The sequence below is a fragment of the Lathamus discolor genome, chromosome Z (assembly GCF_037157495.1).
Source record: "Lathamus discolor isolate bLatDis1 chromosome Z, bLatDis1.hap1, whole genome shotgun sequence".
Taxonomy (NCBI): domain Eukaryota; kingdom Metazoa; phylum Chordata; class Aves; order Psittaciformes; family Psittacidae; genus Lathamus; species Lathamus discolor.
This window is the reverse complement of record NC_088909.1, coordinates 89918359-90183160: the sequence shown is the minus strand read 5'-3', so window position 1 is coordinate 90183160 and position 264802 is coordinate 89918359. Positions and strand designations below refer to the sequence as shown.

The following is a 264802-nucleotide window of genomic DNA, read 5'->3' as shown; positions in this document are numbered from 1 at the left end:
ACAACATCTTTTTCTTTTTCTGTAAGGCATATAGACTGAGGAATAATCACTTCTATTTTGGTGCTGTGCCAGGAAACAGCTGTGCCCTGAGACATCATCTCCATTCACACATTTACACTGTGCACAGTGTTAAGTATTTTGCTTGCATGGACTTCTCTCTGAAGCAGCTGGCACTGTAACCCTCCAGCTAAGAATGGGCCCCCTTCCAGAAACAGAGAACTGTTCTGTCCCTGACAATCTCACATCCCATCCCATCCCATCCCAAATCAGATCCCGATCCTTGATGGTGGATGGTTTTATACGCGCCTCTTACCTTTCTTCGTGCGCTGGGTATTTTCTTTCCTGCTTCTAACTCAGTTGTGTCTCTAACAAGCATTGGTGGAAGGATTATTCTTGCCTTACTGCTGCAGCTGAGCCCTGATACCTCATCACATCTGCTAGAAAGAAGTGCCAGTTTAAGGGTGAAATTTACCTGACCAGAGTTTGGGGTAAGATGAACTGTAACCCTGGAAATGCCTGGTTGTTTCTGCAGCAATCTTAAAGGGACTTTGTATGAGTAGGTCACACAGAAACATCTACTTACAGTTCAGTTAATCCCAAATGAATGTCCTGCTTCTCTCTACCTTCTCAGGTTGTACCATAACTATTCTATGATTCTATAACAGCCCTCCCACCCAAAATGACTTGACTCCCCCTCTTTACACCAGAAGCAAACGTGGTTCCTTCAGGCACACACACCCTTCAAACTGGACACCTTAAAAATGTGGCGTAGCAGCCCCTACAGCAAAGAGAATGGCATTCAGAAGACATTTTTGCTCCAGCGTAAAGTGAATGTGTTCTGTATAGTTTTCATTAGACTAGGCTTGCTTTTCACACTATGTAAACATTTAGTAACAAAGATTCTCTTTTTGCCTTCAGAAATAAACACAATTTTGTTCCTATGTTTCGTGTTTCAGTATAGATTTTTATATTTTCTTTGCCTGCCACTTTCCAGAACGACTCTGTGCTTATTGGATTGTATCATGAATTACGTCGTATTGCCTAAACAGCTTGGAAAGCAATTTATAAACTGGAAAGTAACATCCAGGAGGGCCTTTATAAATACACAAGAGGATCTTTTCATTATATCTGGAAATTAAAAGTGTTTGTATGGAGATCATATGGCAGAAACTAAGGAAGCAATTTTTAACACGCATACTTGGTTAACCTGTTTGTCTATACAAAAGAATACAAATAACAAAAGAAAAAATTATGATCCAATAATAAACATTTTAGTCATCTTCTAATAAAACCAGTTTTATTATTGGCAACACTGTGTGTAGAAATATCTATATGAATTTGAGTTATTGCACATCACATAAAGGAGAATAATCTGGTCTCTCAAGTCAGTGCTGTCCCACAAAACAATAAAATTAGGTAGAGAATATGCTGCAGAATCCTGGCAACAGCATCTCCTTGGAGTCATATGATGAGGAGGTGGGATTTTGTGCTTTCATGCATATCTATGAAGCAAAGAACATGGAAAGACCTTTAGCAGCTAAAGGAACATCAGGGTGCCTGCCAGATTGCTTTTCTTATTATTCTTTTTCTAGCAGTATAACTCCTTCCTCAGTCCCACTCCCATTATCTAAGCCTCTCACAGGCTTCCCTGCACAGTGTGGGGTATGTGTGCTGTTCTGACCTATGGAAGTGAATTGCAAAACTGGGATGTGCAGGGCAATCTTGCTTTGGCTTGCTCTCACTCTTCCCATATTTATTTCACAGAAAGTGTGTGTGTGTCACTTGTGGAATTCTCTGTTAGCTGTAAGCACTGAGGAAGTCAAAAGACACAAATTAATATATAACCTGTCAATGTTCTCGAGAATCTCTCTGAAAGTCTTTGCATCTTGTAATTTTTCACTCAGTCTCTTGTTCAAAACCAACAAAACATGCGGGTCCAGAGCCTGTGCATAGGAGCTGCTGTGGCCCACAGGAAGGAAGTACTTCTGTACACAATGCAATGCTTTTTAAGTATTTCTGAAGCTGTTTAAGTGTTCTCCTTTTCATAAGTCAGCACCTTGCTTCAGAATATCCTCGAAGGAGCCCAGGAAGATGTTGCTATAAGCAATTCTTATTCAGGTGTATATAGTTCTTATATAACAAAATCACTTATTTCCCTTAGGTTTTGAAAATAACTGTGTCCATTTTTACTTTGATACTTTCAGAGGTAAATATCTAAAATGCTGTGGACACCCTCTGAGGATGGATGAACTTGGATTGCATGAGATAGCTCTCAGCTTTGGCAGTAAATGGGGATCAGGTTTTGTTCTGTTGAGCTATGTATTTACCTATTCATAAGAAAAAAGAAGAAACTGACTTCTTTTGTGTTGTCCTGCACTGGACTAAAATTAGGTTTTTGTTTAGCTTTGTTGTATTAGAGTTCTCCTGACTAACATGGAAGTAAAAAGTTTAGAGATAGGCATATGAGAATGTGGGAAAACTCTTATATTTCTTTATGCATGCAAAATCCTTTCTATTTTATCTATTTTTGGATATGCAAGAAAATTAATTTAAAAGACTTAAGCCCTATTTTCTGTTGAACATGAGTGAAAATTTGTAAAGATAATTCCACTTTAGTGATTAAAATACATGGAAGCATGTATCTTTATAAATAGAAAGTACCTATCTATATGTAGTTTTAAAATCATGCAATGGCGACTAACTGCCTGATTCAATGCACTTAGAAGTCAGTGGAAGGACTTGTATTAATTTCAGTAGGCACTGGATGAATTGGTGCTGTGGACCTCCAGTTCGGGACCTGGTCTGGCTTAAGCTCAGGTGTATAATTAGATATAGACATCTTCTGTGTTCTCAAGTGTAATACTTCATCATTTTAAAGAAAATAGAATAGAACAATGCAAATGGGCATTCTCTTCTGCATCAAATGAAGTTCTATCAGTATTTACTTTGAATGGCTGCTTCTATAGTGCAGCTAATGCAGAGCATAATCTACCTTGCCCACAAAACGACGTTTCCAAATGTTGAGTAAATAGTTAAGGAATTATAAAATGAATAGTTTGAAATTTAGCCAGAGGGATGATGTCAGTGTCTACAGACTGTGTGTATGCTCCAGGTGTTAAGCAGTTTGTATTTCATTGCTGAAGAGTAACAAACCAGTTGCAAGCAGAAGTATCACAAGGCTTTTTCCACTATTTTTGAGTATTGCGGTATGCCTTTTTTCTACAGCTTTTTTTTTTTTTTTTATTTTAGTAAGTCGTATGGAACAGGAGGCACTAAAAAATACCTGAATACCTTGCTGAAATTGCTTGTACTGTTTATACATAACTTCCCATGCCCAAAAGTACAACTGTGAATCCAACACTGAGCACACAAAGAGAGCAACTTTTTAGTTTTTTTCTCTTTTTCCTCCATGTTTATTTTATAACATACTGCGCTTCTATTTATAGGCTAATGTTTCACAACAAAAGCTGCTGTTTCTGTGCAGCTTCCCTACCTATAGAAAGCTAATTCTCTCATGCCATCAGCCTTATTACTTTATTTGTTTAATTTCTCAGCTTTCTTTTGGATGAGGAATAGTTCTAGATATGCGCGACTGATGCAGGCCACTTTCAGGTGAGAGAGGTCATTCTTATTCAACGCACTATACTTAGTACATGAATAATTGCTGTGATTTCAGCTAGATGGTCCTAATGATACCCTAATGTGGTTGCACATCACATTATCAATCTTCAGAATAATAATTGGATATTAATCTTTAATAATAGCCATGTATCATCAGTTACGCATAAAACATGAATTTGTGGGTATCGGTGTATGTTTGGGAGGAGGCCATATTTTGTTCATAACCTCATATTAGCAGGTTATAGGAAGGTTATTGGAGTATAAGTACATAGCACGGGTTTTTAATTATTGGTCACAATTTGTGGTTCAGTCAATAAATCTTATAGAATAGTATTAAGAAGCAAACTTAATACAGCTGAATTGGTTATTGCAGTCATCACATAGTTGCATAATGAGACTGTCTGCTTGTGTGCAAGGTAAAAGTTAAGTTCATGTGGATTTTTTGTAATCTGTTCCTGACAAATGTAGTTTGGTGCTTTTTGTGCTCTTCTTTGGGTAATCTTTCAGTCTGAAATGTACAGCAAAAAAGAATCAACCATACCTTTCAGCATCTATTAGCTTTAAATATGATTTGATGTTTAACATCTACCCTCCTTTTCTCAGAGCCATGCTGACAGATCTATCTGTGCGGGGGCTGTCACGGTGAAATATTGGGTGGTCTGTAACTGCAACAACTCCTGAGTTAACTCAGCAGCAGGGAATAGCCTTTTATGGATGAGCATGAAAATCCTGAGCCCTGGTGTGCTGCAGCCCCATACAGACAGTGGGTGAAATCTTGGCTTCCGTTCATGCAAGTGGCAAAGATCCCACTGCCTTCTTCACTGTGGCCAAGATTTCACTAATTGGGTATTTGAAGTAGTAATCCCTCTCAAAGGCTGACTATTGTGGAGTGGCATTGGCAGACCTGTGGCTATCCTACTGCAAGCCTTTTCCTCCGAGCTACTGAATTGGAAGCAGCACCTCCTGTCAGGCTTGAGGGCCTGATTGAGAAGTGCTGTTTCAGGGTACAAGAAGCAGCATCACAGCTGGAGTCAAAATAAAAGCGGTAGGCCTGGTTTCAACATACAAGCCTGACTAAAAGTACTAAATGGTGGGTGTATTTCAATTACATTTGAATTGAAACAAATACATGCGTTCAACAGCATTACAAGGAGAGAGGTGAGAATGACTTGATGTCCTTAGAGGTCTTTTCCAACTTAAATGATTCTGTGACAAGCAAGGAACACAGTGGGCAGGGTTGTGGAAGAAATAAGAGGATAAGAACATTTTAGTTAAAACTGCTATTTGTGTGGAGTTGCTCTTAGTCTTTGTACTTCCTCATTCTTAGTGTAGTGTTACAATAACCTGTCCCCATCTCTATTTTACAGATGCTGGGACTGAAAAAAATGAATAGTGAAGATAAGACATATGAGTTCAGAATTAGCCTTGAAATATGATTGCCTCAGAGGGAATCTTTACTCCTACTTACTGCCTCTATGCTTCCCTGCACTCCATTGGTGCTTGAGGCCATAAAGGAAGATGACTCAAGGAGCTAATCCAGAAGATATGTAGGCCCCCAGAAGTCAGTATGTCTGCCAGTTTAGCCCCTGGCTCTGCAAGGTCAGACCTATCCCAAGAAAAGCTAAAGCAGCTCGTGGGAGAATCAGGTGGGAGCAGGGCAGCTCTTTACCAGCAGCTAGCTGGCCAATTAGGTTTGCCATAACATGAAACCTCACTCTTAGTTATTCAGAACTTGGCTTCAGATATTTATGGCTTCATCCAGAGAATATCCTGTCTGATTACAAAGAGAGCTGCAGGTGTCCAACACTTCTGAAAAGACAGACTCAGTGTCTAAAGCAAAGCTTCTGGAATTAGAAGCTGATTTTGAATATTTGAACCTATGTGATTCACTCAGTTAAGAAACAAGCCAGTGACACAGTCTGAAATAGATCTGTTGCCTCCTGCCTCTCAGCCACTGCTCCCTGAGCAGTAATGCTCATGCTAGACCCTGCTGTCTTCCACATACTTTGTGACTCATTCTGTCCCTAAAATTATTTGCACCTGGTGTTTTATTAACACCAGTGTAATAATTAAAAATATGGCCTTCAGAAGCACTTAATTAAACCAGAGTAATTTTGTTATCATAAATCTCCAGGCTTTTACCCTTTGCATGTTCCCAAGTACCTGTATTCTTCCACGACATTTTGCCCATAACTGTTTAGCAGCAGTTAGGCTCAGATGCAAGCATCTCCCTTGCCTCTCGTTCTTGCTTGGTATGCCCTGTATACTCTTCCTTATTGCCATTAATTTATCTTTAGAACTCCTTCTTTCCATGATGCTCTCACCTTCTGATCCTCAGCAAAGACACGTCTGTTTTTTTAAGTTCTGTACTGTTCTGTGTTGCTAAGTCAGAGCATAATATCTTTAGAGCTGGCGCTTTGTCTGTGTGCTTTACAAGAACAACAAAAACACCCGCAGCCCTCATTAATATTACTACTGCCATTGCTCCTCTGCAATTCTTGAACTGTTACTCCCTTTTACAGCATAATCAGCTCCCTGTGTATGGGTTTTGTGTATCTTCTGGTATGAAATGAGGCAGAGCTGAGTTTGTGAACGTGACATGCATATCCCAGAAGCTAATAGATGGAAGTAAGCTGACTAGCTAGGCAGGTAGAAATTTCTCTCATAGAGTAGCCATTTAGGATTGCTTTGGTGTTAAAGGTACTTATAAAGAAGCATGCCTGCATAGTGAAAATATTGTGAGTACTGTGGGCCTTAAAATTAACACTTCTCTTATGTTTGTTTCACACCTTCCCTTCCAAATGTGTTTGGGGATTGTAGCTGGAGGAGAAGGATGAGGATGATTCTGACTTTTTCCCCATTAGAAGGCCTGAAAGCCACTAAGCACTGCAGAATCGTGCCCTTTGCTTGCTATTCTGCTGTCTTGGCTTACATTGGCTTCATAGCCTGTACCTTGTGCATCTGGATTTTCTTGTGGACTTGAACTCACTGTGGCTGAAAAACCATCTGAACTTGTATTCCCCACTTCAGACTGGTAAGTGCTCTCGGCATTAGGCTGGTTGTATAAGTTACCTGTGCAACCAGGAATGGAGTCTGAAAAGGATGGAAAATACAATAGCAAGGATCTCATTCTGTCGGCTTCAGTTTGATGTGCTTGGAGAATATCTGCTGAGCAGGGCTTACATGTCTCTCTTTCAGTGTCTAGGTCCTGTGGTGATGGTGAGGTGCTTGCCTGGTCTAATGGGAGCTGCCACAAATGAGGCAGTGCTTATGGGAGTCTAAAGCCCAAAGACTGTGAGCCTAATTTATAAAGTGGCCACTGCATGGATGAAGGGTGCCATCATAGACAGGGATCTAAACACCTCCAGCATGCCTAAATCTGATTCTGATGACTCAAATCCATTGCTAGATATGGCTGTGTCTGTATGAGATACGAAGAATAAGATATGGGAGCAGAATCCAGGGTATTCTCTGGACCAAACTCTTCTGCCCAAAGCCCTGTTTCAGCAAAACTCATACATGTAGGTCTCAGTGCTGAAGTTCTCCCAGTGACTTCAACAGCCTATTTGGCTAATATAGGTGTTTTACGCATTGTATCAGTCTCAAATTAGATTCTCTTTTCTAATACATTTACTATTTCTGACTCTGGTTCCCAAGGGCATAACATTAAAATAAAAACATCAGTAGGTCAAGGCTGTCTGCTGAGCTGATCCAATGAGGGATAAAGTCTGGGTACCGCACAAATGAGACACAGTTTATTGCTAGCATTTCAAGCTCTAGTGCTTCAAAGAGAAGAAAGGGAAAAAAATTTTCCTGCAAATTCTTAGTTATAAAGTATGATATTATATGATTTCATTAAAAATAACTGATTCATTATCAGCTGGAGTATACGAATAACCAGCCTCAGGTGTGAAGTTTTTGGAGTGGCATTGCATATACTGGAGTGCCATACTTTCACTAATATGCTAATAAGCCTTTGTTAGGCAATGTAGAAATTACTTTGGGGATAAAGATTGGGTTTTAAATGAGGTTTCAGAGAAAAGTATGTATATCTGTGATTAAATCATTATACAGCAATTTTTTTTAACTGAAATGCAGTTCTCTTGTATCTTCTGAAGCTGAGGCCAGTGAATTCAGATTGTTTCTGTCAGTCATAAGTGATGGGGATTTCATTCTGTTCATGATTTTGTGGACTCAAACTAGTGTATTCATGGTCTCTGGTGGCCTTGACTCCTTCTGACTACCAAGAAATAGATCCTTTCTGTGAAAAAAACTGACCTAAACCCTGCAGAAGCAGCTGCAAATAGAGATGGAATCAGCTTGGCCAATGACAGCTGGTCTGGCAGGCTGTCTATTCTAAGAGTTGTAGTTCCCTCACAGTTTCATTGTGGTTTTGTGTTGTATTTGTTAATTTTGTGGAAAATACAAAACACACTGCACTGGTGAGCAAAGAATGGCAATTGTTGTTCCATATTCCTAGACAATTACACCAGCCCTGGTAATGTCAAACATTAGAACTACCAAGGAATGCCAAAACAGGAGAGCCGGCATATGTTCTTTCCCTGGTGTCTCTTGGGTTACTAGCTGTGTGTCCATTTGACTAGGACAAAGGCAGTCTTTGTTTTATAGGTTTAAACTAATGATTGTACCATGTACTGCGTGATTTTACTGGTCTTGGGGCAATGATTAACATGTGATAAGCTCCTCTGAGAGCAGAAACATTAAGTTGTTAACAAGTTGCAAAGTGTGTGCATGCAGAGTTTACAGGGAGATATTGGACATCTGCCATAAAGTGTTTAAGAGTGGCTGAGTAAAATCCAGCCAATTAAAGTCAAGTTCAGCTTTGCCACTACCTGCAGTAACTGGGTTTTCATGCACTGGGGAGGGGGCCTACTGGAAATAATGTTAAATTAAATATTAGCAACCTGGTTTTCTCTCATTCAGGCACTCAAAATGCCCTGATGGTAACAGTTTACAGATCTTGTGACAAAAACTTTGGGGGGGGGTGGGGGTGGGGGGGTGGAGCATTTAAACTTGATGAGGAATCTTGTTAAAAAATGTAGCAAAGTGAGGAAAGTTCATTGCTGGTCTCCTGGTGGGACAGGGCTGGCCACACGCATAGTCCAGTTAACCTGTTTGTTTCGGGGAATGTCATTCCTCTGGCTTCCTCCCCTACCCGGGAAGCCTGAGACAAAAACCAAACCAACAACAGCAGCAACAAAAAACCAAACAAAACAACTTCAGCAGGCAGTTCCTAAGGTACTACATGTTTCCAGTGACCAACCATGTGTGTCCAACCAGTACGCTGTGGAGACCATGAGTCTTTGGCTTCCTTATTTTTCAGCCTTCAGAATTATATTTTCTCATTGTAGTCTTAGTGATTTTATACTTTTAAATGCCTTTAGGCATTTAAGTCTACTTGGGTTAGAATTTTATTCATAATATCAGTTTTCTGTATCAATAGAAAAAGAATTCTCTACAGCAGGAGCTGACAAATGCTCTCCTTTACGTAACAGCCACAGCCTATGAAATGAAAGAGTGCTTGTCCGGTCTAGATCCTAACATCTGTATCTCTGTAGCAGAAGCTACTGTCACTTGTTGATCAGCTATACAGAATGGATCCTGAAAATGACTGGATGTTGAGACATGCCAATCTTCTCTAGTTACAGCCCCTTCAGTAGCTCGTGGTAGACCTGAGCTCTGAAAATGCTCAAGAAATAGCCAAACTGCAGTCTGAAAGCTGCAGCAGTAGGCTTTGCACTGAGGTTAGGTGGGCCCTCAAAAATTCCCAATGATCTTGTCATGCGGATGTGTTTTGCTGGAAGGATGGAAATTCTATCTGCGGAAGCATGTCTGACCTCATGGCAGGCACAACTCTAAGCTAAATTGTCAAGACTTTCCCCTCTGAATCAGAAAGCCTGGGAACTGGTGGTAGAACTGGGAAGCTCTAAGTTGTATTTCTGCCATTTCAATGAACTGTTGGAGAGAAATTCACTTTGGCAATCAGATAGTTCTGCAGGTGGCAGTTAGAGATCATGCAGTATTTTTCTATAGGGGCAGATCCTTGATGTTTTCTACAGCTTCCTCTGTCCCAGCGAACAGATGGGCTCAGGGAGAATCTTACCAGTGTGTCTAAACACCTGATGGGAGGGAATGATGAAGAGGGAGCTGGACTTTTCTCAGTGGTGCCCACTGAAAGGACAAGCGGCAATGGGCACAAATTGAAACACATAAAATTCCATGTGAACACTTTCCACTGTTGAACACTGGAACAGTTTGCCCAGAAAGGTTGTGGAGTTTCCATCTGTGAAAATACTCAAAACCCGGCTGGATATGGTCCTGGGCAACCTGCTGTAGCAGACCCTGCATAAGCAGGGGGCATGGATTAGTTGATCTCAGGAGGTCCCTTCCTGCTTTTATGATTCTAACAGTGGCAGAGACCCAGTGTAGACTCTTTTCAAGTGCATAATTAAAAAAAAAAAAAAAGAAAAAAGCAAATACATAGCATAATATATTTAACTTCCCCAGCACTGACAAATACTGGCTGCTGTAAAATTCAGGATGTTTTGTTTATCCAGTTAAGTTCCATCTTACTGAGAATTCTGTACGTTGCTATCAGTGTTACCCTGGATTCATTGTAACATGGCTTGAGAAATTTTTTGGTTTGCTGGGCTTTAGTAAGCAAGATCTGAAATTATTTCTCATGTTAACAAAACTAGGAAAACACAGTACTTTTTATCATATGAGTTGGGTGAATGACACCAAAACAGTGCCACTAAGAAGAGTTTATAAGAAATAGGACAAATTTCTAGAAAGGAATCACATCCTGAAATTAAAATGGAGGCATATTATGTCTTGAAGAAGGAAATTCCATGCAAATGCAAAACCAAACTGTAAAAGCTACGCTTTGAAAACACACTGTCAAGGTAAGTAACATGACTATTTGACATTTACTGGGAGTGCAGCAGGAAAGAGGGATCTGCTTTCACATTGCAAATGGCTGTTAGCAAATTAAAAATTGTCTAGTGTTTAATACTTAAGAGAAACAGATACATAATACTGACGTTTTCATGTAAGCAGAAGTGTGAAACATCCAGAATAAGCTGACGCCATGTAATTCAGAGAAAGAAAGACTTAAAGGCACCCCTTAAGCTTGTATTTTTTCCTGTACCCCTAGTGTTTTTAGATATTCACAGAGTCTAGATATAAATGTTACTATTGTTTAAAGTCTCATGCTAATGTTTCCTCCATGTATCATTTGTCTAATAAACAAGAATTATTCTAGAGGAGAATCCAGTGTATTATTTCAATAAAAAATCCCACATCTGAATAGCCAATTTGACAGTTCAGAAAATTACTTCTCTGATGAATGCACTGCAGTATTTTCACAAACATGTTTTATTTCTCTCTCACACACATTTTTTCAGTATATTAGATTGCAATGGTGCAAAGTCTAATAAGACTTTAATGGCAAGAATTCAGAGCAAGCAGGATTTGGCATAGATTTCTCATGCAGATAATCTAGAATTTTCAGTAGTTAAACCTTCATGGTACTGTTTTATATAACATGAATTATTTTATGTCTTAGATAATGTTTTATATAGCATAACTTACCTTTTATATAACATAACTTATTTTATATTTAACTTTTTCCTTCTCCTCTTTCTCTTGTGCTTTTCTCTTGCAGGTACTCTATTTTCCAGAGAAACAATGCTGTTATTGTCCTAGAGTTTGATCTACGGATTGTAAACCAGTTTTAATGACATTTAAAATGTTCACAGTGGTTTTTGGTAATGTATCAAAGATTCTGATAATTCTCTTGATGGCACGTGGTCAAAGTATGCTTATTGTTACTGATCACAGACTAATTCCTCCCAATTATATTGATATACATTTCTGGTATCTGTCTTGCATATCCATCAGCTTCAGACGAATTAGAAAATATAGTTGTGTCTGTGCAGCTTTAGTATTAAGGAAATGTTGGCAAACAGTATGGTGAATGTTTCTGAGACTGTTTTGCTACATAAATTGACCTTTTATTTGTAGTTTACTTTTAATCTGTTGGTGGTTTGTAGAAACAGTATTCCATGCTAATGTGGCTCTATTCAGCACACTTGATCCGCTGTTACAAAGCCAGCCAAGCAGTAGATGGAGCACAGACTAATAAATAATTATAAATCCCCAAAGTATGTTGGAATCATTCATGTCTAAGAAATCAAAGAGATTAAAGCAGGATCTCTTTATATTATCCCCCTTAAAAAGGGTTGCTGCAATACTTGCAATATTTTCTAAATAAAAGCTGGTAAAAAAAATGCAAGTTAATTTAAATTTTTCTGGTATTATAGTCAACAAGGAATGAAAACTAAATGCTCTAATAATAAGATGCATGCTGTAATAATGATAAAAAGAGGACCTGGGGCTAACAAATGCCAAATGCAACTTTAGCACTCATGTCAAAGATGATCCCCTTGCCATCTCTGACTTTTTTAATTCAAGTTTATGTAGCTAATTGGATAACATATGGCCCAAATTTTGGCTCCATTTCAGCCTTGGCCATTTACAACACTACAGCCAGTATAACAGGAATTCAGGAATACTGCCAGGACAGAGCTACTGTGGGCTGACTCTTGAACATTTTCTCCTTCAGGGAGTAGTAGAAGCTGATATGGAGGAGGCAGAGCATCCTCCAGACTCTAGGCCATGCACAGCCTGTGGGCAGCTGTGCAAGGTGATCATGAAGAAGTTGTTCCCTGATGTAAGCTACAGAGCTGTGCGGAGCATCCTACCAGGGTTGTCCATAGGTCTGTCACCACTCACATGATGTAACAGTGTGCATTTTGACCTTTTGCAGTATGAGCTGAACTTCTGTTGTACCTCCTTAGAGTAATACCTAATTGGTCAGGTATTATAACTCTCTCCTTGGATGCAATGGTAAGATTCTCACTGACTTTGGTGGGTTTGGGGACAGTCTATGATGAGATGATGAACATCTCCAAAAGATCACCAGGGACATATGTACCTAATTTCCTATTTTAGTCTTGTGACCTTTCAGCTATGCTGCCATTATGAAGACCGATCAACTAAAAAAAATATTAAACCATTTCTTTATACAGTAGACAGCAGTTGACACAAACTACCAAGGAGGGTTAACCATCACCATATAAATAGAAGTTCTTAGAACAGTTAATACATGCCAAACTTCATCAAAGTCATTGGGAATTTGGGACAGAAGGAATGCTGTCTTGTGACACACCCTGATGTGCTTCAGATGCGACACCCCCCAACAAACACCACCACCACCCCCGGACACTGTTGCAATCACATGTCTGTAAGGAAAAACAAAAGGACAGTCGCTCGTCTTTCTGGATTACTTCTGCAAATTGGCCCTGAAAGATGTTTCAGAAATTAGAGCTGGAAGACTCAACTGCATGACTAAAGCTTGCGTAGTTTGGACCCTTAAGGGCATCACATAAGAGTAGTCACAGTTATACTGTTAACGCATGCTCCAACCACATGCACGCATGCTGCATTGTTTAGCATTAGGGCCATGGTAACTTTTGATCTTTGCTCTACTAGTGAGTATGTTCAGGGTGATGGCACAGAACAATCTGAGCTATTAAGAATTCTGCTGCACATTTCCTTCTATGTGTGAGTGTGACTAACCATAAAATGGGACAGAAACCAGACACAGGCTCACAGCTTAGTGTTGTAAGACAGAAAAAAGAGTATTTTGATTACTTGGGTTCTGGGAGGATTTTTTAATTAAGTCTGAGTTTTGTGGGGTTTTTTTGTTTGGGTTTCCCTCCCACCCCCTCACCCCCAAAAATCCAAGTATTAGGCCTGATCCTGCTCCTTAAACATCTTTGGAGTTAAATTCTGTTCATCCTATGTTTGTGGGTATCACACATTCCACCAATTTCAGTAGCATTGAATTTACCTAAATCTGCAGTAAGGAAGATCAGAATTAAGGAAGATTGGAATGAGAATGTAGAGGATAGGATAGGATAGGGCAGGATAGGATAGGACAGGATAGGACACGATGGGATAGGATAGGATAGGATAGGATAGGATAGGATAGGATAGGATAGGATAGGATAGGATAGGATAGGATAGGATGGGATAGGGCAGGATAGGATAGGATAGGACAGGATAGCATAAGATAGGACAGGACAAGGCAGGATAGGATAGTATAGGATAGGATAGTATAGGGTAGGATAGGATAGCATAAGATAGGACAGGATAGCATAGCATAGCATAAGATGGAATAAGATATGACAAGGCAGGATAGGATAGAATAAGATAGGACAGGACATGATAGGATAGGACAGGACAGAATATTTCATTTGGAAAATTTTGAACTCAACCATTTCGTGATCAGTGTGGCCAAGACAGCCATCTACCATCACATTTCCCACAAGCCCTTCTCTATTCATGAATACCAGAATATAATACCAGAATAATTGAAATAGATCCATGTTAAAAAACATAGGAACAAAGTGTTGCCCTGGTAGACCAACAAAAGGTCCTGAGTCAGTTGCAAGAGTTCTAAGTAGCTGTTCTGATCTCTAAGTGATAATAAATTCTGGCGCTATTTGACTGTGTGGACATCTATGGCTAAGAACAGTGTCAGCAAATATTGATGGGAAAAGTGCATGTCCTGCAAGGAGCAGAAAGAAAAAATCTACTTCTAAAAATATCTTCCTTCTTTTTATGGAAGAAGAATTATGAAATGCATACAAAGTTTAAAAGAGTCATAACCACAGAGGAGATGGAGGTGAGCACAAAAGAACATGGTGGAAGTAGGAACAAGGGCTGTGAAACAGATCTTACTTTGCCTTTGCCACGCCTTCTCTTTGTTTTAGAGGCTTCTTATCAGCTGGATCTTCTTTGTAAGGTCACAGCTAACCTCCTGTGCTCTCTGCTTTCTGCAGTAACGTTCATATTGAGTGTTTCTACAGCAAGGCAGGGAGTGTTTTTTCCCCAATGGAACATTTTTACCTGAGAGGGCATAAGCAGGAACCCTAACGTGGGCTCAGTTTAGTGACTGGACCCTCTCAGGCACATAGCAAGTCATGGTGTAGAAATTTGCTCCACACTGTGATGATGGTTCTGCTTTCGGCTCTGTCACTGGGGTCTTGGGTAAGTTGGGACTAGTTATTTCATCTTTTTGTGCCTTCCTTTTCCAGTTCATTGGAGCAGGGTGAAGGGAAACAGAGTTGAGCTCCAGTGATAAAATATACCAAGTTAAGTGTGAAGTCCTGAAATTATTGTTATTTGAGGCTTTATTAGTAATGTTACTCTTATTCAGAAAGATCTTGGGATTCTGTCACTACTGACCACGGGTTGGTGTGTGCACACACACACTTCATACACCCATTTGTTCATAAACAGCTAAAAATTGCTCTGTGCAATCACATTTAATTGCAAATTTGAGACCTTTTTTCAATAATGCTTCTTATGAACACTCACAGAAAGAGCTTTCAGAATATCTAAATGTATCTACAGAGAATTTGTTTATAAAAACAGAGTGTACGTGTACATTTTAGTATACACACCCAAGCGTGACTGCTACTTCTAGTCTCTACGGTTTGAAAAGGTTATTTCCTGGTTCAGTGCAATGTGCTGTTTTCCTTTAAATGAAACTTTAATCCACATTTTCATTTCCTATTAGTAAAGAGTAGACAAAAACGAACCGCAGAGAGGCTTCTAATGTATATAAACAGAGATCTGATGTGTAGCATGTACGACATCAGAAACAACATCTAATCAGCCAACCTTTTCTTTTGCTTGTCGAACAAAACCCATGGCAATGCCTTTTCTTATTTTGCATCTTTACAAATTTGTCATGGTTTTTTTTTTTCCCTGTGTGCTTCCGTGGTCCTTTTATATGTATATATACATATATAAAAATGATAGGTTAAAACTGACTCCCTGACTCCCAAACATGACTCCCAACATGACTTCCCAGAAATTACTTTTGCCTTAAAATAGCATGGGTAGTGAGGAATTCCCCCAGAGTATTCCAAGAGAAAATCTGATTTTTCAGTTTAGGAGAAATGGCTGCTAATTCTAAACTACCGTTTTCATTTTTCTACAGCAGAAATGCACATTTTCCCCAACCATAAAATTTTCTCATAATAGAAATGAGCCAGTCCCCAAGGGTGTGGTTATCAAAAGACAATCTCACCCCAATCTGATTAGAGACATAAGGCTCATGACTCAAAATGCTCCAGGGTGTGATTATTTTATGATAACCATACCCTGTATCATGTCTTATTGATTAACTAATAAAGCTTTGGCATTATTATTCAGAGGAGGAACTAAGATATCATCAAGAGATCTGATTCTGGAATGGGAAAGGTCCTTTGAAGCTTTCCAAATAACCTCTCTGGTTCTGATTATAGCATTTGTGAAATTATGTGGTCACCAGATACCAGTTTTTGTTTCTTATTGGTGATTATATCAATGGTGTATTAAGGCTGAACCATACCCAGATATATACTTATGTGAAGACACATTTACACTGAACTATTTGCTTTGCATTTATATTGCAGATTTCAGTTACACAGCAGAATAGAATTGCCTTCTCTGGAGAGGATGTGTAGTCCAGAGACTAACAGTGCTCTTCATTCAGGGCAGCTCTAAATTTTGTATATGGTTATGGTGTGGAGGGATCTTTGTTCCGCCAGGGGATTGCTCCCTCTGTGCCCACACATTGTACACAGAAATGGGTGATAAAACCAGACCTTGTTCTCCTGAGTCTCCCAGTCTGAGTCATCCAGGGCTCCCGGCTTAGTACATCTGTTTATCCCCTAAATCTCCTAAACAGTAGCACAAAGTGGCCTTAAACCAGTGCTGGAGCTTTAACTGCAAAGCCACCTCCCCCCTTCTCTGTAGTGTAGCTTGTTCTGGGCAAAAAAAGTTACCTAATGATATGGGATTTGCTTGAACAGGCAATCTGAAAGCTAATGTCACTGCCAGCACATTCTGATCTCCCCTGTATCAATTATTTCACTGACTTCAGTGAAGCAAACCCAGGTTAACAGATACATCTAAGAAGAAAATATGCCTAGTGTATGCAAAAAGAGCCTCACTAGGAATGACCTTGCAGTGCAACTTCTATGTACTGGTGTCAAAGAAGGCAATATGCCCCCACTGTTCAGAGTTAGACGCTTCTTTTGAAACAAAAGGCAACATTTACATCTGTATTGCAATCCAGTCCTCAGACGAAAATGTAAAATGATGACATATTTGATAAAACCTCCATGTAGGGATGTGCAGCTTACACCTAACAAAGGGATCATTATATGGCAGAGCAACCCACACCACAGTAATCCACTATAATGAATTCTTTGGCAGATTTGCTGTGTGTGTTGTGTTGCCATCCACTGTGTTAATGGAGAATGGCAATTTCTATAACTAGCTGGAGCTAGCTGGAGAGTTGTCATCCTGCCCTTTTATGCTGCATGGCAGAAATAGCTTGCTGCTCCTACTGCCAGCGCAGCTCCCTTTTGGCTAGTCACAGACAGAATGTGAGTATAGATCGGGCCCTGGAAAGCACCGGTGTTTGCATTATCATGTTACCTGCAACATCCTGAAGCAGGTCCACATGACTAACAGCCAAAAGTGTTGTTTTCCTTCAGCTTCTCGCAGATGCTTCCACCACTGTGGCAGCGCTGCTATTTTGAATCAGGAATTGCTAAAACCTTTGGAAGATGGAAGGTGTTAAGAATGCAGTCTTCCTCTACCCAAAATTTATTTCAGAATGTGAGTGATGTTATCCCAGGGCATGCATCCATTAAAGGAAGGATAAATCACCCTCTGAAAAGTCTGTCTCTCACCACTGGCAACAAGGAAAGAGTGAAGATGACTAGTTTGGATGGGATGTCTAATTTTTATACATCCAGGTGATATAAGGGGATTTCTGCCCTTAATATAACCATGCCTTAGCTGGAGCTTGGGTTATTGATGTACAGTCTTTGCTGTTGCACCTCCTTTCCTGATTCACATAGTAAACGCTGCTTTGCCAGGCAGCATGTCGTGGAGCTCTGCACACTTCAGATTTAGTGCCAAATGCCAGGCTTGCTCTCAAGTCTTGTCTTTCTCTGCACAATGGTTCTTCTGAAGAGAAACAGCTCCTAACAAAGACACACCCTACCAAGGAACTCTCCCCCTTCAATGGCACCTCTGTGTTTCATTGTTAGTTACTATGATTAGGGTTCATCCTGAGTCATAATGCATATTCTTCTTGTCTTGAATAGTTTATGATTCAGGTGACAGAAAGGGGAAAGGCAGGGCAGATTTAGAGGCCTAGAAAACAAAATGCACCCAGAAAGTGATCTTTTTGTACATGTCAAGATGTTTTACCACTCTCTCTCAATTCCCTATGACAATTACAACTAGGTTTTTCTGCAGTGTTCGTAAAGGACTTTTGAAAGATTGTTTCTGGGTTTGTCCATACTTTTCTAGTGGAAAATGTCGCGTTCTTGAGGTGCAATCCTATGTACCATGAGCTTAATTTGTAGTAGTCCCAAAGCTCTTTTGAAATTTAAGAACTGGTCATCTGTTTCCAACAGAATTAGTTCACATGCAGAAAGCTTTTGGTCAAATATATAATCTGTACTACTTCAAAATCTGAGACATATCGTTATGAATGAACTAAAAAAAAAATGTCTTGGGGCACTCACTGTCAAATTCAGGCTTACATTCAATGGCTGGGCCTTTTTTTTCCATGCTGCCTGTGTATAAACACACAGGCCAACAGCAGATGCTGTGAGGATGTCCATTTGTCTTCCTTTCTCTGCATATGATTTCTTTCCCCCTCCTGCCACAGCGAGGCCCTCCATGTGTTGGCAGCGAGGAGTTCAAAGTTAAGATTCTTACGTAGCTACTAGAAGAGGGCTTATTCCCTCCCCCTTCATTGCCAGCATAGATCATCTGCAACAAAAACTGTCATTTCAATGAGACAAGGATATTACATCTGAACCACGATGATGCCCTAGAACAAGACATTCTACGTTATCCTGGTCATACAGAAAGGTGATCCTGCCCACGGCAGGGGGTTGGAGCTAGGTGACCTTTAAGGTTCTTTCCAACCCTAACTATTCAATGATTCTGGGGTTGCGAGCCTGACTGTGTGTGTGATGTGTATGTACAATCTTCAAAAACTGGTAATACCTCATTTTAAACTTTGAATTTCCATGACTTCTTGATCCACTTTCCTCAAATCTCAATAGTACGTTAAGCATCTTGGGAGAGCAGAGCATACAACCAGACTCCAATTTTCTGCATACTAATTTTTAAAAATCAAGTAATTAAATCTTTGTATAAAATGAAGATGTAAAAGGTGTTAGATCTGGAAAACACTACTCCAAGAATTCACAGAAGACAGCTTGAAACCCATTTAAAGGTAATAGCATGCAGTTAATCATGAGGGAGGACTAAATGTTTGTTTGCTAATATGTTTGGTGTTTTTGTTAGTGTTACCCTAGGTGATGCACTGGGTTTGGTATATGGCTACAGTGAAAGAGGTACTGCTGTAATGAAGGGTTAAATGTCAGTATCTTCACTATTCCCAAATGGTGCCTTCCTTATTCCACAGGTAGTTTTACCAATTCAGTAGGAAAACCTGCACAGCAAAATATTCTTCAATACCAGAAAAGGAATAAGAGCCTGGTCCTGTGCCATTTGGGTACAGTTTTGACCACCGGAAGTTGGAGAGTAATTTTAAAACATACATGTGTTATTTTCATCCCTGCACAGGAAATGCAGCTACAGAACTCAGAATATAAAAAGGCAACCCATGGAGTTAAGCGTGATGCCTGAAAGTAGTAATGAAAGAGAAATGATACTTTAAATGCTGTACAGTGCTATTTTAAGGAGATGTTTTGGCAGATATTAATTTTTTGTAAAGACTACCAAAGTGTTGTTATTGTTGGATAAAAATAGCAGCTGCAAGGGAGGCTGAAATTCTTTCTGAGATAACAAATAACAAAGGAAAGACTTTGCATCAGGATTTGTGTCAGCTTTAACAGCTAAATTGTGCTCTCAGCTCAGTGGGCAGGATTGCTACTGAAGGCATTGTGTGAACATGTTAGGCCGTGCCCAAGGGTAGAATTTGGCCAAAACGGATGACCAAATGCAGGGCTGAGGGCCAACAGCCAGTGAATGAATTGTCCTTTCATTGAAGCCCTCCAGAAAGTGGAGGGGTTCATGTCTAAGTCTGTGTGCTCTGGCAGAAAGGGGAGCAAGAGGGGTTTAAGCCCTATCAGTCCTCTACCCTGGCTGACAGCGGAGCCCAGCAAACTCCTGTGCTAGCACAAACGAGGAGGGAGTGCACTGCGGCACAAAACTAATACCTACACTTGTGAAGAAGTGGAATACACCTAAATGCCATTTTCAGAGTGCAGATTGGTTGTGCTACTGCTCAGAAAATGAGTAATATCCCTAACCGAAGTCTTTTGTTTTCAGGTCTAGCACGAAACAAAAGACAATACAGTCCCTAGTCCCATAAACCAGAAATGGGCCTTTGTGTAAGATGTGTATCAGTCTGGAAGGTTTATTCTGTGCAAATCAAAGAACGACAGGATAAAGCAGTTTGCTTATTCCTGAATAAGTTAGTCCCTGTGCCCTGAAGAGGTTCTCATCTTGCAGACTTTGGTTTATTGGCTCTTTGGTCTATGGCTTGGAAAGATGATATGCTTTTCTAAGTCTTTAACACCTTTTTTAACATGTAGGACTGGCTGTTCATGGTTTTGCAGTGCAACAGGGGATTAAAAGTGTAGATGTGAAGGCTCTAAGAATGTATTTTTTCTAATTACTGGAATACACTTTTCATTTCACTGCAAAAACAAAAGGCAGAAGGGACTTGGATGTACAATAGGTCATATTCTGCCCTTGAATGGTGGCTCTGGGTCACACCATCACAGAGGCAGTGGCCAATCAAGAACCAGCTTTATGGTGTGATAAGCTGAAGCAGAAGGCTACAACTCCCATCCGACACAGTCAGTGCCAGGCCGCTGCTAGAGAGGTCACCAAAGTCCTCAATATCAAACTTCTTTGGGACCCAGACTGATGCATGGGCCTGTGCAGTATGGTTCTCTTGAAAACACATTTTCTCATTTTGGAAACTGATATAATTTAAATTTGCTTCCAGTTACTGTGAATGTACCATAGCTTTACCTGATTTAAAAGCTTTTCTCCTTTTTGGGAGCGAAGGACAGAACAGGGTAACTTCATGTCGGATCTGTTCCAGCTCTGTGGGTGATTTACACGTTGTATTTTAAGAACAAACTCATGTTTTTGTGGCTTTTGCCCTGAGCTGGGCAGTATCTACCCCTGCAAGATATAAATCCAAGTATGTGAGTAAGTAAGTAAGTAAAAAAAATAAATCATAGATAAATGTTACTGCTGAGCAAGCATCAAAACACATCAAAGACAGGGAAAAGGAATGAGATGTACAGTTTTAATACGAAAGAGCCAGGCTAGCCCTAACACCTTGTCTCTTCACACCGAAACCACCCTGATTAGCAATGACTCCTGTAAGGGACTCCTGCCCTATGGATCTTGTTGTAAAACTGGAGTCTTTTTCCTCTTCTTTGGAAAGGTGTGGACTGAATACCCAGTGTGCTGCAGACTGGAAACTAGCAGGGCATAATCTGAGGCAGTCTAGAAAGAGATGTCCTGTTACTAGCTAAATGTATGTGAACAGCCTCTCTGTTTCTCTTTTTATGAGGCCCTTCAGTGCCTTTGGTCTATAGCCAAAAGGAGATTTGGCCACTATAATGCTGAAGGTCATAGTTCCCGAGTTGTAGGCACCCAATGGCATTTCTAACATCCAAATCTGATCCATGGGTATGCTGGAAATTTGGCACCTTGGAATGGGATTTGTGGAAGGCAGCTGAGTGGGGAGCTGCCAAAGCTGGGCAGTATGGCTGCCAGGGGAGGAAGGATATGTTTTAAACTGTATCCTTCACTGAGAATTGACAGGTTACTCTGGAGTGACACAAGATGCTGTTTCCAAATCACTCTGCTGAACCTTCTCCTTTCTCCGAAGGAGCAGAGAACTCCATGTTGGGTTGTGCGAAAGCCCATGTTGCCCTGGCGCTCTGAAGCCCTTTGTAAGTCTCTCAGAACGCCAGCTTGTCTCCATCAAGCTGTTTTGTTCCATGACGTTTGCAGAGGCCTGAACAAGCCAGGCTGCAGACGTGCAATGTGTGCTGCCTGACAAGTGGTCCATTGCTGCCTTTTTTCTTGTACTCCCTTCTGTGCCTGTTTATTATCTCTTCAACATAAGAAGGACGTGGAGCTGCTGGAGCAAGTCCAGAAGAGCAGAAACTAGAACTATTAGTGGTGAGCTTTTTGCACTCAGTTTGTTGTTAAGGGATTACTTGCTGACTATCACCACAGATAAGTAATTTGGAAATCTGGACTGATGGACAATTTCAAAGAGTTTATATGCTGCACACTGTCTATTTATAAGTGGCCAGCCACCTTTACATCTGAGCAATACCTGTTGTCTACTTCAACAGCAGGGAGTGGAAGAGAGAAACCTTTGAGGTTGTCCCCCTGGGTTGTCATGGGCTTTAGGATATCTGGGATAGACTTTGATTAAGAAGTTACCATGATACAGGATGGGAGTAGTGCATTAGTTATCTTCTATGGTAACAAAACTGCTGTTAATCAACAGGCAGATCTATAATAGCTGGTTTGACCTGTTTTACTACTAAATAAATATTTGGCTTCAGACGGTAGCTAACATTAAAAAAAGAAAAAAAATCAACATTAACTCTACAGAACAGCTGGGGGATGGTATCCAAAGGAAACACTCATGCCCATGTATACTCTTATCTATGTTGTATTGAACTCACCTCAATTTTGCCATCTGAAGGTTGGATACCCAGTTGTCTAGACTCCCTCTCTAGTCTGTGGAGAAAGTGCTGGATGGGATGAATCGCCTGCCAGAGGTGCTGTCTTTGGATACCTGTCTCAGACGGCATGAATGCACCTCTGGAAGTGCCTGTTTCTCTCCTTTGTCTACAGGTGGAGGCTTGTGACTACCCCAGCTAAAAGCCTAATTTTTAAATACACACAGCTGAATAAGCACAATCCCACCTTCCATCTGCTCTCTTTCACTGGAAATGGAAAAGCTTTTTAAGTCAGGAGTTGTCTTCTATGCTATGGGGTAGCACTATATTACTCCGCACTTGCCAGCTCATTGCAATCACAGAGCCTGGGCAGGGAAGGGAGGTCCAGGGCTGATGAGACACGTCTTGTCCCATGGGAATCAGTGGGAAGTCCCAGGGTTCCTACCTCTGGGGGTGAACCAGCACCTCCTGACCTCACAGGGCTTGGGGTAGGATCAGCAGGGGCTCTGCAGGTAACTTGTGGCTGTTGTGCAAAGTATATATCTGCATGTGCCACAAGAGTTGAATGAGCTAGAAGAACACTTGTCAGATTTGCCTAGGGAGTAGGACATACATTTCCATGTGCAAATAGTGAGACAGACATGGACACGTTTTTTTATAGGAAGGTGTAGTGGTTTAAACTGAGCCGGTAACTCAGAACCACGTAGCCTCTTGCTCACACAGCCTGCTGAGTTCATGCGGTCCTTGGTGTTGGGCTCCATCTCTTGTAACAGTCATTCAGAAGAGGAGAGGCGGTGTGCAGTGTTGGATTGTTGCCTGCTGATGACACCACAGAACTCGTCTGGCCACTGCCAAGCTCGTCTGATTTCATGAAAGTTCATTCTTTGTTGGCATAATGGTAGGAGGGAAGTCAGGGCCAGTCGCCAGTGCCCTGAAGACATCTGGTTGGTGGGCTATGAAAGTGCTACATAACAGGCAACAGCATACAATCAAGTTCATTGGCTGTTTTCCCCTAAAACCAAATCCCCTTGAGGTATGCATCGGACTTCCCCATCTTCCTGCATTACCCACCAAGTATATCCAGGTGCCGGAGCAAAAGCAATCTCACAAGTGGGTTTGCCTTTACCCGAAGCAGGAATAACCCAGACTGTCTTCCCCAGCAAATTCTTCATGTGCACCACAGGAATTTTGTCCCCTTCTGCAATATGTGAAAGTTCTGACTGGGCCGGGCCAGCTCTGTCGGCCGATCCTCTGGAGTTGACCAACCTTTGGTAAGTGTGTATCCCAAAGTTGGAAAGTCCCACCACCCATTGCTCTCAGTGTAGCTTTTACAGCCCATTGTACCGTTAGATTTTCCAAGAGGCTGATGCATGGTGGGGGATGTGATATACCCACTCAGTGCCATGCTCTTTGGCCCAAGTGTCTATAAGGCTGTTCCGGAAATGAGTCCCATTGTCTGACTCAGTTCTCTCTGGGGTGCCGTGGCGCCACAAAATCTGTTTCTCAAGGCCCAGGACAGCGTTCAGGGCAGTAGCATGGGGCACAGCGTGTTTCCAGCCATCCGGTGGTCGCTTCCACCATGGTAAGCACATGGTGCTTGCCTTGGCGGGTTGGTGGGAGTGTGATAGAGTCAATCTGCCAGGCCTCCCCATATTTGTACTTCAGCCATCGTCCTCCATACCAAAGAGGCTTTAACCATTTGGCTTGTTTAATTGCAGCACATGTTTCAGAGTCATGAATATCCTGGGCAACAGTGTCCATTGTTAAGTCCACCCCTTGGTCACGAGCCCACCTATATGCTGCATCTCTGCCCTGATGGCCTGAGGCATCATGGGCCCACTGGGCCAAAAATTATTCACCCTTATGTTGCCAATCTAAGTCCATCTGAGTGTTCACACACCGTGTAGATGAGGTCCCCAGTGTGGTGGCTTTGGCATTGCTGGGCAACAGTTGGACTTGATGATCTTAAAAGTGTTTTCCAACCTTGTTGATTCCATGATTCTATAATTCTATGAAACACTTCCATCCTAGCAGCTTTATCCACTTGTTGGTTGTTCTGGTGTTCTTCAGTGGCCCGACTCTTGGGTACATGTGCATCTACATGGCGTACCTTCACCACCAGGTTCTGCACCCAGGCAGCGATACCTTGCCACAGTGCAGCAGCCCAGATGGGTTTACCTCTGCGTTGCCAGTTGCTCTGCTCCCATTGCTGCAACCACCCCCACAGGGCATTTGCCACCATCCATGAGTCAGTACAGAGATAAAGTACTGGCCACTTCTCTCGTTCAGCAATGTCCAGGGCCATTGGATGGTTTTCACCTCGGCAAACTGGCTCGATTCGCCCTCTCCTTCAGCAGTTTCTGCAACTTGTCGTCGAGGACTCCATACGGCTGCCTTCCATCTCCGATGCTTTCCCACAATACGGCAGGACCCATCAGTAAACAAGGCATATTGCTTTTCACTTTGACAGTTTATTGTATGGTGGGGCCTCTTCAGCACGCATCACCTCCTCCTCTGGTGATATTCCAAATCTTTGCCCTCTGCCCAGTCCATGATAACTTCTAGAATGCCTGGATGACTGGGATTTCCTGTTCGAGCTCGTTGTGTAATTAGTGCAGCCCATTTACTCCATGTAGCATTGGTTGCATGGTGTGTAGAGGAGGCCCTGCCTTTGAACATCCAGCCCAGCACAGGCAACCGGGGTGCCAGGAGGAGCCATGCTTCAGTGGCAATCACTTCCAAAGCAGCTCGAACCCCTTCACAGGCTGCCAGTATCTCTTTCTCAGTTGGGGTATAGCTGGCCTCGGATCCCCAACTCCAAAAGCCGAGGGGTCGAGCTCGTGTCTCCCCTGGAGCTTTTTGCCAGAGGCTGCAGGTCAGACCATTCTCCCCGGCTGTGGCGTAGAGCACATATTTTACATCTGGCCTGGTCCAGACTGGTTCAAGGGCCACTGCATGAACTGTCTCTCGTTTAATTTGCTTGAAGGCTTTTTGCTGCTGAGGGCCCCATTTAAATCATTCTTCTTCCAGGTCACATAGAACCATAGAATCCTATAATAGGGCTGGAAAGGACCTTAAGATCATCTAGTTCCGACCCCCTTGTCATAAGCAGGGACACCTTACACTAAACCATGTCACCCAAGGCTCTGTCCAACCTGGCCTTGGACACTGCCAGGGATGGAGCATTTGCAGCTTCCTTGGGCAACCCATTCCAGTGCCTCACCACCCTTGCAGTAAAGAACTTCCTCCTTATATCCAATCTAAACTTCCCCTGTTTAAGTTTTAACCCGTTACCCCTCCTGTCACTACAGTCCCTGATGAAGAGTCCCTCCCCAGCATCCCTATAGGCCCCCTTCAGATACTGGAAGGCTTCTATGAGGTCTCCACGCAGCCTTCTCTTCTCCTGGCTGAACAGCCCCAACTTCCTCAGCTTATCTTCATACAGAAGGTGCTCCAGTCCCCTGATCATCCTCGTGGCCTCCTCTGGACTTGTTCCAGCAGTTCCATGTCCTTTTTATGTTGAGGACACCAGAACTGCACACAATACTCCAGGTGAGGTCTCACGAGAGCAGAGCAGAGGGGCAGGATCACCTCCTTCAACCTGCTGGTCACGCTGCTTTTGATGAAGCCCAGGATACGGTTGGCTTTCTGGACTACGAGAGCACACTGAAGCTGGCTCATGTTAAGTTTCTCATTGACCACATGATAGAGAGGGCTTACAATCAAACTGTAATTTGGGATGTGCATTCTCCAGAACCCCACAGCACCCAAGAAAGCTTGTGTTTCTTCCTGGTTAGTTGGTGGAGACATTGTTGTTATCTTGTTGATCACATCTGTGGGGGTCTGTTTACGTCCATCTTGCCATTTTATTCCCAAAAACTGAATCTCCTGTGCAGGTCCCTTGACCTTACTCCGTTTTACGGCAAAAGCGGCTTTCAGCAGGATTTGGATTATTTTCCTCCCTTTCTCAAAGACTTCTTCCGCTGTATCGCCCCACACAATAATGTCATCAATGTGTTGCAGGTGTTCTGGAGCTTGCCTCTGTTCCAGTGCAGCTCCCCCGCCAGACTACTTACATTATCATTTGAGAGTTCTGAAGGTTTTGAATGGCCTTTGGGTACCCTTGAGACCTACCTGCTGATTGTGATGGGGATCACCATGTTGGCAAGCATACAGAGTGTGTTTTACCCACGACCATTTCATCTGATCTCGAAAGTCAAGCAGAGTCAGGTTTGGGTCTTGTCTAGGGTTAGATGACAATATAGGAAGGCCAGGAGATTTTCCCAGAGGCTGGACAGTCATGAGTAGCAGGGTGTGTGGGATAGGATGGGCCAGTGGGCCTCTCTAGTGCTTTGGAACATTACCACTGAACAAGTGCAAAATCTGGAAAAATTAGTCTGTCGTGGTTTAAATCAATCCACACAGGTCGTCCACTCACCCCCCCCCCCCAACCCTCCCCACTCCCGGAGGGACGGGGAGGAGAATCAGGAGAATGTAACTCCCACGGGTTGAGATAAGAACAGCCCAGTAACTAAGGTATAACACAAACCACTGCTGCTACCGCCAATGATAATATTGATAAGAGAAAATAACAAGAGAATACGATACCACCGCCAAACGAGTTCGACACCCCCGAAGAGAGAGAGCGTGCCCTTCCGGGTAACTCCCAGTTACCTCCCTGGGCATGACGTGCTGTGGTATGGAATACCTCTTTGGCTAGTTTGGGTCAGGTGTCCTGTCTCTGCTTCCTCCTGGCCTCCCCTCGTCCCCAGCAGAGCATGAGACTCACAGAGTCCTTGTCCAGAATAAACATTACTTAGCAACAATTAAAAACAATCGGTGTCATCAGCTCTCTGCCCAGGCTGGAAGTCAAAACACAGAGCTTGTACCAGTTACTAAGAAGGAGCAAAATGGCTCCTGGTAAACCCAGGACACACTTAAATGAGGCGTGTTATCATCCTGGTCATACCAAAGAGGGACAAATCACAGCAACGTGCTGGGGCTTGGCCTATGCTTACAGAGCCCTGTTCAACACCATCCAGCACCTTCAAAGGGAAAAAAAGTCTCTGGGTCTGATGGCAAAGCAACAGACAAAGCAGCTAGTCCATCTCCAAGTAAGCAACTACACCAACCCCAGCGACAAGTACAGCAGCTACCCAAACCCTGACAGAAACAGACAGCAGAGATGCTGGTGTTGCTCAAACCCAAAGCACAGAGGCTGCACCAACCCTGCCTATAGGTACTGTAGTGACTCCAACTACAGTGATAACCACTGCAGCTAAACCAAAAGACCAGTTTGTGCCAATATCCATTGCCGCTGTACGCAAAGGGAAACAAGAGGCACAAAAAGTGACCTGTACAATGAAGAAAGATGAAGAGCCAATGCCCTCACTACACGGGACAGCATCTGAACAAGAGTTATTGTTATGTGCATCAGAGGAAGAGGAAAAAAAAGAGGTGCCTTCTCGACCCTGAACCTCAGCTGAGCTACGGAATATACAAAAAAGATTTCACCCATCATCCAGGGGAGCACATCATCACCTGGTTGTTCCAATGCTGGGACAATGGGGCCGATGGTCACGAACTAGAAGGCAGGAAAGCCAAGCAGCTGGTATCACTTGCTAGAGAAGGGGGAATTGACAAAGCAATTGCAAAAGAGAAACGGTCCCTCAGCCTTTGGAGGTGGCTCTTGGCAGCTGTGAAAGAAAGGTTTCCATACAAGGAGGATGTTATGAGTCATCTGGCCAACTGAACCACGACAGAGAAAGCCTTCAGCAACCTTCAGCAACCCCACAACAGAAAGATCCTCCAAGAGACCTGGCAAGGTAGACAGCTGACTGTAAACTGTCGTGGCTTAAGCCCAGCCGGTATCTCAGAACCATGCAGCCACCCGCTCACTCTCGCCTTTCTTCCTCCCTCCACTCCCACATGGATGGGGAGGAGAATCGAAAGAATGTAACTCCCACGGGCTGAGATAAGAACAGTCCAGTAACTAAGGTATAACACAAATCACTGCTGCTACCACCAATGATAATGATGACAAGGGAAATAACAAGGGAAGAGAATACAACCGCTCACTACCCACTGACCGATACCCTGCCCGACCCGAGCAGTGATCTAGCCCTTGCAGGTAACTGCCCTCAGTTTACATAGTGGGCATGATGTGCTGTGGTATGGAATACCCTTTTGGCTAGTTTGGGTCAGGTGTCCTGTCTCTGCTTCCTCCTGGCTTCCCCTCCTCCCTGGCAGAGCATGGGACTCGGAATGTCCTTGGACAGAGTAAACGTTACTGAGCAGGAGCTGAAGACATCGGTGTTATCAACATTGTTCCAGGCTGAAAGTCAAAACCACAGCACTGCACCAGCTACTAAGAAGGTGAAAAATGACTGCTACTGCTGAACCCAGGGCAGAAGGAAAGACTGGATGTAACTGCAGCTACATCCCCGCTTTGAGATCTCCTCCTTTACCCTGAGTAATTCCAGCTGCAGTGGACTTCTAACTTGGGTCCTCTGTAGGAGGTGTGGCTGCCTTTTGCTTCTGTCAATAAAGCAAAAGTCATTCAAGTTGCTCACGTCATGTGCTCCATGCAGTAACAATCAGTTGTAGGTAAGCTAAGATGATTGACTGCCAAATTTCAATTTTCTTAGTAATAAATTTAATAAACAGCATTGTGAAGCTCATGTAGAGCCAGCTTAACCACCTGCCAAACCCTGCTCGGGAAAGCAGATAAAAAACAAATACATTATCACGCCACCCTGGCTAGCCTGTACCACAAACTTCTTTCTCTCCACTTGTCTGCCACTCACACATTTAGACAGGCTGTCATTATCAGCCACCCACTGCCCCAGCTTTGCCCCAATTTTTTTAAGCCCTACAGCACTATCATTTGATGTGTCTGGTGAGAGAATTAAAGGAAATGAAGACTGAGGATACCACTCCCTTAGGTAATGATATATTCTGATTCCCTTCAGCTATCTTCTTGACAACTCAATCCTCCTCTTCCAGGCCTTACTCCCCTCTTCTACAGACCGAAGAATAATTAAAGCTCCTCTACAAAAGGCGTGGCTCCATTCAGTATTCATCTTAGACTCTGTTAAAAAGTGCTTGTGACACATGGGGTGTATTCTGTGACATAGCAATAAGTTGGTTGGCATTCAATAGCCAGCAGGAAAAGCAGACAAAAATACTTGGCATGCAAAGGCCAGGAAGAAAAGGAGACAAACACCGACGTTTTATGTACTTTTGAAACACAGCCTTACATAAGGCCTCATCAATTTAAACAATGAATGCCAGACTCTGAAATTATTATGCAGGTACCATCCTGAATGCATTCAGAAGGGCTAAAACCATAGAAAAATATCTCATGATCCATCGGGTATGAAAGAAGCCTTGGGATGAGATAGGACGTACAGTTATTTTGGAAATCCACCAGTACTGCAAGTCAGGAGAGCTGCACCTTGGAGGTCAGTGTGAGTAGGACAAATTTCCTTGATCCCAATTGTTTTGGAGGAGATCTTTAATTGAATGAAACACAGTCACTTCAAGTCACCTAATAATGAGACTTTGTGGAGAAAGCTTCTAGAATAAGCAGTTTAAATACCATCAGGATATAAAAATGCACATGGGGGGATGATCCTGGTAATGGCCAATCTCAGAACTTGTTCCTATCAGCAGCAGTGCTGCTTGTCTCTGGTGTAATTAGTCACATGTTTAGATGCCACATTCGGCAGTGTGAAACTTCCTTCCTATCTGAAAAATGCAGGCAAAAGATTAAAAGCTGTGTCCAAAAAACTCCTACAAAACTAATTTTTAACCCAAAGGCACCCACGCCCAGTCATTCTGACAAAATGATACTCTCTCAGAAAAGCAAAGCTCTCATGACTTGCGATATTATCACAGCCTTGGAATGTGTGCACAGCCCTGGTTGCAGAGCTACTGTTTTGTTTTTATTATTTTTTTTTTCTCAATTGTATTAAATAGTTCATGGATCACATGCTATTGTAACAAGAAAAACAGGTTTAATAAAAGGAAACAAATACACCATTGAATAGAATGTGTAGTCATAATTATTTTTTAAGAGATAAAATAGGCAAACATGGGAAGCAGGGCCAGAATAAGACTGAATATGCTACATTTTCCTTAATTATGTGGACACAGTTTCATGTTCCTCAAAGGTGGTACGAAGAATACACACTGGCCACCAGATGATTGTTCTCCAGATTTTCTTTGCTGCATATTTGGCAAGGCAAAGGAAAGACAACACACAAGGCTGTAATCCAGACTGTAAAGGCAGCCCTGGCTGCAGCAGCAATGGAACTCTGCAATGTGCATTTATTCTATTCTACAAACTCCCCATCACTTTCAGTGCACCCCGAACTGTCTATTTTATGTTAGGAAAGGAAGGCAGTCAGAGAAACTGAGATACTCCTTTAAGAGTAATAACCAGTTGAGCTGTCTTGCCTGGGCAACGCAGGATACCAGCTGCAGACTACTAACAACTCTTGGTAAGCAAGTTTAAAATAGAAGGGAGAATGGCAACACCCAGTAAAGAGGAAAAAGTTCTCACCATAACCAGACTGGAAGAGTGAGCACAAATATGGGGAGCTGAAAGAGCTTTACTGCCCAGATGTACTAAGGATCCCAAAAAATAAGTTTATTATTTTTTGCCCAGCTCTTAGTTCTCTTCTTTTTTCTCCTGCAAGTGAAATGGCTGACTGTATGGTAAAAAGGTTAGTTTGTGAAGGCTGTAAATGTGCTACCTATCACATAGTCCCCAGAGAGTTAAACTGGGACTGGAACAGTGATGTAATTAACTGCATAACCCCCCAAGAGAGCACCTGTGCCTGAGGAAGGTCCATGGGGGCTTAGACACTCTGTTGGTACAACTGTGGCTGAGCTGGCTTGAAAGCAAGTGAGATCCAAAAGGTGGACTCAGTACCGCAGTCCTGTGACTACTCACAGAGAGAAGCTCAAGCAGGGCTATAACAAGAGCTCCTGTGGGTAAGTGACTGTGGCCAAAGGCGTCAGACAGTCCCAAAGGTAAGCCAGTGCAAGTTTTGTGTTTTTCCTTTTTCGTTTCATGACCTCCATAGACGAAATTTTCGGGTGTAGTTAGGATATCAGAGGTCGCACATCAGCAATTATACTGATTAAAGTTTAATTAACCTGATTAAAGTTTATTTGTGTGTAAAATCCTATTGTTGTTTCACCACATAATTTAATGTGTTCTGTTCCTGTTTGGTTGGTGCTTAGCCATAACTTGGGGTTTACATGGTGAAGGGACTGGAGAAATACAGCAGGATGGTGGCTGGGTAGAAGTCTTGTTATGGCCACGAGTGAGGTATCCACTCTGTACATAGTTACATCTGCAACTAGACAGCTACAGAATAAAAAAGATAGTAGACTCTTCCTGGTCAAGAGGTCTTGCTTTAGTGACTAATCATAGAGACTTTCTGCAAAACTGATGAGGAGGAGAAGGTATTTGCCCTCCTACCTGTGAAGATATGCAGACGGTGGCTTCCAGGAATTGCATCTGCCCACGATTGCTAAGGAAGAAGGTCTGAGCTTGTGGATATGCTTCCTAAAGACAGTCATGCTGAGCTGGGTGGACCAGGAAACTGGATTTATTTCACATGTGGACTTAGCTCTGGTATTTCCCGGTCAACAGTTGACCTTGCCTGAGACTCAGAGGAGGTTTTATGGGAATAGCTCTGCTGAAGGTATAGGGTGTAATACAGAAGACTGGGTTTCCTTGCTTGGATCTGTAAGTGATTAAGGAAGAGAAGTCACTCTGCAACCTATGCACTTTACACTCTGTTGCCTATTATTCATGGAGAGACCTGAGATAATAAATGACGCACTAAGCGGAGCCAGCCTCACCATTCACAGCAGGAAAAGCAGGAGGAGTGTGGGAGAGCATGGGATGAGAGGGCAGTCTTGCTCCTCAAAACTGCTGCTGTATGAAACCCTGTTAGACATGGGGTGGCCCTGAGTCTTTCATTTTTCCTTAAGGGAAATGAGCGGCAGCAGAGCATACGGCCTACCAGTGATTGCTAACTATTCCAAGTGACGGGATAGAAGAAACACATTTAGGAGGCTATTATTAGAAAATAAAAATTAAAAAAGATATCACGTCTAGTATTTTCATGTGAGTGCATTGATCTGAGGTTTGTCCTTTATAACAGCAATACCATATCTAATTAAGTCTGAATGCATTTTTAACACATTTCAAGTTTTCTAAGCAAGTCAAAGATTTAACATGGCACTCTGATGACAACCTGAGAATATGACTTTTCAGTAAGTTGTAGTTTCACTTAACTTTCCTTGGATACGTTTGAATGTATGGTGCATGACGTAAAAGTGATGTTGGGATTGAGAGACAAAATACTAAAAGCTAGAAAATTCTCCAACTTCAGGGCTCAATATTAATTTGCCATTGCACCTTTTGTGTGTTTTACACAAGTGAGCTAATAATGAAGTGCCCTAAGCTTTCATTAGGGCTATGTGTACCATATGGTGAGGGTACCTTGGGCGTTCCTAGGCGTATAGTCAGCCATCTGAACCATTCTGCTTATCTTAGCAAGGGTGTCAGAACACATTTGAGACCAAATGGTTCCTACATCTGTCTGCTTGATGTTACCTCTCTTTCTCTACTTCATTGCTCCTCACCCATCTCCCTGGCTATGCTTCCCTTGCAGGAGTTTTTCTCATTGCTCCATCCTCAGCAGCTCCCACAGCACTCAAGCTTTCCTTCCTCACCTGTGTGCCTGCTCTAGTCTCTTTCCCAGTTTCTGTGACAACCTCAGAGCTCTTGTGGGCTCCCCCATTCCCACCTATAAGTTCTGTTGCCAAACCCAACCAAAAAAAAGTGAGAACTGAGAAATGAAGTAAACTGCGAAACTTGGGGCAGAGTTGTGAGTGCTTTGATGCTGATCGTGCAAAGGGTCTCAGTGTGAATCCAACAGTGTAAGCTGGCTTCTGTGGTGTGACTTGGAGTCTGTGCCTCTGCTGATCATGACCCTGCCTGCATCCCAGGCAGAGTTTATTTTCAGTACAGAGCTATTATTCATCCTCTTAGCCCCCTTTTTCCTATCCCTACATAGTGATGTAGCAGGCGTGCTTCAAGCCTCACAACAAAACAGTGTCAAAAAAGGAGCAGATTTATGTTGGCTGGAGTGAGAGTGAATCAGTGTCAAGAAAGAACATTAAAATTCACTCTTTATGAAATATGTCTTAGTTTTTTTTTCAATATCTGAGAGGCATTTGGAGAGGTAGAACCAAATGGTTAGGGTTTTATTGATGCAGCTCTAGGGAGATGTAGAACAGTGCACTCAAACTGGTAAAATACTGCTGAAAATAATTTTGAGAACATTGTGAGGTGAGGTGCTGAATCATCATTCAAGGCCTTTTTTCTGTGATGTGAACGCTGCTGCCGTTGCTGGTGACTCTAAATTAATATTGCCCAGCATGATTTGCAGTGGCATAAACCTTGGGATTAAAATTAGCTGGAAATCTTTTCAGAGGTGCCACATCAACCACAGTTATTTTCTGGTGGTGGTGCCCACCTTCAGCTGTATCCACAAACTTCTTGTTATGGTGACAAAACTCAGCAATGTCCAAGTTGCAGAGGAAGAACTGAAGCATTCTGTGTAGCTCCACTCTCTCTTCCCAACTCTTCTCCTTGCCCAATAGTAGAGGTGATTTGAAGACCATCTCATTTTTAAGTAGGGCATCTTCCCATCTGTGCTTAAGAAATTAGTAACCACAGTGTTTTCTTCATTTCTGCTCTCACAAGTCTTGGGAAGTGAAAGCTGTGAATTCAACCTGTGCAGGCTAAGATTAATGTGTAGGGTGGAAATAGAGGGAGCTGGTGCTTTCATTCACTGGTGCAGACAGCTGCTTCTTGAATTCCAGTGCTCCCACACAGACCTTGGCAAAGTGATAGCGCCAAACAATTCCGTGTCATGTTCTTTGGTCAGCAGCATCCATTCCAAGGCAAGCACAGGGATAAATGTGTGTAATGCAGGTAATGGAAAACTTTAATCGAAGTGAGGACTTCTCTCTCCATTCCTCTTCTTGCTTACTCATGCACTGCAATTTGCTAGGCAATTACTGTGCAAACATAAACCAGTGGTGCAACATGTACGGCACCTGATGTTTTTATTTCTGCAAAGAGACAGGGCACTAGGGAAGAAATACAACTGCTTATTATAAGTAAGTGTGTTATGCAGCTCACAAAAGCCTAAAAGGTGCAACAATAGGGTTTAAATTCCCTGTAGGAAACACGACAAGAACGCCCAGTGCTGTTCCCCTGATTACAGTGTGTGCTGGCACGTAGCCAGGCACCATGCACCCTCCTAGCCCTGGCAGAGCAGGAGGGTGAGTGAACTCAGGCTCTTGGTTTGCCACTGCAAGTAAGTGTTCCCTCTTTCTCCAGAATGAACCCTTTTGTGTATTTGGTCTTTAGAAGTCTGTGGTCCCATGGACATCTCACTGTGGCTCTCTCAAAGCAGGACTCCAGGAGGGTTACACCAAGTGATGGAGTGAGAAATGTAGTATATTTCAGTTTGGGGCAATAGAGTATGTACTTGTTTCTCATATGCAGCAAACAGATCAATCTCACTTGTTAATTTACTACTGTCATTGCACATCTGGGTGGATGCTGTGATCTTCAGAAGAAGTATGTAAGTGTTTCTGGAGCAACTTAATATCCCCATTGTGTCAACATCCAACTGTAAAGTGAGCCTAGAATCTAGCACAAACCAACGACCATCTGTTTATTAAATAAGAAGCCTTTTTAACGACACTAGCTGACAGGGAGGATGCCAGAAGTTCTCCCAAAGTGAGCTTGTGCGTCAGTTCAACACTAGGTTTATGCACAATCAGCTTGCACTTTTATATATTTACGCATTTTACTTTATTTATGAAATTCCAGTTCCCTTCCCAAAAATTCTGATGTTGAGTAGGAAAAAAAGGGGGGAATTATTCAGGCCTCCCTTATTTGCTGCTGTCAGAAAAAAAAAAGTCAAAAGCCAAATCTTAGTAGCGTAACTGTGTCTATTGTCCTATGGATCTTTTCTCGTGGCTCCCCATAACCCATCCCAAGTCAAGAACTTTTCTCTTTCTCAAAAAAAAGATGTTTTAAGAAGCTTTTCTGTGTATTAGATATCATGAAACTGATTGATGCTTCACAAATGGAAACTATTTGGTGATTTAGACCAGACCTTGATGGTGAAATGTTGGTAAGCTGTTACACTGAACTGAACCTCTGTATGTTAATATGATTCAGACTAGAACATTTGTACTTAAAGAATATATTTATTAAAGGAGTATTTAGGCCTTCTTATGCTTGTTGGGTAAAGCCCTCAACTAGAGCTTGGGTTTTTCCCACTTCTTTCACTGAAAACTGGGCTGATTCTTTAAATATGAGTGATGCGCTATGGGTTTTCTAAGTTCTAAAAGGGACACTAAAATGATGTTAAACTTGTCTTGTTCGTAAATGACCTGCTGTCTCCATCTCTGGCTTGAATAGCAAGAGCAGAGCAGTTTCACTTATAAGTTCTCACTGACGAGCACATCATCATTATTTTTTCCAGAACAGCAGAATTTATTTTCATCAATTGTTAGATTTTCCTCATTGTCCACAGACTATTCCCTCATTGTCTCATCAGAGAACTGGGACACTGTTTATTTAGTCCATGATATCAAAAGTAAGGAAATACAGGAATTGATTTGATGCTATTAATGACCTCCTGAATTTATTAAATGCTTTTCTTTGTTTTTCATGTCTAAGTCACAGGTATTTTAGCATTATTTCCCACACTTTTACATATTTACTAGGTCTTAGGACAATATTTTTATTAATATTACAGATGAAATACAAATGTGGAACTTGTGAATGGTATAGAACCAGAAGTAGTAGATAAAATTGGCACATAGTGTATATTTATTTAATGAATTTTTGTTTTGATTCTGATAACATCTTGTAAAACTCAGGGCTAATGCAGTTCTCACGAAATCTTCCACAAACTATCTTGAGGCAAGTATGGAGTAATTGGGTGTTGAAAAAACATACCGTAGAAACAGCTCTAGACAAGTACAGTCTGCATTACTCAGGAAGTTGTTACATGTAAATACTTAAAGTGCATCTTTGAAATACAATGATGCATAAATTCTTAGCCTAAGCATCATCAGCACAAGGACATTTATTGGCGTGGGTGAAATATTTTGGAGATAGGAAGCTTGTTTCTTTTACCCTGTTTTGTTCAAGTGAAACATGGCACTAAAAATGCAATGGGGATCCAGTCTCTGCTTGGAGAGTTCCAGATAGTCCTCAGCCTTTGTTGACAGCCTGTCCATGTTTTTGTCCTGTTGAGTGTGGCTGGAAAACAGCAGTTTTGTCCATGAAAAAAATAAAAATGTCTTTTATTTCTGTGTTGGCACCAGATGATTCCTTTTGCATTTCAAAGTGTAAAATTGCACTTTCCAGTGAAAGGGGAACAGCAAAGTGGGACGGTGCCTCAGTGACCAGCTCTGCAGAGCACTGGTGTTCCCAAGGCACAGGGTGCAGGGAAAAGCGGATCATCCTCAGTGCCCTGCAGTAGCTTTAGCCCTGGCACTGCCTGTGAGGCAGCCCAGACCAGGTGCCTTCTGATGACTTCTCCAAAGTGGAATATCTTTATCAGGAAAGCAACAAGGACGGAGCGTGGCTCTGTGGCTGGGAGGTGGGAAAACACTTTTGTTCCTGATGCATCCAGCCTGCATAGGGGAATCCCCTTCCTCCTCATCCCACAGAATCTGCCCTCGCCTGGGGATGCTGTTCTCATTTCTGTGTTGTTGCTGTTGTCAAAACCGAGACATTCCTGGGAAACATTCAGTTTAAACAACTGCTATTTTTAGGTGGAAGAAAAGCTTCCCTTAGAAATGTTTCCTCCTTCTGTGCTGAATGAACACACACTCACTCTAGTGCACAACCTGGTCAGTCTGCAAGGACCATTCATGTCAGTTGCTATTTGTGAGACCTTCACCCTGGCCTGGTGTCCTGTTATTTTAACTGGAGAAAACAATAACATGAAAACAAAGGGGCTCTTCCAAATTATTTGGAGCCCTTCAAGTGGCCACTTACTTAAAAATCAGACCATACAAACCAATGCTGCTGCAGACATCAAGGTTGCCAGCTGATCAAGAAAGCAGTTGTTAGGAAAATCTGGCATTTTTTCTTCAAACCTCTCACAACTAGTAATTTTGGCGACATGTCAGCCAGCTTTGCAGGAAGAGGGAGCTTTCAACACTTGCCTATAGAAATTTTTATAGAGATAAAAAAATGTTTATTAGGTTTCTTTTTTCTTTTTAGATTAAATAGAAGCATACAACAAATGACAAATCACAATTTAAAACATCACTGTCTTAGTAGCAATGCAGAGCAAAGCCTACTGATGCCTTGATTGGTCTGATAGAAGCATATCCAGCAAGGACAGGACTTCAAATGAAAAGAAGATAGGGAATGTGTTCATTCCCATTAGACACCAGCTTGTCAGGAATCCCTCCTCCCACCCAGGTAACACTAGGGCTGAGTGGAGCACCACTGCTTGCAAATAGCCCAAAGCTGGGGCTGTGCACAAGCAGGATGACCTCCTGCCTCCCCTACCTACCTCTGCCCCAGGAAGGTGCCCCTTGGGGGCAAGGAGGGCTGACAGGGTAAGAGCAGCAGTTTAGCTACTGTAAGAGCCTTTTTACAGACTTGTTTGGCAATTACAGCAAACACATTCTGTTTCAGTATTTACATTTTAATTGGATTTGTCCAGGAAAATCATTTTGGATTTGGTTTGACAAGGTTTGAATTGCAAAACAAGCTTTGCAACTGTATTAGTCAAGTCAGCCTGCTATAAGAATGACAAGGTATTTTGCCACAGTGGGACTCTTTTGTTGGTAAACTCAAGTGCCAAAATAAGCAGGAATGATGCGCTTATTCTCTAGGGGCAAGTATAGGCCAGTGTGTTTTCAATACATGCTTTGAAGGCCTGCCCACAAAATGATACAGGTGTAAGCCCTGTCAGAAGCTCCTTGCAGCTGAGAGGACAGCCTGGGAACTCTCCCTGTACGGGTCCATGGAGCAGACAGCCAGCTGTAGCTCACCTGCATGGGAAATCTCAGCTTAGAGCATCTGTAGGTTGGCAGTGAGGCACCTTCATTAACTGCCTTTTCAGAGGCTGACTAACCAGTCTGAATCCCCACAACCTTATGGCGTACAGTCTGTGACCAAACTGAAATCATGAGGTGGTCGAGTTTGAGATCCTCAGGACAGTGAGAAGAGCGTGCAGCAAGCTCACTGCCCTGGACTTCAAAAGAGCAGACTTTGGCCTCTTCAGGAGCCTGCTTAGTAAGTTAGGAAGGGCCCAAGACTGTTGGTTGATGTTCAAGGATCACCTACTGCCAGCTCAGGAGTGCTGCATCCCAACTAGAAGGAAGTGCAGCAGGAGGGCCAGGAGACCTCCTTGGATGGACAAAGAGCTGCTGAGGAAAATTCGAAGGAAAAATGAGGCTTATAAAAGGTGGAAGCAAGGACAGGCGGCCTGGGAAGAATACAGGGATGTTGTCCGTAAGCTAGGGACCAGGTTAAGAAAGCTAAGGCCCCATTAGAATGAAACTTGGCTAGGGATGTGAAAGATAACAGGAAGGGATTCTATAGGTACATTGTGAATAAAAGACAGACTAGGGGCAACATGGGCCCTCTCCGGAAGCTATCAGGAGAACTGGCTACCCTGGATTTGGAGAAGGCTGAGGTTCTGAATGACTTCTTTGCTTCAGTCTTCACTGGCAAAGGCTCCAGGAGGTTGAAGGAGGTGATCCTGCCCCTCTATTCTGCTCTTGTGAGACCTCACCTGGAGTATTGTGTGCAGTTCTGGTGTCCTCAACATAAAAAGGACATGGAACTGTTGGAACAAGTCCAGAGGAGGGCCACGAGGATGGTCAGGGGACTGGAGCACCTCCCGTATGAAGACAGGGTGAGAAAGTTGGGGCTGTTGAGCCTGGAGAAGAGAAGGCTGTGTGGAGACCTCATAGCAGCCTTCCAGTATCTGAAGGGGGCCTATAGGGATGCTGGGGAGGGACTCTTCATCAGGGACTGTAGTGACAGGACAAGGGGTAACGGGTTAAAACTTAAACAGGGGAAGTTTAGATTGGATATAAGGAAGAAATTCTTTCCTGTGAGGGTGATGAGGCACTGGAATGGGTTGCCCAAGGAAGGTGCGAATGCTCCATCCCTGGCGGTGTTCAAGGCCAGGTTGGACAGAGCCTTGTGTGGGATGGTTTAGTGTGAGGTGTCCCTGCCCATGGTAGGGGGGTTGGAACTGGATGATCTTAAGGTCCTTTCCAATCCTAACTATTCTATGATTCTATGAAATACATCTAGTGTGGTGATGCTTGCTCAGGACCCACTGGTGCTGCCAAACCCCACAGGAAGGCCCTGCACAATGCACTGCATGCCAGGGCCAAGGAATCACCCCAGTAGCCATTTCTCCCCTGTCCTAAGGGCTCAGTGCATCTTACTCCATGATGTGCTTGGGAATACACCCATCTGCGGTTATACAACACATCTGTTCCTGTGGTAGGAGGGTATGTAGTACTTTCTCTTCTGGCCACACTATAATGGAAAGTTGTGAAGCTGGAGCCTGTGAGTGCCCAAATAGGATATAACAGGGCCCATCACCACTGAGAAAACCCTATCAGATAAAGCTGCTTTAACATAATAATAAGCCCTTATGTAAGCACTTTTGATGAGAATGTTCACAGACAAGAAAAGGTCTTTGCCAAGGTCCTGTCCTGAACCCCTTAATTAAAGGAGTAGTCCTGTTAATTTCGTAAGATTACTTGTCTAAATACGTACCACTCCTGTGAAGAAAGTGGTGTATTACTTAGCCCTAAACACGTTAGGCTATGCTAAGCAGATTGACAAGTGAAGAGACCATTAAAAGATGAAAAGGGATCACAGTTTGTTTTGGTTTTGAATGTTTGGTTATTGTTTACAAGGCTGCGAAGTGGAAAGCATTCACATTTCATTTTTATCAAAAGTGATCCAGCCCTGCCATTATCTTCATTTTACGATGCTAAATAAGCCAATTTATGGAAACATCTTTGATTTGCCACTTCCCCTGAGACAGTTGCTGTATGTCCCCAGGACACTCTGCCTACAGGAGGCTTGTGCTCCCCAGCACCCCAGCCTACTCACTTTCCTGAGTTCCTCCTGTGGTGCACATACATCTGAGATCATCTGGAAAGCTTCTCCCGCTGAACCCACTGGCCTTCTGGGAGACATCTGCGCTGCTTCAGGCTAAGCCGGATGTGCATCAGCTAGGAAACAAAACCTCCTCCAGAAGCACGAGGTGCTTTGGAGGTAATGTAAAATAAAACTTTGAGAGGGAGCATGATCATTCCTATTTAAATCATTGCTTCAGTTCCTTGTAACTTTTAGCCCACAGGCTACACAACCAGCTACAAGTCCTCAATGCTAGGGTAGCAGTAGAGAAGCTAGCACTCAGCCCTATAGCAGTGCCTTCACATGTTCCTGTGAACTTAGCTGAATGCTAAGTCTTTGAAAATTAGATTTATGTATGGTCATTGATGCATTGATGTTCATATGAGCATTTGCTAACAACTGCTGAAAAACCTGCACTCTGCTTTTTACCTTGTTTACCTGCACTCTGTTGTTCAGAGGTCTCAAGCCAGACAGGTCCTACATTCAGATATCTTTAAAAAAATATCATGCTTTAGAGAAAAAATACTTCAAGTTTTTTTTGCCCTCCTGATGTTTTGTCTTTCAGTTCACTGAAGAACAGGGATTCTACTAGCTGGTGGTAGTCAATACCTTTCCTTTGCCATCACTGACTGTTCACAGCCAGTCACCTTTTACACCAGTGTCAGGGCATCATATTTTGAGAGCTGAAGTGCTTTTTGATTAAAGTGGCTTTCTAAATATATTTACTAGTTTATTTATTCTAATACAGTGAGAAAGAGTGTATCAGATCACTTGTTTCACTAACGTGCATGCCTCAGAACCACCTTAATCAATGGTATAGGATAAGAATATTAGCTTTAGTTTCTAATGAAACTGATAAATCAAGTCTAAATTAATGGCTACAAAAGAAATATTTATCTGATTTTCCTTCTGCACAATTACTTTCTGTAATTGCTGAGGCTTTGTTTCGCGCGCTTCCTCTGGTAGTGAATACTGTCAAAGATGTGATGATAGAGTGTGAGAACTCTTCCATAGCACGTACCAGTGGTGCTTTCTACATACACCAAGCATATCATTTATTGAATGTAGGTTTTCAGACTAAAATATAAATTCAGGTATTTAAGGCAATATAAGTAAAAAGCCTTTCGTAGTAACAAAAAGACTCCATTTTAATTACAGCTTTATTATCACAGGTTTATTAAAATAATTCTCAGCATAATTCATTTCCTTCCGAGGAACAGAGCAGTGAATTAAAAAAAAAGTAATTCTGAATCATGTGCTAGGATATGTTCTAGTGGTTAAATTTAATCAGTAGACATTGCATCTAAAGAGTCCAGTTGCAGATCTACCCAATTAATATGTCGTTGTTATGGTGGAGTTAGTCTGAATTAAACGCATACTACTAAGAAGGAACTATCTATTTAATCAGCTCCATTAATACACTAGGTTTTTTAACCTATAGCTACTTAATGCTACTAGGTAAAGATGAAATATATCTGTCAATAAGGACAAGAACTTTATATCAAAGACTGAGATATCTATTTTCCTACAAGTATCCAAACAGCAGGTAATTTCTCTCAAATAATAGCAAGTTTTCTTTGGTATTGATTTATCCTAACTATTTAAAAAACGACAAACCCAAAACCAAAATGATAGAGCAAATGCCTGAATGAGTGACTCTGAAAAACTAACACTGAAAAAATCTTTCTAACTTAACACTGTTGAATGGGTTGAGTGGCAAAGCAGGCTGGAAACTAGAGTGAGAGAAACAAAACTTAAAAATGCTGTGAGCTTTAAATAAAACATAAAAACATTTTGTGTTTATGTGTGTGTGGGGAGGACCATTATATGTACGTCGGTGTTTGATATGTGGCACATAATTACCGGAAGTTTGTAGAAGGTGCCATGATACCTGTCAATTATCAGCAGGCAGAAAGTGCAGATAACATGCATAATTCATCAGCATACTGCCCTTTGTTGTTAAGCTGACTGATTTAGCTCCATAACATAACTGCTTATTCAAAACAAGACATTTAAATTCAAATGAAATACTGTTACCTCTTCAAAATGTATTCAGTTATTATACTGATTCAGATGTATATATATGCATTGCTAAATGTTAGCAAGGAAGACTACAACTACGCAAATTTATCTTTGCACATCAATCTGTTGTACTATGAGAAAGAAAGGAGGTGTTATTAATATCACTCAGCCCTTATATTCTGGCATAAGCAAAACTGTTTGACAATTCCCACTTCCAATAGAAAACACTTGACAATTAAAATTATTTTAATGTTCTTAATATATTTGTTATTTATTTTGCCTGCCTCACACAAATTATTTTCATTGCAAATGTACTTTAAAATCGATTACAGAAGTGTAGAGATCAATTCAGCTTGATTTCTCCTGCTACAGCCATTAACTGTGCCTGCTTGAAGTCAGATGGATCTTAATTAAGAAGTCATCTATCTAGATAAGGGATAGCAGTAAGTAAGCAGATATTATGTGGAGGGTTTTCATGCCTTTTTCTGAGTAGGAGTACCATCACTTAAGATTTAAAAAAGTAAAAAACCAACATCTATGAAGATTAAAAAAGCCTAATAGGAATATGGAAGTTCTGGAAATTATTACTATCCATTGCTTGGGTATGAAGTGACAGAGACTAGTTCAGTGTTTGGAGGGAGACAAAGCTGAGATATAACAGGCATTCGTGTAGAGTACAAAAACCATAAAGAGTGAAGAAATTAACTGCTTTTATTTACTATTTCATAATATGAGAAGAGGACACATTGTGAAATCAAAATAATATCAAGTAGAAAACTCACCAAGGGAAATGCCTTCTACATAAAAGAAAGGCTTTTGCAGTTGGAGTTGACTCCCACAGGCTGAATGAGAGCAAAACCATCTTTTATGTAGGTAGTGTTTCTGCAAAGTTTGGAGGTTTATGAGTGATGAGTGCATTCACACCCGTATATGAAGGAAGCTGAGAATGTTTTCATTGCACAAAAGTCCGTGCTACTGTACCAAAGCTGCCACTATCTGCTGGATGCATTTCCCTTATGAGGAGGTTGTCTGCATTTGCCTGTACTGGGTCTTAGTCTGGATAGGTGCATGTACTGTCTACCTAAAGTACACTACATCCTGTGTTATGACTAACCATAGAATTATAGTACAGTTTGGTTAGAATGGACCTTAAAGATCATCAAAGATCATCTAGTTCCACTCCCCTGCCACAGGTAGGGACACCTTCTGATAGATGAGAATAAAAGCCTTCCAAGAGGAAAAATAATTTTTCTTGGAAAATTATTTTCCTATGAAGCATATCAAAATCTAGTAAATTAGATGACATGCAGACACACATGGCATGGAGGAGATCTGAAAAGGAGAAGAAAGGTGGAAAAATGAGCAAGGGATCTGTTCTCCCGGGCTGCAGCTAATCAAAGACCCTCACTGGCAGCTTGGATTTGGTCTGTAATCCTTTCCAAGCTTCTGTATTTCCAGAATGTACTGAATGAGGCTTTCAACATGAACAAAACCTCTCTCACAGCTGAAGGGGAAATCCTACCACCTCAGCTTAGTAAAACCTTGTGGGTTAAGTTTTCAGAAGACTGTTGGTGGGAATAGCCAAACAAGAAGCAATTGACTACATCCCAGCCTACACAGTTTAAAAACAGGTGGGACAGGCTGCAAAACTAGCTCTGTGGAGTAGTTCAGGCTGGCTCCCTTTCTGCCTCTGAAGATCCTCCTGGAGCCTAAGTACTTTTATCCCCCACTGCCAAGGCATTTATCCTTGCTGTGTGGGTTCTGGAGCCAACTGATAACTTGGGACATCCTTTGGCTAGACCTGAGGAGAAGTTGCAAGTACTTCATCTCATTTATATGTTATCATCCAAACTCATCTCTGACATAAGAAGCTACCTATTGTTCTAGCAAATGCAAAATTGAATATCCATAATTAAGATGAGGTTTTGGATATAGTACTTTAGTTAGCTGCAAATAAATTAAAATAAATTTGTCAGCATGTAAAACAGTACAATGTGTTGTCATGTTTGTGCCCAACACATAACATACACTATTTATATATCCATAATAGCTATGCAAAAAGTAAGCAGCATATTTTGAAGCACTTGAAGAATAAAGGGGCATTTCACATAAGCAGGTAAAGCTGTACTCAAACATATGTGCTGCGTAAACAAAATATTTATTATACTCAGACATTATCTGTATACCCTAAATGTAAAAATGACTGTAATACTGATTATTTCCCATGAGTACACATAAAATAATGCCAAAGGGCAGAATATTACCAGACCAGTTCAACCGCACTTCAGGCTTCCTGCAGGCTCATGGAGACAATGATCTCCATACATTTATTTGTCTTTGTTGCCCTTTCTTTCACCCTTGGTGATTACTTCACAACACAGCCACTACGTGGGCACAAGATGGCAGAAAGATGAAGAATGTAAGAGCTGAAAAGCAGCTGCTGTTTGCAATGGACAGAAGATGTTGTGCCTCTGTAGTAAGATGAAGTCACCCAAATATGTAGTCAGACAGCAGTGAGAGTAAAGACACTGGGAGGCTGAGAAAAGGAAGGAAAATGGAAGCCTGGGGAGGTCCTTGCTTTGCAACCAACTTACAGACAAGGACACTTTGGCTGTGCTTGATGGTATTTTATTTACCTCGGGGCAGCTTGATAATTCTTGTTGTGCTCCTGTTTGCACCTCCCAAAGCATTCTGAAGGGTGAGTGTGTTCCTTTTGCACGTACTAGGACCTGCTGGGTGATGCAGCTACAGTATTGTCCACGGCAACTAACCCAGGATTCCCTTAAGAAGTCCCACGACTGTAGTAGTACTTGACAAATAATACCAAAATATCTCTCCCACTTTGGGATTGTAAGCACCTAGTTTCTTTAGATTTGTGGATCATAACTCATTCTTGTTTACACATTTTAAGAAAATTTGACAATGGAGAGAAAAGCAAAAATATTTACCTTGCCTGCCCCCAACACCACCACCATAATTGGGGGGTTTATGTCTTACACTAGCTGAAGTATGCAGTAGGGTATTAAACAAAGTGAGTGATGCAGAGGAAACATGAAATAACCAGCCCTAGATATGTAAAAGATGACCTTCAAATAGCAGGAAAAAAGGTTTATCTCCAAAACCCAGCATTCTGTCATGTATCAATACTTTTACTCATGCATACCAGGAAAAGTCACTCTTAGGTCTAGATGAATGTAAAGTCTTTACAAGATGTAAAGATAGTCAGGCTGATAACTTCTGAAGAACATGCTGGAATGAAAGATTATTCTGTTTCTTGCTGACCTATCAAGGATGGCTTTTGAGCACGGATGGAAACTTCTGTCAGTCATTAAAAGTGTCCCCACTGGGTAGCAGTCATGGAGTACACCTTAGCCAAAACTGAATGTGATTTATAGAAAAGGTAATATTTGTAATTATGCCTTGTTGTTACCAAAAGAAAGAACACAATTGCATATTAATTTTAAAGTAGTAGGGGAAATTTGGTGCTTTATAGCACAAATGGATTTTTACAGGCAAAACTGCATAGCATACTCTAGTCATATAAAAATGATGATTCCTTCTGTGAGGAGAGTTAAATCAAGAATTGTAACTAAAGACAACACATTTTCTTCAAACCTGTAGTGGTAGGCACTTACTCTTACCACATTCGTGATACAAATATTTGATATCCGTGTAATCTCATATTCTTTACAAGGTCAAATTGATACCAAACATCAAGTAATGTTCATATGGCTTGAAGATGAATATAGAAATCAAAACTAAAACACATTAAAGTGACCAATCTATGTTAACTGCTCTAAAATATTACATGTGTATAACATATGCAATGTTCATGGTTCGTATAAGGATATGACTATCTTCCAGCAGAGCCAAGCTCACAGGTTTTGCTGAAGGAGTGCTGGCTTTCAGATCTCCCAGCAAAGTGGCTGTCAAGGACTATGGCAACCTCTGTTCAGCTTTCCTTTAAAAAAAACAAAACCAGGACACAACCCCAGTTACTCAGATGCAGGACAAAGGACTTTAATTCTCCAGCATGCAGTGGTGTGCTGGAAGCTGTGTAACAGGCATTAAGATAGCTAAACTCAGATGCATACTAGGCCCTTATCATTTTCAGATTAGCAGCTGCTTTTTATTACAGAGTTTTCAGATGCTTAACCTCAGATGGCATAAATTATCAAATCCATTGAAGTCAACTGGAACTATGATAATTTACACCAGATGAGAATCTAAGCTATCATTGGAAATACAGCCTCACCACAGGAGTCTTAAATGAGATATGGTGCCTAGTTGATATAGCAAAAAGTCTGGAAAATGATTGGGTCTGATTGTGTCAGTCAGCCCGTATGTTAAAAGCAAGGTGTGATAGTCTGGGGAATGCCTGCCAGTTTGTGGATATGATTTCATTGTAATTTAAAGTGCAGATTAGACTCACCATTTTGTAGCAGAAACAAGATTATATTTCTGGTGCTGAAAAAGCCTTCAAGAGTGCCTCAACCAGGAATGCTTTCAGCCTGGAAGAGCAATTAGATTGCTGCTACAAACAGCTGACCATTATCACAGCACTTTGACGTAAGCCTGGTGCGAATCCCAGGAAAATTTCATCAGAAGTCTGAAAGATTTGGGCTTTTCCAGAAGAGAATCTTCCATCCACCCAAAGGTAGTGAGAAAACTGGGGAAAAGAGGATGAAGAATGTTTTACCTTCCTCCACCACAGCCACAGATCCAATGTTTCTTCAGATGCCCATGAGAAAGGGGTAAATGATGGTCAAGTATAGCTGTGCATAGACCAGAAAATGCTGCGCTGCTTTGCAAGGTCTCTCCTGTGACTTTGATACAACATAAACCACAGCATCTGAGACGCAAGACTCTGTGAGAGAAAGCAAAAAACAATCCTGGAGGTGTGAAGGTACTAAGCCATTGTCTTATGACAGTTGTAGTTTGAAGCCTCCTGTCTCAGTGAGAATTGCCAGGCAGTCTTTACTACAAAGTCTTTACACAAAGCTCCAAAGTTGAACATGATTTTTAAAAGGACTCAGTCCAAAACCGGAGCTCCCAAGGCATGGAGACACAGGACCACCCACCCAAGAAGTTCAGGCCTATGACATACTTCGATGTGTACCTGTAGATCTCCAGAATAGTTTAAATATAATCGAGCAGCTATCTGATGCAAAGATGGATGAGGAAGGAGTGACAGACACATTGTATGTACTCCTCAGTGAATGGTGACCAATGAAATTACAAAGAACATGCAAGGCAGTCTGATGAAAACATAAAAGAGAGTGAAGAATAACCTCAGTAGTAAACACTGTTTGGGAGCTCAGTGAGAAAATGGCTTCATGTGGATAACAGCTGAGCATTGGAGCTACTGATACCAAGGTCAGCAATTCGCACAGCTCTGTCCTAGTCAGTGCTACAATGATGAGGTAACCAGTGCTACCTACTACTTCCATGACCCTACTGTGGCTCTTCCTTTTCTTGATTTCTTGAGATAATGCAATTTATTAACTTCTTCAGCAACGGACAGGAGAGCAAAAGGTCCTTTGTGGTGCCATATTTTTTCATTTTTAAACACATCCCTTCCTTATCAGTATCAAAGTAATTAAAGAAGTTGAGAAACTACGATAGGATACCAAGACCAGTTCTGCATCAAAACCCTGTTAAGAAGGATTGGTATCAGGTATAAGGTTTCAGCTTGGAGGAAGCTTAACAGAAAAATTCAGATGATCAGTCATAAAGAGAAATAAGTGGCAACAGAGATACGAATATGCAGTTCTTATTAGGGACTACTTGGAATACTGATCTCATTGAAACATGCTCCCCAACTTATTTTAAATTTCTCACATAATTATACACTGTTTTCAAGTTCTTGTCACTGCACAGAGGTCCTTTTTGTGTAAGTTCATATTCAGGTCAAGTTCACGGGGGCTTCACAGCCATCAGAGACAAGAAATTATCCTTCTGCCAATGTGGTTTTGCCCCAAGCTGCAAGAAGACTGAAGTAGCCATTGTAACGGATATTTGCATTTTTTATCAATCACTTGCAGAAAGGAAGTTTTCAGCCAAGCGAGGATGTAATTTTAGTTTTCTATGCAGAAAGAGGGAACTGGTTTGCTGTAAATAATGATAAGCTAATGTTACTAATTACTTCTGCACTTTTTATTTAAAGGACTAAATATCTCTTCACAAAGAAAAGCCCAAAACTCAAGCTGTGAGTTTTGGACAAGCTGAAAAGCCAATTATCAATATGGTGTATTTAAAATCATAACACGCAAACAAGAGTTAATACATGAGATAAGACTGCTAATCAAAATAATATTCCACCTTCTGTATATAACCATAAGCTCATATAGTGGCACAGAATCACCAAATATACTGTTAACTCACAAGACTGTTGCTCAGAAACTGGAATAAATGTGACAAAGGAGTGATAAAGTTCCATGTGTGGCTGTACATCTTTAGAACGGGCTTTTATGCAGTCTAGATGCCCTGCCACACTATACCATTTACAGATGATTCTGCCCTTCCTTAAACTGCTGCAGCTACAGTTAAGTTACAGCACAAATGTTAGCACCCATAGGCGAATAAATGGATCATGAGGTAAACCCATAGCAGAGCTGAAGTAAGAATGAAAACCACATTACTCCTCACTAAATATAAGGCTAGAGCATCCAGTGTGACCATCTGGGCTGATCCATTTTGTCATAGAAGACCCTGAGATTTCCTGAACTACTGATGAGTTCAGCTAGAATACATCGTTTAAGAAAGACATCTCTTGAGGTTAAAACTACTAGAGATGGAAAACCCATCGTAATTTTCATTAAACTGTTCCAGTGGTTAACTGCTCATTGTTTAGGGGAAATTGTATTACTCAGTTCTAGTCTGATTTTGTTCAGCTTCAACATCCAGTAATCTGATCCTGTTATGTCTTTGTCAGTTAGATGGAAAAGCCAGGTATTAAGTTTCTATTTTGTTGCAGACATTTTTTGACTGCAATCGATACATTTTTCTGTTTGATAAACCAAACTGAAAAACTTTCTTTTGTGATGGCACATGAATCAATGATTTTTCTGGGTCTTCTCTCAACCTTTTCTGTCTACCATCAGTCTTCCTGCCTCTTAAGCTGGACAAAGCAAATTCCAACAAAAAATTGTTTCGGTGCCAAACATATAACAAGTACTGTCTTTATAGTCCCCAGAGATTTCTCTTTGTATAGCCAAGAATTACAAGAAGCGTTTTTACCAAAGCACCATGCTTAAGAGTTCATTCATTATTATCGTCCTTAACAAATCTCTGCACCTCCTCATTTGTCCTCCAGATCCCCAAATACAAACTCACTAGCAGAAGGAAAATCCCAACCAGCATCTTCTGTTCTTCTTAGCTCCAGCAAAACACAAATTTCGGAAGATGAAAAAGACAATATCAGCATTAGCTTCTCCATAACACAGCAAACGACCGGACTATGGGAATTACCTGCAAGCATGGGTTTATTCCTTTATTCATTACAGCTGTACTAATACACGTGAAAAGACAATACAAGGTGGACAAAGAGTAACAGAAGTAGTGACACATTTGTGGTGTAAGACATATTTAGAAAGAATGGCTCAAGGTTCAAAAGTAAAGTCAGTCTATTGCATGGGGATGTTTTGGCATTACTCTGAGGTGCCAAAGTAAAACTGTATAAGCTTCTAACATAACTGAACACTTCAGTGATGGTCAGAGCTATGACATACAAGGAAACAAAGGAAAACAAATTGGGAGCCTAAATGCTCCTGAAACAAAAGGCTGTGTGTACTAGGGAATTTTATCTTGAGAACACCTTGCTCAACTGCTACCCTCAGAGGCTCCAAATTTGAGTGTCCTCTCTGTTCTTGAGCTCCAGTATTTGGTGGGCAGATGAATGTACAGGTAGAAAGGAGAGTCTGCTTCCGCTCTTCACAGGTGATTTATTGTTATCCACAAAATACTTGTCTGCTTGCCCCAAATTACAAAGTCATCTGCGCTGCAGAAATGATTTATTTTTGTTGCTTAATATATACCGAATTTTTTGGGTCATCTATGAGCATCACTGATTATTTTGTACAATGTTTGATGTAATTTAAACCAAAGATCAAATAACACATGTCTAAAAGCAAGTCCTATAATAACTCTGATATGAATATACTTGCTCAGAATTCTCCATTTACTATTTTGTTTTTGTCTGCCAGTTAACTAATATTCTATTAATTAACAGGTCATCTTGATCACAGTAGCATGACATAAAAAATGCCCCACAGTGCTAAGTCAAAACGCTTGGAAGAAGTCCAAGCGATGTGAAAGATCACAGGAAGGGATTCTATAGGCACATTGCGAATAAAACACGGACTAGGAACAACATGGGCCCTCTCCGGAAGCTATCAGGAGAACTGGCTACTCTGGATTTGGAGAAGGCTGAGGTTCTTAATGACTTCTTTGAGTCAGTCTGCATTGGCAAATGCTCCGACCATACCACACAAGTCTTGGAAAGCAGACACCGGGACTGTGAGAATGACAACCCCATGCCCACTGTAGGAGAGGATCTGGTTTGGGATCATCTTAAGAACCTGAATCTGCACAAGTCCATGGGACCTGATGAAATCCATCCGCGGGTCCTGAAGGAGCTGGCGAATGAAGTTGCTAAGCCACTGTCCATCATATTTGAAAAATCATGGCAGTCAGGTGAAGTTCCCGACGACTGGAAAACAGAAAATATATCGCCCATTTTCAAGAAGGGGAAAACGGAAGACACAGGGAACTACAGACCAGTCAGTCTCACCTCTGTGCTTGGCAAAATCTTGGAGCACATTCTCCTGGAAGGCATGCTAAGGCACATGAAAAACAAGGCGCTTGGTGACAGCCAGCATGGCTTCACTAAGGGGAAATCCTGCCTGACCAATTTGGTGGCCTTCTATGATGGGGCTACAGAACTGACGGACAGGGGTAAAGCAGTTGATGTCATCTACCTTGACTTGTGCAAAGCGTTCGACACTGTCCCACACAACATCCTTCTCTCTAAATTGGAGAGACATCAATTTGATGGATGGGCCACTCAGTGGATAAAGAACTGGCTGGATGGCTGCACACAAAGAGTTGTGGTCAATGGCTCAATGTCCGGCTGGAGACCAGTAACGAGTGGTGTCCCTCAGGGATGAGTGTTGGGACCGGTCTTGTTCAACATCTTCATCGCTGACATGGACAGTGGGATTGAGTGCGCCCTCAGCAAGTTTGCCGATGACACCAAGCTGTGTGGTTCGGTTGATAGGCTGGAGAGAAGGGATGCCATCCAGAGAGACCTTGACACACTTGTAAGGTGGGCTGATGCCAGCCTTTTGAAGTTCAACCATGAGAAGTGCAAGGTCCTATACCTGGGTCGGAGCAATCCCAGGCACAGCTACAGGTTGGGCAAAGAAGAGATTCAGAGCAGCCCTGCGGAGAGGGACTTGGGGGTGTTGGTCAATTAGAAACTTAACATGAGCCAGCTTCAGTGTGCGCTCACAGCCCAGAAAGCCAACCGTATCCTGGGCTGCATCACAAGCAGCGTGACCAGCAGGTCGAAGGAGATGATCCTGCTCCTCTACTCTGCCCTTGTGAGGCCTCACCTGGAGCATTGTGTGCAGTTCTGGTGTCCTCAACATAAAAAGGACATGGAACTGTTGGAACAAGTCCAGAGAAGGGCCACGAGGATGATCAGGGGACTGGAGCACCTCCCATATGAAGACAGGCTGAGGAAGTTGGGGCTGTTCAGCCTGGAGAAGAGAAGGCTGCGTGGGGACCTCATAGCAGCCTTCCAGTATCTGAAGGGGGCCTATAGGGTTGTTGGGGAGGGACTCTTCATTAGGGACTGTAGTGATAGGACAAGGGATAACGGGTAAAATCTTAAACAGGGGAAGTTCATGTTAGTCGTAAGGAAGAAGTTCTTTCCTGTGAGGGTGGTGAGGCATTGGAATGGGTTGCCCAAGGAAGCTGTGAATGCTCCATCCCTGGCAGTGTTCAAGGCCAGGCTGGACAGAGCCTTGGGTGGCATGGTTTAGTGTGAGGTGTCCCTGCCCATGAGAACCCCCCTGCAGGGGGTTTGGAACTGGATGATCTTAGGGTCCTTTCCAATCCTATCTATTCTATGATTCCACAATTCTAAGTATAAAATAAACACTACTGTTACATAAAAACAATACTTCTTTATCATGTGTTTTTTATTGAAACTGTGGTCAGCTCTGTCATATACCCATATTGATCAACGTTATGTCTACTGATTTCCTTTGATATCAGTTACACATTTTTTGCCTACATGGATGCTAGACAGCAATCATCTGGATTGTCCTCTGTACCCTTTTTACTGCCAGTACTTTTAACTTTATCAAATCCTCTGGATTGTCTTTCTTAGTTTCAAATTTATTGAAAAACAACAGTAGCAATACAGATAGCTCTTTGGACAGTTTGAATATAAATACTGAATTACCTGAATGTGTTATTTTATGCTTAGCTTTGGTGGGTAACACGCTCCCGAGTTACTGATGGAACAGGATGTCTTTTCTTACCATGTGAAGTGACAGAAGTTTGGGGATTACCCGTATGCTTCAAACATAGAAAAATATTTAATCATTCAGTCTTTTGTGTTTTACTAGCAACATTTCTGTCATTTCTGTAGATCCAGATGATTACTGGGACTAACATAATCCTCCCTATATGTATCACCCCTAGCCATGAGGGCAGCAAGGGACATGAATGATGCTGTGTTCTTTGCAGACGTAATTGCCATTTACAGCACTGACTTACAGGAAGCAGTAACTCTACACAAAATATTTCATCAGACTGGGTGATGTGTTATCCCAAAATGGTGTGTTGTGGCAATAAAGAGCAGTCACTGTTCTGAGCATCTGTTGAAAGGGCAGAGTCAGCTTAAAATCTAGCCGACTTTGAAAAGTTAAAAGCAGTTCTGTATTTTCCTACACATCTTCTAAACAACTTGTGAAGCTTATTTACAGAAACATGTCTTTCCTGCTACGTGACAGATGCACATGAAAGAATAGAATGACTTAAACAAAACCAGCAAAGTTAACCACTGATAAAAGTACAGGCAGACTAACCAGGGAATTACTTTTGTTCAGCATTACTTGTCACAGCTGGTATGACTCAATGAGAAAGGTGTAGTTATGTTGACTATGCTTCTTTCAGGAAGAAGTGACTTGTAGAGAGACGAAGAAGCAAGCTATAATTCAATCTGCCTTCACTTTGCCAAACCAAAAATTCTCATATAAAAGATTTCTGCAATAACATCACAATATGCAACAACAAAAAGTATTTATTAGACTAAGTTTAGCAACAGTCTATACCTGGGACAGCAGAGCACTAACTTGGATCTAGAGCTTCCTTTTATATTCCCCTCCTTATTCCCATTCACCCCACATCTTTTTTTTTTTCCTATATATGCAGACCTTCATATTGTCTGGGACCCAAGTAAACTTGGAAAAAAGATTTTAACCATATTTGCACTACAGCTGAGCATAAAAGGTTAGAAGTGCCTGTGTTTTTACAGTATACTTCACACAAAATTATGGTTGTTATGGGGCTAGTCAGAATTATGACTGGCTATTTGTAATTACACCATTGCGCTTTCACTCGTCAAGGTAAGATCTATATAAATGATTCCACAAACACTCTAGCCGAGATCAGCATAATCCAAAGTAGTAAATTCTGTGTAATTTTCATTCTGCAGATGCTGAAGCGTATTCTCATCTGGACTGTAGCCTGAAACATTATTTTTCAGTTCTCAAGCTACTTTCAAACAGTTGTCTTCTGAATGCTAATTTCAGTGTTGTGTTGGCAGATCCATACAGAGCATGTCACAAATGTTGCCATGGTTATACTCTCAATTTGGAAAACAGCATGAAATAAACTCATATTCAATGGCAATAATGTAATTTAGACCAATCCCCAGGTACTTTTAAAGTGATTCCTCTTCGTTTACACTTCTTAAAATTTGAGTAAGCAGAGATTGTAGTGTCATTTCCAAGTTGCCAGAATAGGGAACACCATCACTTTTAAGAAGTGCTCAAACTTAGCAAGCAATTTTTCCCTCTTAGGACCATCACGGCGACAAGGCAAGAGATTCTGAGCAAAGGGAAAAAGTTGCCTTCTTCCCCTTAGCAGATGTGGTGACTGCGACTCATGAGTACCAGATGGAGGTTGTCACCACAGCATCAATTACTGGGAAAGGAAACTGCAACTTTTGCAAGGCCCAGAGCTATTTTAGGAGGAGTTTCCTGACGCTAGAATCAGTCCAGGGTGGGTCCAATTTCCCTGGCAGTAAATGCCATTTCGAGGGTGGAGTTGGCAAGGGTCTGGGTTTATACATTCATCCTTCAAATCTTGCATTAGTTCTGCCCTTCTCTTCCTCAGTTCTTCCACTTTTAACTCATACCCTAATGATTTGTTTTATTTTCTTTTTAAAGAGAAGATCTCTGGCTTTCCCAGTGAACTTCAAAAGCTGTCATTCAACTGCAGCCAGTTTGAAAAAACAAAAATCAAAGCCTTTATGTTTGCAGAGATAAATTGAAAGGTCAGAGTAGGGTACAAACCAACTTAGTACTGGTTATCCAAGTGTGCATATACAAGCAGCTTTGGTGCTTGTGCTGCTGCCCTGAGCACAGTGAAAACCATGCCCAGACTTTGCTGCTGCTGCTCAGAACCACTGAAAGCCCAGAAGGAGGTGACTTTTGTGCTCTGTAACAAAGCTCTAATAAGCACATGTTAAAATTACTGAGTGGGAGCACTTCTGCATTAGGGAACTGGGGAGATTCTTCCATCTTCTTAAGATTGGGGGAGTGGTAATATCGCACTGGATCATCACTACAACCAGATGAATTCAGAGGCTCCACAGAGACCTGTCCTTTGCCCAGAGGCTCCAGTTTTTGGAAGCCCTAAAAAGTGTATTTTACATGAGCACACCAGGATAGATTTCTGCCCCTACTGCACACGGATCACAGCATCTGCAGGATGACTGGTGGTGATGTCTACCTAAACTCACAATCACAGGATCTCACACTATCTTCTGGAGCATTTAAACCACATCACACACAGTGCCTGTATCTATTCCCTTTGAAGAACCCCAGTACAGCCCAGCAGAGGACAGTGTCTAGCAATAAGACAGCTTTCCTGTGAGTCCTGCCTACTTTATTGAAACAAAGAAGCATGGGTATGTGCTAAATATCAAGAGGTCCCTTCCTCTTCAGTAGTAAAACTGCCAAACTCTTGCAACTCTTAATACCTCCCTGGAAGAAGCTCAAAGCACTAACTTTCCGGAAATATAAGAGTGTATTGTGCCACTACTACTTCAAGTGGCGAAGTGCAGCAGAGGCGTATCTCCCAGCTCATCTTAATCCCTGGAGCACAAAAGAGGAAAAAGAAGAATGCTCTCCCTTTCTATTCACAGCAACATCAAAAGTTAGATGTTGTTATTCAGAGAAACTTCAAAAGTTGGATGTTATTTAGTGACAGACCACTAGAAAAAAATAGATCCCTGCTCCAAGAAAGGGATTCTAGTGAAACCTTTGAAGCTACAGAAGTAAAAGGAAGTACTGGTTTCTCAGACAAAATTTTACTTCAGAGGTCTGTCTCTACCTTCTGAATTTGATATTAGCTCTGGTACAATTTCAAGGACTGCAGGACAGGAAGAATAGGAAGAAGAGAGTTAAGAAGATGGATGGTTTACAGGGCATTAGGTGGGACAGAACAAGTACAGTGTACAATGAACTGGCAGCATCAAAGTATGGTCAAAAGAAGATGGGAAAGAGAAAGAAGAGATAGAAACAGGGAGATAGGCAATGAAAATGGTTACATGTGGGGTATAAAATAAAGGTGAAAGTGTATCAACATCACCGAAAATATGCATTGTTAAGCTGTGTTTAACTTTGAAATTTGACTGCTCAAAAAAGATGCAATTTTCCACAGCTCAGTCACTCGGTGTTGGGGGGGTAACTTGGTAAAACAAGTACACATTGGTCTAATTAGCACTTGGACTGCAAAATTTCAAATCCTTTCTAAAAGCACTGGGGCAAATGCCCAAGTTTTACTTTGTTAAACTCATCCTGTAAAAGTACATAAGTGGCACTTTGCTTAGAGTGACACAAAATACTGCTATACAGATGCAAACAGAAGACTCCTCAGTGCATAATCCTCTTCAACCAAATGAACCTTGACCAGATGGCACAGCACAATTTTTCTATCACAAAGAGAAAAATCTCAGTCTCTCATTTTGTAGGATGCCTGAATTATACAGAAGCCCTCGTATTTAGAGCACTACCTTGCAAGTTTGCCTCTGAGACACCTGTAAATCCTGACTAGGTGATTCAGCCCCAGCAAACCTAGAGGCAGGTTTGCAATATTGGCCAACTACTTGTAAACTAGGAATTTAAGTATCAGTAAGAAACAAATTTTTAATTGACTTAAGAAAAAATAAATACCTTAAACGTCCAGCTCAGTTTCTGCAACTTGCTAAACGCACACTGGTGACCGAGTTAGGGGAAGCTGACATTGTGCAAAAGCTTTTTAAAAGAATGCCAGTTGTGTAAACAGGAACCATTTAAGCATTTGTTTGGCTATCTCAGCCTTTTCTCTGCCTCCATACTTTCTGTGGGTCCTTACTTATAACGGCACGGAAGTTTGTGAAGACTGGCAAATATCCAAAGCAGTTGCTGGCCAGTCAGCTATACTTCCCTCTTCCTTGCACTGCTGTCTTGGCTGTGCTGGTGGAGACAAGGAGGCACCAGCACAGCAAGGGTCCTACAGATATGCACCACATCTCTATAGTGCATGGGCATGAGCTGCAGTTCTGGGCATTAAACTGCTTCCTTGTAAGAACAGCTCTCTTGCTGTCACAGAAGAATCTGGGCTCAGACTTCCTGAAATGGGAGAAAAAGGGGGTTTGGTTTTTATCCTTAATTTAATTTTTAAAGCCATTCGACCAGCACTTAACATGCTGGAAAATACACTTTAGAGAATTTTAGTGTATGTTTCTCTTTCTTTGCCAAAGGTGAAAATCTAGGTAAGCAATGCCTTTTGCTCCTGACATTAGAGGACTGAGGTTTGCATGCCCTTCTTCATGATGAGTTTCTGCCCAAGAATTATTATGTTGCCTGCCATAGCAAGGTAGGTATTTGGTGTAATGCAAGGAAACCTGAAGTAAAGTTCAGTTTAAAGGGAGGAAGTGTTAGTCTAGGACACGTATCCACAAGAAGGCAGTCCAATGATGTTTCCTTTAAGCCACCAGTCTACTTTCTGTACACTGTATGTGCTGAGGTGTACCTACACGCGCTGGTAGACTGATCGGAAGCACTTTGCACCTGGTTAACTTCTGAACTGGCCTACTGCATTTTTGGTGGAGGATGTCTGACCAGAACAGGATAAAGCTTTGAGGCATTTTTTTAAACCACTTTAGTACACTTAGTTGTATGTATTTGCAGTAAAGACAGAGAATAAGACAGTCATTCTAAAACCTGATGTTTTCATCAAATTTGTTCTTATTTTTTTAATAACACTTTTTGTTTATTTTTTTTCTTTTATTTTTAAATAATATTTTTTTTTAATCAGGAAAATATATTCCATTAAAAAGAAAGTTTACAAAAGTCTGTGAGAGGAATAGCACCGTTTTTACTTTGAGCATTCGTGAAGTTTGCAACTCAAATACAGAGAAAGTCACAACCAACCCAGAGTGATGGTACATCTAGAGTCCTCCTAGAGACAGGCTTTTCTGCTTTTGACTATTGTAAACAGGAAGTTAAAACTCTGAAGAAAGGTGAGACACTCTTATTTCTCTATTCTGAGACTCTGAAACTCTGAACCCTCTAAATGAGTTCAACATGTTTAATTTTAAGAAGTCACTTGCACATTATCATTTTACTTGTAATAGTGATGCTTTTATCCCTCGTAACTTAGTAGTGAGCTAAACTGTCCCTGCAGATATACCAACACAAGGCTCCTTATAAGGAAGAAATAATTCATTCCCAGGGTCTATTCTCAATAAATGTAAACTGAATGTGCTCATTCCTTGAGGAAATACAGAGCAGCATTAATTCACACAGCTCTGGGACTGTGGCACACACAATACCCTCCCCTTCAGTCCATCTCAGAATGACTTCATACGCCAAGAATCAAGCCACAAAAAGGCAGAGGACACAGAAATAAGTGTCAAGAGGGTTTAGCTCAAATTAAGATGTTTGTCTCTTTTCATTATTCTAGAATACTGGTAAAGCACGCTTAGTATTTTAAGTACGTTTTCCTAAATGCTTTTAGATTCTACCCTCTGACACCAGTTTTGGAATCATCATGGAATTTTATTAGAATAAAAAGCTGCACTTTGAAAGGGCTCATTCAGTGATGCTGGGTTTTTTTCACTTTAACAGAGAGACTCTGAAGAGCTGGCAATCTTTATCCTAGAGTGTTTAATTTAAAAGGTACTAAAACAAAAACATTTTATAACTCCTTAAATTAAAAGTAGTTTCTGAACATAATGAAGCGAACTATTTTAAGAAAACACTATAAAACTGAAGGTATTGACCAACTACACTATTTTTTTCACTGACCAATCTTGAGATGGTAACTTCACCTACGGTCTGTTTTTCCTGTATTTGCATTTCCACAGTCACTACACTGCAAAGCACACTGATATTCACTACCTTTACCTACAGAAGTATTTTTCAAGATTTCAAATTATATATGTTAGAGTACATTTGATATTGTAAACCTATAACTTTTTTGTAGGAACTGAAGTGCCTATTTATCTAAAAATGCTTTAAAAAGCAGGATGAAAAAGACTTGATTTCGCATTGTAAACGCAGCTGTTTCAGGAGACCTGTCAGTCTTTCTTGTATCTGATTATTGCGGTGTTGTCACCACAAGTAATTTTCTTACTCTTTCTTTTCCTTAACGCTCTAGCTCTGAGAGCCTTCTCATCTCCCTTGCTAAGTTTCCATCTCTGACCCCTTACCTCCCAGCATTTAGAAATATTTTATGCAACACAATAATCCAGATTCTTGTCCAGCTTTAGTGCAGGAACGCTGAGTTTCATCTCCACAGGTAAGTTTCAGCCACAAGGGTAACTTGTGTTGGCCGGCATTAGGTGGTCTGCTACCCGTTTTTCTACATTTAGACCATCATTTACTTCACAGAAAGACAGCTGTGCAGCTGTATGTGATCTTTCATTTAAACTAGCACGACTGCTGGAATGTTCAAGCCCTGCATGTTTTACTGGAATGAGCAAAAATGACTGCAAGTGGCCTAATGCTTTGAAAGATTATTAAGAAGGAATTTCACTGAGTGGTGGCCAAGGGTACTTTTCCAAGCAGTTCACAGAATAGCCTTTGATTACACGCAGGAAGTTCACCAAGTTAAGGTTTCTGTTTTGTAGCCATTCCCTCCTCTCTGCATAGCTGTGGAATACAGACCTCTCAAAACTGCGAGGCAGAAAAAGAGGAAACGAGTGCTCAGCTCAGCAAGCCTTTTCCATGAGAAGAACACCCACTGAAAGAAAAAGAAAGTAGAAACTAAAATACAGACCAGGTATGGCTTTAACACATTTTAACTTCTACCCTGAAGTTAACACACATTCCCACTTGCATTCAAAAAGTTGAAGGAACTCAAGAGGCAAAACTGGCAGGACAAAGGAACTTCAGCCTCAGATAATTCGCAAGCTGCTGTGGTACTGTACCAGCGCAGAGGGAGCGGAGGGAGAAGCATACTTGGTGCTTATGGCGGAATGTCAAAAGCAAAGATGCCATTACCTCTCCATCTGCTCCCTAGCCCAGAAACAAAAAAGCTTCACCAGCATCCTGTGTAGCTATTAATATTCATGGACTTACAGGGAAGTAGCTATTCCTGCTGGGTGGTAGACAGATGAAAGAGGTGCATCTATGGGCTTTTCCACCTGCTTTTCTCAGGGGTTTCTTAAGTGAATTCATTAATTTCTGCTCAGAGCTGAAAAGACAGAAGAACAACCAAGTTGAGATAACTGATGCATGGGCAACTTCTGCTTATTATGGACGCTTGGTTGTTCACTCTTTGTATTTCTCAATTTTTACTGTAAAGCTTCTTTACTATAACGGGAAGAATGGCATTAGCATGTTATTTTTGTTGCAGCAGGTGGCTAAGACCTGGTATAGAATAGCCAATACCCAATTTAGAAGAGTATTTTTACTGACTTGATAGACACTTGTTTTTTAAACCAAAATAGTGCTAGAACAACAGAGAAGAAAAACTGCTTTGAGATGTGAACAATTATTAGCAATTAATGGGGAATACAAGAAGTAATGAGGCAAAACATAAATTTCTTCTGCCCTCGTACACATGCAATCATGAAGTTGTACTTTTTGTACCTTCTACATACTCCATTTCTCTGCTTTCAGAAATACTGAAATCAATACCATAGTTATAGTAAAAGAAAGTTCTACATCCTCATCTCTGGCCTGCAGCATCCAGGCTCCCTAATCCCTTCAAAATTTAGTTGTAGTTAAGTTTATAAATCCAATAGGTCACTTGTAAAGTACATACCCAAAACGAGGAAGAAGCCAGTTAATATCCTAGCAAGGTATCTGTGGACTCATGAAACTGGCACCTCAAGAGTAACTGTTTTGTGTCATCTACACTTAGAAACACAAGCATCACTTTAAACTCATTTCTTACCCAGAAGGTAGCTCTCATGATCCCAAAGAAAGAACACCTTCTAGTGTATATATATTAAAGAGCCCCATAGTTCAGGCCTTGTAGTCTGCAGTTCAAACTGTGGTTAAAAAAACATCAGTCATTTTCTTACCATAAGCAACTGAAAATAAATTTGACAAAAAAAAAAAAAAAAAAATCTATACCTAGAAAAATAAATCCCTGTCTGTGAAATTCCAAATCAGTGCTACAGTCTGAGAGTTTACAAGCATATAAAAAGGCCAATATTTGCGTATTCTAGACCATCTTCAGGCTTCTACTGAAAACAGAAAATGCAGTTTCTGCAAGGCTCATTATTCCCCTGTTCAGAGAATAAGCGATTGTTCTAGTCTGGGGTTTTGCTGGAAACAAAAAGTAGATGTCAAGTTTCGAGTCAACTCGATGTTATTTGTACTTCCTAGATCTTACGGCTGGCACACTTGACATTCTTTGGCTGCATTCCCTGGTGGAGCTAGCTCCCCACCACGAACCTCCCAGTTTGAGACTAGCATTGCATCATGGAAAATGTAGTGTAGCTGGGTGAACTAGACTATGTGAATGAAGCCACCGGGCACTCAGATTACAGCTCCTGCACCATGTACTAGCGAGGGCTGTTCGCTGTTAAATCCCAGCCAGAGGAGTAAGTATTGTTTTCAACTGTGAGTTGGCAAAAATACTGTTTCCAAGCTAAGGTACTATTTATTAAATATTTATTTAATCAAGAATGCTGACTGCTCTAAAATGATACATCAATGTCTCTCTCCATAGGAAAGGCATTACCAGATTTATTTGCCTGCCCTGATCCTTATTGGGTAGTATTTTCACAAAATGCTACATTAGCAGCATGGCTGCAATTAGGACTGGAACTCCCTGCCACAAGCAAGGGCTGCATGTGGCATCTACCCAGTGCTGTGCAGGACATATGTATGTTCGAGATATCTATGTATCTATTAATATAGATAGATATGCATCTATATATCAGTCCATAAAGATAGGCATATAGGTACGTATCTATATCTATTGATATCGATAGACATATGGCTACGTATATGTATATTGATATATACGGGTATACATATGTATACATATATCCCAATATAGATACACAGATGTGTATGCACGTCCGGCATCCGCAGCCTGTCACTGTGTCCAGTTTTCTCACTCTTCCTTTCAGGAAGGCCACTCCGTTTGAGTCATTCTGTGCGATCCCGAATGAACGGCACGTCTTCTGGCGACCGCAGGCACCCACTACAGACCCCTTTCGACGGCACGCCCAGCTGCCGCCGCACCGCTCGCCGACAGTCGCCCCTCGCCGGCCGCCTCCCGGGGCTCGCCGCGGGCCGGCGGCGGCGGGCCCGTGCCCCCGGGCTCCAGCACGGACCGTGCGGGAGGCGAACGGGCCGCCGGGGACTGGCACGCGCCGGGCGCCCAGCGGCCGGTGCCGTGTTCCCTCTAATAGCGGGGAAACCCGGAAACAAAAAGGTGGGGGCGCAGCCCGCCGCGGCACCGCACGGGCTCGTTGAGGGCAGGCGCGGGGCTCACACCGCGGCTACAGCCCCGAGGCGGGCTGGTGCGGGAGGAGCGGGGGCATTTCCAGCGCATGTGCTCCCTCCTGCCTGCCCCTCCGCCTCTCTTCCGCGTCAGCTCCTAGCACCCCGCGGAGCCGCGGCGGAAGGCTGGCGCCGCTCTGCCCCACTGCCCGGTCCGGCCGCTGGAGCGGTGCCGGCCCCCGCCTGTCCGCGCCCGAGAGCGTCCCCGCTCCGCCGGTACCGTATTTCCCCGCGGCACGGCGCAGCTCCGCCCGCCCGCCCGCCGGCTTTCCCCGCAGAGGTGACCGGGTTGAGGCCGCGGCGGCCCCGCCCCCGCATTCCATTCCCTATATGGCGGTAGAGAGGGGCGCCGCCGGCCACGCCCCCTTTTCCCACCACGCGAGCGAGGCGCGCCCTGGCTTGCGCGCGTGACATCAGCTCGGGGCGGGCGGGGGCAGCCGCGGCGCGCCGCCCGCCGGCGCGCGGGGCCAGCCTCGCTCGGGCCGCTCTATTTACGTTCGTGCCGCTGCTTTGCATAAGCCCCGCCCCCCCGCCGTCGGGAGCCGTCCGGCACCGCCCCCCGGCACCATATAAGGGCAGAAGGGGGCGTGTCCCGGAGGGGCTCGCGGCTGTCCGCTGCCTTCCTGGAGCCGTTTATAGGGTACAGCCACTTCCGCTGTCTGCTTAGAAGCGGCGCGATCATGGCGGAGCGCGGCCAGCTCCCTGCCCCCGCCAAGCGCCTCTGCTGCAGACCCGGCTATGGCTCGGCGTGCAGGCCGGGACAGCGCGCGGGCGGCGCCGGACCCGGCAGCGGGGCGCTCTGTGCCGGACCTTCCTCTGCAGCTGCCGCCGCCGCCCTGGGGCTGCTGCCGCTCGGCAAGACCCAGAGCCCCGAGTCCCTGTTGGACATCGCTGCTCGGAAGGTGGCGGAGAAGTGGCCGTTCCAGCGGGTGGAGGAGCGCTTCGAACGGATTCCGGAGCCCGTGCAGCGCAGGATCGTCTACTGGTCCTTCCCCCGCAGTGAGAGGGAGATCTGCATGTACTCCTCCTTCAACACCGGCGCAGATGATCCCGCAGCCGCCGCCGGGGGGGTCGCCACCGCGCCCGGCGGGGCCGCGGACCCCGCCGCTGCCGCCGACGAGAACCGCCTGCCCTTCCGCAGGGGCATCGCTCTGCTCGACGGCGGCTGCGTCGATAACGTCCTGCAAGTCGGTGAGTCACCGGCCGGGGCCGCGCTCCGGAGCCGGGCCGCCGCCGCCCGGGCAGGGCTCCCCCGGCCGAGGGTCTCCCGCTGCACGTCCCCCGCCTGCCGGCCGGGGAGCCGCCTCTCGCTTGCTTGCCTTACACGGTCGCGGCGGCCGGAGCCTTTCCCCTGCCCCGGCAGACTCTGGCGGGGGGTCCGGCAGCGCGGGCGGGGAGCTGCCCCCCGCGGCCGGCCCGTACTAGCCATTGGCTCCCCGGCTGTAATGCGGGCCGGCCAGCCACCTTCCTCCGCGCCGTGCGCCGGGGTGGGGGGGGTTAGTTCTCCTCCGCCTCGCATCCAGGACACCGAGTAACTCCCTCACTCGGTGACACGGCCACGGCCCCCGGGCGGGCCGCCCCCCGCCTGTCCCTTTAACTCGCCCCCCCACCCCTTCAGCGCGCCGTGTCCGCTCCCCTTAATCCAGCCCGTGTAATCCCGTTTGGCTCTGCCCTCTTCCAGCGCCCACCCCCGGTAATCCGGGTCATCTCTTTACCCCGAGCCACAATAGCGAGGAGATGCCACCCCCCCCATCCCGGGGGGGACCGCTGGTGGAAATGAATCAGCAGAAGGGCGGCCAGCGGGGGAAGGGGGGGGCGGGATGTGCCGCCGTCCAAAATAAAGACATAAAAGCGGAGTGAGACCCCGGCAGCGGGTGTGCGGGGGGGGATCCGCGAACAAAGGCATTTCTAGGGCAGCCGCGGCGGCGGCGGCGAGCCGGAGGGAGGGGGCGCGATCCACCCCGCCTGGGGGTCTGTGACGGGGGGGAGTTGCTTTGGGATGTGTGCTTCGTGACCGGGGGGGGAAACGCCGCTCTTCCTCCTCCTGGAACAATATCCTCCCCTTCTTTTCCTCCCCCCCCAGCCCCACCGCCTGCCGCTGCTCTTCACCCGCTGCGGGCGTCCCGGGTTAACTCCTCCCTGCCTGTGTTTAAAAGGCTGCAGAGGTGGATGCCCCCCACTTTTGGGGGCCTGTCTGCCGGGCGAGCCCCCCCATTCCCATCCGGGAGCCACCCCCGGCAGACAGCTCCCCCCCGCCGATGGGTGATGCTCTTTGTGCGACCCGGCCACTTTGTTCTCATTTTCATGTTTATTTGTGTCTCTTTTCCCCCCCAGTTTTCTGTCGCTTCCCCTCCTCCTCCCCCGAAAAGGGGAAGCCAGACAAAAGAGGCTTGCTGCTCGCCTTTTGTTGGCGGCGGCGGCACGGGGTGTGTGTGTGTGTGTGTGTTTGTGGGGGACGTCGGGGTTCCCCCTTCTGTTTTCCCCAAGCCCTCTGTCCTGCCCGCTGCGGGTTGTACTTGTCGGGCAGCTCGCGAACGTGCCATCAGTTTTTCCCGAAGGGCAGCCGTGTCCCTGCTCCCGGGCTCCGTGCCCTTCCCTTCTGCCTACGGGGACTTTTTTTCTTTTTTTTTTTTTTAATCTAATTAACTTTCTTAAGTTTCATCTTTTGGCTTTCTCTTTCCAGAGGTCTGAGGCGCATCTCTGGTTCCTCAGGACTGGCAAAACCAGAAGTAGGGCTTTTTCAGTTGGGTTGGCAGTGCTGAGATTTCTTTTTTTCCTTTGCCTTTAGCTTGCACTTGATTCTGTTTGCAAGCGATGAGGAATGACAGGAGTGCACATAGGGAGGGTTTCTTGGCTGATTGCATTTAAGCCAGGAATTCACTGTGAAAATAAAGCCAAGGGGCGATAAATAAAAGATGCAATCTTCTCTAGGAGACAGACACCCAGCGTGGGCTTTGCCTTGCTTGCTTTCAGTGGTGGAATAGGCCTCAGTGAGTAGTTGTGAAAGGAAAAAAGTAACTTTTTGTATGGCTTCAAAAGGGGGGGTGGGCACTATGAAATGTTGGCAAGGGTCAATGAGAAGGAAGAAAATATGCATAAATACAGCTAAAGTGTTGACTGCTGCTTCTGGAGCCCTTAAGCACATTCCGAACAAATGCTATACCTACTGCTGAAAATACATCTGCTTTGATGTCTCCACATCCCCATCCCCCCCCCTTATGTGAGTCTCCTTTGGAAGGCTGCACAAAAATAGTAGTAGGAACTGGCGATATGAAACATGTCAGTTATTCTGACCGAAGGCTTTGGCTTGCCTGGTGAGGGAGGCATGGAGCACTTGAGAGGCTGGGTCCTGCTGTGGGAAAGTTCTTGTGTAATTTGGGCAGGTAGCTGTATCATTAGGACCCCTTCTTGCTGGCATTGTACTCCTTGTGCAGCCGAAAGGTGCAACTGTTAAAGCCAGTTCAACTGCAGTGAATTATATTGGACAGAGAATGGAATTGGTTCCATATAATATGGCTGAATATGTAGCATGGAGTAAAATGTAATGTTGAGTTTATGTAAGTGCATGTTTAGAGACCATATAAATGTGAACTCATGTTCTTTGCAGTATGAGTAATGGAAAATCTGTAAATGTTTACTGTTGTACTATGGAAAAGCGCAGTTATTGGACAAAGTACGTTTTATTACATATCAGTTCTAACAGCTTTACTTGTAACTCTTAAGTATTACTATGAACAGGGAATACAGGATTTGATTTCTGAAGGAAAAGCATGAATTTCAGTTCAGTGGTTGTTAAATGGAACCATTCTGAATTTTACTTTTTTTTTCTTCTTTTTTGCAGCCTACCCCTAAATATACATTCAAGCAATTTTATCATATCCACTTATTGCAAGCAGGAAAACTTCAAAACCTTGTGTCCACAGCCTGATAAAAATCTTCATGTGATACTGCCCCCCTCCAACTTCATCTCATCTGTGTGACGAAAAGAAAATCTTACATAAAAGGAAGATGACACATGAGTGATAGTCATAAACAACATTCTTAGTAATCAAGTAGTAAACTTGTCTACTGGCCTATTTTGAAAGTTGAATGATATTGTCCTAGCATAATAATTAGCATCACTTAATTTTGAAATATTATTTTCTCCAAAGAATTTGGTTTCAGATTTTCATTTGCATCTAATTTATTGATGTTTTTATAGTTTTTCATGTATTGTAATAAGATATGAAAGACTTTATTTTTTAGTTAATTAAAAAAAAAAAAAACACCAAAACCAAACATAATGCAGTCTCCTAAAGTAGCCCTTTTCAACTGCATAAACCAGAGCTTTTACACCATACATGTTTTTCATGTATTTCAAACCAAGTATTTTTAGTAAAAATTACAGTCCAAACATGAAAGCATTTTGTGAGTAAATACAACAATCTGGGAAGAAAATTAGAAATTGGCTGTGTTTCATTTGGCCAAATTTGTGAAGATGCCAGGAAATAGCAGACGCTTTTAGATGGTGAAGTGTATATTTGGTTTCTGAGGTTAGTCCTGAATTAGTATACAGTACTGTATTGTCGTCACAGCTGTGGCTGTCAAGGTTAGGGAGAGGTGTGATCCCTCAGTAGCACATTTGACCTGGCGGGAGCCCTTAATGCACCTATTCTAGGAGAAGAAAAAAGCCCTGTGCCTCTGCTGGTGTGACCCTTCTTACTTGGGGAAAGACAGAGGCTACCTTGGCTGTATGTAGTGCTGTGAAGCTCAGCTTTACTGATGTAGCTGCATACACATTAGAAGTACTTGAAGTGTTTTTTAATATGTCACAGAAGTACTCCTAGAGTATCCTTGTCTGTCCGTAATTTGAGGTTGGGTATTCTTTGTTGCCTAGACCCTGCTTGCTCACACGGGTCTTCCTTTAAGGCATTACAGTCCTTTCCATGGCAGCATGAGGCTTTCTAATCATGGTAGTCATGCTTCTTAGGTATGAATGGCAAGGCAGTGAGACGGAGGGGAGAGACTCCTAGGGAAGGAAAATAATGTAAAGGATTGGCTGGCACTTAGCACAGCCCTAGAATGTGATGTTGATACTGTGAGCTAGAAACCTGTCTTGTCTGTGGAAGATAGTTCAGTCGAACAGCATCATGGGCATGCAGCTGCAGACCTGTTTTTCTAAACCGCCTCAGTGATAGGTGGTCTGTGGATGTAACCAGAATACTTTTAAGAGAAAAAGTGTAGTTTCTCAGGTGTAGCATAATGGTTGGAGCTCCCTGGACATTACTTGATTTGTAAATGAAGTTAAAGACTTGTGATTTCATTTTTTCTTTTTTTTTTTTTTTTTCCTGATTTTCTTTTATAGAGAAGTATGTATCTTCTGACTCAGAGGTTCTTTTATCATCTATTGTTACAGCTGATTATCCCCCCACTTTTCCTTCCTTCATTTTAAATAAGAGCTGAAAGTGGGTGATTACTTTCAAAACCAGGAGAAGCCATATTTTCATGACGAAGAAGAGAAGGCTTTACAAGACCATGTTGGTAATTGCTGCATGTAATTCTGGTGGAATGTGATTGTAGTCAGCAAATTTCAGATACTTTTAATTAATGATGATTCCAGTTAATAGTTTTTGTTCTGTTTAGTCCTCTTTACTCAAAAGAATATGAAATAGGTGAGCAAGCAAAAGAAATGTAATTTATCTTTGTTCAGGGTTAAGTTGTTTGAGTGCCAACAGTATGTGAAACACCTTTCTGTTGATAAAACCACACCAAGTATTTTATTAGCAAAGTTGGCACAAATGCTTTTATACCATGAGTTGAAATGAACCTTTTAGCAGACATGATGCTCTTTGCTGATCCATGCAATATGTATTTATTGTTGACAACACCTGTAGGACACATGGATATAGTTACAAAAAAAATAATAATGCAAGTAAAGTGGTGTGGCGAAATGAAGTCTCCCTAGTTGTAGGCACTGTGTTTTCCATTAACTTCTTGGTGTCCTGTGATACCAAATTGTTCTGGTATATGTAGTGAACTTTTTCCAAGGGTGAAAGGTTGTATTAAGCTCTGCCTAAGGAGAAGTTGATCTGGGGACATACTGAAAGAACAAGCATGGTTTCTTCCACAGTCAGCCTGATGGTGAGGTTTGGTTAGGAATGTATGACTAAAGCAAGAAATCCAGAATTTGTTAATACAATATTGTGCTAGGGGGGTAAACAAATGATGTCTGACTTTTTGCTGGACTTATTTTGACTTAGTTCCAAGACTAGTAGAGTCTTGCAAAAATATCTTCATTGATTCCAGTTTCAGCTCGCTTTAAGAAATAACTACCAATGAATGTTTCCAAGTTCTGGAACAGAAAAGAGTAAACTAATTTTGAAATATTTCTTCCTGACAGGGAGACATCTGAATGCATTCTGGTTTCCTTGTTAGATTTGGAATGCAATGCATTAATTAGGGGAATGCTCAAGCTATTTTCAGTTTGTGTGCTCTGATGTACTATCTTTGACCTTGAATAATTTCTCTGGAACCCCTGAAAAAAGGGGGAGGGAAAAAAGCTTTCTTTCAAGACTAGATTACTAAATGTGGAAGACTTTGTAAACTGGTTCCTGCCTTTTTCAGTCTTTCTAAAAATACCTAATCTGGATCTCCAGAGAAAGTAAACATTTTAGAGTGATTTCAAGGTACAAAAATAAAACCTCATACTGTCTTTAAATGTAACTGTGAAGAGTAGGATAATTGTAATAGGACAGTGTCAATACTGCTCTAGAATTTTAGGTTTTAAGGAGAAAATGAGTTGTGAATCACTTCCCATCACAGTTTTTAAAACAAGGAATCCTCTATAGAATAGTTTTATATTGTGTTTACAAAACAAAATTTTTCATTGTTTAAGGTCAGTGTTCATGTTTCATTTCTCCACCCCAAGTTCAAGGCTTTACTCACTTCCAAGAAAACAATTTTCACTTTCAAAACTTGCTTTCTGTGTTAGAAAGCGATTCCATCTCTGTAGATGATCAGATGTTTTGGTATGTAGCAGTTCTTGAATTTGAGCCAGTTGTCATGCCAGCAACTGACGCCTGTGTGTGTGTGCACTCTATCCCTGTACTCTAACTTTCAGAGATGAACAATTTAACTAAAAGCAAAATCTGTGCGTGGAAGTAGGGTGGAACTATTTAAAAGTCATCATTAGACAAACTAGTTTCCTTAAAATGCAGGAGCCAGTTGATGCGTTTTGCCATGTCATTTTTTTGTGCATGGTTTTGTTTTTTTTCTGTTTTGTTTTGTTTTTTTAACAAACTTGTTAAAATTGAACCCTTAGTTAAGACTCTGAAGTTTTAATCTAAAAAATATAACCCGCGTTAAGTGAATAGGGTATTATTAGGTACAGCAGTTCTTACTGGTTAAGGGTAAAGTATATCTTACAGCAGACTGGGATATGTCTGCACAGGTTCAATTTTAATGTCACCTCCTGTCTGGGTAATCTAGTTATGTCAAGATTAAATTGTGAAGCTTTATAGTAGTGTACCAAAATGAGAGCAAATTTATGGTAGTATAGGAATGCAGCTGACGTCCCTTTACTTTCCTTCTCTTTAGCTGTTGTTTTTCTTTGGGGATTAGTTTAATATTTACTGCATTTTTCCTTTTTTTTTTTTTTTTTTTTTTTGTAAGGCAAAGCCACAAACAAAAACAAAAGGGAAAAAGGGATCACACTATTTTAACTGACAAAAGCTATCCTAATTTATGAATATGCTGTGTGTGACAGCAGCTAATTTGAAATTTTAAAAAGCTTTCATGTGCAACAAGGGTATAGATTTAATGTGAATTCTGATTGCTTGGAATGCCATCAGCCTGACAGCACGTGAGTACTTGAGTACTGTCCAACAACTGCACTTGTTGTTCTGGGAGATCTGTCCCCTTGAACTTCCAGTTTTTCCTCTCGGTTTGCTGTCTAAGACTACCTATGTAAAATGCTTCTCTCAGCTGGATATATTTGCAGCCCTTGACTTGGCTTTGTAACCTTCTGTGACCTGGATCACTAGGGTTGTTGGCTGGTACTGTATGCTGGTTTGCATTCTCCTTCGAGCAACATGCCAATTACCATGATTTATGAGATGCCCTTGTGGTGCCTTACCCTGCTGTCCTCCAGTGAAGCAGCAATACACATCCAATCTTTGTTGCCTTGGCCCTGCTGCTGAAGACGGGGAACTCTAGAAAACTTGTGATGTAAGACCCTATCTTAAAATAGGATTTTTTTTTTTCCTGATGTAATTCTGCAAGTCTGCAAACAGACCAGAGGAGTGTAGCCTTCTAATAGTAACTACAGTGTAGGGAATTCCTTTGTGGTTAAGTTAGAACTGATAAAAGGCCTGCTGTGGGAGCTGAGCGGCTGTACAAAAGACTTTCTGGTTTGACAGAATTCAGTATAGACCGAAGCATCTCCTAGTGTGGGCTTTTACCAATGCTTTATTAAACCCTTCTGAAAAATGGAAAACTCTGAAAGAGGGGAATCTTTTACAGTGTTTAAAGTATATTTTAATGTAATTGAGATGAACACCATCATACACTTTGAAAAGGAACACTTAGTTGTTCTAAAATTTTTAGTTATTCTTTCACTCTAACCCCTTTTCCTTGTTGCAAGTGAGTACATTTGGCAGTCTTGAAATATCTAGAAATTGTTGCTTTGGAAATACATGGGCAATGATTGGGAAGATCTGATGTTAATTGGAAGGATAAAATAAAACCTGTCAGTAAGTTTAAATGAGCAGTAGTAGAGCTGGCTGATTGGGTAAATTGGAAGCTCATTTACTGAATTAATGTGATAAAAATTCAGGTGACTTACCTTTTGTCCTGCTTTATTTAACAGTCTGCTTGTTTACATAAGTCATCTTTCATTATTAATTGGTGTCAGACCTTTAATACGTTATGGAATTGGAAAATTAAGTGGGGAAAAATGGCATAGTAGGAGTAAATTTCACAGAAGTAGGCATTAATATATACCTTTATAATTTTTTTTTTTTGACAAAAGTTAATTGCATTCAAAGGATTGTTTTAAAAGCTGGCAAAAACATGTTGCGTAGCTGTATGACTTCTAAGAAATGAGACACTTTGTTGTACACATGCCAAGTTTAACTGCTAACTGGTTACTGACAACCGGTAGTATTGGAAATATAGTGCAGAAACTGCAGGAATTGCGCAGCTGACTATGGTGTTTAATTTATACTGACTAATGAAATAAAGAGTATTCGACCATTGAGGCACTTAAAATTGGATAAACTGTTTTATAATGTGTGAGACAAATTTACAATCTGTAACAGAGTATTCTAATTATTTTAGTGGTTTTAAACTTGTGTTAAAAGCGAGGGCTTGGGTTAAGACCTTTACCAGCGCTGGATTTGTTTCCATGTACGTGGAGTTTGCCTCTTATTTTGTACTAGAGGCTTGCCTTCTCTCTGCATAGCAGTGCTCAGCTGTGTGTGCAAGGCATAGTGGCAACACAAACTCTTTTCAGCACATCAGCTTCTAGCTTACCCTTGTCAAGAGCAGCTTCACAGTTATTGTTAGTTTACGATTATTGTTAGCAGCTTGGTAATTATCATTAGTATTTAATTTCTACATTCAGCTTTGATATTTTGTCTGCCCTAAGGATAGAGCACCAATCCATATTCAGTGATGGGACTGATAGTACATTTGTGGAAGATAGATACAAATGAATGAAGGTAGTGTCGTCTTCAGGGTTTCATATGCTTAGTGGTTGGTCATTTTTGCTATTTAGCTGCAGCTTTGGCTATGAAAGGACCATGGATAAAATGTTTGTATTAAAAACTTATTAACAAATACAATTACAGATAATCTTATAGAAAACATGAGCAATTCAGCAAAGTTGAGCAGAGAACCTTACAGTAACCCATTGATTACTTATACAGCAGTTGCCTCAGTGAAGTACTTATTTTGCTTCTCCTGCTTGTGGAATAAAATGTGCTGCTTTGGGAGGGTGAAAAGTAGTCTTAGTTAAACACTCATCCACATATTTACGAAGTTGGCCTCAGTGACCACATTAAACACAGCTTATGCTTCTTCAAGACAATTCTGCTGAGTCTGCTGATTTTAAAAGTTCAACAACAGGGAAAAATCAATAGTCTAAATGAATTGTTTAATATATTAGCTAAAAATGGGAAACCTGGAATGCTTTTATTCTGAAATACTGTGTTATGACCATTGACAACTGGGACAGCTGGCTGTGCTGCTGCTGTTGTACATGCAAAATGAGTCTCAGTTCCTCCATTGATTTAGGTTGTAAACTGAAACCTTGCAAACTGGCTACAATTAATGTCTTGGGGATAAAATATCAAGTGCATTATATTCTGTGTCTGTGCCTGGATTTAGCTGTATTACACAAAAGCGTGAAACTTCAGTTTTGCTTCTTCTAGAGCAGAGGGATAAGGATGAGCTAAAATATGTTGATGTTATTTAGCTTTGTTACTGCAAGCCATGATTTTGTGTGAGAGCCATTGTGCAGCTTTACTGATGACATCTAAATGCATGAATTAAGAGCTGACTTCAGCTAAATTTGCTACTAACACATAAATGGAGGGCAGTGTCTAGGAATGAGACTTGATGTAACAGATGCCGTGGCAGTTTGATTGGGTAAGGAAGCTGAGAATAACCCAATTAGTGCTACTTAAAAAATTAAGAAGCAGCATACCAGTTAGTTTTACTGACAAGTTTTCAGTGATCAAACTTTATATTGTCATAGAATCATAGAATCATAGAATAGTTAGGGTTGGAAAGGACCTCAAGATCATCTAGTTCCAACCCCCCTGCCATGGGCAGGGACACCTCACACTAAACCATCCCACACAAGGCTTCATCCAACCTGGCCTCGAACACTGCCAGGGATGGAGCACTCACAACCTCCCTGGGCAACCCATTCCAGTGCCTCACCACCCTAACAGGAAAGAATTTCCTCCTTATATCCAATCTAAACTTCCCCTGTTTAAGTTTTAACCCGTTACCCCTTGTCCTGTCACTACAGTCCCTGATGAAGAGTCCCTCCCCAGCATCCCCATAGGCCCCGTTCAGGTACTGGAAGACTGCTGTGAGGTCTCCACACAGCCTTCTCTTCTCCAGGCTGAACAGCCCCAACTTCCTCAGCCTGTCTTCCTACGGGAGGTGCTCCAGTCCCCTGATCATCCTCGTGGCCTCCTCTGGACTTGTTCCAACAGTTCCATGTCCTTTTTATGTTGAGGACACCCTGGCAATAATTTACAGGCTTGATTTCTAATTAGGTAGATAATAAATACATATAATAAATAAATGCTATTTGGTGGCAGTAGTGAAGAAGTGCTGAAGAGTAAACAAGAGTTTGGCTCATTGAATAAGATGTACTTGAAGAGAAGAGAGGTAGCAACTGCTTTGACCTTTATAGATAAGAGGCTAGGAAGGTGAGTGGGGGAGTGGTGATTTCTGAGTTATGGTAAAGGTCAAAGACCTCAGTAGATCCTGAAGAAGTGTATGTTAGGGAGGATATAGTCTGAATGACTTCTTCCTCTACATGGTCTATCCTGTGAGGGTATTAGTAAAGTCAGGGAAGCTGATATATTCTGTCCTACAGCACGAAGCAGGTGGGCAAAACTAACTCAGCTGTCTTTTGGCTTTTGAAATCATATAATATTTTAAAGTTACCGAGTGGGTGTTCTCTTGGGCTCTCTTTTCAACTTATGTCCTTATTTCAGCTTTATAAATAAGGTGCCTGACGCACAAAGGAAACGCTCTCTTTTTTCAGAAAGCGCTGATTCTCTATTTGAAGGGTATTTGTCAGATGGTACTTTATCAGAAGCAGAAGCTCCTGTTCTGTTGAGTCATGGCGGCTCAGTCATTACAGTGGTAAAACAAAACCATTGACTTCATTTTGTACAAATGCTTGAAATGGATTTATTCATAGTTAAATGTGCATTGATAGGATCATAGGATATAACTGAATTTCTTTTATTGTAAGCCATAGCAAAAGTGTGGCTTAATTCTCCTTGACAGACAATAAATGGCTTAATTTTAAGCACTATATATTGCAAAAAGAGGGGACTTCTTATATTTTTTTTTTTTTTTCCCCACAATAGTGAATGTTTGTGGTACCCAACCTTGCAAACAACAGAGATTTTTTTTTTATTTTTTATTTTTTTTCCCAGGGCTCTATATTTTGCTGACCTGGGAATAAGGATGGGGGGTGCAGTGAAGAAAGACAGGAATCTGACGAAGCGTGATGCATAGCTTTATTAGACAAAGATAGGAAGAGGAAGGAGGAAGAGATCTGTCTGAGTTGCTACAATGGTGGTCAAAAGGACTGGAGAATTTTTTCCTGTGGCTAAGAAGAGGCCATGTAGAAGACAAACTTCTCACTGATAGAGGCCAAAGATAAAGGGTAAAGTTTGGACATGTAGAACAAATGTGAGCATTGCACTCTCAGTAACTGAGAGATCCGAAGTTTAGTTTGGTTCAAGAGGAAGTACTTGTATATGCATGGGGGGACAAGGAAGGGTGCTGATGTGGTTAGGAACCTGAATATTCCTAGGGTGTACAGTAAGCTGAAAAGTAGGAAGATGGCATTAAGATCAAAGCTGCTACTTCCTGATTACTCAAAGTGTGAAATGGGAGCTAGTGAAATGTTAGACTGGATGAATGGAAAGATGTGAATCATGGGCATGGACTTCAGTGAATTGTGCCTGTTATGAGGTCCAGCTTCCCCTCCCTCCTTGAATAACAAAAGGAAGTTGAGAAGTAGAGATAAAGTGTTGAGAAATGTCTATTGAAAGGAAGCAGAGGAGGATGACTGCACAATGAGACGCTGAACTGTGATTTTAGGAAGTAAAAGAAAACCACAAAAGCTAGTAAAAGTCTGAAGTTCTGGGAGAGGAATCATCGATTTATAGAAGTGCTGAAAGGTACAGGAATCCAAAACCTGAAACACATCCAGAAGAGATCTCCTCTGGAGACCTTGGTGAGAGCCGTCCCAGTATGATACTGCACTGGAACCAGCAAAGGCCCAATGGCAGAACCACATTCCAGGCAAGGGCCTTGGCGTGCTCAGTGACTTGGCTGTGGGAGCGAGGTGGTGGTGATGTGGGACAGGTAGTGTGATAAAACATAAACCCCTCAGGCAAAAGTTAATGGGTGAACAAGGTGGGAGAGTCAGCAGCATGAGAGTGCAAAAAGAAGCCTGCATATTAGCTTAGCACTCATGTATCTTGATTGGTAGGCAAGGGTGGCTATCTGTAGCTGTGTTTTGGGCCAGCAGCCTGGGAGGGGTAGCACCGCGTTCAGCCTTGGTGGGGAAATAAATGTCCTGAGCATGGGGATGGGTGTGAGTGAATAAGGCAGAACGAGCAGATCCATCACTGCAGTCAGTATTGTAGCTGGTGCTGGTTTGAAACGCCAGCAGTAGAGTGGGAAGGGTATGTTTGCAGGGTGGTGTGGAGTGGGACTGCTGTGGAGGTAGCCTGCAATTTAATCTTTATCAGTAGTGCTTACAAGTAGTGTTAAGTTGCCAGAAGCGTGTTCAGCACATGCTGGAGAGGCCTTTGATGGGCTTGCCCTGCTCAGAGCCCTTGCACCCTGCTCTCAGCTCTGAGCAGCTCCTCCTCCTCGGGCGTAAGCACTGCTGGACCTTTGGTCAGTTTGCTTTCCAGCAGGAACGAATACGTGTTTGTGAGCAGGGGACTGCTCTGGGGTTTGTTAATAATGTGTGTTGTAGGTGTCTTAACAGTGTCTGGTGTGGTGGTTACAACTTACCAGCCTTGACATGGGCATGCTGGTACAGTGGTCCAGGGCCTCCATTGGCTTGAGCTGTGCATGTCTTGCTGTTCAGAGGCTCTTGCACAGGCCTGCAAAAGCTTGGCTTTGTTGTAAAGGTAGTGGAGTGATCAAAGGCCAAGGCCCGTATTCTATGTTCTTTGTTAAGCACAGGTTTAAAGCTAAAATACAAGCATCATGTCCGTCTTCTTTTTAAGGCTGGTAACCTTAGGTTGCCTGACAAAGATTATAAATAGCAAAGCCCCTAAACCTTTACTGTGAGAGAAGTTGAAACTGTATTTCCAGTTACAATTTAGCAGTGTTATCACTCTTGCCCATCCCGTCTTCTAGGGAGGGGGCACATTCCTGGTTGGCCAAGCCTGCTGCCCTGAGGAAACGTGCCGATAAAGCAGCACAGCAGACTGTGAGCTCAGGGGTCCTCCTCTAAGAGCCCATTCCAGCAGACTTGCTCTCTCTTGTCACTTGGTGAGCTCTTTCAAGGATGAACTATGAAACAGGCCTATCAAAATAAATGTTTTCCATTGTGAAATATTCGTCATGAATATGGTAAATTAAATAAATGACTCATTTGCTGCACCATGACTCATTTAGTGCTCTGTGCCTCATTGTGTAACTCGTAGAAGAGAAAATGTGTGTGCCTGTACTTACAAACTCGTATTTTGGAAAGGTTATTTTCTCATGGTTGTCATTTACAGACTTCACCCACTGTGAAGACCACTGTGTGTTACTCACGCTGAAGTTACATGGTTGCTTTAGGCTGGTTTAAATGCAGGCTACTGGCAAAGAGATGCTGCAGTTCTCAAGCTTGCAACTTGTGCCAGGGCTTGTGGAGCTGCATGGTGAGCCAGAAAACTGGCCTGCTTATGAAGTCAGATCTTGCTGGGTGAGTTTTACCTGGTTTATTGGCTGAGAAAATGCTACTGTTGATTCAAGGGAAAGAAGATTTCAAGAGGGGGGCACTGAGAAGGGCAGGGCTTCTTTCTGTGTCAGTTGCACTTAGGCTGGCTTAACGTGACCATGAAGACCTGACTGCTGCCTGGGGGAAGGAGATGGCTGCTTTATCTTGGAATTCACCTGTGGCAGAAGGTGGCCTGTTTGTTCCCGAGAGACCATCATGGGCCCTTCCTGAGCCCAGGCTGTGTGTTGGGCCTCTGAGTGAGCAGTCTTTCACATCTCTTTATCTGCAGTGTCTTACAAAACCTTGGCCAAGTGATGAGTACCTCTCACACTCAAGTGGTCAAAAGAAACCAGGCAAATCTTTAAGAGTACAGGAAAAGGGAAGTAAATACCTAACTGCTTACTCCAGATGTACATAATCATGTCTCCCTGTCTGCATAGGTGTTACAAAAGGTGCTTTTTGCCTTCAAATTTCATACTTTGCCCTTCTTTTGAGACGGTGCTGAGCTTCAGCATTCTTGTGTATAACATAGATTTTCCAGGCAATTTTTGTTTACTATGCAGTAGTTTGGTGACCAAATAATGCGATCGATGTTTGTTTTCATTCATAGCTGTTGACTTCAGTTGCTAAACTTAAGAGTTCACAGCTTTTTGTTTGGTTATGCCTGCTGAGCCAACATAGCGAAGAACAAGCTGGAGTCTCCTCTTTGCTTCTTGGATCTGTTGCTACTCAGCAGTCTCACTGGAGGCTGTAGGGTTGTGGTGGTGTAGCAGAGATTTCAGTTGCCTTGCATAGTCTTCATTACTGGTAGTAATGCCTGAGAAGAAAATGATGTAGCTTAACTCTGAGATCTCAAGCTAAGTTTGTAGGGCTGGCACATAGAAGGGAAAAACCCTTATTGCTTGTAAACCAACTTTCGATATGGACTAAGGTGAGAGTCTAAAATAGCTTTGTGGGGTTCCAGTATCATTATTGCTTCCCCAAGCAGAACAGCAACTGAGCAGAATGTTGTTGCTTTTGTATAACTTGCTTAGTGTGGAAGCTAAATGACAGACAGCTGCTCTGCTAAGTGAGGCATATTTACTGAAATGATCAGTTTTCAGGACTCAAAGCCGATGTGTGATCTATTCCAGATGGACCGAACTAATGCAGAACTAAGCTTGCCTCTGACTGGCGGAGGGAAAAAGTGCATTGGAAGCCCTGTTGCACACTTCACAGTGCAGATGAGTTCATTTTCAGGGCAGAAATGGCTTCCCTTTACCATAAAGAGAGGTTTCATGGGGCTTTATGTGGACCTGTCTGGGAGAGGATGCTTTGGCTTTCTCAACTGCTTGCTCTGGGGGAGATTAAAGCTTATTACTGGCTTGCTTTCAGCTGTAGCCCGCTTTCATGCAGAAGGACTGATCTGGGTTGCTTACTTGCTAAAGCCCTCCTATGGCTTTGCCTAAGCATTGTGGCTGTCATGCATGAGGGAGAGGCCAGGTGCTTAAGTTGTTCAGAGCTTAAAGAGGGGTACTCAACCTCTCCTGGTTGTCTCCTGCTGGAAGGGGGCTTGTGTGACCCTGATTCAAGTGTCTAGTTCCTTCCTGACCTCTGCCAGTGGTGCTTGCTGTACATGTTTATCCAGGCTCCTAAACAAAATACTTCTGTTTGAGGAAGGTGAAGTTACTTAGTATGGTATCATTCCTGTTCCACTGCTGACAGTCTTATGAAATTAGATGGCTTCTTTCTGTCAAATCATGTGTTAAGCTGATCACAGGTGTTTGTGTATTCTCATAACCTGGCTATGATTTCTGCAAGTCAGGTTTGTTAAAGAAGTACCAGCTTGGACTCTTGTCCATTTAAGAGGATGATCAGTCTTTCCATTTTTGTGCCACTTAGTGTGGTATCATGGCTGTCTGTCTTTTAACCACTCCACTTCTACTTGTACTTCCTCTTTGTTATTTTCAAGACAGATACAATCAGGGGAAATGGGCTGTTCGAAACAGGGTATTGAGCTATGCACAGTGCTATTGCTCACATGAAGTGAACAAATAGGAGAAAGAGTGATCCCCATGAGTAATGCAAGAGGTTCTTTAAGCACAGTCAAATAAACCAGAAGTGTTTCATTTTGAAGCTTGTGTAAGTTGTATTCAGTGTAATAAGTACTACCCCAGAAAGAATGAAGGCTTACGGGTCCTGAGTGGGGCAAGAGGAGAGGAGCAGTGCTTGTAGGCTTCCTTTTATCTTCATGAAATTCTTAAGTTCTGTCATCTGCTATGCTTGGAGGTGTGTGCTGTAATTACTATATTTGCACAAATCCAAGATTGTGACACAGTTTCAGGTTAGTCTAGAAAAAGTATTTTAAGTTATAACTGAGTATGGTTTGTCTTCAATTTGGGGAAAACTTTTTTTGCCTCAGTGAAAAAGCATTATTTTATTGGAAAGGCACTTAAGAGGGTGAAACTTGGGAGTTTTGTGCACTGCAGTTGAGTGAGCCTCCTCAAACCTGCCAAACTTAAACCTTACTGGAACTGATGTTTGTTAAGTGAGCAGGGAGCTCAGGGTGGATGCTCTCATCAGAGCTCTGGGGTTGAGTGGAAAGGTCTACCACCAAACCCCAGAAGAACGTACCTAGGTGTTTGCACACGGATTTGCTCACAGGTTCAGAACTCTGCAGAACTGGTTCAGGAATCCTGGTTTGCACTTGCCATCCTTGCCAAAGCCCTCCAGAGGCATTACGTAAATACCCTCGCACCAGCTGGAGGTGAGAATGCCGCCTGTGGGTGCGCAGCCAGGAGCTGCTGCGCCTCAGCTGCTCGCTGCTATTTCCTCTCATCAGGCCTTCATCTCTCACCTCCTCGAGACAGCTGACTGCTTTCCACTGGGGGGTGAAGTCCTGCGGATTACTTACAGTCACTGCTGGGGGACTGTCCACAGCGCAATTTCTGCAGAGCGATGAATGTGCCACCAGCTGTGCCTTTGCACAGTCATTGCTGCTGCAGGAAGTGTGAAGTTTGACCTAGTAGCAAAGTCTCAGACAACTCTTGGATTTCAGATTTTGAAGATAGGAGGAAAAGGTCATACTGATTCAGATAGCTACTACTGCTACTGAAATTGTTCATGTAGTTTTAGCCGCTTCAGCGCTATCTGAATTCAGGCCAGAGTTCTTGTCAGCTACGCTGTGCAGATGGCAAGTTTAGTTCGTGTGGTAGTCTCTTTAAATGTATCAATCTTTAAAGACAGAATTGTGTGCGGACTAGGAGCTGGGACTCATGAAATTACCTTTACCACACAATTTCTGCTGAGTGCATCCCAGAAGAGCTTAAGAGTGTGTACAGTGATTTGATGGGTTTCCATCAAGTTGAATCTCTTACCGATTTGGGATGCAAATACCGGGTCCATTTTAGCTCACAGTACTTGGGCAGAAACAACGGGCACAGAATTGACTAGTCTTGAATCTTTAAGAGGTGCTGCTTAATAGTTTTTTTGCAAGAATAGCACTGCAGCAGGTAATAAAAAGATGATGTTCTGTGTATAATGGTTGAAACCTTGGCTGTTGGGAGGCCTCAGAAGAACATTGTTCACTGAAATCATGTATATGAAACTTCGCTTTTAGATAGTAGTGGCTATTTCCCTGCCCATGGCAGGGGGGTTAGAACTAGATGATCTTAAGGCCCTTTCCAACCCTAACCATTCTGTGATTCTATGATTGTTGACTTAGACCATTGTGAGCGCTTAGTAAATTGGGAAATTACATTTAAAAAAACCCTACCAAAAAACAAACAACTAAAAGCAGTGTGTCAGTTTTGGAAATACTGTCATCCTTAAGAAAAGGAAAAACCTATATGATGAATGATGGTGAATGTACAGGTCCACGCTGTGCTTCTCATTGAGCTTCATGATGGTTTCAGTTAATTTGCTTCTGTTCCTCCCCCCTCCCATGTAGTAGTGATGAGAAGGAAGGACAGAGTTAAACCTGACCACCATGCTGTTCGTTTTGAAGAGACAGTTGAGATTTAAACTACCTATTTGTAAGCAGAATGCGATGTTGACCTCATTACAATGGTTGTGAACTTTTTGAAATCCTTCAACTTTTAATTGCTAAAAACTTGCAGTCTTGATGATTGCAAACTTTTTAATACCTTTTTGCATTCTGATTATTCTGAATGCAATTAGGCACATCTTGATTAAGCCTGCTTTAATTTGATGCATATGGAGAGAGTGAACACAATACAAAGGAGAAACCTCAGCGGGAAGTTGGAACAGCTTCGCTTAACCTGGTCACTTATCAAAACATGTATTTCCTCAGTAGATGGAATAAAGGATGCATGTGCTGTATCTTGGTCATCATTTGAAGTTTATACCTTGACTAAATTGTCAAACCAGGAACTGTACCATAATTGGCAGGCTGTTTTAGAAAGAAAAAACAAGAAACATCACTGAAAGCTGTGAAATTCTTGAGCACACCAGAAAGGTACAATAACTTCTTTCTTCTGTTTACAGTGTTCAGAGTTGATATACATATACCCTGTTAGATTTATATTGACCCACCTCATGTTTCACTTAAGAGTGGGAACAGGACCTGTAGGAAAATCTTCATTAACTGTGTCTGATAGTGATGACTTTGCCGTTCCTCTTGCTAATGGTCTCACATTTCACATTGGCAGTTAGCAGGGGAATAGCCTGTTTTTGCCAATCTGAGGTTAATTACATATATCGTGCTATTTACACAGACTAATTTTGAAGGCTCATACAAGATAGGTATGAAAAGGAGATGGGAGGAAAGAATCCCTCAGAATATACTGAAATACTTGTTTAGACTTTCTTCCATCGTAAACACAGAAACTACTTGCCAGCTTTCATTTTTTGCCAGTGGTAATAGGTTTTCCATACATCCACAGCTGTTTATTGTGTGAACAGCTGACTAAAGCTCAGTCTTTCAGGGGTAAGGTGAGCTGGCCTCTGGGTAGAATAAAGACCTTTAGTTGTGGGGGCAGGCTTTTTTCTGCAGTAGCACAAGTGTAAAGGCAGCTGAGAGCATAAGTGCAAATCTGAAACATATCTGGAAACTTAATTCCCCCAATTGTGGTGTTACTGAAGTGCAAGGATTTATTTTTATCTTACTGTCTTGTAAGGATGTTAATATTGAGCAAATGAAACTGCATGCTTTTGTATGCTGCTTTTTTAGATTGTAAAAAATGCTGTAATACACAGAAAATACAGGCAAGGAAGTGCTTGCACAAGTGGTGAGATTTGTCTTGTTGTGAGGAATGGGGGGGTCACTGGGGTTAAACTAGATTAAATAAATAAACCCTGTAGGTCTTGGAGCTCTTGGGTTTTCCTGAATTCTGTGGGAGTGTTATGGAAATATTTATTCAAAATAAGCAACCCCTAATGTTTCTAAAGCAGTATCTTGATGTGCTTGCTTCTTTAATGTTCCTTCCACAGCCATGGTACCTCTTATTTTGCATATATGTTATTACTTAGATAACCTAAAAGGAATGGTAATGATCTGCCCCTTTTTTTTCCTTTGTATCTAAACCATTACAAGCCTTGATCTAGCTCTGTGGCTTCTGTAACTCCTGAGTTGTTTGTTTATTCTGCTGTTTAACCCTATTACTCAGCAGCAACGCTCAGAGAGAGCTCACAAGAAGAAATGCACGTTCTGTAAAAGGGTAGCCACTGATAATATGTATGATGGAGCATGGGGAGGGCTGTACTGGCAGAAATCACATCTAATTCGCCAGGCATGAATTAAAATGTAAGTGCAACAGCATGATAGCAAGAAGGTAGCCCAACTGCACTATACAGGCTAAATGACATACAGAAAGTAATCTCTTGCACAAATGGAGCAAGGCAGCATTGCACAATTTAACTTGTTCGTTTGCTAAGGCTAAATTGCTTTGCCTTGAAGAGCAAAAAAAAAAAAAAAAAGAGGTTTTATTACAACCTTCATAATTGGCAAACAGATGTTTTAGTACTTTTGTTTATAAACTGTTACAAATCTAGCAGCCTAAAACCAACAACAGAAACTATTTCCTTCTTTAACTTGAAGAGCATTCTAATATGACATGTGACCTCTGAAAAAGTGCACTATTGAACACTTTGGGAGGCTTCCTGGATGAAAGAGGTTTAAACCTAGATGAGTTAGTTTACTGTCCTGGGGTCAGCAGTAGCAGTCATTTCTTTTCTCCTTCTTAGTATCCGGTGCAGTGCTGTGTTTTGAATTTCAGCCTGGGAACAACGCTGATAAAACCGATGTTCTTAGTTGTTGCTCAGTAACATTTATTCCAACCAAGGACTTTAAGTCTCATGCTCTGTCAGGGAGGAGGGGAAGCCAGGAGGAAGCAGAGACAGGACACCTGACCCAAACTAGCCAAAGGGGTATTCCATACTACAGCACATCATGCCCACTATATAAACTGGGGGCAGTCACCCGGAAGGGCTAGATCACTGCTTAGGATGGGCTGGGTATCTGCCGGTTGGTGGTGAGCGGTTGTATTCTCTTCCCTTGTTATTTCCCTTATCATTATTATCATTGGTGGTAGCAGCAGTGATTTGTGTTATACCTTAGTTACTGGGCTGTTCTTATCTCAGCCCGTGGGAGTTACATTCTTTCAATTCTCCTCCCCATCCCTCTGGGAGCAGTGGGGAGGAAGGACTGGGGGGAGTGAGCGAGTGGCTGCGTGGTTCTGCGCTGCCGGCTGGGCTTAAACCATGACAGTTCTTTGAAAAAAATGTACTCTACAACAAGCTGGGGAGAATGGTCCTACCTGGAGGCTCTGGCAGAAAGCTTCAGTAGAGACTCGAGGTCGACCCCTTGGGTTTTGGAGTCAGAGATACAGAGGATCTCAGGTCAACTCCTGGGACAGTTTTTCCACAGCTGAAATGATGGAAGTGGTGAGATTGTCTTTGAACTCTTGGAGCTGACGAATCATTTCATCCACTGTTGGTGGTACTATGTCATTCCAGGTTATTGCTGCCAATGAGTGGGCATGTGATGGTGATGCACTCTGTGTAAATTCCTGCCACATGGGTTGTGTGCATTTGGCTTCATTGGTATCTATGGATGCATTCCTAGCATCTGGCCTATGATAGATCTTCTCTACAATGGCTGATTCCCTCAGAGACTGCGTGACTTTCTCTGTCATGGTCCAGTTGGCCGAACGACACATAGCGTCGTCCTTGTATGGAAACCTTTCTTTCCCAGCTGCCAAGAGCCACCCTCCAAAGGCTGAGGGACCCTTTCTCTTTTGCAATTGCTTTGTCAATTCCCCCTTCTCTAGCAAGTGATACCAGCTGCTTGGCTTCCCTGCCTTCTAGTTCGTGACCATCGGCCCCATTGTCCCCGCATCGGAGCAGCCAGGTGATGATGTGCTCCCCTGGATGATGGGTGAAATCTTTTCACATATTCTGTGGTTCAGTTGAGGTCTGGGGTTGAGAAATCATCTCTTCTTCCTCTTCTTCTGACTCATATAATAATAACTCTTGTTCAGATGCTGTCCCATGTAGTAAGTTCTTTGGTTCTTCAACATTCTTCACTGTACGAGTTGCTCTTTGTGCTCTTTGTGCCTCTTGTTTGAGTTTCCCCTTGCATACAGGGGCAACCAGTATTGGCACGAACTGGTCTTCTGGTTTAGCTGCAGTGGTTATCACTGTAGTTGGAGTGGCTGCAGTACCTGTTGTCAGGGTTGGTGCAGCCTCTGTGCTTGGGGTTTCAGTAGCACCAGCAGCTGCGCTGTCTGTTGCTGTTGGGGTTTGGGTAGCTGCTGTACTTGTTGCTGGGGTTGGTGTAGTTGCTTACTTGGAGTTGGAGTAGCTGCTTTGTCTGTTGCTTTGCCATCAGATCCGGAGACATTTTTTTCCCTTTGAAGGTGCTGGATGGTGTTGAACAGGGCTCCGTAAGCATAGGCCGAGCCCCAGCACGTTGCCGTGATTTGTCCCTCTCTGGTATGACCAGGATGACAACACACCTCATTTAAGTGTTTTACTAGCTTTTCTGGATTTCACACTTGTTCAGTGGTAAAGTTCCAAAGCACTGGAGGGGCCCACTGGCCTGGACGCTTGCCCATACTGTCCCACACACACTTTGCCACTCATGACTGTCCAGCCCCAGGGAAAATCTCCTGGTCCTCCTATATTGTCGTCTAACCCTAAACAAGACGCAAACCCAACTCTGCTTATCTTTCGAGATCAGATGAAATGGTCGTGGGTAAAACACACTCTATGCATGCCAACATGGTGATCCCCATCACAATCAGCAGGCAGGTCTCAAGAGTATTCAAAGGCCATTCAAAACCTTCAGAACTCTCAAATGATGCTGTAAATAGTCTGGTGGGGGAGCTGAGGGTGTAACGGAATGTCTCCTTTATAGGTTGACCACCCAAGGAGAGGTAAAAAGATGTGTACTTTGTAAACACTTTTATTATATACCTCCCAAAGTATAGAGGTGATGGTCACACTGGGAACGCAAGTCAGATCAGTTTCATGATCAATGACTCTATTGTATTACAAGTCATTACCATAAAGTACAACAAGAACCTTAGCCAAGCTCCCCAGCTGATGAACACTAAAACAGCAAATACCAGCTGTAAGTAAGGTGTGATATGCTGGAACTGTGAGATCAAGAGCCACAACTTTGAGAGCCAGTAAATCAGCGTTGTGACAAGTGACTATTAATCCAAAACAGTGAATGCTTATCACAAATACAATTAAGCACACTCTGGTCAGATCTGTCGTTACCTCAACCCTTTGTGTCCTGTGTTGAGCGCTGCAAAGAACTGTTGTGATTTAAGCCCAGCCGGCAGCGCAGAACCACGCAGCCACTCGCTCACTCCCCCCAGTCCTTCTTCCCCACTGCTCCCAGAGGGATGGGGAGGAGAATCGAAAGAATGTAACTCCCACGGGCTGAGATAAGAACAATTCAGTAACTAAGGTATAACACAAACCACTGCTGCTACCACCAATGATAATAATGATAAGGGAAATAACAAGGGAAGAGAAAACAACTGCTCACCACCCACCGACAGATACCCAGCCCGACCCGAGCAGTGACCTAGCCCTTCCGGGTGACTGCCCCCAGTTTATATAGTGGGCATGATGTGCTGTGGCATTGAATACTCCTTTGGCTAGTTTGGGTCAGGTGTTCTGTCTCTGCTTCCTCCTGGCTTCCCCTCCTCCCTGACAGAGCATGGGACTCAAAAAGTCTTTGGTCAGAGTAAACATTACTGAGCAGCAACTGAAAACATCAGTGTTATCAGTGCTGTTCCGAAACGAAATAACATTTCTGTGTTTTAACATTTCATTGGGATCTTTAATTGATAGTTAATATAAAAATGGAAATACTTAATTTCACTAATGAAAGTAATTATACTACATTAGTTGAAGTCCATTTTTTATCTTGTTCAGTTCTTTGCCTTTCATAAAATCTTAAAAATACTGAGGTTTTAAGTGCCATGTCTTTCATGTAGCGAAGCTCACTGCCTACTAGTGCAGACTTGAGTGCTTGGGCTGCTTTTGCAGGGGGTAAAAGAAGATGCAATGTGTTCACTGTATAATAGAAAATGACTTACAGTTGGTCACAGCTCCCTTTTTCCTAAGCCCTTTACACTGTTTTAACATCACTCTACTTTGCAATTATTCAACTATATTGTCTGTAAAAAGCAAATGATTTTTGGATCCTTTTCTTAAAGGGCATAGTGCGTATGTGAAAAGTGGAACAGTTCACTCATGAACTGTTAATAATGACTTATGACTTGTGTACAGGGTTATCAAAACACAGTGTTCTCAGCACTAAATTATACAGTGAGTTATACTATTCAAAATGTTCTGTATTAGAGATAAAGCCGAGCTGAGTCAGACACAGAATGATCATGGATGGCAGTCACTCTGTTCGCTGTGCCAAGCCAAAATGACCTATCTGTACTATAGACTTGACTTTTTTTTTTTTTTGTTCCCTTAAACTTGTTCTTTGCCAGCTTTTGAAGGCACCCTTTGGGTTATGTAGAGCAGCATTATGAGAGCTCAGGAAGTCATTTTTGGTTCCCTTTGGCTAGATACTGATATCAACATGTGCCCTTTCCCTGTCTTCTGGTCCCCTCTCCAAATTCTTGTTTTCTACTGTGTTTTTCATCTGTTGCAAATGAACAGTGGGGTGTAGTCTGTTGTCCATGACCCTCATTGCTGTAGTTTTTTCTTACATCCTTTGATGTTGGATTGTTTTGTGTTTTGATACTTAGATAGTTCTTTTCCTTACTGTATTTGTTAATGGGTTGTATTTTTGAAACTTTGTGTAAGATGTTTCAAGCCTTTTTTCAAGGGCTATCTGCAGTTCTTGAAATGTGGTTTGTCCTGTAAAGAGCTGTATGAAATAAAGCTAATTAAAAGATATAGTTTAGATTTCCTTTGCTGTTTGAGAAGCTGCTTCCCTCTGTAGAAAGATGGGGCTGAGTTACATTAAGACATGTGCTTGCACAGTATGTTGTTGGACATTCCTGGTGCTAACATAGTGTTGACTACATCTGTGGTTGAAGAACATGTACTCTTGCAGTGTTGATCGTCCTTAAATTGAGTTCATGGGAATTACATGTGCTTTGAGGCAGATAATGCTAATGTGGAACCTACTGAAAACTGATTAAGTGATTGCAGAACTTACTTAAACCTCATTTTCACTCAAATCAGAAAAGGTTGGAATCGGATTTTTAGAGTACTTTATGCCTAAGTCTGTGCACCAGTGCTCAGCTAAGCTGCTATGTGCTCAACTAAGTGCTGAGTCTGTGCTCAACAGCAGTTATGCAGCTAATCGCTTTGGTGCTTGTTTGCACTAAAATGTCTTAAAAATACCCACAACAAAAACAGGTCCCCACTAGTTTATTTCAAGAAAGAACCACTCCGTGAAGAATGAGCTTTAGCAAGAGATTCTTAAACAAAAACAACACTGCCCCTTTTCAGATTTGAAATTTTGTGGCATGTATTAATTTTGTGCTTGCTGGCAGCTGAATTCAAGCTCTAGAAATTTTGGACAGTTATCACTGTACTTGGGGCTGTTGTCTCCTTGGGTTATGTGATGGTTGGTTTTGGTGGCATATTTTTTCTTTTTAAGTCTTCAGTTGATTTTGGCAGAGTTAATCCAGGGAGAAACTAGTTCTGTTTCTGGGATCTTTACCTCTCAATCAAGGTCGAAGCATATTGGTGGGCATGCTTATCAAACCAATATGGCAAGAATTGCAGGCTCTTTAGGAATCAACTCATTCATCCAACTCCTTCACAAGGTTTCTGTCTAGCTTAAAGCCATGGCCTTGGAAGACTGGTAACGAAGTCACTCACAGTAAAGTTTTTCCTTATATTCATGAACAATTGCCTGTGTTTTACTTTGTCCTGTTACAGGGCACCATTGGCAAGAGCCTCGGTCAGTCATCTGTACACTCTCCTTTCAGACAGCAGTACACATTGGTGGGATCTCCCTGAGCCTTCTCTTCTCCAGGCTGAGCAGTCCCAGCTTTCTCAGCCTTTTGTATGTCAGGTGCTCCAATCCCTGCATTACCTTTGTGGCCCTTTGCTGGACTCTTACAGTACATCTGTATTTTTCTTATCCTGAAGAGCCCAGTGCTGGACACAGCCCTTCAAGTGCGGCTTCAGGGAGAATGACCTCCCTCAGCCTGCTGGCAACACTCTTCTCCTGCAGCCTGGGATGCCACAACAGGGCCTCCTGTTGAACTTGGTGTCCGAAGACCTCCAAGTCTTTTTCTGCAAAGCTGCTTTCCAGTTAGTTTGCCCACAGCACAATACATGGCACAAAACCTGGCCAGTGAAACAAACTTATTTTCTGGGATTGATGGAAGAGAAGGCTACATTTTCCTTGCAGCATTACTGCAGAGCTGAACATCAATGAGCAGGTAGTGTAGCAGATCTTGATTTATTCTTGGGCACAGGAGGCTTCAAGCAAAGAAGTTCTGACCAAGACAGTGAATTGTTGATCTGAGCCTGCAGTAGCTGTCTTTCTGCTGCTCACAGGATGCACAGGCATGTTAGAGTTTGGGTGTCATTCAGTAAGCTCAGTGATACTGTGCAGGTGAAGTTTATCTTAGAGCAATGACTGCTGGGGCTAAGAAATACCATCTTCATACCCAGTGTACCTTTAAGAAACATTTTGGGTCTTTATTTCAGTGACAGTGTGCATGACTTTGATTGATGTGTGTGTTTGTGTGTGTGTGTGTGTGTGAGTGTATAAAAAACCCTACATCTTCAGTCCATTTTACTCGATCCCAGATTTACTCAGCTTTTGCTAAGTACCTCAGGGAGGTAACTGTTGGAGCAGGAAGAAAAGCTGTGTAAAATGGCTAACCATGTTCTTAATCCAGGATACAGATACCATAGGGATAGCTGTAAACAGTGGTCATGTGTTGAAGGTTTAAAAAAAAATCTGCTCTATTTAGAAGTGCAGGTTCCACTCACTTTATTTAAACTTGTTTCTCCTCATCAGGGATTGTAGCGATAGGACAAGGCGTGATGATTGTAAACTTAAACAGGGGAAGTTCAGGTTAGATGTGAGAAGTTCTTTACTGTGCGGGTTGAAATTCAGAATAGTTAATTGTGATTATGGCTGAAAGTGCAATACACTGTACTTAGGAGTATTCTTCTAAGCTTGTTAATGAATGAGTGCTTGCACTTGTTTGTGAGATTTGGGGTTTCTTTGTTTTATTGATTTTTTTTTTTTTTTTTTCCTAACGTAAGTGAAGAGCTTAAGCATTTTTCACCTAACTATCAAAAGAGAGCAATTTAACTTTTTCTGGTTTGAGTTTCAGACTACCTTTACTCAAATAGCAGTGAAATGAAAACACTTGCTTAAAAAGTAATCACATTTGCCCTGCCTGTGTAATTAGAACAATTTCATTCTTACCTCTAAGAAGGAACAGTTTGTAAGCTTTATTTTGTAACACCACATTAGCACCAATCTGTTAGTGGATGAGAATTAGAATTGGTGCTTCTTTTATATGGGAGGAGCTACAGAGCTACGTCATTAATTGTGGATTTTCTTCCCTGTTAGTATAATGCTTGCTAACCAGTGTTAGTTATAGTAGTTTCTATGACTGGCTTGGATTTCTGCCTCATAGAACTTGGTTGGAGGTGACCTGCTGGTGTTTTAGTTCTCACAGACAGGTCTCCTGGGGCATGAGGGTACTAATGTAAGGGTTACCTGGATTGCTCCTCTTCCCCCTTTTCTAATGCCCCCAGATTATCTTGAATAGAGCAAATCATGGATAAAGAGGGATTGAGGATATTTCTGGGGGAGACTTGGGTGTTACAACTTCTCTTCTGCATACAGTAGAAAACTGCTGCAATTTTAAATAAATTATTTTAATAGGAGGTCATCAGAGAGCTCTACAGTAGATTAACCTTCTGGCTTTGTTACTAGCCTCAGCTGAAACAGAAAGTAGTGTAGGTGGAGAGGGCTGTCTGTCAGGATCTGTTCGTTGCCTTTTCTTTCCTCTCCTTTCCACCGCCAAATGTCAAGATAGCTCTTTCTGACTCTTCCAGAATGTAAATAAATGCTACAATGCATTCCTACAACTAGATGATACTTAAAACCCTAAAATTATTGTTACGAAATATAACTGAATGGCTGCTCTCTGGTCAAATGGCAAAGATTTTTTTAATGTAAAGCAGAGAATGCTGTGAAAGCAAAATAATTTTCAAGACAATGATTATTTCTCCTTAATAAGCATTCTATTTTTATAGGTTGTTTATCACGGTTAGAGAAAGTGATAGGCAAGAAAAATAGCTGCAGAATCACATCTGAGAAGTGAAATTAATGTACTTTTAACAACAAGTCTTTTCCCAAAAGTAGTACAAGAGGCTCTCAGTTTTCACAGTCCATGTGACTCTTCCAGGTACAGTAAGACTTACAAAATAAGCACTGTCATGCAAGTGAAGGGGTAACTAAATACTAACTATGTACTGATGACTTCTTTCCCTTTACTGTAGAAAAGTTGGAGTTTGTGGTTTGACTCGGAAGATAGCTTTCAAATGGAGTGGTAGACAACTTATCCATGCTCCCCTCTGCCTTACCTTTCATGTTGTTTGAGAGGTTGCTTGTATTTGCAGAAGATAAGTGCAGGAGGAATTTAAGAAAACAAACAAACAAAAACCTGACCAAAAAACCCAAACAAAACAATCAGAGAAGAATAACCACATTTATAAATGTGTTTATTTCCTAAGGCATACAGATAGGGTCTGTTATTGGTTCTACTGTCATTATAATAAACAACTGTAAGTTCTCTTTGGTTTTTTTATCACACTTGAGAAATATAGGTGGGCTGTGGGTTAGATAGGAGGCTGTGTATGGATGGAAGACTAGAAAGTAGGTAATCAAATAGATACAGATACCACCTTGCAGTCAAAAGATTTAGCCCTCAGTCTCAGGGGAAAACTCAGTAATGATACAGCTTTACAGACAATTGCAGATAATTCTTCCCAAATAAACAAAAAGAAGGAAGCAAGAAAATGTTCTGGAAACAAGTAAGCCATACATCTCTGACTTTTAACTTTAGTTTATGTGTTTACCCCATCTCAGTAGACTTTTAGTACATTGTTTTCTTTGCAAATTCTCATGTTCTAAGATGGTCATCTTTTGGGGGAATTTAGGCAAACTTTCCTACTTCTACCCCTCCTCCCAACCACTCCCCCAGTGGTAAAGATATGCTTATGTCTTTGAACACTTGGTGTAAAGCCTCAAGCATTCTCAGCCATTGCCTCTGGATATGTAAGGATGAAGTCATAGCCACAGTTTGTCAAATATTTGCTTCTTGTTAGATGTATTCATTTAGGTGGACCTAAGCTGACTTGGAATCTGTAAAGCTGTAGCCTTTCACCATACTCTTGAGGGCATCCTGCAGCAGGTGGAGATAAACATGTGCGAAAAGGTCATGCCAGAGATTATATGGCTGACTCAAAGTGGTTTGTTTAGAATACGTTGCAGAAATGCTGCTGCTGTGCTTTTAAGATGTTAAATACAAATTAAACTGTAGAAGAAGACATGGAGTTAATTTTGAATATAATACAGAAGATTTCATGTTAATTAAAGATAAATTCATATATTGGATAATGGATCACTGAAGACATGTGACTAATTAAAAATGTAAAATGCTTAGGATCATGCCAAGCACAGGAAAGTATCTCAAGTACAGCCAGAGGACTCATAATTATTACATCAGTGGCAAGTGAGCTTTGTTCATTCACATTCCCTCCATGCCATGAGCATGCTTATAAAAGTATTCATTTCGCCAATCTCATCCCCACTAAAATTTTACCTGCATCTTATTTAAAATTATTTTAATCCAGTCATTGAAATTGAAATTGGTAAGAAAATGAGTACAAGACAGCTAAAGTAAATTAGGTTCTTACAAGTAAGACTTAATTAGGTAGAATTTGGAGTTTTACAAGTCCACAGTGAAGTAACACAGTAATGGAATTTAGGGACTGAAGAGCATGTTAATGGGTTTGAATTTAAATACCTAACCAAATGAGGCAAGTCCGAAAGGCAAAGTTATTTGGGTCTAAGCAATGTGGTTTGGCAGGGCTGTTGCTGCAGATACGTCGGTGGGGTTTTTGTTTTGATTTGGGTTTTGTTGTTTTTTTTCTGACAATGAAATTGGCAACTAATATGGGTTGGTAATATTGACCCATATGGGTCCTCTGCCTATCACTGTCACAGGAGAGCAGCGTGTCTGAAACAACCTTTGCGTCTTCATTAGAAGTTCTGCACACTTTATTCAGTTTTCTGATCTGTTTTGTCAAGATGACATGATAAAGAGTTCTTGTCAGCAGAGGATGTATGCAGGCAAACCATGGTCTGTTTGCTCTAGCTGTTTGTCCTTCAGATACTTTTCTCGGAAATTAAGAGTGGCAGGTTAGGCTAACCTCTGTATTTCCTGAAATTTTTGGAATACAAAATAAAGGTCTGTGAAGTTCAGGCTTTGATGAGCAGATGTGCTTCCATTTTGCTAAAGCAGAGGCGGTGTCTTTAGATTAAGAAGTTACTCTTTTGTCCAGAAATTAGACGATGTCTCATGAGGCAACTAGGATGAACCCATATATTTCCTTCCCAGTTATCTCATTCTGTGCACAGGCAGTGAAGCAACAGGAGAAACTGGCTTGCTTGCAAGATTCTACTTAGCCCGTGTAATCTGGTAGAACATTAATCTGACACTCCTGTGGCCAGTACCATCCTGGAGGAAAAAGATAATGTAATTTAGAGTGGTATTTTCTAGCTCAGAAGTTGATGTTGCTGCCACCAAATCTGTGACAGCAATTACTTAAATACTGTGGTTTCACCTGTAAATCACCATTCATGTCTTCACCTTCCACAGTAATTACTAAGGTTGTCCCTTCCAGCAAAGGAGCTTCCTTGGAACATGAGACGCGGAGCAAATTCTCACCGGGATTTTTGGCATAGCTTTGGCTTACATGTTACAATTTATGTAACATGCATGGTGACTAAGTATGATACCAGGTTTGAAGATAAAATCTGAGGTAACCACCACCACCTAATTAAAAGACTTGAAAGGATGCTCTTACGATGCTTTTTAATGATGATTTTTAGAAGTTGCATTCCCTGAAATAACAGCAATGAAAAAAAAGTGTTTAAAGCAGAGAACTTTAGTTATGACTTAGTCCTTGAGAAATAAGGTACTTTACCCAAGTAAGGACCTGGCACTTTGCCTTGGTGAACCTCATACCGTTGTCCACAGCCATCTATCCACCTGCCCAGATCCCTCTGCATAGCCTCCCTACCCTTCAGCAGACCAACACTCCCACCCAACTTGGTGTTTGCAAATTTACTGAGGGTGCACTGGATCCCCTCATCCAGATCATCAGTAAAGGCGTTAAAAAAACACTGGTCCTGTCACCGAGCCCTGAGGAACACCACTAGGGACTGGTCACCAACTCGATGTGACACCATTTACCACCACTCTTTGGACTCAGCCATCCAGCCAGTTTCCAGCCCAGTGAAGAATCCACATATCCAGGCCATGAGCAGCCAGTTTCTCCACAGCTGTAGGAGACAGTGTCAAATGCCTTACTTAAGTCCAAATAGACAATGTCCACAGCCTTTCCCTCATCAACCAGGTGGGTCACCTTATGGCAGAAGGAGATCAGGTTGGTTAAGCAGGACCTGCCCTTCATGAACCTGTGCTGACAGAGCCTGATCCCCCTGTTTTCCTGCATGTGCTTTATTATCTCACTTAGGATTATCTGCTCCATGACCTTCCCCGGCACCGCAGTCAGGCTGACCGACCTGTACTTTCCAGGGTCATCCTTCCAAATACAACATGATAGATACCAGTGGAACACAGATACCAACAGATACAAACAGAATGCAAAGCAACAGGTAAACGTCTGAGCTGGTTTTGCCTGGCACAGTCAAATTTCTTCACAGGACCTGATATGGGGCTGTGTCTTTTCTCCTTTTTTTTTTTTTTTTTCTCCCCATGCAATGGTAACTTTTCTTGGATAGTGAACACGATATTACCTACTTTTTCTGTATTGTTAGGATAGCTTTGAGTCACTAATACCTCTGAATTTTGGCCTATAGCTGTTACACTGCAATATTTCAAAGCACTTGGCAATCCTGTTTTTTAATTCTATTTTGTTTTGTCTCAGCAATACCACAGTGCTAACAACTGGCTTTTCTGTGTTGGTGCAACACAGTAATATTTCCAATCTGTTCTTATGCATTAAAATGTCAGTAAGAATGGGTGATTCCTCAGAAGAGTCTGTTCTGAACAGGTAATTGGCTAGCAGCTTATGAGCTATGTTTACTTTAAGTAGCTGAAGTTCCTTCTTTGCATGACTGTTTCTGGTTTTTGATATACAACTGTAAGGACTGTACTGCTTGAGTATCCTAATATGCTGCCATTGTCGATTTTTACCATGTGCTGTGGCCAGTGGGGGAACTCCATGAGTATTTCAGTATGTTTTCACATAAATTTTGTATTTTCCCATAATTTTGTGTTTTCATATAATTTTTTTTTTATTTTGGTGTGTTTTCACATAAAATTTTTGCAGTGTCTGAGTTGCTCTCAGCTGCTGCTTTTTTATCTTTGCCCTACTCCTTTACTTGTGCCAGCATAAGTGGGAGTTTTGTTTTGCGTGCAGCATGGTATGGGGAAGTGGGTCAGGAAACTTGACCGGCGGAAGATGATTTTGTGGTTTCCCTCCTAGGTGAGTATATTCCCTAAATCACTTTGGGACCTAACACCACAGAGAGGAGTTGTGGTGAAACTTGAGATGATAGAATAGGGAGCAAAAATGAGTTTCAGTGGCTGGTGCCATCTTCTGCAGCTTCTGCTCCCTTCCTAATGCTGAAATTAACAGATGAGGTCCTGCCTGTAGGTATGTTAGCCTGAGGTGCTATGGATTTCTCAATCATAAGCCATTAATGAAATACTTTATTGCCTTCTTTCTTCTAATCTGCTTATGCTAAGGCAGCAAATCTTTGTCCAAGGGGGAGTGGGGAGTCCCCTTTGTATCTGGCTTATCTGGTTTCTTTCTCCTAGCCAGCTCTTAAATTACATTAGCCTGGCTGCTGAAGAAACTTCCAAAAGCCAAGATGGAAGGAGGGAACAAAAACCATCCCTTGCCACCCAAAACTGAGGAGGAAGAAAAATACCTAACAGCAAAGTGCCCCTTTTCCCCAGGTGGCTCTGTCAAGGATTTGGTTTATCTGCTGTAGTTCTGCATGTGAAAAAGACCATATAACAGCTTTAGTGGCCAAGCTTCTTTCTACTCTCATCTTTTCTGACTGAAAAAGAGGAATGTATGCTGCTTGGTTTCCTGAAATACATCCAGATTGCCTGAGAAAATGGAGGGAGCGTTCCCTTGCAGAACTGTCATTCCTTAGGTCTTTGCTGTAAAGCTCATGAAAAGCCTGATGCTTAAAGCTTCATGGATAGACCACGATGCAAGGTGGTAGTGGCTGCTTGAAATCACTGAGCATCTGTGCACTTAGCTATTCATTGCAGTGCAAACTGTAAAGGTTGGTAAAGGGCAAGCTAAGGTCACATGAAACTCGCTTTGTTTTAGGCTTCTTATGAATGAAATGTGGGTTTGTAGAGATGGCCACGAATGAGATCTTTTCAAAGTGCAGAGCTCACAGAAGAAAACCATGTCTTGGTCTGCACAAATGAAATACAAGAGTTTGAGTTTATTCTTAAGTAGAACTTCTGAGGATTTGCCAGCTTTAGAAAGGGTGCAGTTTAGCACTGGAGTTTGTCCTTAAAAAAGTTGCAAGGCTGGCGATTTATATTTAACTGCAATAAAAATAAAGATGTTTGTTGGTTATAGGAGCCACCTTAGCTTTTCTCTTGAAATGGAGATTTTAACTGTATGATCTTTATGCTGAATTGTCCTTTTGCTTCTCTTTACTTACTCCTTTGTGTGTTAGAGAAATTTCTTCTCTATGGATTTTTCTGTTCTGTACTACGTTTAGAAGTTTTTATAATTGTACTTATTCACTTTACAAAGAATGAGGGATTTGTTGAGAGCTTATGAAGTAGTTATCTTTGGTGGGTTTGATGAGTAGAGGTCTGTAGACGGATGAAGGATTCCTTCAAAGCTTGTATACGCTGCTGCCCATACTTCCCCATCACCTCTGCTGTTACCCATCTGTACTGTCCTGCAGAATGTTCATAATTTTGTCCTATTTGTGCAAGATCTGGTGTAAACTCATGTTGCCAGTTAGTCCTACCTCTGAAAAGTTTATTCTTAAATTATGATGCAAAAGGGTGTAGCAAAAGAAAGTGGGAAGAGTGAATGAGAAAAAAGACGTGAACATGTGGTTTCACTGGCTAAATGGGTACATAGTTACACAGTGTTGCGTAACTGAAGTGTTCAAGATTCATGATTAGCTACTTTCGAAGTCAAAAGGCTTAAAAAATAATAAAAAAAACCCTAGGAGATAATTTTGAAATTCTATAGTATTTGCATTTTGCAATGCTTTAGGGGTTTGCAGTTTTCAAACTGTCATCTGCATCTAAAAAGAGAAGCTTAGAAACAATCCAAAAGCCAAAAAGCATACACAAATAAACCCTCACTTTTTTAAATGTGAGAAGCGCAATGACACGTAGAAAACTCTGAGAAATGTAAGAACGGAATTGTTCTGGGAAGGCTTTTTAAGACAGTGGCAGCTGCCCATGCTAGTACTGAGATGTTCAGCTTTTTCAAATGGTAATCTAGTAGTGAAACACAAATCTAGTGATGCTGCATGTTGCTAGGATCTTAATGGGCTGTGGATCATCAGTCATTTTCCAGTTTTCAAATCCCTGAGAGGAGCCAGCACATGGTATGTTTGGCTTCTGTGCTGATGACCTCTTTTCTTTTGAGGACTACTGAGATAATTGTGATGGTGATATGGCAAAACCTGCCCAAATGCAATGAGGGTGCAACATGGGATAGCCCTGAAGAAGTGTTATAAACATGGCAGAAAGTTAAGATTTATCTTAAAATCTCTGTCCACTTTACATCTGATAGTAATTTTGTAACACTAGTGTCTGAAAAGGAGATTGTACTAAATGTTTCTTAATTTGTGTTGTATCAAAGGTGGTTTAGGGGCATTACTGGAACAGGAGACACAGGGAAGGCTCATGGGGAGCTACTGGAAATAGTCTATGCAAATACTGCAAAGGAAAACTTAAAACTAGGAAGGAGGAAGCTCAGTAACTGAAATCCGTTTACTGCTGTCAGTTACCAGTGAAACAGTTTAGTCAGTTTGTGGAATTGGCATTGTTAAGAGTGTTTCAGAAAGATTAATGTCTTCATATGTCTGTGAGTCGTACATTGCAATGATAGATCAGATGCAGCAGCAGATCCTTTCCAAGTCAATTATCTGTTAAATGTAAAAGAAATACAGAGCTTGCATGTTAAAGCAGAGACCAAATTTGTAAATGTCAAGAAAACTAAAGTTATGGCCCACACAGCAAGTATTAAACCATCCCCTAGTGCACTTGAGTTTGTTGTGTTGCTGTATAGGCTGATAAAATCTTGCCTTAAATAATGTATGTTGTGGCTGTTATAGTAGCTATGGGGAACTTTTATTCAAATAAGTGCCCTGCTGCTTTAAAGGCGTTGAACTGATTCATTCCATGCATTTAGACAGTGGTGTCAGTTGTGCATTCAGATAAAATGTTTTTACTTGTAGCTAAATCTTCAACTTGTCCAGCTTGCCACCATATGCAATCCATGCAAGATTTGTAAAACGTAACATGAAAGGAGTTGTAGTAATGTTAACTATTTGTTAATATTTGAAATCCTTTATGTTTTCAGTTGAAAGTGTATATGCCACATGTGTTGCAGTCTTAGGACTTTGTAAAGCTTATGCTCTGGAGAGTCTTGACAGCTGGAGCTTCAGCACTTCATAATGGTGGTTAACATTCACATAAAAGGGCAGAAACTGTGTTGTAGAAAAGTATTTTTGTGTAGTGTATGCTCATAAAACTAGAGCTAAACTTTAAGGTATAGAATAAGGATCTGTGATGAGACAGCTTTAAAAAACAGCAGCCTGGGTATGCTTTGCCTGGGAATCTGTTGCATGCTGTGCTGCTGGTGACACTTGCACTTGACAGCATTAAACTAATCTGAGCTCTTGTTTTTAGCTTCACTCTTAAAACTTTCTTTTGACAAGGGTTCAGGGATAGTGAAACTTTCTTTGACGCTTGTTGTTCTTGGTGCTAGTTGCAAAGCAACTGGTAGGTGTTTGAACAGGGAGCAGCAACAATCCCATGGCTGTAACGGGGCTACAGTCTGGGTGCAGAAGTCTAAAAATGGGTCATTTTGAGAAGCACACAACAGTGTGGGTGCGGTGGTGGGAAGAAATTTACTATGCTACTCTGCCCTCACAGCTTTTGAATAGGAACTGTGCAGTCTCAAAGGTTGCTGGGCTGTGTGAATGAAACGTGGAAACTAAGGTTACGTGGCCTTCAGAAAGCTTCCTTCGTTTTCTTAAGGTTTGTAGAGGTTATTGGAAATTATCTGCATAGCAGATGTAGTGGGCTGTTACCACAGCTATTCTTAGCCTCCTCCCCACCCTCTGGTTTTAGATCTGCTTGTTTTGAGTCTTTCCTTCACACAGCAGCCAGCTCGGCATGAGGAGGGCTGCATCCTCTGCAATCTCGCTGGCTTGAGCCCAGGCCTAGTCCTGTACTGGTGGTAGTCAGCCTGTTTCTCTGCTTATATGGACCAGTCTGTGTGACCAGTGGAATTTCAAGTATTCACATGCAAGTATGATATATAACAGCCTGGTTAAAACTGGAGCTGCTGTAAATATGGTCTCTGCCTGACTGTGAACATGTGGACTTGGGCAGAACCAGAGGGGATGAATCACAGGACGAACTAGGTTGGAGAAGACCTTTAAGATCAGCAAATCCAACCTTGACCCCAGCGCTGCCAAGACCACCACTAACCCATGGCACTGAGGGCCTCATCTACGCGGTTTGTGAACACTTTCAGGGACGGTGATTCCACCATTCCCTGGGCAGCCTGTTCCAATGCCTGAGCACCTTCTCTGTCAAGGAATTTTTCCTAATATCCAGTCTAAACACCACCACCACCCCCCCCCCCCCCCCCCCCCCCGACGCAGCTTGAGGCCATTTCCTCTTGTCCTGAACTTGTTACTTCGTGATCTGGAAGGTAATCTTGTGGGTGTGCGTATTACTGCCCGACGTGCACCTGCTGTGAGGCGCTTGGGGCGAGCTCCGTTTTTCCGATGCGCGGTGCCGCGTAAACGCGGCAGTAACTCCGCGGTGACCGCAGCCTCTGCGTTTGTGCGCTGAAGGAGAGCCAGCCGTGCGGCCGATGTGGGGGCGCGGGAGGGGTTAAAGGTGCAGGGTGCGAGCAGCTCAGTGAGGAGGAAGTGCATGGCAGAGCGCTGAGCTCAGCGGCTTGGCGGCGGGCCAAGCCTGCGCTCGCCGCGCCACAGCTGAGGGCTTTGTCAGCTCCCCGCCAGCCGCGCGTGTGCGCTGCCGAGGAACGCTGCCGACGTCAGCCTGCCGGGCGGTTCAGCGCGGGGGCAGGAGGCTGCCGCCGGCGGGGGGGCGCGCCGCGGAACGCCGCCGCCCCGTCTTGTCCCGTTCCGTCCCGCGGGGCCTGCGGTGGAGAGGCGAGGTGGATGTTTGACTGAGGGCCATGGTGCCTTTTGTGCTTCGTTTTAGCGCTGCAGACGGGCCCGTTAAGGGGGTGCGACAAATGGCGTTCAGTGTCTCGGGGTTGGAGCATTTTGGGAGCTGCTGTGTGTGTGTGTGCTCACCCATGGAGCTCCTGCCCTTGGCGCCGTCCCCTTGGGCAGCGCAGCTCCATAGCGGTGAGGACAGAGCAGCGTCTTAAGTTAGGGAAAACTTCTGTAGAAAAGTATTGTGAGGGTGGCAGGGTGTTCAGCTTTGAGGTAAAAATGAATACACTTAGCCAGTTTTTGGGTTTGCTTGCCTTCTGGGTGCTTTTCCTTAAGCTCTATAAGCAGATTCAGTGCAGATCTGTGGTTCTCGATTATTATGAAACAAGTACAGTATATCATCGTATCTGGCCAGTACGCAGCGTGAGGAAGAGTGGCAGAAAGCCTGTTTCATTATGGACCTTGCTGGCAATATAGGTAAATGGAGCATTACCTGTATTTCTTTTTTAAAGGATTTTGGGAGAACTGTTGATTGCAGAAGCTTCTGGGCTGCCTGGATACTTGCTAACCAGGTCCAGGCAGCTTCTTTGAAGCTGCTCCCTTGGCTTTTTTTATTCTTTATTTTTTTCCAGGCTACCTTTCTGCCTATAACCAGTCTCGTTGCTCCCAGTCTTCACTAGTAAATTCACAAAACTTCTTGCGCGGTGTGCACTTGTCACTGAGTCTTATGTAAAACAGTATAATCCTGTTGTAAATTAGAGATACAGGCTGCAGGACTCCACTTGGAGTTTAAATATGAATGGTGGAACTGATTTACTAATAGTTCTGTGAAGGAAAGGGGAGATGGAAAAAAATCCTCAAGAGAAGCCCATTTCTCTTTGCTCTCCCTTTTCCTATCGTGCGAATAATATTGGAGATGTAGGTGGCATGAGTACAGTTACCCGTTCCTAATAATAAAGATGACAAATGGGAGGACAGTCAGCAGGCTGGAGATAACAAACTCTGAAACTGTTAAAAACTCATTTGTGCAAGGCAGGTCTAGTGCCAGTTGTCAGCTGGTATTGAGGTCAAGTCTTAAATGGAGCCAAAAAAAGACTAGATGTACAAGTATGGAAAGCACCTTTTAAAACTTGTTTTGAGACACAACCTAGTCAGTGGTTGGGGTTTTATTTAGGAGTCGGAAGTAAATTTATCCTTCACTATTGGGGTGCTTCATGACTCTGGGTGAGTCACCCTGCTTGTGTGTGTTTTGCTTTCTCCACTGTCCTTTTCCTGTCTTGTCTGTTGGAGATCATTATTAACTTTCATGAGTGCTGCTGGACAGTGCATACCACACCGGTGCCTCAAGTTCTCTCTGGGGCAGCCAGTCAGTAGTGATACAATGGTGTGACTACGAGGAAGCCTCTGGGTTGCCTTCATGAATCAGACTAGTTTTACACCTCTCACTCCAGCAAGCGCAATCTGGGATTTCCTCTTGAGCTATAAAGTGACTAAGTCTAGTTAAATGCAGCATAGACCAAATAAAACAAGAGTTTGGAGCTTTCAAGCTTCCTAAATATTGCTGTATATTGAATAGACATTGCATATATTGGGTTTGAGCCATGAGAGACTCATTGAAGTTCTGCATTTCCGCAAAGAAGAGGCACCACATAAAGTTTAACATACTGTTTGCTTCTGAAATTCACTGACGGAGGTTTAATTTGATGTATGGATATGGATTAAACGTCAAGGTTGAGGATTTTACTAATGTCTATGTAAGTATGCTTTTTTTTTTTTCTTTTGATTAAATCTGTGAATTAACATGGAGAAGCAATCTTGGTTGTGTAGTGTTTTTTTTACTGGCATTAAGATAGATAGTGTTCCTCATATTTGCTGCTTCACTTCTCTTTGGAGCCTGTTTTTTTATGAGCAATGCTCCTTGCTGTTGTGTTTCAGAGTCCCTTATCCTCATGATTCATAAAGAAACCTAGAAGCAGTTCAGAGAGTGAGGCTTTTTCCCTGTAAACTGAATGGAAACATTCCCAATAATGTATCCACTAAGAAGCCCTGTGCAGCATGGCATTTACTGTGTTTTTTTTTTTACTGGGGGGGGTGGGGGGTGGGACACAGAGCGTCAAGACCAACCAACTAAATAAAAAAACCCAAACTGGAACAGAAATAGAGAGTGCTGCTGAAGTACTGATACACAAATACCACATTGCTTACCTTTGTGCTCTCCCACCTGGTGGTCCTGTCTTGTACAGGTCTTGTCCGTCTGAACTGTTGCAGTATTAGCAATTTAGTGTCAGAGGCAGTACAGCGTCAGTGTAAGTGTGCAGGAGCAAAACACCAAAATGCTTCTAAAAAAGGCAATTATAGATGGTATTTCCCGCTGTTAATTGGCAGAGTGAGTAGTCAAACTCCTAATAAATGCTGTGTGCACTAACTGCTTTCCCCGGGTGATCCTCTTTTCCGTGTATCATGTTATTTGAGCAAAGGGGTACTTGAGCTAAATTGTCATCCTTGTCTTGAGTTTTAGTAACTTAAGAAATTTGAAACACATGACCTTGCCTCACTTCTTTTGTGGAGGCATTAAATAAAAGGCAACTTAATCACAGCCCTTGCAAAAGTAGTTTCTCTAGAAGCTGTATGTTAAGACACCTCTTTTTCTTCCCCTGCTTTCCTCCACTGTCTTTGGGGATTGCTCATCTGGTGAACTCGTGCAGCCAGAGAGCTGAGAGCAGAGCATTCTCACAGCTGGTGGATAAATTAGGAATAATAGATTAGGCAGCTATTTGATTAGGTAAGAAAATAATGCACAACAGAACTAGTTTCCTGAGAATTATGAATAGCCAAAAATAATTCTTTAAGTGCAGCAAAAGGTATTTTTAGTGATTCTGAGTAGAACTCCTTGCAGAAGGTGAGTGTGACAGTTCACTGAGTGCCTCCCTTTTTCTTGTAATGGCACAAAAATAGCTTTATTTTGCAGCTGTTTCTCATTTTTTTTATGGGGTGAGGATGGAAGTGCCCCTCTAGCTTTAAAATGGAAGAGGGAATTTTTTTGTTATTGCTTTCTCTTAACTCCGGTGAATCAGGAGAATGAAAATTTTTCTTGAAGCTTGCCTTAATGGGATTTGGACATGGTAGGGGTGACAAACAACCTTTCTGTCCTGTCTCATTTGCTACATATCACTTCCTTTTGCCATCTCTCCTTCCCCAGACACTTGGCAGCTTTTCCTTCAGGTCTGTCTGCCCAGCATTCCCTATTGTCCCTACAGCAGGATGTGAGCCATAGTGACAGTGTAATGCCCTTTGCCAGGAGATCCTGGGTGGGCTGCAGGACTCAGCTGAGCAGCAGTGAGGAGGACCTGGATGTTGATGTCTCTGGGAACCCCACACCAATGCAGTGTGTGGCTCAGAGAGCTCTTCTGCACAGTGTAGACTTGACTGCTGGTCGCAGGCTTGACTGCTGTAACAGTTATTTAAATTTTTCTTTTAATGCTTCTGTAGCAGTAAAATAACTGCATACACAGGGGATTGTAGCTAAATGAGCTAATGGAGCCTTTTCTTAAACTTCTGTTAAAATGTCTTTTCAGTCCCGATAGAAAGCTTTTTGTTAACTTTGAGCCTTGATTTAAATCTTGTATCTTTTGTATTTGAAATTTTATTTGACCATATTCCTCTTTTACCTTACTCTGCCAAATATAAACTGCATTTTCTTAACTTTAGGATGTAAATGGCACAGCTCATTGTGCTGAGTGTATCTTTTGTCCTCATACTGAAAGCAAGACACCAGTTGGCATGGTTTGGATGTGGCAGGCCTGTGGCAGTAGGAAACCCAGATTTAGGAAAAGCTGGATCCTGCTCAGTTAGAATCTGTTCAAGAGTTTGACTCCTCTTTGTTGTTAACTGCTTCTGATGTATTCCATATGAATGGTTATTTACCATGAGCCATGGTATAACCTTGTCTAGTCTTGAAATGTATTATAGAGCTCTTTTGTACTAGCTCACAAATTCTTGCAGCTGTGCGGTAGGAACATACTGGAAGAGTATAGGCTTGGTTTTGACTAACTTCATTACACTTTGGAAACATCTGAGGCTATTTCAGCGTATGCTCTTTGAAGTGACAGTTGTTGCACAGGTCCTTTCAATCGACACGTTGCTGCAAAGCTAACTGAAATAGAATCATAGAATAGTTAGGGTTGGAAAGAACCTTAAGATCATCCAGTTCCAACTCCCCTGCCATGGGCAGGGGCACATTACACTAAACCATGTCACCCAAGGCTCTGTCCAGCCTGGTCTTGAGCACCGCCAGAGATGAAGCATTCACAGCTTCCTTTGGCAACCGATTCCAGTGTCTCACCACCCTCACAGTAAAGAACTTCTTCCTTACATCTAACCTGAACTTCCCCTCTTTTAGCTTGAACCAGTAAAAAATAATAAGAAAAAGGATGTGTAAGTTCTGATGTAGTTGCTTCAGCCTGTCTGGAGTTACACGGCAGTTTTAATAAGCTTATTTAAAACTTTATTATTATATCTAAATTTAATAATGTTAAAGTACTGTATCTGGCTTTTCAAACTGATAATGACACACACTTTGAGAGCGATTCCTCTGTGTCCGAAAGTAACTTCTGTGGGGTAACTCTGTAATAATACTCTTTCTTTTCTGTGCACTGGTGTTTCAACAAATAGCACAAATAACAATTACAGGAAAATGACAAAGCAGTATTTTTATAAGCAGATTCATGCAGGTTGGGTTTTTTTCTTTGTTCTTTTCCCTGTTTTGGCGTAAGGCAGTGAGATACTTTTCACATTGACATGTGGAGACATGAAGGAAATTTTGAATTCACTTGCCTCTGTAAGGATCTGTTGTCTGATTTTTTTTTTTTGCTGCTTTGAAAACAACAGCTGTCTTTGTAGTAGGAATTTACAATTGTATTTACTAAGAACATAGTGCCTAGCAACATCAAGGCAGTGCTTTTGCTGTGACACATTACTGTGTCACAGAGCGTATGCTGTCTAGTTGAGTTTTAGGTGAGTAGAGTCTGTTTAAAATACCATGAAGTGTCTGATTTTTTGTGAGTCTTACCCTGGCTGGAAGTGAATGTTTTTCACTATGTTTGGTAATAGGTATTCGAGCTATCAGTGATGCTGCATCTGAAATGGTTCCTACTGTAAAAGAACACAGAGGAGATTCTTGGGCTTAAAGTTTTGGACAAGTCTGAAAGTTTTTACAGTGAATGTGCCTTGTTCTGTATAAACACAAATTTCCCATTGAATGGAGCATTAAAAAACAATCCCTAGTGAATTCTGGGTGATGCGTTTCGGCAAGCGGGGACATTTCCCAGGGAGGTTGCCAATGTAAATATCTTGTGTGGACTACCTTGGGCTCCTCCTGCTGACCCACCTCTTTGAAACAATTTAGTTGGCAGTGGCTTTGCCAGCTGCTGTTGCACAGGCTGCTGTCGTTGAGCTGGTGGTGCCATTGTTTGGGATCGCTGCCTAAAAGTAGAGTCTCTTTATCCAGCAAGACCTCCGTGGGTCAGGGAACATTGTCTGGTTTTTCTTCCTACTTCCGTCTGCTGGGAGGTGGAAACAAATGCAACACAGCCAAATGGATTCTGGAGAGCTGGAGAAAGCAAATTACCAGGTATGAGCTTTTGCTCAAACTGTACCTGTTTGGAATAGTTAGAGTTCAGCTTGATGGTTCCTTAAGAGTATTTGCAGGTTTGCCAATGCTTTGCAAGCTTGTGAGGCTTTCACGGAAATGCATTTCTTAGTTTAGCCAATGCTAGTTGTGAAGAGTTGATGAAAACTGCAGGTGCTTTCAGAGGTGGGGAGTAGAAGGCTTACTGTTAGAGAACCTACTGTTATCTAGTTTAAAAGCACATAGCTTTGTTTATTTCTTTTGAAAACCCCAACACTTACGAAAGGTCATATTTGTGTTATGAGTGGAGGTGTAGCCTATTAAAATTGGGACTAGCAAGATGAGCAGTATTTTGTTAATGCTTGCAAGTCAGCGCAAAGCATGCTTGGCAGATGTTGCTGTGGAGATTTCGGATTGTGAGTATTTGAGGTGTTCTGTGTGGAGGGGAGGAAGTTGTGTATGATATGCCAGAAAGTATTTCTTCAGTAATTAAGCAATATTTTTGACACCATCTGAACTACCTGCTTAATTTGGGAGGTTTAATTAAGATATAGTCAGCTTGTGCTGACATGGATATAAAATCAATGCCTAGTTTGCCTGAGGAAAAGGCTCTTTATCCTTTTGGAGTTGGCTATGTCTTTTTTTTTTTCCTTTTTTAAGAAAAAAATTATTAGCAGCTTAGAGAGCAGAAGCAAATAGCCATTTTTAAAATCCATGTCCTGAAATGTTAATTTGATGCTTTGAGGCATAAATGACCTTTCTAACCAGCCCAAACTTGTCGAACAAAGAGACAATAGAAACAAGCTGCTTTGTTCTAATACAACAGGCGGCTTTTCAGGGGAGAATTTCAAAACAATTCTGCCTCTCTCTTCTCGACAACGTTAAATTAAACTTTGGCCTGTGCTACGTGTGAATCTAGATGTGTATGCATCATTGCAGAGATGGCGATGGAATCAACCTGTGCAAATTCAACCGCAGACTTAAGCTCCTGAAGCCCAGGGCAAGTGCATAATGCTTTCATCCATAGCTGGTATTACTTAGCATTGGAAGAGCAATTAGGTGTGGGTCAGAAGCTGGGGGGGGGGGGGGGGAGGGGGTGGGAATAAAAGGGGATTTAATCCTATCACAAAACTGAAGAGTGGGGAGAAAAGGGGGGAGGAGAGAAATAAAACCACCACCACTTCTTTAAACCTTTAATGTAAGTGTTAATGGTGTTGTATGCACCTTGGAGGTCAGATTTTAAAACTAGATAAAATCTTTCCTTTCTCTAGCTCCTATGGGTTTCATTGAGACTAGAACTGTGTGCAAGTATATGCTATGCAAACAGGAAAAACAGCATATCACTGCCAACTCTGTCATTATCAGATTTGCTAGATGAAAGAAACACATAAAAGGTCAGGGTGGAAGATGTAAGACTATCAAAAATGAATATGTCTTTACACAGTAATGCATTGTGCTTTTTCTACCTCTTAAAAAAAATGTATTGGAATATCATTCTTCCCTGCCAGCTGTGCTTGTAGCATCTGAAATTCATCTTTTGAAAGAGTGACATGTTTCTGGAGCAGGCACCACAGTAATAGACTATTTCGCTAGGAGGTAGGCAGAGTTAGAGTAGTAATCTGGTGCTGCAGTTCTTGTATCTTGTCTACTTTTCTGTGTTTTTTGTCTTTGCTCACTCATTGATCTGCATCTAAAACAGGAATATCTTAAGTCTTAGATTTGCTCAGATTTTAGAAAGTGAAAACCATGCTGTACTTGTTCACTTTTTTTTTTTTTTTTTGTCATAGAATCATAGAATGATTTGGGTTGGAAATGACCTGAAGACCATCCAGTTCCAACCCCCCTGTCATGGGCAGGAACACTTCACACTAAACCATGTCACCCAAGGCTCTGTCCAACCTGGCCTTGAACACCGCCAGGGATGGAGCACTCACAGCCTCCCTGGGCAACCCATTCCAGTGCCTCACCACCCTAACAGGAAAGAATTTCCTCCTTATATCCAATCTAGACTTCCCCTGTTTAAGTTTTAACCCATTACCCCTTGTCCTGTCACTACAGTCCCTGATGAAGAGTCCCTCCCCAGCATCCCTATAGGCCCCCCTTCAGGTACTGGAAGGCTGCTATGAGGTCTCCACGCAGCCTTCTCTTCTCCAGGCTGAATAGCCCCAACTTCCTCAGCCTGTCTTCATATGGGAGGTGCTCCAGTCCCCTGATCATCCTCATGGCCTCCTCTGGACTTGTTCCAACAGTTCCATGTCCTTTTTATGTTGAGGACACCAGAACTGCACACAATACTCCGGGTGAGGTCTCATGAGAGCAGAGTAGAGGGGCAGGATCACCTCCTTCAACCTGCTGGTCGCGCTGCTTTTGATGCAGCCCAGGATACGGTTGGTTTTCTGGGCTGCGAGCACACACTGCCAGCTCATGTTAATTTTCTCATTACTTACCTGTTCAGAGATTACCCTGGTATATTCTGCTGTGTAACTGGTATTGGCTCTATCTAAAGCACTCTCCTGCCATAAGTTTCCCAACTAGACAGGAGGAGGCAGCAGGTTCATTTTCAAATACTCAGTAGGTGAGCAGTGTCATAAAATTTCAGGATCATGTTATTACTCCTCACTCATATTTGGTTACTTGAATCTTTTATGTTAGGGTTTATTTCATCTTAAGGCTGAAAACCACAGCCTGTTATGAGAAAAATTTTGGGAACAATAATGTGGTTCTTTCATTGTGTTTTTATATTCTCAAAGCTGTTTTATATTAAATAGAAGATAAAATACTTACCTTCTTGTTTTCTTTCTTTGGCCTAGTAGATGGTTCATACATAACTCCTAATGGTAACTTTGCTGACATTTCAGGTTCCATTCATGAAGGTAATTGGCTTTTGATAGACTTGCTGAGTTCTGTGTGTATTGCGTGATTTTCTTACGTAACTGTGTGGTGCTGGGGTTTTGTGGTTTTTTATTGTGTAGGTATCTAATGTGTACACATTTTGTTTTTTAAAATTTTGCTTTTAGCACTAGCAAGAGAGCTGCTCTTACGGCCTGAAATCTTTCATAAAGCACTCAACTTGGCCAGATGCTGTACCTGCGTTGGTCATGATGAACCATAACATACTGCTTTTTACGGGGACTGGGGTTATCTCTTTCCAGAGAGAGGAGAAACAAAAGTAAAACCCTAATTATTGCTTTCAAAAACACAGAATTCTTCCTAAAACATTGATGTGAAAAAAACTGTAGGACACAAAATTCTGTTCTCTGGATGAAAACAAACAGGCCCTTCTTTTCAACTACAGTGTCGGCAAAATGAGCTTGCAGAGCTGTTCTGGACTGTAAATTGCTTTATCAGTCTGCAGTCTTCATTCAGATCTAGGAACGAGCTGTGAGTGCTACAGGGAATGCATATGCATATACCAAACTCAGAGTTGCTGGTGGAAAACTTGGGCCAACAGCACATAGCTCAGCATAGTGACATAAGTACGAACAACGCTTGTTAATTATCCCATAGCTTATGAAGTTTGCAGTTGATTCTGGTAGTTGATCCAAATTGCTGTCAGACTGTACTTTCTTGCACACAGACATGCTTTTGCTTTAAATTGGTACAACTATTTCAAATCTAGTTGTCTTTTCAGCAACCACTAAGTTCTTTTATGCTTGGTTATTTGACTACTGAAATGAGTAAGTATCTGGTTGGAGCCTTGTGCAAGATTTTAAGAACAGCAGAACTTCAAAGGAAACTGCTGTAGTTAACGGTATAGCTGGCTTTTATCCAGACAAGGTTTATGTGCTCTGCAAGGCCACAGCCTTTAGGTAAAGATAAAAATTCCTCTATATGCTGTACACCTTCAAGATATCCACACAGTAAGCTGCTGAAAAAGCTTCTTCACCTGTTTTGGCCTTGAGTGTGTTTTGTACTCCCATGACAACTTGGTCACAAAGAGCCTTGGGTTTGTGGTTTCCAGGCCTGATTAATACAATGTACTCTAATTAGGAATAGGAAAAAAACCCACAGGCTCTTTTCCAATTTAAATATTCCCACTGCTCCCAGGACTTCCCCAGCTTTCATTGTGCATTGTTTGAGATTAGTCATAATTGAAATATTTGTTTTGTTTAGTGTGGCCCAGACACTGGTAAGAGCCCCTGGAACTTATTAGAGCTTTCAGCCTTTGAACAGCTTGGATGTGAGGTATCTTTGAGAGGGTTGAGTGATTTGCTGTGTACCCTAAGAATGACCTGAGCTACTAGTATAACAGCATTTCTGAGTCATACTTTTATAGCAGCAGTGCTTATCCAGAAGGGAATTACAGATAATACAATCAAGAATACTTATTTTGTTCTTGAGACATTCTTCAGTTACTGTTACTTCTTTCCTGTCTCAGTGTAGATGGGAAACGAGTTGAAGAACATCAAAGCACTGACAAACAGAGCAAAATACAAAGCCACCTATATTTAATTATTTTAGGTACAGTGGTAACTCCTTTGGTAAAAAGTCCCAGAATTTTCCATTTTTTGTTTTTGTAGGTTTTTATTGTTTGGTTGGGTTTTTTTGTTTGTTTTGGTTTTGGTTTGTTTTTTTTTTTTTTGTTTTGATGTGAATTGTAGCTTAACCTAATGGCATTACTTAATTTTTTCGACTGCAGCTGCCGTAGAAATGTGTGCACAGCTACTGTTTTGGTAAACAAAGCCTAGTAGCCAGATGGTAGTAATATTCAAAAAGTTGAGTGATATGGGTTGGGAAGCATTCAACCAAAATTTGCTATGCTTTGCCTAGGTACCTTAGATTTTATACACAGTGGAAGACTTCAAATGTGTTATCACTGCAGTAGCTTGAAAGCACATATAGATTATTATGTAGAATACAAATAATGCTTATTAAACTTGCAGTTCATTCTTTCTGATAGATGATCCAAATTGCTGTCGGACTGTATTTACTTACACATAAACAGATGTGCTCCTGCTCTAAATCAGGATAACCATTCCAAACCTAGACAAGTGTTAAATACTATGTTTCAAGTAATTCCTGGTTTCACCAAGGCTCAGATTTTCTAGTAAGTCTTTTCCTCATCCTTACTCCTTTCCATCCTCCTACTTGAAAGATTCAAACTTGGTACATTTGGCTAGCTGCTGTAGGACTGTTGTTGAGGGGAAAGAAGAAAATAGTTTTCTTGCAGGGTATGGATGCCCAGGGTACTCTGCTGTTCTTTTTTTTTGGTCTGTTGGCTAGCTGTTTACCTGGCTTCATTAAGATAGTGGTTTTGCCTAGTTATTAAAATTAGATTGTAGACTAGGCTGGAAGATGCTTAACATCAGCTGAGACAGTCAAATTTATTGGAAGATAATGAATTGGACCCAGCTATGGCAAAATACGATTCTTAAGATATAAAGTGGCAAAATAACCTTTTGTAAGACTTGAAGTAAGTATATCAATAAATGGTGGCAGACCTTTTATTTCTTTAAAAATGGGGTAGATATTCCTACAGGGCTGCCTGCCTCTTCTTACTGTGCCATATGGGAAAAGTCTGCATTGTGAAACAGTTGAAGGAAAAAAAGCCGGACATCATCCCCCCCTCCTCGTCTAGACTGCCTCTTTCTCATGCACTGCTCTTCATGGAGCAGACATTAGTCACAGGTTGTGCTGCTCACTCCTCCATGTGTAGCAGTGTGGGCTCTTTTCCTCCCTTTGTTTGGAATTAACCCTCAGCTGGTGTTAGACAACCTTCTCATGTGAAAGGGTGAGTTTACCCTGCAAGCTTTTACATACAAACGTCTGCTTTTCAGAGTGCGGCAAATAGGAAGCATCTTTTGTCAACTGCAGCCTGACTCTTGTCTGGGGCTGGAAGAGGCTGCGTGTCACACAGGCATTCCTCCAGGAGAGCTGTCAGCCTTGCTGTGGCTTAGCCCACTCTGCTGTCATGCCGTGCCTTCACTGTCTTCCTCAACACAACCCTGTGCAATCCATAATAGAGGAAGCAATAGATCCCCCATCACGTCAGCGTACAGATTATTTTTTTAGGATTATGAATATAAATAGTTCATGGTATAAATACAGTGCTGCAAATACTAGCAGACTGCCTCTGGTGTGCTGGAAGATTTTCTCCCCCTTTGAAGTGGTGGTGGAGTAGATCAGTAGTGTGCAGAACCAAGTAGTGGGGTGAGTGGCTTCCTTACATCAAGGACTTTGGAGTCCTGGGGTAAACAGAGAAAAAAGACTTTATTAGGTCATTGGAGGCACAAGTGCTTTGTGAGATTACAGTAATTTTCTCTCTCTTCATTACCCTTAAAGAAAAAAGAGGGAAGTTTTCTCTCCTTTCAGGAAAGGGGTTTTCTTCTTGGAGAACTCAAGCCTAGGAGTTCCAAATCCAAACAAATGTTCTCTCTATTTTTTTTGTTTTTTTTTTTTTTTTTCCCTTGCTTAACAGGTAATTAAGGGGGGGCGGGGGGAATGGTTAAGTAGCTTGTTTGCAGTAGGTTTTACTCCTGATTTCAACTCTGAAAGAATAACTACAAATAATACTTGTTTTGGGCTGGTCAGATTGTAGAGCATCTTTAAAGTAATTATTCCGTCTCTTATTAAACCACGATGTCATTATAGGAATAGGTCCTACAAATGTCCTCAGAAGCACTTTAACCATAAAAATAAGTTCATATGAATTCCCTGTCCAAATGTAATAAACAATAAGGTTGCAGGAACAGCTAGATTAAAACCAAAATCCCCGAAATTCACCTGAAATAGAAATAATGCCTGTGGCTTTTCCATTCTTCATTTATTTAGAAGAGAGACTGAAGAGAAGATACACTGGTTAATTCTCAATACCCTGGACAAGGTATTGTTTTCTCTTTAGCTATTTCCTGCCCTAAAAGGTGGTTTCTTCAGCTGTCTTTTGTTTTTGATAGTGTAAAAGGTTTGGAATTTGCATTGCAGTCTCATGCAAAAAGCAGTCACCTCCTTTCAAAACAAAATGTGTGGACTGTGACATACATTTAAAAAGAAAAGTTATTCTGACCAGTTTTATTTCTGTCAAGAATATTTTAAAAGCATATTAAAATTACAAAACTAGAATATAACAGCTCCATTTTCTAATTCATGAACTTCACATAGATGAAAAAAACAGTAGCCTTTTTAGAAGAGTCTTGGTTCTGCATCACGATTTCAGTTTTCAGGTTGTTTCTCCTCATTTGGACTACAAGTGGTTTGTCTTTGTTAAATATGCCTGTGGTGGAAGAAGCAGATTTGCATGTTCATTCTGAATTTGGTATAATTAATTTGACTCTGCTTGCCCTCATATGCTTCGTAGATTTCAATAGTTGTGACAGTCCTTCCTCACTGATAAGGTCACCATTGCCTCATCGTGAGAGGTATTGATTCATTGTTTGGATAGCTTGCTGCTTTTAAAAGAGAAACTTTGTTCCCAGAACAGCACAAAAAAAAAAAAATTAAAAAAAATTGTTTCTTTATAGAATATATTAAGCAGAGTCAAACCAGAGAAGATTAGTGAAGAATTTGCCTGTTGTTCTGATTGCACACAAACTATGTGTGTGCACTGATATATGTGTAAGATGCAGGATGGTGCTATTTCCTTCTGCAATTCTTCCCTGGTACAGTCTTCTTGGCATCTGCAGTTCATGCTCTGATCAGCAATGCACAGCAGGCAGCAGCCCACTTCAGCCTGCCACTTCCTTTACACTGTAGCACAGTGTGATGATGCTCTGCTTTACAAAATTCTTAGCTCGTGTTTAGGCTTCATAACAGAGCACTTTATGTGTGTGTTAGGTGAGTGGAAAGGCCCAGTCCACTGAAGTCCTTTGGTCCTCAGGAATGAAGCTTGCCTACTATGTTAATAAAGAAAAGGACAGGGCATCTTTTCATGTTGAAATGAGGGACTACTTGACTATCCCATGGTCATAGCAGATAAGAGAAGACGAGTTTGAGGTGGCCAACAAGGGCTGTCTCTGGTACTTTTAGCTCATCTGTAGATTTGTTTGTAGCTTGGAACATGGAGAACAGGAGACCAGGTAAGATTTTGTTCCTAGCAGCCTGGGGGGCCGGGGGGAGGCGGTGTGTGTGCTTGAGTGTTGTCACAGCCCCCAAATCTTCCTATCATCAAAATGATCTGAAAACTAATTCTAGAGCAAATGTTTGACTGCATAATCCTGAATGTATAGTTGATATAAAGCTTGTTTTAGCCAAGTATATTGGAATTTCCTTGCATTACTTTTACACTCCGACAGAGAGTAGATTCCCTCCAAATCAGGTTTAAAATAGTGTTTCCTAGAGGGCATCACTTCAGTAATGCAGAGTAGATTTATTATCTTTATGTGGGTTACTTTGAAAGTGTGTAATTCAAGTCAAAATCAGAGTTGGTAACCATACATGCTATACATGCTAGTGCTCACTGCATTCTGGACTACATGGCAAATCATTTTGCCACCTGGAATAAGCAAGTTTACAATTGGTTTTCTCTGAGGTATGGGGAGGATTGGTGACACTGTCCTTGGAAGACATTTGGCACAGAAGCATACTCGGGTCTTTCCTAAAGGACATGTGCTTGTCCAGCATTTGTCCAACCAAAACCCTTGTTTCTCTAGCTTAAAACTTAAATTTATTTCCTCTGAGGTAGTTTTCTATATGAACAAAATCATTAAAACCTGTTATTTTAAGAATCTTATATTAAATATTAAGAACTTAATATTACTGCTTTGAGTGTCATTTAGCAGAAAGAAAAAAATCTGTTGCAAAGGCCACTGCTCTAATACAAGTATTAGTATTTGTGGTGGCAAGAGTAGCCTGGAGTAGTATCCCACTAGTTGGCGAGATAAGATTCCCTTTCCACTTCTGTTCATATCAAAACAATGTAGAACTATAGACTGGGGAGTGAGGCCCAGGAAATAAATTATATTAGTAGTTGCAGGCCCAAAGCCTGTCACATTTTGTTATCTCTCCCTGAGTCCTGTGTTTTTTTTAGTCTAGAATAGTCTATGAGCTGCTTGTTTGGGGCTCTGTTACAAAGAACACTAAGGAGAAGACCTTATAGGAAGTAAAATGTTTTCCAAAGGGAATAATGCCGCTTAAGAGTACGTAAATATCTGAACAGGCAAAGAACAGCATATAATTCTGCACATTATGCTGCAGCATTAAATATATATATTAGTAAGGTAGCAGATGCTGTAGTTGTGAAATTGCCATGTAAAATAGCAGTCTTTAGCAGCAGGGTGCCGCTCTATGTGAGACTCCTTCATGTGTAATGAATAGCTAATTTCAGCTCTATAGTCCACAAGAGACCTGAGGGGATCAGGGAGGGGTAGAGCGTTCCAGCAACCAAAACCAGCAGGATGTGCCAAGATGTGCTTTTAATAGAGCAACATTTCTGAGCTCTTGGGGGTGAAATCATAAAGAGGGATGCTGCCGTGATTTAAACCCAGCCAACAACTAAGCCCTACAGAGCTGTTTGCTCACTCCTCCCTGGTGGGATGAGGGAAGAGAATTAGAAGGGTGGAAGTGAGAAGACTCGTGGGTTGAGATATAGTATAATAGGGAGAGCAAAAGCTGTGCACGCAAGCAAAGCAAGGAATTCATTCACCACTGCCCATAGGAAGGCAGGTGTTCAGCTATACACAGGAAAGCAGGACTGCATCACGTATGATGATTACCTGTGAAGACAAACCCCCTTATTCTGTCCTACGCTTCCTCCCCCTTCCACTCAATTTATAAGCTGAGCATGATGCTATGTGGTCTGGAATATCCCTGTGCTCAATTAGAATCAGCTGTCCTAGCTGTGTCCCTCCTAACTCCTTGTGCACCTGCAGCCCGCTCATTGATGGGGAGTGTGAGAAGCAGAAAAGCCCTTGGCTCTGTGTAAGCACTGCTCAGCGATAATGAAAACATCCTTGAATTATATGCAGGAGTCTCCAGCAGAAATCCAAAACACAGACCCGTGTCAGGTCCTGTGAAGAAATTTGACTGTGCCAGGCAAAACCAGCTCAGACGTTTACCTGTTGCTTTGCATTCTGTTTGTATCTGTTGGTATCTGTGTTCCACTGGTATCTATCATGTTGTATTTGAAAGGGTGACCCTGGAAAGTACAGGTCGGTCAGCCTGACTGCGGTGCCGGGGAAGGTCATGGAGCAGATAATCCTAAGTGAGATAATAAAGCACATGCAGGAAAACAGGAGGATCAGGCTCTGTCAGCACAGGTTCATGAAGGGCAGGTCCTGCTTAACCAACCTGATCTCCTTCTGCCATAAGGTGACCCACCTGGTTGATGAGGGAAAGGCTGTGGACATTGTCTATTTGGACTTAAGTAAGGCATTTGACACTGTCTCCTACAGCTGTGGAGAAACTGGCTGCTCATGGCCTGGATATGTGGATTCTTCACTGGGCTGGAAACTGGCTGGATGGCTGAGTCCAAAGAGTGGTGGTAAATGGTGTCACATCGGGTTGGTGACCAGTCCCTAGTGGTGTCCCTCGGGTCGGTGTTAGGGCCAGTTTTACTTAATGTTTTCATTGATAATCTGGATGAGGGGCTGCTATGAGGTCTCCATGCAGCTTCTCTTCTCCAGGCTGCACAGCCCCAACTTTCTCAGCCTGACTTCATATGGGAGGTGCTCCAGCCCCTGATCATCCTCGTAGCCTCCTCTGCACTTGTTCCAACAGCTCCATGGCCTTCTTATGCCAAGGACACCAGAACTGCACACAGTACTCCAAGTGAGGACTCATGAGAGCAGAGGGACAGGATCACCTGCTTAACCTGCTGGTCACACTGCTTTTGATGCAGCCCAGGATACGGTTGGCTTTCTGGGCTGCGAGGGCACACTGAAGCTGGCTCATGTTAAGTTGCTCATCGACCACATGATAGAGAGGGCTTAGAATCAAACTGTAATTTGGGATGTGCATTCTCCAGAACTTTATGCCCTTCTACTGTATGTGAAAGTTCTGACTGGGCTGGGCCAGCCCTGTTGGCAGATCCTCTGGAGTTGACCAACCAGGTGGCCTTTGGTAAGTGTGTATCCCAATGTTGGAAAGTCCCACCACCCATTGCTCTCAGTGTAGCTTTAACAGCCCATTGTACCGTTAGATTTTCCAAGAGACTGGTGCATGGTAGGTGATGTGATAAACCCAATCAATGCGATGCTCTTTGGCCTAAGTGTCTATGCGGCTGTTCCAGAACCTACCAGCGCTGAGCACTGCACCAGGTACTAAGAAGGAGAAAAATGACTGCTACTGCTGATGAACCCGGGACAGTATCCGCCCCTTTTTCCATGCCACTCATGTCATGCTCAGATCACACATTTTTCTGTATAGCATCAGTCTTTGTATCACACATATAGATATATATATATGCACATCCACCCACACACAGAGAGGGAGGTATCATTCCTTTGTGCATGGGCCAATCCCTATAAAGCTCCGGAGTTCATCCAGTCCATGATGTTGGCCTCCATCTCTAGTAACAATCATTCAGAAGAGGAGAGGCAGTGTGCAGTGTTGGATTGTTGCCTGCTGATAACACCGCAGGATTTGTCTGGTCACTACTGAGCTCGTCTGGTTTCGCCAAAGTTCATTCTTTGTTGGCATGGTGGTCGGAGGGAAGGCGGGGCCAGCCGCCGGTGCCCTGAAGACGTCTGGTTGGTGGGCTATGAAAGTGCTACATAGTAGGCAACAGCATACAATCGAGTTAATTGGCTGTTTTCCCCTAAAACCAAATCCCCTTGAGGTACACACTGGACATCCCCATCTTCCCGCATTACCCACCAAGTATATCCAGGTGCCTGAGCAAAAGCAATCCCACAAGTGAGTATGCCTTTACCTGAAGCAGGAATAACCCAGACTGTCTTCCCCAGCAAATTCTTTCTGTGCACCACAGGAACTTTGTCCCCTTCTACAGTATGTGAAAGTTCTGACTGGGCTGGGCCAGCTCTGTCGGCCGATCCTCTGGAGTTGACCAACCAGGTGGCCTTTGGTAAGTGTGTATCCCAACGTTGGAAAGTCCCACCACCCATTGCTCTCAGTGTAGCTTTAACAGCCCATTGTACCGTTAGATTTTCCAAGAGACTGGTGCATGGTGGGGGATGTGATATACCCACTTGATGCCATGCTCTTTGGCCCAAGTGTCTATAAGGTTATTCCAGAAATGAGTCCCATTGTCTGACTCAGTTCTCTCTGGGGTGCCGTGTCGCCACACAATCTGTTTCTCAAGGCCCAGGACAGTGTTCCGGGCAGTGGCGTGGGGCACAGCGTATGTTTCCAGCCGTCTGGTGGATGCTTCCACCATGGTAAGCACATGGCACTTGCCTTGGCGGGTTGGTGGGAGTGTGATAGAATCAATCTGCCAGGCCTCCCCATATTTGTACTTCAGCCATCATCCTCCATACCAAAGAGGCTTTAACCGTTTGGCTTGTTTAATTGCAGCACATGTTTCAGAGTCATGAATATCCTGGGCAACAGTGTCCATTGTTAAGTCCACCCCTCGGTCACAGGCCCATCTGTATATTGCAGCTCTGCCCTGATGGCCTGAGCTGTCATGGGCCCACCGGGCCAAAAATTGTTCACCCTTATGTTGCCAACCTAAGTCCATCTGAGCTGCTTCAATCTTAGCAGTTTTATCCACTTGTTGGTTGTTCTGGTGTTCCTCAGTGGCCCGACTCTTGGGTACATGTGCATCTACATGGCGTACCTTCACCACCAGGTTCTGCACCCAGGCAGCGATATCTTGCCACAGTGCAGCAGCCCAGATGGGTTTACCTCTGCGTTGCCAGTTGCTCTGCTTCCATTGCTGCAACCACCCCCACAGGGCATTTGCCACCATCCATGAGTCAGTACAGAGATAAAGTACTGGCCACTTTTCTCGTTCAGCAATGTCCAGGGCCATTGGATGGTTTTCACCTCGGCAAACTGGCTCGATTTGCCCTCTCCTTCAGCAGTTTCTGCAACTTGTCGTCGAGGACTCCATACGGCTGCCTTCCATCTCTGATGCTTTCCCACAATACGGCAGGACCCATCAGTAAACAAGGCATATTGCTTTTCACTTTGACAGTTTATTGTATGGTGGGGCCTCTTCAGCACGCACCACCTCCTCCTCTGGTGACTTTCCAAATCTTTGCCCTCTGCCCAGTCCATGATGACTTCTAGAATGCCTGGACAACTGGGATATCCTATTCGAGCTCGTTGTGTAATTAGTGCAGCCCATTTACTCCATGTAGCATTGGTTGCATGGTGTGTAGAGGAGACCCTGCCTTTGAACATCCAGCCCAGCACAGGCAGCCGGGGTGCCAGGAGGAGCCATGCTTCAGTGGCAATCACTTCCAAAGCAGCTCGAACCCCTTCACAGGCTGCCAGTATCTCTTTCTCAGTTGGGGTATAGCTGGCAGATCCTCTGTATCCCCGACTCCAAAAGCCGAGGGGTCGAGCTCGTGTCTCCCCTGGAGCTTTCTGCCAGAGGCTGCAGGTCAGACCATTCTCCCCAGCTGTGGTGTAGAGCACATTTTTTACATCTGGCCGGGTCCGGGCTGGTCCGAGGGCTACTGCATGAACTGTCTCTCGTTTAATTTGCTCAAAGGCTTTTTGTTGCTCAGGGCCCCATTTAAATCATTCTTCTTCCAGGTCACATAGAACCATAGAATCCTGGAACAGTTAGGGTTGGAAAGGACCTTAAGATCATCTAGTTCCAACCCCTTGTCATGGACAAGGATACCTCACACTAAACCATGTCACCCAAGGCTCTGTCCAACCTGGCCTGGACCACCACCAGGGATGGAGCATTCACAGCCTCCCTGGGCAACCCATTCCAGTGCCTCACCACCCTTGCAGTGAAGAACTTCTTCCTTATATCCAATCTAAACTTCCTCTAAGTTTGAAACCATTACCCCGCGTCCTGTCACTACAGTCCCCGATGAAGAGTCCCTCCCCAGCATCCCTATAGGCCCCTTCAGATACTGGAAGGCTGCTGTGAGGTCTCCATGCAGCCTTCTCTTCTCCAGGCTGAACAGCCCTGACTTCCTCAGCTTATCTTCATACGGGAGGTGCTCCAGTCCCCTGATCATCCTCGTGGCCTCCTCTGGACTTGTTCCAACAGTTCCATGTCCTTCTTATGTTGAGGACACCAGAACTGCACACAGTACTCCAGGCGAGGTCTCATGAGGGCAGAGAAGAGGGGCAGGATCACCTCCTTCGACCTGCTGGTTACGCTCCTTTTGATGCAGCCCACGATACAGTTGGCTTTCTGGGCTGCGAGGGCACACTGAAGCTGGCTCATGTTAAGTTGCTCATCAACCACATGATAGAGAGGGCTTACAATCAAACTGTAATTTGGGATGTGCATTCTCCAGAACCCCACAGCACCCAAGAAAGCTTGTGTTTCTTCATGATTAGCTGGGGGAGACATTGCTGTTATCTTGCTGATTACATCTGTGGGGATCTGGCGACATCCATCGTGCCATTTTATTCCCAAAAACTGAATCTCCTGTGCAGGTCCCTTGACCTTACTCCGTTTTACGGCAAAAGCGGCTTTCAGCAGCATTTGGATTATTTTCCTCCCTTTCTCAAAGACTTCTTCCGCTGCATTGCCCCACACAATAATGTCGTCAATGTATTGCAGGTGTTCTGGAGCTTGCCTCTGTTCCAGTGCAGTCTGGATTAGTCCATGGCAGATGGTCGGGCTGTGTTTCCACCCCTGGGGCAGTCGGCTCCACGTGTACTGGACGCACCTCCATGTAAAAGCGAGCTGTGACCTGCACTGTGCTGCCAAAGGAACGGAGAAAAATGCATTGGCAATATCAAGTCGTGGCATTACCACTCGGCTGCCTTTGACTCCAGTTCATACTAAAGCTCTAGCATGTCCGGTACGGCAGCACTCAATGGTGGTGTGACTTCATTCAGGCCACGATAGTCTGCTGTTAGTCTCCACTCTCCGCTGGACTTTCGCACTGGCCATATGGGGCTATTAAAGGGTAAGCGGGTCCTGCTGATCACTCCTTGACTCTCCAGTATACAGATCAGCTTATGGATGGGAATCAGGGAGTCTCGGTTGGTGCATTATCGCGGCTGGTGCACTGTTGTGGTCGTGTTTGGCACTTGTTGTTCTTCGCCCTTCAGCAGCCCCACAACAGAAGGATCCTCTGAGAGACCAGGCAAGGGGGACAGCTGCTCAATTCTCAGTCTCCAAAGCAGCAATACCAAAAGCCCATCGGTACCCTTCTGGGTCTTTGAAGTACCCTCTCCTGAGGTAGTCTATGCCAAGGATTCATGGAGCCTCTGGACCAGTCACAGTGGGGTGCTTTTTGCCACTTCCTCCCCGTCAGGCTGATTTCAGCCTCCAGTGCAGTCAGCTCGTGCGATCCTCCTGTCACTCCAGAATACATATGGGTTAAACCCCTTGAGAGCTTGATGGCATCACGGTACAATGTGCACCAGTATCTACTAGAGCCTTATACTTCTGTGGGACTGATGTGCCAGGCCATCTGATGCACACAGTCCAGTAAATCCGACTGTCCCCTACCTCCGCCTAGCTGGAGGCAGGGCCTCTCTAATAGTGGTCACAACATTGGTCACTTATGTCTTGTAGACAGAGATTAGTCTTTTTTTATCACAGGAGCTGAAGTAAAATCTACTCCATCTGGGAACCTGCTCACCAGAGACTGAAGCCGCAGCTTTCATGGAATGATCATCCATGACCTTTGTTCTCCTCTTCAATGCAAGCACCCGTTCCTCCAGAGCTGAGGTAGGTTTTCCATCCCACTTCCTCATGTCTTCTTTGTGATCCTGCAGGTAAAACCATAGAATGTCCATGACATATACCTCCTGTATCTTCTCTCCGGAGCAGGAGGACGCCTTTTGTTAATAGCTGAGACGTGGGTTGGTACGTGTGGGGAGCTAGATAGATCGGATCGATCATCTCTCAACTGTTTGAACTCCTGGGACCGTTTTTCCACAGCTGAAATGATGGAAGGGGTGAGATTGTCTTCAAACTCATGGAGTTGATGAATCATTTCATCCACTGTTGGTGGTACTACGCCATGCCAGGTTATTGCTGCCAGTGAGTGGGCATATGATGATGGTGACTCCGTGTAAATTTCCGCCACATGGGCTGTGTGCATTCAACTTCATCAGGCTCTACGGGTGCATTCCCGGCATCTGGCCTGTGACAGATCATCTCTACAATGGCTGATTCCCTCAGAGACTGCATGCCTTTCTGTGTTGTGGCCCAGTTGGCCGGACGACTCATGACATCCTCCTTGTATGGAAACCTTTCTTTCACAGCTGCCAAGAGCCACCCTCCAAAGGCTGAGGGACCATTTCTCTTTTGCAATTGCTTTGTCAATTCCCCCTTCGCTAGCAAGTGATACCAGCTGCTTGGCTTTCCTGCCTTCTAGTTCGTGACCATGGGCCCCATTGTCCCCGCATCGGAGCAGCCAGGTGATGATGTGCTCCCCTGGTTGATGGATGACATCTTTTCGCATATTCCTCAGCTCGGTTGAGGATCAGGGTTGAGAAGTCACCTCTTCTTCTTCCTCTGATCCACATGACAATAACTCTTGTTCAGATGCTGCCCCATGTAGTAAGTGCATTGGTTCTTCATCTTTCTTCACTGTACGGGTTGCTTTTTGTGCCTCATGTTTGCTTTTCCCCTTGAGTGCAGCAGCAACGGATATTGGCACAGATTGGTCCTCTTGGTTTAGCTGCAGCGGTTATCACTGTGGTTGGAGTGGCGGCAGTATCTGCTGTCGGGTTGGTGCAGCCTCTGTGCTTTGGGGTTGAGTAGCACCAGCAGCTTCACTGTTTGTTGCTCTGCCATCAGATCCAGAAACATCTTTTTCTCTTTGAAGGTGCTGGTTAGTGTTGAACAGGGCTCTGCAAGCATAGGCCAAGCCCCAGCACATTGCCACAATTTATCCCTCTCTGGTATGACCAGGATGACAACACACCTCATTTAAGTGTTTTACTGATTTTTCCAGATTTGGCACTTGTTCAGTGGTAAAGTTCCAAAGCACTGGAGGGGCCCACTGGCCTGGACGCTTGCCCATACAGTCCCACACACACCTTACCACTCATGACTGTCCAGCCCCAGGGAAAATCTCCTGGTCCTCCTATATTGGTGTCTAACCCTAGACAAGACCCAAACGCGACTCTGCTTAACTTTCGAGATCAGATGAAATGGTCGTGGGTAAAACACACTCTATGCGCGCCAACAGGGTGACCCCCGTCACAATCAGCAGGCAGGTCTCAAGAGTATTCAAAGGCCATTCAAAACCTTCAGAACTCTCAAATGATGCTTTAAACGGTCTGGTGGGGAGGCTGGGAAGGTAAGGGAATGTCTCCTTCACAGGCCGGCCACCCGAGGAGGGAAAAAAAGATGTGTAATTGCTAAACACTTCCATTATATACCTCCCAAAGTATAGAGATTGATGACCACACTGGCAACGCAAGCCAGATCAATTTCACGATCAATGATTCCATTGTATTACAAGTCATTATCATAACGTACAGTGAAACAAGAACTTTAGCCCAAGCCCACCAGCTGATAAACACTAAAACAGCAAACATTGTATGTAAGTAAGGTACGACATGCTGAAACTCAGAGATCAAGAGCAACAACTCTCAGAGCCAATAAATCAGCATTGTGATGAGTGACTATTAATCCGAAACAGTAAATGCTTATCACAAATACGACTGGACACACTCTGGTTAGATCTGTCGTTACCTCAACCCTTTGGGCCCCATGTACTGTCGTGGTTTAAGCACAGCCGGTAACTCAGAACAATGCAGCCATGTACTCGCTGCCCTCTTTCTTCTTCCCCCCACCCTGGGAAAGATGGGGAGGAGAATCAAAAGAATGTAGCTCCCACGGGTTGAGATAAGAACAGTCCAGTAACTAAGGTATAACACAAACCACTGCTGCTGCCACCAAGAGTAATAACGATAAGGGAAATAACAAGGGAAGAGAATACAACCGCTCATCACCCGCTGACCGATACCCAGCCCGACCTGAGCAGTGATCTAGCCCTTCTGGTTAACTGCTCCCAGTTTCTATACTGGGCATGACGTGCTGTGGTACGGAATACCCCTTTGGGTAGTTTGGGTCAGGTGTCCTGTCTCTGCTTCCTCGCGGCTTCCCCTCCTCCCTGGCAGAGCATGAGACTCAGAAAGTCCTTGGTCAGAGTAAACATGGGTTAGAACAGCTGAAAACATTGGTGTTATGAGCACTGTTCCCAGGCTGAAAGTCAAAATAACAGCACTGCACCAGCTCCTGAGAAGGAGAAAAATGACTGCTACTGCTGAACCCAGGACATATTTGCAGCTCCTGATGTCTGTCTCACTTCTTAAGAGAGGAGGATATCTCTTGTTTGATTAAGTAAACAGAAAAAATCAGATGTGGGTAATTCTAACCCTTTATTGTTTCAGTAGGGAGCCACAGCCTTACTTCATCATTTCAGGAAAGCTGCTTGTTGTTTGCCTCACTGGTAGATAGAGAGACTTGCCATCCTTGAGGTTTTGTCTTCTGTTGGCTTTTTTTTGTCTCTCCACACAGTGCAGGGTAAAAATGAAATATATGATGGTGGTTTTGTAATTGTTTCCTTTTCCTCCATTAAAATGTAATTGTAAGGTGTTCCTTAGCTTGACAGTGAAAGTTAGAAATGTTGTATGTTACCAGATGTGTTTTTTGTTGGGGTCCTCAGTCTAATAGCTTATGTATTGTAAAACCTGGTCTGGAGGCCAAACCACAGCATGATGAATTCCAGTAACTTGCTTAATAAATCTAAATGACCAATAAGGTTTTGTTTGGCTGTGTAATTTGGCCTCCTTCCTTAGATTGCTTGTTTTCCTTATCCTTGGAAGCTTTGCTTCTTTGATTACACAGTTCTGCGCTTCCCTTCTTCTCCCTGCCTTTCCAAACTTTTCACTATCTCACTGTCTGGAAAGTTTGGTTTTGTGTGTGTGAGGCATGAATTTAAAGAAAAATCTCATGTTGCATTTTACTGTTCAACCCTGTGCATGTTAATAGAGGCTTGGATAACATGTTATGTACTGACATACTATATAGAACCTGGTTAATAGTCAGTAGCTTGTTAAACTTGTGGGTGGTACAGGTTAGAGGTAAATGCTCCTAAAAATTTCTTGGCTCTGGCAAGTAAGAATCCCTTGCTCATTCAAGGAAAATTAGTGTATGGCTTTAGAGGAAGGAGTGGGCTCCTCAATTAAATTCTTGGGGAAATTGCGTATTAAACTTAACCTGCATTGTTTGAGGAGCAGCCATGCATGCTGAACATGCTAGCATTCGCTTTCTGTGTTTGAAAAGAGGTGGTGCATGTCTGTATGGCAAGACTTATCAGCCAGTTTTGACAATGAGGTTCACCAGCCATGACTACTGTATATTGATTTGATTTCATCAAGTAATAATTTAAACAGCAAGAAGTCAATTAGTGTAGTAACAGTATGGAAAAACTGTGAACCACAAGAACCTAGTTTCATACCATATGATCACTTCTATGGGTTTAGGCTGTGTGCCAGTGTTATTAAAGATACCTTGCTGTATAATGTAAGTGATCTTTGCATGACTTTTTATAACACTTTTATTGTTGTAACAGTAGTTTCTTGGAATTTCAGTCTGTGTTTGGGGCTCCACTGTGGTTGGTCCTGGACAGGTAGAAAAAAGGTGCTTTCCCCAGTGTTGACTTCAGCCATGCAAGGGTGATTCACTTGTGATGGTGGTTTTTTTAGACTTTCATCCTGGAACTCTGTCAACAGTATGGTTTTAGTGGCTTTTTCTCTCTTGCTCTGTCAGGAAATACTGTGTCATACTTCATTATTTTTGCTGGAATCCCTTGTAGTGCTCTGGTGACCAGAGGAAGTTGCTGAAAACATTTATCTTGTAAGATTTACTATGTAAAATGAACTGCACCCTTCCCAAAGTCCTATGAAGTGCTGTTTTTTCTGCACTTAAAAGCCTCTTTCTCTCTTTTTAATTCCACTTTGATTACAAACAAAACAGTTCAGTGAACATCTTGACTCTTGCAGTAATACAGAAACACTTGCTAAAAAAATTAAAGCAATAAAAGCATTTTATAAATGCTAAGAATTAAGTCTTTGTGAATATTTAGTATACCAGTGGAACAATAAAATTATGGCCATAAGGAAAGGATCTCTCTTCCTTTCTATGAGATGTAATGCCATTTTTCATTTGGCATAAGTGCAGCATTGATCTCTTCTTCCTCTTCTCTTCCTCCCCACCCCCCCCCCCCAACAAAGGAAAATGATTTATCCCACAACTAGTAATGGAAATGGGAGTGGCAGTTTCCTCTTTTAGGGCAAGTGTAACATTTCCTGATGGAAGGTCAGTTTAGTTTCAAAATTAATATCGGCTTGTGCTTTTGCATAGTTTAAACTTGAACTGTTTGAGTGCAGTCTTAAATTGCCTAATCAGTTAAATGTTTTCTGTTGTTGGAATGACTTAAACACCTTTTACTATGAGATGTCTGACGTGCTGGGTTTTCTCAAACTGTAAGTATGGCTATGGAAATCCACACACACTCTTTCCAGGAAGTTGTCATTTTCTAATCTTTTTAAAACCTCTTCCTGAGTGTGATTGCCGTTATCTTCCTTTTTAGGATTTTACCCATTTCCCATTAAAAAAACACTGGGATTTGATCAAGCCCTTATCAAGAGAATGAGAAAGCAGTTTTTCCTGATGATAAAGCAGTGTTATGAGTCCAGCAGGATGTAATTTTTAAAGGTTTTTCCTTCTTGCTTTCATATGCCTTCTTCTGTTCTGATGGCTATGTTAGTTCAATTCAGTTTGTCTTTGAAAAGCCATATAGACAACTGCTGTCAAATCATACTTTATTTGTTAAAGAGGAGCAGTGTTGGAGCCTTACAAAGGCATTGTACAAATGAAATGGAAGATGAACCCTCATGGCGTTAAAGTGATGCAGCCTGTGTAACATAAACAAAGGACATGTGGTAGCAACAATAGAGGGTGTGAAAAGAGCAGAAATCTGGTTGGACTGGCAGAGGGAAATTTTGAAAGGAAAAAAAAGGTTAAAATATAGTTAAAAAATATTCTTTCCCTCGCTTAAGAATGAGCAGGTCTTGCTGGAGGTTTTCTTCAGCCTCAGATAATTTAATTTCTGTTACTTCCTTTTGGAAGGGACAGATGATTCTTATTTGAAGGTAAGCTCTGTGTAATTGCATGTAGACATGCGATTTCTTGTCTTAGCAGTAAGAATGTAAATAATAGCTCAAAGTTGACCATATTTTATCTATTTGACAGTCAAGGCATTTTCTAAGTTGCTTAAAACAACCGCTAGTCTCTATTTACTTTCATGACTATATAAGAGGAGCCTGTTTCTTGTTGTATTGCTTTAAGGATATTTTAATGAAAGCAGGAGGTTTAATCTGGGTTTGGTTTTGTTGCTCTTTCTCATTTGCAGTAATTTTCCCAGTTATGATATTTATACTTGTGCTACAGCAAGTAAGCATAGTGCACGCTGCTAAAGTGATGTGAAAATGAAGTAACGGTAAAAGCTGAAATGGCATTGGCTTGGGAAATAGATACCCTGAGCTACGGGATGAATCTGTGCTGCCTGCTCTCTGCAGGAGGAAATGCCAGCTTCTGCTCACTGTAGTAGAGAGAGTTCCTCCTGAAAAGCTAGCAACAAGTGTCTTTGCACTGATGCCTGAAGACTGGCTGTAATCAGTCCTTGTTCTTTCTTGAGCACCCTCAGCATGTTCATGGGATGCAGATCCTTGCAGGCAGTTTGCACATCCTGCTGTCTCAGTCTGTTTCCTTTGCAACAAACAAGGCCCTGTGAAGTTCACCTACAGAGTGAAGGTTTGTGTATCAAAATTTAAATGTGGATTAGAAATCTGACTTAACTTTATGTTTCCAGCCTCTGTTAATGGTACAGTGTAAACTTGAGCCTGATGCTGGCGTACAGTTGCATTCTATTACAACTCACTGAAACGTTTCAGTTTACAGGTGAAATGGACAGGCTCAGCAGCATGGTTATTTAAAAGTTCAATTATTTTGGAGTGGCTCCACTTCTAGCAACATTCTTGGATATTAATTACCCTTTTAACTTACCCTTCACTTTGAATTTACTTAGCATTTCCTTTCAGCAGTACTGTAGATTTCATAGAATCACAGAATGGTTTGGGCTGGAAATGACCTTAAGATCTTCTAGTACCAGCACCCTGCTATAGCTAGGGACACCTCAAACTACACCACGTTTCAAAGGCTCTGACCTTCTTTCACGTTGAGAGTGAAATCATAAAGGGGGATGCCGCAGTATTTTAACCCCAGACAGCAAGTAACCCCACAGATCTGCTTACTCATTCCTCCCTGGTGAGGAGAGGAGGAGAGAGAATCAGAAGGATAAAAGTGAGAAGAGCTGTATGTTCAGATAATGATAGTTTAATAGGGCTCTATTACATGTGGTGGTTACCTGGGAAGGCAGACCCCCTCATTCTGTCCTACCCTTCCTCCTCCTTCCAACCATTTTATAAGCTGAGCACCATGCCGTGTGGTCTGGAGTATCCCTGTGCTCAGTTAGAATCAGCTGTCCTAGCTGCATCCCTCCTAACTCCTTGTGCACCTGCAGCCCGCTCATTGATGGGGAGTGTGAGAAGCAGAAAAGCCCTTGGCTCTGTGTAAGCACTACTCAGCAATAATGAAAACATCCCTGAATTATGCGCAGGGTCTCTAGCAGAACTCCAAAACACAGACCCGTGTCAGGTCCTGTGAAGAAATTTGACTGTGCCAGGCAACACCAGCTCAGGCACTTACCTGTTGCTTTGCATTCTGTTTGTATCTGTTGGTGTCTGTGTCCTGGGTTCAGCAGTAGCAGTCATTTTTCTCCTTCTCAGGAGCTGGTGCAGTGCTGTTATTTTGACTTTCAGCCTGGGAACAGTGCTCATAACACCAATGTTTTCAGCTGTTCTAACCCATGTTTACTCTGACCAAGGACTTTCTGAGTCTCATGCTCTGCCAGGGAGGAGGGGAAGCCGCGAGGAAGCAGAGACAGGACACCTGACCCAAACTACCCAAAGGGGTATTCCGTACCACAGCACGTCATGCCCAGTATAGAAACTGGGAGCAGTTAACCAGAAGGGCTAGATCACTGCTCAGGTCGGGCTGGGTATCGGTCAGCGGGTGATGAGCGGTTGTATTCTCTTCCCTTGTTATTTCCCTTATCGTTATTATTCTTGGTGGCAGCAGCAGTGATTTGTGTTATACCTTAGTTACTGGACTGTTCTTATCTCAACCCGTGGGAGCTACATTCTTTTTATTCTCCTCCCCATCTTTCCCAGGGTGGGGGGAAGAAGAAAGAGGGCAGCGAGTACATGGCTGCATTGTTCTGAGTTACCGGCTGTGCTTAAACCACGACAGTACTTTGTGGATCCCAACATGGGGCCCAAAGGGTTGAGGTAACGACAGATCTAACCAGAGTGTGTCCAGTCGTATTTGTGATAAGCATTTACTGTTTCGGATTAATAGTCACTCATCACAATGCTGATTTATTGGCTCTGAGAGTTGTTGCTCTTGATCTCTGAGTTTCAGCATGTCGTACCTTACTTACATACAATGTTTGCTGTTTTAGTGTTTATCAGCTGGTGGGCTTGGGCTAAAGTTCTTGTTTCACTGTACGTTATGATAATGACTTGTAATACAATGGAATCATTGATCGTGAAATTGATCTGGCTTGCGTTGCCAGTGTGGTCATCAATCTCTATACTTTGGGAGGTATATAATGGAAGTGTTTAGCAATTACACATCTTTTTTTCCCTCCTCGGGTGGCCGGCCTGTGAAGGAGACATTCCCTTACCTTCCCAGCCTCCCCACCAGACCGTTTAAAGCATCATTTGAGAGTTCTGAAGGTTTTGAATGGCCTTTGAATACTCTTGAGACCTGCCTGCTGATTGTGACGAGGATCACCCTGTTGGCGCGCATAGAGTGTGTTTTACCCACGACCATTTCATCTGATCTTGAAAGTTAAGCAGAGTCGCGTTTGGGTCTTGTCTAGGGTTAGACACCAATATAGGAGGACCAGGAGATTTTCCCTGGGGCTGGACAGTCATGAGTGGTAAGGTGTGTGTGGGACTGTATGGGCAAGCGTCCAGGCCAGTGGGCCCCTCCAGTGCTTTGGAACTTTACCACTGAACAAGTGCCAAATCTGGAAAAATCAGTAAAACACTTAAATGAGGTGTGTTGTCATCCTGGTCATACCAGAGAGGGATAAATTGTGGCAATGTGCTGGGGCTTGGCCTATGCTTGCAGAGCCCTGTTCAACACTAACCAGCACCTTTAAAGAGAAAAAGATGTTTCTGGATCTGATGGCAGAGCAACAAACAGTGAAGCTGCTGGTGCTACTCAACCCCAAAGCACAGAGGCTGCACCAACCCGACAGCAGATACTGCCGCCACTCCAACCACAGTGATAACCGCTGCAGCTAAACCAAGAGGACCAATCTGTGCCAATATCCGTTGCCGCTGCACTCAAGGGGAAAAGCAAACATGAGGCACAAAAAGCAACCCGTACAGTGAAGAAAGATGAAGAACCAATGCACTTACTACATGGGGCAGCATCTGAACAAGAGTTATTGTCATGTGGATCAGAGGAAGAAGAAGAGGTGACTTCTCAACCCTGATCCTCAACCGAGCTGAGGAATATGCGAAAAGATGTCATCCATCAACCAGGGGAGCACATCATCACCTGGCTGCTCCGATGCGGGGACAATGGGGCCCATGGTCACGAACTAGAAGGCAGGAAAGCCAAGCAGCTGGTATCACTTGCTAGCGAAGGGGGAATTGACAAAGCAATTGCAAAAGAGAAATGGTCCCTCAGCCTTTGGAGGGTGGCTCTTGGCAGCTGTGAAAGAAAGGTTTCCATACAAGGAGGATGTCATGAGTCGTCCGGCCAACTGGGCCACAACACAGAAAGGCATGCAGTCTCTGAGGGAATCAGCCATTGTAGAGATGATCTGTCACAGGCCAGATGCCGGGAATGCACCCGTAGAGCCCGATGAAGTTGAATGCACACAACCCATGTGGCGGAAATTTACACGGAGTCACCATCATCATGTGCCCACTCACTGGCAGCAATAACCTGGCATGGCGTAGTACCACCAATAGTGGATGAAATGATTCATCAACTCCATGAGTTTGAAGACAATCTCACCCCTTCCATCATTTCAGCTGTGGAAAAACGGTCCCAGGAGTTCAAATAGTTGAGAGATGATCGATCTATCTAGCTCCCCACACGTACCAACCCACGTCTCAGCTATTAACAAAAGGCGTCCTCCTGCTCCGGAGAGAAGATACAGGAGGTATATGTCATGGACATTCTATGGTTTTACCTGCAGGATCACAAAGAAGACATGAGGAAGTGGGATGGAAAACCTACCTCAGCTCTGGAGGAACGGGTGCTTGCATTGAAGAGGAGAACAAAGGTCATGGATGATCATTCCATGAAAGCTGCGGCTTCAGTCTCTGGTGAGCAGGTTCCCAGATGGAGTAGATTTTACTTCAGCTCCTGTGATAAAAAAAGACTAATCTCTGTCTACAAGACATAAGTGACCAATGTTGTGACCACTATTAGAGAGGCCCTGCCTCCAGCTAGGCGGAGGTAGGGGACAGTCGGATTTACTGGACTGTGTGCATCAGATGGCCTGGCACATCAGTCCCACAGAAGTATAAGGCTCTAGTAGATACTGGTGCACATTGTACCGTGATGCCATCAAGCTCTCAAGGGGTTTAACCCATATGTATTCTGGAGTGACAGGAGGATCGCACGAGCTGACTGCACTGGAGGCTGAAATCAGCCTGACGGGGAGGAAGTGGCAAAAAGCACCCCACTGTGACTGGTCCAGAGGCTCCATGAATCCTTGGCATAGACTACCTCAGGAGAGGGTACTTCAAAGACCCAGAAGGGTACCGATGGGCTTTTGGTATTGCTGCTTTGGAGACTGAGAATTGAGCAGCTGTCCCCCTTGCCTGGTCTCTCAGAGGATCCTTCTGTTGTGGGGCTGCTGAAGGGCGAAGAACAACAAGTGCCAAACACGACCACAACAGTGCACCAGCCGCGATAATGCACCAACCGAGACTCCCTGATTCCCATCCATAAGCTGATCTGTATACTGGAGAGTCAAGGAGTGATCAGCAGGACCCGCTTACCCTTTAATAGCCCCATATGGCCAGTGCGAAAGTCCAGCGGAGAGTGGAGACTAACAGCAGACTATCGTGGCCTGAATGAAGTCACACCACCATTGAGTGCTGCCGTACCGGACATGCTAGAGCTTTAGTATGAACTGGAGTCAAAGGCAGCCGAGTGGTAATGCCACGACTTGATATTGCCAATGCATTTTTCTCCGTTCCTTTGGCAGCACAGTGCAGGTCACAGCTCGCTTTTACATGGAGGTGCGTCCAGTACACGTGGAGCCGACTGCCCCAGGGGTGGAAACACAGCCCGACCATCTGCCATGGACTAATCCAGACTGCACTGGAACAGAGGCAAGCTCCAGAACACCTGCAATACATTGACGACATTATTGTGTGGGGCAATGCAGCGGAAGAAGTCTTTGAGAAAGGGAGGAAAATAATCCAAATGCTGCTGAAAGCCGCTTTTGCCGTAAAACGGAGTAAGGTCAAGGGACCTGCACAGGAGATTCAGTTTTTGGGAATAAAATGGCACGATGGATGTCGCCAGATCCCCACAGATGTAATCAGCAAGATAACAGCAATGTCTCCCCCAGCTAATCATGAAGAAACACAAGCTTTCTTGGGTGCTGTGGGGTTCTGGAGAATGCACATCCCAAATTACAGTTTGATTGTAAGCCCTCTCTATCATGTGGTTGATGAGCAACTTAACATGAGCCAGCTTCAGTGTGCCCTCGCAGCCCAGAAAGCCAACCGTATCGTGGGCTGCATCAAAAGGAGCGTAACCAGCAGGTCGAAGGAGGTGATCCTGCCCCTCTTCTCTGCCCTCATGAGACCTCGCCTGGAGTACTGTGTGCAGTTCTGGTGTCCTCAACATAAGAAGGACATGGAACTGTTGGAACAAGTCCAGAGGAGGCCACGAGGATGATCAGGGGACTGGAGCACCTCCCGTATGAAGATAAGCTGAGGAAGTCGGGGCTGTTCAGCCTGGAGAAGAGAAGGCTGCATGGAGACCTCACAGCAGCCTTCCAGTATCTGAAGGGGCCTATAGGGATGCTGGGGAGGGACTCTTCATCGGGGACTGTAGTGACAGGACGCGGGGTAATGGTTTCAAACTTAGAGGAAGTTTAGATTGGATATAAGGAAGAAGTTCTTCACTGCAAGGGTGGTGAGGCACTGGAATGGGTTGCCCAGGGAGGCTGTGAATGCTCCATCCCTGGTGGTGGTCCAGGCCAGGTTGGACAGAGCCTTGGGTGACATGGTTTAGTGTGAGGTATCCTTGTCCATGACAAGGGGTTGGAACTAGATGATCTTAAGGTCCTTTCCAACCCTAACTGTTCCAGGATTCTATGGTTCTATGTGACCTGGAAGAAGAATGATTTAAATGGGGCCCTGAGCAACAAAAAGCCTTTGAGCAAATTAAACGAGAGACAGTTCATGCAGTAGCCCTCGGACCAGCCCGGACCCGGCCAGATGTAAAAAATGTGCTCTACACCACAGCTGGGGAGAATGGTCTGACCTGCAGCCTCTGGCAGAAAGCTCCAGGGGAGACACGAGCTCGACCCCTCGGCTTTTGGAGTCGGGGATACAGAGGATCTGCCAGCTATACCCCAACTGAGAAAGAGATACTGGCAGCCTGTGAAGGGGTTCGAGCTGCTTTGGAAGTGATTGCCACTGAAGCATGGCTCCTCCTGGCACCCCGGCTGCCTGTGCTGGGCTGGATGTTCAAAGGCAGGGTCTCCTCTACACACCATGCAACCAATGCTACATGGAGTAAATGGGCTGCACTAATTACACAACGAGCTCGAATAGGATATCCCAGTTGTCCAGGCATTCTAGAAGTCATCATGGACTGGGCAGAGGGCAAAGATTTGGAAAGTCACCAGAGGAGGAGGTGGTGCGTGCTGAAGAGGCCCCACCATACAATAAACTGTCAAAGTGAAAAGCAATATGCCTTGTTTACTGATGGGTCCTGCCGTATTGTGGGAAAGCATCAGAGATGGAAGGCAGCCGTATGGAGTCCTCGACGACAAGTTGCAGAAACTGCTGAAGGAGAGGGCAAATCGAGCCAGTTTGCCGAGGTGAAAACCATCCAATGGCCCTGGACATTGCTGAACGAGAAAAGTGGCCAGTACTTTATCTCTGTACTGACTCATGGATGGTGGCAAATGCCCTGTGGGGGTGGTTGCAGCAATGGAAGCAGAGCAACTGGCAACGCAGAGGTAAACCCATCTGGGCTGCTGCACTGTGGCAAGATATCGCTGCCTGGGTGCAGAACCTGGTGGTGAAGGTACGCCATGTAGATGCACATGTACCCAAGAGTCGGGCCACTGAGGAACACCAGAACAACCAACAAGTGGATAAAACTGCTAAGATTGAAGCAGCTCAGATGGACTTAGGTTGGCAACATAAGGGTGAACAATTTTTGGCCCGGTGGGCCCATGACAGCTCAGGCCATCAGGGCAGAGCTGCAATATACAGATGGGCCTGTGACCGAGGGGTGGACTTAACAATGGACACTGTTGCCCAGGATATTCATGACTCTGAAACATGTGCTGCAATTAAACAAGCCAAACGGTTAAAGCCTCTTTGGTATGGAGGATGATGGCTGAAGTACAAATATGGGGAGGCCTGGCAGATTGATTCTATCACACTCCCACCAACCCGCCAAGGCAAGTGCCATGTGCTTACCATGGTGGAAGCATCCACCAGACGGCTGGAAACATACGCTGTGCCCCACGCCACTGCCCGGAACACTGTCCTGGGCCTTGAGAAACAGATTGTGTGGCGACACGGCACCCCAGAGAGAACTGAGTCAGACAATGGAACTCATTTCCGGAACAGCCTTATAGACACTTGGGCCAAAGAGCATGGCATCAAGTGGGTATATCACATCCCCCACCATGCACCAGTCTCTTGGAAAATCTAACGGTACAATGGGCTGTTAAAGCTACACTGAGAGCAATGGGTGGTGGGACTTTCCAACGTTGGGATACACACTTACCAAAGGCCACCTGGTTGGTCAACTCCAGAGGATCGGCCGACAGAGCTGGCCCAGCCCAGTCAGAACTTTCACATACTGTAGAAGGGGACAAAGTTCCTGTGGTGCACAGAAAGAATTTGCTGGGGAAGACAGTCTGGGTTATTCCTGCTTCAGGTAAAGGCATACTCACTTGTGGGATTGCTTTTGCTCAGGCACCTGGATATACTTGGTGGGTAATGCGGGAAGATGGGGATGTCCAGTGTGTACCTCAAGGGGATTTGGTTTTAGGGGAAAACAGCCAATTAACTCGATTGTATGCTGTTGCCTACTATGTAGCACTTTCATAGCCCACCAACCAGACGTCTTCAGGGCACCGGCGGCTGGCCCCGCCTTCCCTCCGACCACCATGCCAACAAAGAATGAACTTTGGCGAAACCAGACGAGCTCAGTAGTGACCAGACAAATCCTGCGGTGTTATCAGCAGGCAACAATCCAACACTGCACACTGCCTCTCCTCTTCTGAATGATTGTTACTAGAGATGGAGGCCAACATCATGGACTGGATGAACTCCGGAGCTTTATAGGGATTGGCCCATGCACAAAGGAATGATACCTCCCTCTCTGTGTGTGGGTGGATGTGCATATATATATATCTATATGTGTGATACAAAGACTGATGCTATACAGAAAAATGTGTGATCTGAGCATGACATGAGTGGCATGGAAAAAGGGGCGGATACTGTCCCGGGTTCATCAGCAGTAGCAGTCATTTTTCTCCTTCTTAGTAGCTGGTGCAGCGCTGTGGTTTTGACTTTCAGCCTGGGAACAGTGCTCATAACACCAATGTTTTCCGTTGATACTCAGTTATGTTTGCTCTGACGAATGACTTTGTGAGTCTTATGCTCTGCCAGGGAGGAGGGGAAGCTGGGAGGAAGCAGAGACAGGACACCTGACCCAAACTAGCCAAAGGGGTATTCCATACTACAGCACGTCATGCCCAGTGTATGAACTGGGGGCAGTTACCCAGAAGGGCTAGATCACTGCTTGAGTCAGCATGTGCATCAGTCAGCGGTTGGTGAGCAGCTATATTCTCTTCCCTTGTTATTTCCCTTGTCGTTATTATTCTTGGTGGTAGCAGTAGTGGTTTTCTGTTACACCTTATTTACTGGACTGTTCTTATCTGAACCTGTGTGAGTTACATTCGATTTTCCTCCCCATTACCACAGGAGCTGTGGGAAGAAGGAGGCAGGGGGGAGGGAGCAAGTGGCAGCGTGGTTCTGAGTTACCGGCTGGGCTTAAACCACAGCACAACACCGGTATCTGTAATTTTGTATTTGGAAGGATGACCCTGGAAAGTACAGGTCAGTCAGCCTGACTGTGGTGCCGTTAAATTTGTGGACCAGATTATCCTAAATGAGATTATAATCAGGGGTGATAAACCACATGCAGTAAAACCAGTTTGGATTTGGCACATTGAGCAAAGTTTCATGAATGGCAGGGTCCTGCTTGACCAACCTGATCTCCTTCTATGGTATGGTGACCCGTCTGGTTGATGAGGAAATGGCTGAACATGAGCAGCTTGTGGCCAGGCAGCCAAGGGGCCAACAGCATCCTGGCCTGTATCGGCATTAGTGTGGCAGCAGTGCCACGGTAGTGATCATGCCCTTGTACTGGGCATTGGTGAGGCTGCACCTCAAATTTTGTGTTTATTTCTTGGCCCCTCACTACAAGAGAGACATTGAGGTTTATTACTATCACCTGCTGCTTTTTCCCGGATTCACTAGTAGCAATCTTTGTAATTGGTGTGGCAATGGTTGTTCCTGTAATGTGGTGGGTGATTCTTTATTAGCACCCGGCAGAGCTGTGTAGAGGTTCTGTGTGGGGATGCTGGGCTTTGGAGGAAGCGCCTTGCTTTTATTTGTCCTGTTCCTTCTCTTTTTGTTGTTCATGATCTCCTGGATTAATGTCCTCCTTCCTTTCTCCTTGTGCAGGGGGGGATGCCTGTGGCCCCTGCACAGTTCAGGCTTGGAGCCAGCAGTCCAGCTCCCTCTCAGCTTCCTTGATGTCTCTTAGTCTATTGATAGTCTCCGGCAGTTTAGACACTTGCTGCAGGAGGTCTGGCACCACAGCGCACTGTGTAGAATTTGGTCCACTGTTCACCCTTGCCTCAAGAGACATGTTGAGGCACTTTCTGCAGTCTGAGATCTTGAGTTTTAATGACTTCCATTTCGTACTGTTGCTGCAGCAAGCTGCTGTATGACAGACCAGCCAGCTTCCTTCAGCTGAGACAGCCTATTAAGTCTCTCTCCAAAGTCTGAGGCTTGCTATATTCCATGTGTCATAAATCATAAAACGTTATTTTGCCCACATTCTGCAAAGCTTCAGATTTATGCAGAATGCTTGATTTTTGTTTTAAATAGCTGTCATGATCTCTGTAGGGTATATTATTTAAAAAATTGTCATATATAAAAATAGATCTCCTGTCTGCTGGTGTCTCACAGTAAACTTTACTTTTCTACCCATCAGCATCAGGGTTTCCAGGCTCACACTGAGATTTCTGGTTTTTTGTTTACTGATGCTCTTATGGTATTCATCTGTACTGAGAGAGCTCTTATAGTATGTTGTCTCTTATCATAGAAGAGCAAGGTTTGTTTTAAATTGATGCCGTTTAGTCCCACCTCCTTCAAATTCTTCCCCTCCCCAAACCACAAAATAAACCAATGCAAAACTAAAAAAAAAAAAAGAAGAACACATACAAAACACAAACCTAAACCTAAAACAAATAAGAGGACCAAGAAGGCTTGGAAGGGTTGTATACCTGGTAGAGGGTGGCTTGCCTTTAATTGAAGAGACTTGTCTGTTTCTGCTTTGTGAGACATAAGCATCCTTTACCATAGCACCGTAGATCACAATTGAGCATTGCTGTGCTAGGGATGAGAGTTCTATGTTACTGCTGTCCAGAAGATATTTTTTTTGAAACATATGTCTTTCTTACACCTAGATTTTGCTGGTTTTGCCTTGCCCACAAAGGCAGTAATACAAACAGCTAAGATCGGAATGACTATACACAAATGAATCGGAGTGCTGATGACTTTCAGGTTTTATAGAGATGCGATTTGAAGCTGAGCAGTGCTGGTGATAATGTCATTCTGTAGTTCATATGGGGTTCTTGTGTTGTGGATTGCAGGTTCTTTAAGCACAGGAATAGCAGTGAAACACTGAGGATCCCTTGAGGCTATGCTCATGGTGTGTATGTTTTGTTCAGTGCCTCCACCTCCAGACAGCATGAGCTCCTGCAGTCTGCATCTGTCTTAAAACAGTCTGGATCTTATATGGCTGTTAAGGAGAGGAACACGTTTTGCTGTGTTGTTTGGTGTTTGAACAGCCTTTCCTTCTCTTTAGGGAAGAGCAGTCTGGATGTATCTCATCAATAGTCATCCATGACCCCTGCTTGGACAGCAGTCGTAAGTGGCTGCTTTTAAACAGCAGAGATGTGATCAAGCTTGGCTTGAGGGATCAGTGGAGGCCTTTGTCTAATTAATGTAATTAATTGAACAGTTCTCAGATTTGAAGGTTTGGGCTGCTGAAGGAAGTCCTGGAAAACTCTTGTTTTTGAATGCAACTGTTGGGTTCAGTGTTGTGACACGTAAACCTTGCTGTTGAAGTCTCAAGTGCTGTCACCGTTACAGCATGCATGTTCTTGGGCATGCGCCAGCAGTAGTGAACTCTCTAGTTGGCAGTGGAGTGTGTGTGTGGAGTTAGTTAATGCCACTTCCACTCTCAGTCTGGCTTGCAGAAGTCCCAAAATATCAAATTCTGACTACTGTCTTTATGAACGGGAGTCATGAAATCCAGGCAGTTGTTTGTGATGGGTCCTCTACTAGTGTTTGTTTTGGTGCAGTGGTAATGCCAATTTGCTTCTAGGTGGTACTGCTCTCAAAACAAGCTCTTCTATAACCTGTGCTTTCATTACATGCTACTCTTGCTAATTTTTTTTTTTTTCCCACTGCTCATTGCCTTTGTACTGGCATGTTTAAGGTACTATAGGTAAGTATTTTCCATTTTAAATCAGTGTTTTCTCTAGTTTATAAATAGGCTGTTAACATTAGCTTCAGGCTGAGTGGTGGCATGAAAAGTTTTGACTTCATAATAATTTCAAAGTGTATTGTTGATCTGTTTTTAGAGTGTTCCAGAGTTCAGACAGAAATTAATGTAGGATCCTACTTTGCCATCTTAAAGGAAAACCACTTCTTAGAAGGCAAAATTTGAATGTGGTAAACATGGTTAGACTTCTGCTTGTCTTGGGAAAAAATGCAACCACTGATCTAAGTTATGAAAAAACAGCTAATGGGCATAGTTGAAAACTACTTTTTGTAAGCATTTCTTGTTCCTGTTTGGTAGGCAGGATGAAGCAGGGGTGTTTCACACTGTACACAGTGATGAGGTGTTTGCCAAGTAGTATAGTAATCTGAATAGGCCTGACAGGCCTGTGAGTTAATTTAAATACCTGTTAAAGAGAGAGGGTATGATTCTGATTACCAGCAGAAAGTTATGCAGTGGGAGGTTATCTGCATAGGTCTTGCATGCAGAAGACTCCCCAGCTTCCACAACAAGCTCTTCCATTTATTTCTCTGTAAGTAACTTCATCTGCTGGTCTCTTTTGTAAATGTCAAACAGCTCATGCATTTTCCTGAATAGGGGTGTATGACTCTGTGTGTGTGTGTGTACATATATATATATATATATATATATATATATATATATAAAATGTATAAATAGTTCTTGCAGACTACTTGAAAAAAGGGTCAGTGAATCAGTAAGAAGGAACACAGCTGTTTTCCAAATAGTTTTTAGGATATTTCCTAATTTTGTTATAATTTGTGCATAGTTGATGAGGCATGCATGGTGTTCTCAAAAGATACATGGCAGAAAGCTATCGAAAAGCATAGAGTTTCAAGCTTTAGGATATTTCTGTAATCCAGTTTCTGACATTTTTATATTTGCTGTAAAGGATAAACAAGACCCGGTGGTGATGTATGGGTGCATTTTAATCAAAGCTTTCAATTTCAAGTGTGAACTTAAAATATTTTTTATTTTTATTTTTATTTTTTTAACTTCTGGAATTCTTGACAGCACAGATATATTTTAAATGTGCAATGCAGGTTTGCATTTTTAAATACATTTTATCGAATTATTGTATGTTCATAAGGATAGCCTGCTATTTAAGCTCACGATGTGTTTATTTTGATGTCATGTTACTGTTTTTGAATAGGAAGCTAAAAAGTTTGAGAGGGTTTTTTGGGGGGGAGGGAGGGGGTTGGCTTGGTTTGGTTTCTTATTATTACTCTTTTCAGGCAAAGTTCACTCCCTACTAGTTTGCTGTGCTGTTGAATGAATCACAAATTAATGTGGCTCCCTTTGAAGAGAGGCTTTTTTTAATCTATTTTTTTCCTGTGTCTAAAGGACTTTGTTTGGGGGTTGGGGGTTTGATGAGGCGTTTTATTTTTATAATGAAATGTATTATGAAAATGGAATTTAAGAAAGAATTTTAGTGAAGCTGGGAGTTTGAGTGATGTGGCCTTATCTTAGAATAGACCAACAACAACCTTTTAAGGAGGGCTTGTTAGCCCTCATTGAAAGAAAATCTGTAGTAGAATTATCTTAGGAAACTTCAGGGGTGGTAAAGAGAAGTCTTCAGACTGCTAAATTTAAGGGGTTTGTTATTGGTTGGTTTGTCGGGGTTTTCTTAATTACACTACAGTTATGAAAGTTTACAGGTTTTGCTTCTGAATTATTTCTTGTACACCCATTTCAATTCACTTTAACATCAGGAAGAACTTCTTTACTGTAAGAGTGACAGAGCACTGGAACAGGTTGCCCAGGGGGGTTGTGGAGTCTCCTACACTGGAGATATTCAAGGCCCGCCTGGACAAGTTCCTGTGTGATGTACTGTAGGTTACCCTGCTCTTGCGGGGGGGTTGGACTAGATGATCTTTTTAGGTCCCTTCCAACCCTTGGGATTCTGTGATTCTGTGATTCTGTGAATATTTTAGAATTTTGAATTCTAAATTAATGAGATAAAAGAAACCACCAGTCTAAAATTTTAGATTTAATTACTATTTCTGGTTAATTTAAAAGTTGTATTGTACTCTTATTTCCTTGAACCACAACACTCTATGATCTTGGCATAATATCCACATGGAGCCCCATCTCCCATACCCCCAGCATTTTGCATGGCTTGTTCTGATTGATAGTTTTTTGTTCATTTTCCTCTGTATCTTCTTAAAACATGTCTTTGGGCTTGGGTGCACGGAAGATGCCTTTTAGCACCGGCTGACAGTAGAAATGAAAAGAGTGTGAGATTTCATTGGCAATGCTTATCCCATTGGATGAGTGGAATTTGCTCTTTTAAAATTTGTTTTTGACTTGAATAACTAAAAGCTGACCTGCTGTTGCTTCTTTGCATGCAGCTGTTATTTCAGCTTTTTAGTGCCTTAGTTTGAAGTCTTTGCTTTATTCTGAAGTTTTTTATTTTTCTTCTGTAACAAGCATATATACTTGTGCTGTCAAATACTACATTGTAGTAATGTGAATTTTCATTTATCAGGCAGCTTTACAGTCCCAGAATGTTTATAGTTAATGGATTGGATGCTGTCAAACAGATTTTGGCAAAAATTGGTTTGTAAAATTCACTGACTTCTTAATGCTTTCCTCCTGATGGCAGTTTGGCACAGCTCCCTTCCAAGGGTATAGTAGCTGAAAACACTTGTACTTTTCTTTTGGCTATTAAATAATCTTTGTGGTGTGTTTGAGGTGTTGAACAGAAGCACAATCACTTTGTGAAAGAGCTTCATCTGGTACATTGTCTTAATGCTCCAACCACTTTTCCAAAGACATTTTTGCAGAACACAGAGCCTGCATGCATGCATTGGAAATGTCAGCAGAGCTTGAATTACTGGTCACGTGCTGGTTTGAAAACAGTAAAACATTTCGATCTGCAGCAGCTGAAGGGAAAAGGTGAAACATGCCTGCTCTATAAATAGCTTCTGTAGTGAACACACGCTTTTCTGACTGCAACTCTTTTGTTGTCTGTAGATAACGGTGAACGAGCTTTTTGTTGCAAAGTGAAGCATGAGTGTTCTTGGGGTCTTTTGGAATGAATAAATGTTTCCAGCAAAGGTTTATAATTGAATAAAAGAGGAATTTTGCCTTTGAAATGAAGGACCTATTTGGAGTGAGGGCTTGAAGGTGTTAGCTGGAGACTTTCTGCTCCTTTGGATCCGTTAGTGAAATGTCAGCATCTTTGAGACCCTTTCAGACTCTGGGCAGGTGATTCATTTTGCCTTCTTCCAGGAGCATATAACATCACCCTTCTCAGCAGGCTATAAATTACCACTGGTGAAAGCTTTCTAACAAATCACAGTGCATCAGTGTTTTTTCCTGCTACTACTTTCGTTCTTTTGTATGGAGAACATTGGGTGGTTAGCTTAAAAAAGATTAAGGCTATGCCTGCAAGAGGGCAGTAGCCCTCCCTGTGGAGTACTCTGCAGTGTTAGTGGACATGGAGAAGGTGGCATTTGACATCCAGTAGGTTTCTGAATTGAAACTTCCTGGATTGTTTTCTCTGGTGTGGTAAAATCTTCTTAAAGGTCATATGTACTAGCAACAATTTATTTATTTAAAAACACAAACAGAAGAGAGGAGGAAAATAGTGTTTCATAATTACCAGGCATTGTGCATTGTTGCAGTATAGTTAATACAGAGCTTCCACGTTAGCCTGCAAGGCAGCTGATGGTTTTTGTTTAAAATCTCTGTAGTTTAAGAAGGATAGGTGAGGTAAGTTGTCTGTATTCGTGCTGTCATTGTTTAGACCAGGATCTGTATTTATAAATGTTGCTGCTTATAACATGAATTCTCGAATCATCTCAGTGGAGAAGGATGGGGAGCGGCGAGCTGTGTTTGTGTCTGAACAATGTCAGGACTCAAAGGCAGGCTTGCTATAAACACTAAATATTTCTGGAGGTATTTTATCTTCCCAGGAAGATTAGATCTTTTTTGAATGTTTGAATTGTATGCTGGCAAATTAAAAGTGAAGGTATTTTTTGAGTAGCAGGCTGTGGAGGTTTTTTGTTGATTTTTTTGGGGTTTCTTAGTCATTTTAGTAGATAACATTTACTGGGCCTTTTTCTGGTGGAATTAATAGAAGTTAGGTACTTATTGACAGTTGTAAGGAGTGAGATCAGGCTCTTTCAGTGTTTGTGTTAGGCTTTTCCTCAGCTCATAGGTGAGACAGTTTTACATGTGTTTCATAGGAAAGGGATATTAGAAAGAAAAATCTCTTGTGCAGTTTCTCTGAGACCACCAAGGCAGTTTTCACTTACTGGGAGTTTACCTGTCATAAATAGAGCTGGCTATGTTTTAACAAAAGACTATTGTTTTGATGGAAGGCACTTACAGGAGCATGCAGTGACTGCTTAAAACCAAAGGGAAAGGCAGAGAGAGAAGCTCATGATGTGTGGGGCAGTTCTACTCTCCTCTGTGAAAGTGTTAAGTGGAAGCAAGAGCAAGAATAGTGTACATTCAGGCTTCTTCCTCCACCCTCTGTTCTCCCTGTGCACTTTGCAGCCTACTGCCTCTTCAGCCTTGACTCTTAGCTACTTTGTTTGGTAAACATCGTCTTGCAAAGTTGAGGTTAGTACGTGCATACGACCTTCAGGGTAGAGTATCAGAGTACTGCAGCTGAAAGTAATCCAAACAGTGATGCTGACTGGACAACCTGCTCTGAAATGTAGTATGAACAGATGGGAAAAAATGAGACTTTCCTCTGTTTCCTGAAACTTGACAAGCTTTTTTAAAACAACTGGAGACAAGACTTTGGACTACACTTAGGGTTTGAAGGTGAGGTTCTTTTGCGGGGGGGGGGGGGGGGTATGTGCGTTGGATCTCCCCCTCCTTAATTTTCATGTGATACTGCTTCCTACTGTACACTTTTCTGGTATTTCAGGAATACTAAATCAATCAGTTTTCTACTTTGAGGGGCTGTGGTTTTGTATTATTTCCATTATAAATAGTTAATGTAACACCTTACTTGTAGTGTCAATCCCTGACTTTATATGCAGTGTTTGTTTAATACTGATACTGCATATAAAATTTGGTTGTATTGCCTTGCGTATATGCCTCTGACTTAATGCTTGAGCCAAAATCAATGTTATGCTTACATAAAATTCAAAAGAACCCCCCAAATTCTGCCATTCAGTGATGAAGTGCTGAGAACCAAACCTGGGCCTTCGTGTTGTGCAAATGAGTATGAGTTTAGGTCTGAACTTCAGGGTCTGAGACCTTGGTTCAGCAGGATGCTGTGTCAACTAGTGGCATCTTGCTGAGACAAACCTTTTTCTTATGATATACCACACCTTCTTACAATACAAGAAAACCTAGAGCTTCTGCCTTGTGCTTTATTATGCTGAATAGAAAACAGGACCATAATGCAGACTTCTGAAACAGTGCATGCATATATCATTCAGTATTATAAATCTGATATCCTGTGTGTTGGCAACTGCAACACAAACATAGCCGTCCTACTGGATTGCTTGGGTGAAGGTGAGCTTTAACATAACTCAGTGGTGAGAGAGGTGAAAGCAAAGAGGTTACTCCTGACTTGTGTCTTGAGTCATGGCTGAGTTGGGACTAAGCCCTGGGTTCGTGCCACTAGAGTGCACTGCCTCCCTCTTACTGAGAGAATGGTTAAAATTGCTGGTAGGTGTTGCAGGTTACCTGGTGGGGGCTTTGAAAATCTGCTGCCAACTTGCTTAGGTACTGGGAGTTTCACATTGGTCTTGAATCACATGAAGCATTTACAGCTATAATTTATCGAATAAACGTTTTTCTTTCTATCAAACTTTTATCGATGTTGGGATGGAATGGCAAAGAGGGCTTGTAAACTAGCTTTTGATTCCCCTTTTGGTTTTATTTTAGATGAAGGAGGTGCATACAAAAGAAAAGGTTAATAATGTTTATAATTAAAGCAAGTTCTTTAAGATATGTAATTTTTCAGAAATACATGATGACCTTTACTTTACAAGTGAAAGGTTCTTGATAATGAGATCTAGTATTTCACTTACATAATTACATTTTCTATTGTTTTCCTCACATAGGTTTCCACTTGAGTGGCACAGTGACAGAGCCTGCAATGCAGTCGGAGCCAGAAACTGTTTGCAATGTAGCTATCAGCTTTGATCGTTGCAAGATTACCTCAGTGACCTGTAGCTGTGGAAACAAGGACATATTTTACTGTGCTCATGTTGTGGCACTCTCTTTATACCGGATCCGCAAGCCAGATCAGGTCAAACTGCATCTTCCCATTTCAGAGACACTCTTTCAAATGAACAGAGACCAACTACAAAAATTTGTACAGTATTTGATCACAGTGCACCACACAGAAGTTTTGCCAACTGCTCAAAAACTAGCAGATGAAATTCTTTCTCAGAATTCAGAAATCAATCAAGTCCATGGTGAGTTTGATACTACTTATTTCTTTTGCTTCGTTTTCTCTTTGGTTTTGAGGTTCTCTGTGGCATTCAGGAGCGTGACCTGCTGTGGTCCTTTCCAAACTGAATTATTCTGTGATTCTGTGGTGTGTAATAAAGAGGATTCTGTTGCTGACCCTTTGCTTTAAAATGTTTTGAAAGCAGTACTTTTTGGAAAAGAGAGAAAAATTCCTAAGCAATGAGCTTGATGTCTCCAGCGGTGTTAATATGTGTCCTGATCTGCTTCACTCTTGTATTTTCCAGCTGTGAAAAACTGAGTAGTGGTATTCTTTGTATAGCCACATTGCTTAAAGAACCATCCTACCAACTTAACCAATGGTATCTCTCTGTTATTTTGTTCTTCTTGAACTAATCTTTTGACATTTTGGTTGTGTAATTCTGTTTTAATTGTAAAGCATAAAAGCAAGTAGGTGTTGCTGGTTTCTTCATCCATCAAATATACTTGTATTATCCTTTGGGATTTGGTTTCTATATGAGGTCAGGAGAAACATAAACCCTTTATTTCAGTGCCATTGTCCTCTTAGTGCTGCAGCAGCCTACAGCATCAGGAAAGGTCTTGATCTTTCCTGCTCTTTCTGCTGCACATGGTTTTAATGGCTCTCAGTTTCTTGTACTGAGCCTCTTACGTTTCTTAAAGGGTGCTGGGTGTGACTTGAAGCTTTTGAGGTGGCTTTTCTATGGATCCTACTGAACTGAAAGCAGGTAATTGAGTTTGAGGTGATCCAGCTAGTTTATTAGAGTCCTGTGTTCCTGTAAGGTCACCTGGTAGAAATATCCTTTCAGGTGAGCAGAGCTGTTAGCATAAAGGCAGCTTAGACAGGTGAAGTAAGTTACCTGAATATCTAAAAATACCTTTTTGGTTTGTTCACTGATAGGGACAGTTCTTGTGTGTTAGATATTGAAGAGGGATGACCACTCTTCTAAAGAATTTGCCATGCAAAGACAACCAAGCTGCTTAATACTGGAGAAAGAAAACCGCATGCGAGTTAGATACAGTGTAGGCAGAGCAAAAGAAGGGAATCCTTCCAATAACAGGACTCACATGTAGCCTAGCTCCTCTCTTCAGGGTCCAGTGACTCTGGCAGGTCCAGGCAGGTGATGCTGCAATAAGGTCAATCTTGGGAGCAGTTCCCTCTTGGCTTTGGGGGCTATGGGGACATGGCCAGAGGCAAGGCGACTGATCTGGTTGTTACAGAACATGGTGATTGGCAGAGGTGCCTGGTGGTGGTGGAAGGAAAGGGAAACTAAAGCAGATGCAGGATATTAAGCAATAGAGGAAGATATTCAGATGTTGTCAGCTAAAAGCATGTATCCCATGAGTTGGTAATAGCCTGAACATAAGGAACCTGAGGGGAAGGGGTAATTATGTTGAGTATGAGTGGCACAGAAGACTCAAACAGTCAAGGGTGATTAGGAAAAAAGAAGGCAGGGTGGGAAAGGAAGGACAGATGATGGCTATATATGGCTGCATTAGCTATACTATGGCTAATGTAAAAGAAATGACAAGCTGTTGCAGAGTGCTTAAATTTGATCAGTGTTAAGTCTGTAATTATTCTAATCATAGGCATGTTAGTCTTTGTCAGCTACTTTCTTATTGTCAAAATATCTCATTACTCAGTATTTAAAGTGGTTTTTTTAGAGAGGTATTTGATGTTTATATCACAGGCTAAATAGCAAAAGGAATAGGAAACAAAAAACTAAGTTGATGATCAGTTATGAAATTTCACGGTGAACATGAGCAGGGTAGGTTAAAATTGTCCACAAAACTAAAATGTTTTTTGCACATGTTGTGGTTTTCCTGGTTAATGAGACTGTAGTATGTCATCATTGACTGTTGGTATTTCTTAATAAATACCCCAAAGTTAAGCAGAAGATACAGGCAGCATAAGAAAATAAACTACTGTTATGAAAGAAAGTTGGATTATAAAAGCGGATCTGTAGTCTCCTGCTTTACCTATCAGACTCCCATAAAACCATGGCCTGATTATTTTTTTTCTTAATATATTTACAATGTTAAAAAATTACAAGAGCCTTTTAAGGAAGAAGTAAGTTCCTTTGATTATGTAGCAAGTAAGCAATCCTCTGGGATTCATACTGTATTTGACCTTTAATCAAATTCCATAAATTAGAAATAATAAAATTAGCCAAAAGAAATCTCCAAAAAAACAAATAAAAGAAATCTGTTTCTGGTTCTAATAGCATAAGCTGGTGAACATAAGGTCACTATTCACTCTGTCACGTCTGCTGTGCTGCAGATGTTCAGTTTGTAATACAAAACTGTCTTGTAGGCCTGCCTTGCTTTGAACAGCTTAACCTTACTGAACAGTGTTTGTAATTATTTCGAGCGCTGCTTGAAGGTACAGGTAAGTAAGAGGAAGAACTTACACAAACTTGCTTGTAAAAGCAAGACGAAACTTGGCAGATACACACCAGAAACAGCTCTGGTTAAAGGCAATTGCTGAATCTGGAGCTGGAAATTCTTTTCACTGTTACATAGAGGTGTTCTAATTTCAGGTGTTTATATATGACTTTTTATCTTACTTTTCTTTACTCTCACAGTAGCTGTACTATTTCTATTTATCATATATTTTCAGCAATAGGCAAAAGAAATCAGGTCTTGAATTATATTTATTTGCACATAACATTGATTCGGGACTTGGAAGAGTTCTGAGCACAGCGGTTATGTTGACTCGCTTATGAACTGGCTAGGGAGATGGAACAACTCTGCAGCACTTTCACAAAAAGTGAATTGGATAATTTTTCATTTGCTCGAAATTCTGCTTTATGCAGCAGTTGATGATTGGCTTTGGTCAGTTCCCGTGTGAAGGAGGTTACTGGGGGAGCTAGTGAAGTGACGTACACTGATAACATCGGTTTTGAAACAACAAATTCCTTTGACTTCCTCTGTGAATGCAAATGATGCTATATCATTTCTTGCTCCATGACTGAGCCTTACTGCAGGAAAAAATAAGGGAATGCTGTTAGAAGCACAGGAATGTGTTGTCTATTCAATAAGCTCAGGAGAGATGAGTGATTTATTTGAAATCCTGTATTTTCCATGCTAATCTCCTGTTGGTGGTGATTACATTATGAGAAGGCTTCGTAAATTGTTAAAACATGAAAGCACCTCTTGCATTTTAGAAGGTTTATTGTGTTCTGATTTTCCCACGTTACACTGTGACAGCAACATCTTGCTGTTGATTTCGAAACTGGAGATCTGGGGGGTCTAACCTTCTGTACTGATGACAGCTGTAGATGTTCATACTTATACCTTGAGGTCTGCACTGCATAACTTTTGGCTTCATATTGGTTTTTGTTTTGGGGATGCTGACTCAGAAAGCTGGAGGAAGATTAGGACCCCACTTAGCTGAGGTGTTTTTTTCCCCTCTTAGTTTTTGTGCGGTTGTAGCAGAGGGAGCTGTTAGGTGACGTGGGTTAAGCTCGGAAGAGAGCAGTCAGAATGATGGACTAACAGCCAGGTTTGTCATCTTGGATTTCTCTTTTCTTAGATATGATACTTTCACTTAAGTAAATTGATTGGAAGGTCAAGAGCACGTTCCAGAGAATTTCATAGAATCATAGAATCATAGAATAGTTAGGGTTGGAAAGGACCTTAAGATCATCTAGTTCCAGCACCCCTGCCATGGGCAGGGACACCTCACACTAAACCATCCCACACAAGGCTTCATCCAACCTGGCCTTGAACACTGCAAGGGATGGAGCACTCACAACCTCCCTGGGCAACCCATTCCAGTGCCTCACCACCCTCACAGGAAAGAACTTCCTCCTTATATCCAATTTAAACTTCCCCTGTTTAAGTTTTAACCCATTACCCCTTGTCCTGTCACTACAGTCCCTGACGAAGAGTCCCTCCCCAGCATCCTTACAGGCCCCCTTCAGATACTAGAAGGCTGCTGTGAGGTCTCCACGCAGCCTTCTCTTCTCCAGGCTCAACAGCCCCAACTTTCTCAGCCTGTCTTCATATGGGAGGTGCTCCAGTCCCCTGATCATCCTCGTGGCCCTCCTCTGGACTTGTTCCAACAGTTCCATGTCCTTTTTATGTTGAGGACACCAGAACTGCACCCAATACTCCAGGTGAGGTCTCACAAGAGCAGAGTAGAGGGGCAGGATCACGTCCTTCGACCTGCTGGTCACGCTCCTTTTGATGCAGCTGGGCTACAAGCGCACACTGAAGCTGGCTCATGTTCATTTTCTCATCGACCAGCACCCCGAAGTCCTTCTCCTCAGGGTCACTCTGAATCTCTTCTTTGCTCAACCTGTAGCTGTGCCTGGGATTGCTTTGACCCAGGTGTAGGACCTTGCACTTGTCATTGTTGAACTTCATAAGGTTGGTATCAGCCCGCCTCACAAGCGTGTCAGGGTCCCTCTGGATGGCATTCCTTCCCTCCACCATATCAACTGGACCACACAGCTTGGTGTCATCGGCAAACTTGCTGAGGGCGCACTCAATCCCACTGTCCATGTCACTGACAAAGATGTTGAACAAGACCGGTTCCATCACTGATCCCTGAGGGACACCACTCGTTACTGGTCTCTAACTGGACATTGAGCCATTGACCACAACTCTTTGTGTGAGGCCATCCAGCCAGTTCTTTATCCACAGAGTGGTCCATCCATCAAATTGGTATCTCTCCAATTTAGAGACAAGGATGTTGTGTGGGACAGTGTCGAACGCTTTGCACAAGTCCAGGTAGATGACATCAACTGCTTTACCCTTGTCCATCAGTTCCGTAGCCCCATCATAGAAGGCCACCAAATTGGTCAGGCAGGATTTCCCCTTAGGGAAGCCATGCTGGCTGTCACCAAGCACCTTGTTGTTTTTCATGTGCCTCAGCATGCTGTCCAGGAGAATGCGCTCCAAGATTTTGCCAGGCACAGAGGTGAGACTGACTGGTCTGTAATTCCCTGGGTCTTCCATTTTCCCCTTCTTGAAAATGGGGGTTATATTTCCCTTTTTCCAGTCATCGGGAACTTCACCTGAAACTGCCTTTGAGTGGAAATAGCAAAGTAATCGCAAGATGTGAGGTGGGAGAAGGTCTGTTTGCATATTAATCTCATGTTAACACTGATTTGTTATTATGTGCGTAGGTCTGCCTTTTATTGGTGTAAGGACAGCCTAGCAAACCGATTTCATTTTTATGTTTAAGCTGTACTGTTTCTTTCCTGCATGTTTAGTGCTGCTATTGCAATCTCTGCTCTTAACAAGAACTATGTGGATTTCCCCAGACTTTCTTCTATTCTCTTATTCTCTGACTCACCATACGAGTCTCTGGTATGAAACCACATGAAGATAAATTTAAGAGGGAAGACCTGGGAGAAAGCAGTTTAAGTACATTTGTCTTCTTGGAAGCAGAGGTACCTGGGTAATTTCTTCTGTATGTGTTCAGGCAGATCTAGGTACATCCTTCAGAAACACTGGTCTGTAATGTATATTAGGAATGTGATAGTAAAGGCATTCAGGAAGGAAATATATATCAAACAAATTGCTTTAAAATAATATTTCAGAATATCTAGCATGGTTGCTTTATGTTTTAAGTTCCAAAGGGCAATTTTGATGTACAGGTGAATATTTGTTAAAATGAACTTAGTGTTTTTAACTGAAATTATGGGGATCTTAGTGGAAAGTTGTAGGGTAGAATGGGGCTGAACAACAGAATACAGCATGTTGCAGATCTACAAGAAAAGGCTTTGAAACTTTCTGCTTTGTGTTTGTGAGACCTGGATTTTAGGAGGAGAAGTTAGATATTGTCATCAGAGCAGACAAATTGATGTATTTTTCTGCATGTGCAGATGGAAGGGAAAGAGATTTTTTGAAGTTAAAGATTTGTTGTGGTTTTCTTAAATTTCCTCAGCAACTTTCCTCAGCAATTTAGTATTACCTGTCCTGTCTCAGTATTTCTCATTGATTCCATTGGCTGCTTCTCAGCTTCTCAGTTGCTGTTTGATGTGCTCTGCTGAACAGGGGTTATATTCCACCAAAGTGTTCTCAAATTAAGTATAAGATGAAGTGATTTATGTCTAAACTTTGAATCATTTGGGGAATCAAAGGCGTAATAATATTTTTGAGTCATTAATTTTATGATCTTTTGCTTATATAATTATTCAGAATAATTCTGAGCACACTAAGTTTATAAAATCAGTTACTGTTCTGTTGTGAATCAGCATACAGCAGTATTAGTTTCTGGCTGAGACCATTCAATCTTTGAATAGTACTAAGTCATGCTTTTTACTTGTAATAATTTTTTCCATATCTTCTTCCTAGTGCTGCCATGAGATGGTATTTAATAAATCTATTTGATCTACAGTTCACCTCTATAATGAAATTAATAAAATTTTTATAAAATTAAGTTCAAGGAGGTTTCAGTATGACTATGAGTGAGCAACTTGGCATGGTTTCATTTGAAGACAACTCTTGTGATACTTGCGAAGTAGGGATCAGGGAAGCAGTTTGTCTTAAAAACTACTTTCTGTTGTTTTAACCAGATTTCACTGTTGATCTGCTCTGAAGTTGTTTGCCTTAAAGGCAACTCTTAGCTTATTTCAGTCAGTGCTCCTTGCTTTGCTTCTGCTTACTTTCCAAGGTTAAGTTTTCAATATACAACACCAGTTCTTGAGTATGGCTGCTCATTTTGAAAGCGGTTGTTCTTAAAATTGCTATATAAATAATCAAAGTGTTCATTTTTTTTAAATGTTACTGCTTCTTACAACCTGGGAGTTGATTATATATATTTTACATGTAACCTGCTATGACCGTAAATATAAAGGGTTGTTACTCTGTTTTCAAATTTTATTTAGGTGTTGCAGAATTGTGTACAATATTCCTGCTTTGATTGCCAAGATTGCAATTTAGTAATTTCAGCAAGAGCATGCATAACTACATATAGCTTTATCTATATACTTTATATATTTATATAAATATATAAATTTATATATATTTATATATTATTGTATTTAGCTGTAAGAACATGACATAAAACCTATTTTGAAGACCAGTCATGACAGAAGTTAAAGCCAGGGGTTGGAAGGAGGAGATTAGTGTGTTAGTGTCTATAAACTGACACAGTTTAATTACAGGTTTTAATATTTAGTATAATTATTCAGTGCTTTTCACTTTCATAGTTCAAATGAGAACTAATTTACCCTCACGACATCCCTCTGAAGTACGTAAGTGATACTTTTCCCCAGTTGACAAGTGGGGAACAGGATTTGGTCTTGGCACCAAACTGTGATGCAGAGTCTTAATTCAGGGCTGCCCATGTTCCTTTTGCAGCCAAACTGTCTGCTGGTGCTTTGTGGTGCCCTTTTGGGTCTGCACCCCAAGCAAAGCCACTGCCCTTGGGCTGAACCTTCAGCTCTGCCTGGTATTGAGCCTGAGCCTTCTTGATGCCTGTTCTTAGGGCATCATCTCGCAGATCCAAAGGCAGCTTCCTCCTTTTGCTTGTTCAGAAAGCTTCTTGTCTACTCACCTGATCCCTTGTCTTCAGAAGGAAAGTGGCAGTGTAGAAATCCTGTCCATTGCTCCAGAGGGATCTATGTTTCAGTGGGAGAGGAGACAGGCTAGATCAATCAGTGTTCAACTGTCTGTGAGTGAACGTAATGATTTTGAAAAGACATATCTGTAGTACTGTGCTGAGCAGCATCAGAGAGCTCAGACCCTTGGCTTCATGTCTTCAGTCTTATAGCCTACTAGCCTGAAAATAATGCCAGTGTAAGTATAGTGATGCAGGGTCCCTGGGGAAGGTGTATGCGGGATCGTGGTGCGATAAGAGGCTTTGGTGGGGGGCAGCAGTGGTGGTCAAGGGTAGCAGATGCCCTTGTTCCTGTAAAGGAACACTGTTGTTAATCTGTGGTAGCTGTGTTGAAATTTAACCTTCTAGCACAAATTGACTGATGAGTTTTTGATAAAAATATAAACAGTTACAGAAGGAATTGTTCTTCCCCTCAATAGGGAAGCTTAGCTGAGGAGTCTGGGGCTATTTTAGTTCAATTTAAAACTGGCCATACTAAGATTATTTAAAAATAGATCTCCACTGAAGTGAGCGGTGCATGTAAGTGTATTTTGTATATTGGTGCTTTTATATACTTCCTTTTCACAGATCATTCCTCTGTATTTAGAAGCAATGAAATATTTAAACTGTTTGGAAGGTGATACTGCAAACCTGGGTCTGTGGAACAGCTGCGCTGCTTATTCTTGTGTGGCTTGATTTCCCATTTCATCTTGTTGTTTGAAATTGAAAAATAACCAGTATGCATTTCATGTAGCTAACTGAAAGCACCTTAAAGCTAACACACTAAAGACAGAAGGAGGATGCTTTTCTTTTCTTGGTTGTTGTACTATCTTGGGCTTGATTCCTGTCTTCTGAGACACTGTTACTATTCCTGTGGAAGGCAGGAGAGTTCATTCACATCTTCAAAGACGCAGTTCCTTATTAATTTAAATTAATCTAAATGTGTGTGTGTGTTGATACATACACTGTATTGCTATGCAGCATTTACAGCTTCAGGCTCTGAAGTTGGAGGAAGTTGCTGCTGCAACTAGTAGACAAGACATCCCTCTGATCCTTTGCATCTTCTGGTTGTATTTTCATTGAACAAAGATTCCAGGATTCCCTGTGGCCTCTTAAAAGCTTCACCTACATGGCAGAGCTGCAATTGTGAAATGAAGGCTTGAATCAATGTTAAATCCCTGAACATCTGAATAGTTGCAGCTATCTTTGCTTTCCAGGCTCTCACGGCTTCTTTGAAAAAGGAAGTTTTTACAAATCTGACTGTGTAAATTTCCGTCCCAGCCAGTTTTTTGGTTGTTTTTTCTTTTTTTCCTTACTTTTTTTTTTTTTCCTGCAGAGGTAACATGGACTCGGATTTAAAAATGATAGATTGTGTAACATGATTCAGTTTTTAACCTCTTCTCAAAACCTAGGTAGTGATAGAGATTACACAGTTGTGACAAGCCCAAAATCAAAAAGCCAAGTTAGCTTGCATCTTGGGCACATTTAAAATACCTGATGTGGTGATGCAGTACCTTGAGTTGTTTCCCTGACAGTCTAGACAAATGCTTTTCAACCTTTTCAGTTTAAATACCTTTAAAAAATAATAGCCAGTAAAAGTACAGGGTTCTTCAGAAAAATACAGATTATTGTATTAGGTGGTGCAAGAACTTGGTTTGGTTTTGTCAGGCTTTAGCAGAGGCCACCAGGGGGAAATCACTGATCTCGACTGCAAAATTTGAGTTAAAGCATCCTGTGGCCAAAGCACTGTCTGATGTAAACCTAGTCACTTTAGTTCACACTCAGCTAATACTGAACTGACTCTGTGCTGATGTCATTGCCTATGGAAAAATGCTCCTTTGAAAGCACCACAGTCTTATGCAGCTGTAACTCTTATTTATGATGGAAATGCATTTAGTACTTTAAGACTTTGGATTTGTTTGGGGATTTTTTTTACTCTTTGTTTAGCTTTGCAGAGTCATCACAGCTCAGAGGCACCGAGGTGATGATTTTCCTCATGTTCATCAATAGCAGCGCTCACTAGCAGTCACTTAAACCTGAGCAAGATTGCTGAAGGTACAGGAATTACACAGGTTTTTTGGGGAAAATGGTTTTAACATCACACTTGTAGAAATACTATATGAAGTCTGATTTTCTTGCAAAAGCATTCTAGTATAGCTGCTGAGCCTGGGAGGAAGAAAACTCATCTTAATTTTAACATTTTGTTATAATTTTTTTTAAGTACCTTTTCATAGGCTGTATTTTCCAAGTGCTTAAGACTACTGAGAAGAAATTTAGTCTATTTTAAAGAATATTTAGATTAATGCCAAGACATTAAAAAAAATAAAAAAACCCTCTGCAGTAGTCCTCTCCCCTGGACCCGTTAACCTCTCTTCTTTATATAGAATATAATGATTTCATTCTATTTGCAGGTGCTCCTGACCCAACAGCGGGCGCTAGCATAGATGATGAAAACTGCTGGCATTTGGATGAGGAACAAGTCCAAGAACAAGTTAAACTCTTCCTCTCCCAGGGTGGATACCATGGATCAGGGAAGCAGCTCAATTTGCTTTTTGCAAAGGTGTGTTGAGTACTCTAAACCTTCCCTTTTTTTCCTCCCCCATTCCTCAAGCCAGTCAGCACTTGTTTGAGTCTTGCTCAAAGTCCTGTTGTTCTAAAAAAAGCAAAGCCTTGGGAACGTGATCACAACTTAATTATGTGTTGTACAGTAATGGACTGCAATCTGATGTGTCTTGAGCAGTTTGAGGACATGAAGTAACATTTCAACCATCTGCAGCTCTGCTGTTCTGTTCCTTCCCACTCCCAAAATGTTGGAGAAGCCTGCAGGAATTAGTCTTGCAGCAGTTTGCATAATACACCTGTGGATTACTTGTCGAAGAAGTGTCTTTGATTATTGCAATAGGCTGCTGAAATCAAAAATTGTTATATTTGGGAAGGCAGACTATATTTTCTTCTTAAACACTTCACATCGCATATATAAATTACATTTCCTGTTTAACGGAGGTGGAATATTTTACTCTGCAGTATGTTGTCTGTACTGTGATTTTTTGTCTTTTCAAGTTTGTATTAAAAGACTTGTTTCCTAGGTGCGAGAGATGCTAAAGATGAGAGATTCAAATGGAGCCCGCATGTTGACGTTGATAACAGAACAGTTCATGGCCGACCCTCGTCTGTCACTTTGGAGACAACAAGGAACTGCAATGACTGACAAGTATAGGCAGCTCTGGGATGAACTGGGTAAATGCACAGACTTCAAAATTATTTAGTTGTTTGTATGTGTAATGAAGAAACAATTACATACTTGGGGCGGAGAGAAACTTTATTGTGGCACCAGGTAAAGCAGGTTAGAGTTTTCTGCAGTTTTCCTTGTTCAGTTAAGGTTGGGTGAAATTGAATTTCTGATCTACAATGTGAGACAATTGCAGTTGGAGGAGAGGAAGCATGATATGAAACAAGCACAATTGCAACGGGTTGTAAGTACCTTAGGATCTAAAAAGAATAAAGCAAAAGGTGGAAATGTAGCTACCCAACTGAGAGTAAGTATATAAGCCACTAGTGCTGAACTGAAAAGTTTAAAAAAGAAATCAATTCACAACTAGAGAGAAATAGAAAGCAAAAAGAGAAGCTTCATTAAGACTATGAGAAGATAGCAACAAAGGAAAGTAGAAGTCCATTGCTGAGTAAGAAAGGAGATCAATTAAGAGGGCTGAAACAATTAACACTGCTTTGCAGGAAAGGTCAGTTGTAACCAGCTACATGACCTGTCTGTACAATGGAGAGAGGAACACAGGCTGAAATGGGAAAGGCATATTTAAACTGGTACAGTCTGAGGACACTTGCTCTAGAGTGTTCCAGAAACTCACTAATACAGTTTTAAACTACTGTTTCAGAACTTCTCAAAACCTATAGGAATTTGTGGTAAAGAGGAGAAATTAAAAACAACTTGAATGTAAATGTCAACGAGATTTTAAAGGTGGGTAGGTTAGTGGAAAGAATGTTAAGTAACCACAAGTATTGTGTTTCTAGGAATAAGGTACTGGAACAAATGACTAGCTAGTTGGAGTGTAAGTGTGTAGGAGATAGAAGTGATAAAAGGCAACCTGAATTATTTAAAATAGAGTGGTAGATAATTTGTTTCTCTAAAAGGTGTCATACACTGAGTATATGAGTGAAGGGATTAGTGTGTATATCTTAGCTGCAGTAAGCTTTTGGATGCTGCCTTGGAGGCTTTCTCAAAATGTACTGAAGACACACAGCCGAAATGAGCTTGTGGTTCATGGAACGTCTCTCACTCATTCTGGAAAGTCATTTCAAGTCTAGACTCAAAGGATTTGTCTTGAGATGTGTTCTGGTCAGTATTGCTATGCCTGGCTTATGTGGCATTGAACATTAAATAACAAAGAAAACTTTACAGATGGTGCCCTGTGGGACATTATCTAAACACTGCAGAGAAGGGAGCCAAAGATCATAATGCTCATGATATATTTTAAAGGTCCAAAATCAACTAAATTAAATTCAATCCAATCAAGAATAACGTTACTCATTTAGAAAGGAAGTGTCAAAAGCAAAGCCTAAATTTTCCACTGTTGAAAATAAAAGTTGATTATGATTGTCTGTGTACTGATTAGTGGGACTAAGACTGGATATAACCTATTAACATAAATGATGTTCACTCTAAATGAAGCGTTAGATAGATAGTGCATTATTAAGCTAGTTAAGATTATGGACTTCTGTGGTGGAAGGTCTTTATATCAGAATAGGTAAAGCTCTGTCAGAGACAGTGTAGATATAACTACTTGTGTTCAAGTGTAACAACTCTTTTAGTATGTCATTTCTATGATGCCTTGTCTTGTTGGGGAATAACAGTTTTGCTAAGCAAGGGCATGTGCCTAGCTGGGCATGTACGCAGCAAAACTGTATCCTACCGTACTGAAAACGGGAGGGTCTCATGCTTCATTGCTTATGTGGGTTGAACCGGTAGGTGGTGGGAGAGGCAGAAGTGTGTTCTCCATCTGTTACCTGTAGCAGTCTTACCACAAGTCTGTCAATAAACATAAAAGGTTTTGTTAAATTTTCTTGGTAACTCCTCTTCATGTTTCATCAATTTCATATTAACATCACTTTCTTGACAGCACCTGTATGAAGGTAGAGGAGATGGAATCTCTCTGCCTGCAGCATCAAATAAATTTTAAGTAATTGAATTGATTAGTTTAGTTTAATCAGAATTACAGGTGCCACTCCCAAAGAGTATCAGTGCAACCTCCAGCCTCACCACTACCAACAGATACTGTATTTGCAGTCTGAGGCAAATCTGCTGCCTCTGACAATATCAAAATATGATGATTGTGTACCATGGTTTAAATTGCAAATACATTCCAGTCTCTTCAGATAGGCAGTAGGCTAAGAGTAGATCTTGGGTTTTCCACCTCCAGCTACTGTTTGTGTTGCTAAACTGTCTACTTCTTTAGGCAGACCGGTAGGATTTCCTCCACTAGTACTTAGCAAGTTCCCTCAGAATTGCTGCTAACTGGATGAATCTCTCCAGCTTGACTCCTGCCTTGTGTGAAAGTCACAAGCTGCTGTCAGTTTTTTTCTAGGAATTCACCTTAAGTATCACTCACCTCCTTTTTTCCAGGTGAAATGTGCATCTCTTGTAGGGGAAAAAAATAAAGTAAATGTACAAAAGTTGAAGGAGATCTTAAGGGAGACCAGAGTTAAATAGCAAGCTCCAGAAGGAAAGGCAGGCTGGCCCTGGCAACATATAATTTGTGCTTGTAGTGACAGAGATAACTCAGACATTAGGTTTAAGGGGGTGATGTTGTTATGTTCTAAAATAATGTTGGTTTCCTGTCTTGCCATCTTCTGTGATGTCAGAGAACTAAAATATAAATAAGGAGAGTGAGACAGGCCTGTGCATACTTAGCTTTCTCTATTATGTGTTCAGAGTAATCTGGGTGTGGCATATATGTATGTCTTTAAAAAAAAGTTTTATCTATCATTTATTTCACAGGTAGGCAGCAATTTAAAATTGTAGTTATGGATGATTTTAGAATATTAAAAGCGTGTAACTATAGACTGCTTAAGAAAGGCTGGCTTGCTTGCTCTGATACGCTGTCTGCCAACTGCTAGGCCACTTTGTCAGTTTTATCTTGGCATAGGTTTTTAAGCATACTTGGATAACTTCAGCTTTGCTCCTTGACCAGGTCACTTGAGCCTTTCATTAGAACTTAACTGGTGCTTCCTGCCTGGCATTGGCAAAAGGTACTGGAAGGACACACTGGGCTCTGCTCAGAGTTCCTGCTGAAGTTTATGGTGAATGGTTGACTGCAGTACAAGTCAGATGGGGTTTCATGTTTGAAGGTGCTGATTTAAAATACAGAATTCCCCAAAACCCTAACAACAATAAAACCATACAAAAAAAACAACCAAGCTAAAAAATCCACACCCACCCAAACCCCACGAATTTATCACATCTAAGTATGAACCTGGCAGTTTTCTAATACAAAGTCCTAATTCTGTAAGCAATTTATGATTCAAAAGCCTCAAGTTAATAAAGAAGCCTTACATATAACTAGCTAGTTGTTCTTAAAGATGGTGAGGAAGAACATAATAATTACGTTCAGTAGGTTGCCCTGTTGTACCTCAAAGAATTGGTTGAGCTAAACGCTACTTGCAGAGCTCCAGAGGTGTAGTACTGGAACGATCAGGGTTAGAGGTCAAAGCTATAGGGCTTGGTCATAGATTTTTAATACTAGAAGAACATAGATGCAATTTCAGTGATACGCTGGTGAATGCTTCCAGCTTGCCAAAATAATGCATGAACATGCTTTCCAGAGTTTAGAGCAGAGTTGGAATTCTTCATGTAGTTGCTGTTTAAATGGTATCTCTAGGTAAATTTCACATGCTGGTCTTTAGGTGTTTAACTGTTGATGACCATGGTTGGAGACTTGAGTACATCAGAATAATTAATTATCTAAAGTCCCTTGGTTTGCCTTTTTAATAAAGTTGCATTGGTGAAATGGGGGAACATGGAAATGCATAGTAAATATCTGCAGATGCCTGTTGAGCCAATATCTTTGACTTGAGGAAAAGGTCAGTTAACCTTTGTAGTCTAGAGGGAAAAAATGAACCATGCAATCTTACTTCTATAGTAGTCATTTTTTAATATTAATCTATGAAAAAATTAAGTAAAAGTTTCTTGTTCTTTATAAAAGTGAAAATATTTCCTTAAGAAAAGGGGAAATTTTGACTTTGTCCCCCAGTCCAGGGATCATGATGGCTGCAAGGCTCTGCTTTGGAATCAAATGTTGAGCACTGCCAGATGCCAGATACTGGGAAGAGGCTGAGTTTTGTTGGCAAATGGGATCTGAAAGTTAATTGGTGTTTTCTGCAGGCTTCTGGCTGTGAAATGAAATTGGAAGCCCTTTAGCCACATGGATAATACAGGACCTGAATACAAATGTCACATGTCACCATCAGGGCCCACTGTGAAACAATAGCGTTCCCACTCAAACACTGCGCCATTACAGATCATTTAAATATGGGGATTACATTTAAACTAAAAGCCCCATTTGCCTTTTACTGCAATTTAAATGTCCTCTTAGCAAAAGCTAAGTGACAAATTAAATGAAAAAAGTGCCCACATTTTTAAAGCTGTAATGCAAAACAACCTTTTATTGCTTCTCGTGTGCCACGAATGAATCATTATACTTGTCAACCCTAAACCAAGCCATAATTGGAGCAGCTACTGTTATCAAAGTGGGGCTGCTCTTGTGACAGCTTAATAAAGCTGGAACTGTTAAATTAAATCCCAGATGCTTAATCTGATGAAAGCAGTCAAGTAGAAGAATCCAAGACAAGTATCTACTGCTTGGTGGAGTGATGGTCCCCAACAGCTTGTCAACACGTAGATTACAGGATCAGATTTATTTTTTTTTTTCTGCAAACTACCATTTTCAGTATCTTCATATCCTTCTGCTTGCCTTTCTGGTGAAGAAACTTCACATAATTTGCGTGTTTCAAAACAAACATTTCTAGTAGATTTTCTCCATTTTGATATTTAAGAAGTGTTTAAGGGGGAAAGCTAGATTTTGTTAAAGATTAGTTTCTTGTGGAATAAAAATGCAGTGGGGAGGAGGGCATGTCCAAATAACTCTTGCAAGGCAGTGGATAAAACTAGTCAATATGTTCTCAGTTTGCATCGTGCTGATTCTAGTCTCTGTTAGTCCTCTTATTTTATGATTTTGAGGAGAACTTAAAAGATATTCTGTACTTAGGGCTGGGTGGTCTCCACATTTTAATGCATAAGCTTCTCTAGTCTACCTCAACCACTTGTTGGTATCTGAAGTTTTCAAGTGTCGGAACCTCTCATGATGTTGCCAGAGCCTCATTCATGGGATAAAGCTTTCTTGAGTGACATCCTTAGAATCCTTTCTGTTATGCATACTAAATGGGTTGTTGTTATAAAGGTATTTTCCTGAGCAGAATAATATGTCTTTACCTTCGTAGTTCTAGTGGCTTAGACTTGGTAGTTTTTCACTAGCATCTTGCCCTGTTGTGAGCTGCTTTTAAATGTTGAAACAGCCTGAGGGTCTACTTTGAGTTCACATTTGCTGATTATTTTTTCCTCTTTCTAGATCAGTGATACATTTCTGAGTTAAAATCTAAAGCTAAAATATTATGTTAAAAGGTCATGTCATGCAGAGAAATACTACAATATATTTCCTGAATATCATGTCTACATTTTTATTACTAACACGTTGCTCCTCATCTTAATTCTAAATGTTGAGTTTAGGCAAGGAATTATAGATTAATTAAGAGAGATTTAATTACCATTTTGCTATGAGCGAGCTAATGATTGAGTGTTAAATAATGCTATTTTTTATTTGGAAACCACTCTGAATATTTATGATAAAACTATTTGTATTCATCTCTAGAAAATGCTGGGTTCTTTTAACCTTAACTGAATGAAGCTATTCTCCAGCTATATTTCTATGTCAGGCATTCCTTCCCTTTACAATCAGAGAGACAAACTTGTATGAATGGGACATGCCAGCTGTTTTAAACAGATTATCTCTGCATAGTACTTAAGTAGAGGGAGGGATGGAAGGACAAAAGCAGCTAGGGTTTTTGCCAGTATGCCCCTAGAGGAATTCCTTCTGGGTGCCTTCAGGGTTGCCATGAAGATGAAGCACTAAAGTTAAGCATTCATTACAGTTTTTGTGCTCTAATACCATTTTTCTGGAGCTGTGTACTTTGTGCAATTCGTTTTTAGGATCAACTATGCAGTAGAAACATTCACTTTGCCCCACATTCTATGGTACTTCAAGAACGGTACAGTAAGGCTCAAAGTTTCAAATTCGAGTGCAAAGCTGCTGTCCGTATTTTCATTACTTCTTTGAGTATCCCAGTTTCTAACTCCATGTTCTGTCTTAAAGCTAAGGAGAGTACCAGTGCATGGCGCTTACAGAAAATTAGCTTCAAATTTCTAAGTTTAGATTAGTCAATTGCATGTAATATATTTCTGTTTGAAGTGAAAGCTGTAAGAGGACCTATGTTTCATAGGAGGTGGGATGCACCATGGCTTGCACCATTTCCCTTGGTCTTTCATTGTGGAATTTTTAGATAGAGTGATATCTTACACATACTTGAACTATATCATATCCAATAGTTTGTCTTTGCTGAATGGATAATCCTTCTGTTTCTTTTGTTTAGCCTTAGCTGCCATGGTGAGGTTGCCATACAGTTACAAAGCATGTGCGCTTTCAACTCATGCACTTAAGGTTACATCTGCTCTTTCACAGAATAAACTGTCAATATGTCAGTGTATTTGAATGATTCGTGCTATTGGAGGCACTAAATTAACAGTACTTCTGAGTTTCTGAGCATCACAAGACAGGCTCTAAGGCCTCAGTTGTGGATGACAACTTAAAGAATTTCTGTCATGGCCCCGGAGTCTCAGTTGTTGCTGTCACCTTCATTTCTCTGGTGAATGAAGCCAAACTCCAGTTCTGCAGAGATGGGTTCTGTCTATCTTCTCTATTTCCTTCCTCTGTCATTACTGGCATGTGCCATATAATGGTATTTGAAATGAGGTTATATGAGACCAGAGTATGGCAGTAAGTGGAAGCTACTTCCAGAGAGGGTGTTCTTTCCTGTTGCATGTGTCAGATTTGAGGAATAATGGTGAAAGTAATTAACTTTAGTCTACAAGGGTAGCTTAAATGGTTTATTTTTAATGCCACACAGAAAGGTTAGGTTTTTACTTAGTTCAGTTGGATGGAAAGTACTTTCACAGTGGGAGCCAAATTTCTTGAAGTTACCCACATTAGAACAGTTTTTGATTCCTAAGCTGTTGAACTGAATTACTTATAAATGTCCTAAAAATTGCTCTGTATTAGAACTGGTAAAAAATTCATTGTGGCCCTAACTGTGGAATTGTGACTGCTAAGATTTAAGGGCAGTTTTACTGTGAGTCCAGGCTGGTACCTAGCAGTATTTTCTTTCCTTCTTCTATTTATTTTTAATTCTTTAGTAACATAAAGCTTCCATTTAATTTTCCAAAACCACTTCTAGTGAATACCAGAGCTAGAGAGAGGTAATATGTTTATGGAGAGCAATTACTGAATCTTTAGTGATTTGTCTGAGTTTGACTGTGGTCCAGCAGTCCAGCCTTGAGATATTTTTCTGGGTTTTGTCTTGAATAGATAGTGGGAAAATAATTGAAAAATTTGGAAAGCAATTTAAAGTGGGAGGTACAAGAATCTCTGTCTTCACAGGTCTGTCAAAGCAAGACAAAGGAAATCCTTTGTAATCTAAGATACCTGCATAGACTAAAAAATGGATAGGGAAGACACTTCTGCCAAACAAACAAAAAGTATCTGAAAATCGTAATCGTAGCTGGGCAAATTAAGCTAGAATACTAGAAATAAGGTTAGAATTTTGAGTTGTGGTGGGCGTACAGATCAGCTAACCAGGAGCTGTGCTAGATTCTTGCATTAGGAATCTTAATTGAAGTATGCCATTTTTGTAAAACCTCAACAATCACTTTTGGACTGAAACATGAAAGTAATTCAGGAAATCTTAAAGTGGGTAGGAATTCAGGCTAGACAATCAGATTGGGTTCTTCTGGCCAGTTAATGTGCATTAGTTACATTCTGAGAACATACTTGTGGCAATTACACTTTTTTTCTGAACTTCCCCCTATGCAGGGGAGTGTTTGCACTTTGTCCACTTTTCTGGAAGAAAAAAAACCAAACCAAAACTCTTTTTATCTCTTTATGAATATCTTGTTTTGTTTGAACTTCTCAAACTTTACAGTTTTGCATCATGATAGAAAGACATGAGAGGAATTCATCACAATGATAAATTTAAACAGAGGTAGGTTAGTGTATTTATAGTTTATAGTCACTTTAACTTCTTGAAATTGTTAACAGTCTCTGAAAATAGACTGACTACTCAGTATGTTACCAGTTAAAATATCCGATCTCTATTTTGGGCATGAACACACTTTATTCACCACCTAGCTAAATATTGCCAGCTGCTTAAAACTCTGAATAATCATGTTAAGATGCTCTTAAAGGAGGACTTTTTTATACTATTTGTGGTAGCATTAACAATGCTTTTACCTTAGGTTGTTGGTTTGTGAACAAATGAATGATACTGTGAATATTGGGGAAGTTAATCAGGGAGATTCGTTTGCAGGTGCTTTATAATTCCTTCTAGCTTTGTAAACCAGTAGCCCATGCCTTGCTACAGTGGTTAGGTGCATAGTGTGCTATGGTGCATAGAAGGGCATTTAATTAACGTTACAGATCCTGAGCAACTCTTTGAGAGACTGTAGTCTTAGGCTATGATGCTGTAATAGCCTGTGATACTGTAAACTGCACCTTTCAAGCAAATTTCTGGTTTTGCATGAAACTCTTCTATCAAATGGTGGAGTGTCTGCAAAGATGCAAGTTTTTAAAACAAACTTAAATCATAACTGGAACCACGGGCTTATGCAAAATGGTAGAAGCGCTTGGTTAGTTCCTTTTTCCATTGTGCTGAAAGTTGAAAATGTAGGAAAATGAGAGCAGGAGGTTTTTTTGTTAGTTGGCACGTAGAGATCAAAACTAGTAGCTAAGGAGAGTTTAGAGTAGAATCTCTGTATGTAAACACCCATTTCCTTTCAGCCAAATACGTGTGTGCTTTTAACCCTTGGATCAGCAGTACGCAGCAAGAGAGAAAGGGGAAATTAAGAAGTTAACTTTTTTTTTGCCCCTGGGTTACACCTCCGTTCTAATGCACACCTGGAGTTTGGTGTGCAGAAGGGCAATGATTCCTTCTTGCCATCAGTAATCTATTGCATTAATCAGCCAGCTAGTGTGAAATGCATGGGGAGTGATTATACTATCATACACAATACAATCAGTATGAAGCACTTGTCAAGACCAATACATCAAAGTTTAATTCAGTAATAGAATGAATTAGAGCAAAATGAAACATTCTGTTCTCCAAGAAACACAGCACCCATAGAAAGCCTTTTTTTCTTTTTTTTCTTTTTTGAAGTCTGCACAGAGAAACCAGAATTCATTAAGGAATTGTTTTTATGAATAAAATTGCAACTTGGATCCAACTGAATGCTGAGAGCACTTTTCCTTGGGGTTCTTACTGAGGAGAGAACAGCACTGAAGTGCTTCGCCTATCTTTACTATTCCATAAAAGCTACTGTTTAATTGGAGTGTTCTCCAGTGGGACTCCTGATTATGCTTTGTTCTGGTGGAGCTCTCTCCCTGCCTGCAGGAAGGAGGTGGCATTGCCAGTCATTCTGAAGGCACTTGCCCTTCTCATTGAGAAGCAACAAATACCACACACTACCTTCTTTGGGGTTTCCAAATGGCTGTCCCAGTGTTTAAAAAACAGATGTAAACCACTTAAAATCTTTTCTGACGCATCTAGTTAAAGGGATCATGGGTTCTGCCTCCTAGTATTTTTTCTATTCTGGCACTACCAATGCTGGAAAATGATGCTTTTGTAGTAGAATTGATTAGGCTCAAATGGGGTGCAGTGGCAAGTGTGTAGCAGTTACCAAAGCTGACTTGTCTGTGCACAAAAGGAATGATCTTGATTACGTGGCTCCGTTTTCTTTGAAATAATCAAATGCTACTAACCAGGTAGCTTAATGGGTTTTATTTTTTGAGAGAGATGTGCATTGATGAAAGGGGCAAAGAAATATCACTGTACATATGCATCTGTTTTTTGCATATCTTAATTTTGTGAATTAATGGATTGATCTTAAGTATATTAGAATCATAGAATAGAAAATTAAATACAACATTCTAAAGTAAGGGGGAAGTCTCAGCCATTACACAGGTATTACACATGGGGAAATCCTGACCCAAGCTTAACTACGCAGCAGCCATGACAGGGTAACATAGTATTTCGAGAAACAGCAGATTTCTTGGGAAGATTATAATCAAATAAACAACATTGTACACTGGATTTTCAGTCATGGTCAGTGTCCTAGCACCCAACTTAGACTTTTTCCATCACCACCTTCCCATTTACTATGGCAAAAGCAAAATATAATGGGGTTTATGAAAAACAAGCAGTGCTTATTCTCTGGGGAGAGTCTGTATACATTCCTTGCACTTCCTTTGGCTTCATGAATACATGCATAGACAGGATGTGTAATTATGACAACATGTACTTTTAAAGTGACTGAATGCTTTTTAATGTTTTTTGATTTGTATATTTAAATCCTAATAAATGTAAATGCACACCGTCCCTTTCTTCGTCGTGAATTCAAAGGTAGGGGTGCCTACTGAGAAACACTGATGTTCTCTTGTAGGTACCAGGAAGGCATGCACTGTGTAAAACAGTAATGTAACCTATTTTTTCATAGTGTGAGGCACACTATAAAGATGAGAGAGAACCATGCATTTTCAAGAGGAGTGCTGTCTGAATCACAGATCTGTTTTGGCAAAGGTGGCTTTTTCCAGGTCAGGAGGCTTAGTGTTGAATGAAAATAGGCAATTTCTCACTATGATATGACAATTCTAATATTCATTCCTTTGTGAAATTAATATCAAATTGCATTCACAGCATGTCTCATTTTCCAATTACCTTCTGTGAGAAGAATTTTTGTATATTGGGTTATGATAACTTTGTCACTGTGCTGTGATTAGTTTTGCATTGGAAAGATGTTAGGTCACAGTCAAGGGATCAAAATTGGGAGTTTACATTTGGTTTAGCAGCATGTAGCTAGGGAGGGAAGATGTGTCAGCCTACTGAGAACCAGTATGAAAATATACCTGATGCCAGAGGAGAAGAGCAGGAAGACTCTCTCCTTACTTGGTTAGAGCTACAGAGTATGTAAACACAAACACGTTCTCTGGTTGATTGGTTGGGGCTTGAGTTTTATTAGTTTTTTGATGTTTTTCATTGGTTTGGTTTGGGGTTCTTTTTTCCGTTTAATGAGGCATTTGTTCATATTGCAGGTGGCATTGGTGATATCATTAAATCTAGTCAAACAGGTAAACTTGAGAATGCCAGCAGTCTGTTTGGGGAAACTTCTTTTGAGCATAGACTGTTGCTAACAGCAGTTAGCAGTTCATTGCCAGGCTGAAGTCACTGGAAATGGATTTAGATACCTTCCCCCCAAATTACAAGTAGCTGCCCTTCATTATTCCTTAAGCCTATCTGTAGTAACAGGTAAGCATGGTCAGCAGTTTCCCCATATGTGAGCGATTAGGCAGAAAATAGAAAATCTCATTTGAGGCCAATGTAAGCTTCCAGGTTGGTAGTGACATTTAAAGGGCCAGTTCGGGGAGACTTCTACTGAACAGCATAGAATAGAAAGAGTATTCTCCAGGCTCCTTCCAGTTGTCATGGGGTAAAAATCTGAGCACAAGTGAACATTTTCCTCAAGAGTTTTTCAGTGCTAGGAGCAGGACAAGAACCAGTGAATTGAAAGAGCTAGAATGGAGCAGATGTCAGGGGAGGGGGCAGGCACTGAGGGAGCAGGAGGGGGAGGAAATATGAATACAGGCAAATGCACACATTCTAGAGGAGAGGAAAAAAGAAAAGGAAAAAAATCACCACCACCCTCAAAGAAAAAAAAAAAAAAGCAACAAAGTACACAACCCCCACACCCCCTAAAAAAAACCCTAAAAAAAAAAAACCCAAAAACACCAGAAAAAACACACAAACCAAAAAACCCCATACTGAAGAGTGTGGGGTCATTGGCATTATGCATCCTTCTCCCAGATGGTAGCCTTTGTAGCACTACAGGAGCTGAGCCCGAGGCTTTTTCCATTCCCTTTGCTTCTTGTGGGGGAGTTTTGTCTCACCCTGCTCTTCTGCAGGGAATCGTACAGCCATGAAAGCCGTGTGAGATCTCATATGTGCAAGCCACTCACCCTGAAGTCTCTGGGACCAGGGTGCAGTTGGGCCCTATTGAAATTTCAAGTGGTTTTTGTGAGGTTTATTAGAAATGCACTTGTCCTTGGGCTTCATTTGCATAAAAATAGCCTGGTTTTCTGAAACAATGGCTGCTAACAATGTAGTTATGTGTGAGGTGGTCTCCCTGTTTAAGCCAAAGAAGTTGTTAAAGGATTTTGGTACTTCGGCATATTTCTTCCCCTCTCATGCTTCTTAGATGTACCGCATGCATAGCGGAGCTTCTGAAGAAAAGTGAATTCCTTTGCCTCTAGTGGTGTTTCTGAGATGTGGAAAAAGAAAAGGCCGTTCATTCTGTAGGGACATGGTGTAATTAGTACTGTGTGTTCTGCCTTGCTGGATGATTGAAATACGTACCAAATGCAGTTAAATTATTCCACTTTGCTTTTGCTTCAGTCTGAAAACACTGGGAATCTGGTTACAAAGTATTAAATGGGATGTTTTTTTGTTGGATGCTGAGAGGTGCAGTGTCTCCTTAGTGCTCTCAAGTGATACTTGAATTTGAAAATAAATAATTACGCCCAAGTTAACTGTTCTTTGGGGCTTTCCAGTGTGCCCCATCTTCTGTTTTGTTTTGAATACTGCGAGGAATACAGTTGCTGTGTCTTCAGCAGTGCTGAATGTATTGATGCTTAGTAACAAGAACCAGTTGTAATTTGATTGGAGAATGAGGTATGTTGGCAAGTGTGTCTAAAGAAAGTTGTATGATTTGGTTTTAAAAGAAGTTTTTAAGAACAGTATTGGCCTTATTCACTCCTATGGCAAGTTTCAGACACTTCCAAACAAAACCCACTTGCTGTACTAAACTTGCTGTATTTAACTACTGTACAGTAGTAGTGTACTGCAGTGTAGTGTCCCTCTGATGTTCTGTACTGCACCATATCATATTTTGTTGTGGCTAGATCTCTGTGATACTACTTCCCCATTCCATGTTGGTCTAAATAGCAGGGGACTTACAACCTTAAAGATCAAGCTGTGTTTCCACTGGTTCCTGTGCTGTGGCATACCGACATGCTGAGTTATTGTAGGAATTAATGTAATGTGATGGCCTGTGCTCTGAGTATCCATTTTACATTCTTAGCTAGCAAAAGAATACTTCAATGTGAGAATTATTATCCTGGAAGAACCAGCTGCATTTTTATTCATTTTTTTTCAGCCTGCCATGAAGATTGCATAGTTTAAGCATATTCTCCTAATCTCTTGTAGTGAGTGTATTAGGAACATTCTTAATCAACAAATGAACTGTTTCTAAAAAGCACTTTCAGAGGTCTTCATACTTATGTCAAAAGTTCATGCTGATGAAGGGACAGCTGATTTAGAGAAAAATCTTTCCATTTGAAAATTGTCACTAGAAACCTTGATGTATTTGTGCCTGCCCTGCTATATAGTTTCAGGGAACAGGTTCCGAAGTGATGGTGTGTGTGAAATGTCAGTGCAAATTAGCTTTCTCTTCAAGCTCCATAAACAGAAAATGTAAAACAAATTTTCTAGTGTAATCAAATTACTGAAGTAGTTGCAGTAAAAATATCTTACTCCTATTAGGCTGCACAAAGCCAGTGTTTAGTGGATCTCTGAGACCCCAGTGTATTTGGGAGTGAGTTATACTATCAGCAGTACTTACTTCTGCTAGTTTCCGAGTGTGGAAGTGTATATTTAGAATATACATGTCTTACTAAGGCACTTCTTTAGTTCCTGTGATATGAAGCTGGTAGATACATAGTCCTGTTCATAGAAAACAGCATTATGCCTCTAGTACAAAAATTAAAAGAAGAATGTGGATAATTTCTTTACGTGAATTCTGGTTTGGTTTTGACTGATGTTCCTGTCTAATGAGCCATACATTGCAAAGTCTAATTTTCTCATACAAAAGACCTCTTCATGCCCTTTAATTGCGAAAGTTGGCTTGGTACCATCTTTCAACTGCTTCAGATGGGCCATGCCAGCTCCAAGATCCTGTGTCAGGAATTCACTCTGCTGGGTGTTAGGTGTAGCTGGGAAGCAAGCAGAGTAGCCTTTGAGGGGAGAAAAAGTGTTAGAGTATAGAAGTTTGCAATTAGTCATCGGCTGTTGCATTTTTAATAGAAAACATAATTTAGCAATTTTTTTAAAATCAGGTGCTCTGTGGATGTGTATAGTCTTAAATCCCCACTGCAAGTTGGAGCAGAAGTCCAGTTGGCTAAAACAGCTGAAAAAATGGAACAGTGTGGATGTTTGTCCCTGGGAAGATGGAAACCATGGAAACGAACTGCCCAATTTAACCAATGCTTTGCCTCAGGGTGCAAATGCTAACCAAGGTGAGCCTAAACATATGCACTGACTGCAACGTATAATATAACCTCTATCTTATACACTCTAGCCCTGCAGAATTCAGCACTCTTTCCTGGAACAAGTAACTTTCTTGTTGAGGATTGACCAGCCAAAATTATTTTCACTAATACTATACTTGCAGAAGGGATAAATAGGTGGGTTTTTTTGTGCTGGGGCTGCAATGTTTTCACAGCAAGTATTTGCATTTAGTTAGTTCTAACTTTTCACCTAGTGCTTCTAAATACGTGTTGCATGAAGATTGGATGTCCTTGAAGTATGTCATGTAAAAGTCTGTTGTTTCTTTGCTTGACTATAATCTTGCATTCTTTCTGGTGTTGGGTCTTTCATTTTGTTTGCAGTTACAAGGCCTTTGATATCTATTTAAAGAGGGATCTGTTGCAACTGCATTAAAGTTGAGTGCGTGAGAAACTAAAGCAGCAATCTATGGGATGTGCTCTGTATGTGCAGTGTGCATTGCCAGGTGCGGGGGAATTGTAGAGGCAATACTGGCCTGAGAGGAGGTGCCTTTTCTTACTCGTTATCAGGCTTTCTAATCTAAAATGCAGTTATCAAATCTGACAGTAGCCTTGTGCAGTTCTCCTCAAGCAAAGATGGCTACTTTGCTAATAACTGGGGAAGGTGCAGGATACTTACCTGGGAAAAAACCCTCGTAGTCCTCAAAACCTCAGTGCTTTGATACCTGTTTCATATAATCACTATAAAGTTAACAGTCTGTGCTTGGGAGATGACAGGTTTGGGCTTAGATGGGGTTTTCCTTGTTTCTTTTTCTTGAAAGTTGACCTCTGAAGGAAATAGACATGGTTCATTTTTAAATCTCTCAGCTAGCCAGGGACAGAAGTTAATTCCGCATCTGACTCCCTATAGAGGTGTTTTGCTTTCTGTATCTTGTGATGTTCAGCCCAACTTGGGCAGTCCAGTGGTAACTCCGACATAGCATCTCAATGGTCATAGACATAATGCCATGTCAACAGAGTGATTTTGCTGTAGGAAGATGTCAGGTAAGGATTATGTCAATCCCAAGGCCTCTGTACCTCACTTTCTTTACAGTATTTGTATATTTATGACAAGAATTATACAAGTGCTCAAAGTTAATGTCACTTCTGAAAAATCTTTCATGCATTGTTTATCCATTCCTCATCCTGGCAGTTCTGGGTCTGAGGAGGAAAGAAGCTGGGGATGCTTGAGTAGCTGTGTACCATATACTTTCTAGTGTGGTTTTGTGGGAGTTTATATATGCTGTTGAGTGTCCTTAATCTCTAATGTTTCCTCTGCAAAGTCATGTTTAGCATCAGCCATGCTGGTTTGTAGAACTCTCTGAATGCAAAGTGAATGGCGCACACTTTGAGCTGTTGGGTAATGGTAGGATGTGAAATGTCATCTGCGGGCTGCTTGGTGCAGAGAGGGGCAAGGCAGGCTGCTGTCGGTTGGGGGTGGTGAATAGGCAGAGGACAAGAATACTGTGAATGACTGATTCACATATGAATGAGTAAAGCTGATGCAGCTTTCTAAACTTGTGCAAATGACAGATTCGTCGAACAGGCCACATCGGACGGTGTTCACTCGAGCCATTGAGGCATGCGATCTGCACTGGCAGGACAGCCACTTACAGCACATTATCAACAGTGACCTATACGCCAACTACTGTTACCATGACGACACTGAAAACTTACTCTTTGACTCTCAGGGGTGGCCCCTCTGGCATGGTAAGTGGCTAAACCGGAAAGACATTTCCATTACTTGCTTCTTTGTTCATTTTCTATGGCATTATTTTGGTAGGGAGGGGGGAGCTGGTGGAGAGATGAATGAAGAGCCTGGCAAAAAGAACAGAGGGTCCCTTGAAATACTGGCTCGGAAGTAGTCCTTTAAGTCTCTCTTGCATAGCTTTTAAAACAACAACAAAAAAAAACCAAACAAAAAAGCCCTTTTGCGTAACCTAGCAAAACAGGCTATTGCAGACATGGAAGCATTGCTATTCTTCAAATATTTTCTCCATTTTAGAACATGTTCCTACAGCCTGTGCGAGGGTGGATGCATTACGATCTCATGGATACCCACGAGAAGCACTGAGACTAGCAATAGCTATTGTTAATACACTAAGAAGGCAGCAGCAGAAACAGCTGGAAATGTTCCGGGCTCAGAAAAAAGGTAAATGTGGGGAAGAGAGAAGGGCAAAGGACGTGTGGGGTGACAATAACATCAGACTGGAACTTTGCATGAGAAAACCAGTTTTGAAACTAAAGCAAAAGAAGTGACTTGAACTCTTGATGATGACAGTGGTAATGTCACATTCTGGATGTCAGAGGTTTTGTGTAAGATGGGTTGTGAGCTGTGCCGGACAAAGACTCTATTCTGCCCTCTCCAGTGTCTGGTATGATGGGGCTTTTATCCCAATCATGATTTTTGGTTACACAGTGGAAATATTCACTGGCTTCTAAACAGAGCTTTGCATTTGGCCTGTCAGGTGTTTAATATTTTTTTCATATGATGACATATAATTTAGCTGAACTATGTGTTTCTGAGTTGGCATTACGGGTAACGAGGAAGCAAAGTCTGCACTCTGTCAAATTTGGCAGTTTGTTCAGGAAGAGTCTCTTAACATGCTTAAAGTTTTAGTGTTTTTCATCAGAGGTGGATTTTTCTCTTGAAACACTATTTTTTTATAAAACATTCTATGGTGTTCCTTTGATGAGCACTACCCTTGGGTTTCTTGTCTTTTTTTTTTTTTGAAGGAACATCCTCCTTTCCATACAATTTCTATGCCATTTGATCCTTCCTGCCCAAAATAAACCTGCACTGAACTTTGTTGTTAGTTTGAAGAGCAGAAGAAGGGATGGCATTATGGTTAAAGAATGCACATGGAAAGACTAGAATTACTTTCTCTGCTGCTACAAGAATCCCTTTATTCAAATTTTATTTTAGATGTTTGTTGCTGCTCTTAGCTACATGTGTCCTCATGCATTGTACCCAAGGTGGGGCTTTTTTTTGAGCACTATTATGGATCCTAGATTTGAACAAAACCTAAAAGCACTTCTGTTATTACTTAGGAGAATTTGCAAAGTGGTTTTATCATATAATGTAATTTTCCTTAACAAGTGTTCCCTTAAAAGCTTTGCGGCTTTTCTGCCTTCTCAGACTGGGGCGATAAGAAGGTAGAGAGTAATGTCAGTGCGTGTGAACGTGTGCCTTCACACACTGGGAGGTGTGAAGGGTCTCCTGCAAGTGTGCTGGCCATAGTACTGCTCCATTTCATTCCCAGTTGCTAATGCAGCATCTAGATGTTGGGTTCTTCTGTTAACTTAAGTTCCTTTGCCTAGGAGCAGTTTCTGTAGCAGTCAACTACATGCTATTTTAAGTAAAAAACAAAGTGTATGGAATGTAATCCATCCTATCCTGAAACAAAGAAGTTTGTTGTATGTTGTCACTGCTTTTTCATTTTATTTCTTTTATGTGTGGAATTTTTCAAAGATGCTCTTTTAATACCACAAAATGTGCTGGTCTTCTCTATGAGCAGATGAATTCTGCAGCTCCAGCCCTGCTTTAGGTTAATTTAGCAAACACCATGTGCTTCTACTTAACTTTTATTCATGTGACTGATCTGATGTCCGTGGAACCACTTGCATGATTTTAAAGTTAGAAGTCTATATGACTGAAGGACTGAAGTTCGGCATGACACAAGTGAAGCTCGTAAGTAGGCACAGTAGAATAAATAGAACATAAGTGAGTCAGTAAGAAGTCACTGTCATTAATCATTTTGGTAATATTGCTCACTTCTTTCTATCACCTTTAGCACATGCTATTTGCTAGCAAGACAGTGATTTACTTGTTTGCTTTTCATATTACATATCAGTGAATTCTTTAAAAAACCCCACCCTCTAGACAGTGTAGCTGTTTCATTTAGTAGCCCCACACATTTAAATAGGCAAGAAGCAGATTTTAAAAGCTCTTTGATAATGGTTACTTGGAAAGATGGCACTTTGTGAACAAGAGAGTGAAGGCAGGTATAAGTTAGTGTGTAACAGGCAGAGAAACAAAGCATCCCTAATATCTTTTATGTAGTTTTTAAATGGTCACCCGTAGTGTGCTGTCTGTCTCACAGCTCAGTCCTGCGTGTAGGAGGAAAAAAGCTGGGAGTTGTGGTCAAAGGGAAGCTGTTGCCAGAAGACTCTTAATAAAAAAAGGGATTTGGGGGATCTTTAACATCTGTTACCACAACCACACCGCCTTCAATTCACTGTGCTAAAGAATTTTTTCATATCGTAACCAAATGATCATTGGGGGCTGCAAGACAAAGTCTCTCTGAAGGGGGCTGCTGATTGGAATTTTCGAATGACAAACAATGCACTTGATCCGCTTAAAGGATGATTCCTTCCTTTTGCATCTAATTTAAACATTTTATTCTTTTTTTCTTTCTTTCTTGTTAAAGGAGCTGTCATCATGAGTTTATTACTTCAATAAATGTTTAAATGCAGGATAAGCTTATATTTTATTTATGGAATTGGGACATGTTTAGAATATTTTCATTTATTTTGGTGTCATCAGATTAACTTAAAATGTAAGAATTGCACTGTGTCTTTTGAGCAAGGAAATTGTTGTGAATATTTTAGAAAAAGAGTTTTGTTGTAGTGTTTCAGCAGACGTTTTCAGAAGAGCTACTGGTATCAAGTAACAGGTTTCAATAGACATTGCGTTTGAAAATTTTGACCCATAATGCACTTTGCTAGTGCTCAAAATGTCTGGCCTTTGTTCTTTTTCTTTACCTCTTTTAACATATTCATAAAGAGTGACGAATTCACTCTCAAATACACCATTTTCTCCTTCTAAGCAGAACCTACTGGAAATACTTTGAATTCTGTACCAAGACCATTTTAATCAGTTCTACTTTTACAATTGTTCTGAGAGGCTGACATGACTTTCTTTCTCTCCCTCCATCTTTTCTGTCACAGAACTTCTCCACAGAGGAGTAACCTCAATAACAAATCTTGAAGGTTGGGTGGGACACCCTTTGGACCCCATTGGCACTCTCTTCAGTAGCCTGATGGAAGCCTGCAGGGTGGATGATGAGAGCTTCCATGGATTCTCAGACTTCACGGGTAAGGCCAAGCTTATCTTCTGTACATCTTCATTTACTGGAGGCAATTTTCTGTCCTGCCTTTCTGATTCAGCATCAAAGTCACTGTTACTATAGTATAAGAACTCACATTTGCATTCCTTAAGAAAACACAAAGGAGAGAAAATGTTTAAAATGTGAAAGCACTTAAAATATTACCAGTTACTCGTTCTTAAAGACAATGCCCTATTTCAACCTTGAAATAAAATGGGTGAGACATGACTGCAGCAGCTCTCTCCACATACATTGGTCTGTCCTCTTTGAGAAACTGCAGGGAATCTTAGAATCACAGAATTGCTGAGGTTGGAAGGCACCTCTGAAGATCATCTAGTTCACCTTGTCTGCTCAGAGCAGCATTACCTAGAGCAGATTGCCCAGGACTGTGTGTAGTAGGGTTTTGGATAACTCCAAGAATGAACACTGTTCAAATTCTATGGGCAACCTCTTCCAGTGTTCAACCACCCTCACAGTGAAAAAGGTATTTTCTTATGCTTGGATGGAGTTTCCTGTATTTCATTTTGTGCCCATTGCCTCTTGTCCTGTCATAGGATACCACTGAGAAGAGTTTGGCACTGTCTTATTTTGCACATATTTATACATTTTGGTAAGATCCTCCTGGGCCTTTACTTTCCAGGTTAAATAATGCCACTTATCTCACTCTCATTACGTGAGAGATGCTGCAGTCCTTTAATCATTTTTGTGGACCCTTGCTGGATCTGCTCCAGTATGTCCATGCACTGGGGAGCCTGCAGGTGGACACAGCACTCCGGGTGTGGGCTCACTAGTGCTGAGGAGAGGCAAAGGATCACCTCCCTCAACCTGCTGGCAACACTTCTGCTAATGCAGCCCAGGATGTTACTGGACTTCTTAGCTACAAGTATACACAATGCTTCAAACTGGTGACAAAGAGTTTTAATTGATTACATGCATGAACTGTAAATGATATGAATTGGAAAGCAGTTTTGCAGTATTGATATATGATTTAGGAAAGAATGTGTACGCCCATTTTAATTTCAGTATTTGCTTCCCAGAAGCTTGACTGATTAATTCCTTGTTCTCAGTCTTTTCACTTCTGTAGTAGCTTCTTACCACCACTTCTGTGGACAGAAACTGGATTCATCCCTCTACCTGGAGCTTTTTTATACACATACCTGCAATCTTCGTGGGGCTTTGCCTCAAAACTATTTTCATTCAATTAGATTTTCTTCATTAAATTTCTAATCCCATATCCATCAATTCTGGAAGAACTTTTAATTAAAAAATAAATTAGAAATCAGGTTCCTTGCAATTATAAAAAACCCACAACAACCCCATGAAATGAAAACAGTGTGTGTTGAAAAGTAACTTCCACCTACACATGCCTATACAGTTCACCAAAGGCATTCAGCCTTCCTATTTGCTGCAGTTGTCAATCTCCTCATAACTGGCCATTGTAACTTTTTGTTCCCAAATCAGACTGTGAACTGCTACAGGTTGGAATAGCATTTTGTTATATGGTATGGCTGTGAAGTGCCAGATGAATCAGTAGTACTCTCTACATAAAATCTTTGCTAAAAGTAGGGCTTTTAGTGTTAATAAGTATTTTTATCATAAATGCAACTGTAACAAGTAATAAAGAGCTTGAAAAGAGCTGTAGCAAACAGAGGATGTTCTAAACTTGTGGAGTTCCCTGATCTATTGTATTTGCACAATAGTAATGGCTTCAACTGAAATTGATGCAGGTATATAAGCACCTTTCCCTTCCTCTTACACATCAAGGCTTTAAGGAGATAAAGAAATGGGTGGATTGTAAAATTTTTGGCCTCATTAATGCAAAGCTGGAAAAACTGCCTTTCTGTAAATCATGCCGTTTAAAAATAAAACGTATAGTTTTACTTGAGTGGGTTGTTTAAAATCTAATTGTTCTGTGTATTTCTGTCACGTAGAATTTGGTGGTATGTTTTAAATTGGATCACTGGATTTTGAGTTTGTGCTAGGAATGTAAATAATTAGAAATAATAATAGTAACAGAAGAAGCATTTGTATATGTATGTCGTGGTTTAAACCGATCCACACAGGTCGTCCACTCACCCCCCCACCCTGACCCTCCCCGCTCCCAGAGGGATGGGGAGGAGAATCAAGAGAATGTAACTCCCACGGGTTGAGATAAGAACAGCCCAGTAACTAAGGTATAACACAAATCACTGCTGCTACCACCAATGATAATATTGATAAGAGAAAACAACAAGAGAATACGATACCACCGCCGAACGAGTTCGACCCCCCCCGAAGAGAGAGAGCCTGCCCTTCCGGGTAACTTCCAGTTACCTCTCCGGGCATGACGTGCTGTGGTATGGAATACCTCTTTGGCTAGTTTGGGTCAGGTGTCCTGTCTCTGCTTCCTCCAGGCCTCCCTCGTCCCCAGCAGAGCATGAGACTCACAGAGTCCTTGGCCAGAATAAACATTACTTAACAACAATTAAAAAACAATCGGTGTTATCAGCTCTCTGCTCAGGCTGGAAGTCAAAACACAGAGCTTGCACCAGTTACCAAGAAGGAGCAAAACGGCTCCTGGTAAACCCAGGACAATGTAGCATTATAGGCAGATTATGGGTTGGAATGATTTGCTGATGTGTTTTTCTTTCTGTGTCACCCTTTACAGACCACATGGGGCAATGCAAATCTCTGGAGTACCACCACCTGCCTGCACACAAGTTATTTGAAGAGGGGGAATCTTATTTGACGCTGGCTGTGGAAGTAGCATTGATAGGGCTGGGACAGCAACGAATAATGCCAGATGGCTTGTATGCACAAGAGAAGGTTTGTCGAAATGAGGAGCAGCTCATTTCTAAGCTACAGGAAATTGAATTGGATGATACTCTGGTGAAGATTTTTCGAAAGCAAGCAGTCTTCCTTTTAGAAGGTAGCTCAATATAGATGCTAACTGCTTCTTTAAACTGTCTTCGCTTATACAAGCACACAGCTAGTATTCCCGTGGAAACTGCCTTATATACTTAGGTAGTTTTTTTGACACACAGCTCCCGCAAAATTTAGTTTCCAATCTCTTAATAAAAATCAAACACTCTTTAGATATCACGTAACTGTAAGAATTAGGACTCTATTGACCTATAAGCCTTTTGTTGGATGCTATGATCTCAGTATTGTGATTATACAACTCAGGCTCACACTCAGATGCAGACATCAGTTATCAGTAGTTCTCAGGTACCAAAATTGTTCCTTGTGTCATAAAAAAAGGGACTGTCAGCATTCTAAATGCATGAAGATCTGTACTTCTGTTCCAAAGTCAAAGGCTCAGAAAATTCGTAAGGTTGCTGGGACAGAAATGTAACAGTTTATTTGTGGCAGTTAGGAAAATTACTTGCTTTTGAAGTTTGTATCATACAACTGCTATGTAGTCAGATATCGAGGCTTAATACCTGGTCTGGTGACTGAATTTTGACTAAGACAATTCGTGTTTGGGAAGTAGCCCATGTGTTCCAATAAAATTTGTACAAAAAAGTCCATACTTTTGACTTAGTTTTTTAAAAAGGCTTGTAGCACTTAGGCCTCATGTTCAGAGAGTAATCTCATGAGCTCTGAGGTTGTCTTTCTGGTTTGGAGGTTTTTAAATAGAAGAAAAACTTTAGAGGAACCAATTATCCAAAGGCAGGGTCCAAGTTTTGAGTGCTTGCTCAAGGTACGCTGGGGAGTATGTTATTGCTCTAAGTAAGTTATGAAGACTACTACACAGGCAAGTTTTGTATCGTTTTTGTGAGACATTTGTCTTTTAAAACTTCCTCTTATTGGAAGGTGATTTGGACATTTGACACTGCCTAGAAGCCACACTATGGGGAGAGTTTCCTTTGTGGTGTGGCTATAGTGCTGCTTTATGGCATTTGGACATGCTGGATCCAGCTAGTAGCCACCATATAGTGATCCTATGACTTATAAAATCAATTTGCTGCATCAGTTTGCTGCATCTATTTGCTGGTCAGGATGCTATATGAGAAAAAGGCAGGATTTCTCTGAAGTGTTCTCTGATAGTTCTAGTTTACTGCTTTGATCACTGAAATTCTTTTTATGTTTTCTTAGAGTATTAAATAAGTGAGCATAGCAGGAACTCTGCTAATATAACTGTCTACAGAATTGCTGTGGTGAGCAGTATGCAATGATGGTCTTGTACTACAGTGTGCTGAGAAATCTGGCTTTCATGCAGTAATTTCTGTTTACTCCATTTTAGGCAGAAACTGCCAGCTCACATGGAAGAAAAACTGTGCAGTCATTGAATATGTTAATCATATCAATTGCATTTTTATAGTTAGTCCTGTAGTTATAATAAAGAAAGCTTAATCCAATATTAAGCTTATTTCTGTGCTGTTAAAGCAGATTAAAGCATGCTGTATGTAGCTGCCATTTGAATGCGTGGGGAAGCAGAACGTAAGACTGTTTTCCAAGAACTGTTCTAATTTTTTGCCTGACTGCTAAGTTAATGATGGAATATATTTTCATATAAATGCTTTGTCATGTATTCTTCATGTCCTAATTGAGTTTCTGATAAGACCACCAACCGGCAAGCATACATGAAATGGCTTCTTTCACTGAAGCAATGCCAGCCAGCTTTGAATGGCTTTCAACTTCATTTTAAATGATTGAGATACACTGTCACCTGCTAATTCTTCATTGACATTTCTTTTTGATCAGCCTCAGTCTTCAGAAGTGCCCAGCTATGGAGCTCAGAATTTTTTCATGCCTAGTGATTTTTATCTTTGTATGTTGTGCTAGGGCACTAGTCAGAAAAATGTTGATGAAGCAGCTTGGCTGTTTCTCCTCATCTGCTTCAGTGTAGTCTTGGCCATGTTAGTTCAAATTGCTTTGGGAACAGTTTAAATGACACATGACTTTGCAGCAAAGAAGTGTGCTCACAAGGTCATCCATCCATCCATCCATCCATCCATCCATCCATCCATCCATCCATCCATCCATCCATTCATCCATTCATCCAAGTGTGTTGAGGCAGATTCTCTGGAAGTAGTAGTAACTTCTAGGTTTACTGGCTGCTATCTGTGCAATAATAGTCCAATAATACTTAATATAAGATTCTTATTTTGTGTCTTGCAGCATCTACTGCCTGAACCTCTAGTTGCTGAAGTCAAAAGCTCACATTGTTTTCCTATTAACAGGAATAAAAATCTTAAGGTTGCAGGAAAAATGTAGTAATGGAATTCTTATGCACCATAAACATTCAGAACTTGGCAAGGAAAGAGTTGCATTTAGTGGTTTTGTTGTTGTCAGTCTTGATGCTGCTGCTGTGAAGTTGAAATACTTCACTGGCTGCACTGAGTGTGAGCAAAATCCATTGTTCCAACAGTGGATATAGCTTTCCTACAACAAATACAATTTTCAAGATCATGTGGCTATAATGGACTCACAAAACCAGCTTTGGTGCAAGATCTGACCTGTTCTTCTCTGGAGACCAAGTCCAGACTAAAAGGTTATATAAGTGCTTAATGTCAGGTGAAACATCAATAGGGGTTAGGTGCTGCTGTGGTGATTGGCCATGTAACTTCAATTAAAGGTACACATTTATTCACTGTAACCACTCTTTAGGTTTGGTGGGGTTTTTTTTTCTGGTAGATTTTTGATAAAGCAGTCATGCACCAACAGGATGCATAGGGATTCATGTGCACAATGTAGCTATGTGAAGGCAAGGCTAGGGTTATCAGTTTCTACTTTTGCATACTATAGGCTTGCTGAATGAGCCCCATGGAGCGCTGGAATCATTCTGTCATTTGTATGCACACTGGTATGCTTAGTACTATACATTTTGCAGTCTGTCTTCTTGTCTCAAAGAATATGGTATTTAATATACTTGTAATACACTGTATGTGATATATTTATAATATGTTTCGCAGAAATAGCAATATAAATTTTTGTACAGCAAACTCTACTCTGAATACCAATTGTAACTGAAGGTACAGTGAATATTTTTAAGGGTCTGTATGTTGGGTTTTTTAGCAGTACGTAAAGACAGACATTCTCTTGCTCTCTCCTGCAGCTGGACCATATAGTGGTTTAGGTGAAGTCACCCATCGAGAGAGCGTTCCAATGCACACATTTGCCAAGTATCTCTTCACCTCTCTCCTACCTCATGATGCTGAATTGGCATACAAAACTGCACTGAGAGCCATGCGGTACGTATTTGCGAGTCATTTAGAAGGAGCAAAGTAGCGGTTATGAAAGGGGAAAAAGCTTGTTAATCAAGATCTGGTCTTTTTTTCTAAAAGAACCATGCTTCCCTTTAAGGAGAAACTACTTTGGTTGTCATCTGTAAAAGCCGTTGATGTCTCTAGTAGCTACAGTCTAATCATTATAAATGTACAATTAGTGCTTATCTACAACCACAAAAAAGCATTCTTTGTTAGAAATCCTTCTAGAATCCTACTCTTGGGGCACATGGGTTTGTGTTAAACAATGGCAGCTTTAGCATGAGTGTTCTCTCACCCATGCAGTTGTGTATGTGTGTGTGATGGTATTGTCTGGGAAATGAGAAAGAGGCACTGCAGCAGCAGTCTCAGAATCATCTGCTGCTTAGTCTGTTCCGTAGGGCTATTTGTTCCACTGGCGGTCTTTACAAATTAACCCTCAGTGATAGATTTGAAACCTATCTTGAAACCTGTCTCGGTGGGGACCAAGACAGCATTCTTTTCTTGTGTTTCATAACGAAGCAGTTTTGTCCACATCTGGGTGAATGTTGGGGTTTATATAGAGTATGTCATCTGACAACAAAATGTCTGACTTGCATCCTGTTCATCTTCAGCAATCAGGAAGAAGATGATTCTCAGGGAGTGCTGTGTGTGCTAGCTTTATCTTGAGGAAGGCCAGAATGGTAATGGTGGCTAAGAAACTTCTTTTGAAAGAAGTTTCAAGAGCCTCAATGATCAGCAATAAAATTGTTGTCCATCTACAGTGCAGGGAAGAAACTGTTCCTGTCTGAATTGTGTGGTCACTGTCAAGAACCTTGTAGTTGATGGTTGACAAAGAATATCCACAATTGAATACTCAGAGCAATCAAGTTCCAGATAAAAAATAAGTGTTGGGTTTTGCTGGTCATTATTTTCAAGAATGGTTGCACAGTGATTGAAGGACACACTATCCACATAAGTAGTATTTAGCTTCATCAGAAAAGTTGTGTCCTAATGGTTTGAAGGTGCGGATTCTAAAGCTCGTTTCTCAAAAAAGAAAAAATAATAATTCTGTGATCAAAGGTATAAACAGGAGGGAAAGCTTAAGAAGAAAACATAACCACTGCCAGGTGAGGCTAAAAGTCTGCTTAGCCTGTCTTTTTATGCCTCCAAGAGTGTCTAGTAACAGATGTTAACGAAGAAATCTGAGAAATATGAAGACTGACCTGTCATACTTGCTGCTTATGATAAGCATTTTAGGAAATACGTCAAGAAGACAAAATGCATTACTGATAAACTATTGAAAACATTCAAATGTATGATCAGTAAGCTGTCTGGGCCATCAGAGTACGCTCCTCTTTATTTTATCACAAGTTGAGTGCATTAATAACCCTGGTCATATCAGATAGTAAAATAGTACAAAATGTGGTGAGGGGGGTTTTTGGTTGGTTGTTTCTTGGGGGCTTGGTTTTTGTTGGTTATTTGTTGGTTGTTTTATGGGGCTTATTTTTAGATGAAAAGGTTAATTTTATGAAGTAGACTGTGCCCTTGTATTTATTTTCAGTTACTACCTTTAAGTGTTCCTCAGAGATTGTGTGGAGTTTTCCTCCTGAAACTACTGAAAACATGATGCTGAAAGTAGGTTTCATGCTGGAGTAGGCATCCATCAGCAGCTTTGCACAGTGCACTGAATGCTTCAGTGAATGTGACAGCAGCATGCCATTCCTTTTGAACAAGGATTAGGGCTTTCCCCAGAAACCAGTCATAACTGAAAACTTCTTTTCTGGAAGTTTCCTTTCTCAACCGGAAAAACAAGCAAGACGCTGAAAGATCCAAATGTTGAAATCTCCGGTTAGTCATGGGCCGTTTCAGCTGTCTTTTTGTATGAAGCTGTCATCTCAGCCAATGAAGTTACTTTTCAAACAGACCACTATAAGAATGTCTGTTTATAAGATGTCTGTTTCCATCTCGTAAAGTTACAGGAGGCATCATAATTGGTGCTGTTCTCCAAGCCCTTTTGTCATCACTTCATAAGCCTGATGAGAATTCAGCGGTAGACAATAATCAGTCCTTCTGTATTTCGATATTTGGCGCTCTTCAGAAATGTGGATTGCTGTCTTGAATGGTGGTGATGGCAGATTTAGAAACCTTCTATTTGTCTGCATTCCTTAGCACTTTTCAAATTTTCCTGGAGAAGATTGATTTCTCTTTCTATTTGTACCAAAGTGATAGTTCAGTATATAAAGGAGTCCAAATACAAACCAAATGAAAAAGTTACTTAATACTATCTTGAGGGGGGGAAGAAGAAAGCAGACATGAAGGTTGAATGTCTGTCTCATAGTTGTGAGGTTGAATAAGTCAGAAGAGGGAAACTCAAGCATCTTTCTTCCATGGCAGGGAGGAAATGGCTAAAGGATAAGGACAAAAATCTCATGTGGAAATTAGTAAAGGTGCTGCATAGAAATCTGTGCACTTACTCATGCTTTTAGAGTGGAGCATATTTCTTTTGTCACTTCAACAGTTATTAAAGAAGTTAACTTCTCAAGACCCTTGCTGGTTGCTTTCCAGACCTCTTTAGTGTCAGTCCACACGAGTCAATGACCTGTGATGGCAGCACATAGTACTTTACTTCTCTGTATTCAGAATACATCTGTTGCTGTTCTGGTTTCTGAATCCTGTTTTAGTCTGTGGAACACTCAGTATGAAATCAGTGAAAGCTGAGACCATAAAACCCTTCATGCATACACCTCAGGTCTGCAAGGATAGTGTTGTGCTGTCCTTGATGGTCACTTCTGTCTACAGTTCTCTGCTTGCAGTTCTGAAATATACGGAACAGAGTCTTGGAGAATGTGGATCTGCAGTGACCTAGTTGACTGCTCACTTGGAATCAGAACATGAATGTTTGGCTTAGTTCGGCTGATATCTTGTTAAGCCTGGATTTCACCCAGGCTTTGGGAGCCAGACTTTAATGGTGATGTTTAATCACAAGGTAGCTTTGCTAAAACCTTTCTAAATTGTTGGTATTTGAAAGGGGAGGAGGGAGGAAGTGAGGAATGCTAAATCTGCTTGTACTTGTTCTGATGTTCCCTAATCTTGCCAAACTTGCATGAAAGCCACCAATTCACAACATTTCTTTTCACAGCAAAAGAATATAAAAGCTGGCAGTGAAATTTAAAGTGACAAAAGATTTCCCAAAAACAGCCTCTTTCTTTCATGCTTTTAGTCTATTTACTGTTACTCATAACCTAATAATCCCTTTTTGCATTAGGTAGTGAGATTTTTACTGTTTATTGAAGCCATCTAATAGTGCATCTCTCCCCCTACCATCTCTCTGTGCTTGGAAAAAAATCAGCTGAAGAGTTTATATGTATTTTATTTTTATGTATATAAAGCTATATAAATAAGTGTCTCAGTACACTCAATATAAAGAGATTTGACTCAATACAAATTGCAAGTGGAGTCTCTTTTTTCGTATTAGCATGCATTACATGTGTCTGAAAATGTTTATATAACCTGCTGATAGTTACTTATATCGTATGTTTTATTTATATGTGCCTTTTAGATACCCTCCCATATATTTACCTTTACTTTTCTCAGGGAATTCTTAAAGATACTCCCATATGCTTCAGGAACCTACAAAAAACTGATGGAACTTAAAAATACCTTACTGAGAAAAAAAGACGTGCATTTCCAGTTACTTGAAGAACTTAGATAATATTCATCAGAGTGCGAGCAATTGTAACTTACATTTAAATCAGCTTATTCCATAAGAAATATTCTATCATGGAAAGTCACAATGCATTGGATTTTCAGTAATCAGTAGTTACAGTTTTATTGACAGAGGAGATACAGTTTCCTTTTCCTGCACATGAAAGCTGATAGAACTCAGATGGTAGCTCTCATCAAGAACCTAAGCACTGGAAAAGCTTTTCTTCTGGGTGTTGCCTTATTTCATTTGATGTCTCATTAACGGGTTATATTTTGAAATTATGCTGAATTTGATTGAATAAAAATGCCTATTTTTGTACACTATTTTTTGCATTGGCATTTATATAGTATCTGGTATACTGGCTATATCTAATGTAACATTGGGTCTCTGTTGTGGGCTGTCACTTGTGTTGCAGTAGTCAACAGCAAACATTCATTTTAATTTTCTAAGTATGGGTTCTCTTTGGTGGGTAGGACTGTTGTAGATTCACACATACTCAAAGAAATTTTTGTTTCAGGATAAGGAAATAGAGGCTGAAAAGTAACTTCAAAGGAAATTATATCATTGATGTTTGGGGCTCTAACATCAGATTATGATGCATTATAAAATGTTGTTAGGCTGAAACTTAAAGGTTTCAAAGAGTACTCATAGTTGAACTGTAAAATGCCCTTTTTGGACATAAATTCACATCTGAATTTATTGCAAACTGAAAATCCAAATGATTTGTTGAATATTCCTCTCCCTTACTTTGAAGAAAAAATGTTCCAAATACTGAAAAATATTCACGTGTTCTCAGTACAGCAGAGAACTACCCTACTATCCTTCGTGAGGGCTGTGGTTCAGTGACAAAAAAGGCAGGGAGTATGCAGAATGCAGAAAGTCTCTGCTGCCTTGGTTAACAGGTGGGTTAATTGTCCTGTGAGTTGCTGCAGATGCCCACTGACATAGTCAGGTTTGGCAAATGGACTTTTAAGATTCCCTCAGAAGAGTTTTACCTTTTTTTTTTTTTTTGTAATAACCAAAAAGGCCCATTTTGTGAACAAGATTTAGTGTTGTTGCAGCTTTAGTTTTGCTCATGAGTAACCTAATGTAATAATGATTTAATGAAAGAGGCTTTTTTCCTTATTTCAGGTTGTTAGTATTGGAATCTACTGCTCCTTCAGGAGACATGTCCCGCCCGCACCATATTGCATCAGTTGTTCCAAACCGGTATCCCCGCTGGTTCACCCTAAGTCACATTGAATCCCAGCAGTGTGAACTGGCATCAACCATGCTAACAGCAGCCAAAGGTACATTGCTGTCAGTTACGTAGTCAACTAACTGTGTGCTTTTAATACTGCGTGGAGTAAACAGATCGTAAAACTTGTGTTTGGGAATCCAAATTGCAGTCTGACAGGAACTTGAAATGGATGCAACAGACTGAACTGGCTTAAACCTGCCACTTAATTTTCTAGCAAAGTAGTTTTAAAATGGCTATATGGCAGCCAGATGACCTTGATTTGAGGCTGATGAGACAGCTTTTTATTCTTCTGACATGACATAGACAGCAAGACCCAAGAGTGGACAAATCACTTCTAAAATTCACAAATCAGGATGACTTTTGGCCATGTACTGCGCTAACATCATCAGGCACTGGAGCAGTTTGTGCTGTCTTCTATCTTTTGTTCACATGTGATTTAATTGTGGAAGGTTTTTAAAAAAAAGTGTGTAAAGCTGAAACATTGTACTATTGCATAGCAACAGCAGTCTCAATTATAATGCATCTCTGGATGTTTTGGGAGCTTGTTCCATTTTGTTGACGGTGTTTATGCCTTGCAGGTGATGTTCGGAGACTGGAAACAGTGTTAGAATCCATCCAGAAAAACATCCACTCATCATCACACATTTTCAAACTTGCCCAGGATGCATTTAAAATAGCAACACTCATGGACAGCTTGCCAGACATCACTCTTCTGAAAGTTTCTCTGGAGTTGGGCCTTCAGGTATTTCCCTCATTCGTTATTATTACAGTAGAAGGAAGGAATTTGACAGTGTTGGTGGGTGTAGCTTTTAAGCACGGAGGATCATACCCTCTTCGGGATCTGTCTGGAGTTTTTAGATTCTGTTTTCTGTTACAAAGCTCAATGATGTGGTAAACACAGATGTTTACTACATCTGCATGCGGACGTATGCATCCCCTTTGTGTGCAGCCCCTTTGTGCTGTTCAGATGAGGGGAGCTGGGAGCAGCCGGCTGCAGGGCACTCTCCTGTTCAGGGGTGAGAGGGGACCAGTGCAATGGGCTCAAGGGTATGTGACTGGATAGAAAGCAAAATTATTCTGTTTGCCAGAAGTGCTGTGTATTTTCTGCATGGCCTTGAGGAGTTTCTTACCATTAATTCCTTCCTTTCCCCGAAATGAGATTTGGTAAGTGCTTGTTGAATTGATAGAAAATGCCAAGGTCAGCCATAATTACCTGTTTCTAAGGCAAATGGTGCTAAGAGAGAGAAAGATCCTGTCATGGTTTAAGCCCAGCCGGTAACTCAGAACCACGCGGCCGCTCGCTCACTCCCCCCAACCCTTACTGCCCCCACTCCCAGAGAGATGGGGAGGAGAATCGAAAAAATGTAACTTGACAGGTTGAGATAAGAAGAGTCGAGTAACTAAGGTATAACACAAACCACCGCTGCTACCACCAATGATAATAATAATAACGGAAATAACAAGAGAAGAGAGTACAACCGCTCACCACCCACCAACCTATACCCAGCCCAACCAAGCAGTGATCTGACCCTTCCGGATAACTGTCCCCAGTTTATACACTGGGCATGACGTGCTGTGGTATGGAATACCCCTTTTGCTAGTTTGGGTCAGGTGTCCTGTTTCTGCTCCCCCCCGGCTTCCCCTCCTCCCTGGCAGAGCATGAGACTCAGAAAGTCCTCGGTCAGAGTAAATGTTACTGAGCAGCAACTGAAAACATCGGTGTTATCAGCGCTGTTCCCAGGCTGAAAGTCAAAACCACAGCACTGCACCAGCTACTAAGAAGGAGAAAAATGACTCCTACTGCTGAACCCAGGACAGATCCTTATGATTGACCTGTGTGTCACCTCAGGCATTCACCAAGAAATCCTTCAGTGGTACCAGCACACTTTGGATATCATTGTATTCATGGATACTCCTTTGTGGTTGATGCTGTCGCCAGAATGTCTTCAATGAGATCTAGTTAGAGAAAGAAATACTACAAGCCCATAGTTTCTCTTGAGTCTCAGTATCTGGAACAAACTCGTGTAGAACTTGTCCACTGTTGTGTCCCAAGCTTTGAAGGTGCTTTAATAATCTTAAAGGTAGTTTGCTTTCCAGAAGGAAGATGCATAGCAGTTTTCTGGTAGTAACTCACAGGTGTGTAGATTTCTGCAGTGACACTTCTGCAAAACGTTAGTGTCAGCACCGTCTTGTAGCCTACAGATGCTTCCCCCTTCCTGCCCCTCTCCCTGACTTCATGGCAATTAGATTGTCTGTATTCGCTGTCTAGTATCTCACTATTTACACATTTATGTGCTCTAGAAAACTCTCCCCACATGTGGTAACCTAAACAGCAGTGTCCTTACAGGTATATTGTTCTGCCACAGCCAGAGCAAGGACAAGTTGGCCTGGTTGGGTGGAGAGGATGATACCAACAATTTTACAACTCTGTAACTGTGATCTCTGTGACAGAAGAACCTCTTACATTGTTCCAGATTTGGGAGCAGTCCTAGGTTCTTTCTCCGTATTTCCAGTGGCAGCATGTGTTCTGTGATTCAGCAGGAGGAAGGCTTTTGAACTGGCTGTGTAAAGAGGTCATCAGCAAGGCCAAAGGGGCACAAAGCATCTGGGTTATATTCTGTTCTTCAGAACCTTGCTAGCACAGATGCTGTAACATGAGCAGGTACAGGAGAGGTTCTTTTCATCTGTTTGCTTGTTGTATGCTGTGTCAGTGCAAGTAGTTATTACTGCACATGTGCAAACAGGTACTGCTTGTGGGACTGGTGTATTTGGCAAGTGGTGTCCTTTGCACCATGAAGCCTGTGAGTGAATAAGTAAACCTTCTTCCAAGGTGCATAATGAAGAGGTTTTGCATTGGAGTGGAAGCTAATGGTTGGTTGTCCATTTCTTCTGTCTCTTATGAGGGTGAGATCTCCTGTTCGTTTGTAAAAAATTCTATAAAGATCCATCAAGACAGAGGCACAGTTACTCTGTGTAGAAGAGGGCTTAGTTTTCAGATAAGCGGTGCAATTCACAGGAGCCTCTTGTCGTTACAGACTTCCTGACTGGCTGAGAAGTTCTCTTCAACTGATATCATAGATCTATCTTGATAGATGTGCAACTCCCTTTTAGGAAGAAGTAGCTCTAGAATATATTCAGCAAAAGTGAAACAGTTCTTCAGCAACTTGTGCTACAGTATAAATTAACTTCAGATCCTCCACAGTCAGGACATCAATACATGCTTTATTTGAAATCTTTGGGGGTTTTATCAGTAAAGTGTCCCTGTCTTGCTGTTCTCAGCTTATCAGGTTAATCAAATGAAAGGAACCTAATTCCAGAATAGTTTGTCAAGAAACCTTCCTGTGTCAAGAAATTAGATATGGTGTTGGGTTTTGCTTCCAAGTTAAGACTGTCTGCACTGGAATGACTGTTACGGCAACGCTACATGTGCTGAAAGTTCTTATAACTGCTGATCCTTCTACAGAGCATCACAGTGAGGAAAGTCATCAGAGAAGACTTTCAGAGAAGTCATCATTCACACCATTGTTTGGTTTTGGTTTTTACCTTTTTCCTCCCTCACCAGTAGCAGAATTCAGACCATAACCCTGTATTTTCTCTTGGATTCACTCTACATGTAGGAAGCTGAAAATTCGTCATGGATATTGGAGGAGTGCTAGCCTTCAATATGGGTGTGCATTCATATAGGAAGTCACCTAGACTCCTTACCTTTGATGGACGTAATGGGACAGATAGTTACTCTCCAAAGCATTTTAACTTGGGGCTACCTGTTTTTCTTCCAGAAGGACTTCAAGCAAAGGCTAGTTCCATTATTTACCTTAGCCATATTTTCACAGTTTAAAGTGTGTTGGGCTGCTCCTTGCAGATCAGTTTTCTTCCTTTCAAAATGCTGTTCTCTAATCTAGCACTTAGATTAGTGTTTAGTTAAAATGATACCCCAGTGTCTGCGGCCAACAAAGCTGGCCTTGTCATGTGACTTTGGGTGAGGTGTACAACCAGGATCTCAATGTGGGAATTTTTGGAGGCCAGCTTGGAACCAGTCATGGTTGCTTATAACCAGACTTCTTAAAGATCATCTGTGCATTTGTGCTGCTCAGCAACTTTGTCATCTTCTTAATTACCCTATCTACAGCATAGGATGGAAGGACTTGGCAAGAGTGACATATGTGAGAGGGCTACATGCCACTTCGAAGTAACTTTAGGATTGAGAGGGGATATGTGTTGAGAACCCTCTTACAAATGCTGCTGACTCTAAGCTGTTTTGTGAGTGCGTTTGTTGAGTTTAATGTGTAAAGATCGTGGCTGAGAGCTCTAGGATTGACCTGTTATGCTGTTTATTTAAATGCTGCAAATGGTAATACCATAGTATGATCACTGATATTTTAAGGGAAAAACTACTTGCTTTCTGCATCTAGGTGTCTGTGGGATATGTCCAGGTAGCTTTACATGCATTTTCCACGCAGTGTTTGTTTTTCTGAATAAACAAATCTTCCCACATTTGAAGAAACTGTATAGGCAATAACCACAAGTGATGTAAAATATGGGCACTACAATCAAAGTCCTTTTTCTATGATTCTCATGGTTGTACAATAGAATTTCTTTGCAGGGACTCCTTGTTCAGAGAGAGAAATCACTGTGGAGGACTTCTTAATACTACCTAGATGTACCTTCAATTGTGTATATACATCTTTGCTGAATAAGCAGCCAGTCAAACCACAGTACTCTAACTCCTGTCTGTACTGTTGAAGTCAATGAAAAGAAATGCAGATGAAGGAAAAATTAAAGGGGTTACTTTGCCCAGAAAGAGTTGAGCGTTGAGCACACTTTCCCACTTGAAAGACTTGTGCATAGAGGGAGTAGACATGATATAATTTAATTTGAGTAATCATTAGGACTTTTATTGTTGGATTGAGTCTCTGTTATGGGGTGGGTTTTTTTTCTTGACCACATAAGTGGTGTCTCCTGTAGCCTCAAAGGATCTGCAGTTGGAATTACTCTCTGCATGCTGTTTTAAGTTAACTGAGCAGTGTTTTTCAAATCTTTTGACATACCTGCTAAAGAAGAGGTAACAGAGTAGGGAGCACAAGAGGCTGACGTTTTGAACCTTAGTGTATTCGAGTAACTTAAAATCCCTAATTGTTGGTATATTGTTTTGGTTTGCAATAGGATTAATTTGTATTTTGTTTGTGTTGCTTTGATAGGTGATGCGGATGACACTGTCCACACTTAATTGGCGACGGCGGGAAATGGTGAGGTGGCTGGTAACATGTGCAACAGAAGTAGGTATGTTCTGAGGTGCTTCTCTTGTCAGCTAATCTTAGAGGGCTTGATTTGCTTGCCAACACCCAGGTTCTGCATATGCCTTCCACTTTCTGTTCATCTATAAAATTCCTTTGGTGGAAGACATTATGGCAGTGATGAGTGTTTTTTTTTAGGCACAGACCAACTGAGACAGTAAGCAGTGTAGCTTCTTTAATCCTGCAAGATGGGGTTGTGCATAGCCTTTGGGAAATACCCCAGATTTTCTCTTGTTCTCTCCATGATTGCCTTTGAAAGGCAAGTTGAGAGAGCTATCTGGTCAGCTGTGGGAATAGAAACCAGAAAACAGATGAATGAAATGCTGAGGATGCCTCCTACCATGTGGATCTCATGAAGAGGTTCTCATTCTTAGGGGCTGGGTTTTTTTAAGCCCCTGAGTAAATCTGAGGTTTTAAGTGTAATGCATCTTTATTATGTGGCTATGATACTGTGCAGGGCTCGTCTGCCCTGTAAAGCTAACCAAATACCAATGATATACCCATTTTTAACCACATAAGGTGAAAATAAGGTGGGAGGAAAAGCAGTCTTACAGGATAGCAGTGGGAGAGCAGTGCACTCAGAAGGATGTTCTGTTCATTTCTGGGCTTTGCTCTAGATTTCCTGTGTCTTGATGAGGCATCCCTTAGCTTCTGTATTTACCATCTGCAAGATGAGGATATAGGATCTGAAGATGAGTGCATTAAAAATTGTAGCTGTAAAAAATAAAATAAATGAATGAGCAGTTGTGGAAATGGAGACAATATAAGTACTTACAATAAGGAAGCAGTTTTAATTGTCACGGTATTTCAGAAAAGCAAGTTTCCCTGCTGTATTTATTCCTTTTTCATACATCTGATTGATTGGATTTTATCACATAATGCTTCTTGAGTTTCAGAACTTCAGAGGATTGCTGCTGCTTATTCCTGGGGTTATTTATTCTTTTTGTTATGCTTAACTGGGAAATTAATGTTTTCAATAGCATGGGAAAATACAGCTTGCCTTTGTATGGCCTCAGCCAGAAAGTTGTTTGTGTCTGCAAAACTTCATGCAATGCGCTTGTTTTATTCTTTTATATCTTTGCTAAGATAATGATTGCTGAGGCTGCCTTACAGATATTAGTGCCCGGGTATTATTTTGTGTAGCTGCCTATTGACAAATAAAATAGTGGTTATAATACTGCTTTAAATTAGTTTACATATTCTAATAGGAGTATCCCATAAAGAACCTTATAATGTTATGCAAAATACTCTTGAGACTCAATCAAGTTGGTAAAGCAAGGAATCTCTTTATTTACATGAAGATCTGCTGTTCTTTGGCTATGCTGACTTTTATTGCACGTGAGTGAAGGTGTGCATGGGAAGCGCCAGAGTCCTACAGAGAAAATGAGGACCTCTGGGTGTGGTTTAGGTGTGCTCACAGTTGTGTGTAAACTGCCTCTAGCAATAACAAGGCACTCTAGTTGGCTATAAGGTTCAATTTATGAAACCCATTATCACGGTTTCCCTCTTCCAGCCCCTGCCAAACACACATACAAACATACACTGTGCGTAAAGTGATACTAAGGAAAACACCTATTTCAGGTAATATTCAGTAGTTCATATTGCTCCAAGTATTTATCTAATAAGGATCTTGATGTTCAGGGGCATTTGAATTTGACAGAAGATGTATCTCAAAAGCCTGTTAGGAGGAGGTGGGGGTTAGGATGTTTGGGTATTTTAAGGTGTGCTTAGCGTGTTCCATTAAGGTGTGCCATGGTGTTCTGTTAAGAAAGCCATTTAGCATACCTGGAGATTCTTTTGCTTACGTGCTGTGCCTTGAGGTTCACAGTAAGAAAATAAGTTAAAATCAGCTTTCAAAAGTATTCAGTGTTGAGGGCTCCTTTTGAGTGATGAGACCAAATGAGCCAGAATTTGTTACTCAGATTGTCTTCAATAACAGGTAAAACAGCTCGGTTGTTGCACCAGGAGATTAAAGCTGATAATGCAGGCTTTTTATTTGTTTATTTATTCTTTTATTCTCTGTATTTTAGTAATTGCTGCAGAGTTTGCACTGTAGCCTTTGTTTTAATGTCCTTTTTCAACTGTACTATCTGGTTTAGCAATTTTTGCTGAAGCACATCCTCTTGGATGTAGTGGCAACCTCTTAGACGCTGCTGCAGATGCAGTCTCTTGCTAAACATCGATATGTGCCAGATTTTATCAGTTTTGCCTAATCCTTCCTTTCTTTCCTTAGGTGTTTATGCACTGGATAGTATCATGCAAAACTGGTTTACACTTTTCACTCCAACAGAAGCCACTAGTATTGTTGCTACAACAGTGATGTCCAACAGCACCATTGTCCGTCTACATCTGGACTGCCATCAGCAGGAGAAGCTGGCCGGCAGTGCTAGGACGCTTGCTCTACAGTGTGCCATGAAGGATCCTCAGAATTGTGCTCTCTCTGCACTGACCTTATGTGAAAAAGATCACATAGCTTTTGAGACTGCGTACCAAATTGTTCTAGATGCTGCTACAACAGGCATGAGCTACTCGCAGCTTTTTACTATAGCACGATACATGGAGCACCGGGGTTACCCTATGCGGGCCTACAAGCTGGCCACTTTGGCCATGACACATCTCAACCTGAGTTACAATCAGGACACACACCCTGCCATTAATGACGTTCTGTGGGCATGTGCACTCAGCCACTCCCTTGGGAAAAATGAGCTAGCAGCTATAATACCTCTAGTGGTCAAAAGTGTCAAATGTGCAACAGTACTGTCAGACATTCTGCGTAGATGTACTTTGACCACTCCTGGCATGGTGGGACTTCATGGAAGGAGGAACTCTGGAAAGCTCATGTCACTGGACAAAGCCCCTTTACGGCAACTCTTGGATGCCACGATTGGAGCCTACATTAATACTACTCATTCACGTCTCACTCACATCAGCCCACGACACTATAGTGAGTTTATAGAGTTCCTCAGCAAGGCCCGAGAGACCTTCTTAATGGCTCATGATGGTCACATCCAGTTTACACAGTTTATTGACAACCTAAAACAAATCTACAAAGGCAAAAAGAAACTGATGATGCTGGTTCGTGAGCGGTTTGGTTGACAAAAATATGTGAATGGGGATAAGGGGATGGGAGGGGTGGTTTGTTTTTACTTGAGCCTGCCTTTGTATCCTTTTTAACTTAAAGAAACAGAGCCACACCGGTATTATATGTGTATAGTTATATTGAGTTTGCAGACTAAACTGTCATGTTGTGAAAGTTTGTGTGTTTAATTTTTATTTTTTTTTTCCTTTTTCCTGTTTTGTATGAGAGAGAGGTTAAAAAAGGTTTGGTTTACACTGAGTATATGTTGTCAAGTGGCAAAAGCCCACATCGCTCTCCTGTTCTTTCTGTATACGTTCACAGCCTCAAAAACAAACATATATTGTAATGGCTTTAAAAACCAAACAAAACACCTCCATCCTGTGATAAGTACCTCGAATGGATTCAGCTTTACTCCTTTGTAACTCATCCTTACATTTCAGCATATTTAAACAAAACAACAAATGAAATACTAATAGTTAAAAGGCTGACCACGTGGCTTTGCAGTGCTGTTCATCCAGAAGCATGGCACACAATGCTTGTGCATGTGGAAACTTAGCGACTGTCAACATACATTCTCAGGGATTTATCAAAAAAATTAAAAAAAGAATGAGAGCATTTATTGTACTGTATATATATTATAGTATATGTCTGAATATTGAAAAATATAACATTAACTAATTTATAAAAAAAAATCTATGTAATGCAAAATACTTGAAGCTGCAGTAGCTTGGTTTTAAACAAAAAAGAAAACCTATCAGAAGGACTAAAGTGCGCCTTGCTTCAGGGTTGGCTCAGGTGGTGAACTATATGCTGGGCATCTATGCAGAGCCACCTTTTGGATTGCATGGTTGGACTGATACCTAATGGGGAAATTTTATATATATATATTTATACAACTTGTGTATACATATATATGTATACACACATACACACATGCTTGTAACAGGCACTATAGTAAAGAGGGACAACAAAACATACACAGCCAGAGCAGCAAGCCTTAGCATTAAGAATACAGTATGCCAGAACTGGGGTTTGTGCCTCCTAGCCTAGAAGACTTAAAGAAATATCCTTTTTGACACAAAACGCAAAATGTTTTCCAAAATGATTGACCTGATACATTACGCCTTTGCAGTGAGCTAATAATAAGCTAACCTTTGTGCACAAATAACATATATATATATTATATATATATATTCTGCATAGGTATTTTGACTTTGTGCAGGACAGAAAGTTGTGTAGGTATGACTGTTCTACTTTTCAGTTTGTTTTTTTAATATATTTTATTTTCTCTAGAATTACTCAAACAAAAGCAGCCTTCTATCTTGCCTTGTCTTAATGCTTTAAAATAACCAAACTGGAGATCTAACTACCAAACTGTTCATTATATTATTAAATACCAACTTTGGTTACAGTATAGTGTCTTTACTTTAGCTGATGGTTCTGTATCCTTGTGCTTTTTAAAGCAGTTTTTATGTTTTGGTGCAAAAGTTGTCCAGTGTCTCTTGTTCCCTTCATTAGAGAACATGCTAGAGGTATGTTTGTAGGTATTTTTGTTTAGAAAAACTATTTCATGCTCTCCATTTTATTTATTATAATAGGTAAAAAGGTTGTACTTCATCACCCATGTAAACATGCTCATGAAGTTGAAAGTAATTAAGATTTGATACACTGATATCAATTTATTTATGTAACTAAATCACTGTTTTATAAACTTGTTAATGATCAACAATTTTTTTGTTTTGATTAAAATTAGTTTTTTGAAAGTTGATTCTATCTCCTTTATGGTGTCTGTTTCTCAAGTTGGATTGTGTATGGGTAGTTCATACACCTAGCTTGCAACCTTGGTACATTATGGTGGTAAGCAGTATGACCACCAAGCCAAGGGAAGAAATGTCCTGTTCCTCAAACATCTGCTCATAAATGGCAATGTTCACAGCTGCTGGTGGAAGAAGACTGGTGCATCAGAGGAGAGAACAAATGCTGTCTGTGACTGAAGATGTGTGGTCTGTACAATGAACAGTAAGGCTTGACATACTGCCCTGGTAGGATGGTAGAGCGCAGAGGTATGTTCCCACTCAGTGGATTTTTTGGCGCCCGTGAGAATTGAGATGTACTGCGAATATATGGAAGGACAGTTCTTGTTATTCTTGGGTTGGCTTTTCAAGTATTTTCACTCAACCCAGCACAGAGATGTTGCTCACCAGCTCACAGCCAACATCTCTGCTTTTTTGGGGCACTTGCTCTGTAGAAGTTATGTGAGTTTTTTAGCCCTCGGTGAAGAATGGGACGCAGCATGGTTGAACATGGAAGCTTTCTGGTTTACCAGCATCTTTATCGTCTTAGGAATGTTACACGATGTCATGTGCGACATCATGATCTGAACACTTAATATTTTTTTTTTTTTGGTATCCAGCTGAAAACAGAATTACCGTGTGACAAGCAGCTATCAGAGATGGCAGTGTTACCATGAGTTTTGATAGCAAGGCTTGTGTCCCTGGAAGATTACAGAGGAAAAGATATGAATCTCATACAACTTGTAATGTAAATAATGAGTCCATCATGCCTTGCTAACAGCTGAGTTGTCCTCACCTAATAGTTCTAACTGTAGCATCTGTGAGTTCTATCCCTTCCAAGTACTAAATCCACATTACATTTGTGCCTTATTGTTTTATCCTAGATGAATTTTTTGCATCAGACAGTAAGGAACAAACCATATTTACAGAACTTCAGACTGTAATACGGTTTACATGGTTGGTTGGTTGGTTTGGGTTTCATCCCTCTTACGAATAATTCAGTGATAAGGAACGATACAGACTGCAGAATTAAAACCTATTTGAAGACCAGGCTTTAGAATTAAATGCAGTCCTGATGGTTGCCACCTGGGTTTGAGGAGCACAATGGTTTATTCTTTCAGAACTCATGGACATTCATTTGGCTTGTTTTCATGACTGTAAAATCTCTTGTGTTCAGTGGGGCTGGGCAGTGCAGTTCACACGTACCATGTTGAAAGTTCTCAAGGACCAACAGAGGCTTAGCCAGTCTCTCTGGAGAAACATACCTAGATATGTACTGCTTTTCTTTTGTGGAGGTAGGAGTAACCCAGGAATGGGATTCCACAAAAACCAGAAACAAACAAAAAAAAAACCCTGCAACAACCAAAAAAAACACACCGAAAAAAACCCCAAACAAACAAAACCAGCGCCAACCCCAAGATAAACAAACAAACAAAACCCATGCCCAAGGGTGGTTCTGGTGAAACAAGTAATTTTGTAATTCCTAGAACTGAAGCATAGAAAAGCCTGGTCAAAATACAATGTTTCAAATTCCTTATCTTCTTTTCAGACATATGTATGTAAGACATACATACTGAAACCACTGCTATGTTGTCTTTAAGTGTTTGAGTGCTTTTTAACACTCCGTACATTAGAACTTTTTTTTAAGCCAGGATTATTATGCAGTAATGAAGGGAATTGGGCAGGATAGCATGGTTCAATGCTACCACTGAATCTTCTGTCTTGATGAGTTGAAAGAAATCCTGAAAGATGTGATGTTATTTCTGTATTACGAGACTCTTGCAGCCCAATAAATCAATTTTTGCCCATTAAGTTTGTTCATAGATTTCCTTTATTGATTCTGCCAGAACAGAGGCCAGATAGATTTTCCTGACCCAAATTACATTCACTGAGCTTTATACTGTTTCAACACTTACTTCATTTCCACATCCCGCTTTCCTACTCGAGAAAACTGCACACCTTTTCAGCACGATAAAGGAAAGCACATATAGGAGGCTCACTTTAGGGTGCAGCTGAAATCCAAACCTGCTTCCCTGGGAGTACTTCACACCTTATTCTCAAAATCGGTTGGTTTTAAAACTGTGGCAGTGGAACTAAACCTGGATTGCATGTACATGACAAGGAATTCAAGACTCTTTGGGAGAATAATGTTCTGAGGCTGAGCTGCAACAAGAAGACTGGGACTGTATTTCACTGTGGTTGTCCAGTAGAAGAGATGAAACTCTTTCAAGGAGGTGTGTAGAGCCATAGTATGAACTAGGTTGGACAAGAACGAATCTAAACCTCCCCTGGCACAGCTTGAGACCATAACCTCTTGTCCTGTCACTTGTTACTTGGACTATAGGTGTAATCAGTGCTTGGATGACCAGTCAAGTGTTCTTGCAGTACAAGTGAAATTCTGGAGGATTTTTTTTGTTTTACTATCAAAAAGTGAAATTGGCTTCTCAGTGTTTTTAGGGATAAAAAATACTGTGAGTGCTTTGCATTCGTAAATCTCATTTCTATAAAAATGCAGTCTATAATTTTCTTTCTACATCCATACAAAGTTTCATGCTGCGAGCTTTCAAAAGTCTTAGGTGAAAGTCACCTTTCAATAATGATTTAGTGTTCTATCAGATTAGTTTGGGCTACACATTTCTTTCCCATTTATTTAGTAGCAATTAAGTTTTTCATATAAGTGGGTATAAGTAACGTAAGTGCATCAAAATGGGAGCTGCTTACCTGGAAGGGAAATTTTGCTTTCTGAGTTGTGACAATTTAGATTTGTAGTTCTACAGAGTGGATTTGAGCTAGAAGTAAATTAATTTCACTGAGATACCTTCAATTTGATTGAAATACATATTTTTACTGAAAAATCATCCAGTCTCCACTTTGCTTTAAAAACAAAAGTCCTGGTAATTCATTTAATGCAGGATGTAATTTGGAAAAAAGGCAATGATACCTTTGCAGAATTGGAAAGTATGATACCCTTAGGTATTCTCTTGCTTTGCAGTTCAGGCTAGAGATAAAATGTTCATTTAGAAACATTTTCCATCCTTTTAAGTGCTTGTTCCCCTGAAAGTATGCTTTTTTCAAGGCAAGCGGGGAAGCAAGGAATAGAAAACACAAAGTGTTGCATTCAACCCTTGCCTCGTGACAATGCAATGGAGAATAGAGATTGAGGGGTTTTCAGCCTGTTGCAAACTACACTTTGAGTATGAGATGAAAAGCTTTGTAAGATTCCTAACTGGAGAGATAAAAGAGTGTCAGGGGTAGTTTTACTTGAGTGAAAAGGTTACTAGGGTCTGCCTCTTGTATGGAAGTGCACACTCCATACTGCACGTGCAAGGACAAGAATCTTCTTACCTTCGCTAACCCCCTGGGCTGTCAACATCAAGTAGCACCTAGCTGTCAGCTGAGATGTTTGCAATCCATCCTTACAGGTACGATCAGCATCCCTTAAGTCGTAGAAGTATCCCTTAAATTCATAGAAGTAGAGCATTTTATGCCTTGAGAAATGACCCTGGCTAAAAAAGGGAATTATATCAGCTGCTATATTTGCTGACATCTACAAAGTCATAGGATCAAAGATTTCTATTGGCATGTATTGGCCACAGAACACAAGTTATTTCTAAAACAAACTTGATGGATTTCTGTAGCTCTTGTTTAGAGAGTGATTATGACTAGAAAGTACTATAATCATGAATTGCCCCAGGAGCCAGGCAGTGAGTAGTCTTTTACTGAGTTTTGTACCAACTGCATTTCACTGGTATAACCTTCCTTTTCTTCCTCCTTAGCCTTTGTTTCTTTGTATATGTAATTTCAAGAGCACTGTATTTGGAAAAATGCTTACCTGGAAGATGATGTGCCTGTGGTCTGATATAAAATCAGCAGTAGAGCCGCTGCTTGGTAACCAATGTCCATGGTGATGGAAGTATCTGGAGCAGTGAATGCGAAAGTTGTGCTGTTCAGTCATGCTTGCTGCAGGGCCAGTGAGCTAAGACCTCAGGGAGCAGCCACAGCTGGAGTTCAGAACCAGCGCTGTTTGCCTCCCCACCATCTGACCTTGGAATTGCTTGTCTGACCTGACCACGCAAAAGTCTTGGTTTGGCACCCCAAAAATCACAGGCAAATCACTGCTCATAGAAGGATTCTGGAAAGTCGGGAAAAGGATGAGGGTGATTAAGGACAGAGCTAAATATTCCTCTGGTGAAATTGCTGGAATTATATCAAGCCTAATCTTGGCAGACACTTTTGGGAAGCCTGCTGGTTACAAGAACAACAGTGGTGAGAGAAGTAGTGCCAAATTCTGCCTGGTCAGTGGGCAGGAAAAATCATTTGGAGTTTTTGGACTCAGATTCCAGATGACCTGAATCTTGTTAAACAGCACAATGACTATTTGTAATGCTTTCTTTATCACCCAGCTTTTCCAGTGTGCAGGAAAATGAGTCAGGCTGGCTAAAACTCGTCACTGTTCAGATGCATTACACACAGTATCACTGAAGCCCCTCTGCCCCCTGTGAAAATGAGGTATCTGGGGCAAAAGTTAGCCATCCTAGGGCCTTCTTGCCTGCATGTTAAGGAACCCTCAGCAGCACAACCAAACAATTCAAGAAGCTAAGGCTGCAACAGGGAAAATTGCATAAAAAGCTTTCCCAGCAAGATCCTATTTGTATAATGCTTATCAGCAGTTGTTCATTTACATGACTGGAAATCATGATTTCTGAACAAAACATTACTTCTTTTGTGCCTCTAATTGACACTTTAAACACAGTTAGTAGATCAGTATGGTAACTAAAAGTACCCCAGAATAACTACCGAAGTGGAAGACATGATTGTCCCACTATCTTGCTGCTGAAAGCGACAAATGTACTTGAAGAAGGATTATTTCAGAGTCATGCTTTGCCTGCATCACTGTGAAGATAGAGCTGTGAGAACCATACCACTGTCTGGCTGCTTTTGGTAGGAGAGGATAAGGAGGTATGTTTGGAAGGTGTTTTGTTTCCTGAGTTTAAAAGCCTTTTTTCTCTAGCTACCTGATGGCTGGTTTCTGGGTATGGTGTGGATGCAGCAGTAACCACAGGAAGACTGCCCGGTGCCAACACAACACATTCTCAGGAGTCCGGGGTCTAAATTAAAAGCACTACAAGACTTTGGATACTCTGTTGTAAGCAGTATTCCTTGGCTGCTATTTGTCATCTAGGAGATTTTTATTTATATGCTAAGTTGTGTAATGGGCAACTGAGAAGTCTAATAAGCATGTTGGGGAATTTTAGTGTAGGAGGATACCTAAATACTTCAGTATTGCCTTATGTAGACGGAGACTGTACTCAGAGTTTTCAAGCTGCTGTGGACCTCTTAAGCCTTTTAGGAGAAGGTTATTCCACATTAGAAAGACTAATTGCTGCACTAGCACGGTGGCTTCGGTTTTGCAGCCTGCATTTTCCCAGCTGTCACTGTGTTCTCCATCTGGAAAGATTCAGGACTTTTTCCATACTTCAGCAATTCCCTTTTTCCATCTCGCCACTCACAAGGCATATACAGCGTTATACTGTTCTTCATGCTGGGCTGCATTACCTTACTCGGTAGTAAACAGAGTTTGGTTTGGTTTTTATGGAAACTTCGAGCCCTACACCAGTCAGTTCCTGCCTCTTAGAGATAATTAGGGACTACATGTGCTGTTCTTGGTTGAGGAAGAGGTGGCCAACCCTCACAAGGGAACAGTATGACACTATTTGGAGTTTGATGCCATTTACCTTGTGAGCCTATTAACTTCCCAACAGGAAACGTAGGCCGTTACAGACAGAAGATAACAAGAAGCATTTTTGTTTTTTCTTAAATGGCAAAGTTTTTCCAACATTTGGTTGTTCACCAGAAAGAATCAAATCAGGAAAACAGTAATTACGGACTAGAGTTTGGAGCACATCACTGAGCATATACACTGCCAATGCACAAGTTCTCTGCTCCTAGAAGAGTCCAGACAAGCCAGACAGGATGATTCGGTCTTCCAGTTGTAGGTCGTTTAGTAGCCAGATGGTCTGTTTAGTTTGGGGTTGTGTGTGGGAGAGCTAATTGGATGCACTCAAATGGCACTGACTCTATTTAGCCCAGTGAGAAAATGCTACTTTATGCACCTGCTTGTCCTGCTGAACAGAAAATAACATGTATTTCTGGCACGTTTGCCACATTGGCAATCTCTCTGTGCTATCTTCTTGCTCACCCTGCGTTACTTACCATACATCTAGGTTATCTGCTACCAGCAGCAATCCCGAGCCTCTGTTTTCTACTGATGGGAAATGAAATGAAAGACCTTTCTAGCATGTGGACTGCTGCTTGAGAAGCACAGCTGCAGCTGATAGCTCTGAGCCCAAGCCTCAGCTTCAGCAACTGCTGAGTTCAGGGTCTCAAACTGGCAGCAGTTTTGCAGGGTTTTGCCTTTGCCGCTATCCAAGCATGTACGAGCATGTTCAGCAGGGGCAAACATAGATTGACCCCATGGTGTGGGGAGAAGGGGGGTGTACAGTCCCTGACATGGCTATTAACTACAGGCTAAGCTTTTCTTCAGGTGTTGCAGTTGGGTGAAGCATTTGTGGACCGATGCATGGAACAGGCTGGCTCACTAGCTGCTGTCCCCAGAGCTTGTGTCTTAGCAGCACATACACCCTGCAAATACATGCTATGGCAGGGCCAGAGGACAGCAAGGGGTACAAAACAACCAGGCAACATGTTTATTTCTGTCCACAACTAACGTGTCTTGATAGACTGTGGGCATAGGCACCGTTACTTGAGCCTGAGTGACTGCTGCCCCTGTGCCTTTGTTTGAAGTGAGCACTCTTGTGAAGCTCTTGGCTTTCTATAGATGTTTCAACTCGCCAGCAATTCTGGTGGTTTTCTATATGTAAGAACTGTGAGGAATTAAGCTGCCTATTGAACTGCTGTACTGCGGATTTGTGATGAAATTCAGACATGACAGAGTTTTGGAATTCTCCTATGAAGAATATTCTTTGGCTTGCCCAGCCAAAGATGTCTGGCTTTCCAAACAGTGACGATTTTCATCTTGCTGCGTTTATTTCATGATTGACAGCATGACTGCAGAGCCTTCTTGACGCTACAGAAAGTACATACAAGGTACAGGCCACTGTAAGCTGTAATTCCAAAGGACTAATATGTCCAGCCCTTGTTTTTCTCCACAAATTCCTATGCTATGTACTGGGCAAGTAGCAGTGCCCTCAAGGCAGACCTCAGGAATCACTAACATGAAGACCAGATGTAAGTCTGGAGCAATGTTAATGATTTAGGTCTCTGGATAACCAAGACACAGGAGCAGACGGCTGAGTACCGAATAGTCCCTGTGAGGTCTGTGGTGCTCCTCATTTCCTTAAAGTACCTCACTAAAAAGAGGACATGGAAGACCATCGGAGAGCACAGCCTGCTCCTTCAGCAGCTAATGGGAGCCACACTGTCAGCGCAAAATATGTCATCCTTGGGGGCATCTGCCCAGAGCTGCTCGAGGCGATTCCCACTTCCACCCCTCACTGCCAAGTTCCAGTGGCAGGTCCCAGGAGGAGCCTGACTTGCCTCGAGACACCCATGTGAGATCCCTCAGGAACACAGAAATGCACATGAGGGAGCCTCTGACGGAGGCAGGGAGGGAACAGCCAGGCTTCCTTATATGGAGAAGCTTTCAATTTAATTTCCTTTGTTTTCTTCTTCACAGCTTAAAATAACGAGGGGAACAGGAGTGAAAAATAAAACTTAAGGGAACTGGTTGGTCCATGAGAAGCTCAACACGAGCCAGCAGTGTGAGCTCACACCCCACAGAACCAGCTGTATCCTGGGCTGCATCAAAAGGAGCGTGACCAGCAGGTTGAGGGAGGTGATCCTGCCCTTCTACTCTGCTCTCGTGAGACCCCACCTGCAGTCCTGTGTGCAGCTCTGGGGCCCCCAGCATAAGAGGGACATGGAGCTGTTAGAGCAAGTCCAGAGGGGGCCATAAGGATGCTCAGAGGGCTGGAGCACCTTTGCTATGAAGACAGTCTGAGAGCTGGGTTTGTTCAGCCCGGAGAAGAGAAGGCTCTGGGGAGACCCTAGAGCAGCTTCCATTGCCTAAAGGGGTGAACAAGAAATTTAGAGAGGGTCTTTCTACAAGGGCATGAAGGGACAGGACAAGGGGGAATGGGTTTAAATTGAGAGAGGTGAGATTTAGATGAGATTTTAGGCAGACGTTCTTCCCTGTGAAGGTGCTGAGGCGCTGGCACAGGGTGCCCAGAGAAGCTGTGGCTGCTCCATCTCTCACAGAGCTCAAGACCAGGCTGGACAGGGCTTGGAGCAACCTGGTCTAGTGGAAGGTGTGCCTGCCCGCGGCAGGGGGTTGGAATGAGGTGACCCTTCCAACCCAAACCATTCCTTGATTCTGTGGAGCTGTTCCCTGGCAGCTCTGTTTCACTGTTTTTCAAACAAAAGCTCTTTACAGCCTTGTGTTTTAAAAAAAATCTCCTACTTAGAAGTAGCCTCTGTAAGCAGCTGCTAAAGGAGGTTTTCAGACTGCTGCTTGTTTACCAAGTATCTCATTACAGGCCTGCTGCAGAAATGTGCGTGGGGAGGATGAGAGAAGCTCCATGCTTAGGTGAAACTCCCACAACAGTAACATCACAACCCTCAGGAGAAGTGATGGTGTAACAGCTTTTCAGGATTGTAAAACAAACTGTAAGTGGTTACAACAGGATACCGGTGAAAGTAAAGAGCTGTGTCAGGGGCTGAAGACAAATTATTCGTTTGATTTAGATCATTTTGTGCCGCGGACCTGCGCTGAAGACTAAGATCCCACAATTGCTTTTATATATGTGCGTGTGTGCATGCACACTCCTTAAAGTCCTGGTGTAGAAACAGATGAGTTGTGTCTGTCTCTGCCAAGTGCCATATGTTTACAGCTGAGTTATAAAACACTTTAAGGTTTTATAATGGAAACACTGAAGCACTGGCACGTCCTTAAATATGTTGATGCTAATAGGCACCACCATAATAAATCCCATAGAGGTTTTAAAGGATACATCTGCTGTTCTGGAAGAGGATATACTGGCTTCTGCCTAAAGTGAAGCCTGTCATTTCTGTTCTTCAAACCATTTGAATCTTCAGTAGCATCTAAGAAGCCCTGGATTACATATAACACTTCAGATGGTGCCAGCATGTAGCAAAATAACGTGTTTGATATCTAAAAGTTTTTCCAATTGCAGTATAAGAACCACATTGCTTTGCAGAACACCTAATTTCACCTGTGTATGTGACACAGCGCATAAAGGCATTCCAGTTTGTTTCCTAATTTTTATTTCCTGAAATAATCCCAATATAGAGCAACAGTTCTGAGGTTTTTGCATACTGGGTGCAATCACCAAACTCCTGCTTTTGTTAAAATTCCTCCTAGGAGAAACCTGCTTTTTCACTAGCTTTAGTCTTAATGATTTTACAGATTCTATAGGCTCCTACCTTCCCTGAGGACAGCAATAGGCAGAAACACACTGCAGCATTCCGTATTAGCTGTGGCTAAACCCTTTGCCCCAGGCTTTTGTGACCACTCTTGTAGGGCATCTTTCCCTGTTGCTAGCGAGAGGCAGCCAGCCTGGGGCTGGAGCAGGGCAGCTGTGGAGCACAGCTGTGCAGCATCCTGCGGTGCTCAGGGGCACAGAGCCTGCAGCTTTGGAGACTGCAAAGCAGAGCTCTGCCCTCAGTGCAGGGCACTGGTCTGGACTTGAGCTGTGATCCCAGGATGGCATCCTCCCTCTGGGAAGCAGTGCAAGCAGGGAATATGGGTGTTAAACACAGGAGTACTGCTGCTCCATCAGACATCAGTGGAGCCTGACCTGGGGCTCACTGCCACAGACAGCCCTTTCATCTAGCATGAGGTCTGGTGACTGCACATTCTTTCTGTGGTTGTTTTGGGTTTTTTGTTGTGCTTCCTTATTTTTCCCCACAGAACAAAATGTCCCCTGGCGCAGGGTCTCCTGGTTGTGCCAGCAGCCCACTGCAGCCGCCTGCCCCAAGTGAACCATGTGGGATGAAACTATGCTGGCCGTAGGGTGAAAAATTGCTCAGTATGCCTGAGGAGGCTTGAAGACAAAGCAGGGAGTGTTGCACGATCACACTCTGGGGCCATGCTTTCAAAGGGGGCCAGGTTGCTTTGGGCTGAAATGATGAACTGGGCGCTGATGGGAAGATGCTGAAAAATCCTTGTGACAGAGAAAACGAGGTGCCTCGCACTGTTTGTGACTTCCAGAGCTACAGTGTGACCAGTGGTTATTACAGCTGGGGCTGCAGGAAACAATCTGATAGAAGCAGATGACTGACGGTTTTCCCCGGTGCTGGAGGTGTAGCATTCACACAATTCCTTCTGCATCTTGAGCAAGTTCCTCCTGCAAAGGCTCCGGAAGCTCCTAATTTACAGTGTGCACCAGAAAGCTCAGGGGAGGCAGGTACCGTGTCAGTTGACAGGCAGAGTGAGGAGCAAGGCAGGCAGCCTTTAAAAACTCATGCCGGAGATGTGAGCTGCAGGCTGGTACGGTACAGGGCAGGATGGGATGAACAAGGTGCCCTCAGCTCATGATGGTGGCAACTCTGTCCTATCAACAAGCCAGGCAGAGTCTCACTTACAGTATGTCCAGTCATGCTTTTGCATCTGTGTGCATGAAGAACCTTGTTGCAAATGTTAGATAAGAGCAAGTGGTCTGTGAAGTAACCTGCACAGCCATCCAAGGCACCAGCTTCCTGAAAGCCTGTGGCTCCTGCTTGTGGATCTCATATTGCTTCTTCTGTCAAAGAGCAGCAGAACATTTAATTCACTATCCTGAAGCTCCTTAAGTTTATTTATCAGGTTTCTTCCAAAGATTCAGTTTTCCCTTTAACCTGCCACCCTTCTGCACACAGAGATGACTTTCTCAGGTTAGAGTCCTCAGGCTTTAAACAAGGCTGTACTTTTGTGAATGGAGGAAGTTTACTCCAGAACTGCAGGTAGCGACAAGAAACATACTGTTTGAATTAGACTAATCGTAACTACAGCAGTAGCTATGTTACCTGAATAAATCACTCACTTTGAGCTGCTTTGTGGCTTCCTGTGATAGTTAATATTTCCTGAATTGAAGTTGTCGGACAAAGTTAAATGCTTGTATTACGCTACTATCTAAAGACCCCAGCATGGACCCATACCTCCTTGCATCACCTAAGTCTCCGGAGTAAGCATGGGAATTAGCACAGAAGGAATCATTCCATTCAAAACTATATGGCACTTCCCTGGTGGCTCCTTTCCTTCCCAAGCCTGGTACCTTTCCAAGAACGGAGAATAGCTGCTGCCACACAGTATATTTTGGCTAATCAATCTATGTCTCCATTGCTCAGATCGTATCAGTGTGGTAACATATGAACCTCAAATACAAGTTGCAATAACATAATTTATGTAGTGGTTGGAAGAAATATTAAGTTACAAATTGGTAATGCCCATGGGATTGCTTACTCTCTTCCACAGAGTAGAACAAGATTGGAGGGATCAGGAATAGCTCTTTAGCTTTCTGACACAGCTGAATAAAAACAACTTTATCTGACTAGCACTGCCGTTAGCACTAGGTTTCTCATCCATGTGTTTTTGTTCCCAATAGCGGGACAGTGGATGACTTGGATCCTATTATTAATTTGTCTCAAAATACCACACAAAATTAATAAGCACAGAGAAAGAGTGGTTTCAGATCTTAAGAGAATTAAAGAGTGTCAGAGACAAAGTGGACTTAAATACGTAATGGGAAGTAAGCTGTGCTCAGGGATTTCTGTAATAGAGATAATGGAATATTTAAATGCAAGAGGGTCAATGAGCTTTTGTTTTGATCTTATCTGCTCTGTAGAAACTGCTCTACTGATGGATATAGTTATAAAACATTGTTATCCCATCATGTTTACAGCATGACTTGGGTAATATTGATAGCAAAAACCTGCACTGTAACCACATTTCCAGACTGCACCCCTTTGAGGTCTGCAGTTAAAATGCAGATTGGTATTATCAGTTTATATGCAGTCTAGGACTGGCAAAACTAAGTGATGTTTATGACGAAGTTGTACTTGGTGACTAGTTAGTCTTCTAAACCATTTGTTATGGGATCACATTAAAATCAGTTGTGTCATGTAGGGCTTACTTAGTTGAGGTGATTTCTTCAGGTGATCTTCACCAGTCTTTCTTCTTCTGTGTACCTTTCCAGAAAGACCAAACTTCCTAAATGCAAGTTGCATGCTCCTCTTGGCTTATGCCAAACCGTACACTGATGGTGAGAAGTAACTGCTGTAGAGCAGCCTTCTCTGAAAATGATGATAATCAAACTCATTGCTTTGCTTAGTAGGGACTTTCTGATTAGCAAAAGAAAGATGGTGTTTTGTTTTGTTTTTAGAGTAGTCCTCTGCAATCTACAGGACATAACAGCCAGCCTGGGCAGTGGCCTGTTCAGGTTTAAGCTTTGGGAATCTCCCAGGCTTTGGGAATTTCCCAGGTGCATTCCAGGTAGCAGGGAATTTGTGACATATGGGGAAAGCACCTTTCTATGGCTCCTGAAGAGGTTGTCTGGAAAGGAAACTCTTTTTTGCTGTAGGCCCTCTTGGCAGATTTCTTACAGGTAAAGCTGGTTATATTCAGTATTAAATACAACATTCTAAACAAGAGACCTAAGGGGAGCTGAGACTTTTGTCCTGAACGTGTATTGTTATTCCTAATTCAAAGGTTTTCTGGTTAAATTTATGCTCAGAAGATACTGTTCCCAACAGTTATCTTCATGGGTACCTCTACTCTTCCCCTAAGAGCACTGCAAGTGGAGTGTTACAAGTCTCTTCTCAGCATGCAGATGTTGGCTTTTGATACCTACTGAGCCAAGTAATGACAGAGTGGTGGATGTCTATGGGTTATTTCATGCTTTTTTTGCTTCAGTGTGTTCAGTTCTTAGATGATCTTTTACGGGAGCCAATTTTAAAATAGAGAACTGTCAACATGACAGTCAGCTCTTAAGAGTTTCCAGGATGGGACAGAGGAGTGTCTCTGTCACTCACAGGGGTTATGCCTACTCCATACATGACACAACAGCCGAGTGTCTTGCAGGGAAAGGAGGCTGATTTCACCTAAGGGATTTTTCCCACAGCAGGAAGTGGACAACGCCATCTCCCAAGACACCCAAGGATGTGTGGCTGGAAGAACATGTGAGTGCACTTTGTCACTCTAGTTCACAAATCATGTAAACTGTGCCCAGGACAACCAAAGCCAACACAGGCTGCTGAAACTTGTATTAGTGCTGTGATAGTCTAACTGGCTTCATAACTCCTTTTTGCATCATGGCCAGTGTTGAGTGCAACAGAATGAACAAATTCTCTCCTTGACTCTCTTGACATATGTCTCCTGTATTCTAGTTAGTCTTCTCCAAAATCCAAGTACCTCCTCCACTAATGTTCTTCAAGCAAAAATACCTCATTTATAGCTGCCAGAAACATATGTTGTGCATTTTTTGAAGGTGTGATTATAGCTTTTAAAGATGAATTTGCACTAGCTTTATTTAACTTGTCCAGCAAGAATGAAGTGGTGCTGTTTAGCACAGACTACACAACATGGGTCAGCCACACAGCCCTCTCTCTCACTCACTCCCTTTCTTTCCCCCCCCCCCCCCTCCACCCCGCCCTGCTCCCAGAGGGATGGGGAGGAGAATCGAAAGAATGTGACTCCCGCTGGTTGAGATAAGAGCAGTCCAGTAACTAAGGTATAACACAAATCACTACTGCTGCCACCAATGATAATAATGATAAGGGAAATAACAAGGGAAGAGAATACAATGCCACTGTCAATACGCAGCCCAACCGAGCAGTGAACTAGCCCTCGCAGGTAACTGCCCCCTGTTTATATATTGGGCATGACGCGCTGTGGTATGGAATACCCCTTTGTCTAGTTTGGGTCAGGTGTCCTGTCTCTGCTTCCTCCTGGCTTCCCCTCCTCCCTGGCAGAGCGTGAGACTCAGAAAGTCTTTGGTCAGAGTAAACATTTGAGCGGTAACTAAAACCATCGATGTTATCAGCGCTGCTCTCAGGCTGAAAATCAAAACCACAGCTCTGCACCAGCTACTAAGAAGGAGAAAAAAAATGACTGCTACTGCTGAACCCAGGACAGTGCCGAAATTTGGTAGTACAACAAAACAATTGTTCCCATATAATATTTCCTTTATTTCCACATATATTGAACATTTCTCTGTGTTCAAGTGGGAAGGAAGAGCTGCTAAATTCACACTTAAAGTGAATTAACAGAATACAATGCATACATATTTGTAGCACTGAAAGAGAATGATCTTCATACATGAAATCTGAGAGATTTACAGTCATTGTTCAGGACACATCCACAAAACCAGAACAACTGCAACAGTTGGAGTCACTGGAGAGCTGGGTAGGGGGAGGGGGAAAGTCAGCAGTGTGTATTATTTATCATTTGTCATTTGCAGTTGAGGAAACGGAACGCCCTCTGACACATCTGAAGAAGTTCATGATTTATTGGAAGTAGTGAAAGAAGTATAAAGCCAAATAGTAATATAAACCCCTGGGGATGTCTCGCTCCAGTCTTTTATGTAGCATTAGGGCCACTGTAAATAGTTGGACTAAGACAAAAATCCTGGCAAATATTTGCATGATATACTTGAGATATGAAACTATTCATTCTCTGGAGTTGAGAGATTTTAGTCTTGTCCCGCATCATAATACTAAAACTACTACCTCTGTTCAAAAATCAGTCAAATTCTCTTTCATGCCACACTCATCCTGTTTTTACTGGAGGTGCCCTGGATGATGAATAGCATTAACTACAGCACCTCAGCTTGGTGGACCTCTTGGCAGGGCAGGAAAGCCCTATTAATTCATGGTAATCACAGTGGGCATTGCACGAGGTTTGCTTTTGACCTGGGAGAATATTGCCATCATTCACTTTCAGTAGCCAGCACAAACAGAGCCATTCCATAGAAAGTGGCCAGATGGAACAAAATACTCGATGGCTTAAAAAAACCATTATTACATATATGCAGCAGCCATTATGGAAACGCAGAGAGTCAATCTAAGTAACTGTTTTCCAGATATTACCTATAAACGTTATTTCTGCATGGAAGCCTAAATGAGCAGCAGTGTAACTTCCTAAGTTGGAAATCTGTAAATACTCCTGAGAGGCAGCAACTCTTTAACAGATGAAATGTGTGCAGCTATTTGTGCCTGGACTGGATCCTAAACAACCCAACATTTGTGGCATGAACACTGACTGTTTTCTTCCTCCTGATGCATTGCGAGTTACTTGCTTTGTTTCGTATTCCAGGAATTCCAGGCATTAGAGCATGGATAGAAACAGGTGGAAGAGGGTATAGGGAAAACTAAACCAAGAATTCACCTGTCATGGGTCTAAGCACCAGAAAGTGCATGCTTTCAAAGTATGCTTGCTATGGTCTTTTAAATAGCACTCAAATACTGCAAACGGCTGGGCTCAGACAAAAATAAGTGATGCTGGAGAGGTAGTTTGTGGCTGTATGTTACGTAACAACTCCAAAATTAAACTAAATTCTTGTGCTTTGTCCTTGGACAGTGCTTTAACTCTAAATTATTACAGATGTGAAGTGTCTTGAAAATAATCAGGAACACACACACACAAAAGGCACAGATCAGGCTCTCTGCGTGATAAGCAGGGAAAAAACTAAAGCTAATAAGTTACCAGTGCAAGTGCAAGTCAGTTCAGTGATATGAACATCAAGAAAGTGCACATAGCAAATAATACTGTAAGCACAATACAAATCGTGCTGTAAGTGACAGCCTAAGTCTGGACAACAAGAACCACATGTCAGTGTCAGGTATCTGCTTGCAGCTGTAAAATGGTTGTGTCAAAGAGACCAGGCCTAGACTCAGCTTTTGTGAGCTGAAGTGGCATCCTCTTGCAGTTTAAACACAAAGTTCCTATATTTTTTAAAATGTCTCATGTTCGTATGTGCAGGAATATATAATTAATTATGTTAGACCTTACCATTAGACCCCTGTCATTATTGGTTTGTAACTATACCAGATTATTTTAGCAGCCAGCTTCAAGAATGTTGGTGAACACTTCAGCCTGCTTTAAATAAAACAGTCACAAATCCCTGCCTAAGACAAAGCACTGAGTTCATTCTCTGGGAGGTTGGCCTCAGAAATCATCAACCGTTTAAGCAGAGTTCAACCACAGCTTGGCAGTGCTGCTTGTAGCCTGAAGTAGGCACAGCTGAAGATCAGGAATGCCTACTGAGTTTTTCATAAGCGTGCTGCAGGGCAGACACATCTGTGTTTTGCAATGTGTGCAGCTGACTAGCCCAAACAGTTGAGATATAATTTTCCTCTTGTGTCCGTTGCCATTGAAGTCTCTGGCACCCTTCACAAGTACCTCAGCACCTACTGACACCTCTTTCCTGTCAGAAGAATATAATGATTTGGTCTGTCTTGTCTGTTCTCATTTGCATCTTTGATCATTTTTCTCCCCAAAATGATAGGTACTTGTTGTGCAGTGTGATGGCTTCCCAGCTGCATGTCTCCTTTACACAGATGGTTACATGATCCATGTGAAGCTAAATTGTCCATTATGTTCTTAGTCTCCCAACAGTGAAGGTACCTTTCATTATGCATTGCTGTCAGCAGGCTGGCCGGAAGCCTTCCTGCTAATGGAGTTAATGTTCCTGAATCAGGCCAAGCTTCCTCTTTCTTGCCCAGCTGCTTTTTCTGCTGATGAGCTGGAGTTAGCAATTGTGATACAATCGCCTGCAGATTCCACTACCCCAGTGTCTTACAGGGCTATATGCCACATACATAGCCTTTCAGTGCATGTACGCTAAAGATTTCCTAGGACACAAAAGCACTAGAAGGGTTCTGCAGTGAGACAAGGGGGACACAAAATCACAAAATGGAATATATAAACCTTTAAAATCAGTTTTAAGTAATGTTCAGTTTGATGGCTTTGTAACGGTAGCAATGGAAAATTACTGAGGTACACGATACACAGAAAAAATAGAGCGCAGCTAGAGAACATACTGAGAATTCTTGTACAAGATAAATCGTTATAGTTGACATAGTTTTAAGAAAAACAGTCTAGAAGAACAGGACACAGGGATAAGGAGTATCTGGGAATGGCAGGTGTCCAGGATGGGCTGCAGTTAAACCAACTGATAAGTAGGAGGATAGGAGGATTGTTATGTCTCTGGTGCTAACAAACCAATTGAACTGGTATGAGCATCTACTGAGCTCCAAAGGCTGCCAGAAATGATGAAGGTTGTTGGAAGAAGTAAACGACCCTCAGAGACCACCACCACAATTCTGTACGCATGAGGGGAACTTTCTGGAAAATGATGTAATGCATGTATGCCCAGGGACTATGTAAGGATGGCTTGTATAGCAACACAGGGAGACACACGTTAGGAGGAGCTACCCCCCATGTCTCCCGGCACCTCAATAAAGAATACTGCTTGTCAGCTTGTAAACTTTGCTGGCAAGTTTGTTCCTGGAGTTTTCTCCAAATCAGCAGAGACTAAGGGAATACATAGATGGAAGTGTAAAAGCAGGATTGAAAGCACTGGTTTAATCTCATTGAAAAACATTTACAGCTTTTCTGACCTTTTCCTGCAGATCACGTCAAGCCCTTCATCAGGTTCAGTGTGATTTAAAATTTAGAGCAATGCTTCCTTTAGGCTGTTACATTTAAGTCCAGATGCAGCGAATGTTCAGGCTCAATCTGAAATTTTCCACCAACTTCCAAGCTCATAACCTGCAGGCAATTGCAAGGGGGTTGACTGCACATGCTTATTCATTGATCCCAAACAGCAACTTTCTGTATGCAATGGCAGAGGGATGATGTAGCTTCCCCCTTAATGCTTCAAAGTAAAGATAATTTATTAACATGGCAAGCTTTTGAGAACCTGCTTTTGGCACATTTTACCCTAATCTTTAGTCTGTAGGCTGTTGTTTACTCTTCCAATATATTGTCAGCACCTCGGATAAAAAAATGTTTCTTATTACCTAAAATTTATACTTCTTCCGCAAAATCAAATATTCCACAGCTGTTCTTCACTTAAGGCCATAGATCTGTATCATGATGACATGCACAGAATCTCTTTACAAGAGTGATGCAAATAAGACTTTGGGAAACCAGCTTTGACTTTGGTCAAGGAGGTAGGACAGAATTCAGGAATGTGTTTTGGAGGAACAGCTCATACTGCTGCAGGCCCAGGGGTGGGAATGGGCATGTTTCTGCAAGCAGGAATATAGTTTCCCCCAGTCTGAACTGCAACTGCCCAGCCTGACTACCAGCACTTTCTGGCATTACTGTGTTCCTATTCATGTGTAGCCCCAGCTCTGACTTCATCCTCCGGTTTTGCCCTGTAATTTTCTTGAGGCCCTACACGAGGGCAGACCCTCACCCCAGGCTCAGAAGGTACTTCTTGCCTAGTCATCAAGAGGCTTTTCCCCACTGTGTTGTGTTGCTAAAGCAGCTTTTGAGGGACTGGAAGGTAGAAACACTCTTTCTCTAGACTGATGCAGTTATTCAACTTTCTGATGATTTTTTTTTTCAAGTACTCACATTTCTAACACCCCAGTGATTTAATTCTTGTACTTACAGTGTCATTTATGGTCTAGACAGCCATGGCGCACATTCATCAGCCAGCCTCAGGCCTGTCTCAGGGATCTTGGTTGTTTTGGTTAAGCCTATGAACCCCCCCGCTGCTCTTAGCTCATATCCAGGGGTGAGGCAAGCATCATGAACTCATTCCTTGCTTGTGTGTATGCCATTATAAGGATTGCAATAATGTAGTGTGTTCATTATTGTTAATCATTTGCTATAACAGGTTTAGATTTATTATTTTTTAGCCTACCTTTTTATTAGATATCAAAACACATACGGTTGAGCATCTCCCTTTAAAAGGGGAGAAAAAAGAGTGTTTGAGGGAGCAAGGCAGGAAAAGGGTGCATGAATTCTTTGGCCATGCTGCTTAGGCATAACAACTCAACCCCAAATGTGTGATCTGAGTCCCACCGGAGTTTGAAGTCTGCATGTGGGTGTTGCCCCTTGGACTCTCTTGTAACCCCACGGTTACCAGAAAATCACAGTGACTCACTCTGCTGCTGCCTCTTGCACGTCCTGTGTTTCTTCAGACTTCCCCAGTCTCTCTCCTTCACTTTCCACCTCCTCACCCCCAGCCAGCACTGCACTCACTATTGTATTATTGCTAGGTTGCAAACCGTGCTGTGTGAGGCCAGCTTGCACCCTGGGATTTCTCTCCTTGCCCATGGTCAGAAGTTCTTGTGGGAGCTGGGCTTTTTTACTGAACATCATACCTGAACTATAAAGCTGTGTAGCAACATAGGAAACTTCCTGAATTCCAGCACATTTTTAAACCTTTTGAATTGCATATGAGAATGAATCATAGAAAGAATAATTTTCTTCTCATGTTGAAATAGGGATTGCATTAAAATCAGGAAGTAAAATAGTTTGTAAGGCAACTTTCTTTGCTTCATGCTAAGACAGCTACCCTAAGCTTTCACAACTCACCCTCTGCCTTTTTTTTTTTTTCTAATTTTGAGAAAAATACACGTTTCTCCTCCCCTCATCCGAAGAATAAAATGAAACATGTTGTTTCAGGGGTCATTTTAATCCACTGTGAGTTCTCCCTTTCCAAAAAGCAAGTAACCTACTTTAAGTTGACTTATAACAAAAAATGTGTTCTCGGAGTCACCGACAAACTGAATTCACCCATTATGCACAAAGCTTGTGGGAAAGGCCTGGTTTGAGTCCAGGGTTGGAAAGTGAACCTGATGTTGCATTTGACTTTGCCGATCTTCAGAAAAGGAGGATGCTCTAGTCAGCTACAAGCTGGTGACGTTCTCAAGTGCCAAGCAAGCCTCATCTGGTAGGGTCACAACGTGTGAGGAGGTAGCCTTAGTCATTGGCCTGGTAGGGAGAGTACTGGAACACCCTTTTACACCACTGTCCTTAAGGTCCACCGCAGCAATCTCCTCTTTGTCCACCTGAGTGCGGGGGAGCCATGCATGTGATGCTTTTCCCTGGAGGTAATGAACATTACCTCAGCAATGCTCCCAGCCCCAGTAATTCTGAGCAAACGACCCTCAGTAGCTCATCCCAACCAAGTCTGCCATTCAGCAGTGTTGTTATTAGGTGGGAATCTGCTGCTTTGCTTTCCAGGTTTTGCTCATTTCAGTGTATATTTCTGTTGGCTGTGTTTCTCAATAGTTGGTGATTTTTGTGCTACAGATGAAAAATAGGCACATACAAGTAGCTGTCTTCAAATGCAAGCCTTGAGAGGCCTGAGCTTGAGAACATTAGCATGCACTTATATTGTGCCATCAAGCATAGGAGGCAAATTAAAACCATCTGCACCTGTGTTTACAGGGGCTGTGTTCAAGAACTTTCCTAGGTGATGTGAAGCAAAGTAGACACAGCAGAAAACTGTGCTGCTCAAGCAGCTCCTCGGCACTGACGTCCCTGACTGAGCAGGAGAGAATCTAGGCCACCTAACTGCCTTGATGGACACTTGCGTCTTCATGCTGACGCACAAGGCATCTCACTGTCAGCAAAGCAGGAGGAATGTGCTCAAGCTAATACAGCTGAGGAGGGTGAGAGATTGCTGGGTGGGATTCCTTTACCTAAAGGGAATCTGGGCTGTGTGCTGTCAAAAAGCTTGAAATGCATTGTAACATCACTGTGGCTTGTAACATCACAGCAGAAGTTGTGATTGCCCTAGTGTTCTCAGCCCCTGGGGAAGGGATTTCTTCTCCTCTCCCCATGGCAGGATGAGGAGTGTTTGGGGATGCTTCTTTGGCCCTTGGCTCCGTGGTTGTACTGGGACACTTGCCTAGGCTAGGTGTTCAGCCATGCTCATGTCCCTGGGGCAGCTGCTGCCCCCCCTGGCTCCTCACTCAGTGGCACCTATGGAGAAGGGGATCAGTTATTACCACGCTTATGTCACACAGCGTTTTTGGGGTCTGTCCCAGTATCTGTTAGCCCTCATAGCACCTGAATGATGTTGTTAAGTCATTAACTGAGTCATTCCTCATTAACCGAGGAAACCCGATTTGTCTCCAGGCTCTTAGGAGATAAAGAAGGTTTGAGTCTTGGGAGGGTAACATGGTCTGAGAGTGACTCATCCCATCATCTTTGAGGAGGAAATGAGACAAATTGAGCCTTTCCTTTCATGAGGCTTCCTTTTCTTTTAAAGGACAAGAGAAACACGAAGTGCAGAAGGAAGGATGTAAACTGAGAGGAAGCAGGAAAAAACAATGGAGTAAGACAGAGAGGCAGAAAGAAGGACTAACAGCCACAAAGCAGACGTGACTGTGAAAACAAACCCACCAAATGACAGAGGGAGACACACTGAGACATCTCTGGGGGTGCAGATTTGCTGTAAGGGCTGTTCACTGTGAAGATCCACTCCTCTGACAGCATCTTCTATTGCACAGTGTTGTCCTCATGTTCAGTATTTCTTGTTTAATGAACACTGCAGGTGAAGGCAGGCAATGGCAAACGTATATGAGGTCTGTTATTCAAAACACAAAAATCTTGCACCATGTTGTACCTTAGAGTTCAAATGAGCCAAGCACCAGGTGAAAAATGCAAGTACTCTCTTTCTCTGTTACTGTCTCTTACAGTTGCATGTTTTGAGTAACAAAGCACAGGATGTAGTGCACAAACCACCATAACTTTTTCAGGTTAAACCCCTGGCACCTACAAAATCAATAACATTTATTAGAAATGCAGGGTCTTGCACAGAGCTTGTTTTTTGACCCATTTCACTAGTTTGTTGCTTTTATATTTAAACTGTACCCATCCAATATTGTTTTTATTCCTTCCGCCCTGTAAAACTTCTTTCCTTCACGGCTTCTGCCTGGTCTTCACCTCTGTCACTTTTGTTTTTATGGCAGCTCACCTCTTGAGTAGGTGTCTTTAAAAAGCTAACCTTACTCTTCCGTTGAAACATGAAGGACCATCTCATGCTTTTCCTTGAGTCTGGACTTAGAGGTCCTCCTCTGTCTCCTGCCCTGTTCCTCGGCTTTCAATGCATTCGGAGCCATGGCAAATGGAGAGCTGGAAGGAAGCTATATGTCTGCCAGAGGCCCTGTAATGTATTCCACCTCCACTGTGATTGTGAGAATAATTTCCAGGGTTAGTGGAAAAGAAATAACTGAAAATAGGAAGAAGGGCCCAGATTCAGTGCATCGACACAGAACTTCCAGTGTGTACCTTGGGCTGTCTAAAAATCCAAGTGTCCAACACGAGCAGGGTGCTTCAGAGGTCGTAACAGGACCTATGCAATTAATGAGAAGGGTAGCACCACTCCAGAGGGTCACTCCCAAATTCCCTAAACTGGCTATGCAGCAGCCCAGACCCAGTCAACAGGAGACATGAAGCCAGATGTTCTCTTTCATTCCTGCTTCTCCCTGGTGCTTGACTCAGATCTGGGTGATGTCCATCCCCTCAGGACCCAGGGTGTAGCCACTACCTTGGTGCTGGGTGTGCAGGTATTGCTGCTTGGAAGATGTTTTTCACAGTGCCAGTGCTGCCTCTGCCATTGCCCTTGCTATGGTTTCCCCAGAAAATGGACTTGAGTCTGAGCTACCTTCTCCCACCATCCAGGTTATGAGGTTACAAAATCGGATTTTCCTGAGGTTTTTACTCTGCAGCTCCCTAGTCCCGCTTTTCACAGAAATCATCATTATTGCTGGTCAAAGGGAGAAGGGTGTCCTTATAGAGCACTCAGCTGGGGAAGAATGAACCCGCAGGAGCTGCAGGGAGCTTGACTGCATGCTTTCAGGCTGAGAAGAAAGCTGAACACAGATCTCCCACTTCCTAGGTAAGTATTCTGCCTACTAGGCTAAGAGCTGACTTTGTTCATTCACAACTGCAGTTTTGTTTTTTTTGACTGCACACATGACCACACAAAATCCTTTCTCTTAGGAATGTGCAAAGGAATTGGAAATTTTGCAGATATTGGTGAAAAAGTACACATGACTGATTGTTTTCATTTCTAAAACCTGCCATTTGAAACCATTCTTGGTCTGAGGAGAAAAAATGATGTTTGGCTTTGGTGACCAACCACATAGTCCAGCCAGTAAGCGAGCAATAGTTGTGGTACAGCATTAACAAGTATGTACACAGTCTGCAAGATGTTCACATACATTATTCTGTGAATAATTCCAAATAATAAAAAACCTGAAATCTGTGGGTAGATGTAATGTGAGGGACTGAATTAGATGCATTGTTCAACGGGTGAAGCTGAAGCAGCTTAGTGAAGAGCAGCAGCAGTAGCTGTTCAGAAAACCTGTGGGTCTATGTAACATGGATTTACTGTGTGCTACTAAAAGTAATGCAAGTCCAGCAACCTGCAGTGGATAGTAGGCATCATTCACAGTGACGAAGTAGCTGCCAGATTATTCAAGATTCACCCGGAGTCTACACCTTGACAGTGAGTTGCCTGTTGAGTCATTTTTGTTTTCCACGTTGCCTCCTCTGGAGCTGACTGTGATTGGAGAATCAGCTGTGGTGCTGGGTACTGCGGCACAGCACCCATCTGCGGCTTGCAGCATTCAGTGACCCCAGCAGAGGCTGATGAGCTGTGGGTACTCAGACTCTAGCTTACTCCCCCCACTTCATATTAAGTATGTGTTGAGACTTTTGTGCGTAGATTAGCCTTGAATTAAAAGGTTAGAATGTGAATCAATTCTTGCAGGTGGTTTATATCAACCTGGGGATGTTACAATTTTGTATATATTTGATGGTTGGATTCCGTGCTGTACCACATATTCAAATGGAGGAGAACAATAACTCTTTCTTCCCGTAAGGTGCCCATCAAAGAAATCACATGAGTAAAAACCCCAGAGCAATTGAGATGAAAATATCTCATGGCCAACACCTTCTTGGAACTTTAATTCCCATGTTATGATCTAGACGAGAGGAGCTAAAGCTTATATTTGTTGTAGCAAATTTCCTTGCTGTTTTCAAAATATTCCTAATTGATGCAAGGCAAAACATTAGGAAAGCTACTGAAGGACACTGGGGAATAAGAGCAGATTTATATTTAAACAAGAAAAACTGGACCAAGGCAAGATGTTTTGCCAAGCCATGTAAAGACAAACAAAGGTAAGTAAATTGCAGTGAAAAGTTGCACGTGCTTATATTGATATTGACTGCATTTTTAATTTTGTCCACATAGCCAATGCGTTGCTGTCTTGCAATTAAGACCTGACAGTAGAAGAAAGAACAGTAACAAGAAACTGAATCAGTCATTTGTTTGAAAGTAAGCCAGAAACAATAGTGTGGAGAGAAAGGCAGGAACTCGTGAAAGATCTACTTGCTGCTTTATTTCCAACATTCAGCTCCTTAGCTTTAATAATGCTTAAAATACCAGTCACAAGTCATGGTTCTGAAAGAAAATGCGCAATGTTTTCTGATTATTAAGTGGCTTATTCTAAAGGCACCACAGGAGAAAAATGTCTTGGGGCTTCAGCAGGTTTGAAATGTTGTACAAGAAGTCAGAGAAGAATTGATTTAAAGGATGCAGTAAATGGGTTTACAAGTCTTATTGACTACCCTGCTGAATCACCGCTTCCAAAAAGCTCCAAAGTTCAGGCCTGTATAAAAGGCTTTCCCTTCAGATATTCAGACTGCACAATCTGCTGGCATTCAGCACTGATACGCACTTTCATTTTTATTGGAAAAATACAAAGGGCAGGTGAATGAAGCTTTCTTTTTCTCAGGTTTTGGTGATCTGAAATCTTAAGAGTTTTGGAGTATCCAGGTTCCCTTTGTGCAAACCCTCAAACTTTTGGGACGTTGTCATGGACTTACACTTTATTTTAGTGTTACAGATTTCCAAAGTACTATGGCTGTAGAGCTGTTAGGTTTTATTCCACACACTTCAGAAGTACGGACCAGGTTGTGTTTTACTACAACATCAAAGTTGAATGGAAAAGGCTGGATGATTTGGCCTTCCCCTTCAACCCCCTGACTTTTTACTGCTGCAAGAGAGCATGGCTGTTACCTGAACATGTGTTATTATGGGCTGCAGTGCCATGCAGTCATGATGCAATCTTTTACATCCATGCCTGTAAGAGGCATGTCAAAATGAAGAACTGGCTGCCAAGTGGCATGATGAAGAAGCTGTGCCTGTAAATTACATTCTGATTTGGTGTCATAGAGCATGTGTGACCTCCACCTTTGGGGTTTGGTAGTGAAACAGTTCCGGACAATATTACCTTGTCTGAGGAGCTATAGCTGTGGGAAGGGAGTTCGGATTATGATGGAGTGAGAAAGGGTTCTGAGCGGAACAGCTTGGGAGTTTAGAAAAACCTATACTTCTGCCTATAATCATAGGGCTCTAAGATTATTGATGTCACAGGAATTTGGGCCAGAGGTCCCATGGCCAATTCTGAAGAACTCTCAGCTGCTCTGTCACTAAAACTGAAGACAGCATGTCCTCTCCGAAGATGCAGTATCCTGAGCAGCTCTGGCAGTTGTCCTTGCTTGGAGCAGCTCAGCCTAGGTCTGAACAAAACTACAACATCGTTCTTTGAGAAAGCCACAGAAAACCAAAAAGGACCTATGAGTTCTCCAGAAAGGTGCAGAAAAATATCTCATCCCTCTACGCCCAAAGCTTGTTTTGTAATCAAAAGTGTTTTTTTGCAACATCTCTGCATCAGGTTCCTCTTTGGAAGAGATGAATAATAGTAAGCTTGAGGAAAGAAAAGGTAAAAAAAAAAAAAAGAATTTTGCAGTTATTCCAGTTTCTTATGGAGAATAATGAGGGCATGGTCTATCCTTTCTTTGTACATTCGACATGGAGAGAGACTGGCAGAGTTCAATGCTAAGCAAATTTTTACCTGCATTTTCATTCTAGCTTGTTGAAGAACAGCCATTAATGAAACTTTGAAGGTCATTCTCTCAACAACCATTGAAATGCAAGACTAGGCAGGGAATCCTTAATATCAAACCTCCAAAAGGCTACTTTCATATTCTAAAGCATTTTAAAAAATCAAATAGACATCAAAATGAGGTGTATAAAGAATAGACAAATACTGCTTTCTAAAAGGCAAAAGTTGCAAGAAAATTTTTCTCCATTTTTCTCAGCTCTATCTTTTTTTGCTCTAGAAAAATATCACTGCCAGATTTGGAACAGGATCCCCTCCTTCCTAAGGGCATTCCTTCAGTGCATCTCTAGCTTTGATCATATCCATGTTGCCTTTGACCAATTTAAATTACAATGAAACAAGTGAAGTGACTGCAAATAACAGCAACTCTTAACCACATTATCTGTGAGCCTCACCATTTACCCATGCATTCAGTTAGGCTTTCAGCCTGTGTTCCTTTAACATCCTACTGGCTATACCCAAGTCAAACTACTATCAAACTGCTGTGCCCATTTAAATCTGCATGAGCAGCCAGTCTCAGAACTGATCATAACAGTAATGACCCTGCAGTTCTGGCACGCTTTTAAGGCAGGATCTTTCACACAATCCAGGCCTGCAGATTGGAGGGGGAAATCTGTAAAGCGGTGGTTTCAAAGCACTTGTTTCCAAAGATCTGTTATATAGCAGTAGGAACAGCAGCTCGAGCATATTTAGATGAAGATTCGAAAAATATTTCCTGCCTGTGAAAGTAGAACAATATGCCTAAAGTAGAACAATAACAAATTTGGTGCTGAAAAGCTCTATCTTTGGAGCTGAAAAGCTCCAAACTCTAAGGAACAGCCCTGCAATGCCAGGGAAGGATGTGACTGCTCTAAGTGATTTATCTTAATCTCTGCTTTTTAAAATCTGTTCTCTGTATTATTAGATACCTATAGACACACTGCAATTAACTCTGTGGATAGATTGTGAGTTGATGCATGCACACTTTGTTTTGAGGGGTGTCATTTCATTCTGGTTCATGTGAGGAGAAAGTCTGCTAGCACACACCTTCAGCCAGGAAGAAGTGTCAGTACCTTTATTTTCCACCTCTTCCTCCCCAGCAACTGTGTGGGCCTTGTATGCCACCAGTACTCTCCTCACTTTCCATGCATGTCTGAAGCTGGGAAATTAGAAAGAAGATACAGTCTTATTCTGGAAACACCAGTATACTGATGAGGGAGAGGGCAGGGGGAAGGGGCAGTAGACAGGGAACAAAAGGAAAAATTAAATCCCCTGTGGCGCCAGGGTAAATCTCTGCCTGGAATATGGTTCCAGTGCAAAGTTCTTGTGAAGTAATTTTGGGCATGCAGATAGACCACATCAGCTGTTTCTTGATTACACACTAGGAGTATGCTCTTGCCCATGGTGTATGTGGAGCAACTTTTTCAATGAGTGGGGAGAGAGACACTGGTGTACATCTGTGCTGGAGCAAGAGCATCCCCATGGGTGGCTACCAAGAGCAGCCAACAGCATCCTGTTTGTTCACTCTCAGCTTAGCCTGTGGTAAGCTGTTTGTGTACTGTATTCAAAGATCTTAGGAAGAAAACAGCTTGTCTAAGACTTAAATATCAGCTTTCTTTTTCTAAAGGAGAGAGAATTTCCCGGCATATTTAAATCTGGAATATATTCATACTATTTACTTTTGAATTCAGTAAAAGTTATCAACACTGACAACAAAAACCTCAGTAGCTCTACAGCAGTGTCACAGAGGATGCCAGTGGGGCTTTTGGCATCAGTTGAAATTAGTAATATGAATATCTTTCCTGCTGCAGTGTGTCACTACAGTGTTTAACATCCTTTTCTCCATGGATGCTGAAGGTGAGCATAGGTATTTTATGCTACGAGAAAATTCATTATTCCAGGCACAAAATCCTCTGCTACAAACCACAATACACCATCATTCAAATGAGACACACACACAGGAGAAAAATACCCAGAAAAAATTAATTTTTTCCTCTTTCCTTCTGCAACACTTTTTCTTCCAAGTATTGTAATTATAAACAAACAGATACTTTGGATATTGGAGTCTGTGGGGTACAGGGGTGTCCTGTCTATTTTATTTTGTATACAACTACTCTGCAATTATGTTAACAACAGGGGCTGTAGTTGGATTTTCTACACAAAAGCTCCTTTTTTTATAGTACTTCTTTTTTTTCAGATTTTCATGCTAAAAATATATCAACAATATAAAGTTTTTGTCTAAATTTTTCTTTCAGTTCTAACTTTCAGGATTTTTTTTTTCTTTTCGGTCACTATCAATCCCTTACATTTTGTGTTTTAGCATTGCTCAGCAAGTGTTTTTAAATTTTTTTTTCTTTTCTATGCCATTAGCTTTCATTTAAGTCATCATACCATGGGAATACATTTTTCTGTAGTATTTTCAGTGGCACATGTAATGGAAAACACAGTGCACTTCGTGTCCTTTTTGTGGAGTCTTTTGTTGGGTCTGTGGACATGTGGACATGGAGATTTCATATATATATATATAAGTGGTTAATTATAGATTAAGTCATTTTTGTCTGATGGAAATCTAATCTATTCTATGAAGATAGCTATTGTATAGCAGAAGAAAATAATACGAGCACTAGACAGAGAATGCTGAACAATTAAACTTTGAATGCACAAATCTCATTACTGGATTCCTTTTGTCAGACCTGCTATATTCTGCTCTGGTGCTGATTACTGGGGGTCCCACTGACCCAGCTGTCCCACAATTATGAAAAACAGGACATGCACAACAATAACTACAAGGGACCAGAAAGGAAATTACAGCATCACAACCATTCGCCACATATACAAAGACTTGCTCCAAGATGACAGATGTGCGGCTCAGGAACGGCTGGTGCTGCCATGGGACTCAAGAGAAGCTCATCCACTGCCTGAGAATATCAGGGTGTCTCACAAGGTCAAGTCCATGCTGATCACAAGAGGTGGGAATTCAGGTACAGAGGGATAACTTTATTGGCAATAGCATCTGGAGAGTGTTGCCTTTACACTAGGAGCTGCTCAGCTGATTGTCCCCTGGGCATAGGGCAGAGCAGACAGCAGGAACCCACTGTTCTAGGTACCAGGCACCCTGTGCTTGGCTGTATCGGCCCAGGCTCCAGACTTGAAACAACATCTGGAGGAAAACCAACAGTCTATGCTATTCAGATGAGCAGACTAGACAACTCAAAAGCCCTCCTGCTCTTGCAGTGTATGACAATTTGCTCTTTGATTTTTTTCATGTTAGGCTTCAAGACACATCAAAGCAAGAAAGAAGCAATGGAACTGCTGCGGAGAGCACTGATGCTGACATGTTTTGCAACGTTAATTCCTTGTAAACTAATGAAGGCCCCACTTGGCACCTCAGGGTACATGGCAGGAGGTGAGCTGCTGTGTACAGTCATACAGCTATATCTAACAGCACCAAGCCCCCAGCCTGTATGCCTATATACCCCATAACAGCAAGCATGCACCTGGTGGATCCCTGGGGAGATAAGCTTCTTGCCTGGAGCCCACTTTGCTGCCTTGTTCAGCAAAGAGACAGACAGCACGCATGCACCACCGTCATCTGGGAGGGGAAAACAGATCCTGGAGGGAAGCCCTGACTCTCAGCAAGCCGAGGTACAGCTAGCAGGGTAGTGCCTGTCTGGGAGGATATAGTGTTAAGAGAGCAACAACTCTTTTCAGACTGACTTTCCTGCACAATGAAGGTGTGTGTGCAGTGTCACTGAACGGGTGGCCGTGGGTCCCAGAAGGCATCAGGGAATGTCTGTGTATTTGAGGCCATCAGGCTGAATATCAGTCCATGTCTCAAAGGCCTCACAGACCGACAATGTGAGCCTCTGTAACCTCTGTTTGATTTGATTCCCATGTGCCATGTTGCCCAAGGTGTCATGGCGTGATGTTGACATGAAACCCCTTCCTGCAAGTGCAAAAAGGGCAAATGCCAACAGTCTGGGCACCCTGCCTCACGTACAGCGACTGCTGTGGGGATGCAGCTAATGCAAACCCTGATGTAACTCTTGGCCTGAGGGAGCATGTAGAAAGAGGCACAACTGGGGTTTGCTGGCAGGTAGTGAAGGCCTGGGTACTGCAAGCAGGGCTGAATCAAGATAGTGCAGATGGTGCAGGTAGGACTTTCCTGTGTTTCCTTGCTGACAGTGCCCTGTCCTCCCAGTGCTGCAGGGCTCTACCTTGTCCTTCACAGGCTGCTGCTTGAAGGATACAAGGATACCATCAAAAACATGACGTGCAGAAGAAGGCCCTAGGAGAGCTGATCCTGGACTCGTTTTATGGTATCTGGAGAAGTTTCCAGATGTTGATCTTCCTTGACTTCACTTTTGCTTTACCATTGCAAGGAGCTCTAACCTTCCCTCTTACCCCTCTGTTCTGAGCAGGCAGGATTATCCACTGAGCTGGGATGGATGAGAAATGCCAGCTTTGGTGAGATCTTAGCTTCACCTTTTCCAGGGCTACTTTATTCCTGCTGGGCTCATACTTTTGATGAACTTGACTTTCCAGCTGAATGTGTCTCAGTGTCTTCAGTGGCAGACATTCTTCAGCTGTTGCGTTTAAAATACACATTTGAAATATAAATCTGAAGAGGCAGAGAGGCTGTGTATAGATTTTTGCGATCTTTCTTTCTGTTGAATAGGAGGAAGATTTCTCCCCCACCTCCTTAGATATGGTTATATACAAAATGGTTATGTGAGATTACTTATCTCACATAAGCACTTCGATTACACAATAAAAATAAGAATTCCAAGCTGTGGCAATAGCCCTCACTTTAGTGACAAAAGTATGCTTGGATGGGGGATGGGGAGAGGAATGGAATGCATGTTAATGTGGCAGAGGAGGAAATAGGAGAGCTGTGTGCTGATGGAAAGGCTGCAAATGGGAATGAAAAGAAGTGTAAAAGTGCAATCAGACATCTAGGCTTCCCCTTGTTATTTTTATAAAGACATTCTTTGTCCAGATGAAGAATGAGAAATTACAATGGACTGGGTGGCAGTTGCTGGAGGTGTAGGAAGTGTTGCTGGCATTGAAGAGGATGGGATGATGTCAGGGGAAGGACCAGATGAAATTGTGGATAGAACCAACAGATGTGGTGTGTGGTTTGCTGCTGCGTGCACAGGCTTACTCACTCACCGGCAAACATTATGCTATAAAGTTGTTGGCTGGCAACAAAAAGACGTCCTGAGACCCTCTGCTGAGCATAAAGTAGCCATAAACATAACAGGTCTGTGAAAAGAAAAACATATGCAGCTCTAGGTGATATCATCAGAGATGTGGGAAATGTCTTGTACACGACAGAGGGCCCAATGATGAAGAGATCCCACCTGGAAATGTCTATGTAGGTCTGGTCTCCTGTGTCTGGTAAAGGTGCTCAGATGGGAGTTGAGCAGCAGGAGGCTCCTCAGGGTGCCACAACAGTGGTGGCAATGGTGCTCTCAGGGATAGGTTCCCAGCTTCTTGCCTTCATTGGGAGAGAAAGGGACATGACAACTCTCTGCAGTTAGCATATGACCATTGTTGCAAAAGTGGTTAAAGCACATGATCACAGTTGCCTTTCTCTGCCTTATATGATGTTTTTAGTTTTATACATACATGGTGGGATTTAGCTCAATCTTCTAAGGAACTATAACCGCAGTAAGTACCACTCAGTGTGGGCATGCAAGGTCCCCGAGGAGGAACTGCCCATTAGAGATGTGTCCCTCGGCCAGCCCAGCTCCTCTAAACCTGAACCAGAACTATGCTCCATTGTGTTGCTCCATTAGTAAAGGACTGTCGATCATTAATGACTCTCCGCTGCCAACACTGCTTGCCAGAACTGTCATCCACAAGGAGATAAAGACAGAAAGGAGGCAGCAAGCCTTGTAGCTAGCATCAGGATTTACACTGATGTAAACACACAAAATCAAATGGAACTGGTATCTACACGGGGTCTCCAATTTTGTACTGCTGAATTCTCATTTTCTATGAGAAAATTCTTACAGAAATTAATCAGTTCTCATATCCCATGTCCAGCATTGATACTATTACTTTTTAGTGCTGTTCTGATGAATGTGTTTGGAAAAGGAGTTTGGAATTGCAGAGAAAATAATAACTTTCCCACCAAGTTTTTTCCAACAGCCATGTAGAATATGCTAGAAATATACAGTGTTGTTACAGAATTTCATAAGGCTTCTTAAATACATAGAAGGAGATTACTCTTCATGAAACCTACCAGGTTTTGGAATTATTTCCTTGGATTCCTACTGACCTCTGCCCTATTACTTACGTGTAACATTTCCATATAGGGGCAGGTACTAAGCCTTTCAGAAGTACATAGCTGACGCATGCTGTAACCTTGTTGAACTAAACAAGGAAGTCTCAACTTACAATAGGATAAGCTCTCTTTGTCCACATTTGGATAATGTGGGAAAAAATGAGGCAGTTTTCACAGCCAAAAAATGGGACAGAATTAAGTTGAATGTAATCAGACCTTGCACTGTATAGATAAATACATGCACAGTCATCCATTAATCAACCCTAATAGATGGTGAAGAAAGTAATATTCCTATTACAGTTATATTCCTGTGCAAGGTCCTACACCTGGGTCAGAGCAATCCCAGGCACAGCTACAGACTGGGCAGAGAAGAGATTCAGAGCAGCCCTGCAGAGAAGGACTTGGGGGTGCTGGTCGATGAGAAAATGAACATGAGCCAGCTTCAGTGTGCGCTCACAGCCCAGAAAGCCAACCGTATCCTGGGCTGCATCAAAAGGAGCGTGACCAGCAGGTCGAAGGAGGTGATCCTGCCCCTCTACTCTGCTCTTGTGAGACCTCACCTGGAGTATTGTGTGCAGTTCTGGTGTCCTCAACAGAAAAAGGACATGGAACTGTTGGAAGAAGTCCAGAGGAGGCCACGAGGATGATCAGGGGACTGGAGCACCTCCCGTATGAAGACAGGTTGAGGAAGTTGGGGCTGTTCAGCCTGGAGAAGAGAAGGCTGCGTGGAGACCTCATAGCAGCCTTCCAGTACCTGAAGGGGGCCTATAGGAATGCTGGGGAGGGACTCTTCATCAGGGACTGTAGTGACAGGACAAGGGGTAACGGGTTCAAACTTAAACAGGGGAAGTCTAGATTGGATATAAGGAGGAAATTCTTTCCTGTTAGGGTGGTGAGGCACTGGAATGGGTTTCCCAGGGAGGCTGTGAGTGCTCCATCACTGGCAGTGTTCAAGGCCAGGTTGGATGAAGCCTTGGGTGACATGGTTTAGTGTGAGGTGTCCCTGCCCATGGCAGGGGGGTTGGAACTAGATGATCTTAAGGTCCTTTCCAACCCCAACTATTCTATGGTTCTATTCTATAGATGAAGAAACTTAGTAAACTGAATTCAGAATAATATTTTGAAAAATAATGGCTTCTTAGCTCTTCTCTAATAAATTATTCTTCAAAACAAAGGAGAGTATCCAGGCCCAGATCACCTATTATGAGAGGAGCCCAGAGCAAGACACCTTGGAAGTTTACACAAAATTAGAAAGTGCAAACAGTGTTGCTGAAGCCTATTTCTATTTAATGTGGTTTAGAAAAGCTTTATTTGTCTTCAAAGGACTGATATTTTGCTCTCTCATTTCTCACTAATGAGCTCTTCAGAAATGTAAAATACTTCCGTTGGGAAGTACTTCAGGAAATCTCTTCTTTCCAAACTGTCTGCTGCTACCAACAGAGGCAGAAACCGTCTACACCTTCTATGGCACTGCCAGCACAGGTTTGGCTACTGATGACTCCAACATGGACATACCCTGACAGAGTGGTTGACCACACATCAATGCAGTGATTTTAAACACATGCCGTACCAAAGTCCCCCCCTTGACAGTGGTGGGTGTGGGGAGGGACTGTAGTCAGGCAGGGCTCCTGGCTCACCCTTGGCACATGGTGCTGCCCACAGTGTGTCAGAGTCCCCTTCCCATGCACATGTGGTCAGTGGAGATTACTTGGCTGATGGGTGGAGATCTTTGCTCCCTCCCTGCAGTTCCCTGAGCCTTCACTCAGGTGCTGGAAGCAGGCTTAACATAATCCCTCTATTTTATCCTCAAAATACGCACCCAATTAGCCCCCAGAAGTATTCCAAATCAGGTATTTTCACCCAGAGTGTCACCACTCACTTGTAGTGCTTTCCTCTGTGTTTTGTCTTCCCTGGTTGCATGCTGCAGAATGCAGTGGTGCAGAAAGGAACAGGAGCTGAAATTCATCTCTACTTGTTGATGTAGGCTCCCCCTCCTCTCTCTGTGCATGCTCAGGGAGCAAATGAAAGAGCGCTTACAGAAAAGGATTATTTAAGAATAAAACTGAAAAAATCTAGGGAAAATTACATATATAAAAAGAGAGTAGTTCAGCTGAGAAGGACCTGGGAGTACTGGTAGATGACTAGTTGACTATCAGCTGGCAGTGTGCCCTTGCAGCCAGGAGGGCCCATAATATCCTGGATGCATTGGGAAGAGTGTGGCCTGTGGCCAGCAGGTCGAGGGAGGTGCTCCTCCCCCACTACTGAACCTGATGAGGCCCCATTTAGAGTGGTGTCCAGTTCTGGACTCCTCAGTACAAGAAAGACAAGGAGCTACTGGAGAGGGTCCATCAGAGACCGCAAAGATGATCAGGAGTCTGCAGCATCTCTCTGAAAAGAGGTTGCTGGATATGGGCCTGTTTACCTGTCCTGGGTTCAGCAGTAGCAGTCATTTTTCTCCTTCTTAGTAGCTGGTGCAGTGCTGTGTTTTTGACATTCAGCCTGGGAGCAACGCTGATAACACCAATGTTTTCAGTTGTTGCTCAGTAATGTTTACTCTGACCAAGGACTTTCTGAGTCTCATGCTCTGCCAGGGAGGAGGGGAAGCCGGGATGGAGCAGAGACAGGACACCTGACCCAAACTAGACAAAGGGGTATTCCGTACCACAGAACGTCATGCCCAGTGTATAAACTGGGTGCAGTTACCCAGAAGGGCTAGATCACTGCTCAGGTCGGGCTGGGTATCGGTCAGCGGGTGATGAGCGGTTGTATTCTCTTCCCTTGTTATTTCCCTTATCATTATTATTCTTGGTGGCAGCAATACTGATTTGTGTTATACCTGAGTTACTGGACTGTTCTTATCACAGCCCGTGGGAGTTACATTCTTTCAACTCCCCTCCCCATCCCTATGGGAGCGGGGAAGGAAGGAAGGGGAGTGAGGGAACGGCTGTGTGGTTCTGGGTTGCCGGCTGTGCTTAAACCACAGTATTAGTCAACAGAAGAAAAGACTGAGAGGAGATATCATTAATGCATACCAATACCTCAAAGGAGGGTGCCAGGAGGATGGTGCCAGACTCTTTTCAGTGGTGCCCAGTGACAGGATGATGTGCAACGGCCATAACCTAATACATGAGAAGTTTCACCACAACATGACAAAGAACTTTACATTGAGAGTGGCAGAGCACTGGAACAGGCTGCCCAGGGCAGTTGTGGAGTATCCCTTTCTGGAGACACTCAAAACCTGCCTGGACACATTCCTGCGTAATCTGCTGTAGGTGGCACTGCCTTGGCAGGGGGGGCGGGACTGGGTGATCTCCAGTAGTACCTTCCAACCCTAATGATTACGTGATTCTGAGAAAAAGCTCAGCACACCTTTTAATGTGATAATGGGAAGACACTTAATATCAGCAAAGTATCAAAGCAAGCTGCGATTTGTGACTCTGTGGCTGCATTACTTCTCACTATGCTCTTCTCCAACCTTCAAACATTGTTCAGTGTGTTCACAGCATATGTGTTAATCAGACCAGGCAAAGTCAGCAAACATAGACAATAGTGACTGGTGTTACGTCACTTTAGCCCATGACTATATATACAATTAATAACGGAGAGATAAGGGCTGATTTTTGTAAGCTGTGACATTATAGACGTGTGGATGTCTATATCTTATGGAGTACACTTTTGGAGTAAGAAGGCATGTAACTGGGCACACAAAGCCTCCAGATGTGTAGTAGAGTCCTGCCACATCCACAGCTGCTGTCAACATCTCCCCCTTCCATGGAGCCATGTGTGCAGACTTTGCCTTCTGCTTATTGCTGAGAAGTGCTACGTGAGAACACTAGTTTAAACCTGGAAAATACAAAAATATTAATGAAAAGAACTGAAACAGTCCATTTTCGTTATTTCAACTTTGCCAGCATCACAGTGCGGAGAGATGCCCCTCCTGATATAAACGGCCCATGTCACAGCTGCACTGGGCTGTGCTCAATGATGTTTCCACTTTCCTCCTGAAGGCCTGGAGATCACTGTATCAGGTCTGCTTGTTGAAGTTAATGAGCCCTGCTTAACTTAAACTTCAGAGCAACTGCAGAAAAACAGGTTTGGCTTGGCTTTGTATCCAGATGTGGTTCCATCACTTGCCTGAACATAAGTGCATGACTTGAGAGACTACCTTAGTTCTTGCTTTAGCTTTTTTTTGAGTATTCCTGATTATGCTTTCATTCTCCCATGCCCATGAAAATCGAACTTAAACACATCAAAGCAGGCACTAACAAATCAAAAGGGAGAACATCCATTTTCATATGCAATTACATGCCTTGTACATGAGGTGTTTGCTTCTCAATACAATTTTAGAGCCATGGAAGCTTGCCAAATTCCAGTGTATACGAAATGCTTTCTGGAACTAGACAGGTAATTATAATTTTTTGACTGGCCATAAAGGTACATAAAGCTCAGGAAAGGTATAATTTATTTGTCTGTATAAATTTTTCTAGTATTGTAATTAGAGCTGTTCTGATAACATAAATCCATAAGCACATAGGACTGAGAGGTACTTGCTGTGCCATCATGTCCAGTTCTCTACTTCTGAAGGCTACTGTATCATATAATGCTTGCTGAAAACTGCCTGAGTAGTAACCTGAAGATAGCTTAACACTCTGTTTTCATTTTACTTCTTTTCCCTGTGTTGTTGGACAGACATAGGCTGTGCACTCACAGTTTGATAATGAGTGCTTCACAAAAAATTAAATAGGCATAGATTTGTTAAGCACCTATTTCTTGCAGCTAATTTGAGAAGACACAATGAAATGTTACATGGACAATCATTGCTCTTATTAAGAGCAGTCTGAGGTTCTACTTTTCAGAAATACAGATCCCCTAAAAGCGTGATGCTTACGCACAGACCATGAATCTTGGAGTCTCTCTAGCTGAGAGCATTATAAAGGTAATATCCAGAGCAAGTCCTTGGATATATCATTTGATAAAAGTTGCAAGTATTGCATTGTGTTTATGTGGTGTGTTCTGTGTAATGCTCAGAGCTTATGCTACTCTATAGAAAAGCTTATCTATCTGCTTTGCTATCAAGACAAACAGTGTGCCTGTGGTTTTCCTATATATTGGACTCTGCTAACATGGCAGAAAATCCCCCTTGCAAGAGTTCGTGCTTTTACTTGCACAGATGTAATTTCTGTCTTAATTATTATTTAAGTTTTTCATCAAACACTATTGACTAGGTGAAATTTGTAAGGGACGGCCTGAGCTTTGGAGGTTTCCTTCCTTCGTCAACAGAGAGGAACAGGTTTCTTCAGACATTGTTCAGGATAATGCAGTTGTGCTACCTGTTGGCATAACCCCGTACCATGTCTACAAAGAACTATTACCACGGAAGCACACCTACTCCTGTCTGTTGCAGCCCAACACCCTGAGGGGTATTTGGGGCCTAGTAAAGTGCACGCAGATCCTCATTCAATCTCATTTCTGCTGCCCACACTGCATTAAGTTCTATTTGGCTACATTGAAGATAAACTGAGGTTTAGCTAGGAATGTGTGGAAGGCTGCCAAGGCTTGCTTCAAAACAGAGTTAGGCAGATCAGCTCTTTTCCTCTTACCCGTTGTTTTTTCTCTCCTCTAGAGAAATCCACACTCTGTATTCACTGGCAGGAAAAGGTGGGAACTGAAGCACATGAGAGTCATGGTGAGCACTTGCACATCTCCAATCTCTGTGGACATGCTGCCCAGGGAGGACCAGCCAGGGCTGCAAGACACCAGCACCTGCAACCAAAAAAAGTTATTAAGGAACATGTTATCCTCTTTACTGGGTTCACAGACATTTAAGAAATACTAAAGTTGCCACAGGACCAGCCAATATACAGCCTATGGTCCATACAGCAGGTTTGGCTTCCTACTTTTAGGTTTGTAACGGAAGGTAGTAAATTTGGTTTTGTGGGTTGAGTGACAAGTAGGTAGTAGATGGGAAATGAGAGGCAGAAGTAAGAAAACCCTTTCTGATTACTAAAACATGCAGACCTATCTCTAACCAGAAAAAAACCCAACATGTTCACATGCAACTTCAGGGGCTTGTTAATTAGGGGATCGAGGAAGGGAAATACGTTAAAGTTCTGTGTCTTAATGCTTGAAGGTACCAAATTTCTTTTGAGTCTTCCATGACTACTGCTGAGCTCTTTACTTTTGAAATTTCGGTAAAATATCTCATTAAATTCCAAAGTTGACATGTATTACTGCTCAGAAGCACGTGGTAATCTTGAAGGAATATCTGTGTTAACTACTGTGTTTGGTGGAGACTTAATATAGAGAAATGTATCCACGAATTCAGTTTCTTTTATTTGCAATGGGAATTGGGAATCACTGAAATCACTGAAAGGAGCTGACTTTTACTCATTTCTCAGATTTTATTTTATTAGTAGATGCAAATGATTTGTTGAACCAATATTTAAAAAAAAAAAAAAAAAAGGAGAATGAGCTCTGTGTCATCACTGGGATCTTCAGTCTAAACATCCTACTAAAATAACCAAAAAACCCTAGGTAGCAGGTGAATTTTTATCTTGGTTTTACACTACACCATGATGAAATGCCTTGGAAGGAAATGGCTAAAGAAACCACCTAAAAGCTTCAGCATTTTCATGTCAGTCACATATTTCCTTGAAGGCCAAGTCCCTGTTTAAGGTCTAATGTGTTTGCAGTGCAAAAAGACCTGTGTGTTATTAGGTAGAATCCTTTTTATACACAAGGAATTGGATCAATTTGACCCTAACTGTCTCTTTCCACTTTATTGTCCCACAACTTCAAACAGCTGGCCCTTGGCATTAGCTTAAGGAAGGGGCTGATTGAACTGTAGGTCTGGCACTTGTCAGTTGTGGATAATGTTGGCTTCAGTCATTCATGTTCACACTTAAATAAGCCATGACAAAGACAGACTGATGAATAAAAAAAGTACTTTTACTGTGGGTAACCTTCTTGTGTAAATGCAACAAATCATAAAGTCTGCTCCTCAGGAAGACAGCCTGAAAAGCACAATGGAGAGATATATTATCTCTTTCAGTAGCAGGAACTGTCCATTTTGAAATGGGCACCTCGTGGGGAGAAACAACAAAGGGGCTTTAATTATAAATGCCGCTTCTGTTCTGTAATGTGAGATAACAAACAAGTCTCCTGCTCGTGAACAGAAGACATTGCTGCATACAGAGAATTGCAGCGGCATCATTGTGACATCAATTCTTCCTTAGAGAAAAGTGATGCACATCTAGCGTAAAATGCAGAAATAGAAATCCTCTGCCTTCTCTCTTTGTGTTTCTGTTCTTTTTTTCTGCCTGTCTAGAAATAAGGAATCTAAAAAAAAAAAAAAGTAAAATAAAATCTTTCATGTAAGCCAGACAGTGAAAAGCACAACTGAAGTGCAAAGGCCCCTAATCAGAAAAAAATAAAACCAACTTAAGTTCATTTCTATCCTTGTGATGTCACTGCAACTCTGTTATGTACAGTGTGGAAAGGAATTAAAAAGAGAAAGGAAGGAAATTTGGAAAGAAGGAAGGGTATTTTCCTAAAGCAAATACAACTCCAACACACTTTCGAAGTAGTTTGCATAAACGTCTCTCCAGTGATTCTTTTATTTATGGCCCCTAAGTTTCTAATTAAATACTAATTAATACTATCACCAGAATTGTCTTCCGTCCTCAGCTCTTCATAGCTTTGTCACTTTGATTAATGCATAGTCATTTATTAACTTATTTAACAAGCTGAGGTGCCTCATGACAAACCAGATTAAATTATCTCCTAACAGTCTCATTACTGCAAAAAAGGAGTTTTAAACTTAATAAAAATTATCCTCAATAATATTAAAGCTTTTTCATTGCAACCTTAGAAGGTGAAAATAGGTTTCTTGTTTGATTTATAATATATGGAGTTGTATAAAGCATCCATTAATAAAATTTATATGTTCATTTAAGCTTGATCACTGCAGTGCTGCAGTCGCTCTGGGTGCTTATTATTTAACTTTTGCTGTATTTATGAAGGTAATTAATGTTCTGACCAGACAGGGACTAAAATACCCACTAGAATGAGATAACTAGGGGCATAAATAATGTTTAGGTCTTGTGTTTTGCTTTTTTAATTAATTGCTTTGTTTTCCAGCTAAACCTGAGAAGGAGAAATCAGAGTTTACCTGGAGATTATGATGACTTTGCATGAAGCAATTTGAAAATGCTTGAGCAACTGAGAGCTGTGCCGGAGACTGCTGGGCTTTGCCCAGTGTACCGGGGTGCAGCACCACATGGCCCTGCTCCCCCCATGTCACCAGGGCAGGTCTCTCCCTGGGAAGCCCAAATCTCACCCTCTTCCCTCCTGTGTTTGCCAAGAGGGAAGCAGAGAGGAGATCTCACATCTCACAAGAAAGCCTCCCTGCCACAGGGGGAAGGAGGATGGAAGTGCCAAGTCTGTGGGTAATGAGAATATTCATAATGAAGCCATGCTGAAAGCTGCAGCCCACTGCCAAGGCTGCGAGGGATGGGGAGCTGCCACCACATACGGGAGCTCCCTGACACAGGTTGCTGGGCTCCCTGAGGACGCAGGGGTTTTTGTGTTACAGTCCTTCTGCTGTTTGTCTTCCACAGGTGAAAGGGTTGAATCAGGCTGGCAGGCAGCAGCTTCCTGCTCCTAAAGCTTCTTTCTTCCCCTGGGTTATTTTCATAATGTTGTATTTATTATTTATTCCAACTTCCTTTAACCAGGAACTCCCCTTCATTCTACCTATATGTGCCGTATACAACATGTGTACGTCTTATAAAAATTAACAGAAATGCAGTAATTTTATTGCGAAAGCATAGCCACCCCTCCTTAGCACCCAGTTTCTCTTTATTCTCTTATATTCCCCAACAGAGAACAGAGGCAATGGGAAACAGTCTCAGTCGGTAGTGAGCATGTCACAATGAAGGCAAAGATATGCTCCTGAGCCAAGGAGATGTGTGAAGACACTCACTGGTCATTACTGTGCTGATAAATAAATCCACCATGGATTGATAATCTGAAGTAAGTTGTTGCAAATCCCCAGTGACTGCATGCAAAAAGCAGCTGCACACCTAAATAGTTTTTCAGATCAGATATTAAGCAACAGTTTTATCATCTATGATGTTAATCCCTGTTCAGGTAAATAAAGGTCACCTTTCAGGGTGTTTTGTCCCCAGTGACCTAGGTTTTACCGTGTAGCTTAACCCAATAAAGCACATTAGTATGATGGTCTTTTCACCAACATTTGATGAAGATTTGCAGCAAAATGACACTTCCTAGCTGCAGAGCCTCAGGACATACAAAGCAAAAGTGTGTGGCAGGTTAAAATTAAAAGCCACTGACAGCAGTTTGTAGACACTACTCAACAGCCTGTACTAGTCTTGCAATTCCTCTGAGGTAAATCAGCTTTACCATGTTCTCATTTAGGGCCTCCTCTTTCTTTTTCTCTTGCCTTTTCTTATCTTCTCCTACTGTGCTTTTATTTTGTGAACGCTAAAGTTGGGAGATGGCCATCTTCATCCACCTGCTGTGCAAGTAGAGGTCAAGCTTGGTGGGACACAACACCCACAGACCTTCTCCCAGGTTTATTTAAAACTTTGGTAATGATTGCAGAGTCTGGGCTAAGTTAAATAAGCACATCTTCTTGATTCTTATTAAATATATCAAAAGACGATTCCTCAGAGAAGAAAGAAGAACAGAAAAACACAGCAGTGAGGAAGAATGAGGCAGGGCTTTGGAGGATCTTTATGCCATAATGAAAGCTTTCCAAGCTCCTTGATTGCATGAGAAGGCATGTGCTGGTTATGCAAATCGGCCAGTGAGCTCAGCTTCTCCCCCTGCATGCAGGAATGGAAGATTTCCATCCTGTTACCTTTCCTTCCTGCTCATAGGGATTCTGCTGAGACCTGTGAAGTTTGTGGGTTGCTATGACAGCAAGAGTATCTTGAAGAACCTTTACTAGAACCCAGGACAAGGGTCCCTTTCAAAACCTTGAAATTCAGGGCCAAAAAGCATGGCTGTGGAAGCATTCAGTGACTTTGAACCTGTGCTTAATTAGATATCTTGAAGCAAAGGGTTGCTACAAGTAACAAGGAAGTTATGCTAGATTCAGGAGAAAAGAGAAGAAAAAAGGACAGAAGAGGTCTAAGCCAGTTAGGACATGCAGTCATGGAATAAGTTCCTAACACTGAAATGTCGTTAGATATACTATTAGGAAAAAGGAGGATCAAAACTGATGATATTTGGTTTTAAAGTCTGATACATACATTATGAAAAGCTACTTTCAGGTTGATATTAAAAATAGTAATAAAAAAATATGCAGCTTAGTTTCTGATTTCCAGTTGCTAATTCTCCTGTTCCATCTGGACAAAAGAGTGATGAGAAGCTAGAAAAGTAAAATATTGTTATTGATAAAACAACCAGCCCCTAAAAGAGACCAATAGACATTACAGAGGATGTTCAAAAGAAGGTATAATGATGAGAAAGTCCCGTCTATCTTTTTTCAACTTAAAGCTCAAGATTAAACCTCTAGGTGACCTTCCTCATGTTAGAATAATAAAGTCTTATTACTTCACTCACAGAACTTTATGGCTTCTTTACTCATGTACTATACCTTTATTATACCAGTCTCAGTATAGCAGTCGTCTTGAATAGCAGTTGTCAGTGTTGCATAATTTTATTGAGTTGTACTGTGGCTGATCTTTATGTATAATAACTCCATCTTGAAATACTTGGTTTCTTGCCCCCATTATTCTTATGAGGAGGTTGTTTAACCACCTTGCTCCTCTGAGGAAAATTACAACTTATGTCTCATGAGACCTCACTCTCTTGTGAGACCTCACCTGGAGCATTGTGTGCAGTTCTGGTGTCCTCAACATAAAAAGGACATGGAACTGTTTGAACAAGTCCAGAGGAGGCCACGAGGATGATCAGGGGACTGGAGCACCTCCCGTATGAAGACAGGCTGAGGAAGTTGGGGCTGTTCAGCCTGGAGAAGAGAAGGCTGCGTGGAGACCTAATAGCAGCCTTCCAGTACCTGAAGGGGGCCTATAGGGGTGCTGGGGAGGGACTCTTCATTAGGGACTGTAGTGCTACAAGGGCTAATGGCTTAAAACCTAAACAGGGGAAGTTTAGACTGGATATAAGGAAGAAGTTCTTTACTGTGAGGGTGGTGAGGCACTGGAATGGGTTGCCCAAGGATGTTGTGAATGCTCCATCCCCGGTGGTGTTCAAGGGCAGGTTGAACAGAGCCTTAGGTGACATGGTTTAGTGTGAGGTGTCCCTGCCCATGGCAGGGGGGTTGGAACTAGATGATCTTAAGGTCCTTTCCAACCCTAAGTATTTTATAGTTCTATAATTATTTCCATCTTGCATCTATTCCCACATGCATACATGTATGTTCTTGCCACAGCATTATCCCTTTGCTTCAATAGCATTTAACTATCACCCTGTTTGTAATGGGTGATAATCTCCCGTAGTCTTCATTTGCTCTGCTTGTTGGTCTCCCTTCTGCCACATTTCACAAGATTTTTCTGGGATAGTTCAGATTCAACCCCTGCTTTTCTGATACCAAAGGACGTTTCAGGGTTTTTTAATCTCTAGTGTTTTGTTGTCAGTTAACAAGACTTTATGTTTCCTGGCCAAAGTTCCTTTCATTGATTACTCAGCAGACAACCTTCATCCTGACCATAAATCTAATCATAATTTTACGTCAGTCATTCCCAAGAACATCCAGTGTTTCTGATATGACATTGTGATCCTCACCCGTACTGATGATGCCTCACATCTGAGTGATACCAATGGATTTAATTAACACAATGCTAAATAGTGCCATGTGTGTCTGCCTGTGTCTGTCTATGCCTGTGAATGTGTAAACATGCTCACCTTTCTTCATACATACAGAAAAATAATAAAACTTTTCTTTCTAAATACAATAATTTCCAGTGTACAAATCCAAAATGGGATTTTTCAGTGGGTTTCATAAATTTAGTATCATAGTGTTATGGAATTTCATCATGAGGTGTCTGACTTCCTTACTCCTTGAAAATCTTAAAGAAAAGAAAATGACTGATGCCATTTATATTTATAAGTATAAGCTGTTATTTGTAAGGACTAAATCTGTCTGGACCAATTTAACTAAAGGTGATTTTGGATCCTTCAATGAGGTATTACAACCTTAATAATTTTCTCATATTTTCTTGATGAGAGTGACCTGTGGAATCTCACAGGGCAATGGAATGTACAGCATCTAACTGCTGAAAGAATTGCATTCCTACCAGCAAAACTGGTGCACGGTTACCTTGGACAGCAGGGAACTATTTCATTTTTCACCCAGTTGATGGATAAGATGTAAAGGTAAATTTCCAGGTGGAGAAGCACCCAAGAGGTTGCTCAGACTCACTTAATACATGAGATGTCTTTGACAACACTGCATAGGTTCTTCTGTCCTTTTCATACAGCAGAGTTGATAAATGCATTAAATGCTTAAAATATTTGTTAGTTCTGGGACAGGATACAACATGAAGAGGAATAAGATCTTTTGCTACAGTGCTAAAACATATGAAAATTGAAACTGTATTTTTCCCACACTTAGGAATATTATGCAAATGACAATTTTGATTTGAAGAACTGACGTACAGAAATTCTCTGTCAATTGAAAGTTACATGTTTACAGAATCAGTTAATATTTATTCTGTTTCTAAATGGGTCATTGTGCAAATCCAGGAAACAATACTGCTAGCCATTATCTCTTTATTGCATTCCAATTTATTGTCAGCAGCTAGGTAAGATGTAACAAAATACGTCATTTTAACTGCATCAAGCTAAATGACAAGCGTCTTCCCTATTAGGAGAGGAATAAAAGTTGTGTGTATGTGGAAAGGGGGTGGTGGAGTTGTTCTCACTGAGTGCTGTGTGCACTAACAAGGTGTTAATTATTTAAGTGAGTTGAGGAAAGGTGCTGAATGTACAGCTGTAGACGGCTCTTCTAGTTGCAGAGTGGGTGCAAGGTGACCTCTGCAAGAGCAGCTCCAGCACACTTCCTTCAGCAGTGATCTGGGACACTCCTGCCTACTGGTGGTTCAATCTCCACACCCACTTAACCCTCCAACTCTGCTAATGTGCCACCAAAAGTGGGACAGTTGATGCTTCTTATCGGTGCACATAGCCTGTCGTGTTGTCACCATGTGCAGGAATCACATCCAACCCCAGCTGAGCTTCAGCTGTGGAAGAGACATTACTCATCTTCTGAGCCATCTCTGTCTCCATCCTGGGCTGGAAGAAGCACGTAGCGTTGTACCATAGCTGTACAGCAGAGCTGCAGCACAGCAATGGGGGAGCCATGCTGGCTGGCAGAATGCCTTAGAGCTGAGGGCTAGGTCAGGATGCCCTGGGCTTTAAACAGGAGAGTATCAAGAGACCAGCATAAATTGCTGTAAAGTTTACCTCCACACCAAACTGTGATTTAGTTGAAGCAGTTTCATTTTTCCAGAGCAGAAAATTATAGGGTTTGTGTGTTTGCATGCATGTTTACATTGTAAACACAATCACAAAGGATCATCAGTGTTTCTGGGAAGGTATAAATCAGACAAAACATTAGTGACACTTAATCAGCTTCTGTAATATGCTCTCTAACACCACAAAGAAATTAATTTTAACTGGAAAATGGAAATTCCTTCTATCAGCACGTACTCTGTAGGTTAGAAGTTGCACTCTGCCAACTGCAGGAATATCAGTTCATGGGGAGTTAACAGCACGGGCATCTGGCAGGACCTTGCTCTGCTCTCTGCGTCTGTGTCTCCGTCTCCATCATGATAGAAGATAGGAGGAAGTGTGGGACAACCTAAGACTGATAATTGAGGCCACTTCTTTCATGACTTTATCCTGATCCATCCTAAAGCCAGTTAGATTTCTTGCTCCCAGTATTTCTACAGGAAGTTTGTTGTAGATCATTTCTCAGGTGGCTGGAAGCCTTCTTCTGATTTTTAGCCTGTATTTATGGTCATTTGATGTCCTTTGCTCTCCTTCTAACATATCATTTAGCTTAAATATCACCTCTCCTTCTCCAGTACTTCTAAGTACTTCTGAGTGCTTCTTGTCCATTTTAGCCTTTATTTGCTAAACTAAATAAACTGTATTTGCCTCTGCTCCCCAAAGGGTTTCCAGTCCCTTTGCTTGGCCAGTTGTCTTTCCTTGTATCTGTTTCTGGTTTAACTCATGTTCATTGAAACACAGCAGCTAGAACTGCATGTGGATGTGTTGCCCCAGGGTTCCTCTCATGGCATCACTGCTCGTTATATATCCTTAGTCGATATTTGATTTTTCTGTGGGGCCACACAGTAGTAGTAGTAGCAGCATATTACCATCCTCAGAGAGATCATGGTATCTAAAACTTTATCCTGTTATATCATCTCAGCTGATTGGCACCCTGGTTTTAGCAGAAATTTGTATACTTTCCAAGTTCCTGATCCTGCATTTGGACAGTTAAATTTAATCCTGGTTTTTTAGTCTCAATTTCACTTTCAGATTTTTTTCCAATATGGTACTCTAATTGACATGCATTCCACAGTCCTGCTTTCTGTGCCATGGTAAAAGAATGGACAAATTTCTGCTCTGAAATGTATTGATAAGAGGCTGCATTGGCAAATCTTTGTGCCTGTAGTTTTCTTTCATGGCTATATGCTGGTTTATCTCTCTTTTGGCTAGTTTAATGCGTATCTTAAAATTATAATCACTCTTATTTTCACCATTCTAACTGTTTCTCATATGGCACAATATTAAATAATAGGCAAATAATATGTTTTACTGAAATAAAGCTTAGACTTAATTAACCTTCTTTTTAGAAAAATCTAATATTTTAGTAAAACAGGACTAGAAGTTTCTCTGTTGTGATTCACCTTTGCAAAGTTTCAGTCTAAAGCCTTTCATAATATGGAAGTCAGTCTAGCAGTCTTTTTAAGTCCTTTCTCTTCTATCTCCAAATACGGAGTCTAGGTATGCTGCTCTGCAGCCATGCAGCTTTACTTCAGCTGTAAAGATTTATAGAAAAGTCCTTGCTTCCATACCTGCAATTTCATGTACCAGGTCTTACTGCCCTTGTTGGTGATTAACTGCCCTCTCCTCCCCTTCTTGAATTGAATACATTAAGTGATTTAAATTTCAATTAAATCTCGGCTGCGATGAGCTCTGTTCCCAAAACTTCATTTCCATCAGTCATCCTGTTCTTACCTCCCTGCTCATAATTTTCTTTATATTGAAACTACAGCAAACTATTTAAATTTGAAGTCACTCTTCCTTGGTCTCTCCCTTCTCTAACTGCAAAACAAGCCCGCTATCCTACCCTTTTTTCCTTGTTATTTATATGACTAATTCGCCTTTCATAATTTGTTCCTAATTTTCTCTGTAAGGTGTGGTTAAACCTGAATTTAGAGCTCTAAGAGATATTTTTCATAGTAGTTTTTTCCACTTTGGCTTTTCTTTGCATACACCTAATAGCTTTTGGAAAACAGCAGCTTATCAAGGCTTTTTTAAAGTCTGTCAAGCACATTTTTCCTCTTTTCTCAGTTTCAATAGTTTTGCATCTTTTGCCTAAGAGTATTCCTTGATTTCACAGCTTCAATATCTTCAGCATTTCATACTTTATTAACAGCTAGTTTAGTTTACTTTTTGGTTTTCCTTTTTAAATAATGTTCTAGACCTGTTTTTGCTTAACCATTCATTTTGTTTAAATTAAATTTTCTCATGTTCAGTCAATCTGAGTTTATCTTCTGTGATCAATTTTTCTATACTTTTCTGAGTACGCACCAAACCCAAGTCTCACATAGTATTAGCTCTAGTAGGTTTAGTGGTTATTTGGCAAGATATTTGCCAGCTATCGTGTCCAAAAATAAGTAAGCTGTACCATTAGTTGTTGCATTTACTTCTTAATCTATGTCTGGGAGCCTCTGTATAAATAAATAAGTAAATTACTAGGATAATAATGGCTCCTGATGTCACTGCATATCAGGAAGCACTGCATTGGGTGCTCACAGGGTAAGACCTGTTCGTCTTAATCTTACATTCTTACATTCCTCTTCTCTTGCTTAAATGTCTATACTACTAATACATGTAGAAGTCATTATATAGATGTGAGAAGTCGTTATAATTAGATAACATTAGGCAAATTTAAATAGGGACTGTAGTGCTAGGGCAAGGAGTAACAGGTTAAAACTTAAACAGGGGAAGTTTAGATTGGATATAAGGAGGAAGTTCTTTACTGTGAGGGTGGTGAGGCACTGGAATGGGTTGTCCAAGGAAGGTGTGAATGCTCCATCCCTGGTGGTGTTCAAGGCCAGGTTGGACAGAGCCTTGGGTGACATGGTTTAGTGTGAGGTGTCCCCGCTCATGGCAAGAGGGTTGGAACTAGATGATCTTAAGGTCCTTTCCAACCCTATACTATGATTCTATGATCCTATAAAATATTTCTATTTAAAATGCTCAGGCAGAATGCCAGCTCCAATCCACCTCAGAATAGACTGCCTTTCTGCATTACATGACAGATTACATGAAATATACAGTCATCATTATACTACGCCACATTCAAAAAATATTGTCATCAAAATGGCAAATAAATGATAATTTTACTATTTTATTGTACCAATTGTGCAAATAAAATATAACCTTTTCAGCTTTCTGGTGATCTCTTTGACTTTTGAAATCACATAATCTTGACATAAATAATGGTTCATCATCCTCTAACAAAGGCACCTAGGAAATTAATTTACAACATTAAGACTCTAAAAGACAAGCTCAGGAAAATATTGCTGCAGAGGTCTAGGAAGTTACTACCACAGTTATTTTTTTGGCTTTCTTGCTTGAAGTTAGCTTCTCAGTAGCAGGGAATAAGAAAGAGCATGTCCTCCTACCTTGGCTGCTCCAGGGCATGTACCTGTGTGTTTGCTTAACCTGCTGAAAGAAGTGCATGAAGTCACTCTTCTTGGTGCCAGCACTGCTATGCAAGGTGTGTTGCTCAGTAGAGAGTGACAGCAAAAGTCTGATCAATTCATAACATCGTTAGCTGCTGCAGTTGTCAGCTGAGTGCCTGTATCAGGTCCTCAACACTCGTAGGTGCTAGACAAAGACCTACATTTAAAGCCTGGAAGTCTGGAAATATCCATGATTTGCAGACCTGATGGGTATGTTTTTGATTTTGAAGACAGCTAATATTTACATGAATGGTTTAATTTCATTTTTAAACCCAAGACTAAAGTTGTTTTTGTGCATTATTGGTACTGTCCTCATACTATTTATTTGATGATGAAGGCTGAGCAGACAAAGTTGTTCTTTGCTTCTTGGAATCTAAGGGAAACAGAAAACAGGCAGAGCCTTGGGAAAGACAGAGAGAGTTCTTAAATATGTCTCCTTACCTTTCTAGAAAGTATTATTATGGAAAGAAATGCATACATACCTGCCAAATCTAAGAGAACTGGGTTTTTTTTTTTCTGTATAAAGTATTTTTTATATTCAGTCCTAAAAATTCAGTCGTCATCTTCTGAATACATCCTGTCTCACATCCCGTTCTGAATCTATTCATGTTCAAATCCTGTATCGAGGACAAACATTACTTGTCACCAGCCAGATTTTTTTGACACATATGCTTGTGCCAAAGAACAGTAAAGCAGCCTCTGCATAGCTTCTGACAGCGAATATTAATTTAGAAAGTGAACAGCTACTGCTTCATTATTTCTGAATGAACACCTTTCTTTCCTATTGGTCTTTGGGGTTAAAGCACTCATAAGCTTCTCAAAATGGGTGTCTTTAGCAGGCTATTCTAATTAATTTGCTGGCAGCTACCAGCTTATCATTATGTCACATGTATCACACACCCGCCTCGCTATTCTAAGTTGCTGCTGAGAGCATCTCTGCACCTAACACCTATTCCTTACAAAGAAATGCATGGCTGAGACAATCTGCAAAAGCATCCCTAGGACTAGGGTTGTGTTGGGCATTGGAAGTGCACGAAAGCCGTCAGAAGGCGAAGGTGGGAGAGCAGGCCGCTCCCCTCCTCTCCCAGAAGAAGAGCTGGAAACACAGTCTGAGAAGAGAGTATCGGGCTGCTCTCCCACCTTGCATACCTCCAGGTATTCAGGATGAAAAATACCTCAGGGTTGTGGCTTGAGCCAGGATCAAGTTGTTTTAATGCTGGTGTGTAATTGTAGGTCAGCCACTTTCATACTTTTTAACTTCTGTGCTGAGAAATGTGGACAATGAGGGCAGAGATGTTTGGTGGTCACACTGTGGTCATGGGGAGGTGGGAGACAATCCCTACTGGCTGTCTGCTGATGCTTTATGCAACATAGCCACAATAGCACAACTTTTTATAAGGATGAGATCAGATAAAAATTAGGTAAATCAAATGCTTTTGTGTTTCCAGAATCTTCCCATCATCCATTTCAAAAAGCCTTGCAAAAACTTGTGTTGAAAGTGAAAGGAGGAACTTGAATCAGATTTCATCTCTCCAGTATCTCTCTCCCTTTTGCAGTTCTCTTTTCTCACTTTGTCACCGAAAATGAATGAAGAAAAAAACGTGTCTGTCCAACCTAAAGTTCTTTAAAAAACCCAGCAGTTTCCGTGTGTAGCAATCATGGATAATAGCCAAGGAGAAGGAACAGACCCTTTCACATCTCTGCTGATTACCTCCTTCACTCATGCAAACAGAGATGGGGCCCCACTGCTCCAGCCTGTATCACCACCAGTCAAATACCAGCTTAAGGGTAGCCTTACCCTGCCAGCTGCCTGAAAACACAGAGTCACCCATTTCATCTCCTGGCCTAGATGCAGGGTGGGCTACTTTCTGTCTGTGGAGATGCGGAGGGTGAGGAAGGGAGTCACTCTCATGTTCCCTCCTCCTCAAGTTGCACCATGCCATGGCCCTTCTCCAACCCTCGGCCAACCTGGGGAAAGCACATCTGCAAGGGGTGCAGCCAGTGCCCCAGCATTCTCCATGCAGCTGAAAAGGGCAAAGGGAATCTGTGCAAGGATGATCCCAGGGCTCTGCCTCTCACAGGGACCTCGGGTGAGTCACAGGGGCCTGGGCTCCCCCAGGTGCAGAAAGCTGCCTAAAATGGCATCAGGAACAACCACAAGAGAGGAGCTCTTCTGTGAGTGAACAGCAAAGATAACCTGATACTAAGAATGAACAAACAATTTGTAATGAATAATGTATTGATGATTTTCTTCTCTTACCGATTATAAACTGTCTGCAAACAAGTCACAGTTTTTCGAATATTCACTTTTCAAAACACCAAATTACTGTGAATAATTCATGAGGTACAACTTATTCCTGAGTTACTTGTTTTAAATATTTAATTCTCAAAATGTGAGCTGTTTTGATTGAATATGTATGCCATGTGGTGCAGCTCTGTTAGCCCATGCATGGTCCCAAAGCCAGGAGTCAGATATGTTGGCAGTGCACTCAGGCAGCTTTCTGGAGGATTTTCTCACCAGCCTGCCCTCCAGCATAGTGGTTTACCTGTACGTACTCAAAGAAGAACACAGATGGAATGGAAACAAACCCAGGCAGCCATGACCAAGTCACACCAGAATTAGCAGCTTTCCTTGATGTACAAGTTGGAGACACATTTAGCTTTCTTCTTCAATGTCTGTTCTGGTCTTTGTGAGAACATTCAGAGACTTCTTCAACGCTAGATCAAACCAGTTTGAATCACTCCCCACCTCCTCTACAGACCTAGATTTCCAGTGTTTTTCACAGGTGCTGAAATCAAGCAGACCTGTCTCTCCTCCCCTTTTCCCCTTGTTCAACAATCGCGTTGTTTTGGGCTTTTGTTTCCTCACCTATCTCTCAGGAGCCCCAGGGATAAGGCTAATGACTCAGCCCATCTCCTGAGAACCTTAAGCTGGTGTTCATCATGCCAAATGATTTGAAGACATTTAACTTTTCCTTGTCCTTACCAAAGGCAAGTAATTTTTCTCCCTTTCTTGCTAGTGTCATTTGTGCTATTTATCTGCTCACAATTACTATGTTTGTAACACTTTCCTAGATCTCTGGCGTTGCATCGGTAATACTGTTATCTCAGTTTCTCATGCTGGAGCTGTTTCACTCCTATAAATAAGGAAAAGTTTACCAGAGCAGGACCTTGAACAAGAACCTAGCAAGCAGTTAGAGACTGCACAAATCAGCAGATCATGGGGTCTCTCATGGATCCTGACAAGACTATTTTTTGTTGGAATATTCCTGATTTATCTTTCGTACTAGCTACTTCATTTTCTACAGACTGTCTTCCGGGGAACACCATGCCTCCTTTCATAGAATCACAGAATGGTTTGGGTTGGAAGGAACCTAAAAGATAACCTTGTTCCAATCCCCTTGCCTGTAATTTTGGTTAAACCAGGGAAAAATTACAGCCCTCTGCACATGTTGCATTAGCACAGAATGGAAAAAGGGAAGTGGACAGGCAAATTCTACAAAAGCTAAACTAAATATATGTCTTCATGTGCCTGCAAAAGCAAATCATATGGCAGGTGAATGAGATTTTTCAGAAAACCTTGCTGTAACTGGATTTCTCAACTGCAGGATGAATTAGTCCAAGGAGATCTTTTTCTTTCCTAAATTTTGGAGAATTTTGCTGTATCTTGTATGTTGTAGTACCACGTCCTTCATATGCTTCAGCAAAGCATGTGAAATGGGACTCATTCTTCTGGGTTCCATATGTGTGTCCATCTTGATATGTTCTGCCATGTGAGGATGAGGACTTATCCCAGCCAGAGGATGCAGGAGTGTGGGGTTTTTCTGGTGAGCTTCATCGCTGCTCATATTGGTTAAAGAATGCAGGGATGGGAAAAACACCCAGGCCAGCAAATCCAGCTGTTCTAGACAGCAACATTGTATAGCTTGTTCGTAGCCCTGTGGAAGGATTAGATAGGGTATTTGCTTCTGCAGTGCATGCTACACAGCAGCCATTACTCCGTATATTATGCCTGTTTTGCAGGTAGGAAGATGGAGGTATGCAGTTCCACACCAGCAAATGTAAGCTATTTGTATAAATCTATGCTCAACCTTCTGAAAAAAGCAATCTAATGTATATCAATGCTTCTTTGATGCCACAGGTTTAACAAAACTTTAAAAATAGACACATAACCCTTAGCCGCTGTGTTTAGGACACCGGGACATTGATCCTAGCCACCCTTCCCTTTGGATGAAACTGCTGTAAAGAGCTTGTCAAAAGCTGTGAACAGAATGCCAACTATGAACGGAGCTGAGAACAGAAAAAAGCCTTCTAGCTCAGTGCCTGATTCATTCAGTTTCCTTTGGAGTTACGTAAGGAAGGCAAGTGAGTTGTTGGTGTCTTAGCATTCTGCAACGCCAGGAAGCACTGGTCTCATCTAAGGTAGCACCAAAACTACTGTATTTTTTGCCTTATGCATGTGCAAAATGAACTGCAACTGTTTTCTAGGGGAAAAATAAGAAATTCTTTTTTATTTTAGCATCTTCTTTAGTTTCATATCTCTGCTGGCTTCTAAGAGCTAGAAATTCAACAACTTTTTGTTAAAAAATGAAACTACCAATGGCAGTCTCTGCTGTGATCTGAAACTGCTCGTGATTATATAGTTTGAGTGAAAGTCAAACAGTTTTAGCTCTATATTATTTTTTTGATCTTAATTTGTTTCCCACACAATCCGATAAAAAGTTAAAAAAATTGCTGTCACAGTCTCACATGCTGGTTTTACCCGATTATTATAGTTTTCTCCAATATATTTTTGTCTTGAAACTTCTGTACATAAGTTTGCTAGCATACACAATGAGTTAGGTATGTAATTCAACAATGCTTTCCCATGTGCTATCTATCTGCTTCAACTTGCTTTTGTTTCAGAGGGCACTGCTGTCCACCTTCCAGGACCAACTAATTTTAACCTAATGACTAAAATTTATAAGCAAAGTACATACAGCAATTAAAGTATCCAGTATTGTTAAAGGAGAAAGGCTTTCAGGTCTGGGGCTTTGAGATATTTCAAAGCAGACATGAAAACAAATGTCTTAATTCCAACTTCCTCAGGGCAAAGACTGGTGGAAGGGGGAGAAAGAAATAGATTAGATTGTCACATAAAATGAGGGGAGTGGGAGCGGTGTGACTTTGGTGAAGGGTGTTCTGTGAGATGTGAACAACTCTCTCACAGTAACTTTTTACATTGGAAAATCAAGCCTAATAGACTTTTCTCACTTCAGTCTCTTTACAGATATGATAAAAAATGTTATCACACTTTTGCCCAGGATATTGCCAGCCTGATGTTCCTGAGTATCTCTGCACGTCAGCTTCCATAGAAGGAATAGCAGGACCCTCATTCTTTGCTGCCCAAGAAGCAGGAACATCTTAACAGAGCTACAACTGGGGAAAAAAGCTGAGATTTCAAATACTTTTTTTTTTTTTTTACTTGGCTTCAAAACTCGTATTTAAGAAAAAAAGAAGGAACATTTTATTTCAACTTCATTCTATATAGCTTGGTTTCAAAAAGGCTGAGAATATTTTATTTTGAAATGGTGAGAGTTCTCTCTTTTTGTTTGATTTTTCCATTGAATTGTCTTTTGGGTGGCACACACGCAGCTTTGCTGAGGTCTTGGGTTACAACTGCCCTGTGTTTTCTAGTGAAAAACAGTCCTACAGCAGTGATTTGGACAAATCTTGCTACAAAGGCAAGGCAAGTCCAAATTTAAACTCATAATCAAACTAAGAAGTTTCTATCCAAGCCTCAGTGCGAAAGAGTGATTTTAACCTTTAACCTTGCCAGGAGAGTAGTAGAAGCAAAACAAATGGGAAGACAAGCAGTGGAAAAAGTACTGTTAGTGTGGCTCCTACCCATGGAGCTAATAGTGAGGAAACTATCTGTTGGGGAATATTCAGTACAGCTTGTAGCTTGTCTCCTGACAAGCAGGTGACAGGGTAAAACAGGCTGTGCCTGGGAAATGGGACAGGACCGTACTCATGACGAAGTCATCACAATGGCTCTAGCCCAGGACAGCTGACAGGGGCCAGACCCCAAACACTGTTCAGGGATCATTCCCTACAGGTGGTTTGCAGCCATCCACCCAGTTCTGGTGTGTCAGAGTGTTTGCTCAGGTAGGTGGTGTCTGTTGCAAACCTGGTGCTCTCCGTGCAGAGTTTGCTCACCAACATGAGCCATTTCAAGACACTCATAGGTAGCTGCAGAGCTGTGAACCCTTTCTGCAGTGCTGGAGGGAGGAGTACAATACCCCTTAGTTTTCCTTCTTGCAACAGGTGGGTTTTCTGGCCACACACTGTTTTATATCTTGCAGATTATTGAGTTACAATAATATCCTGGAAATTAAAGTTAAAATACCCTGGAAAAGGCAGATCAGTACTCAGAGAGATCCTCCTGGGAAACCAGCACAAGGCTTTCTGTCGGGTAGATCATCATCTTGGAAGCACCTTCGTCAGAGATGGGTTTCATCTCAAAAGTCATCAGTTCCTCAACCCCACATCTGCTTTAGGATACGTGTGCTCTTGCACTGGCAATGCTGATTTCTCTCTTTTCTCTGCTAAGGTTTCTTAGGCTAACTAATCCATGTACATGTATCTGTGTTTGGACAGATTAATATCATCCCATACCTCTGACCTCAGAGAAACCTGTACAGTGCTTACTTCTGTAAGTTAATAGAAAAGAAGAAAGAAAATGGCTACTGAAATTTTCATCTATAAGTACAGAAGAAAGCAGCGTGTGCAATGGCTGTGGCAGAGGATTTTTTAAGTAGGGAAGCCCTCAGCACCCTAAAAATAGTTGTCATAGAACTGATTCAAAGCCTGTTTAAGGAAAAGGTTATGTTCCTAATGAGAGAAGAGGGAGATGTATGGAAGGCTGCTCCAGAGCACCAGAGCATCCAGGGTATGAGGCTCAAATTTGAAGCTTGTGAAAGCAATAGATCAGAGGGAATGGAGTAGGGAAGCTTTAGGAGCAGAGCTCAGCCATGGTACTTCATTGGAAGGTCTTCTTGTGGCCAGCCTTGACACTAATGGGATCATTCACCACCTCCTTCCCTAGGAAGATCAGTGAAAGTCTGGAGGGCTTTGGTTAGCAACCACTTTCCTTCACATTCCCCCAGTCCCATCTAACGTCATTGAGCTGTGCAGGTAAGCTGGACCCAGGGGAAGTGGGGAAAGCAGAACTCCTGGTCGCCTGTTTTTCCTGAATCTGTGCTGTTTTTCATGGGACGAACAGGTTCTTGTCCTCACACCCCCTACCTCTGACACCTCCACCTGAACATTGCTGCCCAAACACAGATCGCATGACTTACAGGATTTTAAGGGATGGGGCTGGCTGTATGAGAGTCAAAAAAGTATGACCTCCATACCCTGAATGGCTGAATGAGGTGGCTTGCCTGCAAATCAGTCTTCACTTGTATCCTCTTCTTGTCTCATTTCCTTGAGTTCTGCTTCGGATAGGATGAAACAAACCTGGTCAGGAAAACTTACAGTTTATGCCCTGCGCACTGACAGCGGATGATGCTTTTTAATGGATTCAGTCTTCCTTCACAGCAGGGTCATAGTAAAATATTCACCTGTATCATGAATTATAAATAAAACTTCAGTTTATACCAGATTTTTTAGAGCAGGCTGCTGGACAGAGAATTGCAAATTTGCCCAGCCTGAAGAAGACAGGTTTGTAACTATTAGGACAGCTGTCCCTAGAGCCTGCTTCTGTGTGCGTGAGGGGAAATGACTGTCTCATTTTAAGGAAAAGAGCATGAGGGAATAGGAGGATTTAATAATTTTGTGCTAAGTCTTGAAGCAGGAGAGAGACAGCAAGAGGCTGACAGTGATGTTTTGATTTCACAGGGAGCTGGAAGCTTCCTTGGTCTCCTAACCCAAAATGTTGAGGTTTCATCCAGTTAAGGTGGTATCTACCTCTTTAAAAAAAACTGTGACTCAGAGAGCAGGTGACGGCTGCTTCTTTCTGTGTATAGAACTATAATCCTTCTCAATTATCAAAGACATAAATTACTATTATTTCCTTACCAGATCGAACATCTTCCTTAAATATATGAAAGAAAAATTGTAGGTTGTCTTGTGAATTTTTCTCTTGGAAAAACTGCCTATTCTTAATATACAAGTTCAATGAAAGTTCAAAAGTTTATCAGTGCAAAGGCTGTATTCTAATAATTTATCTGCCATTTTCTCAGATCATATTTTGATAGTTTGAATTAAGAGATATTTTTGTACTGCCTTCATGTAAAAGCAATCAAACAGCACTTTTCACAGGCCTATCACAATATCTATTGATCATAATCAAACTACAGATAGTGTTAGTATTAGACGGTTCCTGTGTAGGACAATTTGTCTATCGTCAGAGCAAATCGATGCTGACTGTTGCAGGACATTGCTTTCCTCACCCAGTATAACTCCATCAGGTTTCACCCTGTGAAGAACTGCCATGAGGCAAAGCTCAAGGAGTTTGCAGGTGAATCAGATATTTTTTTGCAGGTAAATCAGAAGTTTTGCACTTCCTGGGCTCAGTGACACTTATTCACAAGAACTATTGAACATATAGTCTCAGTGTTATTGGTAGTATCATTAACAGTCAGCTCTGGAAAGTGACATGTCAGAGAGCAGGAAAGAATAAAGTGCCTATCTCTATGAAGCAGGGTAAAATAAAAAGTAGTTCAGAACTATCGAGCTTCCAGGTTATTTTTAGCTCCTGGAAAATGTTGAAATAATTAACATAAACTGATTTTAACATCCAGGAGGCAACAAGGTGAGTAGGAGCAAGCATAGATTTGCTAAAACTAAGCAACATCCACCATTCTAACACCACCGGATAAACAGGTTTTTATGCAGAAAAACAGAAGTTATCTAATATTTTTATTTTAGGGAGGTTTTCATGCCATTTCATATGACTTCTTCCTAACATGACTCTTCAAGAATGGTCTGGGTGGTGCAGCTTCCAATATGGGGGTAATACTGTCTGGGTGATGAGAAACAGCCAGGGTGTACTACTGAAACAAGCTGTAGGTGATGACATTATGCTAGAATCAGTCCTTGGTCCAGCTCTCTTCAATATTTTCAATATCAAGCCACGAGGTGGAAAATACAGTATACTTTTATATTTTCAAAAAACACCACATTGGGACTGACCACACATAATTTGGAAGAGAAAGCTAAAATTAAGAATAACCCTTATGGCTGGGGAAGATGCTTTAAAAAAGTAGAGTGACTGTCAGTGTAAAAGGCAAAGTACTATTCCTTAGAAGGCTTCATAAAATAAACATAGAATAGAGACCAGCTGGAAAAATATATGTTCTTCATGAAACCATTGGAGGACCATTAAGAATCATGAGCTGAAGAGAGGAAATACTTGCAAAACCATCAAAAGCCACAGTAGTATAAACAGAAAGTTAAGATGTGAAAAAACCTTCCACTCCATTCAGCCCCAGTGAACCCGAACCATTTGCGCAGCTGCAGGGCTGAGTCCCATGTTGGGTGATGTCTTTAGAAAAACATGTGGATCGGCAGCAGAAAGTCCAGAGGAGACCAATGAAACTGATCAGGAGTCTAGAAAGGAAGTGAACCAACCGTCTGTGGTTATGTTGGCCTACGTTACAGAGGACAGAGGGGGGAATCAACCCTCACAAACACAGCAATACAAAATTGCAGAAAGGGATGATTTGTTTTCCACATCCATAGTGACCAAGACAAATCTTAGGCATAAGCTGGAGCAATTTAAATTCAGGTGAGACACTAGGAAGAGCCTGGGAAAGATAATTGAGGAATGGAAGAGGAAGAATGAGCTATAAGGAAGGTCAAGAAAAGAATGTATACCTGTGTGTCCTGTGGACTCCTTATGGGCAGCTCTCTGGTGGACTTGTGTGCTTAGAAAGAGGAGAACAATGTCACGTAGTGTCAGAGGCTATGTCATAAACAAAACCCATCATCATTTCCATTTTAACCCTAAATGTATTCCTCCCTACCCAGGCCTTACTGATCCCAACTTTGATAGGTTTTTGTAACACCATGTCTAGCTTATCTACAAAATCTGTGAAAAACCAAATAAAATATCATGGAATGGAATTCAGAAAAAAATAATCTGATTGAAAGCCACACCTAGAGAAGTAAAAAATTTATTGGATGAAACACTCATTGGACAGACCTGTGATTTAACACCTGGGACCAAAATTTATTTGCTTACAAAGGGTTTTATTTGCTGTAAAAGGCATTGATGAGTGGATGATGATTACAACATGATGGATGGCTGACGGAAACTTAAATTTTGGGCTATTATTGAGAAGGAATTGGTCTTGTTTGGTTGTTTTAGAGTAAACTTCTAGGGCCTGTGAAAACAAAGCTTAGAGTACAAGTTGTTCTGTCTCGAGGCTCATCTGTAGTTTTAGGAGGAGACTTTCTAAACTCTCTCAAGATACTCTTTCACAGCTCATCTATAACCAACACCTTTTTTCTGGGCAGATGTCTTGGAGTGAACTCAGCAGAGTCATGCTGAAGCAGACTTTGGGTGAGAGGCGTGTGACTTGCATTTCTTTCTCTGACTCATAAGTCAATAGAAAAGATTTTAATGTCCTTGAAGCATATTGCTACCCCAAACGGAGTGTGAATTACGTTACTTTCTCTATGGCCACCCAACTGTGGAACGTTCTTCAAAGTGACAATTATAAATTAAAAAGAAATGCATTTTCAAATATGTTTCTCAGTTTGAAGCATGGTAACTTGTCTCACCTTCTAGAGCTAGAAATGCAAACAAAGTAGACACCATTCCCTGGTTCAGCGTTGGAATATGGTGTAATACATACTGTGGAAAAAAGTCCATTCATTTTTATCACATGCAGTAACATGGAACAACATCATGTAGCAAGTTCATTGCCTCTGACCTCATGCTTACAAAAAGGCATCCATAAATACTGAAGATGCCTGTGACATATTTTTTGTATCTCAGATTACACATTTCTAGAGTTTAGGGAATGCCTGACCAGGGGTGAACTTCACTGGCGCATCATCTTTTTTCCAGAACATATTGTTCTTGGATCTATCCCAAAACATACACAGGGATGATCCAACATTTCTGTGGGCAGTCTTGGGCAGTTCAGATTTTGCTTTGGATGCAACCTAATCCTTAACAATATGGTCATCTAAGCCTGTTTATTGTTTAGTATTCATCCCTCAAGAAAAATAAAGAATGTTCTAGAAAAATCCAATCAACTCTAATAGAATCAGCCAATGTTAAACCAACTGATTTGTTTTGGATAGTTCTTTATCATTTCTATTCATTGTTACTCATTTTTTTTTTTCATGAAATGCCAAAATGTACTTAAGAACACTCCTTTTTTTGTGCCCCTTACTAATTTATTACCATTTTCTGAAGGCATTGTGCTGTTATGCTTGAATATAATGAAATCTCCCTTTGGCTTCAATATTAGCAGAAAATTACCCAAAGTGAGCAGTTTTGTCAGTTGGAAACTATTTATTTCTGAAAGGGCTTAGTTCTGTGAGCTACTGAATGTCTGCTAGCAACTACTGGTGACATTTAGCTTCCACAGATGTCCACAAGGGCTGAGAGCACTCAGTGACTTGCAGTACTCCATCAAAATTAACAGACAATTAATTTCAAATAAAGTTTAAAACACAAAGTAACGTCCTCTCTGGCACCTGTATTTTTTTATCACAGCATATAACCTGAATGTCATGTGGAAATCATACCTTTTCAGCTATAACAACTTTTTCCAAAGTTTAGACACGTTCTCACACTGAGAAATGTTTGCCACATTCTGTTCATGCTCATAAGGTCGTGACTAAGATAAATAGATTTTAGAGAAACATTAGAGTGGGAGTACGTAGGAGGAATTTTATATTGCTAGCTCATTTTTAGCAGATAGAATTTTAAAAGCTTGTTGAATTTTATGCTTGATTCCATTAGAAGGGAATATGACAATGGTTCCTATGGAATATACATCCTTACAGAATAGCACATTTTAATTTGGTGTGAAATGGAATATATCATGGAAAGCTACTGAATAATATCTAAGGAAAACAACTTTAAATCCTGACATTTAGAAGCATGGCAAATGGATGTCGATGGCAACATGACTTTAAATAACTTCAAAAGGGTGTAAAATTTGGCCCAGTTTCTCTCTGAGCTAGTGACAGGACTCCCAGGCATGTTAATGAGAACTGGATGAGACACCAAATCCCAAAGTCTTTATTTGGCAAGCCATATATCCTTGCTCTGGCACAACTTGGCCGGAGCTGTGCCCTGGGCTGTCTGTGCCTTTGCCGAGACTCTGACACTCCCACTGACCTCTACCAGGCTGCTTCAGAGACTTGTAGCTCAGCCAAAGCAAGACTATTTTATGTGTGTTTCAGCTGCAATAATAGATCTCTTTTGGAGAAGGCGAAGATCATTTTGAAGACATGAGTAAGACCATGTGAGTTTTCCAGAGGAGGGAAGATGGGGAGTGACGGTAAGTGTGAACGGATCAGAGAAAAAGCAGGGCATCTGTCTGATGAGTTTAGGCCTTTTTCCAAGTTTTATCAGTCATACATGTATAATGTGATCCATAGACCTGCATATCTCTTGGTAGCGGAGGACTGACTACAAGCATAGGAACAAAGAGTTCAAAGTGTGGGCCTCTGAGGAACAGGAAGAGATGAACTTCAGAAAATGACAGCAAGTGAAACAGGAGAGCCTTAGTGTGGGAACCAGAGAGAAGAGTCAAGGAAGCCAAGGAGACAAGAAGTCCGAGACTGAGGAAGGCTGGAAGTGTTATCAACAGTTACAGAAATATAAGAAAGGGTTTAACAATAAAGACCAGGGGGTTTTATGTGTCACCATTCTCTGTTGGTTTCATCCCATCTTCCCCTCTCACTGCATCCTGTTGTGAAAGAGTAAAGCTGAGTTTGTTACATGATTGTAATATTCAATAGGCTGAATATTATAGCCACAGGGTAATGATTTTGCTGGAGAATGAACTCAGGAAGAAAGTTCCTTATTCTAGACTAAATATTTATCTAAATCACAAAAGCAGTAGAAAAAAATCTGCAAATAGATAATATTTTTAACATGTGATCAGTCTTGCCTGGACAAGACTTTTTCTAACCCCTTAAATTGTATGATTTGGTTTCCTTAGAAGCCCTTGAGACAAAAAATCCAGTGGGGGATTTGAATGACAAAATCAAAACTCGTATTTTTCCCATGGCTGCTGACAGGGTCCTTTGCAAACCAAACCCCGTTTGCAATGTATTCCATGTTCATCTCTATTTCTCAGAGGACCTATTGTGTTAACCTTACTCTTCCTTGCCATGTGCTTGGTAACAGCTACATCCTTCCTCAGGATGGGACTATTCCTTGAGAGCAGAAGTTGCAAAGGGGACTCCAGATGCTCTTTTGCAGCCATCTGAGGGGGCTGGGGTGCTCTTGGGTGAAGGTGTTTCGTGCTATGCCTAGGGACTAGTTGTACAGAGAAGCCCGTCCTCTGGGCCTCTACGATGGCCAGTGTGGCTTGGGCACTGCACTGCTGTTTGCACTGGAAAGCTGAAAAGAGGGAGAGTTTCCAGAGGTACCATGACATTGAAGTGACTTTTCCAAGCATGGTGCCTAGTCCTTCTCTTCCCTCAGGCATGAGCAGGTCAAGCAGGGTTGTAATGTTGGTTTATAGACCTAGTGAATAGCAAGAAAAAAATGTTTTGCTGCCTAGTGCTAGTTACATGATACTGCCAAGTCCTATTCACCAGCTGTGGTTAGAGGTTTGCCCATGCAACTGGGGATGCACCCAACCTGCATTTACTGCAGCACTCGAGGGTGCTGAAGCCATGCTTGCAGTTTCTGCTTTCAACTTCCTGTACCTTTAACTGGGATGCTTGCATACACTCTAAGATCACTAAGCAAGAATACCTGTCAAGAAGTAATGAATATTTGCCAAGCAACCATGTTAATCACCTCATTTCAGCCTGCTTGTATACTTACAGCAACGTGACTGCACGATGTGCTCATGATGTGCCTCACATGATGTTTATGTGAAAAGTCACATGAGCCATGGGAAGAACGGAAAACCCTCCCTGTAAGACCTGGAAGTGCTGCAGCATGGGAAAGACAGTGTGCCACGACCCCCAGGAACAGACTGCAGGGACTGCCAGGAAGTGGGTTTCCTCTCTGGAGGGGGTATGCTGGCTTCGTTTGGTTAATTAGACAAATCCCGCATCTCCATGCTCATAGATGATGGTGACTCATTTTAAAGGAAGGGATGAAAAGTCAGGAAAGGTAGAGAATGAAGAAAATCCACTGCAGGATGTTTGCTATACTCCAGCTCTTCTGCATTTAACTAAAATTTTTTAATCCTCATGTTGAGCTTTTCCATCACACATTTATTTCAGACGCAGCCTCACTCCTTTTGAAGGGCACTTTGTAACATTTTTATCCAGATTCAGATTATTTGCAGTCCAGGGGGAAAGCATGCATTCTTTGCAAGGCAAGTAGAAAACATATCTGAACACAAATCAAAAGAATGTTTACGGCACGCACGCTCTGTACCCATTACTGAATCCCCAGGGCTCTTTCTGTTTGTTTAGGGCTTTTTTCTTCTGCTGCCTCTGGTTGGACTGGGTGTAAACTCAGCAATGAATAACAATGGTTAAAATGGATAACATAAAAAGATATGACATTCTTGGAACATTGCATGTTTCAAACTTACATTCAAGTGAATGTTACCAAAGGAACACCTCCCAGTGGTCTCAAGTAGGTCTTTCTTCAGCACATCAGAGGTTTGCTTATCCATCTGTCATAGGGTGCTCTTCATTTCAATCCAGGCAAGCTCAGATTCACTGTTTAATGAAAAATGGCATTTACGCAAAGTGGAGAGAAAATGCATTGTTTCTGCAGCACATTATGTTTTATGCTGCTCATGAGACAGCGTTTCATACCCCATAAAAAAACATTATCTGTAACTTACCGTGCATGCTAGAAAAAACAACATTGTGACTTAAAAGAGATATCTTGCTTCTGAAAACACTTTATCTCTCACATTTCCCTACCCACAAAGTAAATTGTGTTTACAAGCAAATCCACTCAGCCCCCTAATAATGACCTAGAGTAAGCATCTGACATGCACTGCTTTCAAGCTCCTCTTTGTTTAGGCATGAATTGTTCATTTTTATGTCTTTTGTATACAGCCTAAAGGAAAGACAAATGATACAAGAGATGTTTTACATTATCAGTTGTGACAGAGGTTATGCCTGTGTTTATCTGATCCTCTTTTATTGCATTACAAATGGTAAGATAAACTGCCGGGCATACAATGGTCATTAATTTCAAGGCATATTTTCACATTGGATTTTTAATTTAAAATGTATTAGATGCAAGATATCCAGTTGTCAAGGATCCTGGTCATTTGCAGAACCTGTGGCAATCGCATGGAATAAAAAATTTCTTCCCAGTATCAGTGCCCAACTGATTTTAAAATATGACTGCCTATTTTTTGCATTAAGAAGTACCTATTTTCCTGCCTGTCCAGTCAGATGTGACAGTTTTGGAGTGTCCCATCTCGCTGAGCACACCCTCCACTGCCATCCATGGAAGGGAGGGAGGAAGTGATGGAAAGAGAAAAAGATGGTGATGAACATGGTGCTGTGAAACACTCATTTATCTGAGTGCATCTTCTGTCTCTCCTGTAATTTTCTGTCCTGGGAGAGTTTAAAAAAAATTAGTGCAAAACTTTGAAGGGGAAAAAATAACACAGGGAGTATGTGTTTTTTTTTTTGTTCTGGGCTTAAGATTTCTTTGCAGCTTGACAGGACTCACTATCATATACGCTACTTGCTTTATCTGAAAGTAGCTGAAGCTCCAAACAGAAATCTATCAGTGATGCAACCTTCTGCCTTGCTTTACAGCTCTGGCTCTTGCAGATACCCAGTCTTCAGAGTTTTCTGAGGGGAAAAAAAAAACCCACTAGAAAAGTGTTTACAGCAGAAGGCTGTGCCTTAGCCTAGCATCATGCCAAAAGGTGAAACACCAGCACAGCTGAGGGTGCGTAATTCTGACTAGCAAAGGGACCAATTTTCAGCCTCACAGCTTTGCCATGTCTTTGACATTCCTATGCTTCCTCCCGCAGGAAGAAAAGAAGCAAGTTTTGAAATTTCAGGAAAAAGCATTCAGTGAGATCTGAGATTAAGGCTAATAAGCAAGAGGCTTATTAACATCCCTGGGTTTTGTTTAGCTTGTATCTTCAATGGCCTCTGGTACTCTGAACATTGGCAAAGGAGTCATCCAGAGAATAGGCTGCTGTCTTTCACTGTCCTCTTGGAGGACCACTAGGATGTAGCTAAATTGTAAGACTGGAGGCTGATCTGCTGCATGCTGAAAGAATTAAGTGAGCTCCAGTCCAAACTCTCTCCTTGCAGTCTTTGTTTTTTGAGAGCTGCTTTATACATAACTGGGGAGAAGATAGTTCAGGTAAATACTGCCCTCCTGATCTAACACAGAGGTGAGACACAGCTTCTTGGGGTGCCTTCATGTGCTCTGTTGCCAGCATGTAAAGAGCAATCTTTGAAGACGTTGTCTTTTTTCCAACAGGGTCTTTGCAATAAGCTTAACCCATTAATTTCAAGCCTCGCAAAACCTGTGACTGTGTGGCATCTCCAGGGGACATCTTCAAAAGTATGAGTAGACATTTTTCTGCTCTCTGGGATCACCTCACTCCTTCCCACTAGGATGGGGGGAGGGATTACCCCATTTCTGACAGCAGAAGCAAAATGGTAGTTTATTTTCCACAGAAACATTCACTGAAATGCTCTGAGCATCTGAGATGCTCTGAGCATCTCACCTACCACTCCCCATGTGGGCTCTTCATCTGGTCCCTGGAGTGGCAAAGGGCAGGTAGTGGTAGGGACCCCAGTGCTTAGGGCTTGGTGCTGCACAGCCACGCTCTGTGCACTTTACATGGGGTAGAGGGTGTAGCTGAGGTTGGATAGGGGCTCTGCAGGGTTGGGGGGGGAGGGTGTTCGGACGATTTCACGGGTTATTTTCTTGCTCCTTGTAACTTGTGCAGTGCAAGTTCCCTCCCTTTCCCAATAGAAGGAAGGTCTACTGGTTCCATACTGAGAGTTTAGAAGGACCCTGGACTTACATGAGGACACGAGTTATGTGGGTTGCAGACTCTAGGACACCTCAAGACATTGTGTATTTATCTTTTTTGTCTCTGTGTCTGCACCCATCCTCGCCAGCCCTGCTGCACAGCTCCGTAAGTAGGGCAAAGACAGCAGGCTATTTGCAGGGCTGTATAGCCTCATCTTTAACTCCAATTCAGAATTACATTTTCCTGAGCATTACATCCCATTTCCAAGTCCCTGTCTCCCTTTCCTCACATCTTTGTTTCTTGTTGGCAGGAATGTGTCAGCACTAACAAACTGCCATGTGGCACCGACATTACAACATAATATTGCTGTACCTTAACTGTCTGTCTGGGGCTAATGAAGGCCATGACAGCAGTCTAATCACAGCAGTATGAAGTACAATGCCTGTTAACTGCCCAGATATTTGACTTTCTTCCTGGATCAGTTTGGCATCCTTCACTGAACTTTGTGCTGCCCATTCTTGACTTTCCCAAAAGCTGGCTGCACTCGCTGGGAGCCGTGCCTGAGTCCCACAACAGGCCCATCACCTAATGTAGGCACAGCACACCATGCTTGCCTCTAGAGAAGAATTCTGAGGCAAGCCCAAAGAAAATAAATGTCTAAAATAAGGT

The 264802-nt window shown here is 42.0% G+C and overlaps 1 protein-coding gene and 1 long non-coding RNA gene across 4 annotated transcripts; one reads left to right on the top strand and one right to left on the bottom strand.

The window, feature by feature from the left end:
* Nucleotides 1-59551: 59551 nt before the first annotated feature.
* On the bottom strand, nt 59552-61540 carry LOC136005210 (uncharacterized). Its single transcript, XR_010608706.1, has 3 exons — nt 61450-61540; nt 60630-60744; nt 59552-60291 (listed from the first exon to the last, which is right to left on the bottom strand). It is a non-coding gene; the product is annotated as an uncharacterized LOC136005210 (long non-coding RNA).
* Nucleotides 61541-63632: 2092 nt separating this feature from the next.
* ZSWIM6 (zinc finger SWIM-type containing 6) lies at nt 63633-197789 on the top strand. Of its 3 annotated transcripts, none has more exons than XM_065662649.1 (14): nt 63633-64205; nt 145746-146102; nt 156079-156227; nt 156754-156904; nt 171223-171402; nt 172963-173139; nt 173435-173581; nt 176380-176526; nt 179185-179445; nt 182578-182713; nt 187545-187702; nt 188232-188395; nt 192852-192933; nt 195181-197789. In XM_065662649.1, exons 1-14 carry the CDS (start codon nt 63695-63697, stop codon nt 196041-196043), a joined length of 3483 nt encoding a protein of 1160 aa, XP_065518721.1. In that variant the 5' UTR covers nt 63633-63694; the 3' UTR covers nt 196044-197789. The 3 variants fall into 3 exon arrangements, with proteins under 3 accessions (XP_065518721.1, XP_065518722.1, XP_065518723.1); XM_065662651.1 differs by lacking the exon at nt 63633-64205 and adding an exon at nt 144426-144489; XM_065662650.1 differs by lacking the exon at nt 171223-171402.
* The last annotated feature ends 67013 nt before the right edge of the window (nt 197790-264802 follow it).

Bases quoted from the DNA above. Each gene is read 5' to 3' on its own strand.
- ZSWIM6 (XM_065662649.1), top strand. From the start codon at position 63,695: ATGGCGGAGCGCGGCCAGCTCCCTGCCCCCGCCAAGCGCCTCTGCTGC. The intron at 146,103-156,078 runs GTGAGTTTGATA...TTCTATTTGCAG, and splicing joins AGAAATCAATCAAGTCCATG to GTGCTCCTGACCCAACAGCG. The intron at 171,403-172,962 runs GTGAGCCTAAAC...TGCAAATGACAG, and splicing joins GGGTGCAAATGCTAACCAAG to ATTCGTCGAACAGGCCACAT.